Raw genomic sequence first — 265,456 nt, forward strand, 5'->3', positions numbered from 1 at the left:
ACGGATGGATGGATGGATGGTTGGGTGGATGGATGGATGGATGGATGGATGGATGGATGGATGGTTGGGTGGATGGACGGATGGATGGATGGATGGTTGGGTGGATGGATGGATGGATGGATGGATGGATGGATGGTTGGGTGATACATTAAAAACTGGTTAGTTACTACCCTCTTTATGGGTGATTCCAGAAGAAGAAAAACAGTAAGAGGAGGAGGGGGAGGAGGAAAAGGAGGAGGAAGAAGAAGGAAAAGAAGAAGAGAAGGAGGAAGAGGAGGAGGGGAGGGGGAAGAGGGAGGAAAGGAAAAGAAAGATTGTCCATTTGGAACAACCAGAGACCAGCTGGGAAAAGGTAAGACCCATGGGGCTTCCTTCAGGGCTGGTGTTCCAGGAATCCCAATAAGGCTCAGAGACTCAGACCTCAAAGAGGAATACAAAGGAAGGCCTGTCTCTAGCCCCCTCCCCACAAGGGCAAGCCCCTCCCAATTTCCCGCTGCTGAGCCACAGGCAGTCCAGCATCTGTCCGGGGATCCGGCCTTCAGCTGTGCTTGGACTGGAATCTGTAGGAAAGCCCTCTTACTACAACCAGCAGAAAGGTAGACCAGGATCGGGAGTCAAGAGCTTCTCACGGCCTGAAAAGCCCTCTCTGTTTATAAGCCACACTGTCACCCTAATGAAACACCACATCATCTCAGTGAAATAATGATTTTTTTTTTAAGATTTTATTTATTTACTTGACAGACAGAGATCACAAGTAGGCAGAGAGGCAGGCAGAGAGAGAGGAAGAGAAGCAGGCTCCCTGCTGAGCAGAGAGTCTGATTCGGGGCTTGATCCCAGGACCCCAGGATCATAACCTAAGCTGAAGGCAGAGGCTTTAACCCACTGAGCCACCTAGGCGCCCCTCAGTGAAATAATGATTCTATGGACTAAAATGAGCAATGGAACTTCTGCCGTGTCCTGTGAACCACCAACCTGAGTAGCCAACGGCCTCCTGGGCACCTCCGTCCCCCTGAGGCACAGCGGGCACCTCAGAAACTCCCCTCCCGCAGCCTCCCACCTACGGACATGACCCTGCTATTCCTCCAGCTCACAGGGCTCAAACTTCGGATTCATCCCTGACCCTTTTGTGAACACTGACCAGTGTGATTGTTAGTTTTATGGGTCCCTTTGACCTGCCACAGGATGGCCAGATTCAGCATTCTTTCAGGGGTGGGGGCGGTCCTGGGAAAGGGATTTCCTCTTTTTCCCAGTGTAAGTGGGTAGCATCCAGTCCGTTGAAGGTCTGAATAGAACAGAAGGTGGGAGAAAAGAGGAATTTGTCCCTTTTTTCCTGCTTTCTTGCTTGATCTAGGACATCTCCTCTCCTCTCTTCTGCCCTTGGAGCTCCTCCTACGTGGATCACGGTTCATCACTGGCTTTCCGGAGTCTCCAGTGCAGACTGTGGGAATTCTCAGCCCTCCGTAGTCACATGAGCCAACTCCACACAATAAGCCTCCTTTTATACACATAGAAGTATGTTTGTGTGTGTGTGTGTGTGTGTGTGTGTGTGTGTGTGTGCGCGCATGTACATGTCCCCTATTCTTCAGTGCAAAACCTAACACAGCAAGTCTTACTGGTGTCACCCCTGAGTGACAAGCTAACACTTGTCCCACATGCTGCGCACCAGGCCCTGTTCTAAACACCTTCCGTATTAAGTCATTCAGTCTTCACACTGACTCTGTGAAGTAAGTACTCTTATCCCCACTTTACAGATGAGGAAACAAAGGCACACAGAGGTGAAGTAACCATGAAATGACGGGACTGAGATTTGAGGGCAGTTTATGCAATCGTCCCCATGGCCATAGACCCTGACACCACCCTCTCTCACAACTGGACTGGACTCCCTGCTGAGAACTCTTTGAAAAGGTCATGTTCAAAGCCTCCAGCCCCTCCCATGTCATACAGAGCCAAATAGAAACACTCAGCATGGCCTGCAAGGCACTGGGCGATCAGACCTCAACTCCCATCCATCCCCCTCTGCCCCTCACACCCCCTGCACCAGCCACACTGGCCTCCTTGCTCACCACACCCAGAAGTCTTTGCACTAGCTGTTCCATTCCCTCTGCCTGGAACACCCTTCCATCACCCCCCAGGGTTCATGCCATCACTTACCATTGAAGTCCTCCCAAAAATCCTATTGAAAATATTATCTACTACCCACTGCCCCTACTGTCCCTGTCCCCTTAGCAGCACACATTGCCATCGGAGCTGTGAGCCACCTGATCTGCGGCTGATACACCTTCTACCTCCCCACTAGACAAAACCCTCCATGAAGGCAGGTCCCAGGTTTGTTTTGTTCACCACTATATCCCCTGGGGTTAGAACAGCCCCTTACAGTAGGGGCTTGATAAATAGGAACTGAATAAATGAATGACCTCAAGACGAAATTAAGTTCTTCCAAGTACAAGAGCAGTCCCACAGGAGTTCAGTCATGGGAACATCGTGTGGTTGGAGGGGATGTCTGGGAAGGCTTCCTAGAGAAAGTGGGGTCTGAACTAGGTCAGTTGGCTTTGCTGAGAGATTTGAGCATAGCTGCACTACAAGTAGGGGTCAAAGTCAAGGTGAGTGGCCGAGGCTGGGGATCTCGGCAGTACTCTACCTGGCTGACCAATAAAAATTCCTGTAGAATGGGTTCCAATTTATCCTCCAGGCACACTGCAAATAACTATATATAGGAGACCTTCTTGGACGCCAATGAGTAGTCAAAACCATAAATGTTGAATCTGCAAGGTCTCAGCTCTGTTGCTCTGGGCTCTGGGAATAATTCCAATGATGCTCCAGTAGGACGAAAACGAGACTGGGTGATGTAAGTGAATTCGTGGTTAATGATGGGGCACATAGGGCTACAGGAGGCCAAAGTGAGAGAGGGGCCTAGCAGGGCCAAGTGCTTCCAATGCTCCATGGAAAAAAGTGTCCCATGGCCTGGGTCCAGAAGGAGAGTCTGAACTCTGTGTCAGAATATTTTTGGTTCCAGGGCGCCTGGGTGGCTCAGTGGGTTAAGCCGCTGCCTTCGGCTCAGGTCATGATCTCAGGGTCCTGGGATCGAGTCCCGCATCGGGCTCTCTGCTCAGCAGGGAGCCTGCTTCCCTCTCTCTCTCTCTGCCTGCCTCTCCATCTACTTGTGATTTCTCTCTGTCAAATAAATAAATAAAATCTTTAAAAAAAGAAAAGAATATTTTTGGTTCCAAACAATAGAAAACTTGAGTAAACATAGAAAACCTGAATAAAAGCAGCTCAAGCCATGAGGGCATTTATGTTAGCTTAGCAAGTTAAGGTAAAAGAAAGGCAGAGTCAGGGTGAGTTTAAGGGCTCTAAGAAACCCTATGGCCCCTTTTCCCTTCCTTCCTGCCATCTTCAGCCAATCAGCTATCGGCTTTTATCTGAACATTTATTTCCTCACAATAGCAATGTGGCTGCCATAGCTCCAGGCATTACCTCCTCCCACAGCACTGTCCAAGGCAGGAAAGGAGGTCCAAATGTCCATGAGAGGTAAATAAATTTTGATGTATTCACACATGGAAATCCCACAGCAATTTAAAAATAAAAGAATTAAGTATTGCTACAAGTAATAGCATGGATAATGCTGTTCAAGACATAGAGATACTGATAATGGGTAATGGAGTAGCCAAGTATGTGTGGGAGGACGGGGTATACAGGATTCTGTACTCTCCTCTCACTTTTGCTGTGAACTTCAAACTGCTCAGATAGATAGTTGTTGTTTTTTAAAGAAGATAAACACGGAAGAAGACATATTGGATGATCCCACTCAGATGTAAAACAGAGCAGACAATACTGACTATGGTGACACAAGTCAGAATAATGGTTGCCCCTGATAGGGGTTATGGGCATGGTAGGACATAAGGGAACCTTCTAGAATGCTGGAAATGTTTCATATTTTGATCTGAGCAGTAGATGCATGAGTACAGATGCAAAAATTCACCAAGACATGTACACTTCACAGTGCATTTGTTTATATCTCAATTTTTTTAAGCAAAAAGAGAGAAAAGGGGACCACTACACAGGCCTCTCTAATAAAGGAGGAAATTGTCCCAGAGACCCCAGCAACTTTCCTCCAAATGTCTTCTGGGCCAGAACAGGGTCACATGAATACCTCAGGACCCATCACCAGCCGAGGGGGTGGAAGTGCCATGACTGGCCAAGACCAATTATGACCAAAGCCCTGGTCCTAGAACAAAACTGGGATTCAGTTATAGAAGAAGACAGGTGAAGGCTATTGCTTGAGCAGCCAACAGTGTCTGCCACCCTGCAGAAAGCCCGAAGAAGTGAGAGTTTGTCTAGACAAGGGTCACAAGAGTGGAACCAGCTTCTGCTCACTCGATCCTCCAATGCACACGTGCGGGATGAAGCATTTACACAAGCACCGGCGCTTCAAGACGGCAGCATGTAAAGAAGGGTCCGCAGAAATCATGAGGCAAAGGTACGAAAATCATTGCCAGAAACCCGATATATCAGTAGGATTCTCCAGGGAAACAGAAGAGGATAAGGAAGTGGATAGGTTTACCTAAAGGAATTGGCTCACTCCGTGGTGGGGTCAGGAGTCCAAAATCTTTGGGGCAGAGGTGAAAACCTTGGGCAGGATTTGAGGCAGACTTCTTCTCTGCGAAACCTCGGGTTTTGCTCTTAAAGCTTCTAGTTGATTGGATGAATACCACCCACACCATCAAGGGTGATCTCCTTTACTTTACAGACAACTGATTGCACACATGGACCACAGCTACAAAATCCCTTCACAGCGACACCTAGATGAGTGTTTGGTTAAATAACTAGATACCGGAGCCCAGCCAGGCAGACACATAACACGGACCACAGACCAGCTGACCGGACCTCAATCATGCTTCCCTGGCTCTGCCTCCCGTTTCCCCAATCCACCCCAACCCACTCCAGCTCCCCATCTTCATCTGAGCTCATGTGGCCCCACAATTAATCTCCAGCCAGCGGCGTTTCCAGGTTCATAATCTCCAGGGGCCTCACCCTGTAGGGTTTCCCACTAGGGAGGGCGTGGAATGGAACCAGAAAGGTGTTTCTATCAGGAACCTGGAACAAGAGACCTGTGATTGGCCAAATCGGGCACAAAAACCTGGGGTGGAAATGGGAGGGGGCTGGGAGAGTGGGGGCACAGGGGAACAGGTTCAGTTCCCCAGATCAGCTGATCTTTGCCTGGGTTCTTGGTTTTTTCTGCTCCATGGATTCCTTGGTATTTGCTGTCTCTCATAAACGTATTTCTGTGATATATACTGTAAATCTGCTTCATTTGAAATTCACAGTTAATGACCTATTCCCTCGTATTCAGGAAACAGAGTAAGGTTCCGGCTTTTAAAGGCCAGGAGTTTACTAGCCAGAATATGACAAGGATTACAAAGTATAGGCCGGCTCTAAAAGCACTTAAGAAACAGTCTCTGTCAGAAATTTCAAGAATACCTTCAAATAACATCATTTATCTGCCAAGAGGCCAAGGGGGTGGGGAGTGGGGGTGGGTGGGAAGTAATTGAGTATTTGATCAAATCCATATTTTCAACTCCCCGGGTGAGGGGGAGATAAATATTTACTAACACTTCTCACTCTGAGAAGGCTTGTGTGCACACTTGTGTGGGCAGGGGGAGGAGGTGGTGTGCCCAAGAACAAGTGTGTGCACCGAAGCCCTGTCCCCTCCATCCACCAGCCCCCACAGCGGACACAAGACAACTCTGCAGAATATGAATTCTATGATCAAAGAGGTAATTTGATAGAATGAGTATCCCTGTTTTCGGGGCGGCCCACTTAACTGAAATCCAAAGCCAGCTCCGGAGTAAATTGGGCTGAGGCCCAATCGATTAGGCCCATCCGCACTTTCTCATTTTCAATAGAGTCAGGGCTTAACCAGGTTAGTTGTTGTTAAACACATTAGCCGGGTACTGTCCTCTCTCCAGCCCAATGATTTTGTGTCGGGCCTGAAGGATTGTAATTGCAATCTAGCAAGACGCCAAGTGAACAGGGTGATTTACTGAGGGCTCAGGGGCCCAGGCCGGCCTCCTACCTGCCACCCGCTGATCGGGAACTTTCTTCCCTAAATCTTGTCCTGATTAACATTTGGGGGAGGGCCGTGTGAACCCCGGGGAGAACAGGATGCTGCTTCTTTTGGACACCCACTCTGTGGTTGTCTCCAAGCGTGGAGGTGGGAGCACAGGGGACAAGGGTCTCTTTGTTCCATGGAAACGGAACCGAGACTCAGGAGGGCTGGGCTTCTGGAACTAGCCTGAGTGCTGCTGGCCATCCGAGTCCTACCCATTCCCAGGGGGAGGGCAACCCTCCTCACTATCCTACAGGAACATTCCCAGCCTTACTCTCCAGGCTTTTCCAGACCTCGGGCCTCACCAGGTCAGGCCCGGCGGTCCCGGTTCCAACCCCAGTTTCTTCTCCCAGCCTCTCTCCCCTGTGTTCTCTGGGCCTGATCTGCACCCCTGGGCTTCCATCCTGCTCTGTGGCCCTGTTCCTGAAGCCTGAGCCCTTCGTCTCCCAGATCCCAGCCTGGGTGGGAAGAGGACACTTTCCCCCAAGGAGAGGAGCTGGAAAGGACAGTCAACAACCATGGCACTGAGATCAGGGAGAAACTGGAACTTTCATACACTGGTGACTGGAGTGTAAAACGGTGCAGATGCTTTCATAATAGTTTGGCTGTTTCTTAAAAGGTTAAATATGTGTTTTTCATATGATCCAGCAATTGTCACTCCCAGGTGTTTACCCAAGAGAAAGGAGCGCAGGCATCTACACAAACTCTTGGACATGAACGTTCATAGCAGATTTATTTGTAATACCCTAAAACTGGGGGACGCCTGGGTGGCTCAGTCGGTTGAGATCTGCCTTTGGTTCAGATCGTGATCCTAGGGTCCTGGGATCGAGTTCCGCATCAGAATCCCTGCTCAGTGAGGAGCCTGCTTCTCCCTCTGCCTGCTGCTCCCCATGCTTGTGCTGTCTCTCTGTCTGTCTCTCTCTCTCTCTGACAAATAATAAATAAAATCTTTTTTAAAAATACCCTAAGACTGGAAACAACCCAGATGTCCATTTACAGGTGAATGGGTAAACCAAGGGTGGTATATCCATACAACGGAATATTACTTAGCAATAAAAAGGAATACAGAGCTGATAACTTCCCGCAACACAGACGATCTGTAAAATCATTAGGCCAATTGTAAGGAGTGATGTGTAAGGTTCCATGTATGTGAAATGTCCAGAAAAGGAAAATCTATAGAGACAGAAATTAGATTTGTGGTTGCCTAGGGCTCAGAATGGGAAGGAGGATTAACTATAAGTGGGCACTAGGGATCCTAGAGGTGGTAAAAAATGTCTTAAAACTCGATTGTGGTGATGGTTGCACGACTCAGTAAATTTACTAAAAAGCACTGAATTGTATACTTACAATGGGTAGGCTTTATGGAATATAAATTATACCTCAATAAAATTGTATGCCAGAGAAAGAACAAGAAATGTTGGAACCTGCACATTTTGGCATCTCCTCCGAAAGTTCAGCAGAGGTCCCCCATGACCCGGCACTTCCGCTCCTGACACACACACCCAGAAGAAACGAAAAGATTCATGGACACAAAGGTTGTAATGAACGTTCACGGCAGCAAAAGTGGCGAGAAGCCACATGTCTCCTGTGATCATCACTCTGCAAACCAAGGCCTTCTCCCAGCTAAGTTTCAAGAGTGACCTGGCGGTTGACAGCCTGCCTGCTTCCTCCAGCTTCCGGGCTGGGCACTGCAGCCCTCTGGTCAGCAGGGAATGGGCGGGGTGGGGGGACCTGTACGCGCCCCCCAACCTGTCTTCTTGGGTAGCTTGATATCATTGCCACTGTGTGGCTATTGGAACCATGCCTTTCTCTCCCGTGGAATGCAAGCTTCATCGGGGCAGGACTGGGTCTGTTTCTGCTCACTGCTGGGTCCCCCTCTGCCTGACGTGGGGCCTTGCAAGCTCTCAATAAATACTTATGAACGGAAGAAGAGAAGGGGATGAGGAGAGGGAGGGAAGGAGGAGCCACTCGTGTTGGCCAGAACAGCCCTCCCAAGATAAATGTTATTGTTACACCCTAAACCCAGAGAATCTTCAAGTCCAGTGCCTGGAAGCATTGGGGGAAAATAAGAATTTTAATTATAATAAGGGGAATGATCCACAAATTGGTACCATATTGCTTTGTTTCAGCTTTCTGAAGTTTTAGCAGCTTTGGTGGTGTCCAAAGCACAGAAAGTAGAACAGCTGATGGGTTTGACTCTGAATCCGGCCAGGCCCCACTCGCACACCTCTCCACATGCGCGTTCCTCCCACAACAAACCCCTGAGGCAGCTTCTGTTACTAACCCCACTTCATGCATGAGAGGACTGAGGCCCAGAGGGTTTCAGTAACTTACCTGAGGCCACACAGCAAAGTGGCAGAGCCAGGTTTGGACTCACGGAGTTCAACTCTGGGAACTGTGCCCTTAACTCTTGCACAATACTTCCAGGAGAGGAGGAAATGTTCAAGAAATTAATGAGAAGCATGTCTTTTCTGGCCCGGTGACCCCATCATAGGAAAAGGGGCCATCCGGAAGAACCCGGGCTGGTGTGGCTGGGCTAGCACTCCCCCTCGCCAACTCAGTCATTCAGTCTTCGAGTGTTTACTGAGCACCTTTACCCTCTGTTTCCTCACCTGCAAAGTGAGAATAATAATACTAGGACATGCCTCACAGGATAATGCTTTAGTAACACAGCCCAGTACCCAGTAAGGGCTCCACACGTGTTTGTGGTATTGGTGTCGGCATGAAGCAGGCCCTGGCTGGGCTTTGGAAACAGAAAGCTGCAGAAGACAGACACTCCCCAACGGAGCCCACTGGCTGGCAGGAGAAACAGATCAACCATCACAACCGACTCACGCTTTAGAAAAGGAAAAGACCAAAATATAAGGTCTTGGCCTCATTCACAATATAAAATGCTCTTCAAATTAAACACACACACACACACACACACACATACACATGGGCACATGTAAAACTAGTGACATATGAATAAGGTCGATGACCTGTATTAATGTTAATTGCCATTGGATTGTATCCATGTGAATTTTCTGGCTGTGATACGGTGATGTTTCTTTGTCATGATGTTACATTGGGGGAAACTGGGTGAGGGCCACGTGGGTTCCTTCTATATTGTGTTCTACAACTGTGTCTAAGTCTATAATTATCTATCTCAAAATTAAAATATTTTTTATAAATCTCTTGGATCTTTCAAGAGAAGTGGATCCGTCATACAGACACAAGATAGGACTTTTTTTTTTAAGATTTTATTTATTCATTTGACAGAGAGAGATCACAAGTAGGCAGAGAGGCTGACAGAGAGAAAGGGAGAAGCAGGGTCCCCACTGAGCAGAGAGCTCACTGATGCAGGGCTCAATCCCAGCACCCTGAGATCATGACCTAAGCCAAAGGCAGAGGCTTAACCAACTGAGCCACCCAGGCGCCCCTAGATAAGACTTTTAATGCCACTAATACATGCACATAAATGCTATTCTGAGTGTCTATATGAGATGATGGAGAGGTTAACTAAACTTAATGCTGTAATCATTTGGCAATGTACGTGTAAGTCACTACGCTATATGCCTTGAACTTCCGTGGTGCTCTATGCCCACTCCAGGTCAGTAGCACTGAAAGGGACAAGGATGCTGTCATGCACATCTGTTCGCCTAGAAATAATAGTAATGATAGTACCAATATTAGATGCCAGGCGTGCTTTCTATACATCACCTCCAGTCTTCACAAGATGGTATTTTTAAATCTCTAAATTCAGCTGAGAGCTCAAATGTGCTCCGAACACAGGGGAGATGACGGTCTGGCTTTGTGCCTGCCAGGAAGCTGTTGCCCAGTGAACACTGCAGCTGAGAGCCCGGCGGAGGGGGTGGGGGGACATCACGTGCCCCTTCCTACCCTCTGCACCCTCTGCACCCCCACCTTCCAAAACCATAAAGAAAGGGACGTGGCTGGGGTTGACTAGGAGGACGAAGCGGCTGGTGGGGCCAGCGATATCTTTAAAGATAACGCTGAATTCTGGAAAGTCAGAAAAATCAGAAGTCTCTAACAGGAGAAACAAGATTTTCTGGAGGGTAGCCAAACAGCCAAGCAAAGGTGTGGCATTTCTTTCCGTTCGGTGGTGCAGGCTGCCAAAAGCCAGCAATGCTCCATGGCCGAAACGGTAACAATTCTCTCTCCTTGTAGGAGAGCGAGGTTACTTGTCACTTGCTTTATGAAAGCAACTTCCAGGGCAAATCACTGGCATGATGTAAGACCTCTCCCCCACCGGCACCACCCTGCCCCCACCTGAGGTGCACACTGTCTTCTCCAAGTGTTCGTCTGAATCTGGATTGAAAACGACACCTAAACATCCAGAAGAGAACTGGTCCTATCCAGCCTGGGATATCCTGGCTGAATCTGGAAAGGGAATTTAGACCTTCGGGAAATATTTAGAAACATTAGGAATAAGTTTTAGAAATATTTAGAAAATATAGCCCCACTTGGCCCCCCAAATTTTATTTTAGAAAAAGACTTTTTCTGGGGTGCCTGGGTGGCTCAGTGGGTTCAAGCCTCTGCCTTTGGCTCGGGTCCTGATCCCAGGGTCCTGGGATCAAGGCCCACATCGGACTCTTGATCAGTGGAGAGCCTACTTCCCTTCCTCTCTCTCTGCCTGCCTCTCTGCCAGCCTGTGATCTGTCAAGTGAATGAATAAAATCTTTAAAAAAAAAAAAAAAAGAAAGAAAGAAAGAAAAGAAAAAGACTTTTTCTGTGTCACTCCTGTCCTTTGGTAGTTGTGCAGGAAGAAGGTGGTGGCATATTACTCATATCTGTGGGGGGACCAGGGGCTCCCAGTAACACCACACAAACTGGGTACAAGGAGAGAGCTCATTCATGGGAGCCGAGTCACTGCAATGACATGGATCTGGACCCACCACAGCCTTCCAGCAGCTTCCTTACTGGGCAGCTCTTGGGAAGATTTCTTTCTCCCCCAGCCTGTGACATGAAAGCAGCATAAAGATGAGTCATTTTTATGAACCACGGTGGAGCGTCTATTGAAGGAAAGTGCCATGTGTGGAAAGGTCTGGATGGAAACATTATAAATTTTTAAGCACAAGTGAAATCAACCCACAATCTCTTGGTGTAAAATACGGTTGGCTGCCCATCCCTCCCTCCACAAGCCGAGCTCACTGGCGAAAGGAAGCAGGACCTCAGGCCCTCACCGCATTTCCGGAAGGCGGTAGAATACGCCATCTAATGAGAATGTGACATGAGGAAGATATATGAACACCTCCTTAAGCCAAAGAGCCAATTCCACTGATTCTCCATCTCTGCAGTCCCAAGAACAACAATAATTGTTTTTATCGCTCACCTCTAACAGGGAAGGCGGAGGAGCCTGGTGACTCAGCACAATGGTCAGGAGGGCGTGCCCTGGCCTCAGACAACCCTGGCCAAGTTACCTGTGCCTAAGTTTCCTCACATGTAACCCACAGAAGATAATAAATACACCTCGCTCCCCGGGCAGTTGTGAGGATTTAATGTAGTTACCCAGGATTGGGTTCCGAGCAGGGGTGCTTGGCACACCCGCAAGAGTCGTGGTATTTTCTGGGTGGCTCAGGGGGTTGAAGCCTCTGCCTTGGGCTCGGGTCGTGATCTCAGGGTCCTGGGATGGAGCCCTGCATTGGGCCCTCTGCCCAGCAGGGAGCCTGCTTCCCTCTCTCTCTCTGCCTGCCTCTCTGCCTGCTTGTGATCTCTGTCAAATAAATAAATAAAATCTTAAAAAAAAAAAAGAAAAGAGTCATGGTATTTTCCCTCAGACCGGGCACCATGATGAGTCTCACCTTCCCTGTTTCATTAAACCCTCACAACACCACGTGAGGTAGGGTTTCGTTCCTGTATTACAGGGGAGGAAACAAGGCCCCTGAGGTGAAGTGTGGCTCTGGCCAAGGTTACGCAGCCACAAAGCCTGGTAGGCCCCCGAGGGTCGCCCCCTGCGTGAACGACGCACACCCACCCTCTTCATGCCCCAACCACATGCAAAGACCTTCCCGCAGCGCCCTTCCGTGTCTCCATCTCTTCCTTTCCACGGACAGTTTCATTTACCTTCGCACAAAAGCAGCTCTATAGGCAGCAGCTTTCAGGCCAGGGCCCTCCACCCACGAGGGCCTGAGCCATGGCCCAGTCCCCAGGCCAGCCGCCCGCCCGCCAGCCCACCTACCCACCCCCCACCCCCGGCCTCCTGCTCAGGCCTGACAGAGTCTGCCTCTCTCCCTGCACCTCTTCTCTCCATAACCCGGCTACTAATTACTGCCCGCAAACACGCCACCATCATTTCAGAACTAACCAGCAAATGAAAAGCCATCGCTCTCAATCAGCCTCTCCGGGCCTCTCAGGCGCAGGGGCCAGAGGCGTTCGCTCACCTGTCAGGTTCACTTACAGAGGCAGAGCGGGAATGGAACCAATCACCCTCGGCCAACCATGCTGTTGAAGACAGGTTTCAGGGAGACCGAGACGGGGGGAGAAGTGTGTGTGTGAGTGTGTGGGGATGAGAGAGAGTTGAGGGGGAGGGAATGTGTGTGTGTGTGAGCGTGTAAGAGTGTATGTGAGTATGTGAGACTGTGAGAGTACTGTAAATTTGTGTGAGTGTGTGAGTGAATGTGTGTTGTATAGTATGAATGGAAGTATGTGAGTGTGCATGTGTGAGATCATGGGTGTGTGTGTGAGTGAATGCGTGCGAGCATACAGGAGTGTGTGAGAGCATTATGAGTATACATGAGGGTGAATTTGTGTTTCCAAAGGCCTCCTGGTGCTGTTCTCAGAGGAATTTGAGAAAAGGGATATAGTGGGGCTCCCACTACAACTTATTACCCCTGGAAGGGTCCAGGACCACCTGGGAGACCCCAAAGCTGAAAGCATCCCCTTTCCCCCACAAGCGGGCAGAGGAGGGGGAAGTGATCCATTGACTTCATTTGGCAAATAGGGAAACTGAGGAAAAGCATTTGGGCTGACATTCTGGCCTCTTCCCACACTCAGCGCTCCTGAACACACAGCACACAGCCCCCCAAGCCGTCACTGTCTGGGCCCCATGGGCGGGCTGATGGCCCCCAGCCCAGCAATGTGACCACTCTGCTCCCTGTCCCGGAGTCAGCCCCCACAGCCCCGCTGGGACTCCGTTTGCCCTTAGTCTTAGTAACAGCACCAGTGGACAGGGAATGGACTGGATGCCTCAGGACAGCCCTCTGCAGGGAAGGAGGGAGCAGACAGATGAGCACCCCCATTTTACAGATGAAGGAACCGAAGAGATTAAGTTACTGAGCTTTTACACACGTCTGTGATTGTTTCCTCAAGATGAAACCAAGGGGGGCGTGCCAAGACCAGGCTGAAGGCCTCTAGCACATCTTAGCAGTGGCCCTCCAGAAATGCGGTACCCGTGTGCGCTCCCACCAGCAATTTCCCTCCTCATTTGAAAAGTCCTGGGGCGCCTGGGTAGCTCAGTGGGTTGGGCCTCTGCCTTCCGCTCAGGTCTTGATCTCAGAATCCTGAGATCAAGTCCTGCATGGGGCTCTCTGCTCCGCGGGGAGCCTGATTCCTCCTGTCTCTCTCTGCCTACTTGTGATCTCTGAGAAAGAAAGAAAGAAAAGAAAGAAAGAAAAAGAAAGAAAGAAAGAAAGAAAGAAAGAAAGAAAGAAAGAAAGAAAGAAAGAAAGTCGTTTAAAAAAAGAAAAGTCCCGGGCCCATCATTCCAAGGGCCCAACCCGCAATGCCAAAGGCCGTCCCTTCGCCAACTCCGCCTCGGGGCTCACAGATCCCAAGAGACGTCCTGCTACTCACACCCAAGTGTCCCAAGGCCTCAGGTAGCAGATCCCCCCCTTCCTCTTGCACACGCACACGCACACAGCTGTACCCTGGCCTGGTCCTCAGGTGCGTTCTTTGGTCTGTTCACACCTCTTAAGGGTTTGGGCTCTTCCCAGGGTACTTCAAACCCAGATAAGAGAGCCAGCGAGAAGCGGGAATAAGCAGATACAGCAAACATCCTTGAGGTGAGCAGGTGGGCGGGGCACGTGGAGGACCCGGATGGGCGGGGCTGTGATCAGACAAGGGGAGGTTCTCCAGGTGGGAGGGGGCCGCCAGCGCCAAACAGTTCCACTTTACAAAATACCTCATCAAATTAGAAAACTAAGCAAGGCGCTCAGCACCTCCCGGAGAGCCTCTCCAGCTGGAGCAGCTCTGCAAAACATTTTCCAAACTCATTAGCCCCGCTTGCAAAATTTCCCGGGGCCCTGCTCTCTGAAACTGTTCTCTCTCTCATTCCATCCGTTCCCTCAGGATCTCCCCAACCTCTTCCCACCTCACCTGGCCGAAGGAAGCCTCAAGCATTAGCTGCCTACAGCAAAGAACTTGAACTTGGGGTTGGACCCGTGTGAGAGGGAAGAAACAGGGAACCACGTAGAGTTCGCCGATGTCCTTGCCCTGCACCCCGCACAACTGACCACTGATTTTCATTCGCCAGCTTCTGTTTTCTGTCAGACCCCATACCTGAGGTGGTTTTCCCATCCACAGCCCGGTGCCAGGACGTGCTCCCCATGGCTCTGGACCCCACCTACATCCTGGCCCCCCAGAGCAAACACAGAGCCAACAGCCGCCTTAATTTACAGTCAGGCGTAAGCCCTGCAAATTCTATTTTATTTCCCCAGAAACACATGAAAAACTTGGCTCTTTCATTTGCTGACACAAATCTTTTTCTTTCTGTTTTTCCTTTTTCCCATTATTCCTCCCTCCCCGGCGCCCTCCCGCACCTCCCACCTCTACCCCCGTCGCTAGTACATAAAACGAAAAGTTGCAGTTACACGAGGAAGCAGGGAGATCAGACAAACTGACTCATTAGAAAATCATTTTCCTTCTGAATCTGCATCTTCTTGGGAGCACACATCTGTTAGCGTGTGTCAGGGGCAGGAGGAGGCCTTCCCTGGCCCCTGGCTGGTCTTTGCTAGGGACCCAGAGGGACCGCCCCTTGCAAGGTTTGGCGCGTTTCCAGCACTCTCAGCCTCTGTACCCGCCAACCTGCAGGCCTGGAGCCATACCACGGGGTCTCCTTTAACCAGCTCGTCCCCTGAATTCTCTCCCTTCTCCCCACTTGCTCCTTGACCCATTCTCCCAAAACCTCACCAGACCAAGTCAGATGTATTTGGTCTACCCCAGCGTCTCCCCTCTGTTCACACAGACTTGCTGAGGACAATTCCACCATCATCCAGGTCACAGAAGTGACAGCACAACAAGGCCTCAGGCTTCAGTCCGCTGCAGAAACCTTCCATGTCCTCTGCAAAGTGTTCACCCTCTAACCAAGTTGGGTGTTGGAGTTTGTGGGGCAGCGGGAAGGAGAGGAGGCATTTGGTGGCCTCATGTTGCTTTTGAGTCTGGAGACAGGGTCACCAACGGAACTGAGGTGTATAGAAACCTGGTTGGGACATCTCACACAGAGGAGGAACTCAGTCCCTTGGCGAGGGCTGTGACAGCTGGCAACTGGCAGCTGGCGTCTGTGATCTGTGATAGCACCAGCACTGTTCGGAGGTCACGGGGATGACTGAGTGGAGTAACACCTGGTGGGACTCTAAAGTGCCCTCCACCCCGCTCCAGCATCCTCCTCAGGTCTGCCGGGCAGTTGAACCATCAACTCAGAGTTCTGAGGGTTTGATGATAGTGGTAAAAACATCCAGGCATTCTCAAAGCCACATTTCTTCCTGAAAGCCCTGAATGTTTTCACAAAGACCGTCTTGTTTGCCCAAAAGAGTTCAATAAGGTAGAAATTGAAAGCAATTGCATCATTGAGTTTTATAACAAAGTTGAGGCCCAGAGAGGTTAAGTCATTTTGTCCAAGGTCACACAGGTGGGTAAACAAACAAACTGAAACTGGCAAATTCTTAAACGCTAAACGTATACCTAACAGGCAACCCACCATTCCACTCCTAGGTCAAGAAAAATGGAAGCGTAAAGAACTGAACCTAAATTTTTAAAGCAACTTTATTCATAATCGCTGAAAACAGGAAACAACTCAAATGTCCATCAACAGGTGAATGGATAAACAAGCTGTGGTCTATCCCTACAATGGAATACGACTTTGCAATAAAAAGAAACAAGCTACTGATATACAAACATTGTGAATGAATCTCAAAAAACATGATACCAAGTGAAAGAATCCAGATGCAGAAAAAAAAAAAGGAGTACATACTACAGATTCCATTTATACAAACTTCTAGACAATGCAAACTAATCAACAATGATAAAAAGCCACTCAGAGGTGGCCCAGGGACGAGAAGGGTAGATGACAAAGGGCATGCAGAAACTTTTACAGGTGCCGGATATATTCAGAATCTCAGTGGTGATAGTTTAATGGAGGTATTCATATGGTAAAATTCATCAAACTGTACACTTTAAATAGGTGTAGTTTCTCATATGCCAATTTCACCTCAGTAAAGCTGTAAAAAAAAAAAAATTAATGTACAAAGGAGAAGGGGGGACACGGCAGAGAGGAAATCCAAGGAGAACCAGAAGGTGCTAGAAATGAAGTTAGTGTGCGGAACATACAAAATGAAGCATGACTCACATTTATTTCTAATGTTCGTTTTCTAGCAGTGAGAGAAAAAAAGGGACAAATGACTTTAACAGAATCAGATCGTGTCCAGGAAGCTGGAAACAAATCCGTTGTTTGGGAAAAGAGCAGCAGACTCCCAGTCCTGAGCGCGTGAGGCTGTGGGTCTCATGGCTTCTCTTGAGCCCCAAGAGATTATCCGTGAGATTCCTCAAATTTGGCGCAGGCTGAAGCCGGGTGTGCTGGTAAGTGTTTACCAGCTGACTCTGGGGATGGGCAGACCTGATTTGTGGTGCGTGCCGATTTCTGAGGCATAAACCCTCCCACTGCAGCCAACGTCGAGCTACCCAAGTGACCTCGTGGAGCACAGACCCGGGAAGACTCACGCCATCGCAGCACTGTCCCCACACGGCCACAAGAGATGTCAATCACCTCAAAAGCAGAGGAAATAGCAGACTGTAGGAGAATAATTAGGAAGTGGTGAGTTTTGAATACATATTGTCCTTGCTTTTAATATAATTTCATTGTAAGCTTCTATAATTTAATTTTTAATGATGGCCTGCCCATAAAATTCCTCAAGATTTAACTATTGGATTTCACGATCCGGTCCTGGCCAGCCCCAGCATGCTCCTGGGCAGAAGCTAAGGGGATGTGACTGAAACCAAAGTCCCCATGCATCCCAAGGTCCTGTGGTTGGATGGGGTGACCAGAGCAAGGGAGCAGGAGATGGGACTGTAGCTGCCTGTCAATCACAGATGCAGGTAACAATGCAGGCAGTGGTCAGGCAGGGGTCCCCACCTTTGCAGAAACAAGGAGCTAGGCAGCGACTCCCTGGAGGCCTCAGGGAGGGAGAGACCAGCCTCTCTGAGCATGAGGTGTTTCCGAATGACGCAGTACCTCAGAAGTGCCTTCATTCCCTGAGAGGCTGACCGCAGACTCACAGAAGTCAGGACTAGAAGCCCGGTAGGTCCCTAATGCGTGCCTGGCGTCTTCGGCAGCTCTTTGCTTGAAGACTTCCATCATCGGAAGACTCACCAGCTTCTCTCAATCATTCGCCGCAGACTTGCTGAATGCCCGCTCCATGCCAGGCACTGTGGTCAGTGCTGACCAGATGGCACTGACCGGAACAGCAGTGGTCACCGGGATCTGGAAACTGGAAGTCTGCTCACCTGCTACAAAATGACACTAGACCTCCTCTCAGCTCGGCATCGCCCTAGCTACGTGACCGTGAGAAATTCCTCACCCTCTGAGGCTCAGTTTCCCCACCAGGAGAATAGGACCATTAGCAAGGTCAGTGCCAAGGTCATGTTTAAAATCATCTGACTCTGAGCCTGCCTGGCTCCTAGCAAGTGCTCGGGTGAGCTTGGTGCTGACCTCCAAAGCCACACAGGAAAAGTCTGATTCCTTCTGCACCGAGATTCTGTCCCCAAAATGGAAGCAGCGCTCTTAATAATAATAATAATAGTACTAATAATAGTAATAATAAGATCACAGGTCAAATTTTGTGCCTCGGAGACTATTTTGAGGGTACTATCACTGTGCACATTACAAACTGGGAGCCCAGAGAAGTTGAGTAACTTCTCAAAGTCACACAGCCAGTAAGTCCTGGCACCAAGACTTGTGCAGAGGAAGCATCTTCAAGCCCAGCACCCCTGCGTCCGGAGGTGGTTCCAGCTATTACACCACCCCAACCTCTCCCCCGACTTCCCACAACCTTCCCCAGAACTAGACTCACTGCTCCACATGAGGCCCCGCCCCCCAGGGCAGAAGGAGCGGGGCTGGTGCTCCTTCCCTATCACTACATCACCCCACCAGCTGTTCCCAACCTCCAGGCCCCCAGAACACTGTCTCCCCACTCTCTGCCCTCTTGAGCTTACTCGGGCCCAAGGCAAACCATGTCCTAGTAAAGTTACTAAATGTCTTTTCTTGGAAGGTACTGAGACTATGTCACTTCCCTTTTCATAACTGTCCTTCCTTTTATGATATGATAGTGGTGGTCTATTTTGGGCCCGAGTTCTCATATCCTCAACTGGCAAAATTAAACTTTGACCACCACCCTGAGTGGTCCTGGGATCTAGAGGAGTAGACTTTACACATCTGTGAAAGTCCAAGGGCCAGGGGACTTGGCTGTCTCCCCTCCCCCTAGAGCAGGACCCTCCCTACAGGCCTCTGGAGTCTCTCAACCCCCACCCTGGGGGAATGACCCCATGGAACACACCTGCCTCTCCTGTGTCAGCTTCAAGGTGGCTCTGCTGGAGAGTTCCAGAAAAAAAAAAAAAAAAAACCTCGCTCCCAGCCATCCCCTGGCCCACTTGCAAAAACGATCTGGTGTCTTCACCCACTTGCCAGGCAAACCGTTGCTCCTCAGGTGTACCCTAAGGGCGGGTGGGGGGCGGCTGGGAAGAGCCCCTGCCTCTGGGAGAAGAAATAAGGCGTCATCCCTAAAAGGCAGGATGGGGATAGCCCTGAGAGCGAGGCCTGGGAGCCTCAATGCCCAGTGCTCAGCGCAAGAGGTAGGAAGAGGGACAAAGGGAGCCCAGTGCCCAGAACCCAGGCGGAACTGGGCGAGGGGCTGAAGGGGCAACACCGGGGGGCTATGGAAATGGCAGACAAAGTCCAGACGGGGGCCTTCTTGTCTCTCCTGACTTAAGGCTCTGGCTGAATCGCCCTCCCTCTCACACCCTTACATGCACACTGACACACACTCACACATGTTATTACACAACCCCTATCCACATTCCTCGCACGCATACTCACACTCTTTCACTAACACACAATCTCTCCCACCACTTGTACAAACACGCACACACACACATACACACACACACACACTCACACATCCCACTCCACAAGGGTCCCTGGGAGCGATGATCTTTTAACCACGGGGTCAGCAGCCCCAGCACACCCCCAGGGGCCAGGTCCTGTGTCCAGCCCCCCACGGCCACACCGGCCGGGCCTCAGTCCACCCCACCCCCGTCTAATATGGATTGGGGAACTGGCCTTCCCGTGACTCAGACACAGACCCTGCTTGGGTAACACAAAACTGGAGGACGATTTGATACTTGTAATCATTCACCAGCGTCTGGCCTGGCTGGGGATCAAAGGACAGTTAACAGGGAACAGAGCTGCAGCCCGCCTGCCAGCGCCCGGCCATCCTGCATGTCCACAGACGGGCCCCCGTGGGCCAGCGCTGCCTCGAGCTATGGAGGACAGTGAGCAAACGTGAGCTAAGGGCGGCTCCTTCATGTGTATGGAGACCTGTGGTGGCCGTGGACAGGGAAGCGCCAGCCCCTCCTTTCCTTAGTTCTTAATGCAACAGCAACACAGAGCCAGTGCTGGCATCCGTGGGCTGGTTGAAACCAGTGACTAGTTTTTGGAGAAACACCAGCGACACGGCCTGCACTCTGGGAGGTGAAAACCGCTGTCCATTCTCACTCTCCCCAGGGGACAGGGCACCTGTCTCCCCACTGCTGCAGCCCAGAACCTCACAGAAGAACCGAGTCACCCCAGAACTCAGCTACATTATTCTACTTGATCCTGGAGCAGCAGCAAAGGTACCCACTTTGCAGATGAGAAAACTGAGTCTGAGTGAGGTCAGATGACTTGTCCGGTGATCAGCCCCTGAGTGTAGAGCACAGAGTGGAGCCCAGGCACACTGACCCCCAAGGTTAACCTGATGAATGAAACAGTACACAGTGTTGGTGGGATGAATTTTTACATTTCCTCCAGTGATTATGATGAACAGCTAGGTCTGAGTATATCCATCCCAGATGGCAAATGTTCCCATCCAAAATCCCAGCGGACTTGCCCCCAAAATCTGCCTGCTTCCTGATTCCCGATAAAATAGCCATCCTGTATGGAACACTTACTCTGGGCCAAGCACTAGACACTGCTCCAGACACTTCACGCAAATGGATTCTCTGAATCTTCCCTTGCAGTCCATTAGACAGAGGAGGAAACTGAGGCACAGAGCAACGAGGTAGCACAGTTGTAAGAGGCAGGCCTAGGATTTCCAGCCAGGCAGGCTTGCCCCTCCCCCTGGGCAGCAGCCCTTAGCGCTGCCCCCCACCCCCAGCAAAGCAGCGTTGCCCAGCAGTGTGATTTTTATCTTGACAAGTGGCCCTTTCACAATGGCTATTTCCCCTCCAGGGCCCAAAGCGGAAATTAGAAGGGGAGAAAAAGAAAGAGGGCGACAGCAGGGCCTGATGGATGTGCCCAGCCGGATCACACCTTGAAACCAAAACTCCATTCGCCTTTGTCTGCACAAACAATGTGTGTGAGAGCTAGGCAGAAAGCACAGGCCATCCGCCCCGCCCTGGCAGGAGAGCTTGGCACACCCGGTCCTAGCTGGTACCCTCTGGCCCAGGAAGCGAGCAGGGGGCAGAGCAGGGGCAAGGGGCACGCAAGGTCCCAACAGCCAAACCATGGGGGCGGGGCGCTGGGCGGCTGGCCCTGGGGAGGGTTCCAGAGGCCCGCAGGAAGGCTTCAGAGAAGCTTGTTAGATCACCACATCCCTCCCGCCTGTAAATGACCCCGAAAGATTATCAGGAAAAACATTTCCCAGGTGGCTTTCAATCCCCTGAGGAACCCAGGTCGCCACACCTCAAAACAGGTCTAAGCCTCTCGGATGTGGGTTCCCCTACACAGGATGCCTGTCTAAGGGATACAGAGTGGGAGCAAGTCTGCAAGGAATGAGCCAGACACATACACACACACACACACACACACACACACACACACACACAAAGTGTGACACCAGCTTGTCTTGCCACAAAGCCCGGCAGATATGTGTTTGACAAGTCGGCCCAAGGATGATACTGACATCAGTAAAAAAGCTAACATTATCCACCATTTACCATGGGCCAGGCACGCGCATGTCCCCCCAACAACCCAATGATAGAGGCACTCCATAACAAACCCCTGCTTTACAGATGAGAAACTGAGGCCCAGAGTAGTTAAGTTACACGTCCAGGAACACACAGCTGGTAAGCGACAAAGCAAGGCTTTGGGTCCCATAGTCCAGCTCTGGAAGATGAATGCCAGCAAGCTTAGGGATTCAGAGGCCCAAGGCAGGGATGAGGCAGGGGCCATCGAAGACGTTTGCATAGAGCTGGGGGAATCTGGGTGGAAAGGAGACAGTGGCCCTGTCCCTGCCCCTTCAGGAACCTAAGTACCCTTCTCTCCGCTGATGCAACTCTTCTAACTGGATAGGTCCCTCCAGCTGGGCAAAGCCAGTCCTTAGGGGCACAGATGTAAGCAGGGGTGAAGCAGCAGGAAAAAGGCCTGTAGTGAGCACAGAAAACCTGCTGCTGTCTCCACGCTGATGGGGAGAAGCAGGACGAAGGGACGGTCAGGCTGAGATCGCCTCCCACCCCTGCCCCCCAACCGGAAGTGTGGAAAGCAGGAATATGAGGCATAGAGAGCCCAGCACCTCTCTGGGTGTCAGCTGCCCCTGGGGTCATGAGTGGCTCTCACATGTCCTCCCTCATGCCAGCAAAGCGCACTCTTCCCAAGCTACCAGCGGGAGCACCTTTTGTTGTGAGGGGTGACCCGGCGTCCCCCAGTGTCCCCACCGGTCACCTGTGGCTCCCGCTAACTCAGCCATAAATCCTTACCCACACCTTCAAGATGTCAGCTCGCCCCCCAGGGAAGCCCTGCTGGATTTACGAGCTCCAGAGTCACTGGCGAGGGAAGAAAGGGATAGTGTTGCCCATCAGGGACCTCGTGCTCTGAAGTCATAAACCATGCTTGTGACAGCTACGTGATGGGTCGAAGGCCCTGGCGGGTCATTTGCGCTCTGCTTAATGGCCACAATGATGAGGCAGTCGCTGTTGGAGATCCCCAGGTGGGCCACTACTAAAGCTTTAAATCTGCCACAGGAGGGAAGGAAGGAACTGCCTCTTTTCATCTTCTTTTTGGGGTGCCTGATCCCAGCCTTCTCGAGTTTCTCTCTCATTCCTTCTTGTTTGTTCTACCTCAGGCCACAAGATGGCCACAGCGCTCCCAGCACACGCAGTAAATTCTAACGTGGGGACCCAGGGAGGTGACAGCCGCTGCATTTCCCAATCTTTTTTTTTTTTTTCATTGTTTTTGGAACAATAGTTTGCTGTGTTCCAAAGCACACTGGCTCATCTCCGATGAGGCAAACAGTAAGGAATGAGGGGGTCGGGAGGAGGACAGCCGAGGCAGTCACAGGGAGCAAGCCATGGGTGGTGCGGCTCTGGAGGCCACCCCCAGGAAACTGGGGTCCTTCCTTATCTCCACCAGACCTGCCATCCACAATGTGGTCTGAGCCGCAGCCCCTTGACTCCTCTCCCGCTGGACCCCAACCTCAAGGCCATTAAATGGCCACAGAAAGCAAGAGCTAGACCAGTCCTCTTGCCTTGTGCTGTGGCAAAAAGTATTGTGTGCGGTCCTACCCAGGGAGTAATCTCATATTACCAAAGGCAAATGGTCTTATTTGATCTAAGACTGTGTGTGGTAGGGTGTGTGTATGTGTGTGTGTGTGTTTCAGAGACAGAATTAAGGGCAAAGAGAATATTAGATGAACTATCCATTGGCACAAGGAAAGAAAGATCTAGCATCTCTTGGCAGGCTGTGAACGCCCTTTAATTAAGTAATAAATTTGGAACAAGGGAAATGAGCCTCAGTAAAGAAACGCTCGGTTTAATTACCCATTCATCTGTTCGCCCCTGCCGGGGTGCTCCGTGCCACGCCGCCAAGACACCCAGCACGTGGGCACCAGGGATAGAGGTGGGCCAAGCACACGTTCTGGTCTGGTTCCAGCTCTTTCCATGTTGCGAGAAGGAAACAGAGGCCAAGAGAGAGGGAGACAGGGAGACAGCGACAGTGCAGAGGAACCGCTGTAATTCCATCGAAGGGCTCTGGTGACTGTAACCCACCAGCCACGGCCGGAGTGGTTTGTCACCAGGAACCCAGTGGAATTGACTCGGAAGGCATTGCTGCAGATTTTCCCAACAGAAGGCCTAGAGAGAGGGGTGGTGTGTGCTTGAAACGCTGTTCTTCGCCCTCTCAAGCCCTGCCTTGTTATGAAGGAACAAACTGGGCAGTACTGACCCCCAAGGGCGACTCAGACTCTGAGCCACGGTCGTGAGAGGAGTGGCGAACATGGTGCCATCTGCCCTTCCACCACCGGTGCAGAACCAGGAGGAGACTGAGGCAGGGTTCCTGGGGAGGGGCAGGGGGGCAGGCTGGAAACCGGGAGCCGAAGGCCTCAGGGGGCTTCCTCTGTGTCCTGGCCAACCTGGGCTCCTAGCCCATGGAACCACTCGTGATCTCCTCCAAAGACCTGTGGGGCCACATTGAATGAGTTTCTGGGAGGCCAGAAAGACCCTGACAAATGTGACACTGAGGCCCAGTGGCTTACTGCATGATAGGCTTCAGGGAATCTGGTTTGGGGTCTGGAACATTTCTAGAATCCAAAAAAAAAAAGAGGAAGCTCTGGGGCACCAGAAATTGTCTTTTGTGCTACTAAGGTGGCCCAGGAAGGACAGAGGGGTAGTTCTCACATCCATTCGAGATCCCAAACCTCAATCACTTGTTTCCAGAACTTTCTAGGTGGAGGAATATGAATTTCTGGAGGAATATGTATTCTGGAGAAATACGTATTTCTCTCTATATGGGGACATGCTTATGGGATGCACCAAATCTTTCCCACTTTGGCCTCTGGTTTCTAACATCCACTCTCATAAACAGCCCCCACTCACCAGACAGCCTCAATGTGTCCAGAGTAAATGAACCTGAAACAGCAGAGGAGATTGCCTTCAAAACATTCTCGACTTTAAAAAAAACTTGCGCGAAGAAAGCATTGGGCAAAAGACATTTCCGGCTTTGGGAAAACACCTTGAGACGTTTCACCAAACTGAGTGAGGCCAGCAGGGCCCGGCTCTGGCCATCACAGGTTATTTGCAGCTTGCTTCTTTCCAAAGCAATTTTCTTCTACCTGCGAGCTAAGCAATTCTGACCCAGCCTGACTGCTGCAGCTGTTAACGTGCCACTCCTCGCCTTCACCATCTGACGGGCGTTTGGAGACAGCTTTGGCAGGCGGCAGGAATGTGAGGGCCGCAGCTCCAGCCTGAGCCCCCAAGAACCCCGGCGGCCTCTCGGCATGTTCCAGAAGCTTCCAGACAGTGCCAAGGGGCGGCACACACACAGGATGCAACAATTCCAAGCTCTCCCGGGCAGGGACCAGCCAGGCAGCCAAGACCTGCCCGTGAGAAGGTAGTGCCACGTGGCACCCACACTCTGACGGGCTCCGGACAGATGGCGGGAGTGCAGGGACAGGGTGAGACTGAGATGGGTTCTGAGAGACACCTCAGTGCACAGGTCAAGTGGAAAAGGGGTGTGGCTTTGCGGTTGAGCACTTAAACACACCACCCACTTTCGAGGCTCTGTGTGCATTAAACAGGCGCCTGCATGGGAAGCTCTCTGTGTGCATGGTGTGGGTCTTGGGATGCTTCTTACATCCCCTCTGCCTTTTTTAAGTTTCATGATCTTCCTCCCCCTTTTAGTCCACCCTCTGTGAACCCTGCTCCGGGTCACGGCCCTGCCATGACTCCCTTCTACACGGACCCACCCCTCCAGTAGACAGCCCCGCAGCTCCCAGCCATTCCAGACCGTCAGCGCCTGGTTCACCCTTTGCCACATAAGCTGAAGGTCCCCTGCTGGGGACAAGTTCTCTAGACCCTTCCAAGAGGTCAATTCACCAGGTAAACAAATCTTGGGAGAATGTGTGCTCTGAACCTGCCTTCCCCATCGGGTCATATGGTCTTAAGCACCCTGTTATCCACCTTTAATTGGGAAGGAGAGGGGAGGATTTTTGGCCAGAAAGGGTTCAGTTGTCAATACCTAAAGCCGCATAGGCAATGACCCTACTCTGCCGTCAGCACCTCCTGCAGAAAATGGGGTGGTGGGGTGGTTTGGAGACCTTCAGGGCAAGCGTTTCTTCAAGAGCCTCCACTCACACTTTTCTTATTATTTCTAATTTGTACACCTGTCAACACTTCCCAAGACAACAAACAAAATACCGAGGAATAAAAGAGCAATGTGCTCCCCGGCATTTATTTCCAGATGCCCTTGTACAATTCTCTGTTCACTGAATAGGACCTTTTCCAGCTGCCAAAGTTGGTCTCTGGATGGAGATTTTGAGCCCACTCCTGGGCTGGGCTAACTTGTTCCTCTCCAGGTCCACATTAAGGTTAAGACCCAGAAAAGGGTCTAATGAATGATCCTGACCCACAGAGCTGGGTTTGCTCTGATTTCCTTCCTGTTTCCCGAGGATGGCAAGTTGCAGGTACATCTGTTCTGAATATCGGCCTCTTGCCTGTGATCCTCTGCCCTGTGTCTCTCAGATGAGCAGTCAGAGCCACGGCCTGGGACCGCCACGCCTCAGACACGGCCTCTGGCTCCCCTTGGTAAGACCTTAATTTAACTTAATGGACTACACAGGGAACAATTTCTATATGATTAATTAATTAGGGTCCTACTAGGAAAGATAATAATATAATAACTTAAATAAGACTGCAAGGCCTCGTTGCCAGCTTATAAAAAGAATACCAAGAATAGCACGATTAAAAAGGCATTCAAGGGGCGCCTGGGTGGTTCAGTGGGTTAAAGCCTCTGCCTTCGGCTCAGGTCATGATTCCAGGGTCCTGGGATCGAACCCTTGCTTCGGGCTCTCTGCTCAGCAGGGAGCCTGCTTCCCCCCCCCCTCTGTCTGCCTCTCTGCCTACTTGTGATCTCTCTCTGTCAAAAAGACAAATACAATCTTTAAAAAAAAAAAAAAAAAAGGCATTCATGAAAAGGGAGGGTGGAGGGGTGGACCCACTTGGACTAATGCCAAGCTTAGTTCAAGGCAGGGGTCAAACTCAGGGTCTGACTTTTAACCAGAGAGTTGTCTGCCTTCTCTGAGCGGTTTCCTCCCTCAGACAAATGGAAAGATTGAGGAATATTTGTTGGGGCTGTTGTGGAAATCCAAAAGGTGAATACATGAAAATTGCCCAAGATAAAAGAGGCTTCAAATACATGGAAAATTTTGCTCAAGAAGTCCCAGCACAGTTGCTGGTAGTGAAGATGGAAATAAATGGAAAGGGTGCCTGGGTGGCTCAGTGGGTCAATCCGCTGCCTTCAGCTCAGGTCGTGATCTCAGGGTCCTGGGATTGAGTCCCGCATTAGGCTCTCTGCTTTGGCAGGGAGCCTGCTTCCCCCTCTCTCTCTCTGCCTGCCTGTCTGCCTACTAATGTTCTCTGTCTGTCAAATAAAAAAAAAAAAGAAAGAAAGAAAGAAAGAAATGGAAAGACGTCTAGCAAACATGGTCCATTCTGTTTTATCAGCAAGCATCTTCTTTGTCATTGCACACTGAGTCTGCACACTTCCCTCAAGTCCTTAGAAAGTAAGTGAAGGAAAAGCCCCAACAAGAAGCATCTTAGTTAATTACAGATGAGTAAATGGTTGTTATTTACAGGCGGGTGAAGGTGATGCTAGCTAGAAGATTTGTTGGTTAGCATTGGATTTGTGCCCATCAGCATATTAGTGAATGGTCCAGAAGCTCTCTGTCTTATCCACACCATTGTTTCTACCCATCCCCCCACACTCTTGGCCGTATCACTACTCAAGGTCTCCCACCTTGGGTCCCTCAACTGTCCTGGGACTGCAGACACAATCCCTCAGGGCCTTGCTATAACTCCTCATCTAAAGATCAGCTAGTGGGGCACCTGGGTGGCTCAGTGGATTAAACCTCTTCCTTCAGCTCAGGTCATGATCTCAGGATCCTGAGATCGAGCCCCGCATCAGGCTCTCTGCTCAGTGAGGAGTCTGTTTCTTTCTCTCTCTGCCTCCTTGTGATCTCTCTCACTCTGCCAAATAAATAAATAAAATCTTTTAAAAAATAAATAAAAATAAAGACCAAGTAGCAAAAATTTAGGCTTTGCAGGCCATAGAGTCTAAGTCACAATTACTCAACTCTGCCTTTGCAGTGTGGAAGCAGCATAGACAATACCCCAATGAGTGTGGCTGTGTTCCAATAAAACTTTATTTACAAATACAGGTGGTGGGCCAGATTTGGCCCAAGACTCTGAATAGTTCTTAGGTATTCCTGGATTGCAATGGTTGATATATTGGACCTAGAGGCTTACTTAACTCGCTTCCTGGCTGGGGCTTTTCATACTTTAAGTCACGATCAGCGGGACAAATTGGACTGGGAAAAGTCCAATATAAAAGATACATTGAGACATAAATGCCTTTTAGTGTCTTAGTCACAACATATGTATCTAAAGCCCACCACACCTTGTTGTCTGGAATGCTGGCATTTTCAGGTCACAGAAATATCTCAAGCTTGACTAGATCGTTGGTTCTCAAGCCTGAGAGTGCAACACAGTCACCCAGAGGGCTTGTTAAAACCCAGATTACCAGGCCCCACTCCCAGAGTTTCTGATGCAGAAGATCTGGAGCGGAGCCAGAGGCGTCAAGTAGCTGAAACTCCCAGGCAATGCCTGTGCTGCTGGTGGATGGACCAGGCTAAGAGAATCATGGTGCCCCAAGTGAAAAATGTAAAGGTATACTGCCACCTAGTGGATAGCCCTTAGAAATACCCCATGCCAACTATTCCTTTGATTTTAAAGTGCACTAAAAATTAAACATCTTTTGTCGTGGAAAAGAGTCAAATTCATAAGCCAATTTGTCATTTGTATACTGGATTCTATAACCATATTCCAAGTTTCCTTAAAGAAATAAGGTGTCACGTTATTTACACTAACATGGCAACAATTTTAAATCAATTTAAACCAGAAACAGATTATTTTCCACCAGAGAAAAGCACTTTAAATATCTAAATAGAATAAAAACGCTGCTGGCTCTGTTCTCTGGCCATGCTCTCATTTCCAGATGCACATACCTCTTCTGAAAGGAAAATCCATGCCCCAGCCTTCCAATCAGGCCGCCTCGGCTTGGTGTAAGTGATAAAATTCATCAGGAGATTGGCCAAAATGAGGGTGTTTCAGGCCCGGGACTTCGTGATCTTTGCACACACAGAACAGTAGCCATGGCAAAGGACCCTGGTAACGGGCATCTGTGTAAATATTGGCATTCCAGCATACTAAAAATGCAAGTACCCTCTCCCACCTACTCCTCCCAGCAAAAGACCGGGGTCTCTAACCGCACCTGGCACAAAACAAAGGGCCCCACAGTCACCAATAACAGATGACTTGGGATCCCACGCTTGACGAGCTGCTGGGTTTTTGTCAGCGTGGAAAAACACATTAGGGCTATGCTACAAAGGATGGCGTGGTACCAGGAGAACGGAAATGACAGGGACCGGAACAGATTTTGATGCCAACAGTTTATATTTGATCTCCAGATGTGACGCAGCTGACAGCTAATTAGTTTGACTTAGATCTACACCGCTCTCCCCCTTCTTTTTCCACACATGCTGTGGGCATGCTAGTGTGAAAATGTGTCTGCCTGGCGTTGTGCTTTGATTGAGAATTCTCAGGAATGCACACACTCAGGACCCCCAAGAACTCTGGAGCCCCAGCTCGTGGAGCATCTGGTGGGGCAGTCTTCCTCCCTTGGAGGAAGACTTCTTGGCCCTGGAGCAGGTGATGAATGCAGTGACATTCTTTATTCCAGTGGCCAATTCCAGCCCAACAAGCTGGAGTCAATCATTCGGCTTCATGGTTCTATGTATGAGGCCACCAGTAACTGAAAACCTCAGTGGTCAGGAGCTACTTGATGTAAATTCTGTGGCTACTAATGAAGAAGCAAATGTGGTCCTTTAGCTGGTGAGCTGTTTGGGAAGCACAAGAACCGCGCAGAGCAAGATGGAGACCTCACTGATACAAGAAGCAACAGACGGACACAGTTCCTGCCTTCTTTGTGGCCAAACTCACAGGCCACAGCTCCCGGGGACAGCAGGGACAGCAGGGCCCTCCTGTCCTCTGGCCCCAGAGGCCCCAAGCTAACACTAGTGGGGTCCTACTGTGTGCTAGACTGCTTTAGAAGTGCCTGGAAGGTGCCACTGCTACCTTTATTGTGGAGTTGAGGAATCTGAGACAAGAAACTGATTGCCCCAGGTTGACAATAGGACAAGCTGGCATTTGATCCTAGAAGTCCTTCTCCAAAGACTATGCTCTTCACCACCACACCAGAAGACTTCATGCATCGGCCTTGCTCTAAGTCATCCATTGCAATCCACCCCCTGTTGAGTGGTCTCGGGAAAAACAAGTGGGGTCTTCACTGCCCTGTGGTAGAATGACACCTCAGCCTTCACCACGGCTTCAGAGTGGGCTAAGTGGATTTCCTCGCCCCTGACTTTGAGCTCGGCCATGTGAGTTGCTTTGACTAATGGGATGTTTCACCATGTGATTCCAGCAGGGGCTTGGAATGCGCCTGTGCTGTTGGCATAACCCCTTGTCCTAATGGGCGCTAGAGGGAGATTCAGGAAGCTTGCCCAAACTGGACTGAAGCCAAAAGCCAGACACAACTGAACCCAGCCTTAATCAGCAAACTCCAGGCAACCCCGTGGTTGTTGACTACACCACATTACGTCCCTATGTAGATCATGATCGCATTCTATCCAACGACACACCAGGCAAGCTTTCCAGAATAAATGGAGACTCCAGAGAAGAAACATTCTTTGACTTTGCCCCTCTTTTCCTGCCTGGACACTGGAATGAGGACATTGTGCCTGCTGCTGGGGACCATCTGGTGACCACAGGCAGCAGGCACGAAGACAAAAGGCCAGCATGCGGATACCCAGGAAGAAAAAGGGACTAATTTTAGGCCCTTGATTCTAGGCCCTTATCAAGCCGCTGAGCAATTGTCCACCTCCACATTTTTATGAGAAAAACAATCTCCTCTTTGTTCAAACCATTATTCGTTGGGATTTCTATTATTCACAGCCGAAGGCTTCCTAAGTGCTAGTGACTTTCTAATGTATGGCAAAACCTGTTACAAAAGCTTTATCTTCACATCTCCCTCTTTTTTAAGTTGGCTGGTCTTTCCAAAATAGCAGGAGGGAAGTCACAATCTTTGCTACTATTAGTCAACCAGTAGCTATTCCACTCACCCTAGCTATTAGTTTAATTTTCTTTAAAGATTTTATTCATTTACTTGAGAAAGAAAGAGTAAGCATGAGCCGGGGTAGGGATGGAGGGAGAGGGAGAAGCAGACTCCCTGGTGAGAGGGGATACTGATGTGGGGCTCGATCCCAGGACCCTGAGATCATGACGTGAGCTGAAGTCTGATGCTTAACGGACTGAGCCACCCAGACGCCCCTCCAGGTTTACAGTTGCTCATTTGAGAAACAGCTTAACTGAAATCAGCTCTTGCCTGGGATTGAGACCCACATCAGGCTCCTTGCTCGGCAGAAAGCCTGCTTCTCCCTCTCTCCCTCCCGCTGTTTGTGTTCCCTTTCTCACTATGTCTCTCTCTGTCAAATGAATAAATAAAATATTTCAAAATAAATAAATAGATAAATAAGTAAAATCAACCCTTGAATTTGTTCATTGATGTAATCCATGATTAAACTGATTGATTTCTCACACACTTCCTAGCATATAATAGGTGCTCGAATAGCTTGTTGAATGAACAATGTAACTGAGTTGTTGATATTTCTCTCCATGGCCAATTACATGTGTCTTTTGGGAATCTGTTTTGGCTGCTTTGTCTTCTCAAGACAACTCCTGGAAGTCACACCCAAGTGAGTTTCATGAAGCCTGCATATCACAGAGACCCTCCCAACTCAATGGAAGTCTTCTCGTGATACGGTTACAAACAGAAACCATAATGGAAATATCATTCTCATACCACAAAATTCACTTTTTACAGCACATAGTTCCGTGGTTTTAGCATATTCACGGGGTTGTGCAACCATCGCCACAATACAACTTTCAAACATTTTCATCACCCCAAAAGGAAACCTCATACCCATTAACATTCAGTCCCCATCCCGCCCTCCCCCACCCCTGCCCAGCCCTGGCCACCGCTAATCCACTTTCTGTCACTATGGATTTGCCTACTCCTGACGTTTTGTATAAATGGAATCCCATCATGTGTGTGGTCTTTTGCATCTAACTTCTGTCGGTCTCCACAAGATGCTTTCAAGGTTCACCCATGGTGTGGCCATCGGGACTCTATTCCTTTTTACTGCTGAGTAATATTCTATCATATGGATGTACTATATGTCATTTATCCATTCATTCTGCTGATGAACACTTGGATCACTTCCTCTTTATAGCTCTTACGAAGAATGCTGCTGTGAACGTTTGCTTACGGTTTCTGTATGGCAACATATCTTCATTTCTCTTGGGTACATACCCGTGAGTGGAATTGCTGGGTCACAGAGTAACTCTACATTTAACCTTTTGGGGAACCACCAGACTGTGTCCCAAAGCTGCCACACCATTTCGTATTCCTGCCCACAGTATATGGAGGGTTACAACTTCTCCACATCCTCCCCAGCACCTGGTGCTCTCTCTCTCTGGTTAGAACTATCCTAGAGAGTGTGAAGTGGTATCTCATTGTGGTTTTATTTTGCATTTCCCTGAGGGCTAAGGGTTTTAAGCATCTTTTCATGTGTTCATTGGCTGTCCATCTGTCTTCTTTAAAGAGTATAGACATAAAGTTCATCATATCTGTGTAGGCTCACTTTGCTGAAAAGTTTTGTGAGTCTACAGTAAGACATCAAAATCCTTTTTTCCCTAATAATGAACAAAGTAGTCTTAAAATCTGGTTAATTCACATGCATTGATTGCCTGTATCCACAGCAAAGGAAAAGATGATTCTGTTTTCTCAGCCACTGAAGTCCCATCACTGAGTATGTCTGGCAGGAAAAAAAAAATCAGTCTACTTGAGCAAAAGTCCAAATAGAATTGGCAAAAAGTTTAAATTCTGAATGAATTATAGAATTCCCTTTTCTTTTTTTTTTTTTTTAAGATTTATATACCTATTTTAGAGAGAGAGAAAGAGCGTGGAGGGGAGGGACAGAGGGAGAAGGAAAGAGGGAATCCCAAGCAGACTCTGCGCTGAGCATGGAGCCCAATGTGGGGCTTAGCTCCATGACCTGAGATCACGACCTGAGCCAAAACCAAGAACTGGACACTTAACTGACTGTGCCACCCAGATGCCCCAAGAATTCCCTTTTTTTCTTTTAATTACATGTAGTAACTAAAACAGCTTACTGTGCATTTTAAAATCATACATTTTCAGTGAGCCTGGCTGGCTCAGTCAAAGTGCATGCAACTGGATCTTAGGGTCATGAGTTCAAGCTTGCCCCATATTAAGTGTAGACATTACTTGAAATAAGGTAATTAAATGAAATTACAACATTTCTCACTTTTTAATTTATCTATTAATGTTTGTTCTCCTGAGTTGCTATGTGCCAAGTGTTATACTAATTCCAACAATTAGTTCATTTAAACTTTACAAGAACCCTATGAGGTTAGCAGCATTTATTAGTTATCTATGCTGTATAGTAACTCATCCCAAAATTTAGCAGCTTAAAACTTCCACTGTAATTCATGACAGAGAGTCATGAATTTGGATAGCATTTGGATAAGATTTACAAGATGGCTTGACTCTGCCACACAAACCTGGTGCCTCCATCGTAAGACTTTGAGGCAAGGACTGAAAAATCCAACATCACTCAAATATCTGGCAGTCGATGTTGTCTCCTGACTGAGACCTTCACATGGTGCATCCATGTTCTTCACACCATGGTGGCTGGATTGGTTCCAAACCAAGCATCTGAGAGAGAGCCAGGGGGAAGATATATATTGCCTCTAGGACCTAGCCTTGGTATTTCACTGGCATCACTTCCATCATAGTTACAGAGGTGCACTCAAGGTCAAGGGAAGCAAACACAGGTTGTCCCTGCTATGGATTATATGATGCACTGTGATGATTAATTGCATGGTGAATTTGATTGGGCCACAGGATGCCCAAATTAAACATTATTTGGGGGTGTGTCTGTGAGGATGTTTCTAGATGAGATCAGCATTTGAATCAGTTGTCCGAGTCAAATACCTTTCCCTGCCCAGGGTGGGTAGGCATCATACAATCCATTGAGGGCCTGAATAGAACAAAAAGTAGAGGAAGAGAGGATTCATCCTCTTCCTGCCTGCCTATTGAGCCTGGACTCCAGTCTTCTCTGCCCTTGAGCTGGGATTTCGATGGCTCCCCTAGTTCTCAGACCCACCGACTCGGACTGCAGTCCACCACTGGCTTTCCTGCATCTCCAGCTCACAAGCAAAAGATTATGGGACTTCTCAGCCTCCCAAATCACGTGAGCCAGATCCTCATCCTACCTCTACCTCCACACACATTTATATGTGTACAGATTCATGTAGATTACACACAGAGAGACACATACACACAAAAACACACATACATGTGTGTGAATTCTTTTTCTCGAATACACGTACCCCCAAAGTTCATATGTTGAAGTCCTAACCCCCACGTCTCAGACTGTGACCTTATTTGGAAATAGGGTGTTTACAGAGCTAATCTAGTTACAATGAGGTCATGAGGGTGGGCCCTATTTCAATATGAGCGGTACTCTTATAAAATGGGGAAATTGGGAGACAGCTCTGCTAACCAGGAAAACCCCACGTGAAGAGGAAGGGCGGAGATGAGGGTGATGAAAGGCGGTGATGAGGCCGAGAAATTCCAACGATCACCAGAAAAGCACTCAACGCTCAAGAGGCATGGAGCAGCTTCTCTTTAAGGCCCTCAGAAGGAACCAACCCTGCTGGCCCTTTGATCTCGGACATCCAGCCTCCAGAACTGTGAGACAATACATGTCTGTTGTTTGAGCCCTTCTCCACCCCAGCATGTGGGAAACCCTAGCAAACAAGTACACCAGCCCTCAAAGGAAAACCATCCCCATCACGGTAGGAAGAGCTAGTGGAAGGGGATAGACGTTGGTGTGGCCATCTTTGGAAGCTATGATCTGCCACAGCCCGTCCTCTGGCCAATGAAAGTTTACAGCCCTCCCACAGGCAAAGTATGCTCATCCTCACCCACAAAACCACCAAGTCTCACCCCACCACAGCACCAGATTAACATCCAGGATCTTGCCCTGTAAATCAGGTCCGGACAACACAGAGGCTCCCAGAGCTCAGTTAAAGAGCACAGCTCCTCTTGATCTAAAGAGCCATCCTTTGGGGCGCCTGGGTGGCTCAGTGGGTTAAGCCTCTGCTTTCGGCTCGGGTCATGGTCTCGGGGTCCTGGGACCGAGCCCCGTGTCAGGCTCTCTGCTCGGCGGGGAGCCTGCTTCCCTTCCTCTCTCTCTGCCTGCCTCTCTGCCTACTTGTGATTTCTCTCTCTCTCTGTCAAATGAATAAATTTAAAAAATATTTTTTTAAAGAAAGAGCCATTCATTAAGGAGACAGACAGATTATCTCTTCCCCACAGGCCACGTGCCATGATAGAACAGGTCACTGAAGTCTTCTCCTTTCAAAGTAATCCTCATTGTCCTGAAGAGCCTGGAACCATCATCTCCAAAACTACATCAAGGGTCTCTTTTGGTTTTATTCTCCCCTCATCTCCTCCTCCCTCATAGAATTAGATGATGTTGAAGTTGGAAATCAGTGTAAGGTGAAACCAAGCCCCACACACAACCTGGACAGATCTCACTCTAGACACAGTGTTGGGTGAAGAAAGTCAGGACCCAAAAGGGTAGATACTGTAGGGTGTGATTTATAGAAAGATCCAAGACTGGCAAACAGCTCTAAAGTGATAGAAGGCAGAATACTCGTTACCCTTGGGGGCGGTTTGACTGCAAGAGGTCGAGAGGGATCCTTCCATGGCTTGACCTTGTTGGTGGTTGCCCACATCTACAAATATGTAAAGACTCATCTAGATAGGCCCTCAAGAGTGTGCACTTTATTGTATGTAAATTAAACAGCAGATTTTTAAAAAGAGGTTTAAGATAGTTCCCATGGTTCCTATACTTAAGGATTTAATAAACCAATCAAAATCCACACGCACACCCCCAGACTGGAGGAAGTAATTTTCTACAATGACTATGGATTGATGTAACTTGAAACAAAACGTTTGCCTGCTTCTTGGATTTAAAAAAAAAAAAAAAAAATACAGAACTGGGGGCGCCTGGGTGGCTCAGTGGGTTAAAGCCTCTGACTTTAGCTCAGGTCATGATCCTAGAGACCTGGGATTGAGTCCCTGCTGAGCAGAGAGCCCGATTCCCCCCCCTCTCTCTCTGCCTGCCTCTCTGCCTTCTTGTGATCTCTATCAAACAAATAAATAAATAAAATCTTAAAAAATAGAAAATAATACAGAACTGACTGGAAGCTGTGCTCCGTGAACACCACAAGAGGGCACTAAACAGCCCCCTGTGATCTCAGGGCAGTGTTCAAAGGTCCAGGCTCTCAGACCCCACACACTTTCAGCTTTGGGCGGGTCCATGTGCACACTGGCCTCTGAGCAACAGGAGAGGGCTCCGCCAATCCTTCTTTCATGGCCTCTATTATGTTAAATAGAATGAGAAATGCCAAGACAGGATTTTGTAAAAATTCTGGTATATTGTAGATGTTTTACATGTAACCATTACACCTATGTGATAAATGACGTATGTATGGAAGATTTCATGCATTCTAGGCTGTATTTCTGAGATTTGGGGGTATTTTCTGCATCTCTTCCCAGGGGGCCATTTCCAGCTGAAGAAACACACCTGCCCCTCCCAACCTATCACAGACATGCATGCACACACACACACACACACACACACACGAGATGTCAGTATCTCCTGGTTTCTCCTGGGCTCCAGCCTCCGGAACTCCCAACAGCCTGTAGGTTTCCAGACAAAAATCCGCCAACCTCATCTAAGGGGACAAGACCGGATCCAAAGCTAAACTATTCATCCAGAATGTGAACATTTTTAAGGTTAAGAGTGCCTTGGGTTTTGTCTTTTTTTTTTTTTTTTTTTTTTTTTAATGATTTAACTGTGTATTCTGATTCTATTATAGCAGAAAGCCAGGTGGGACCTCTGGTCCTCGGATCCCTGGGTTTTGCAAGTAGTTGTCATTTGTCGGAAGCTGGATTTTGACTCTAACTGCCTTGGACCGAAGAAGCAGCCCACGGAGAGCACAGTTAATCTTGCATAAATGATGTGCTTCTGAAGAGAGTCCCGGAGGAGCACGGCCGGGGCGTACAGAGCACACTAGGTAGCTGTTACCAGCTGTGCTGCAGGAGGGGGAGAGGGGAGGGGGCCTCCACAGCTCAAGGCTTCCTGTCACTTCAAAACTTCAGACCGGCAAGAAGAGGAAGTCTTTGCTGCCAACATTCTTGGGGACAGGGCGGTCGTCACATAGAACTCTTACCTCCCTCTGAGATTTCTGAACATTCAGGATTGCATTGTCTTGATTTGGAAATGAGAAAAGAGAAAAGACCACGTATAGGAGATGTCCATGAAGACGATCCTATTTATTCATTTTGTAATTGCTGTTATAACTCGCATCGATCCCGCTAGGAACCAGGCACTGGTCCAAGCACATGACACTCCCAACAACCCTCCGAGATAGAGATTATGAACACTTTAGGAAGCTGAGGGAAAAGGAAGCACGAAGGGGGTGGGTGACATTATGGACCTCATCATGCCACCCCCAAGAATACACAGAAGTCCTAAGCTCCAGTGTTTATATTTGGAGACAGGACTTTTAAGGAAATCATTGAGGTTGAATGAAGTCATAAGAGAGGGGGCCTAATCTAATAGGACTGGTGTCTTTATAAAGAGAGGAAGTACCACCACGTGGACGTGGAGAAAAAGCCACATGAGGGCACAGCCAGGCAACCATCTGCAAACCAGAGAGAGAGTCCTCAACACCGGTGGCACCTTGCTCATGGGCTTCTAGCCTCCAGAACTGGGAAAAAATAAATTTCTGTTGCTTACCACCCCCCAACCCAGGCTGTGGTGTTCCTTTCCAACAGCCCTTCCAGACTGATACAAGGTCCTTTGCCCAAGATCTTTTGTCTGGAAAAAGGAAGAACTGGCATTTTCATCCAGGCCATTTAATTTTTTTTTTTTTTAGATTTTATTTATGTATCTATTTTAGAGAGAGAGAAAGCCTGCACCTGCATGTGACTGGGACTGGGTGGGTTAAAGCAAAGGGAGAGGGAATGTGTAGCAGATTCTGCGCTAAGCATGGAACCCAACGTGGGGCTCAACCCCACAACCATGAGATCATGACCTGACCCTAAACAAAGAATCAGACACTCAATGGACTGAGCCCCCCAGAAGCCCTCCAGTCCACTTTAATCCATGGCTATCTCACAGTGCCACTTGTCCTGGTGGAGTGAGGAGAGCCCTACTGGGGAATAAGATGATAGTCACAGGATCCTCACCAATATGTACAGGCACTTACTCTGCACCTGCCTGCTGCACTAAGCACTTTGCATGGATTTTCTGTTTAACACCAACAGCAACCCTAGGCAGCTAGTGCCATGATTGTCCCCATTTCTTAAAGCTGTAAGAGGATTCCAGCGGGGGCAAATGCACTCCAGAGTCAACATGGAACATTATGCTGTTCTATAAGTAATTGCAACTACAAGAGATCATTCTGTTTGGGTCAGCTCCATCACTTGTCCAAAAACCGTTCAACTCCATCCTGCAAGTGAGATAACTTTGCTGAGTCAAGTAATAATGACGCCCACACTGAGAAGGCCTTTGAAATAAATGAGCCAAAGAGGAAGGTGTTTTCAGTAAGCCATCACAGCGTTGGTAGAGAAAGGGCCAGTGGGAAGGCGGCCCTGCCCTAATGGGTAGGGGCGGGGAGAAAGAGGAACTCTGTTAGAAGTACATGACCCAGCCAGGACTATTGGAATGGGATGATGAACAGAGCAGCTGTTCCTGCTCCCTTTGAATATACAACAGCTAACAGGGACTCAAGAGCAATCAGGTTGGGATCCAAGGGCAGGGGATTCCTAATATTGCTTCCATTTCCTACCACATCCATCTAGAGAGAAAGAACATCCCCATTTCGATTTCCACCACTGTCCTCTACGTAGGCCCCCCAATAGACCTTATTTCCTTGTTGAAATGCTCAATTTCGTCAGTCACGTGGATGGAAGGGCTGGTTTAAAGCATCTCCTTGCTGCTCGCATAGCATTTCCCAAAGAGCAAGATGTGTCCCACAGGTGGGCACAGGTGAGAGGATTCTTTTGCAACCTGGCAACTGGCAGGTGGAAAGCCTCAGCACAGTGCTAATGTGCTTTCACAGCAGCTCTCGTGTTTGCTCACATTTGAACAGACAAACCAGACTTCAGATGCGGAGCCTCCAGTGGGCAGCCATGTTTCTGCCTTTTGGAAACTCCAAATGACACATTCAGGTCACACAATTCACTGATGCCCTGCTCATGTTTTTGAATTCTTTTTTACTCTCTTACTGCATTTTAGATGGTTCCCATTGCTTTGTCTTCAAGTTCACACATCTCTTCTTCTGCGATGTCTCATCCGCTGTTAAACCCACCTGGTGTATTTTTCACCTCGGATGTGTAGTTTTCATGTTGAGAAGTTCAGTATGGGTCTTTTTTGTTATCTGTCTTCGTGTCTCTACCTTTTTGATCATGTGCAGAACAGTTACGGTAACTGTTTTGTCTCCTAATCCAAATGTCTATATCATCTCACACATTGGGTCCAATTTTCCAGTTTCTCTGATTAGATGCTAAACATTGTGAATTTGGTGTTTTGGGGTCCTGGAGGTTTCTATGTTTTTTAAAACCAATAATTCTTGATCTTCATTCTGGAATGCATTCAAATTACTTGGAAATAGTTTGATTCTGTCATATCTTAATTTTAAGTTTTTAGACAAGACCCAAGCAGCATTTGGTCTACAGCTCATTTTCTCTACTACAGAGGAAAACCTCCTCAGTATTCTACCCCATGAATTATGAACTTTCCCATTCCAGCTGGTGGATAACCGCTATTCCTGGCCACACGTGAGTGCCAGGTCCTATTCCCCCCACTCCATTTGGGGAGTTCTTTCCTCCCCCATCATTTCACACACGTGCTGATCTTATTCTAGCTCATGCTGAGGGGGAGAGGGAAGGGGGTGGGGGCCTCTGTGCGTTTGCAGAGTTCTCTGTGGGCGGTTCCCTCCTTTTCCAGAAAGGCAACGTGAGCCCTTGCCACCGTGGTCTCCCCAGGCTTCCAGCTCTATCTCCTCAACTAAGGGAGCCACTGGGCTCCACCTGGCTTCTCCCTCCGCACACCACAGCCTGGAAGTTCTTTATTTTTTTTTTTTTTAAAGAATTTTTCTTTTTTTTTTTTTTTTTAAAGATTTTATTTATTTATTTGACAGAGAGAGATCACAAGTAGGCAGAGAGGCAGGCAGAGGGAGGAGGAAGCAGGCTCCCTGCTGAGCAGAGAGCCTGATGCGGGTCTCGATCCCAGGACCCTGAGATCATGACCTGAGCCGAAGGCAGCGGCTTAACCCACTGAGCCACCCAGGCGCCCTGGAAGTTCTTTAAAGGCAGTGAGCTGGAGTGATCATAGGGCTAGCCTTGTTTGTTTCCCCTCTTAGAGTCCACTGACCTTCCTTGCCTGACTTCTACTATCTTGAAAACTTGTTTCATATATACTTTTTTTTTCCCGGTCATTTTAAGTGGTAAGGTAAATCTTTTGTTTCTTGTCAGTCCATCTTGGTTGGAAGTAGAAGTCCCCTGTTCACTCCTTCAACTGAATTTTACAATTTTCTTCACGTGGGTCGTATGAAAACCTTCCAATTAAATTTGTGTCTAAATAGCTAAATTTTATTGTAACTATTCCCTCTCATCTCCATTCCTACATACTTATTTTTAGACTGGATAAGCTGTTTCTGTAACGTTTACACACGCATATTAACTTTTGTATATGTAGTATTTATCAACAGACATCCTGAAATTGAACTGTGCATTGGTCATAAATTTACTCAGTGGCAAGAAACAGGAAGAGACTCCTGGAGCTAGTGTAGCTACTTGGCTATGTCAACAGGGACTCAAGCTCTGCTCCACACTCAGCACACTGACCTTTGTCCTCATACTTGTTACCTCACAGCACAACATGGCTGCTACAACCCAGGCCTCAGGTTTGTGATCCAAGCAGGAAGGAAGGGGGAAGCCGGGAGTAGCAATTCCCCTACCAAGAAAGCAAAGAGTTTCTCAACATAACTTAGTTGGTGTTCTATTGGCCAGAACTCTAACTAATCTGACCACGTATATCAAGTCAATCTGGAGAAGCACATGTTTAGCTCGAAATTTTACCACAAACTCACAAAAAAATCAAAGTTCTGGTGGGTAATGAAAAACTGCTAATTGCTGGGTGCCTGGGTGGCTCAGTGGGTTGAGCCGCTGCCTTGGGCTCGGGTCGTGATCCTGGTGTCCTGGGATCGAGCCCCGCATCGGGCTCTCTGCTCGGCAGGGAGCCTGCTTCCTCCTCTCTCTCTCTCTCTGCCTGCCTCTCTGCCTACTTGTGATCTCTGTCAAATAAATAAATAAAATCTTTTAAAAAAAAAAAAAAACTGCTAATTGCTATTGGACATGCAACTAACATGTCTATAAGCTACTCTTGCATTCTTAGAATACACCTTGCTGGCTTTTAGCGGACTGGGCTTTTAAATACATCTGACAACGTTTTGACTCTTTTTTAAAAAGCTATTGCAGGTGCCTGGGTGGCTCAGTGGGTTAAAGCCTCTGCCTTAGGCTCAGGTCATGATCCCAGGATCATGGGATCAAGCCCCACATCCGGCTCTCTGCTCAGCAGGAAGCCTGCTTCCTCTTCTCTCTCTCTGCCTGCTTGTGATCTCTGTCAAATAAATAAAATCTTTAAAAAAAAAAAAAAAGCTATTGCAACATTCAGGATCAAAAACTTGAACTTAGTGTAACAGAAACTGAAACATACTCAATGTATGTTGAAAGGCAGCATCAAGGCCCTGTGATCAGACCTACCTGCACACAGAAATGCTAGCAGCAGAAACAAATGAGCATAGAAAGTGCTACATAAATTCTACAAGGGGATAATCACCAGTGGTATTTAACGTTAAACACAAAAGCTCGTATATTTGTGAGATTTTCCTCTTTCAGATTTGGAATGTCATTTTAAACAACACATAGAAAAAATTACACCAATCTTTCTCTCTGGACTTTTTTATTAAAATATCATTGTATAATAGTATAGCGGTCTTTATCTTTCAGTTTCTGATAGGCAAAATTATACATTTAATATTTGCTTCAAAATAACATGGGACTTATGGAGGGGAAAGGAGATAGAAATGAAGATGAAACAAGACTGGCCAAGAGTTGATTACTGAAGACAGGTATTGGGTATAAGAGATTCATAGTATTCAGTCTTCTTCTGACTGTTCTGACTTCCCCATAATCAAAAAAATTTTAATGTTTATTCAATGAAAGCACATAATCTTGCAATATATATACAAATATATAAATTCTTGTTTTAAATGCTAGTGCTTCATAGGGATTCTATATTTGCTTTTTATAAAAGGAACTGTACATGGTCAATAATCACAGGAAGATAGTTCTGCTGCTTCCTGAACTTGGTCATAAAAGGCCATGGGTAGAGAGAGACAGCCCACCAGTAGCCACGGCCATGTTCCTCCTCACTATACTTAGCTTCCGAGTCTACAACCTCAAAAGTTGCTGAGTCCAGCTCTAGCTTTCGTCAAATTCCTAACATTCAAAGCAATGATGACTGCATTTATGTATGATGCCAACAATCTTAAACTCAAGATGCTTCAAAGATTAAATAATCCTACCCATTTAAAATACATAGAAAAATAATTAGTATTCATACAAAGTAGATTTTTTACAAAGTAAGTACACTACCTCTTAAAATACATCTTCTATCCAAGCACAGAAATGCGGAAATATACATGGAAGTGTACGTTTAAGAAAAAGCATTTATTTCTAAATGCTGAGTGGGAAGGCATAATAGACAGGAGTCCTGGTTTCCTGGTAGAAATCTGAAGAGAACTTCAATTTCCCAGCATTCTCAAGCTTCTGAAAACAGTTTCTAAAGGGATTAGACTGCTGTTCCTCTTTCCAAATTCTGTTTAATTTCAGCTGTATATTTCCCATAGAACCTTTCTGCCTTCTTGTTGAATTTGGCATTCCTTTCATTAATGTAGTCGATGTCTGCATCATCATTATAAGGACGTCTCCGGCTATACTTGTCTCGTTTTTCAATTCTGGAGAAAGGGAAAAAAGATTTTTTTTTTTTTTAAAAAAGGCAATTCTGGGGACACCTGGGTGGCTCAGTTAAATGTCTGCCTTCAGCTCAGGTCAAGATCCCACAGTCCTGGTATCGAGCCCTGCGGTGGGTTCCCTGCTCAGCAGAAAGCCTGCTTCTCCATCTGCCTCTGCCCCTCCTCACAGCTTGTTCATTCTTTCTCTCTCAAACAAATAAATAAAATATTTAAAAAAAAAAAAAAAAAGGCAATTTTGAATTTTGTAATCTTAACAAAACATGGCCAAATAGTTAAGAACAGAATCAGTGCACTCAGCACTGTGAGGGGTGGGGGTAGTTTTCATCAAGATCAAACTGTAGGGGTGCCTGGGTGGCTCAGTGGGTTAAAGCCTCTGCCTTCAGCACAGGTCATGATCCCAGGGTTCTGGGATCGAGCCCTACATTGGGCTCTCTGCTCAGTGAGGAGCCTGCTTCCCTTCCTCTCTCTCGGCCTGCCTCTCTGCCTACTTGTGATCTCTGTCAAGTAAATAAATAAAATCCTTAAAAAAAAAAAAATCAAAATGAAATTGCTAATTGATAACACAACCCTAGGTACAAACCCTGAAATTCAATAAATACAAACTCATCCTTGGAATGCTTCTAAAAAGAGCAATGATACACTGTTGCCACTGGACACATGAAGTTCTACCCAGAAGAAAATTACAGTACTTATATTAGTAACAGCCACAGCTAATGTGAATAGAAGACACACTACATACTAGATAGTATTTTTTTTTAAGATTTTATTTATTTATTTGACAGAGAGAAATCACAAGTAGTCAGAGAGGCAGGCAGAGAGAGAGAGAGAGAGGGAAGCAGGCTCCCCGCTGAGCAGAGAGCCTGATGTGGGACTCAATCCCAGGACCCTGAGATCACGACCTGAGCCGAAGGCAGCAGCTTAACCCACTGAGCCACCCAGGCGCCCAATACCAGATAGTATTTTTAACAGTCATATGTACTAACTTCTAAAATATAATTCTGCTCTAATATTCACCCATATCAGTATTAAGAAACACAAATATAACAAGGGTGCATTTACTGGAACATTCGTACTTCTTCAAATCAAATAATGGAATAGTTATGAAGGTCAAAGCCCTTAAAGAATCATTTTCTTTGGACCTTTCCCTGCTTCAATTATGACAAACCCATTTCAGCGATATTTGGCACCTGCTCCCAGATCATATGGATTGGACTGGCACATGCCATCCATACCCAAAACCACTACAGACACTGAGTCAGAAATGAGCAGGAACAGTATCTGCTCTTTCAATTCACTCTAAACACGCTAGGTCCATTTTGTCGTTAAACATTTGAAAGTTCAGACTGCTGTACTGAGTACTCACTGTTTTTCCAGATCCATGACCATCCTGTCAACCTCTTCTGTGGAAGGTACGTGTGTTCCATGAAGAAGGCTGTTGGATGTTGGGAAAAACTCTTCTCCACTGAAAAGAGAGCAAAACGGACTTAAAGTAACACTAGAAAGTTCGACATTTGCAAATTTCAAACCAAACTACCACTTCTGGTGAGCAATAAAACATACACATTATTTTACACATTATATATATTAAAATACATACAGTGTTGAATGTGGGATCCTACCTTATCTTTTATATATATATATATATATATATATATATATATATGCATGCTAAAATTGGGAGGGACCAAAGATACCCCCTCCCCCAGCACATTCATTCTACAGATTTAAGAGTCAAGGGCCAAAGGTTAAGGGACATGCCTCTCGGTTCAGCTTCTTCCTCTCCCCACTAATGCACAAGGGTCAGCAAACCGCAGCACCAGCTTTTGCAAACATCTTACTGAGCCCCAGACACACCCACTCATTCATGTATCCTCCAAAACTGTTTTCACATCACAGCAGCAGCGCAGAGTAGTTGGGATGGAGACCAAATAGCCCACAAACCTAAAATCTATGTAGAAAATGTTCACCCAGGGGCACCTGGGTGGCTCAGTGGGTTAAAGTCTCTGCCTTCAGCTTGGGTCATGATCTCAGGGTCCTGGGATCGAGCCCCACATCGGGCTCTCTGCTCAGCGGGAAGCCTGCTTCATCCTCTCTCTCAGCCTGCCTCTCTGCCTGCTTGTGATCTCTGTGTGTCAAATAAGTAAATTAAATCTTAAAGAAAAGAAAAAAAAAGAAAATATTCACCCATCTCGGCATTAAAGCATTCAGCCTCCTAAAACATCTGACTAACTACAATAATCTGGCTGTTAAACTCTCAACACTCAATGCCCAGTTGGAACAATAACCAAGGGTTAGCTGAACTGCTGTGGAGTGAGCAATAAATAGTATGGTCAAGGCCAGAAAGCATTCATAGGCAGCTGCTATGACCATGACCTAAGCTTTAAAGTGTGTTTGTATTTATGTATATGTGTATGTATGTATACACCACACACAAATACACACACACACACACACACATGCCCTTATGTCCCTTCAGAATTAACACTGCATTAACTAATGTTAGCCTGCATTAACTAATGTCAACTTACTGTTTTTCTCTCAGTCTCTCATAGGTTTCCATGTCAGGTTTGATCTGCTTGGTCAGCCGATGATACTGGCGTAACTGGGCAGCAGCATAATCTAAAGATAAAAAGAGGGAAAAAAAACAATATAGATAAAAGGAGAATCGGAGAAGATAGATGTCCTTGTTTTGTCATTACGATCCATCAAACATCAAAATCATTATTAGTAATATCTGCACAAGACACTAAGCATAACTTCTACGCTGAAGATGCTGAAGATACAGGCTTTTGCTACTTTGACCACAAAAAAACAAAAAAATGCAGCTGGCTGAAGGACAGCCTTTTTTACTTCTGCCCTAGGAGATGTATTTGTATTTTTCTTGGGTTTAGACCTCTTGGAGAATATTCTTGGACCTAACCTTTTTTTCTTTTTTGGGGGGGGGGGGGGTGGTGCCCATGGATATCCTTTCTTAAAACCAGAAACACTGAAGGTAATACTAATATACTGAGGCCATTTGGTCACAGAAAGGCGAGCTTTACCTGAGAACCCCAGGTCGGGGTTTTTCCTCCTCTTCTTCCTCTCCCATCTTTCTGCATCTTCTGCACTGATCTCCAGCAGCTTCACTTTCTCATAGTCCTCCCCTCTAGCTGCACATTCCTAAGAGGGAAAAGAAGCTAATACCTGCAATGATGATCGAAGCAAGTACTGGATCCATTTTAACTCCAGGTTAAACAAAGATATCAGGCAATATTTTAAAACTGATGATCACTATTTGGAGGCCATCTGGGAACCTGCTACGGTGTGTAAGAGTGCGCACCTCAATTTAAAACACGTGTTCAGTAGGCGGCAGGTGCCAGGTCCCCTTGGAAATGTTTCACATGCACTGACTCATTTAATTCGTCTGAACTCAAATCATTATTATAGTCTCCATTTTACAAATGAGAAAAGAGAGGCACAAAGAGATGAAATAACTCCCCCAAAGTGCTGCTGCTAGTAAACAGGAGGGCTACTACATGGACTCCTGAAGTCTGCTCCACACCAGTGTACAAAACCAGCTATTACGGTCTCAGTACAACAGAATGACTGAATAAACCACTTATGAAGCCAGCAGAGTAGATCCTAACCTTCTTCTTTTCTTCTTCCTGTAGCTCCCATTCTAGACGAGCTTTTCTGGCTTCCCAGTTAGCAGGTAACTTAAGTCTTTTATCTTCTTCAACAACTTCCTGGTGATTTAATTTACGAGCTTCATTCTAAATACATAACACAAAAAAAATTTGTCAGTTGGCAGGGACATGAAAATAAGTCCAAACAAAATCTTGCCCACTTTGGGGGCGCCTGGGTGGCTCAGAGGGTTAAAGCCTCTGCCTTCAGCTCAGGTCATGATCTCGGAGTCCTGGGATCGAGCCCCACGTCGGGCTCTCTGCTCAAGCAGGGAGCCTGCTTCCTCCTCTCTCCTTCTGCCTGCCTCTCTGCCTACTTGTGATCTCTGTCTGTCAAATAAATAAATAAAAATATTAAAAAAAAAAAAAAAAACTTGCCCACTTTGAAAAGGGTCAGGTAAGACACATTAACGAGGGGACTCCGTTTTATCATAAAAGCAACAGATAACCATCAAAGGATTTTAAGCAAGGGAATGGCCTAGTTAGGTTTTTTTAAATTAAGGATTTATTTATTTGAGAGAGAGAGACAGCAAACAAGTGTGCGCATGCACAAGCAAGAGTGGGAGAGAGAATCTCAAGCAGACTCTGCACAGAGCACAGAGCCCGATGCGAGGCTTGATCTCAGTATCCGGAGATCACAACCTGAGCTGAAACCAAGAGTTGGATGCTTAACCAACTGGGCCACCCAGGTACCCCTCAATTCTCTTTTAATCCTAACTCAAGCAAAAAACTTCAATTTGAGATCGGAGGCTTTAACACTAATCTTAGTATCTCTAATCCTTTTCAAATCCCTTCTCCTTTTTACATATTTTAACAGTTTACTTTATGGCAAAAAAAAAAAAAAAAGATATTTTCCATTTGACTTACTCTATGAAGAGTATGATTTAAAATGAATTTAAGTGGGGTGCCTGGGTGGCTCAGTCAGTTCAGCATCTGCCTTAGGCTCAGGTCATGATCTCAGAGTCCTGAGATGGAGCCCCACATCAGACTCCCTGCTCAGCAGGGAGTCTGCTTCTCCCTTTCCCCCTGACCTTCCCATTCTTCTCCCCTCTGGGCTGTGTTCTCTCAAATAAATCAAATCTTTTTAGAAAAAAAAAAAAAAACTTCTGCTTAGAAGCAAAAGCTCTATCATAGTCATCGAGTTTCCCACCAACTAGGTGAGCCACTGACACTATACACTTTGAGAGATGTGCTGATTAGGGCGCCTGGGTGCCTCAGTTGCTAGGCAGATGCCTTCGGCTCAGGTCATGATCCCAGGGTCCTGGGATCAAGGCCCAAATCTGGACTCCCTGCTCAGTGGGAATCCTGCTTCTCCCCCTCTCCCACTCCCCCTGCGTGTGTTCCCTCTCTCTGTGTGTCTCTGTCAAATAAATAAATAAAATCTTTTTAAAAAGAGAGATGTGCTGATTATTTTTTAATGAACAGGCAACCAGCTCTCTTATTAACACGAATTAGTTTCTTCCAGTCTCTAGCTCCATATATCCCATAGGTAAAATGAAGAGTTTATCAGACTCATACAGCAGGGAGGCTATTTAAAATAGAGACTCCCAAATCTAGCCCAGATTAGTTAAATCGGAAATAGGTGAGAAGGTTGGAGAGAGCATGTTACTTTCACAGGTGATTTCAATCTGCTGCCAGGGTTGAGAACCACCGGGATAGATACTTCTTCCAGGTATGCAGGTCTGTCAGACACGGTTTTGCGGCTTCCTTGTCCCTCCACGAAGGCGCATGGGCCTGCCAGAATGACCAACCTCAGCTGCCTCGGGGGCTACTCACCCGCTTCAGGTGCAACTCCCGGAATTTGCGCAGTCTCTGTTCGCGCTTCTGGGCAGCCAGCTCTGCGGCAGCCGCCAGGGGCTGCTCCCTCTCCTCCGCGCTGTCCACCGGCACCTGCGGCGAGGAGGAACACCTGGAGACGGGGCGGCTTGGGATGACTCCCCGCGGATCCCGCCGGGCCGGGCCGGGCCGAGCCGAGCCCAGGCCTCACACCGACCCCGAATTCACAGCGTCTACGCCTCCCTGGCCCAGGACCCAGGCATCTCCCCACGTCTCCCCTTTCGTGTTTTCCCGGAGCCTCCCCCCCGCCCCAAACAAAAATCTCTGGGTAGAGCTGGCAGAACTTACCTTCTCAGCTAAAATCGCAGCCGCCATCACAATCTCTCTCTCTCGCCACTTCCGACAATAACACCTACCACTTCCGCCTGCCTGTGGGCGCACCCGCGGATACGCATTAAAAACCTACTATAAGCCCCGCCCCTTCCTGGCGGTTTCAGGGCTTGGGACCAATCCCTGCTCCTTTTAACAGTGAGAAGTTTTTGATTGGGTAGGGCCTTGCGCAGCCGCAAAAGACCTCAGAGGCAAGGGCGGGGAGGGGGGAAGCGAAGGGGCTTGTACTGGAATGTGCTCGGCAAAGGACGGCTGGGTGAGACCAGACGAACTTGAAGCAGGGTAGAAAGTCGTCCCAAGGGGCACCTGGGTGGCTCAGTGGGTTAAAGCCTCTGCCTTCTGCTCAGGTCATGATCTCAGGATCCTGGGATCGAGCCCCACATCGGGCTCTCTGTTCGGCAGGGAGCCTGCTTCCCCCACTCTTCTGCCTACCTCTCTGCCTACTTGTGGTCTTTCTCTCTCTCTCTCTGTCAAACAAATAAATAAAATCTTTAAAAAAAAAAAAAAAGAAAGAAAGTCGTCCAAAGTCCATGCCACTTCTTGGAGCGAAGAGTGTGCCATCCAGAGCTTGGCCTCAGTATCACCTCCTGCGAGGTGGCTCTTCGGGGCCTGCCTTGTCTCATGTAGTCTCCAGTACTGTCAACAGTCACCACTTTCATTCTCTTGGGTAGTGTGAGATCCTTTCCTCGTCCGGTCGTTTTCTCCTCCGCTGCAGAACTATGTAGTTTCCGGATAGGAGGGACTCCGTGTTGAGAGAAGCTCCATCTTCCTTTTTAAAACAAATAGCTAATGAACTCTGGAACAGGGCAAAAAGACATTTGAACTAGACCAGAAACAGCAATCGTCTTAGGAACAGTCCTTACTAGAGTCAAAGGGGGGACCGACATCTGGCCTTTAACACTGCCAGTGTGGACTTTCCGAAGACGGAGGAATCCATGCATATCAGGGGTAGTTTCATTAGTTAGCAACAGTAAATCAGTCCATCCAAGTGTAACCCAGAGCTGTTCAGCCTGGGAGTACCAACTGACAATTTCGTTTTCTTTTATTTAAGTCATGTAATTGCCCCCCTTCCCCTTTCTTATAAAAACCCCTTATTTTCCCTACACTTGTTTCCCCACACATTTTTCTGGTTGCTGCTGTAATCTATGCTGCCCAAATTGCAACTCTGATACCCCAAATAAAGGCCTTTGTTCTTTTTCAGTTTTGCCTTCTTTTCTCAGTTGACTATGGCATCAGAAGCAACACACCACTCTGACTTCTGAGGCACACTGGATTTGAGCAGGGTAACTTCCTGAGCATATTGGGCTCTAACCTCTCCCCAGTCCACTCCAGGTTGTGGTGGTAAATCCTCTTGGTTCCCAATCTCCCTTTTTTTGGTTAAGGTTCAGTCCTAATTTCTTTGGGTGTCTTTCTGGTGCCAGTTTCTATCCGTGTGATTTACAGAGAGAGATGCTTTTCTGTCTGGTGATGGATTATGAAATAGAGTGTTTGGTTTCAAAAATTGCTGCTGGAGAGCAATCCCCATCTGGAAGCCCAGCAGTACTTATGTTCAAATATTATGGGTCCATTCCTTATAAGTTTCAGTGTTGTCGGACCAATCGGACTGAAAATGACTTGTCCTTACTATGGCCACTTTGGGGATTGTTTGAGATTCCAAAATTAGTTTATTTGCAAGCACAATTGGAAAATGAAAAGAAAATCAAGCAACCAGGGGCGGAAGGTACATTTAAATTGTCTTTGGAGCATCCCAGAAATTAAATAATTCTAAACTTGCTTCCTTATAAGAAAATAAACTTTTTAATGCTATCTGTAACTGCTCTCAGAGAGTACCTAAACTATGGAAGTTTTACTACAGTCTTCTTAGCTAACTGCTGCAACTACCACTCCTCCTTCCACCTTTCCCTCTGCTCTCCACCAATAAAATCCCAGTCGAGCTGAACTTCCATTCTATAATGACAACCCAGAGGATCCCCTAGGTTCTCAGTCATCCAGACTCCTTCTAAAATTAAACCTAATGAAATAGGCTCCAGGACTTTATCAGTTACTTACACTCCTTGGATGAAGGCAGAATTACAAGCCATTATCAGGGACTTTCCCAGTGTTCTTGAAAACCCTCTAGGATTTGCTAAGGAATTCAATTTAGTTATTCAGATCTGCAAACCTGGTTATTCTGACCTTTACTGACTTACCCATATGCTTGTGAGTGAGGGTCATGCAAGGAAATGGATGGGGAAAATAGGCTGGACACAGCATTTTGATGATTTCTCTAAGCAAAAAGGCTACAGAGAAAAAAAACACGCTTTTAAGCTAGCTGAAGAATTACATAAAACAGTTCTGGTGATTTTTCCAAAGACCACAGATCAGAGAAAAATTCAACAATGTACTCCACAGCCAGATGAACCTGGTTTTGATTATTGTGATAGATTGGAAAAAACTTTTAAACAATACTATGGTATTAACAAAATGAAACGTCTTTTTTCCTTCATTGCCCTTTTTGCTTAACTCCACCTTGCTAACAGTTTAAAGGGTGAACTTGGTCCCTTTGGTAAATGACACGAACTCAGCTGGACCACTATGGAGCCTCACGGTCTGGTTAATTTGGCTGATCAGTTATCTCACACCACAGAATAAGCAACAAAAAAGAAAGGACTCACAAGCCCAAGCTTCCCAGATCATGCATCTCCAATTACAATTACAATTAAAAACCCCTGGAAATCCCCAAAATCTTCAGGGTCTTTTTCCTGTCAAAGGTGTTTGCAATTACTGCAGAAGAACCTGGCCATTGGAAGAAGTCTTGCTGCCAACAAGACAAATTCAGCTTCAAGAGCCTCAGAACGCTTTCCCCCTCTAAGGACACCAGCAGCTGGGGAAGATTACTCATAGGACAGAACAGGGCAATTCTGAGGCCGGGAGGTCCGGGTCTTCCCATGACCTCAAACTGACACCGTAGGGGAAATAAATCTTGTTACTGGGAATGAGGCGACAGGAGATCTTACAGACACGGGAGCAACACTGTCAATTTTCAACCCCACCAGCCCCTCTGCATCCCTTCATCAGAGTACAGAAACGTTACAAATGGTGGGCTTGACTAATATCCCATGACAATTTTTAAATCCCTGCCTATCCTTTTTTCAGCTGGGGCCTTTACAAGGCACTCATCCATTCCTTCCAATCCCTACAATTGCTGTTCACCTGTTACGCTGTGATTTTCTGGAGATTTATCAGGCATACCTTTCCTTCTTTCAAAATGGGTTAAAAAAAAATTCTTTTTAAAGCTCTAAAAATAAATAAATAGAAAGGGAGTGCCTGGCTGGCTCAGTCAATAGAGCATCTGACTCTAGATCTCAGGGTCATGAGTTCGAGCCCCACTTTGGGTGTAGCAATTACTTTAAAAAGGCAGGAGGGGTGCATGTGGGTGGCTCAGGGGGTTAAGGCCTCTGCCTTCAGCTCAGGTCATGATCCCAGGGTCCTGGGATCGAGCCCCGCATCTGGCTCTCTGCTCAGCGGGGAGCCTGCTTCCCCCCTTCTCTCTCTCTGCTTACTTGTGATCTCTCTCTCTCTGTCAAATAAATAAATAAAAATATTTTAAAAAATAAAAATAAAATAGAAAGGCAGGGGGAATATTTTTGCAAATAGCAGAACAGCACACAGAAAAATCTATACAAAAGAAGCCTACTTCAATACTCTTCTTTCCTAAAATTCAAAACCTACAGCACCCCCTCCTGGACACTGTCCTGACACTCTTCTGTTCAAAAGTCCCAGAGACATCAGACGTATACACTCTGCCCCTCCTATCTAAATGGTCAGATTGATATTAAACCACTCCCTAATATGTAACAATATTCTCTAAATGCTGAAGCCACTGAAGGGATTAAACCTGTAATCAAGGTGTGTGTGTGTGTGTGTGTGTGTGTGTGTATTGATTATTCCATGCACTAGTCCTTATAAAATGCCAAATTTTCCCATCTGAAAATCTCATGGCAGAGGATGGAGGTTTGTGCAGGCCCTTAGAGCAGTCAGTAATGTTGCTGTTCCACAACATCCACGCGTGCCTAATCCTCACACCTTACTTTCTGCTGTTCCTCCAGACAGCTAATCTACACAGGAGTGGATTCATGTAGTGCCCTCTTCAGTATACCTGTGGACTCAGACCATTTTTATTTCCCATCACCTGGGAAGGAAAATAATATACCTAGACAGTTATATCTCAAGGTCACACTGGGAGCCCTACTTATGTACCCCAAATCTTTAAAGCAGACATAGCTGATATAACCTCCCTTCAAAACTCTATTTATTACAATATGTGGGCCACCATCTTCTTTGCTCCCCTTCGTAAAGAGCTTGTTCAATTGATAGTATCCAACTGTTAAAAGAGTGAGCTGGAAAAAGCAAAAGAGAAATCATAATTGAAAATGCCCTAAGTCGGAGCACCTGGGTGGCTCAGTGGGTTAAAGCCTCTGCCTTCGGCTCAGGTCATGGTCCCGGGGTCCTGGGATCGAGCCCTGCATCGGGCTCTCTGCTCATCGGAGAGCCTGCTTCCTCCTCTCTCTCTGCCTGCTTCTCCATGTACTTGTGATCTCTGCCTGTCAAATAAATAAATAAAATCTTTAAAAAAAGAAAAAGAAAATGCCCTAAGTCAAGGGGTGGGGGAGAAAAAAATAATTTTTATTATATTTTATTTTAAAAAAAATAAAATATCCCAAGTTAAATATTTGAGATATGTCATTAGTGACAAATGATTTCTCTTCAATCCTAAAAGAATAAGAAGCATTGGTTCCCTTCCCCTTCCTCAAAACAAACAACAGTTGTGGGGATTCCTGAGACCAGCTGGATATTGCCGAAACTGAATTCTTAATTTCTCTGCTAACCTTAAATTCCTTACTTAAGACACTGTAACCAGAACCCTTCCATTGGACTAAATGAAACCAACAGGCTTTTTTTTTTTTTAATTTATTTATTTGAGAGAGAGACAGTGAGAAAGAGCATGAGTGAGGAGAAAGTCAGAGGGAGAAGCAGACTCCCCATGGAGCTGGGCACCTGATGTGGGACTCGATCCCGGGATTCCGGGATCATGACCTGAGCCGAAGGCAGTCGTCCAACCAACTGAGCCACGAAGGCGTCCCCCAACAGGCTTTTGAGAAGGTAAAACACGTTGCTCAATCCATGCTCTGGGGCACCCCAAATTGTCAAATGCCCTTCTTCCTCTTTGTTCATGATCACAAAGCAAATGACAGAGACATGGAGACCAGTACGGGTCTCCAGGGAACTCCAGTACCCAGTGGCTGAAGGACTGCTACCCTGCGTGAGAACTCTAGCAGCCACTGCTGTTTTGTCAGAAGACACAGAAGAAGCCATCATGAATTTCTATAGATCATTTAAGTTTCATGTTTGGTGAAAGCTCTCATCCACTAGCAAATGAACCTCCTGTGACATTCTCCTGCTGTCACTTTCAAACCTGTCTATCACCAACTGTCACTCTTTAAACCCTGCTACTTTTTTTTTGTTTGTTTGTTTTATTTTTTTTTATTTTTTTTTAAAGATTTTATTTATTTATTTGACAGAGAGAAATCACAAGTAGGTAGAGAGGCAGGCAGAGAGAGAGAGGAGGAAGCAGGCTCCCTGCCGAGCAGAGAGCCCGATGCGGGACTCGATCCCAGGACCCTGAGATCATGACCTGAGCCGAAGGCAGCGGCTTAACCACTGAGCCACCCAGGCACCCCTGTTTGTTTTATTTTTAAGTAATCTCTACACCCAGTGTGGGGCTCGGACTCACAAGAGATATTGATCCGGGGGTTGTAAGTCCAAGCCCCATGCTCCACTGACAGGAGCCCCAGCCAGGCATCCCTAAACCCTGCAATTTTTTTTTTTTTTTTTGCCTCTTTCCCCTGATGAGATTCCTCATGACTATATTACTATGACTGATCCACTGCTGACTCATAGACTAGGTCTTCAAGAAAACCCTATCATAAAGGCTGAATAATTGGGTTCATCGGTAATTCTTATTTAAGGGATAAAATGGGAAAATACCAGCAGGATATGCTGTAACCAGCTACAGAGATATTTAAGGCTAATCCCCTACCTAGGCCCCTACAGCTCTGTATGTTGAACTGTTTTCATTTCTCTTATATAGTTGACACACAATGTTATATTAGTTTCAGGTGCATGACATAGTGATTCAATAAGTGTATAGGTTTTGCTGTGCTCACCAGAAATGTATCTACCATCTGTGACCACACAACCCTATTACAAGACGACTGGCTACATTTACTCCCTATTCTGTACCTTTTATCTCCGTGATTCATTCATTCCATAACTGGAAACCTCAACAGGCTGAACTTTTGGCCTGAGCTAGAGTTTGCATTCTGGCAAGAGACAAATGTCTGATAGGATATACTGATAGCAGGCATGCCTTTGTGTCACACGTGGTTTTGGTATGCTTTCAGAACAACAACAATTTTTAACCTCTTCTGGCCAAAAGATTAAAAATAGCTTTTATGTGTTAGAACTATTAGATTCTATTCTATTACCAAAGTCATTTGCTGTAATTAAAAGTCCTGGCCACTTTGTAACAAACACGGAGAAAACCAAAGGAAACCATATATCACACCCACAGCAAGAGCTGGTCTACTCTAAAAGGAATGTTCGCTTCAACCGCTATTGGTAATTGAAAATAAATAATCAAGACACTCAACAGAAAGCCACCTTTAAGGAAAAGAAAAGACAGTCAAATCAAATTGCAAATTTGGCTCGTTCTATCTTTGGTCTGGGTTGGATGGACTGCCTGTCCTCCCTGATTCGCAAGGAAACTACTCCAAAATTCATTCATGAAATGACCCACTGGAGCACAGAAAAAAAAAAATGATAAATTGAGGAAAACAATACTTTTTGTACCCTTCCCACAAAACTGCATCCGAAATCTATCAGCATTGTCCAATTTATCCAAAACATAATTCTGGGAAACCTATTCACAGTCCTGTGGGGCATTTCCCACTGCCTTCAGGACGCTTTGAGGTATGCCAATCGGATTTTATCCAGCTTCCACCTTCTCAGGGATGTAAATATGGGTTGGTAATGATTTGTATGTACGCCCATTGGGTAGAAGCCTTCCCTTGTCACAGAGCCACTGTATCAGCAATAGCCAAGTTACTGTCAGGAAACATCACTCTCAATGAGAGAATCCCATCTGAATGGCACAGCAATTGGCAGACCCATTAGTGGGCAAATAATTAAGACAATTTTGATATTTGGTCTATTTTACATTTTCTCTTTTTTTTTTAGATTTTATTTATTTGACAGAGAGAGACACAGTGAGAGAAGGAACACAAGCATGGGGAGTCGGAGAGGGAGAAGCAGGCCTCCTGCCGAGCAGGGAGCCTGATGAGGGATTCAGTTCCAGGACCCTGGGATCATGACCCAAGCCAAAGGCAGTTGCTTAACTGAGCCACCCAGGCACCCCTATTTTACATTTTCATTAATAGTCAGGATTGGCAGAAAAGACAGATGGTATAATTAAAACCCAACTAGCTAAATTTAGAGAAGCCGTCAACTTACCCTGGCCTAAGGAACTGCCAATTATATTGTTAAATTTAAGATCCACACTTTTCAAAAAACAAAGTATTGTCCTTCGAAGTAGTAACTGGAAGACCTATGAGATTAAGTTCAGGAATTCATGAACCTTTATTAATTAAAGGATAAATGCTTGAATAAAGGCTTTAAGAGACCTTAAAGAAAATGAGTGCCTTGGTAGAAAAGTTCTTCCACAGAGCACACCCAGGAGACAGACATCCTACAGCACTGCCTTCAATCTGGAGATTCTCTCCATTGGAAAAGATATCTCCACAAGGATGCTTTCTTTGGAGCCTCAATGGAAAAGAGACTACCAGATTACTTTGAACAAATCCTTGTGCAGTTAAACTCAAAGGTATTGATTTTTTGGTTCATGGTTCTCATTTAAAGAAAGCTCTAAAATGAGGTGGGCCACCCTTCTCTATCAGAGAATTGAAACTTATGACATCCAAAAACAGATGACATCTGAGTAGAGAGCTATCCCAAGACTCTGGACCAGGCCTGTATATTACAATTTCAAAAAATTTTTTCATCATACTTTAAATTCTCTTATTCCTCTTCTCCTATGATTATTATGCCAGCTGTACTGTCCAAAGTTTTATTCACACATGTGACCCTGATCCTTGCATTTCTGATTACAGAAATACTTGCCTAAGTGGGGAGTTTTATGAATACTTAGGTGCCTAAATATATTTATTTATTTAAGGAAACGTGAAGGTTATATGAGTATTTTATAGGATGATTAAGCCAGTTGAAATATTTGTGATATTACTCCTTCCGATTGGAATTCTCATGACTTTTGATCTTTGACACAAGGTCAGGCTTCTCTACTGGTGGTAAAAATCCCCTCTTTCGGGGTGCCTGGGTGGCTCAGTGGTTTAAGCCTCTGTCTTCGGCTCAGGTCATGATCTCAGGGTCCTGGGATCGAGCCCCGCATTGGGCTCTCTGCTCAGCAGGGAGCCTGCTTCCCTTCCTCTCTCTCTGTCTGCCTCTCTGCCTACTTGTGATCTCTGTCAAATAAATAAATAAAATCTTTTTTAAAAAATCCCCTCTTTCATAAACTCCAGTTCTTTAGAACTGATTGAGGTTAACAACAGATACAACCTTAGATCACTTTGTCTCACATTTGTTCCAAAAGCCCTGGAGTTCTTGTGTTAATTTTCCCAATAGAGATGAGAAACAAATGCACAGAAAACTCACAGCCCAAGTACAATCATATAATTTTTAGAAATCATTTGGTTAGGTGTCTCTTTATCCTATGGTGTCCAGTCATGGGACGTACAATTGATGGAAATGTCTTTCTGCAGTAGGCCCGCTCATTTTCCCAAAACAAAAATCAATCCGACTGCTGCATATGTGGACAGCTTCCTCTCTCTAGCTTGTTAGAATTACCATGGTAAATATTACCACTTTCTGCGGGGAGACTGGAAGGTCCTAAAGCAACACATTAAGGAAGAACATGTTGACACTGGTATCCTTAGTACATCTGACATTAGTAAACCTGATCCAGAAGACTAGCCTACAGCACAGTATTAATGACACAGGACCTAAGTATTCTTTTTCTGTTAACCAAACTATGCAGGCAGCCCACCAACCTGTCTACCAAAAGAATCCTAAAAATGTGCCTGGGTGGTTCAGTGGGCTAAAGCCTCTGCCTTCAGCTCAGGTCATGATCCCGGGGTCCTGGGATTGAGCCCCACATCGGGATCTCTGCTCAGCATGGAGCCTGCTTCCCTTCCTCTCTCTCTGCCTGCCTCTCTGCCTACTTGTGATCTCTCTCTGTCAAATAAATAAATAAAATATTTTTTTAAAAATGTGACTGTCAGAACCATGTATGGCTATAACCAGATTTGGGATGATTTTTGTGGCTTACCCCAGGATATGGACATTGGAACACCCAGGGACCCCTATGTTGGGAACAACAACAAAATCACTCTAAGCAGAACCAACCTCATTACACCCAACATGTGAATAAATATCTGGAACTTTGTGAGCATTCTGTTACACTGAAGGAAAGTGACTGGTTTGGCACCAAGAGGCCACACTGTCCAGGTGTTTACTGAGCAGCCCTGAATGGAGCTCAGTGGTTATGATGAAGTCCCAGAACCTAAGTCAGGTTCAGTGGGGTGAGGAGGTTCGGAGCCGACGACTAAAGAAAGAATTCTTAAGACGTCGTTGGTGCAAAATGGTGGTTTATTAAAGCACGGGGACAGGGCCCGTGGGCAGGAAGAGCTGCTGCCCCGGGTTGTGAGGGTCGGCATGTTATATACCCCACGGTTGGGGGGAGGTGGTGAAGGGATGGGAGATTTCAACAGAGTTCTCACGTGTTAGGGAGGGCCTACAAGGTGCCGGGGGGAGTCCTTGCCCTGATGGCTTGATCAATGTCGTCTTTAGGTCAGGCACTAACATCAAGATAATTGGGGGATTCTTGGTGGGGCATTATGATCTGGCTATCATTTACATTCCCTTCTACCCCAGTCTCCTCCAGTTTATGGTGGGAGGGGGACATTAGGGCTTCAGAAACCAAGAGTTATTTGCCTCTGGAAATTTGTGCTATTGATAAGGTAACCTCCCTGTTTAGGTCTCTAGGACATCTTATAGGGCAAGGGAGATTCCTGTTCTGCAGGATTGTGATCCTTGCAAGTTAACTATTTATCGTTTTATGGCAGTCAGGGGTGCCTGAGGAATGCTACACATATGGAGGGGAGTGGGTGAAGAGGGGGTGCAAGGCGCCAGCTTTCGCTGTGTCCTCAGCCAGCCTCCTGCTCCCTCATCAGTTATATGGCATGGATCTTAGGCCGTGCTTTCCACCTGGATGGTTAGATCATCGCACCCTGTCTTTCCCTGAGCATGAAGGAGATTCCATCCCACTGTTATTGTTCCCTCTGTTGGCCAAGATGTTATGATGTATACAGAGGCTTTACCAAATGTACCCAACAAGCTTTAAATGACAGCCAAAAAAGAATATTGTGCATTCTCACCCAACGAATCTATCATGTCTTTACTAAATCATATGAGAAAATAAATAGATGTCCTAAGCAATGCTTACATATAATTCATGTTATGCCTGTGCAATTGTACCTGTAGGATAAACCCCAACAGCATAAGAGCTGAGTCAAAGAGGAAATGTCTTTGTAACTTTTAAATAAATATTGCCAAATTGCCCTTCCTGAGGATTGTACCAATGTTCAGTCCTACATGACCTCTCCATTTGGCTCAGGCCTCCTCAAAGAATGGTAACTGGGTTCAAAAAACAAGCATCTCAAAACAACCAGGTGGCATCTGTTTCCGCTTTTATGACTTAGCCTCAGAAGTCATGTAGTGTCACTTCCTCCACAGTCACACATTCAAGGATTAGGGATATAGATCTTACCTCTCCTTGGGAGGTGTGTCAATGACACATTGTAAGAATAGCACATAGGGGGCCCCTGAGTGATTCAGTGGGTTAAAGCCTCTGCCTTTGGCTCAGGTCATGATCCCAGGGTCCTGGGATCTGCTCAGCAGGGAGTCTGCTTCCCTCTCTCTGCCTGCCTCTCCGCTTACTTGTGATCTAAATTAAATTAATTAAAATTTAAAATAAATTTTAAAAATCTTTAAAAAAAAAAAAGAATAGTACATAGGATGAAAGATCTTCAATCATCTTGGAAAATTCATTTGGCCACACAACTTGTTCTGTTCGTTGTTACTAAATCTTTGTAAGTATTACTTGAACAAAGAGCTCTTCTAAGACTTCAAAAAATTATGAAATTGTTACCATGTCCCACGGAAAGAATTGTAGTGGATATTTTGTTTGCTCCTTTGGAGCCACCTTCCACCAGTGTCCACTCTGTTCTGCACTCACCAGTGCTGGTCTGTAGGGTCTGTATCAATAAGCTCTCTTGTTTATTGCTCTCTTCTCATTGGATCCTTCCAATGAGTGGCACCCACAGAAGAAAAGAATGATGTCAGGATACTTATTCCATGCCTGGATTATGGGCTGGTTTCTTTGGTCACAGCTTCTATCTGAACACCCTCTCCTACTTCTCCTTTGCTTACCTCTTTAGGACTGGGGTTAGCCAATGGCTTCCCCCTGCTCCTAGCCCTGGAATGCTTCACTTTCTTTTTCTGGTTTCTCTTAATCCAGTCTACAACTTTGTAAACAGTCCCTTCATTACACTCTCCTTAATTGTTTGGTTTCAGTTTATAGGGCTCTGAAAAAAATATTTTGTAAAATCTGTAATTCTGATGGGATCTTACTGAAAATAATTTTGTCGCTGACATTTCTGTATTCCTAAAGAATATAAATACATGTAAGATTCCTCCATCAATTCATCCATGATATAGAAAAAATAAAGGCCTAGAGTTGCTGCTTTAATAGTGGTTGAGAAATGTGTCTCCTTTAAATCAATGGCATTAAACAAGCAATTCCACATTTATTTAATTACACTTATGTAAATGCAACAAAGAAGAAAGTATGACGAGCTATAACAGGGGAAGCTGACTCTTCAGGGGGTGGAGATGAAGGCTTCCCTGAAGAAAGACATTTAAGACCTCAGGCAGGAAAGGGGCACATCTAATGCCAACTGGCTAAAGTCAGCAATTACTCATCATTTGCTATGGGCCAGGTACTAATCACAGATACTTCACCCATATTACCTAATCTGTCCTCAAACTACTCTGTGACATGGGTATTGCTTTATTATTTCTTTTTCATAAATGATGAACCAGAGAATACACTAATTAGTAAATAAAAAATAAGAACAGGTCATTATTGAATGAGTAGACAGATGAAGAATGCCTTTCTTGCAGAATTTTCCGAAGAAAGTCAAAGCCTCAAATTAATCCAAGAAATCTTTCTGCATCACGAAGATGCTCGAGATCCCAAATAATCTCCAACTGGTTTATTCCCTCATCCATTCAAGAGTTTGATATTAGTTCATACCCTGCACTAGGGATCGTTCGGGCCACAAGGCATCAGCTGTTGTTTTGGAGCTCACGCTATGCTGAGCAGGGCCACCATAAACTGAAGGCAGGATTAAAACAGGACGACGTGACGGTAACTGTGAATCTACTTTGTATTTAGTACTCAGAAATCGGAATACAAGGCCGGTTGGTTGATGGGCACAACCTGTGCTTTGGGTTGCTTTCTCTCACATCTGGTGGTTTACTCCCTTTTCTCCCTCACCCTCCCCTTTACAGTCCCAATAGCGCTGACGCCAGTCCCTTTGGTTTTACCGCGCCGCCCAGGTGTGGCTACTCAAGGCCCCTCACTAGCCTGGCCCAATCGGATGCCGCCCAGGGCTGCGGCGGGCGGGGATTGGTTCCTCGTCTCCAGGGCGAAGCAGTAAAGGGCGGGCCTTTCCCCTGAAACCTGTAGCTGCCGGCAGCCGGAAGTGAGCAGGCGAGTCGGAAAAGTTATTTGTTGCCGCCGGAAGTCTGAGGGATAAAGCGCTGCCGGGTGATGGCAGCTGAGGAAGAGGCTGGGGAGGTGGGTGGCGGGCTTTGCCCAGGGCTTGGGGATAAAGGTGTCTGCGGCTAGACGTTTGGCCCACACTTACAGGCGATGCCGGGGAGGGAGGCGCACGAACCGTGGGATCCGGCGGCAGTGAGGGGAATCGGCCCCGGCCGCCCCGCCTCTAGCCCGTCCTCTCCGCGGCAGGTGCCGGTGGGCAGCGCGGAGGAGGGGGAGCGGCCCCTCGCAGGGGTTGCGGTTCTGGCCGCCCAGAAGCGTGAACAGAGGCTGCGCAAGTTCCGGGAGCTGCACCTGAAGCGGGTGAGTAGCCCCCGAGGCATCCAAGACCTGTCACCTGGGCGGCCTGCGAGTGTTGGTGGAGGGACAAGCAAGTGACACGTCTGACACGCCTGACAGACGCGCGGTTTCAACCCTGATAGCACACTGGAACCGCTCGAGAACTTTTTTAAAAATGCTCATGCTTAAGTCTCACTTCTAGAATGTCTCACTTAATCCGTTTCTGGATCCAGACACTGGTTTTGTCTGTTGTCACACAGCAAGTTGGCTACTCACTCATTCATCCCAAACGCCCTCCTCCACCCCCACCCCCCCACCCCCGAGCTCCTAGTGAGCCACAGCCAACCAGATAGCGTGGATACAGTGGCAGGTGTGGTAAGGCTCCTGCCTGCCTGGTTATGGAGGCAGGTCCATAACAGTAATTACTCCGCGAGTTGGTAATTGTGTGTTAAAGGGAGGAACAAAGTGCCTCGGAAGTTCAAAGAAGACCACTATAGACTAATGGGACAGCTAAGCTGCTTGAAAGATGAGTAGGATATTATCAGACAAGTAAAGGAAGTTGGAGGAAGAGGTATCCAAGCAGTAAGGACAAGTGCAAAGACAGAGTCCTCTTTAGGGGGGGGAGGCCCGCAAGCACTGGGAGACAGGATGTGTGTGAGGAGTGTAGTTATTTGTGTTTTCCCAGAAAAACTCAATTTAAAGACTCATCAGACACACATACTTAATTTGAAATACTGTGAAAAGGGTAGGCTGTGAAGTAAATATAATTCAAATATCAAGCTTTTGTAATTTTTTTTTTAAGATTTTATTTATTTGACAGAGAGAGATCACAAGTAGGCAGAGAGGCAGGCAGAGAGAGGGAGGAGGAAGCAGGCTCCCTGCCTAGCAGAGAGCCCCATGTAGGACTCGATCCCAGGACCCTGAGATCATGATCTGAGCTGAAGGCAGAGGCTTAACCCACTGAGCCACCCAGGTAGCCCAAGCTTTTGTAATCTTTAATGGATCACTGGTTCTAAGTGATCAGTTACTGCAAACATCACAAAAAGGGAGAAAACCAGAGATTATGTGTCTCCTGATAGAAGTATATAACACTGGCTTCATATAAGTAGACTTTTTAAATAATACCTGAACTGAATGGAACCACTAGATCTAAAGACCAATTTACAAGAAATAGAGGGGTCAACGGAGCCTCTTAAAGGAAATCATAGGGAGGTAGCTAGCACTTTGGGAAATGGGACAGTCAGCCTGATCATTTTCACAGTCCTCGAAAGAGCAGGGGGTAAAAAAGATGGAGAAGGAGACTACAGATTAAATAACCTTAAGAGATGTATTGACTAGTCGCAATATATGGAACTTGTCTGAATTCAAACTGTAAAAATAATGAACCCTTGAGACCATCAGGAAAATGTGAACATTATAGGATGAGAATTCATTATTTTGGGAGTGTGATGGTGGTATTGTTAGAGAGATCAAAAGGGTGCCTGGCTGGCTCAGTCAGTGAAGCATGCAACTCTTGATCTCGGGGTTGCGATCAAGCCCCACATTGGGTGTAGAGATTATTTAAAAATAAAATCCTTTTTAAAAATGAGATATTAAAATATACATAGATTGGGGAAGAAATAGGCAGAAATCAGGAAATTTGGTCTTGGCCTAACTCTGCCACTAATTCTGTAAATCTAAAAACTTTCTCAATTTCATAAACATTAGATTGGAGTCTCCCATCACCTTCACAGCTTATACATGTGACCACCTGCCCACTTGCTCAGTGTTTATCTTTAAGTTGCTATTTAAATGTAATATTACTATTTAAGATGGGAATTTTACATTTTTATGTCTTTAATCTATAGGTTCTCTTTTCATCTTTTCTGTTTCTGGGTTTTTTTTTTTTGTTTTTTTGTGTTTTTTTTAGTTTTTGTGTTTTATTTTTATTTTGGGTTTTTATTTGGGAGGTCATCTTGTTTCATTTGTTTGGAAAAAAAGACTTGTTTTTCTGTAGCTTCCCACTGTCTGGGTTTTGTGGGTTACATTCTGATGGAGTCTGCTACCCTGTTTGTTTTTAAGAGGAGGTGTTAGGAAAGGTGTTTTCAGACACTTTAAACCCATTAGTTGATGAGAATTTGTCTTGGACCCAATTCGAATTAAAAGAGACATGAAGGGGCGCCTGGGTGGCTCAGTGGGTTAAGCCTCTGCCTTCAGCTCAGGTCATGATCCTGGAGTCCTGGGATCGAGCCCCACATCGGGCTCTCTGCTCGGCGGGGAGCCTGCTTCCTCCTCTCTCTCTGCCTGCCTCTCTGCCTGCTTGTGATCTCTCTCTCTGTCAAATAAATAAATAAAATTTAAAATATATATATATTAAAAAAAATAAAGAGAGAGACATGAAAATGGAATCACCTTCTCAGTATGTGACTTGGTGTCATTCACTAGCATCTAAAATCCTCTCAAGTCCCTCCCTATAGTAGAACTCACACCGTGGGAAACCCTGTTTCAATCCAATCCTAAAAGACTTGCTTACATCACACAGCCAGAGAGTAGTCAAGTCCGTATATCCCTCAGGCCTTCTTACTTCCAAACCGTAGCTCTATGCATCCCTACCACCTGGTTCCTTGAAAGTAGTAAAAGGATATTTAAAGATATAGGAATAGGTGTTGACTTTCTCATCTCCCCCTCCATAAATTCCCCCAACACAAATACACATGTAAAATTCTCTAGTGGCTCTCCTCCATTCAGGATAAAATGCAAAGGTTTGCTTTGGATGCCTGCCATACAAGAAGACAGGTAATGTCTATTTAGATTTGTTTCTATACTTGTGCTGACAAACTTTGTGTGCTTTGGTGGTAGAATGAAGCTCGAAAGTTAAACCACCAGGAAGTTGTGGAGGAAGATAAAAGACTTAAATTACCTGCAAACTGGGAGGCTAAAAAAGCTCGTCTGGAATGGGAGCTGCAGGAAGAAGAAAAGAAAAAAGTAAGTACAAGTCCACCATCCTCACAGTCTGTGGATTGTAGGATCCTCCTGTGTTTCATCCAGGCAACGTGTGGCACAGTGGGTGAGCCCTCCGGGTCTGGTCTCAGCTGCATCTGAGACAGTTGTGAGAATAAAATGTGTAAAACACTTAACAGCAGTGCCTGGCACATACAGTGGAATGAGCAATGGCTGTCAGAGTAAGAGCCAAAGCTGCAGTAACAGAAAGTCCAACAATAAGAAGCTATAGGGGTGCCTGGATGGCTCAGTCATTAAGTGTCTGCCTTCATCTCAGCTCATGATCCCAGGACAAGCCCCACGTCTGGCTCCGCTTAGCAGACCTGCTTCTCCCTCTCCCTGCTGCTCTCCCTGCTTGTACTGTCTCTGTCAAATAAATAAAATCTTTAAAAAAAAGAAAATGAAACTATAAAGCTCATGAGTCTCCCATGTATTAGCTCCCCTTTGAGCAGCCCAAGTCACCTGGCCTGATTGAACTGCAGGGGAGGCTGGGAAATGGGGAGCCATGAGCTGGGGAAGGAGGGGAGAAAGGATTTTAATGGACACCGCGGCTGTTTTTGGTGTCAGTGTTACAGAGGGTTTTTTTTGTCTTTTTTTTAATAAGAAATGAAGCTCTGGTGATTTTTTTTTTTTTTCCTAAGATTTTATTTATTTGAGAAAGGGAGAGAGAGAGAGCACAAGCAGGGGGAGGGGCAGAGGGAGATACAGACTTCCTGATGAGCAGGGAACCTGATGTGGGGCTTGATCCCCGGGCTCTGGATCATGACCAGACACCCATCCGAGCCACCCAGGTGACCCTAGATGTATTATGTCTTACAGATCACAGAAAATTACACAGTTTTCAAGCTAAACAGTTTTGATGTTATTAGGCTTCTCTTAATTTTAAAGGGGTTGAAGAATGATCTAAGGGAGTAAAACTAATGATTTTTTCCCCCTCTTTTTAGGAATGTGCGGCAAGAGGGGAGGACTATGAGAAAGTGAAGCTGCTGGAGATCAGTGCAGAAGATGCAGAAAGATGGGAGAGGAAGAAGAGGAGGAAAAACCCTGACCTGGGGTTCTCAGGTAAAACTGGCTTTTACTTTATTGAATGGGCCTCTTAATAATAGGTTAATAATGCCCCAACACCTGAAAAATCTGGATTCTCCTTTTAGATTATGCTGCCGCCCAGTTACGCCAGTATCATCGGCTGACCAAGCAGATCAAACCTAACATGGAAACTTATGAAAGACTGAGAGAAAAACAGTAAGTGATTTAATGGTATATTCTTAGTATGTTACCTGGAAGGACTTGAATTTAAGAGCGCTGATTCTGGAGCTTTACTTCCTGGCCTTGGGTTCTGGCTCCACCACTTATCAGATGTGTCACACAATTTTTCCTCCGTTTCCTCATCTGTATACACAGAGTAACAGTGCTCACCTCACAGGGTGTGGGGAGTGTTAAATGAATTAATTCGTACAGTGTACGTACTGTTTGGCACATAGCACTGTATGCAGTATCGTCTTCATGGTTACAGCTGCTCCTACTCTGTCCCTTACCTGTGGAGGTAACTACTTTGCCCAGGAGCGGTAAGCAGTGCTAAGCTGCACTTGCTCCTTCCCTAAGACCAGTAGTGTGCTTAAGATCACAACTGTTTTGATAGGGAGAGTGTAGCAGAGAGCGCTCTAAATTGTTCAGAGCACACAGTTCAAGCTCTCTCTGTGCAGCTTGTTAGGTGAGTCCATAAGCCTCTGGTCCTCAGCTGGTCCCTCACGTAGGCACTAGAGTAGGTGATTTCTTCAGTACCTTTTTTCAGGTCTGATTTCTCTTCTTTGTAATCAAATATGATCCCCGAGGTTTCCACTTTTGACCACTAAACACTGTCCAGTTCAAATGGTAGAGAATTTTCATGGTGTTATTTTCACCTTGCTCTTTCTCAGTGGAGAGGAGTTCTATCCAACATCCAACAGTTTTCTTCATGGAACCCATGTGCCCTCCACAGAGGAAATTGATAGGATGGTCATAGACTTGGAAAAGCAGTAAGTACTATCATGCAACCTTAAGTTTTAGTACTAATGCTTCATGACAAAATTAACTTTGTGGTCTTCACGTGTAGCAAAGGGTAGAAATTAAGGAACACCTGAATTACTAGTTTGAGGAGTGTCCCATCACTGTTATTTGTACATTTGTGTTTTGAATAGGGTAATTATTAGGCAGAGCCAGTAGTGTATAAATTCTCTCAAAGTAATTTGTCACTGACCTTGTATTTCAACATGAACTTGTGTTCCTAAGACTAGATTGACAGTACTGCTAACTTATAAATTTAGTGAAGTTCAGTGAACTTAATTCTTCATAGAATTTTTCCCTAAAGATATTGCTTTCAGTCTTAAGACCAAAAAAGAAAGCAGCTTGGAATTCTGTATATCTGTTTCCATTACTGATTCTACTCTTAGTTAATTATTTGGGCATGTTTTATTAAGATCAAAAAAAGAAGGCAATTTTGAATATTGTCAGTTTTCTTTTCTTTCTTCCAGAATTGAAAAACGAGACAAGTATAGCCGGAGACGTCCTTATAATGATGATGCAGACATCGACTACATTAATGAAAGGAATGCCAAATTCAACAAGAAAGCAGAAAGGTTCTATGGGAAATATACAGCTGAAATTAAACAGAATTTAGAGAGGGGAACAGCAGTCTAATCTCCTTTGGGAACTCTTTTGACTGCCAAATTCTAACAGTAAACCAGGACTATTACCTTTCCTTTTATAACTTGTTAAGTGTTCTATAACTATGTATTTTCATGCTTATATATTTATTATTCACTCATTTCAGAGACAAAATCTTATGTATTTTTGTTCAGTGTGTGCACTTCATGTGTGTACCCTAGTGGGCTTAACACTACTAGCTACAAACATATGTCATCATCCTTACATTTGTCATTTTTTTTTTTTTTTTAAAGATTTTATTTATTTGTCAGAGAGAGTGAGCACAGGCAGACAGAGTGGCAGGCAGAGGCAAAGGGAGAAGCAGGCTCCCCGCTGAGCAAGGAGCCCGATGTGGGACTCGACCCCAGGACACTGGGGTCATGACCTGAGCTGAAGGCAGCTGTGTAACCAACTGAGCTACCCAGGTGTCATGTTTGCCTTGAACTAGAGTTGAACTTGGGAGCTTCAGAGATAGAATGCTAAACTGGGACTAATTTTTCTTGTATGCTATGGTGGGTGGAGAGAGGAAGGAGTTAGTGGCTACTGGAAATTCCCCCTGGCCCTCCCTCTCCATAAGTAGTCACAATTAACAGGTGCTAGCCTATCCCATGCTCTAGCCCAGGGCCCAGGTACATTTATGGGGCTGGCACAGAAAGTAGGAAAACTGATCCTCTAATGACATTTTGTATATACACCATTTTTAAAAGCAAATTTCCCTCGGAAGAAAGTAAATTAAAACATTTGGTCAAAGTATTATTAAAACTTACATAATACAAACTTTTGAAAAAAAAAAAACCTAATTGAAATTTTAACCTCATTTCAACTGTAACTGAAAAATGAGGGCATGTAGTTTGAATAGTAGTTATGGGAAATATAGGGCAAAAACCTGAAAGTCAGGAGTATCCCATAAAAGTAAAGGTTATTTGTGCCATTTTATATGAAAAGAGTAGGACTGGTATCCGTTATGTTGGGCACACCAGTAGCTCTGATTTTGTGAATGACGGACAGATTAAGATGGTAATGTGCTATTAATGATTCAATATACTATGAATAAGGAAACTTTTAATGTTGTACATTCACATGCAGAATGAGGTAGAGCTATACATACTAACATGAAAAGATGCTCATACCCAAGCAGTTTGTGTGAGGCATTAAAAAAAATCCAGCATGTACTTCATACTATGATTGCCTCTGTGGAATGGAAACAGAAGCAGTAATTTTAGTTAGACTTCCTTTTAGGTGATTTTTTTTTTTTTAAGATTTTATTTATCTATTTGACAGACAGAGATCACAGTAGGCAGAGAAGCAGGCAGAGAGAGAGGAGGAAGCAGACTACCCGCTGAGCAGAGAGCCAGATGTGAGGCTCGATCCCAGGACCCTGGATCATGACCTGAGCTGAAGGCAGAGGCTTTAACCCACTGAGCCACCCAGGTGCCCCTAGACTTCCTTTTAAAAATAATTCAAGGGCAGGCCCCTAAGGGGCCCAGTCTGTTAAGCATCTGCCTTCACCTGAGGTCATGATCCCAGGGTCCTGGACTGAGCCCAACATCAGGTTCCTCGCTCAGTCAGAGCCTGCCTCTCCCCTTGCTTGCACACACACTCTCGCTGACAAAATCTTTAAAAAGAACAAATGTGTAACTCCCTTAAAAATAATTCAAGGGATACCAGGAAATTAGGCATCTGCCTTGGGCTCAGGTCATGATCCTAGGCTCCTGGAATCGAGTGCCATGTCGGGCTCGTTGTCGCTACTCAGCAAAGAGCCTGCTTCTTTCTCTGCCTGTTGCCCCCTGCTTGTGCTCTGACAAATAAAAACCTTAAAAAAATAATTGAAGACAGGGAGCCTGAGTGGCACAGTTGGTTAAGTGTTCGGCTCTTGGTTTCAGCTCAGGTTATCTCAGGGTCCTGGGATTGAGTCCCACATCAGCCTCCCTGCTTAAGATTCTCTCTCTTCCCCTCAGCCCCTTCTGCTAGTGCTGTCTCCAAAATAAATGTTTAAAAAAATAAATTTTCAGGGGTGCCTGGGTGGCTCAGTGGGTTAAAGCCTCTGCCTTCAGCTCAGGTCCTGATCCCAGGGTCCTGGGATCGAGCCCCATGTCGTGCTCTCTGCTCATTGGGGAGCCTGCTTCCTCCTCTCCTCCTGCCTCTCTGCCTACTTGTGATCTGTCAAATAAATAAAATCTTAAAAAAAAAAAAAAAAGAAACGAAACAAACTAATAATCTGTTAATTACTTGGCGCTCCAGTATTTCCCAAGAAAACATGTAATACCGGTGTACTAATGGAAAAAGAGAAGGCTAAGTTTATTAAGGATAGGTTCCATAGAGATCCTAATAATCCAGATTTAAAGGAAAAATAGGCATACCTGGCTGGCTCAGTTGGTTAAAGGTCTGCCTTTGGCTCAGGTTGTCATTTTGGGGTCCTGGGATTGAGCTTTGCATCAGGCTTCCAGTGGGGAAGAAGTCTGCTTTTCCCTCCGCCTCTACCTGTTAACGCCTGGCTCGTGCTCTCAAATCAATAAAATTGTTCAAAAAACAAACAGATTTCTCCAGAGGAGAAAAACACTCCCCAAAAAGCCACTGCTGCTTCAACTGTCCGTCTGATTTGAGGATTACTCTGAAGTTGACTAAGTGGATGGTCAAATACGCAGTATTTTAATAAGCTCAGTACAGGAAAGGTTCATTTTGAAGAGCTGGAGAGTAGGCACTGGAAAAAAACTCAGGAAACTCATTTCCATTAAGTAGCTGGTAGCAGTTAAAGGCAGCATGGGGGAAATTGCCAGAGAGCTTGTAGAGAGCAGCAGGCCAAGGATACAATCCTAACAGTGGGCAAAGGACAAAGAGCCAGTGTAGAAAGTGGAGGAGGTCAAAGGAAATAAATGCATTAAGTTCCTGAGTCAAAGAAAATTTTGAAGGACTCTCTAGAGAGTGGAAAGCACTCATTAAGACCAAGTTTTATTTTACTAGATAAGCATATTAGAGGTTTTCAGCAAAGAAAATGAAAGGACAGCATGCTATGGGGAGTTAAATGTGGTTCCTCTAGTTCACACTTTAAGAAAAAAAGCAAAGGGTTTAATACCTGAACCAATTTAGATGTGCTTTCCAAAATGGTGGCCACCGTAGGACTTGGAAAGTGCAAACAGGTGCTTTAAGTGTAAGATATACACTCATCACAATACCTAGTACAAAAAAAGTTAAAATGCTACTATTCTTTTGAGATGACACTTTAGATATACTAGAATAAAAAAAAACTTTTTAATTCTTTTACCTTTTTCACTGTGGTTCCCTCATTTTCTCCAGACAGCACTGAGATCTAGTCTTTTGGTACACTTTCTCACCTTCAGCACCACCTTGCTATACGGTCCACAACTTAGCATCATGGTATCACACCTGGGCAACTGTATCCCACTTACGTAGTGACAGCCAGTCTGGGTATACACACACAGTACGTTTATCTTCTATGTTACAAAGCCCAGGACTGACTGACTACCACAGACAAGTGAACTTAATTAAACAAGGAGGCCGTTAGTACTTGATGGGGCAATTATGGGGGTAAAAAAAAGATGTTATGTTTAAACCATACTCTTTTCAGGACACTAGATAAAACGATCCAACAGACTAAGAAATGAAATAGTGAAGCCTCAAGTGTGCTAGTAAACTGAAGGAGAAACTAATGGTGAAGAATGTTGAAGAGAAAAATCACTGTGAAGTATCAGAAACAATAATAAGCCAGACCCTTCGGATATGATGGAGTTGGGTTAGAAGAGAGGACTTGTCCAGTCACTTAGCTGTTAATAAGGGCTAATATTCAAATACAGGTCATAATCAAGAGAAAATGCTATTACCAGCAAAATGAAGGTGAAAAGGGCACCTGGGTGGCTCAGTGGGTTAAAGCCTCTGCTCAGGTCATGATCCCAGGATCCCAGGGTCCTAGAATAGAGACCCACATCAGGCTCTCTGCTCAGCAGGGAGCCTGCTTCCCTTCCTCTCTCAGCCCCCAACTCTGCCTTTAAAAAAAAAGTGGAAAAGATTATCACTTCATTCTTTTCCAAAGTTTCCCTCACAAGGAAATCCTCTGCAACTTTGCTAAGAATACTAAATATACTAACAAAGTGTTCCTATTAGCCTCATTTTCAGTTACAACTCAAATCGTCACCTTTTACTGGATTTGGCTGCAATCACGCCAACCTGCCAATGTAATGTTCTCAAGTCTTCTTAGAAAAAAAATGAACCTACTGCATAAACTTTCGTACTCCCTTAGGAGCATGTCCTCCTCCTGGTTAACTACTACTGTTAACCTAGATGTAAAATGGACATGTTCACCCAGAGCAGCAAACCTTACAGTAATTTCCCATTTATTGTCCTTTTGAGTTTTTCATAAGGTCAAATTTTATTTTTTTTTTTTTTTTTTTTTTTAAGATTTTTTTTTTTATTTATTTATTTGTCAGACAGACAGAGGGAGAGAGTGCGAGTGAGCACAGGCAGACAGAGAGGCAGGCAGAGGCAGAGGGAGAAGCAGGCTCCCTGCCGATCAAGGAGCCCGATGCGGGACTCGATCCCAGAACCCTGGGATCATGACCTGAGCTGAAGGCAGCTGCTTAACCAACTGAGCCACCCAGGCGTCCCAGGTCAAATTTTATTAGAGCAGCTCTCTCCCATACATTTTAGGACAGAAATATTCTATTATCCATACTTTCCAATAACACAGCCACTAGCCTTAACACTTCAGAAGTGGCTAGCATGACTGAGAAACTGAATGTAATCAGTGGCTAGGTTACTGCAAAGTACAGGTAAAATATTTGATAGTACAGCTTTAGTTAACAACAAATTAAGTCCCACTTGAGAACCTTTGTTACTGTCCCTTCTATTTTAAGAATTCATGACTTCTACCTACTCATCTATTCAAATTATTTTTGAGTTGTTGTCTCTTAAAATTCTGCTTTTCCTGTTCTCTACCGTATCATCCCTATTAAAAATCTATTTCATTATTTCCTAAATTTAAAAGACCACCCAAATTGATGACAAAATAGAAAAAAAAATACTTAAAAAAAAAAACCATAATAAAGAAATGCAGCTAAACATCACAAATTTTGGAATTCAAGGAGGCATTCCATTTCTACCTCTTTGGCTGAGCTTCCTACCCTGAAGCTAGTAGTTTAAGTCGTCTAGGACAACACTATGCCAGAATTCCATAAACTTTAGGCATAACTTCTGAAATTTAAATGAAGACCCACATAACTGGGGATATTAATATTCAGCTCTGGGGTGGAGACTTTGAGATTTAGCATTTCTCAGACTCCACAATCAGTGAACCCTATTGCCATCACTCCATGGATCTAGATTTGGGATTAGCAAAGTTTTAAACAAGAAACACTTTATGCTCTTTTAAAATAAAGATTCATGGGATGCCTGGGTGGCTCAGTTGGTTAAGCGGCTGCCTTCGGCTCAGGTCATGATCCCGGAGTCCTGGGATGGAGTCCCACATCGGGCTCCTTGCTCGGCAGGGAGCCTGCTTCTCCCTCTGCCTCTGCCTACCTCTCTGTCTGCCTGTGCTCGCTCTCTCCCTCTCCCTCTATCCCTGACAAATAAATAAATAAAATCTTTAAAAATATATAAAAATAAAAAAAATAAAGATTCATAATGTAATATATACATATATAATAAAGTGACACAAATTTAAAAAATAAAAAATTTATTAACAAATATAAACATATCAATTACTGTTCTTACAAATTTTGCTCTTACATAACTGGTATTATACAAAACATTTACAAGTATATGTACAAGACTCCCACCTGTATGAATCATCTGGTCCGTGTGTTTTATCTATAAGAAATCTAAAATGTTAATATTTAAATATAAAGGATTTATGTATTTCTGTGTCATTGTAATTCCAACAATTACCACTAAATGACTCCCAGAGATGGAATAATGCTAGAACACACACGTGCAATAAAGTGCATTTCAGCCAACCTTATACATTAGTTTTCTTTTTTTAGACAGGTAACCACAATCCATATGGACTTTTCTTCTTATCTATTTTGGGGGATCCTGAAGAGGTCTCTTCAGCAGTAGCTTTAGCGGATTTCTGAAGCATTGGCTTTGCTACAGAATTCTGTAATAGAAGAAATTCTTAAGTCAGCTATACAAACACATTGTATCCAAAATACTTGTTCACAAAATACACTAAGCAATCCCATTAAAAACTAAAACTTGAGACACCAACCACAGAATGGAATGTGGTTGGACAGAATGGACCCCACATGATCCCAACTGTTAAGCCTACTTTAAATACTAGGAAAAAAAAACCAAGATCTATATGCAAAGTAGATTGCAAAATAATGCACTGACAAGGAGTTTTCAGTTTTGTTTAAGCACTTAGAGGATTTTAAAATATTTGATTACAGGATTTTCTGAAATGTGGTTTTAAAATAGTTCAGTAAGTACAGAAGAAATATGTAAAAATAAATACTGGTATCAAAAATGTATCATATAATAGAAGGTATTATATATGGTACAAAAATGTACCATATATAATAGAAAAAGCCAATATACCAGTCACTTCTAAAAATGGTAAAAAAAAATTATGAAAGGTTTATTCTATCTAAAGTGGCTTAGTAGACCCGAATTAACACCACAAAAACAATGAGTATTCCAACAAAAATAAAAGCCCACATAATAGAATTATATCCCTTAAGTCCAATTTTTGAGTAGTCAATGCCCAGATATACTCACATTAGAGCTAAAAGCTATGCTTTTTTGCTGAGAAGTCTTTTCACTGGGATTTTTAGTTCCATCTTCTAGTTTTCCCGACAGCTAAACAAGTAAGAGAAAAAATACTTTAAAAACAAAACTGATTCAATAATCAGCTTAAGGCACTTTTCCCTAACACTATTATATTCCCCTGATGCAAATCCAGTTAACTCTGAAAGTAAAGTCATAGCAGAAAATACTTAGTTCCAAAGAACTAATAAGGCATTTGCCAGCTGGAAACCTAATCTGAAGAAGCAACTGGACTAAGACCTTGTTTATTACTAAATACTTAAGCAAACCCACATCTGGGTTTGAATGGTAGATTCATCTAGAGAACGACTTTCGAATCTTAACTGATTCTATCAAACTTCTAACTACCTTAAACCTTGAAGGCTATGAATTTTATACTTTCTACTTCATGTAATTAAGACCACACAGTGCAATTTACCAATGCACATCCTGCACATTTCTGGAGAATTATAATAAACTTATCTGCAAGTGAAGCAGGCCTCTTCTTCTGTAATCTTTCAAAACATCTGGAATATATTGCATATATTATGAAAGGGACATCTGTATCACAGATGCCCCACATTACAAACGGTTTTTTAAAAAACTGTCTTTAGTGTCTTATTAAAATAGTACCTATCCCGACATCTAGCATGCACATGGATCTAACAACAAAAAACTAAACTTTCAGTGTGTGAACGTAAACTTCAAATTAGTTAAACCTCTGATGCTTTTGCCCATTTATCAATTACCAACAGATTTTCTTCATCAATGTCTGGAGACCACATTCATGATTTCTATAAGACAGAAATAAAGCAGATAAACTATACTGTATGTTAAATACAGAATTTGTGGGAACATAATGTTGCAAATGAAAGCTACAGATAAAATACTCTGTAAAGGCTATTTAGAAAATCTCAATAGCTACACAGAATTGCCAAATACCACCTACAACTATGAAACTGATTAGTATTTGTCATATGAAAATAAAGATCACTAATTTCCCATTTTCATGGGGGAAAGACCCTTTCTGGAGCTACTACTTTGATCTTAACAAATTATATTTAGGCTTTTCAAGAAGCACTCTAAGATAAAACAAAAAAAGTGGCTAATTACATTTTCCTAAGAGCAGCTTTCTGAAGACTCTGGATAAACCTAGAATACTTACCTCAAACTTTGCATCACTGCTTGGTACAGCTGTTCCACAGTTCGTCTCTTTAGATGCAAGAACTTTTCTGAGACTAGCTGGCAAATCAAAATTAGCGGTTCCTAAAGCTTTTGCTGCATTGGCTTTTGCTATTTCTAACAGCTCCATTCGATCTACAAAAACAAGACAATTATTACTCCTGTAAATCACTTCCCCAAAGAATGCCCATTTTTAGCTGAGAAAAGCAAGCAAGCATCCTTAAATATTCTCAACTGGTTTTCAATTTTCTTTACCAAAGGCCTGAATTTCCCAATTGTTTTCTTTCCCTTCAAATGTGTTTCCCTAAACCTATCAAGTTCTTTTGTAAGATTTTATATATGGCACAATCACCACAACTAATGAACCCATACAGATACATTCCTAAATCCACTTTAAGATTTCTAGAAGTCTTTTTTAGTATTTTATTTATTTGACAGAGAAAGACATCATAAGTAGGCAGAAAGGCAGGCAGAGAGAAGGGGGGCAGCAGGCTACCACCAAGAGGAGTGCCTGATGTGGGGCTGGATCCCAGGACCCTGAGATCATGACCTGAGCCCAAAGCAGAGGCTCAACCCAATGAGTCACGCAGACGCCCAGATTCCTACAGGTTTCCAGTCAAGTTATCTTTTTCTGTTCTGTGATCTTACCCACCATTAACACATCACCTGTGTTAAAATACTGGAACTGCGGCACCTGGGTGGCTCAGTTAAGCATCTGCCTTTTTCTGGTCATGATCCTGAGTCCCAGATCAAGGCTCCCACAGGGCTCCCTGTTCAGCGGGGCGTCTGCTGCTTCTGCCCCTCACCCGGCCCCCCCACCGCGTCCTCTACCAAGTAAGTAAAATATTAAAAAATAAACACTAAAACAAAATCCAATTGTTCCACTAACACGGTATTGACAAAAATGGTTTTGATATTCTTCTTCCCGCTCAACGGATAACAAAAGCTTAAGACAAACTGAGCCACTAGCAATACCTAGAAAAGCTGCACGGAGAAGGGCGGGCCAACCACTGGGAAAAAGGAGTTCCTCTACCTCAAGCTGTTTAATTCCACAATCGACTTCTAATCCCCAAGAAAAAGAACGTCCACTTTTAAAACGGGGTACCAAACAGAGTGCTTTTAACTGCTCTTAACCTAATGAGTCCGTTCTGTTTGCTCCCAACGAAACTACTAAGATTACAAGCGCCAAAAGCAATGGAAATCCGCACTACAAGACTACTTTGGTCCCCCGGCGTAGTCTTGCTGTCGCCAGCCAGCCACGCACGAGGGTGCAAAAGAGAGCTTCGCACCAGGGGACTCACCTTTCTCACTTAAGCGAAAAGGGGTTGGGCTCCGCGACCGGGTCCGGGATCTGCCCCGGGACCCGCTCCTCCAACTTCCGCGTTCCTCAGGGTACAAGGTGCGGCCGAAGCCGTAGTATCGCCGCCCCCGCGGGAGCGCGTAGGCCCGTCGGTAATACGAACGTCCCCGCGAGCGGGACCGGCTGCGGGAGCGGGGCCGCGACGGAGACCGACCGTATCTCCTGGACGCGCCGTAGCGCCTGTCGCGATACCGGCGGCCGCGGGAGCGTGACCGGCTGCGCGAGTAGGAGCGCGAGTAGCGCCTGTACTTTCTCTGGTGGCGCCTCCTGGACCAAGACCTGGACCTGCTCCTCCTCCAAGACCGGCTCCGACTCCGCGACGACGCCCGGCTCGAGCCGCTGGAGCGCGACCGAGAGCTCCCGGAAGACGAGCGGCTCCTGGATGCCGAGGACAGACGGCTGGACCGGCCCGACCGAGACGTCGAGGGGGACTCCTTGTGCTGCGGCGAGCCCGGCCACAGGTCGTTCACGTACTGGGACATCTCGGCGCGAGACTGCAAGCTTCCCTGTCTCAGAGAATCCCTGCCCGGAAACTCGGCACCTGAAATCCACGGGGGGGGGGGACCGGAAGTGAGTCGCGCGGGCGGATCCCAAGCCAAGAAACTAAAACCCGTTCCGACTCCAGGCCGTGACGGCCACAAAGGCCAGCCTGCACGCCCTACCAGCGGCCCCTTTGTGCGTCACCCCCAACCCACGTACCTGGGACCGACCCCGCGTCACTGGAAAACTTACCACCACAGGCTGCCGAGGCCACACCAAAAGTGAAAGTAAAGGACCAACAGACGCCCTCCTTTCGAAGTTGAGGACGAAGGGAGACTTTTCGAAGCTACTCTCGAGAAAAGCAGATTAACAACCTCCCTCTCCGACCTCCAGACGCGGACTGGGCCGGCGCCAGCAAACGCGTCGAAAATACCAGAAGCCGAGGCGCAGAGCATGCGCAGAAACGTTGGCACGGTGGGCGTGCCTCCCCTTTGCCCAATCACCGCCCTTTCTCCTCTCTTGGCGCGTCCCGCCCCGTCCCGCCCCGTCCCGCCCGCCGGCGCAAAGTCCTGGAAGCGTAGGCGGTCCTCGTCCTGGGGGAGGGGGTGGAGCGGGGCGCGGAGCTGCTGGATCCGGGTACCCGTGGGCTGTATTTGTTGCTGAACCCGGCGGAGTGCGGATATTTCTTGCGGCCGCAGTCCCAGGCTGAGGACGCTCTCTCTGCTGGGTCAGTGCAGGCCGGGCCGTTGCCTCAACTCCCCAAGAAGTTGCAGGCTCGGGCTGACCCTCCCTGGACTCTTCACGGCCACTTCTTCCGGACCGGTGCCAGGCTGCGGACGTCCCAGGATTTCCGTCAATGCAGTATCAACTTAGAAAAGGTCGCTTACGCCCATGTTTTGCCAAGTAGAGATTAAGAAAGTTGGAGACAATTCGAGACACAGCGGACCTATACCGGGGGTCAGAATGACGGCTGAAAATTCAGTTCCAAAGACTTTGTGCTTGCTTTTAGGGGATTAAACAATGGTGGTTGTTTTATTTCTGGGGATTTGTAAATTGGATACATTTCAAACATACTTAGGCTTAATAAAGCATAACAGTTGCCCTGAAATAATTTTTCGTTGAATGAATTAATCACATCTGCAAATAGAGTCATTGTTTGAGCCTTGCGAGTCAAGAGTGGCAGTTTTACTAAAGTTGCGTTCTTTCGAGGGAGCTATATAAATTTTTTCTCTTCCTCATCTTCAGCCCACATCCCCAAATAGGCAAAGAAATGGAGGGAATAAAAACCTTATCCCAGAATCTGCACCCACCCATGTAACCTGCATTGGTTACTGTCCACAATCATCCACATCTCTAGGGAAGTATCGTGATGGAAATCATTCCTAGGGAAAGAAATGTTTCTTCAGAAACGTTTATCTAAGTGGTATCACAACAGAAGACACAATGCCCAACTGCCAGGAACTTTTCCTGAAACTTCTCATAAAGCTATATGAGTCACAGAAATATAAGAGCTTCAGATTTGACAAGTGTATGTGTTGGGAAAATAGGATGATGGGAGTGTGGAGCTTTGGGTTATTAAAAAAGAGCGTGGTAGGAGTCTCTGACTGGTGCAAAATACCAGTCAAATGAGTGCCTAAAATAAGGCGAGTAGAGGGGCGCCTGGGTGGCTCAGTGGGTTGGGCCGCTGCCTTAGGCTCAAGTCATGATCTCAGCGTCCTGGGATCGAGTCCCGCATCGGGCTCTCTGCTCGGCAGGGAGCCTGCTTCCCTCTCTCTCTCTCTCTGCCTGCCTCTCGGTCTACTTGTGATTTCTCTCTGTCAAATAAATAAATAAAATTAAAAAATAATAATAAGGTGAGTAGAAAAATCCTGGATGTTAACAGGAGGATATTTAAAACCATGGGATATGTTACCTTGCCCGTGTGCATGATACTGGTATATTCGTAATGAGGGAAGAGAAGGACAAATTGAGGACAAATCAGAAGCTGACACCCACCCCCAGCCAAGGGATATATGTGACATTCTCTGTCATTTCTAGTTGCCCTAAAGCCAAGGAGAGGAAAAACAAATAGTTGTAGGGTCACAATCCTGTAAGGCATAAGGCTTCCTCAGTTTACAAATGTATTAGGAATCTACAAGAATAAAGCATTTCTTTCAATAACCTAGCTTCCAGAAGGTAATGTAGATACAATTAAATGTCCTTAACGACCTGCTGCCCATTGACAGATACATGAAGCGGGCAGAGAGTAATGTTCTTCCCGGCAGCTCCTAACTATCTTAATGTTAATGGCTTGCTAGAGGGGAAAACAACCTTAACAATGGCAAGGCCTCAGGCATCCTGTAAGTCTTCCTTTTTGTAACAAAGTCCTTTTGAAACTTCCCTTTTCCTTACCTCCCCCAACTGATAACGTTTTAAAGAATGTAAGTGAGGCTCAGTGGGGTGGAATCCGGAGCCCATGAAAGAATTCTTGAGATATCTTTGGTGCAAAATGGGGGTTTAGTAAAGCATGGGGACAGGACCCGTGGGCAGAAAGAGCTGCTGCCCTGGGGTGAGGGGTGGCAAGTTCTGAACGATGGGGTTGGGGGAAGTAAGGAAAAAGGGTGGTTGCTAAAGAAGACCTACAGGATACCGGATACCAGTGGCCTTGCCATTGTCAAGGTTGTTTTTCCCTTCTTAGCAAGATATTAAGATAGTTGGGAGGTTCCTAAAGAATGTCACATAAGCCTCACCAGGAGTGGGGGTAGGGGAAGTTGCAGGGTGTCAGCTTTTGCTTTGTCTTCAGCCTGCCTTCATGTTCCCTCATCACAACCCCAGAGTATATAATCAGCTACCCCTCACAACCCTGGGGCAGCAGCTCTTTCTGCCCACAGGTCCTGACCCTGTGCTTTACTAAATCGCCATTTTGCACCAAAGATGACTCAAGAATTCTTTCTTGGTCATCAGTTCCGGACCCCACCCGACGGAATCTCACCTATATCCCAAAACCCAAACATTTGTATCTATAATATGTGTAAGTCTACCTGAGTTTAAGTCTGGAAGAAATGTTTCTTTTTTTCTAAGCAATAGAGTCTTCTCTGAGCATCTATCCCCTCACTTGATTCAAAATCCATTTTCAGTTACCATTAATGCACCTTGCAGAATTTGTAGGCTAATGCAGGCAGAAATGACATCTTTACAATAGCACATTTTCCCATCCAAGAATGTGATGCTTTTCTACACTTATTTAAAATTGTTTAGGGCCTTCACAGGGGTTAGGCAGGTTAATGGCACCCAAAGAAGTTCACACCCTATTTCCCAGAACCTGGGAATGTTACTTTACTGATGAAATTTTGGAAAATAAGTGAGGTTCGGTGGGGGTGAAGTCCGGAGCCAAGAGATCAAGAAAGAATTCTTGAGATGTCTTTGGTGCAAAATGGTGGTTTATTAAAGCACGGAAACAGGACCAGTGGGCAGAAAGAGCTGCTGCCCCGGGGTTGTGAGGGGTGGCTGATTTTATACTCAGGAGTTAGGGGTGGCAGTTGAGGACAAAGGGGGTGTCCAGAAGGACTGTCATATGCTAATGAAGACTCTCAGGATACTGGAGGCCTGGTTATTGTCAAGCCAAGGCTATTTTTCCCTTCTAATGAGGTACTAACATGAAGACAGTTGGGAGTTTCCTGGAGGAATGTTACATTCCTCCTATGACTCATGTCCTTTTCAGTGGAACTTCAAAAGAAATTCAATTTTATTTACATTTCCCCCTGCCTCAGCCTCCCTCAATTTTATGGAGGGGAGTGTGATATTAGGGCTTCAGGAACTGAGTTAGGGGTCTCTGGAAGTTATGCTATTGATAAGACAGCTTCTTCCTTGTAAATCACTAGCACATTTGTACACTGAGGGAGACTCCTGTCCTGCAGGACTGTGATCTCTGTCAGTTAACCATCTGTTCTTTAGGGTAGCCAGGAGTGCCTGAGGAATGTCACATGTGTCACATGGGGTGGGGGTGGAGTAGGGTGCCCGCTAAGGCTCTGTCCTCAGCTAGCCTTTTGCTCACTCATCACTTAAAAAAGGAATTTTGCAGATGTGATTAAAATTAAGGATCTTGTGATGAGATTACCAGGAATTATGAGGGTGGGGGAGCTAGGTGCAGTCCATTCCCTGGAGAGATTCAAAACCTGAAAAGGGGGACGCCTGGGTGGCTCAGTTGGTTGGACGACTGCCTTCGGCTCAGGTCATGATCCTGGAGTCCCGGGATCGAGTCCCGCATCGGACTCCCAGCTCCATGGGGAGTCTGCTTCTCTCTCTGACCTTCTCCTCTCTCACCTTCTCACTCTCTCTCTCTCAAGTAAAAAAAAAAAAAAAAAAAGAATGAGAAAAGAAAAAAAAAAAAACCTGAAAAGGCCTCTAGGAGCTAACATCTGCAGCTTGCTGATAGTCCCCAAGATAACAGAGATCTCAATCCTATAACCTCACAGAATTCAATACTGTCAATACCTGAATAAGCAAGGTGTTAGAGATTCCCCCCTAGTCTCCAAAAGGAACACAGCCCTGCTGACACCTTGACTGGAAACAATATGAAAGATTCTTTCACTTGATAGGTAAATTCAATCCATTTACATTTACTAGAGTAACTGCAATGTTGATCTTACCACTTTCATTAGTATCTTATTTCTTTTACTTAGCTTTTTTCACTTTTTCCCATTTTGTTTGGCCAGCATGATCAAGTCTCTCTTTTTTCCTCTCTCACTGCCCATTTAGAGGTTCTGCAATGCTTCATCATGCCATTAGTAGTTTAATGGCTCTTTTTATTTCTACTAAATATTTAAGCCTGTTTTTCTTCTCCTCCTGTCTTCTTCCACAAATATTTACAGAATGTTTGTTGTATTAGATGCTGTTGGGAAAGTTAAGAAAAATATAATGGCCCTTTCCCCTACCAAAATTTAAAAATTTCATTAATTTTAATGACAGCTACTTTTGTAACAAGTGAGGAAATCCAAAGATATACAAAGGAAAAGCTAAACACCCATTCCTTGGAAGTATGAAATCCTATAAAAGAGGTCCGCATTATTTTCCCCATAAATTAGAAGTAACCAATGTTAACAGTTTAGCAAGTGCTCTGTCATCTTTCTCCAAGCTCTTTCAAATATAATACAAACATGTGGGGTTTTATGATTTTTCATAAAAAATTGATTTAAAACTTGCTTTTATAGTCAATATTCTTTGAGATGAATCATATAGATCTAATTTATGTCTATATATCAGCTGTATAATATTCCATAGTAGAAATACCAGAAATTAATCTTTTATCCCTTATTGCTTATTCATGAACAGTCATATGGTATTCAGTTTTTCCGCCACTAAAAACTATGCCTTGGAACCGGTGTTGGATTTTGAAAATGTTGACAGTTGTGGAGCTCCCATGAATGCTCCTAATCCATGGTTTCAAGGTCAACACAGCCATGTTCATGATACAAGCTGGAGAGCTGATTACAAGCTGATTACAAGGAGTTACCTCCAAGATATGTGACATGGCAGCCCAGGGATAAGCTCAGCTTTCTCAGACCAACAGACAGGATCAGAGGAGCTTTCAACCAAGAGCCTATCTAGAGTGAGCTACAAAGAGGAAAAACAGCTCTGAGTGATTCTGACATAGAAAACATATTTATTGATCTTATAATATCACAGACAAGTTGACATCAGACATCTCTATCGTTAGACCTGCTGTAGAATCATTAGCTACACTAACCAGTGCAACATTCAAGGCAAGTAACACAAAGATCAATAAACTCCAGTCTGATGTGACATTCCTGTGCTCCAGCATGTCCCAAGGAACTCCTGCCACTGGTTCAATCATCACCCCATGTGGGCTCATTCCTCCACTGCCTATGGTTATTAAGCCGAGCTATAACTAGACTGTTATTCTATTTTTTTTTTTAAGATTTATTTATTTATTTGTCAGAAAGAGATAGAGAGACAACAAGCACAAGAGGGGGGAGCGGCAGGCAGAGGGAGAAGTAGGCTCCCTCCTGAGCAACAAACCCGATGTGGGTCTCGATCCCAGAATCCTGGGATCATGACCTGAGCTGAAGGCAGCTGCTTAACCAACTGAACCACCCAGGTGCCCCAGACTGTTATTCCTCCTGCTCCTCCTGATAACCATTTCTCAGGTTGGTAGCTCTGGCATGGGAATATCAGGTTTACAGCACTATGTAAGAGGCACCCACTTGTTATATCAAGTGTAACACATGTTTTCTGCCATGAAGACTTACGCATGAGGATATTATCTTAACATCGCCATGGAAGCTGCTCCTCTGTTCCCACTGCAGCCACCACAGAGAGGTGTTAGGGATTCTGTACTGTCATTTAGCTTTGAAAAAGCCAGGAAAGCAAGTGAGCCTCGCATAGATCCAGATGTGTATCCACCAACGTCTTTCCCAATAACCCACAAAGGTGCAACTACTGGTGGTGGTATTATAGTATACAGACTGGTCCACGCCTCTGCCTAACGAAGAATGTGACATTCGTGTCCATGCCTAATGGCCACCCAAATCGCTTGTTTGAAAATTACTCAACTCTCAAAGCAATAGACCGCTTCAGTGCACACCTTGTTCACTAGGGTACAGCTACTCAATCAGACAAGCCATCTCAGCCACACTCACCTGAATGTCAAAGGAACCATCATTAACCATATGTGGATTATGTTACACAACCTTCACAGGGAATTTGACTTCAATAATGGCACAGTCATGGGAAGCAAAATAACTAGAGAATGTTGACTGGTCCAGAATGGAAGCTGGAGTACTGCACTAGGCTACAGTATTGACTTCCTTTTCAAGGGTCAGATGCCATGCAGTCTACTGCATGCCTGCTTCCTCAAGTCCCTTCACAGTCTTCACCTGACCATGCTTGATGTTTGCTGCCTTTGCTCAACAACCAAACAATCTCAGGGACTGTCTCAGGAGACTGGGCACTTGTCTGGCCCTGTGTAAAGATGAACTATTCTGTCTTCAACCTAACAAGAGATGACCTTTACTTCCAGGTACGATGCAGTGACACCATGATGTTTTACCAGCTGGACAGGATCTTATATAGTAATTTGCCTTCCAGAGGCAAAGGATGACATATCAACTAATCTGGCCAAAAAAACAAATGTGCCCTGAGTAGTCACCCCAACCGTTGCTCCCATTTTCAGCAACCATTTTGTCAAAGCACATGAATGGGTAAGTTTTTACTCAGAGACATCCATCAGGATCTTATAGCAAGCTCTCATGCTGGATCCATTGTATTATGCAATTGGATCTAAATCTGATTTCTCTGGAATGTTCCATGCATCTCATGTTCGGTGCACCCACTTGAGTAGTACTTTATGGCACATTAGATTATCTTCATTTACTTTCCTCCATCCAGAAGACTAGCTTGGAGAGCTGACCTCTTGGGCAGCTTGGCTGGGCAGGACTTTAAAACTTGTAAGACTTGCAACTTTGCTAGGAACAAAAGTCACACGCCACTTTTTTTTTTTTTTTAAGATTTATTTATTTATTTTAGAGAGCAGAGGAGTGGAGGGACAAAGGGAGAGGGAGAGAGAAAATTTCAAGCTGACTCCCTGCTGAGTGGGGAGCCTGATGTAGGGCTCTATCTCAAGACCCTGAGATCATGACCTGGGTCAAAATCAAAAGTCAAGAGTTGGATGCTTCACCAACTGAGCCACCCAGGTGCCCCAGTCAGATGCCATTTCTAGTACTGGTACTTTTACTGTTAAATCATGAAGTCTCAAAAGTGAAATTGCTGGCATTGAGAAAGGCATAGAATTGTTGGATCATTATGTTATACACCTGAAACTAGTATAACACTTGAATATATGGTAATTATACTTGAATAAGGAAAAAGAATGAATTTCTGGATTAAACGGTCTATATGATTGGGATGCCTGGATGGCTTAGTCAGTTAAGCGTCTGCCTTCAGCTCAGGTCATGATCCCAGGCTCCTGGGATCAAGTCCCACATCGGGTTCCTTGCCCAGGGAGGAGCTTGTTTCTCCCTCTGCCTGCCGCTCCCTCTGCTTGTACTCTCTCTCTCTCTCTCTGACAAATAAATAAATAAAATCTTAAAAAAAAAAAAAAAAAGAAAGGGGGCCTGTGTGTGATTGAATATATTGCCATATTATTTCCAAAGAGGTTGTAACAACAATATAGGAGAGAAAGCCTTTCTGATGTTACAGACCAGTTCATGTCCCCCATTATAGGTTATCTTATTTTCCTGTGCCTCATATTATGAGCATTTATCACAACTGTAATTAGTTTGAATTCATTTTGTATCATCTTCCTGCTAGAACAGAAATTACATAAGGACAGCCTTGTTTTTATTGAACCCCAGCATTCTAGACAGTGCACTGCATATAGTACACACTCAATGTTTCTGAATATATAAATGAAAGAGAATCACAAATAAGTGTTGAAGGATAGGCAGAGGGAAAGAAAAAGAACATTCTAGAGAAGGACAAAGGTCTTAGCAAAATCTTGGAAATGGAAATGCCTATTATTTGGGGACAGAAAATAAGTGAGCTTGGCTAGAGCAAAGAGTGTATGGTGGAGAATCTGGGGAAGATGAAGCTGGAGATGCAGAATTAGGGTAGCTTATGATGAGCCATAAATGTGAATATCTTCTTCTCAAGCAGCAGGGTCCTAGTTTGTCAGAAATACTGAACTGCCCTTCCAAAGCTAACTAGATACACGAGATGGTAAACAGCTTTACTTAATGGGATTGGAAAGAAGAAGCTATTTGCAGGATTTGGGGGATAAAATTCAAAAGGCTCTCCTTGAACAGACACCTACTACAAAAATACATAATCTCACACCTTATCATGCACTGTATAATACAATAAAATACTGTCCTTAATGAACATATTTAGCTTCCTTTCTGACTTCCAGAATCCTCTGTCATGAGAATTTACTAAAGGAATTTTAAACTCTTTATTTTTACTTGACATTCTGTTGAAAAGAATGCTGCAGATTAATCCCGTAGATTAAAACTACAGGAAACAACAGGGCATAGATGACACTGAAAATAGTGGTTTCTATGGGGTACCGGGAAGGAAAAGCAGTAGGCTCAAGAAAACAGTAGGAAAACAGGAGTCAAGACAAGTTTAGACCAATTAGAATAGTCTTAAAATGGAAATACAATGTATCCAGCGCCTGGGTGGCTCAGTCAGTTAAGCATCTGAATCTTGATTTCAGCTCAGGTCATGATCTCGGGGGTCTTGAGATTAAGCCCTGCCTCTGGCTCTGTACGTATTGCAGAGTGTGCTTGAGAGTCTCTCTGCTCCTCCCCCTCAAAAAACTAAAGAAAATCTTGAAAAATTGAAATACAATGTACTTACCAGAACATTCGTCCTTTTAAAGTACACAATCCTACCATTTTTAGTGTATCTACAGTGTTGTGGATTCCAGATATTCACTAATTCCAGAACTTTTTCATCTCCCCAGAAAGAAACCCCTTACTTGTTGGCAATCATGTCTCATTCCCTCCCTACCCAGCTCCCTGCAGCCACAAATCTACTTTCTGTTTGTGTGGATTTGCCTATTATGGATATTTCATATAAAAGGATTAATATGATATGTGGTCTTTTGTGTCTGGCTTCTGTCACTTAGCATGTTTTCAGGGTTCATCCATGTTGTGACATATACCCAAATTTCATTCCTTTTTATGGCTGAATAATATTCCATTGTATGGATATACAGCATTTGTTTATCTGCTCATCCGCTGATGGACATTAGGTTGTTTCTACTTTTTGGCTATTATGAATAATGCTGCTGCTAAGAGCACCCATGTACAGGTTTTTGTATGAACATATGTCTTCAGTTCTCATGGGTACATACATACCTAAGAGTGGAATTGCTGGGTCATTTGATAATGTTGTGTTTAACTTTTTGTACAATTGTCAGACTGTTTTATACAGTGGCTGTACCATTTTACATCCCCCATTTTACATGTACGAGGGTTCCCATTTCTATACATCCTTGCCAACACCTTATTTTCTCTCTCTCTTAATTTTTAATGACAGTGCATATGAATTTAGAGGCATTTTGGTGTAAAGAAAAGCAAAGAATTGGGCTGGTGGCTTGAGAAGGTGGTTGAATCAAGCAAGCTTTTTTGTTATTTTTTGTTTGAAGATAGCATATTTGTATACTGATGGAAATAATCTCATAGAAAGGGGGAAATGGATGATGTGGGAGAGATGTTAGACAGTTGTGGGGTCCAGGTATAGAGCATGAGTGATGATGGTCTAGGGAACAAGAGGAGGAACTGGCCTTACATGTGAGCACAGACAGTTTCTACAGTACAACCGGTGGTACTGGGGTCTGAATGTTTGTGCCCCCTCCATTCATGTACTGAGATCTGACCCCCAAAGTGATTGGGTTAGGGGGAGGGGCCTTTGGGAAGCTATTAGGTCATGAGAGTGAAGCCCTCATGTTTGGGATTAGTGCCCTTCTGAAAGAGACCCTGGAGACTTCCTTCAACCTCTCCACCATGTGAAGACCCAGTGAGAAGTCAGCAGTCTGCAACCCATTACAAGGTCTTCACCAGAACCCAAACATAATATCACTGATCTTGGACTGGTAGCCTTCAGAACCATGAGAAAGGTATTTTTGTTGTTATAACCCATCGGGTCTGTGGTACTTTGTTATAGCAGCCCAAATGGACTAGGACAAGTGGGAAGACAGAGTGTGAGTCCAGGTGGAGATAGGACAGCTTGGTGGTGAGCATTTGTGGAAGTCCTCTTGTGATCTGTTTTTTTTGTTTTTTTTTGTTTTTTTTTTTTTTGTTTTTTCCTCAGTGAAATAAGCAGCTTAGTTTAAAGAGAGGCAGGAGTTATTGGAGGTCTGAAGATAAAGAAGAAAGTTCAATACAGTCGTCTAGGGTGACAGTGACTACACAGAGTAGGACAGCGAGGCATCACCCAGAGCCACTTGAGGTTGTGATCATGAGTCTAAAATGAGGCCAATCATGGGATGCCTGGGTAGCTCAGTCAGTTAAACATCTGCCTTCAGTTCATGATCGTGAACTGCCTTCAGGTCATGATCCCAGAAACGAGGGGTCAAGTCCATATCGGGCTCCTTGCTTGGGAGGGAGCCTGCTTCTCCCTTTGCCTGCTGTTCCCCCTGCTTGTGCTCACTCTTTCTTTCTGACAAATAAATAAATCTCTAAAAAAATAAAATGAGGCCAGTCAGTATTACTTTTTTCCAGCGTCTGATCTTCTCTTACCAAATTAGAAGTTTTCAGCTTTCAACGAATGGAGTTAATACTGAGTTGACATTACATATACAAAAGACATTTTTCAACTTGCTATTTCTATGTTCATTGGACTTCATGCTAGAATTTATTAAAGTTAAGGAATTTAGATAACAGCAAAGACTAACACATCTTGGTTCAGTTTTTCTGTCCAAGGTAATTATAATAAACAAGGATTTTATTTTAGCACTATTATTTCTCTTGAAGATAATGTTGCTGAATGAAGAAGGATGTAAAACCGACTAGTTTTGAATCTTTCCATCTACATATTATTTTCAGAAAAGGGGGAGACTAGAAGTAAATGGTACCTTCTTTAAGGATCTGTTATCCTTTAGAAATTTTGGGAATTCTGAATTATGCTTAGTCCTCCATTCAGTTAGTCAACAAGCATTTTCTCAATATTTCCTCTTCTACAAGTTACAGGAAAAACAACACTAACATAAATATGATTCCTACCTTGAAATATATCACAGGCATCTGGTTATTACACTGTTTTTAGAAAAGGCAAATAAACTTTTATTTGAAGCAATTCTTCTAAGAGAAATTGGTTCTAGTAGTATCACATAACATTAACGCTGATAAAGAGAGAATATTATGAAATTTGTAAAATAAAAAGTTAGGATATGTTAATACGTTTCATATATTACATATAAAATCTTGCTGGCGGATCCTCTGGCTTTTGTTTTTGTTGTTTTTAAAGATTTTATTTATTTATTTGACAGAGAGAAAAATCACAAGTAGGTAGAGAGGCAGGCAGAGAGAGAGAGAGGGAAAGCAGGCTCCCGCTGAGCACAGAGCCCAATGGAGGACTCGATCCCAGGACCCTGAGATCATGACCCAAGCTGAAGGCACAGGCTTTAACCCACTGAGCCACCCAGGTGACCCTGTCCTCTGGTTTTTTAGCAGTGAACTGTGCGCTCTTGAAGAATGCTTGTCACAACTATAGTCAATCAAGTGCTTGATGGGATCTTAATGAGAATATGCTATTAGAGTCTTCAGATTTTTATACTTTCCTTTTTGAAAAGTCTTTCAAAGAACTGACAATTTTGTGAACCTGGCAGCGCTTGTGTTTCAGGCCACCATCAAGTCCAGGGGCAGAAGCCGAGTCCTTTGGCTGCAGGACACACAGATGGACAGTGTGTGGCAGTGTTTCAATGCTGTCGCCACACTTCTACACAATCACTGATTGCAAGCGCATCCCAGGGTTATATTTTTCTATTGCTCTGTCACAGTTTGCTTGCCAAACAGAATATGGGAAACGAATAGGCAGTTTTCTTGCATGATTCTTTTTTTTGTTTTTTAAGATTTTATTAATTTATTTGACAGACAGATCACAAGTAGGCAGAGAAGCAGTCAGAGAGAGAGGGGGAAGCAGGCTCCCTGCTGAGCAGAGAGCCTGATGCGGGGCTACATCCCAGGACCCTGAGATCATGACCTGAGCGGAAGGCAGAGGCTTAACCCACTGAGCCACCCAGGCGCCCCTTCTTGCATGATTCTTAAAAAATGGTCAAAAGGAACTCCATTGCTGAAGAAAGGAATAAATACAATTTAGTCCCTGAACATGGCTGTCTGTAGGTTGTTACTGTGGGGAACCTTAGTTTGGTCAAAGGAGTATTTTCATTGAAAATTCTGAAAGATCAAGCTTCTTTTTTGGTTCCATAATACTTAAAAAATAAAAACAAAAGATAAACAAGCTACCAAATTATAAGGTTTCACTTATATAATTGTAATTACAGATAAAAAATTTGACAGTGAATTTATTTTTCCAGGACTTTTTTTTTTTTTTTAAGATTTTATTTACTTATTTGACAGAGAGAGACACAAGTAGGCAGAGAGGCAGGCAGAGAGAGGAAGGGAAGCAGGCTCCCTGCTGAGGAGAGAGCCCGATACTCTCTCCTCTTCCTCAGGGGCTCAATCCCAGGACCCTGAGATCATGACCCAAGCGGAAGTAGGAGGCTTTAACCCACTGAGCCACCCAGGCGCCCTCCCTGGTTTCCAGGACTTTTAAATTAGGAGTATTATTTGAACAAAAGAGAACCAACCTATTCATTATTTAAAACTAAAATTTATTTCAGGGATTTTTTTCCCATAGAGTACAGAAAACAGTGAATTTGATGCCACCCCCAAAACACAGGGGAGAGGGGGTGTATCTTCTTTAATAACTTCACATTCTAAGGTGATTAATATCTTCACCCATAGGGAATGCTATCAGACTAGGTTGCTTAAACACAGAAATTTATTTTTTTCACAGTTCTGTGAAAGGGGCTGGCAGGCTCAGTTTCTGGTAAGGCCTCTTCCCAGCCTGCAGATAGTTACCTTGTCACCATGTACTCACATGGTCTTTTCTGTGTGCATGTGTGCTCCTGGTGTCTCCTTTTCTTCTTATAAGGACACAGTCTTAATGGATTGGGGCCCCACACGTATGACCTCATTTAACCTTAATGACTTCTTTGAAGACCCTATCTTCAAATATAATCACATTTGAGGTTAGAGCTTCGACATATGAACTGGGGAAGGGGGATACATTTCAGTCCATAACAGTACTTATTAATAGACTTTATGTAAACTGGGATGCCTGAGGGGCTCAGTTGGTTGGGCATCTGCCTTTGTGATCCCAGGGTCTGAAAGACCCGCGGATCCCCTTACCCAAGAATCCAACACTGCCACAGGATGCAAACAGCAAGAGGTTCTTTATTGTTACGCAGGCGCCTGCGGGTGGTCAGCGCGCGCCTGCGGGTGGTCAGCGCGCGCCTGCGGGTGGTCAGCAGCTCCTGCTAGCTGAGCACACCTGGCTGGGGTGGTGCAGGATTTTTATAGACAGGTACAAACAAGTCCCGGATGGGATGGGGCCGATTGGCTGACAATTTGAACATTTGAAAAAAAGGCATACTTGGTGTTAGTGGATTGGCCCTGGAAGACCCCCACGCGCGAAGAAAAAGGGCGGGAAGGGGAAACAAAGAGGGGAAGTTTGACCTTATTACTCAGCAGAAAGACATCCTGCCTACCTGACTATGCAGCCCCCTGTCTACGTGACCTACGTGACCATGCAGCCCCCTTGCCTATGTGACCATGCCTCGGCTATTAGGAGAAGGTATCTTGTTCAAACAGGAGACAAGTGTCATGCCCTAAAAGCCAAGCAGTTACAGAAAGGCAAAAGAGCAGTTACATTGAATTCAACCCTGGGGGAAGGGTCTTTTCACTGCAAGGGGAGGAGGGGTACTCTTACACAACAAAAGAGCAGTTAATTAGTTAACGACGGGGGGGGGGGGTGTGTCTTTCAGGTCCTGGGAGCAAGCCCTGCATCGGGCTCCCTGCTCAGCAAGGGGTCAGCTTCTCTCTCGGTCCCTCACCCCTCTCTATCTCAAATAAATAAAATCTTTTTTTTAAAAAGTAAAAGATTTTACGTAAAGATAATTTTATTCTATGGTTACTGCCCTTGTACATAAACTTTCTTGGTATTTCTTGGCCTTTCAAATACAGTTCTATCACAAAAACTTTGCTTGGAGAAAATATGATTCCTTATTTCCCAAGTTGCCATTTCTTCCCAGTTTATTATAATAAAGATAGATCTATTGAGTGCTCGGTGTATTCCAGGAACTGTCCCAGATTCTGGGGACACAACCAGGAAAGAACCAGCGCCCCTGTTCTTAACTCATATGAGACCAGACCTTTAGAAATTCAGAAAATTGCTACCTTCAAAGACATCTAGGAGTTTGGGAGTCCGAGATTGTGAACCACCTTACTTAACAATTCAACCTGCTCATTAAAAGAAAAAAAATGTATTTTATGCATTAATTCACTTATTCAACCAATATTTATTGAGCGTTACCTTTGGACCCAAGATACAGCAATAAACAGCAATAAAGTGCCTGGTCTCATGGAACTTGTGTTTTCATGGAAGCGACAGACAATAGGCAAAACAACAAAGATTATATCAGGTGGTGATAACTGCTTTGAATTAAAACAAGGCTGAGGAGAAACAGACAACTTGTGGCTGAGGCTGTTATGCAAGACAGGGTGTGAGGGAAAGCCTCTCTTAAAAGGTAACATCTGAGCAGAGACTTGAAAGGAGTTAAAGAGCTCACTGTGTGGGTGTATGGAGGATGAACACTTCCAGTGGAGAGGCCAAGTTCAAAGGCTCCAAGGCAGGAGTCTGGCATGTTTCAGGGTCTGTGACAGAGCAGAGCCAGCCAGCAAGCAACGGTTCTGATAAGGTAGCCAGGAACTAGAGCATGAGGGCTTTTGTAGGATTCTGTTCTACAAGATGAGAAGACATTGAGGCATTTGGAGAACAGAATAGAATCTGCTTTATATTTTTTAAAGCCTCTCTGGCTGCTGTGAGGAGAAAAGATGGGGGAGTAGAGGCCTAAGATGAAGCAGGGAGACAATTGCAGCGATTAGAATGAGAAACGAGGCTGGTGGCTCTGAAATGATAGCATGGTGGTGTTCTGTGTGTGTGGGGGGGTGCGTTTTAAGGTATGCCCCAACAAGTGTTATTATCACAACTGACGAGTAATTTTTTTTAAGTTTTTTTTTTTTTTTTTTTTTTTTTTTTTTTGAGAGAGGATGAGAGAGAGAGAGACAGAGAAAGAGAGCACAAGCAGGGGGTGGGGCAGAGGGAGAAGCAGACTCCCTGCTGAGCAAGGAGCCCTATATGGGACTCAGTCCCAGGACCCTGGGATCACGACCTGAGCCAAAGGCAGATACTTAACTGACTGAATCACCCAGGCATTCTTCAACATAAAAAGATTTTATCTGAGAGACAGAGAATGTGCCTGAGCAGGGGCAGAGGCCGAGGGAGAGAAAAAAGACTCCCCACTGAGACAGGAGTCTGACACGGGGCTCTATCCCAGGATCCAGAGATCAGGACCTGAGCTGAAGGCAGACACTTAACAGACTGAGCCACCCAGATGCCCCTCCTGCTGAACATTTTGAAAGAATAATAGAACAGCAAAAAGGCTATCAAATGAATAAAGTCATAGTCCTAGAGCTGCAACAACTCCATGGACCTTGACCCAGTTTCAAGAGATCCACTCCTGCTCCAAGTTTTGCCCCAGTTGACACAGATGCGTATAAATACTGTACTCAAAAGAGACACTGGAAAAAGAATTGCCCACCTTTTTTTTTTTTTTTTAAGATTTTTATATTTATTTATGATAGATATAGCAAGAGAGGGAACACAAGCACAGGGGGGCTGGAGAGGGAGAAGCAGCCTCCCTGCTGAGCAGGGAGCCCTATATGGGACTTGATCCCAGATGCTGGGATCATGACCTGAGCTGAAGGCAGACACTTAATGGCTGAGCCACCCAGGCGCCCCGAGAATTGCCCACTTTTAAATAGAGGGCCCGTTAAACAATCCAGTTGCTGTGTAAGAGAGCCCTCTGCTCCCAGACTCTGACGGTCACCTTCAACAGTGACAGGGCTCCGAGAATTTGCCTGGTAAGTGACTTCCAATAGTTCCTTAAATCAACAAGGAAAATTAAACTACACTTATAGGGGGAAATTTCTACTGTGTTGGTAGATATCAGAGCAACTCTATTTACTTTACAGCCCATCATTATACATGAAACCACACCATTATACATGAAGAACTTGGAGTAATAAAAATATTTTAGCAGTGGAAGTTTCTAGTCAAGGTCAAAGAATTCCATTACTGGAATCTATAACTTATTACCCTTGGCCCTTTCTCTGAAAGTCATACCTTTCTATTATGTGATATTGCCCTTGTCAATTTCCTAGGTAGAAACCTGCTTTCTATATTAGAAGGCCACATAAAATTTTCCTCGGGAGAAATAGAGTTTTCAGACTCATCAGACAGTGAAGCATTATGTGTTCTCCAAGGCCAAATTGATTGTCCTGAGGAGACTAGTAAATTTGATGAAAGTGTAGAGTGATAGATGTCTTGAAATCCTTGATAATCTATGGGCCTCTTCCACAAATGTGGGGAAAAAATCAGAAGTACCAAACCCATTAAAATTCCGACTGGTCTGTCTAAACTGCTTCCTCCTTACCCCTTAAAACCTGAGGGCAGGGTACCTGGGTGTCAGTTAAGCATCTGCTTTTGGCTCAGGTCATGATCCCAGGGTCCTGGGATTGAATCCCACATTGGGCTCCCTGCTCAGTGGAGAGCCTGCTTCTCCTTCTCTCTCTGCCTGCTGCTCTGCCTACTTGTGCACTCTCTCTCTATATCAAATAAATAAATAAAATATAAAAAAAAAAAACCTGAGGCCAGAAAGAGCTCACCCCTATAATAAAAGATTTAATAAGTCAGAGGCTTATTCCCTGTACCAGTCCTTGCAATACTCCTGCCTTGACTATGAAGAAACCCCATAGATGGGGATGGAGATTTGTATAAGACCTTAGAGCCATAAGATTGTGATACTGAAAATTCACAGTGGTAGCGTAGTGAGTTCAGCTATGTCCCTATACACTAAAATAGGAGAAAGACAGTGTAGAAGAAAGTAAAATTTACCAGGTGTGCCACCTGCCCTTCATATCATTATTTTATTGCTAGCTAGCTCCTATTACCCATCAGTCTCATCTTCTATAATATAATAATTTTTAATTTTTGATAATGGAAAACTTCAAGCATATACAAGAGTAAATATGGCAGGATAAGAGACCCTCATCTACTCATCATGTAACCTCAACAACTATCAATACTTGGTCAATCTCTTTTTATCCATACACATATCTAATTGTCTTTCTGACTGGATTAGTATCATCATTTTTTCAGAGAGAGAGCGTGTGCATGGGAGAGAGGAGGAGCTGAGGGAGAGGGAGTAGAAAGAAACCACACGCACAAAGGCTTAGCCATATACCAGTTAACCAGTGCCTACAGGAAAGCAAAGCCAACAAAACCTTGCACTTTTATCCAGAAAATGTCTAGTAACTTGCTGAAGTTTAAGTTTCCAACTCTGTAGTTACACTATGGTTATCACCCATGCCAGCGGGATACCAAAGCCAACTTTTGCAACAATGCTATCCAGAAAATTCTTAATATGTTACTGAAGTTTAAGTGTGCAATGTTTTAAAGTTCATTCCATGTGCTGGGGTGCCTGGGTGGCTCAGTGGGTTAAAGCCTCTGCCTTCAGCTCAGGTCATGATCCCAGCATCCTGGGATTGAGCCCTGCATTGGGCTCTCTGCTCAGCAGGGAGTCCGCTTCCCTTCCTCTCTCTCTGCCTGCCTCTCTGCCTACTTGTGATCTCTGTCAAATAAATAAATAAAATCTTTAAAAAAGAAAAGTTCAATCCATGTGGATAATGGAATGAGAATTGAAATGGAAGCTGGATACGGGTGAATCCCAGTTCTCAATTCATTTTCCTATGTCCAAAAGCAAATTACATAAAACTTGGAGCCTGTTCCCTCAGAGGATGACCATGATAGCTCAGTTTTCTTCAAGCTCTAGGTCTCTAAGTCTTTAACAAATTGACTTTGAGTAGCACTGACTCTTGGTGGAGTTAGAAGAGAAAGCTTAAGTGCTCTTCACAGAGTTCACTGCAGTTAAAAATGCTCTAAGAATAAGGTTTTTTGTTTTTCTTTTGTTTTATTTTAAAGATTTTGTTTTATTTGATGGAGAAAGATACAGTGAGAGAGGGAACACAAGCAGGGGGAGCAGGAGAGGGAGAAGCAGGCTTCCTGCTAAGCAGGGCTCTATCCCAGGACCCTGGAGTCATGACCTTAGCTGAAGGCAGACTCTTAACCGACTGAGCCACCCAGGTGCCCAGAATAAGGTTGACATATAGTAGCTGTGACAGTTTCTCAGACTTCCCTTGTTTTTGATGGGCAGGTTTGAGGAGTACTGGTCATTAACAAAATGGGCACGCAGGGCAAAACTAGTACCAGGGTTTTTATGGCCAGTGTGTTGTCTAAATATTAACTCTAAATGAATTCAGAAATCTGCCACTGGCTCACCAATTTTTGTTTATAGTATAGCCCAATATATTTTCATAGGAAAAACTCTGGGAATTGCTTCAAGAAGCTGTTGATTTACTTATTATTTTGCTCTTTTTATTTATCTCTAGAAGCATGTTTGGTGGGCTCCCAAAAATCTTAGGTAGGGACTCTCCAATATATTTCTTGAAGCCATTTTTAAAAAAAGGTATTTATTTATTTATTTGAGAGACAGAGTATGTGCACAAGAGGGAGGAGGGGCAGTGGTAGAGGGAGAGGGACAAGTAGACTCCCCTCTGAGCACAGAGCTCAAGGCGGGCCAATCCCAGGACTCTGACATTATGACCTGAGCTGAAGTCAGTCGTCCAACCGAGACACCCAGGCACCCCCTGGAGCCATTTTTGAGCAACTTCTGGACTCACTATCATGTTAACAGACTGGTAAAAATCAGGTAGTCTAGGAACATAGGCACCAAGAAAAAAATTTAAGTTCTATCTTTTTTTTTTTTTAAGATTTTATTTATTTATTTGACAGACAGAGATTACAAGTAGGCAGAGAGGCAGGCAGAGAGAGGAGGAAGCAGGCTCTCTGCTGAGCAGAGAGCCTGATGTGGGGCTCAATCCCAGGACCCTAGGATCATGACCTGAGCCGAAGGCAGAGGCTTTAACCCACTGAGCCACCCAGGCGCCCCAAGTTCTATCATTTTAATTTGGTCCTTTCTAGGGTCTGGAATATCACTTACAATAGCTCAAAGTTTGGCTTGAGACCAGAGTTTAAATTCTGCTGAGGCTAGGATCCCTGGTTCATTAGAAGGTCTTATCCTGAAGGACAGCTGAAGTTTAGGGGGTTTGGAGGGAAAGGGCAGGATCAAAGTGGTTAGTGGGTTCAGAATAATCAGGTAGAGGAGGATGAAGAGGAGCAGAGGGATTCGTTGGAGGTTGCTCAAGTCACTCATGTTAGTCACAGCTTTGGTCTTAAGTTTTTCATTGGTTTGTTGTAATGATTCTTCTAGAGAGTCTATTTTATTTTATTTTATTTTATTTTTTTTAAAGATTTTATTTATTTATTTGACAGAGAGAGATCACAAGTAGACAGAGAGGCAGGCAGAGAGAGAGAGAGGAGGAAGCAGGCTCCCTGCTGAGCAGAGAGCCCGATGCGGGACTCGATCCCAGGACCCTGAGATCATGACCTGAGCCGAAGGCAGCGGCTTAACCCACTGAGCCACCCAGGCGCCCTAGAGAGTCTATTTTAGAGTTGTTTTGTCTTTTGGAGGCCTCTGTACCAATCAAGGAATACATTCCGTTGTTGGAATAGGCGCCCCATGTGACTTTTTTAAAAAAGATTTATTTATTCATTTATCCTAGAGAGAAAGAGAGAGAGAGCGAGTGAGGGGAAGGGGTAGATGGAGAGGAGAGGGAGAGAAAAATCCCAAGCAGACTCTGCACTGAGCATGGAGCCCGACCGACACTGGGCTTGATCCTACAAACCATGAGATCATGACCATAGCTGAAACCAAGAGTTGGACAGTTAACCGACTGAGTGACCCAGGCACCCCCCGAAAAGTGTGACTTTTTTAAAAGGAGAACACAGGGTGCCTGGGTGGCTCAATGGTTTAAAGCCTCTCCCTTCCCCTCAGGTCATGATCTCAGGGTCCTGGGATCAAGCCCCATATAGGGCTCTCTGCTCAGCAGGGAGCCTGCTTCCCCTCTCTCTTTCTCAGCCTGCCTCTCCACCTACTTGTGATCTCTCTTGCTCTGTCAAATAAATAAATAAAATCTTTAAAAAAAGTAAATAAAAGGAGAACATAAATACAATAAGATGAACTAAACAGATGTTGCTATATTTATTTAAAATGACAATGGCATGTTACTTTCTGTCTTATAATACAGGATATTTTTACTTTCTGTTTTCTTTTCCAATAATACTTCTGTGAACTGCTTGCAGCCTTTAGGACATCCTTCTTTTCTTTTATGTAGCAGTAAAACTGAATACAGTCAAATAGAAAGTTTTCTTTGACTTGCAGCTGTGCTCTTACCAAGTCCATACTTCAACGATTGCTGGTGTCAGTCCAATGCAATAACATTGACTGAAACAGCCTCTCAGCACAAACTTTTGAGCATGGGATACTTTGGATTTTTACTTATGAGCAACAGCAGGCTTTTAGATTTGTAGGAATTTGTTTCTAAAAATGTCCATCCATTTTTTTATCTATAGGCTTCTTTTGGTAGACGAGCTGTTTGTCAATCAGGTCCTTTGCATCTATAAACTCATCAGAGAGGTTGTCTGTGTCTCAAATGGAAGCACACTGGGTGTCACTACAAGTTCAACCTCTCTTTCTCAGGGAAAGTGGTTTTCAAACAGACATATTCCAATTGTGAAATTTAAATTGGATTCCAATAAGTTATCATTCTAGGAAAGAAATAGACAAAGTCTAATTTAATTTGGTTGCCCCTTTCTGGCGACATTTGATTCATTTCTGAAGCAGTCTTCTTTCCAAAAAATGAGTCATTTTTTCACTGTATGAATTTTTGTTCCAACTTATACACAACATCAAACATCAAATAACTCAAGTGCAGGCAGTTTACCTTTTTCAAGGCTCCTGACAGCTTCTTCAAAGATCAAAAAGCGGGTCTGGAGAAACAGCATATAAATTTCTGTCATATTCTAATCCTCTTCTCCATTCTCACCTTCAATGGATTTCCGAATTAGAGAAGGATATTCGTCTTTTCCCACACTTTGAAAATAGGATTTTACTGTCGGCCAACATTTTAACATCTTTTCTATGGCTGGCAACAGTGAAAACCATCTTATAGGCATATGTCTTGAGGTGTCTATCTCCTTCCATTTCGAAAAGTCAAAAAGCTCATTAAGTGCTTCTGCATATTTTCAGGAAACTGAAGTCACCAAAAACTTTCATTATGAAAGCCTCAATGTCGCAAGAAAGCAGATCACATCTCCTTTTAGCAGTCTGTGGTGTATGAGAACATTTAGCAGATGAGATATTTTTTTGTTTTTTTTTTCTCCCCCGATTTTATTTATTTATTTGACAGAGAGAGATCACAAGTAGGCAGAGAGACAGGCAGAGAGAGAGAGGAGGAGAAGGAAGCAGGCTCCCCTGCAGAGAGCCCGATTCAAGACTTGATCCCAGGACCCTGAGATCATGACCTGAGCCAAAGGCAGAGGCTTAACCCACTGAGCCACCCAGGTACCCCAGATGAGATGTTTTCTTTTTCTTTGGTAAGAAGTTTATAGACTGAATGGAATTTGCTGAAATTTACATCTATGCTATCTGCTGAATATGCGGATAGGTGAGCCAAATCTAGTTTGTATTGCTTTTGTATTGTTTGGTTGATCTTTTGCTTATTATTTTCTAAGGTTTCATTAAAATCTTCATAGCCATCAAGAAGACAATTTGAAACTTAATTTTTAAAATCAAAGTACCTAAGAGCTAGGGGGAACAGTTTTATTGCTATGATGTAACACATCATTTGATATACTGTAGAAGGTATGATTATTGGTAAGATCTTACAGAATCAAGTCTACGCTGTAAGGGGCCAATACAGCTGTGATCAACCCCCCCCCCCCGCTTTTAAAAAGATTTTGTTTATTTATTTGACAGACAGAGACACATCGAGAGAAGGAACACAAGCAGGGAGAGTGGGAGAGGTAGAAGCAGTCTTTCCACAGAGCAGAAAGCCCGACGCGAACTAGATCCCAGTATTCTGGGATCATGACCTGAGCCGAAGGCAGTTGCTTAACCAACTGAGCCACCCAGGAACCTGCCCACAGGATGTTTTAGTTACAACCTCTGAATCTGGAAATGTAACTTTACCCAGTTTCAAAGAGCAATCAAGGGAGCCAAAAGATAACGCCTGTTCATTTCTGTGGTATGCCCCTGCTAATTGAGCAGCTGCTTTTTTTTCCTTTTTTTTTTTTAAGGGGGGGGGGGCCCCCCCCCCCCCCAAGCCTGTGAAGTGGGTGGGCAAAGAGATAATCTTACATGGGCTCCACGCCCAGCGTAGAACTCAACCCTTGGTTTGGTCCTGACATCATGACCTGAGGTGAACTGCTATTTTTGATTGAGCACTGGTGTCTTCTTGGGAGATGAAGACTTTTCATTGATTCAAAAGTACTTGCTTGTCTCATTCCAGACTTGTGGTGCTCAGTGTCCACGTTCTCCTATTGCCTTCTCCACCATGCCCAACCCCAAATTCTTCACTCACAGATTGTACAGTATGCTCACTTTGGATCATTTGCCTCCCTAATCTAGTTGTATGTGTCCTTCCATCTGTCATTAAAATAATACAGCCATTTAGTCTTCTATTTTTGCTATTGTCTGGGTCATGATGTTGATATTGTACTCACTCTCATTTTCAGTATCTCAATTCTTAGAAAACATGGCACAATATTCACAAAGTTAGAAATTAAACCAACGCTATCTCCCTCCAAAGCACAAGTGTTAACACTCATGATTAGAATTTAAGTTGCTCTGAAAGGATGCTACAATTGATACATGATTGTGAACCACAAATCATGGCTGCCAGTGTCAACAGTTAATAGAAGGCAGTTAATAGAAGGATTCATCTGTCACTGTTGTTTTCCTTTTAGGCGGGGAGCATAATATGGGTTTTGTATCTCCTCCCTACCCCCAATCTATGGCACTCCCTGCTAAAACTAGGACTTCACATCCAGGAAGAGTTTCTTGTAACATAGGACTTTCAGGACCAGTCCCAATCTGGTGTGGTTGGTCACCAAAAATAGGGTTGATCACTGTCCCATTTCCACCAGTGAGAGCTTGTTTAGTATTTTCAGATCTGCTATGTTGACATAAACAAGTTAAATTTAGCTAGACTTTCTGAGAAGTGTAGTGTAAGGTAAATCAAATAAAAACAGTTAACCAGATCTTTCTGGCATTAATTTTTGGGGAAGGTTCTGTTTGGATAAATCTGGCTTATCTAAAACTTTGCATTATTTGGTATACCTGTTCCAAAATTCCATTCTTTAACTACAAGAACAGTTCTGAGACCAGTTAGCAAGTCAAGTTTGGCTATTCCCAAAGAGTCAGCTGTGCTGGCTTTTGCTATTTCTAATAGCTCCGATGTATGTAGAAAAGACAAAAACAAGCACTCCAACATATTCCAAGAAGGCTAAGAATGACAAATCAAGCATGTACTTTATTATAAAAACAACATAAAGGTGATTACTTATGTTTACAAAATACCTGACATACATTGTTAACTAAAGTAAATGTAAAAAAAAGGGAGGGGCAGAGAAAAAAAAAAGAGAGAGAGAGAGAGAGAGAAAGGAAAAGTTAATACCTTTCCTCCTAGTCATTAGTTGACCTAAAAGCTGAAGGCAAGGGGCACCTGCATGGCTCAGTCCTTAAGCATCTGCCTTCGGCTCATGTCATGATTCCAGGGATCTGCTTCTCTTTGTTCTGTTCGCCCCGCTTGTGTTCCTTCTCTCACTCTCTCCCTCTGTCAAATAAACAAATGAAATCTTAAAAAAAAAAAAAAAAAAAAAAAAAGCCGAAGGCAAGATTTGTTACAGGCTGCTCAGACCTGCTAAGCGAACCTTAAGTCGTTAAAAGCTTTAAAAAGGTTCTACGAACTGCCTGCAGTATATTACCCCCACCCAACCCCGAGCCATTTAACAGTCATAATCTTTAACCCTGAGGGGTAAGAACGACGTCCACTTAAAAATAGGCTATATGGATTGTATTGTCCAGTTTTGCCTACTAATCAGCCAATTCCCCCCCTTCAAAAGCACAAAGCTACAGATGTTACGCATCAAAGGAAATCAAAGAAATTAAACGACATAATCTTGGTTCCTAGCTTACTCAAATACTGTAGCCTCATATGCAAAAGAGGTGAACCTTGCGTCCCACTTCACGACAAATGACCCATGCAACCTTTAACTTAAGCAAAACGGGGTTCTGCTATGCGATCTCTTCCTGGATTTCCTCCTTCAACCGCTGCCTTCTTTCGGGTTCGGGGGCCGGCTGCGACTCCGACCCCCCCCCTCCCCCGACTCGAGCCGCTGGAGCGGGACCGAGAGTTTTGAGCGGGCGAGCCCGTCCACAAGTCGTTCATGTAAGAAAGACTTCATTGCTTCCAGCTTTTGAAAAGGGTCACTTCCCCAAAACCCAGACTGTCTCCTTCACAGCGGCTCCAACCCGGATGACCTTCCCGCAAACGGGGTATTTGGTCTCCTGAGACATTTGTGGCCGTCCCAACAGCCGGAATGACCCTGGCATCTAGGGAGCAGAGGCCGGGGATGCAAATAAACACCCTATAGTGCACAACAGGACAAGCCCTCATAAAGGAAATTATCTGGCCCTTCCCCAAGGGGAAAAAAGGTCAAGTCCCAGAAGCGCGCCGGGATTCGGACTGCACCGCACCCCAGACACTCACCCCGGACCTCCCTGCCTCCTTGGGGTGACTCCACCCCTCCTGGAGGCGGAGCTACAGCGAGGGCGGGGCCAGGAGCTGAGAAAATAAACAAGACTTAAAAACCGAGCGGAGGGGGGTACCGCGAACGTTCACTTTTCGGACCACGTGTGACCCGTCACTCGTCCTGTCACCCTGAGATAACTGAGGAGCCGACCGCAGCACTAGAACACTTACCATCTCACCCTGAACGGATACCAAGGCCCAACACCCACTTTCCTTTCAAAGGAAGAGCGACTTGCCACGCCTCCCCTGGACGGGTGCACTCAGCCTACCACTCCTGACGTGCAGACGCGGACAGAGCGTCCCAGACTGCCCAGTCCGTCCGCGGGCGCCGGGAGCACGCGCAGACCTCGGCGCGGTGGGCGTGGCTCCCTCTGGCCCTCCCTCCGCTCTTGGCCCTCCCTCTGCTCTTCTCCCTCCCGCGCCTCTTCCTCAGCCCCGCTCCCCGCATGCGCGACCGAGCTCCGGGGGCGGTCCTGTTTCATCCGGGTACCCGGTGGCCGGTGGCTGTTTTGTTTTCTTGGCTGAAAACTAGGAGAAAGTGAGGCGGCCCCGCGCAGCGCGACACAGGGCCCGGGACCGACTGCACGGGCGGGGCTGGACGTAAGTGCCGGGCGGGAGTCGGGGGAGGGGGTCGCCGCCACAGCCTCTCCAGAGGGCTCGGGCCCGGGGCTGTCTGCCGGGCGTGTGCTGACAGGGTCCTTATCTCCACCCTCTGGGAGGCTGCGGGCTCGGGCTGTGTCTCTCTAGACCCTTCCCGGCTGCTTCCTCCGGGACGGCCGCGTGCGCATCTCGCTGGGCTACCGGATGGCGTCCCTCCCCGGAACGTCTCGGGATCCGTGGAAATCACCGAGGTTCCGTTTTTGAGGGTTAGAGAAGCAGCCCCCGAGAGGGATTGTCACCCATGGGCTCCTTTTTGGAGGGGGGTGGCCGAGCTAGAACGAGTTCCCACATCCTCTCAGCCCGCGACCACTCTAGACCTGGGGTCTCGGGGTCTGGGGGCGGGCTTTGCGCAGCAGGGTGCCGGTGATAAACCCAAGAAAAATGGACACGGATGGTTGGGGCGGGGGCATAGGGATGAACCGAAAGTAACACATCCTGGATTGCGCTTCCTCCCAGGGAAAATTAAAGGCGAATTTTCAAAACTGAGCTTGGTTCCAGAGCATATTAGCACTGGTTATAATCCCAGGTGTTAATATTTAATGCTTAAAAGGGATGTTACGATTGGACTCTTTGCTCTTTTTTAGAATATCATGGTTTTTGGCCAATCAGGATTGCTGACTACAGAGTAGCTTGACAGAAGGATTCAGGTTCTCTGTAGGAGTTTGGGTGTGTCTTGATAATTAGCAAGTTATACATAATTCAGGCGTTTTCAGTACTCTGAAACAGAGATGGTTTCCGGATGTGTCTTAGGCCGGGTCTGCATAGCCAGGCTCTGAGGAATGCTTTATGTAATTTGTTAGGTCGGCTGTGGTAATTCATATATGGTAATTCAGCAGTGGATTTTTTTTTTTTGTCTGAATTAATATTAGCTTCAATTTCGTGCTTTCTTTTGACTGGGAGACATCTGTTAGAATCAGAGACAGAGATATTAAAATGAAATGGGTCTTGTTTATATAGAAATGACACCAAAAATCAGGATTGGTTCTGGAAAAAATAATGAAGTGAAAGGAAATGATGTGAGTAGAAGACCTGCAGTGCAGTGTCTAATTTCTTTTTTTTTTTTTTTAAGATTTTATTTTTTTTTTATTTTTTTTTATTTTTTAAACATTTTTTTTTAAGATTTTATTTATTTATCAGAGGGAGAGAGCAAGCACAGGCAGACAGAATGGCAGGCAGAGGCAGAGGGAGAAGCAGGCTCCCGGCTGAGCAAGGAGCCCGATGTGGGACTCGATCCCAGGACGCTGGGATCATGACCTGAGCCGAAGGCAGCTGCTTAACCAACTGAGCCACCCAGGCGTCCCTAAGATTTTATTTATTAGACAGATCACAAGTAGGCAGAGAGGCAGGCAGAGAGAGAGGAAGGGAAGCTGGCTCCCTGCTGAGCAGGGAGCACAATGTGGGACCCAATCCCAGGACCCTGAGATCATGACCTTAGCCGAAGACAGAGGCTTTTTAACCCACTGAGCCACCCAGGTGCCTGAGTGTGAAGAAACACATGTTCTGTTTTAAAATGTGTGAAGAAACACATGTTCTGTTTTAAAATGTGTAAATTCCCAAGACAAATATTTTTCCACCTGAGTGCATGCTGTAACTAAGCCAAAGTTTATCTTTTTTCTCTCCTCCATGTTAGTGCTCCTGTATTGTAAGTGTTAAAATCACATAATAACTTAGTTTGGAATTAAAATTAATAACCATTATAAAATTTTTCCATATTTGGATACCCACATTTGTTCATATTTCTTAAATATACCCAAACTATAAATTAAAAAAAAGCTAAATGAGTACAGATTTTGTTTTCCAAGGTTTTAATGTGGAAATTGATCAAAAATTAAATATTCTGAAAAAGTATGTGTAGCCAAGATAAAGTATTTGACTTTCATTAAATTATTCCTGAACTGTTAATTATTTTCAGGGAACATAACTCAATGTTTGAAGTAAGTAAATAGAAGTACTTTAATGGAGTTTTTTTTTTTTTTTAAGTGACCTGAAAAAAAATGTCTGGATTTCTAGAAGGCTTGAGATGCTCAGAATGCATTGACTGGGGGGAAAAGCGTAATACTATTGCTTCCATTGCTGCTGGTGTTCTAGTAAGTGTCATTGATAATTTGGGACTTCATTATTTTGTTGTGTTTGTTTTTATGTGTTTTGAATTCTGTAAGATGTTTTTAAATATGTACTATTTATTTTATCTTTGACCACAAAATTTATTTTAATAAACGTTGATGTTTTGTTTATGAGGGAGATAGAATAACTCCATTTTAAGAGTTGCTATTACGGTTTGAAAAATGATTAGTAGAGTGATTGGTTTTCTTTAAATGCATGTTAAAAATCTTATATAAGATAGTATGCTTTATACATTCATTATATGGATAATGCCTCCTTTTTATGAGTCTGTTAAGATACCAGGAAGTGTTATTTTGTTTTGTTTTTTTTTTTTTTTAAGATTTTATTTATCTCTTTGACAGAGAGAGATCACAAGTAGGCAGAGAAGCAGGCAGAGATAGAGAGAGGGGAAGCTGGCTCCCCACTGAGCAGAGAGCCCAATTCGGGGCTTGATCCCAGGACCTGGGATCATGACCTGAGCCAAAGGCAGAGGCTTAACCCACTGAGCCACCCAGGTGCCCCACCAGGAAGTGTTTAAGAAAGAAACAGGTCAGAACCAGTGGAGAGATATGATTGTATTTTTTCATAATCCAGAGTTAGTTTTCTTCTCAATCTCATTAAAAAGCAAAAACAAAAGAAAAAACCACACAGGAAGCTCTCACTAAAGTGTATTGCCTAGAAGTAATTTGTAGTATAAAATTTTTATTTACATTGCAAATCCCTCAGGGCATCTGATTTTTGTGTTTTATACTTTTATGTTGTCATATGCTGTAAATAGTGGGTTTTATTTATTTATTTATTTATTTATTTTCAAGATTTTATTTATTTATTTGACAGATGGAAATCACAAGTAGGCAGAGAGGCAGGCAGAGAGAGAGGAGGAAACAGGCTCCCTGCTGAGCAGAGAGCCCGATGTGGGGCTCTATCCCAGGACCCTGGGATCACAACCCAAGCGGAAGGCAGAGGCTTTAACCCACTGTGCCACGCAAGCGCCCCTAAAAATAAAGTCTTAAAAAAAAAAATCATTGGGGCGCCTGGGTGGCTCAGTGGGTTAAGCTTCTGCCTTTGGCTCAGGTCATGATCCCAGTGTCCTGGGATCGAGCCCCGCATCGGGCTCTCTGCTCGGCAGGGAGCCTGCTTCCTCCTCTCTCTCTGCCTGCCTTTCTGCCTACTTGTGATCTCTGTCTGTCAAATAAATAAATAAAATCTTAAAAAAAAAAAAAAATCATTAGAGGAGATCTCTTCACTTTAGTATATGTGCTGCTGAAGCGAGCTCAAGGGATCTCTTCATTTTAATACTTTGCTTTCTTTTTAGATGATAATATGAAATTACTGTAATTTATCATTAGTGTTGCTTTTTTATGTCTGTTTTAGTTTTTTACAGGCTGGTGGATTATCATAGATGCAGCTGTCATTTATCCAACTATGGAAGAGTTCAACCACTCATACCATGCCTGTGGTGTTATAGCAACCATAGCCTTCCTGATGTAAGCATTATTGTTCGTGACACTACTTAACATAGATTGTCACACAATAAAAATGTCTTTCGTATAGTTGATCGAGTTCATATTTTTCAATGTCATCAATGTACTGGACATGGTTTAAAGGTCAGCTTGCAGAGAAGGACTGGCAGATGGCTCAGCAAGGAAAAAACAGGAGCAAAGAAACACTAACCTAAGAACATCTGCATTTTTTTTTTTTAAATACAAAGCTTGTTTTAAAATGTATTTGTTTGCCAAATAATGTGGTTGATACAGAGATCATTTGATCATTCTAAAACTTAGATTTGAATGAATAAATTAAGACTTCATATTATTATTTAAAAAGTCAGGGTGCATGTAGTGTAGTCAGCATGTTTATTGGGCACCTACTACTATATGGTAGGCACTGAAAATAAAAATAGGAAACAAGATAGACACAGCCCTTGCCCTCAAGGAAGCTTCCATTGTAGTGGTAGACACATACACATACACCCACAATTGAATTGAGACATATGTATATAAAATATGTATAAAGTTCTAAACTTTTTAACATAATATATTGTGAACATTTTCCCATGCTATTTCTTTTTTTCTTTTTTTTTTTTTCTCCCATGCTATTTAAATTTTTGAAAGGATACTTCTAAAGAAAGCAAGTCTGTCTCAATTTAGAATAGTACTCTGTGAGAGTCAGCAAAAGACTTCCTATGTTTGGAACCTGCATCGGGGATCAAAAAACAAGATTTTACCACTTGAATCACTTTGATAATAACTTCAGAGTCAAAAGTTATTGTTTTGCTTACTATATAATTTCTCCAAACATTGGATATTAGTATAGAATTATCACAAAAAATGCATTCCAAAGCCAATTTTAAGTAGTTTTCGGATTGTCTAGGGACTTTTCTGTCTCTGTGTTTTGTCATGCATGCATATTACATGTTGAGTATGTCCCCTGTGTACACATGAAAAGCTAGGCAGGATTATTCCATCTCAGCAAGGCGTAATTTTGAGAATTTCACTCTCAAATTTTAACAGGTGAGATATAATCTTGAAAAATTATCCCTCAAATGTTACCAAGCATCAGAATCACCTCAAGGACTTGTTAAAAGTCAAATTGCTATGCCCTTTACCCAGAGTTTCTGCCTTAGTAGGCTAGGTTGGGGCTGGGGAATTTTCTTCCTAATCAGTTCGTAGGTGATGATTCTGCTGGTCTGGGGACTATCCCCGCTACTTACAGGGATGTGGTTGAAGGGACTTAAGTTTACTTGAACCCATTACTCAAGACTCATGAAGCCTAACCTTAAATTTGAGGTACTCTAGTTTATTGTATCTGGTAGTTTGATATCATGGGTATTTTCTCTTGGAGTCAAAGACTGTGATATCTTGGCTTTATTTTATTCATACAGGATTAATGCAGTATCAAATGGACAAGTCCGAGGTGACAGTTACAGTGAAGGTTGCCTGGGTCAAACAGGTAAATAGGCGTAAACAGCGCCTTACTATACATCCTTGAAAGTGAGAATATACATGGCAGGGCCATCATTCTAACTCCGTCAGATCAGAGATAGGATGGAAGTACATCTAGAGCAGAAGTTATAGGTTTCAAGGCATAAGGTACAAGTCACAATCTAGGTTGGCTGTAGAGCACAGTGTATGCAGTCTTGAGTTTATAGCTTGTGCAGTAAAATGTAGATATAAATGTATATAGTATAAAGCAAAGGACAGTATGCAATAAAGAGTGTAAGTGCAAAATAGACTTTATAGGACCTTAAGTTTTACCATATAAATTATTTTCTTCTCTTTTTTGTCAACTTTATTTGATTGGATTCGCATTTTGAAATAGTTCAGAATCGTAGTAATTTGGGTATGTTTTGAAATATACAATATAAAATTTACCCTCTTAACCATTTTTAAGAGTAGAGTTCAGTAGTGTTAAGTACATTCACATTGCTGTGTAACCAACCTCCGGAATTCTTTTCATCTCGCAAAATTGAGTAGAATGATAGAATTTTGGTGCATAGGTTCACCGAGTCCGTTCCTTCTCAGTTGAGCAGCTCCTGTCCCCTGGCCTCCATTGCCACGCACCTGGGTGAGGTAGGCTGAGTACAGGATGTGTGTGGCACAGCTTCCTTGAGAGTCCAGCTTACACAAGGACTTGAGGGATCATTGATTCAACAATTTAAGTGATAAACTTATATCCATACAAAAAATAGGCAGAATTCAAGTGACTTTTTTTTCTTTTTCTGTCTTTTTTTTTTTTTTTTTTAAGATTTTTATTTATTTATTTGACAGAGAGAGATCACAAGTAGGCAGAGAGGCAGGCAGAGAGAAGGGGAAGCAGGCTCCCTGCTGAGCAGAGAGCCCAATGTGGGGCTCGATCCCAGGACCCTGGGGTCATGACCTGAGCCGAAAGCAGAGGCTTTAACCCACTGAGTCACCCAGGCGCCCCTGTCTTTTTTTTTTTTTTAATGAAACAGGAGAAACCTCAGTAGTCAGCCCTGATCTATACTTTCTTTGGTTCACCATCTCTGTAGAAGAGATACAGAAACACTAATCTGGCATGATCATAAACTATAAACAAATAGATGAATGGTAGCAGTTAGTGTTAATAATAATAAGCTAGTAATAGCGAGGGCTAGGACTCGACTATGGCCACCACATCTGTAACTAAAATTTGTTAGCCAACACAGCTTTGGGGATCGAGAGCCAGTTGTATTTAAGACTACATCTGTGGGGCGCCTGGGTGGCTCAGTGGGTTGGGCCGCTGCCTTCGGCTCAGGTCGTGGTCTCAGGGTCCTGGGATCGAGTCCCGCATCGGGCTCTCTGCTCAGCAGGGAGCCTGCTTCCTTCTCTCTGCCTGCCTCTCAGTGTACTTGTAATTTCTCTCTGTCAAATAAATAAATAAAATCTTTAAAAAAAAAAAAAAAAAAGACTACATCTGTGACTGTCAGCTTATTATTTCTTTTTTTTTTTTTTTTTTAAAATTTTATTTATTTATTTGACAGACAGAGATCACAAGTAGGCAGAGAGGGGGGTGGGGGGGGAAAGCAGGCTCCCCAATGAGCAGAGGGCCCGATGCGGGGCTCGGTCCCAGGACACTGGGATCATGACCTGAGCCTTGGTCAGAGGCTTTAACCCACTGAGCCACCCAGGTGCCCCAGCTTATTATTTCTTAACTCTTCTTTTGTTTCATGTTTTGGAGATGAAATCAGAAATTAAATATAGCATTCTGTTTGGTTTATTGAACAAGGCAGTGCTTTTATTTTATTAAAATTTATTTATGCTAATTAAACTCATCTCAGTTCATTTTAGGAAGTCTAAGGACTGTTTATTTTATAGCAAGTCATAAATATTTTATAAATGTGATTTAAAATTTGTCCTCCTCTGTTAACATAATTTTAATGAGGCTTTCCTAAGTGCCAGTCATATTAGTTTGAATTTATTTCACTGCCTGACTTACCTGGAAGTGAAGTATGGTAGTATGTTTAGATTCACATATCACTGAATATGAATTTTTAGTTAAGTATACCTATGTTATTGCTTGGAAATTCTCTTGGAGGAGTTTAAATTTTGGAGTACAGTTTCTAAAAATATATGGAGAATGAGCTTGTAAATATGTTAAAACATATTTTGTGAGATTTTTTATAGGATGGTTGAGGAATTTTTCTCAGTATACATATTTAAGGAGATTAATTATAGGCACTTAGAATATACAGACCAGCCAACAAGAAAAAGGCCAACGTCTGCACTCATGAAAGATATTCAGCACATCTTCCATTCTTATTTTAGACTTTAAATGGCAACTACACATTTTTTCTGTTTTGGTTTTTGCTTTCCTTTTGAAAAGTTAATTGAACTGGCTCAGCTGACATATGAGAAAAAATGCGGGTAAAATGTTATTTCTTTTAAGGGGCTCGCATTTGGCTGTTCATTGGATTCATGCTGGCATTTGGGTCTCTGATTGCATCTATGTGGATTCTCTTTGGAGGCTATGTTGCTAAAGGTAAGAGAAAACAGTTTACGTTTTACTTTGATGGAATACTGAAGTTGTGCATTAGGGTTGGTTATTTTAGAGCAAAGCTTTTTTTTCGTACAGATGGGTCAGCTACTAGCTGCTAGCATTTATGCCTGGGAACTCCCTTCACCCTATCAGTATTTTGTTTTGTTTATTTGGTATGTTTTTACTATTCCTTCTTCTGATCTAGAGCCTGGAAGTAATGGGACACAGCTCCAAACCTTGCTTCTCTTTGGCTTCCCAAAACCTCAGAAGCTATTTGGCAAGTTTTGACATGGTGAATGATATCCATAGAAAGCTCTAACATCCTAGAATTAAAATGTATTTAGCTAAGCCTCCCTTGTCCTATGACATCATCTCCTTTTAAATAGAGAGTAAATTAACAGTTCACATACGTCTGCTGTGGAAGGCCAGTGTCAAGCAAGGCCTGTAGGAAGAGGCCTGCTTTTAGATCCCTGTTTGAAATCTCACCTTTACAGACCCCAGAAAAATATGAAAACCCCTTGTTGTTCCAGGTAAAATTGACTCTGCTTCTTACAGTAAAAGTATGGTATTAATGATCTGCAAAAACTAAACCAGCAGAGATCTAATCTAGCCCAAGTTTTAACCCTTTATTTCTTTGAACAGAATGTAATTCTTGGATTAAAATTATGGGTTTCCTGAATTTTTATTAAGATCATTTAAGTCTTACAGACAGGAATGATAGGCACTTTAATATGTATTTTGGTTATTGTTGCTTATATAATTTATTACTAAAGCCATGTTCCCAAAAATGTAGCAAAGAAAGAAACTATAATAATGTACTGTTTTTAAGTGTTTTGGTATATTTCCTCTGGTCTCTTATGTTTCTGTGTAGTTCTAGAATAAATAAAATTTTGAACCTAGGTTTTTACATTTTACATGATATCCTAAGTAGTTCTCTTGCTGCTATAAAATCTTTATCACCATCATATTTTAAAAACAAAAATGTTACTTTTTTATCATGTGAATTCCATAGTGCTTGTTCATTGTAGAATACTGAAAATATAAAAAAGCTCAAAGAAGAAAATAAAATTATTGATAATTCTTCTCTCCCAGATGCAACTATTGATACAGATCCCCTTTTTGTAGAAATGTGTTTATCTCACAAAACTTTGGTATTTTTCTAAAGACTTCTGGAGCCAGGTTATGCCTTAAGAATTATTAGCAGGAGATCTATAATTTTATAAGTTGCCTTTCTATAGGATCTTTATGAGCCATTCTAGTGCTAGTAGTTACACTAATGTGGAATAATTTAATCTGGCCTTGAGGTAGTGAAGCTTCTGCAAACCAGTTGTTATAGTAATCAGATTAATTTAAAACGATTCTGAGAAATAGTTGATAATTCATCTACTTATCATGCTTGGTTTGTCAATTAATGAGTAATCATTGATAGCTCCAGTAGTAGAAGTTTATGAGGATTTCAACTTCAATCTGGGATGAATTAGAAGAAAATGTTCTGGCAGTCTTGCCCATCCTAGCTAATGGTTTCTCTGTCCCTCCAAATGTTCAGGTCAAAAACTGGGGGATTAAAACTTATCAGAGATGATACTTCTCTTTCTCTTGTACCCCACATTCAGTCCATCAGCAAATCCTGTTGATTCCGCTGCTAAAATATATCCTGAATCCTGCCACTTTTTTTTTCTTTGAAAGAGAGAGAGCCCACAGGCACGTCCTTGTGCACAGCCATGGGGGTGGGAAGGGGGAGGGGCTGAGGGACAGAATCTTAAGCAGGTTCTACACTCAGTAGAGAGCCCGATGTGGGGTTTGATCTCACTACCCTGAGATCATGACCTGAGCTGAAATCAAGAGTTGGATTCTTAACCAACTGAGCCACCCATCACCACTATTTTTTTTAAATACAGTTTTGTGTGTGTGTGTGTGTGTGTTTGTTTGTTTGGTTTTTGTTTTAAGTTTTCAATTAGCAATAATCGCGCCTCGGATAAACCTCATTGGCTACGATACTGCCACTGCGCAAAGCTTGGTTTTTGTTTTAAGTAATCTCTCCACCCAGTGTGGGGCTCCAACTTACAACCCCTAGATCAAGGGTCACATGCTTTACCGACTGAGCTAGCCAGGTACCCCCTGAATCCCACCACTTTTTACCATCTCCATTGCTACCACCCTTGTTAAATCTGTTAGTCTCTTGTCTGATTTCCTGGAACAGCTACCTCACTGGTTTCTGTTTCTCCACTTACCTCCTTTCATCTACTCAGCTCAGCAGCTAGGGGAATCCTATTAAAATATGTCATTACTTTCCTGCTTAGAACCCTCCAGTGGCTTCTCATCTCCCTTAGAGCGAAAATCAAAGCCCTCCCTGTGACTGCAAGGCTCCGTGTGGTCTTGCGCCGCACACCCTCCAGCCCACCCCTCATTCTTCTCTGATCTGTGTCCTGCTTTCTCTCTGTCGCCCACTCGGCCACTCCTCTCTGTGCCAGCCCACCGCCACCCCTGGCTTGCTGCCCTTGCTCTTCTGCTGCTTCTGCGTGGGGCTGCCCGCCCTTCCTGCCTGTCCTTTCATCACTGTCCCCTTCTCATGAGGTCTTCCTGGCCGCTTGGATAAAATGTCATCATTCATTGCACTTCCCTTACCTTTTCTTGCTTTATTTTTTCTCCTCACTTACTTATTCTCTACGTTGAGCTTCATGAAGATGAAAAAAGTTTTGCCTGTTTTATTTACTGCCATATTCTCAGCACATTACAGTGCTGAACATGGTACGCACTTGCTCAATATCTGTGAAATGAAGGGAGGGAGCTATCATCTACTACACCAGTGCTAGACTCTGTCACATGTATTATGTCATTTAATACTCGAACCAACCATGTTTACCAGAAAATTCAATTATGTAAGGCAGGAAACTTGCTATTCACCAGTGTATCAGAAATTAAATGTTTTGAGACCATGAACCTCTGAATATTACAACTATTTTTTACAGAAAAAGCCATCGTATACCCTGGAATTGCTGTATTTTTTCAAAATGCCTTTATCTTTTTTGGGTAAGTTTCTTTTACATTCTTTATCCTATTATTTTTTTTATTTCAGGGTTTTTCTTATTTGAGAGGGAGTAAGAAATAGAACACGAGCGGAGGGGAGGGACAGATGAAGAGGGAAAAGCAGACTCCCCACTGAGCAGGGTGTCTGATGGGTGTGATCCCTAGGACCGCGGGATCATGACCTGAGCCAAAGGCAGACGCTTAACTAACTGAGCCACCCAGGTGCCCCTGAATTCTTTTTTTATAATTGTTTATGTTACTTACTATATTTAGTTGATTAATTTACCCTGTCCAGTGCCCCTCCCCCATGTTATGTCATAAAATGAAGAACGAGACTGAGAAAAATAACAAAACACAGGTTTGTTGTTACCAACCTTGGGAACATACACTGATTTTTTTTTTTAACCACCACCAACTCCCCTTTAATGAACTGTGACTCAAGTAGATTTAGTTACATAATCCTGACAGTGTTCATTTAAAATATGTATTTCTAACAGTTATTTTCAGTGAAAGCCTGCTTAAAGCCTTTTCTCCTTAAAATTTTGTTTCTAAGGGCATTATATAGGTCTTTCTAACTTAGTGTTATTAGAACTTATGCATGATGAAATTTGAGGTATGCAGGAGAAGCCCTAACATTTTTTATCGTTCTGCTGCAATGACAAATTAAGCGATTACTAAAACCCCTGAGAACCTCAATATTTTTATTAATGATCTTTGCTGATGTTCATTCCTTTCTGGGTACTAAGGGCCTGCTGTTTTCCCTACCCTTAGCCTTCCACCCTTGCCACTGCCACCACCCCCTCCACACCCCGCCCCCCAAATCTTCTTTTTATGCTCTGCATCAGGGATTCTTTTTTTTTTTTTTAAATAAAGATTTTACTTATTTAAATAGAGAGAGTTGGGGGGTGGACAGAGGGAGAGAGAATCTCAAGTAGACTCCATCTTGAGCGTGGACCCTGAGATCATGATTTGAGCTGAAACCAGGAGTAGGATGCCTAACCGACTGCACCAGCCAGGCGCCCTGCATCAGGGATTCTTAACCATCATCCTGTGGAGGGTTCTAAAGATGGGAAAGCACCAGACATTTCCGTAGACAAGACACTGCTGTTTCTGCTTGTTTCTAGGCTTTATATGGCTTTCATGATTTTCAAAGAAGTCCCTAATCCAAAAAAAAGGTTAAAAAACTACTCTATTCCAGGACAGTCTATTGTAGGACTGTTCCTTTTCTGTCTCTTCCTACTGACCCCCCTAAGCCCCATATCTATCTGAGCCACTCATGAAATGCCGACAGTTACCCTTCAGTAATGCGCAGCAGTGATATTCAGACTTTTTCCTCCACCAGGAATTCTTGCAGTTTTATAAAATCAGTTTGGAAATAAGAAAAATGTGAACTTAGATGTGGCAAAGTATACAGCGTCTTTGGGTCTTTCCTTATGTCCTGAAACTATTGGAGAAAACCCAAAGAGTTTAAACAACAAGAATAAAAAAATCAGCCGCTGTTATTATGCAGAAAACAATAATGACCAGAGTTTATTGAGCAATTCTTATCTCTGAGGCACCATTCTTAGTATTTTACCTGTATGCTCAGTGAATTCCTGTAACAACTCTGAAGGTGGCCCCATGATTATCCCTATTTTATATGTGAGAAAGCAAGCACAGAAAAAACAGGCTCCTTGTTTGAGATCATGTGGCTAAAATGGAAGCTGTCTGACTCCAGAGTTTAGGCTCTAACTACAAGGATGAAGACGTTTGAGATTCGGGGTGAATTCAGTTGACTGTTTTCTCTTTTTGCTGTCCTCTGCTGGTTGTTTAGCATGAGTTCTCTTTTCCTCTTCCCTCTTCCCTTTTTTGGGAGTATAACACTGGGAGTTGGGGAGTTTGGGAGTATAATACTTCAAAAATACAGCATGAGTAAACCTCATTTCTCAGCTTATGAAATAAAATCTGGGTATGTTTTTTATTTTGTAGGGTAATGTAGCATGTTTATGAGAAAGTCGGTGTGCATAGGTAGGATTTCTTTTCCTTTCAAGCGGCAGTGCCAGGGCCTGGACATCTGTACAGACGGCCCCCAAGCATCTGAGCTCACTACTCCAGTGTCTCCACAGTGTGGGAGGTGCACAGGGAACTCAGGGCCCCACAACTTCAGCCAAGGGAAGGTAGTGTGAGGGTGTGTAAGAAAAGCTTTAGGATGGAGTTGTGGGGAGGGGTATCTACTGAGAACCAGCCAGGGAGGGGCAAACAGCAGCCTTCTTTATCATTTACCCTGGCAGAGAGAAAGAATAAAGCAAGTTCCACCTTAAGACGCTGCTGTAGCAGAGAAGTCACCGTGTCACCGGAGTGGGGAAGAGGATTGAGGGGGAAACACATGAGTTCACGTAGCAGTTTTCACATGATGCAAAACCTTGGAAACCAATCATTGACTTGTCTCAAATTATTTATTTATTTGTTTGTTTGTTTGTTTTTAAGATTTTATTTATTTATTTGACAGAGATCACAAGTAGGCAGAGAGGCAGGCAGAGAGAGAGGAGGAAGCAGGCTCCCCTCTGAGCAGAGAGCCTGATGCGGGACTCGATCCCAGGACCCTGGGATCATGACCTGAGCCGAAGGCAGAGATTTTAACCCACTCTGCCACCCAGGCGCCCCAAGTCTCAAATTATTTATGATGATTATTTATATGGAGCAAGTTTGGTTTCTCATTTGGTACTGTTAGCCTTCTTCAGACTTAAAACTATGGTTTCTGAAAATACTATAAGCAAATTGAAATTAAATTCAACTAATAAGCACTGCTAGTGGAATAGTTGTAGCAGATTGCCTACCATTCTGATTTATAACAGGACAATAATCAGCAGCCCCTGAGAAATTACTGTTTCAGAAATCAGACAGATGTCAGTACCAAAGGTGACCATCTGACAGTGTAGGAGGGACTGGCTTTTGTCCAAGAAACTCTTCAGATTACAATTTACATCTGTTGACTAGTATTTTGAAGGATGTCTCATCCAAGCTATCTGGAGGGTAGAAGCCTGCTATTAACCAGAAGACCAGAGATCAGAACACCTTTTAGAGCTTTATGAAATCCTTTATAAAGAGAAGTTAACATTCTTGCAAGAGAGGGTACAATTTTCTAGTTGCATTTTTGTTTTCATCAAAAAACACTGAAGTATTTACCTCCAGAAAGGCTTATGAAAGCCATTTTAAATTGATCATTACAATTATAGGCTTAACCTTGAGTAGACACTGGGGCCTGGAAAACACGAGAAAACAAATGCAAAGCAGCCCATGCCACTGTCTACCCCCCTCTTCAGTTTCTCCCTCCCCCTTGCCTGCACATCCAGGGCCTCTCAGAGGGCCTCGGAAGCATCTCAGACTTGTTCACTTTCTATTGGGTCACCATCATCCCTTCCTGAGCACTTCACATCCCTGATGGTTCTTCCCTTGGATCCAGTTTTCCTGTGTCACTTTCTCTTCTAAAACATCGCTCTAATTCTGTCACTTCTCATCTTAAAATTTTTCAAAACTTGGAGCTTTCTACAGAAGAACTCAACACTAGTGGCCATGCAGCCAAGTTCTGTCCACGGCTCTGTTTTATTTATTCAATACAGTATTTTCTGTTTTATTGAGCCAACATTTAAAACTCCAGAGACTTTTACATTGAAATCTGAAGTTTGGGGGGCGCCTGGGTGGCTCAGTGGGTTAAGCCGCTGCCTTCGGCTCAGGTCATGATCTCAGGGTCCTGGGATCGAGCCCCGCATCCGGCTCTCTGCTCAGCAGGGAGCCTGCTTCCCTCTCTCTCTCTCCCCACCTGCCTCTCTGCCTACTTGTGATCTCTGTCTGTAAAATAAATAAAATCTTTAAAAAAATAAAAAAAAGAAATCTGAAGTTTGGGCTTTTCCTCAAAAAGTGGAAGATCTGACAGTCCCGAGCCTTGCATAACAACAATCAGCTGGAGATGGATAGTTGTTCCTTTAAGTCGGGGCACATCTCCGTCTAATCCCATTTCATACTGAGTCTCAGGAGCCCCCATAGCAGAACGTACAGGCTGACATCTGCCCTCTTCACTCATTTAAGGCATGTAAGGCCCCTGTGGGCAATTAGCCACCCTGGTCAGTTGGTTTACCAAATCCTGGCCACTGCCATTCCCTATCTTCCTTGTCTCTTAAGCTATAATCCAGCCATATTGGACTCCTCCCTGCTCTAATGCACTTTGGGTATCCACGTGTATCCAGAGATCTAGATGGAGACCTGTATCTCCTTATGCCTATAACTGCCATCTTGCCACTCTTAAGCTGAAACTTGGAGGACAGCTGTAGACCAGTCCCCACCTAAACCGTGGATGGCAAGTTCTTTGTGGGCATATTCCTGACACAGCTGTCACTTGGGCTTTCCCTGAGGCCCTGTGGTCTTTTATTCCCTTTGCCTCTTGATAGGTTGTTTCCGCTTCCTTTGTCACACTAGCTCCTGTTCCTACCAGTCTCCCATTGAAACTCCTGCTTATCCTCCAAAGTCCGTTCCAAATATTACTACCTCTGTAACTTTTTTCCTAACACATTCAGGCGGAATAAATTCCATGTGTTTCTGTGTTCTCTCAACATTTGTTCTTCTCAACACATGTCTTCCCCCCCCCCACACACACACACACCCCTCCTCCGCTGTTAGCACATTGTGTCACCAACAATGTGAGATGTGAGCAGCTTGAGGGCAGGGACACCATAGCTTATGTATTTTTATAGCCCAGCCATCTAGCACATTATATTCAAAAAAGGTTTGTTGAATGAATATGATAAAATTAGACATACTATCATTATATACTAAACATTGGTTAACTTTTTAAGAGTAGCAGAAGGCTCCAGTTCTCAGAAGTCGAGGATGTGGGAAGCACACGTTCATTTTCTGTTCTGATACATTCCTGGTGTTTTTCTGTAGTACAACTCATCAATCCTTTGTTGCTAGTTTCCCACCATCCTCCCCATCTCACATACTCTCTTTTTCTCCCCCAAACTCAACTAGATGTGATGTTTCTTATTTTATTTGCAGAGGACTGGTGTTTAAGTTTGGCCGCACTGAAGACTTATGGCAGTAAGAGCGTCCAGTTTGCTTCTGCACAGCAACCTTGTGTGGGTTTTTTACTACTCACTCCCAGTTTTTTGTAATGCCATTTTTTAAACTCATTTTTGAGTGTAGTCTTCAGCTTCAATTTGTGTAATACTGAAATCATGAGAACTTCCTATGTAAACAACAACAAAAATCTATTGTGTGCATTGGACTAACTTATAAAATGTTGAAAATATGCCACATGAATAATTTTTATTAAGTTTTATCATGGTGTAATTTGTAAACATAAATTACAAAAAGAATCATGGATGCATCTTATACGAGCATTTGTCATAGCCAAGGTCCAAAACTACAGATTAAAGTGCTCTGAAGATTTAATGTGTCTAAATGTGGCCTCTTCTGTGTCAAATGTTAAATGAAATATAAACATTTTCTTGTTTTTAAATCTATGCAGTAGTCAGAATTCTTTCTTGCTATACGTTGTGTTTGATCTATCTGCAAACATTTCAGTGTTAGTAGCCATTGAGGGTGTGCCAAGGGGTGAGTTGGAAGAGAGAAGCTCCTGTTGGAAGAGAGAAGCTCCTGATTCAGCCACAAGGCTGCTCAACAGGGTCCCTTTGGTGCCTCTGATCGGGGCTGAGGCCTGACAGCCACTCAGCCCATACATGTGGTCATGGTGGGATGCTGACAGTCACTCCCTGTCTACCAATGAAGGAAAGAGGAAAAAGAGACTGGACACTAGTCTTTACTCAGGCGACAAATTTTTTTGTTGTTGATTTGACAATAAATTGAATTCCAAGTTTCCTTGTATCTCTGTATTGAACCACTAACCTCAAAATAGACCAGCAAGGTCAGTTAAAGTTACAAACATTTACTACTGAGAACTCTCACAGTCTGTCCTTTTGGAACCCTGCTTTCTCTCAGGCTCCCTTCCCCCTTGGCAAAATGGGAATCTTTTTTTAAATGAGCTAGTTAACTATGAGATACATGTTCTTTAGAAATGCAGCTTGAAATGTTTTCTTTCATAAAACTTGCTACAGTTAGCCCTTCCTGAAACACAGAATATCTCCTAGATGGTTTAAATTGTGGTGCTCTTGTCCACACCAGCTGTGATCTTTCACCTTGTACATCTGGAATATCGCCTAGGCATCTAGACACACAGAGAAATGCCATGTTGCTGCCATCCCATAGCCAATCACCCATGGTGGGTTTTTAGAGAGTTCAAGGGCATCTGAGAGGTTGAAGGTTCACCTCTTTTTACAGATGGGGGAACCCAAGCCGTGGAATGATTTTCTCAAGGTCACAGAATTAGTTTTGTAATCTTGGCCACATTATATTTCCACAACTGACCACATCTTTCCCTGCAGTCAAATTCAAAATATACCCAAGGTATAAGAACTACTTTGTGAAACTGCTGGAGTAGAAACACAATGTCCATATTATAGGACTAAATACAAGTGAATTCTTAATTTTTCTCTATTTAATATTCTGTGTTCTGCTGATATAGACAAGAGTTCACTGGGTGGCATAGGACGCTTTGTTAAGCATGAGAAAGAATCTAAGAATTGTCAATAAAATTGAACCAATGCCTTAACTTCATGTCTGCACCCAAGAAAATACTGATAGCATCATCTTTAATGAAACCAAACATTTATTTTAAACTATTATGAAATTACCATTCAAATACATTTTTAATCTTACTTTTTAATATCAAATTCATCTCTTTGACCTTGTTTCATTGTATATAAGGAGACTTTGCTGTAATGAGTGTCGCCCACAAAAAAGGGGAGGCAACAGTGAAAGGAAGTTGTCTCATTTTCAGACAGGCCTTGTTTTTGTTGGATGGTTTTGCTTAAAATCCAGTAGCCAAATGAGGAAACTGTGAAAGCAAAGCAAACATTTTTATTACAGATGAACCCTTACAGTCTTAAAACTTGGACACATATTGATTCTGGCTTGATCTTTGGAAACTGACATGTTGACAAAAATATGTCATCACAAAGGTCTTTGAGGGTCTTCCGCAAAATCTGAATGGGAAGAACTCTTAGATCTCATATCTTACAGCTCTTTATATGAGTCATTGGTAAATCGTGATCTGGCTTTTGTTTGAATGTCCCCAGTGACAGAGGATGCACTACCATATGAAGTAATTCATTCCATTTTGCAGACAAGTTCAAATTGTTAGCAATTTATACAGCATTGCCCTCTGGACCTAGTTAAATTCTTTGGAGAAGCCTATAGGAAACAAATATTTGTCCTTTTCTACATGATAATCTTTGAAGTATTTGAAGATTATTCTTAGATCTCCTTTGGGTCTTCTCTTCTGCAAGCTGAGCATCTCCTAAGTTCTTAGGGGGTGCCACATCCCACTGTGCCATAAATCACTGCATCTAGTACCATGGGCCACAGAGTTGTAGAAGTGGAAATCAGAGTGGCTAACTTATGGGGTGTTTTTTGAGGATGTGTGCTATCATCTCACACACATCTCCCTTTAACCCTTGAAACAACCTGGTGAGATATTAGTGTTCCTATATCCACAGAGATGAGAACACTGGGGCTCTGACGATCACAGAACAAGGGGTGGTAGAATCCAGATCGGTCTGACTCCACAATGCGGAATTTGATCTCATTTTACAAATGAAAGACTGAGCCCCAGGGAAGAAAAGTGACATCCCTGAAGGCACTGCCTTCCAGAACAAGGCTGTGTTTCGGACCTCTCCAAGAGGGGAGGAGTCTGTTGACAGGCTCCTAATCTGTTTTCCTACTCTGCTTTAGAAACCCGCTCTCCTCACTTCTGTTGAACAAGCATTTGTTGAATTTTTACTGTGTGTCTGGAACATGTATCTGAAATCAGAAGCAGGGGTGATTCCAGTGTGGTGAGGCTAGCTCTTGAGAATTTTGCCTAACACAGCAGGAGGGACTCAACACATTCTGGGGTATTTATGTGCTAAAACAGTGGTGGGGTTTATGTTTCTTGGCAATAAAATCATTTTAAAAATAAACTGCAAATACTCGTTCAGAAGCCAATGGATGATCTTCAGCATGTTGTGCTCATTTCAGAATCCATCCCACGAGCTCAGTCTTTACTCAGCTCTAAAAACCTTATCCTGTAATTTTCCCACTTAAACTTTCAGGAGCCTCCAAATGCCTGGAGGCTGAGTCAAGTGGCTTGTGCCTGTCTTTCATCCTTCCCTTCACCAACCATGCTGCTGAGCCAGGTTGCCTCCTGCTTCTCCCGTTCTTGCTCACAACCTGCCCCTTGCTTGGAATGTCTTTCACTTCCTGCCACTTAGCCAAGTCCAACACAACTCCCAAGTTCCACATTCCCTGACCTCCCCAAACTCATGGTCTTTCCCTTCTTTCATTTGTCCAGCAGCTGCTGCCAGGATTACTCACTCAGTGCTTAACAGATAGAGCTGTGCACAGAGAAAGATCCAGTCCTACACAGTGAAAGCCCTAGTTTCTCTGATCCCCCACACAGTACCCAGGACAGGGGCTTGTCTGCAATAGACTCACAAAAACCTATTTTCAGAAAGGTTAATTGTGGAATTAATTTTAATGAGTGGATGTTGGGGAGTCCTTGTGCTTTGGAAAGCACAAAATAAAATCCGTGGGTTATTAAATTGAAATAAAAAGTTGAAGGAGGGAGTTTATGAAAAATTGTGTCAGGAACTGAATTTTTATAAATCAGTATCTGCAGAAGGATCATTGTAATCTAATCTAAAGACAGAGCATTAGTGTATGTGGTTCCTTGAGAGCTAGAACTGCATTTCATTTAGATTTATCTCTCCAACTCTTTAAACAAGAGTTCTGTCGTATATTAGGTAAGTCATTAAATGAAATTAATTAGTGAATAAATGATTAATTAGTAATAGAATCATCCAAGGATGACAGGGGTAACTTTCAGGAGTGGTGAACTGCCAGGCATGGTTTGGGCAACAAGGGAAGGAATATCCTTTCCAATCCCCAGGTCTTTGGTTCTCTGAAATGCATTAGGTCACTTGATAATGATTAAAATGTCTTTTCGGGGGTGCCTGGGTGGCTCAGTGGGTTAAAGCCTCTGCCTTCGGCGCAGGTCATGATCCCAGGTTCCTGGGATCAAGCCCTGCATCGGGCTCTCTGCTCACAGGGAGCCTGCTTCCTCCTCTCTCTCTCTCTGCCTGCCTCTCTGCCTACTTGTAATCTCTGCCTGTCAAATAAATAAATAAATAAATAATATTTTTTTAAAAAAATAAATAAAATGTCTTTCGGATGGTTTACCAAAAAAGGAAACAAAAAATTACCCCTGGATTTATCAGGTTTGGAAGTTTGAATTCTTGCCTCTTAATGGATATTTGGCTTTTCCAATGAAAGCTGTGTTCTGCTGAATAAATGTTCTGCTCAGCTGTAAGAGGATTAATCAGAATAGTGGGGGAAGGAGGGGAGAAGTAACTGTCCTCTAGGAGCAGCAGCGGTTTCTTTGGAGCCAAACAGATATCAGTTCAAATTGCTCCTTTTCCATTTACTAGCTTTGTCATTTTGGACAAGTTATTCTTTTTTTTTTTTTAATTTAATTTATTTATTTGATTGAGAGAGAGAGACAGTGAGAGAGACCATGAGCGAGGAGAAGGTCAGAGAGAGAAGCAGACTCCCCGTGGAGCTGGGAGCCTGATGCGGGACTCAATCCCGGGACTCAAGGATCATGACCTGAGCCGAAGGCAGTCGTCCAACCTACTGAGCCAGCCAGGCGTCCAGGGATGCTTACTCTTGTGCAGAGTTATTGTAAGGATAAAATCAGATAATGCCGAAAAGCATCTAACACAAAATTGGAACCCATCGGCTTACGATAGATAACTGTCATGCTTACGTATTCCTTCGTGGTTGCCTAAACTCCCAGTAATAAGCTTTCCTGTTCGTGTAGTGCTTTGCATTTTATAGTTTACAAAATGTAGTTACAGCCATTATTACCTCTTTTGGTCCTTGAAACAACCCAGTGAGGTAGAACAAAGATTACCGTTATTTTACCAGTAAGAAAGAAAGGTCATGGTACTTGCCTCCATGAGACCTTGCAGAATGGGGACTGGAATTCATGTCTTCCCATTCTAGGTCCATACCCAGGGTTCCACTTCACCTGCTGCTGCAGTGCCCAGCGTTAGGCTAGGTTCCTCAAGTTCCCTTCATTTATTCAGCAAATATTTATTGCAATTCAAATAATTGAGCTGGATATTGGTCCCGTTTGTGGCATCCCTGGTTAATCAGCAGCATGCTTGGTAGAGACGGTTTACTCAGTAAATACTTGTGGATTGAACGGATGAATTAAACCAGTTCTCTGTGTCCTTTCACTAGATTTAACCCTGCTACCACCAAAGGGGCAAGCACGCTTGCAGGGACTGAGAGAGACTGGCTATAGGGAGATGCTGGTACAGGATGAGCCCGTTTATTAGCAACAACATGGATGACTCTCAGAATAATTATGCTGAGTAAAAGAAGCCAGAAAAAGAATGTACTGTGTGATTCATTTATATAAAATTATAGAAAATGTAAATGAATCTATGGGACAGAAGGCAGTTCAGCGGTTGCTTGGGATGGAATAGAGTTGATAGGGAAGGATAGTTACAAAGAGGTACAAGGAAACATGGTGGCAATGGATATGTTCATTATCTTGACTGATAAGACTGATATGATAGTTTCATGGGCATATAAATATGTTTAAATGTATCAAATTGTATATTTTAAATATGTGTGTTGTAATCAGACCTCCGTAAAGCTCTTTGACATGAAAAGGAGGAAGCAGAGGAAAAAGAAGAGCAAAGGAAGAGACAGAGAAGAAAGGGCAGGTTCTCTCTACAAAGGCCAAGGCCCATAATGAGGCTGGTTCTCTGTCCCTCTAGTGATCAGTATCTAGGCATGCCAGGTGGAAAAAGGATTGGCCTGGGACTCGGGAGGTCTAGCTCCTGGTCTTATCTCTGCCGCTCACAAAGGGATGATGCTGGGCATTAGCCTGACCTCAGTCAGCCTCCACTTCCAATTTATAATTTTGCAGTGTTTGCCCAGCCAACCTCAGCATCAAATGGGAGTTATGTAAGGTGACACATCAGAGTACTTGGTGAACCATGAGTGTTGGTTAAAGGGAGGTGTGCAGTGGGGTGACAGGGAACTTCTCTCTAGAGCCTCTTTCTAGACTAGTCATGACAACAAATGCTACACAGGACACAGAGACCCTTGGCAGCAGCTGCGTTGTTTGAGCTCTCTGTCCTTTGGCTAAATGATCCCGGACTCCTACAGTACAAGTGGTCTTGTGTCCACTGGCTACTGAGTGTTAAGAGTTGTGTTCTAGATCCAGCTCTGCTGCACACTCACTGTGAAAACACAGACGGTCATGGCTCCAGTCAGTGTATCTGTCGAATGAGACTGGACATGCTGGCTCGGACACTGCATGATTTGATGGCCGTTAGGGCAAACCACCTGCCCACGCTGATGACCCCAGATGGGGAAGTAAGGCCAGTGGCCATTCTCACATCTCTGACCCTCAATGACTGAGGCATCAGGGGAATGGTAACATTTATCACTCCCCCAGCCCTCACCAACACACACACACACACACACAACTTTGTTTCTAGTTTGTTCTCACAAACACCAAGTCAACCTATATAGAGATGTAACAGATATCTTTTTAAGTTCATTCACTCAGCATTGATGACATTATGTTCAAAATCTTACCTCCCAGAAAGCCTGGTCATCAAAATGTTTGGCCGCAGGAGGTGCCTTAAATATTTTGAGGCTTAAGATCAAACCTGTTAAAATTCAATATTGCATGTTAAACCTTTAGAGCACAGCATCTGTTACCTCAAAATTAATCAAAATATCACAGGCCAGCTCTGGTTAGTTCAACAAAAATCCCTTCTTCTTCTACAGCCAAGAGACGGACAAATTGAAGCGCTGGCCTTCCTGGACCAGCCTTATTAATTCTATAGACATCTCCTAAAAGAAAACTGGTGAGAGCAATTATCTCCAAAGGATTTAGATGATACTGAGAGATGTACAGTAGCTACTGATCTGACATGCTTCCCAAGTTGGAATACAAGAGCCCTGTCAGACCGCGCTCCTGCTGAAAAGCTGATCTGTACTTGACATAAGAGCTACCATGGACAGCAACTCCAGTTCCGCGTTCCTGTCAGTGTGGCATTGCTGGCTCCAATAAACTCTGTGACCTCTGCTCAAGACGCCACTAGTGTAGTTGGGAAAGTAGTTTATAACAGCTTGCTTTTGTGCCTATTCTTCTTTTCACCTATCCAGCCTCTGCCCAGAGACCTTGGCCCTGTGTATTCCTGCAGCGGTGCAAAGTCGGCCGAACTTCCCAGGATACACGAAGGGATTGCTCAACTTTTATATGAGCCAGGGAAATGCCATTGATAGATGTATCTGTGTATTTTTAATGGTGATTGGTCCCCAAGTATTAAGTAGTAAGATTAACAAGAGTAGGCGTGTACTTACTCACATTTTCCTCTTTTAATGCACATCTTTAACCGATATTGACACGTAGGGTGTAACCAACACACCTCGTTTAACTGGGATTATTCAACTACATGAACTTTCCAGCTAGCAGAGGCTTAGTCATCACTAATGAAAATGCATCCAAACTATATTTTCTTGTCTTATGACATAACACTAAACACATTTAGAATGTTGTTGTTTTTTTTAAATCAGAACAATTGCTAGGAACGTCCATTTATGAAATGCGCTATCTAATGCAGAGGAAATATGTAGCTGTTGAGGGTGGTTGGTGTCTTTTAGCAACTCAAGCTTTCATGTTCTAGTGTCGGGCTTTAAGAATTTCTTTTCTTCTGTTAGGCTGTCTCCTTTCACCTCTCACTTCTCCCAGTGGGCCTTACCTCTAGAAACCTGTCCCACTTCTAACCTGCCATTTCTAATCGGTCGCAGCTGGGAAACCCAATAACCATGCTTGGGGGGGACTGTTTCCTATGTCAGTGTAGACAGGTCCCAAATCGGGGGACCTCCTGGCAAGCAAAATGCTCAGCTTTAGGGGGTCAACTTGATGCTATCTGGGCTGCATCTCCTTTCCCCTTCCATTGTTCATGTTCTTTTTATTCACCAGTGTTCTTACGTTCAAAGCCACATGTAAAGAGGAATGCTCATTGGTCTTAACTTTTTTTTTTTTAAACTTTTATTTATTTATTTGATAGACAGAGATCACAGCAGGCTGAGAAACAGGCAGAGAGAGAGGAAGGGAAGCAGGCTCCCCACTGAGCAGAGAGCCCAATGCGGGGCTCGATCCCAGGACCCTAGGATCATGACCCGAGCCTAAGGCAGAGGCTTTAACCTAGATGCCAGAGGCACCCAGAGCCACCCAGATGCTCCTGGTCTTAACTCTTAAAGAAACATTATTCTATTCTCTTTTTTAACTCCAGGCAAGCATACAAAACCAAAAAGACAAAAAACAAAAAACAAAACAAAACAAAAAACCCTCTGAGGGGTTTTACTAAACAGTGCAAGTCAGTTTCACTTTGTGAATACTAGTGACAATGGTGAATGGTGTCACAGTCCAGAGGAGGTGATAAAATATCCAGATAAAATACAGGATGCTCAGTTAATGTGGAACTTAAAAAAATGGGCATCTTGTATTTTCACTTGCTAAATCTGGTCACCGGACTCAGGATTACAGTGCCACCACGAAGAGAACGTAAACTTACGGAGGGAGGCATTTTTCTCCTCTGTATTTAATCAGTCACCCTGACTGCAGAACGTTGAGGCCAGTGGATACTTTAGAGCAGTTCTAGTCAGTCTTGCTCTCTAACGTCACCCAGGCAATTCCAAAAAGTACCTTCCTACATGTTTTGGAGCAGAAAAGAAGCCCTCGTCCTTTCATTTTACAGAGAAGCCACCAAGGCCCAGAGAGACTAAACTAATGTGCCCAATGCCACACAACTCCTTTATGACTGATTATGCTATTTTGTCTCTTCCTTTGTATTCATTCCCTCTTAGGGACACAGTATATAAGTGTCTAACCAATAAGGCTATTTGTTTGTAGAATAAAGGTGAGCACTTCAGGACAGAAATCACATTTTCTCCTAGCATATAAATAAGACTGGCAAATTAGTAATTCTCTAAGGATCTTTGCCATTCTGTCACATTGCAGGAGCAAAAGTATGCTTCAATCCTCTATTTAAAGATTTCCAGTAGTTTCCCATCTCTCAGAATGATCTGGCTCCTTGTTACCACTCTGTCCTCAAGCCCTGCCACTCTCCTTTTCACTCTATCCATATCTGCCATACTGAGCATGCTTTGCTCCTGCTTCAGGGCCTTTGCACTTGCTCTCCCTTTTCATGGAATGCTCTTCTGCCAAATAAACACATGGTATGTCTCCTTCCCTCTTTCCTTTTCAGGTTTCTGCTTAAAGGTCAACTTATTTAGATAGGTCTCCCCTTTCCAACCTTCTAAAAGAGCATCCCATGAAATGAAATGAAATGAAATGAAATGAAATGAAATGAATGAAATGAAACTCTACCCTGAGTTATTTCTTTTTATAGCACTTATCATCTCTGACATAGTAAACACTCTACTTATCTGTTTATTTATTGTCCCCTCCCCCTCCACTAGAATATCAGCTCCATGAGATCAGGGAACGTGTTTTGTTCACTGTTGCATTCCTAGTGCCTATGAATAGTGCCCTGGCTCATAGTAGCTATTGAATAAATACTTGCTGAACAAAATAATAGTATATGTATTCTCAGGGAATAATAAAGGTAAACTTTTTGGCATAAGGGTTTCCTTGGCTCACTTTACAAAATTGGGTGAAATCACCAGCCCTGGGCTCAAGAGCCTGCATTGTTGCCACTCCCTGCTACTTGTAAGCTCCAGAAAGCCTCTTACTTTCTCTGATCCTCAGAGTCCACACCTCCAGCAGGTAACCTCTGAGGGCCTTTCTAATTCTGAAATGATGTGATTCCGTTTTTGTTGTTAATCAAGGTTTGAGCCCCTTTGCATCATTTGGCTTGAGCTGCGGAGGTTCACAGGGAAGGGGAGGGCACAGACACATGCGGCCATGGGCCAGATGCCCTCTGGCTTCAAGTCCTGTGCCCTGGGCCATGGGGGAAAAAGGATGTCTCATACTCACCTGTCAAAACACCAGTTATCAGACCTGAAGCCATGGCCAAGCTGAGTGTCCCAGCGCCAAAGAACAACTGGATGTCGATCCTAGAACTGACAAAGTAGGATGTAGTCACATTCAGGAATCAAGACTGCAGAGCTCATTGGGGTCAAGAAGGACTGTCTGCAACAGCAGTGGTGCTGTCAGGAAGGGCTCCCAGAAGAATAATTCCTCTCCCCAGGTAACGCATTCCCCTGTTGTGTTCCTGCAAAGCTACACAGACATGAAGGAGAGAAAGAGGGGATTCCAAGATCCTCTTTGGCTGACTTCAATTCTCAGAAACAACAGATGATCAACTTGACCAGGAGGCAGAAAACCCAGGTTCAAGTCCAAGGACTATCACTAGCTGCATGATCCTGGGCAAGTCACCTAACCTCTCTGTTCCCTCATGAGGCAATTAAAGATGAAAGATGAAAGTTCTATTTCCATCAGGACAAGATGGAGTAGAGCATGGCTGTCAGGCTCACCTCCCCAGCCCACCCCTGTTGAACATACTTCCCTGTCCTCTCTCCTAGGTGATCCCAGGAACTCACTTTAAACTATGAAGTGGCCTGGGAGGACATCTACATGATCTTGCAGTAGGCAAGGATTTCTTAAACAGAACCCACAAACTTGAAGGGAACAATGATGAACTGAACTGTGTTAAAACTAAGAACTTCTGTTCATCGAAAGATACTATTAAGAAGGTGAAATATAACCCACAAAATGGGAGAAGATATTCACAATACATTTATATGACAAAGACTCTATATCCAGAATTCCTACAAATCTATAAGAAAAAGGCAGAACACAAGAGAAAAATGGGCAAAAAAACCTGGACAGACATTTCACAATTCACAAGAGTTGCTCAAATGTCCAAAAAGCATATGAAAATTGTTGCACTTAACCGGTCATCAGAGAAATTAAAATTAAAGTGATGTTTGATGCCTAATTGGATAAACTTAAAATGAAGGAAAATATGGGATTTGGAGAATATATGAGGGAAAGGGAACTCTTGGGTGCCAAGGGGGATTGGACTGGCACAAACTACAGTGGGAAATGGGTAATATCCTCTAAAATGGATTATATAAAAGCTGTGATCCAAAAATTCTGCTATTAGGCATTTACTCAACAGAAGAGCATTTGTATGTTCTTAAAAAAAAAAGTGCTAGGATGTTCATAGCAGAAATACTAGAATGTTCATAATAGCTCCAAACTGGAAAGAACCCAAATGCTTGTCAGTAATGGATAAATTGTTTCGTATTCACACAATGGGACACTTATTTTAACTGTGTTTCTTAGATTCTGTATTTGTCTACATGGCACTCATTTATCACAAGGCCCAACTAATGGCTGAAATTGTTTATTGCTCTCTCTCCAGCAAGTCAGATTTCCTGGGGAGTGCACAATTCATATTACAAACCCCCAACCACAAACTCTAACATATGCTCTCAGTTCCCGCCCAACAGGGGACTCCCCCATTCCCCCAATTCCCCCACTGCCATCTACCTGAAGGCATAGTCTCAGTTCCCCTCTCTCTAGGCTGCCTGGTCCCTGGGTTGATAAGGTTTTATGGGGCCCTATATGGCGTGCTGTGCCTCTCATTTCCAGGAGAACTGTAACATTAAACTTCTCCATCAATGACATTGACCTCTCTATGTCATCACTCAGTCACCCTTATGAAGTAAACCCAAGCAAAATTCTACACTCAACCCCACTACCTCAATAAAAAGGAACAATGTGGGAGAGTCTCACAACTACAGAATAGAGTCAAAGCCAGGCACACGACAGCACAGACTTCCTGTAGGAGTCCATGACCATGAAGGACAAAAGCAGGCAAAACTGATGGACAGCGTTGGAAGTCAGGTTCATGGGTGCCCTGGGATGGGACATGAAGGAGTTCTGGGTGCTGATTACCTGGACGTGTCAGAAAATTCACCAAGTGGAGCCCTGATGATAGTTGTACTTCTCTGGCTGTAGATTATACTACAAAAATGTGTTGTTGTTGTTTTTTAAAGTGACATTAGATGGTAGGATGGAAGCTGACCCTGAATCTGCTAACTGCCAACCCCCCAGTTCACTCTATCCTGATGTCACCTGAAAGCAGCAATTATGGCACAGAGCCAGCCATGTTGACAGTTCCCAGGCAGGGTGGGATCCCCTGCACCACGCCCTCTGCTCCCCCGTGTTTACTATCTGATTTCACATGATGCTGGAGCAGCCCTCTGGGCAAGCTGTTGGTGTCTCTGATTCACAAATGGGGAGATCCAGCTTGGAAAAGTGAACCAGGCCCTCCAACGTCACATGGCTTGGCATGCAGGGCTCCTGGGACTCAAACCCTTTCTACCCACGAAGACCAGGCAGATCTCTCCCAAAGTTTGGCATTTGTGGGTTACCTTCACAAATTTGGCCATATTGACATTGGCCATACATTTTTAAATAATTTTCTTCGAGTGGACTTATTTTTACTTTTAAATAAATATCTTTAAAAGGAAACTTTGAGTCAATATGTTAGAGAAATGGGAGGTAACTGTAAAAAGAAGCAGTGCAAACAAAGTGTGGCTGAAGTCTTCCCCATACGCAGCCTGAGTGCTTAGATCTCAGCCGGAGGCTGCCTCGGCGGCCTGCCAACCTGGCATCGGCACAAGCGCGAGGACACTTAGCACCTGAGTGCAGCCTTTCGCCCTGATGCAACCGAAAGACTGAATAATTAAAGCACTGTGTCTGGTCTGCATGATTCAAGGTTAGCTAAGCGTGTCTTTGCACCACTTAAATGCCACAGTTCGGGAAACCCCCCCCCCCCCCCCCCCCAGGCAAGCACAGCACGTGACCCGCTCCCATCTGCTTCCCTGATTGGAGCTCAACAAACACCCTGTAGGCGGAGTGAATGAAAAGCCAGCCCCTTGGCTCAATGACGCCACGCCCATAAACAGTTGCTCCACGTGTCACACTGAGTGGTCTCACTCCCTCCCAACTAGTCCTTTGTCCCTCTTTCCTGTAGAAGCCACAGTAGCAAGAATCATCATGAAGATAAGAGGGTGTTCGCTCCCTGCTGAATCCTCAGAGCAGCCCGGGGTCGCAGATCTTATCCTCCCATCATGCAGACCAAAACTGAAACTGAAAGGAAAACTGAAAACTGAAAGGAGTTTGAGTATACTGTGCCTAAGGTCACATGGCTGGTAAAGGGGACCACAGGTTCGTTCCTTCCTGAAGCCTCTGCCCTTGACTTCCAGCTGACCAGAGGCCTCCCTAAGAGGTGTCATTTCTGTCGCCATGCCCTTCCCTTGTCTGGGTTCCTGCAGAGGAGAGGGACAACTACTTGGTCCTCCACAGTCCCATCCTGACCCCTGTTCTCAACCCTTCCCAACTCCCAGTTCAGTGATAGCCCCTGGATGGTTTGCACTTGGCCACTATCTGCAATTGGGGCTTTGTTTTCCTGGAGAGTAGTTTGTTAGTAGCAGCACACCTTTGGTCAGCTGACCTTTGTTTTCATTTTGTTCTTTGTTTGTTGTTTGCTCTAGGCTAGTAGTCTCAAACTAGTTTGCAGGAGAATCCCATAGAGAGCAGGTTGACCCACAGGTTGCTGGGCCCACACTACTATGTTTCTAACAGTGCAGGTCTAGTTAGGGTTGGATTTGCATTTCTAGCAAGTTCCAGGTGATTTTAGTGCTGTGGAGAACCACCGCCCTAGGAGAGCCACAGAAGCACAGAACTGGGGAGCTAGAAGGATGGGTGGTTCAGAAGGCACAGGTTGGCTACCCATGAGCAGAATTTGACCCACAGGATGTTTCTAATGATTCTGAATCTCCTGCCAGTGCTTGGGAGTGCAAGTGCGTAACTCTGGATTTCTGGCTTCTCTTAAAAAGTCATTAGATCTGGGGACACTGAGCCTGGGTCCTGGCACAGTCATGGCTACCTGGTGCTGACTGATTTCAGACCAGTCACCCATAACTTCCCAGCCTCTTCTCACTGCTCTCATTTTGTAACCTTACCTGCCTGGCCCCTACAAGCACCTCAGCTTTACAGAGAAGGATTTGGGGGCTCCGAGAGAGGAAAGGATTTGCTGAGTTGCACAGCTATGAAAACAGTGGCAGAAACGCCATTGGAACCCATCACTGAGGCGTCTTGCTTCACACAGACCATCTTCTCCCCACCTGGAGGTGGGATCCCTCTTACCCCAAGCAGTTCAAGGAGCGATGTCTCCCACGCCGTATGTGATTCCTATAATGTGGGGCTATGGCCATCTCTGTTGTCAGAGCTGCAAGGGACCCAGCCCTCCATGATTGCTCTGAGATGCCTCCAAACACAATGAGCTCCTCATCACCAAACTCTGGTGCTCATCACCTGGACAGCCATGTTCCAGCCAAGGGACTTAGGACAGGTAACTCCCCATATGTACCATCTCTTAGAGTATGGTAATAATACCTCTCAGGGTGGTGGCGAGGATTAAATGAGATGATGTGTGTGGCTCATTTAGCCTAGGGCCTAGCACCTAGAAAGCAGCCAATAAACAGTGGTGATTATTACCAGTACTATTATTATTGTTATCACTGTAACAGGTCATCTGAAAAAATCCATCCCTGTATAATGCTCAAGTCACTCTTTCATTTTATGTGAGCCACACCTGGAAGATATTAACACAACCTCTGGGAGGTGATGGCCGGGGCTAAGGTATGTCAAACCAGTCACTGGAGTCCATTGTCTGGAGGACACAGGATCTGATCCTAGTCCCGAGGCCCACGTTCCTGCCTCACAGCAAGACCTTCGCCAAGCTCCTTCTCTCTCTGGGCCTCAAAGATGGTCTGTGTTTAGCATTCGTCTACATTAAAGTATTAAATACTTTTAACCACAAGGGGCCTGGCCTCAAACAGCCTCCAACTACCCTATGAGGGGAGGCCCTGTTATGACCTGCGTTTACACCAGGCCATGTGGCTCACAGAGATTAGGTAGCATGCCCAGCTAGCAAGAGGTCAAGATGAGTCTGACTCCGTGACATGCTCTTCACCATGACCTAAATAAATCACCAGGGGTTAAACCACAGACCCAGCTGGCTTGGGCCCCATCAGCTTGCTCTGTCTGTGTTTGAGGGGTAGGACTCACAACTGTCTGCCTTTGACCAGCACTCAAGCTGTCCTCTTTGGAAAGAAGACATGGCCTGGAGAGGCAGAGGCTAGGCAGAATGTATCGCTAAACATGCCAAGAAACATTTGCTGAGGCCCACTGAGTGCCTGGCTCTGAACACACGCACGGCTTGGGGTGCATTTCTTCCCGAGCTGGATCGCATGTGAAGGGGATAAACCAAGTCACCTACATGGACTTCGTGGTCCAGTTGACCTCATAGATGATCAGCAGAATGTAGGTGATCCCGCCGAGCAGACCTGGCAAGCCGAAGGTGTAGTGCACGCCGCAGGTATCGTGGGTCCCCAGCACCTGGTTAAAATATCCCTGGAACAAACATCCAATAAGCAGCTGTACATGGAAGACTGACAGCCCCTCTCCAGCCTTTCCACGGATCCTTGGCCTCCAGGGCCACCCACGGGGGTCAGACTTTGGGGCTCCCCTCCAGCTGGGCTCCTCAGACCTGAATGTGCACTTGCACCACGTGGGGAGCATGCGAAACTGCAGGGTCAGGTTTAGTGGGCCTGGGGCCTGAGATTCTGCATTTCTCACAAAGTTCCAGGTGATGCCAATGCTGCTGGCCCCCTGACCACACCTGGGTCTAGCCCGGGCCCTACTCACATGCAGGGCTGATACTTCTGAGCTGTGAAAAGGCTGTAGGATGTTCAGCAGCACGCCTGGGCCCCACTCTCGATATGCCAGGAGCAGCCCCCGCACCGTGTGTTAACCAAAATGTGTCTGCAGATATTGTCAAATGTCCCTGGAGGGTGACTGAGACCCGCTGGTCCAGCCTAAACGTAACTGCCATCCCAAAGACAGCATGGCTAATGAGAAGAAAAGAATCTGACCCCACTCTGGACTTGCCTTCATCACCCTTTCCCTTTACCACTTAGCCTCCCTGGGGGACCATGAGCCAACAAATGTGGATACGAATGCAAATAGGACATGTGAGTTTCCCCCTTGGCATCCCCCACTGTCTTCAGAATAAACACCCAGACTCCTCATGTTGCCCAATAGCCACACCTGAGTATCTCCCAGCTCTCAGGACTGTGGTCCCACCACACTCCCAGGTGAGCCCACTGCTATAGTGTCTGTTTCCTGCCTGGGCATTCTGTTCTCACTACTGAGCCTTGGAACACACTGCTCCTTCCGTCTGGGATACATTTCCCTTTCCTTTGCCTGGCTGATATCAGTCATCTGTCAACACTCGGCTGAGACAGCCTCTGCTCTAGGAAGCATTTCCTGATCCAACTCAGGCTGGCTTAGATGACCTGTGTTATGTTCAGTGGTCTGTTGCCCTCACTACACCATAGCTTGGGAAGCATGATACGTGTTAAAACCTCCGTGAATGAATGAATGAAGGGACAGATGAATGAATGAGTGAATCATCTCTGAACCGTTCCCCCAGTGATGGAGTCAAGGAAACAGGCACAAAGAAAGCAGTGGACAGCCAGCCTGATGAGAATTTATGCAGGCTTCCCTGCACACTTCCGCCTTTCACCATAGGGTCTCAAAGCACAGAAGATAAGAGACATTCATTACAATTCCAAAGATGAAAAGCAGACTGCCCCATCACTGGTCAGATGAGACTGTTGGTAGAGTTTCTAATCTAGGAGTAGAAACTCTAGGAGTAGAAACTCAAACTCCTCAAGGAGGCAGCAACTGCCTCCTTGAATACCCATTATTCATCCAAATTCAGTTTCCTGAGCCATCCAGAAGTTTCCTCCTTTCTCCTCTACCAAGGCTTCAAACCCACAAAGAGTTGTTGCTCTGAAATTATTTCTCTTCTAAGTGTTTTATAACAAATTGGTTATTGTGGGGCATGCTGGTATAATCAGTACTTGCAGGATATTGAAGGAGGAAAAGTCCATCCACTCCGAAGAACCAAACAATCAGAAGTGGGCATGACCTCGGTTAGCCCAGCATCCGTTTCTGGCTGCTGCCCCTCCCACCCTCATTCATGCGGCTCATGGACAGCAGCCATGTATGTACGTTATGCTCCCACCCCCCACACTCCCAGCCAAAGATAAGCACCCTGTCCAAACTAAACCCATGAGTCCCTTCTCCAGAACACTTGGAAATGGAGCCAAGAAATTCCATCTAGCTGCTCTCCTAAAGAGCAAGACTACATTCCACCATGTAGAGCATGAGGAGAAGGGGAAGGAAGTCTACAGAATGAGGATAAAGCAGATACTCAGGAAAAGCAAAGAAAGAAGAGCAGGGACCGCTTGGGCTCCCCACACATTCCTGTCCCTGGTGTCAACCATTCCTGGGTTCCCAGCAGCATCCCTGTGCTTGGGTTCTGTCACACCCCAGCAGCCTTACAATATTCCCCCCTGTGTCTGAGCAAAGTTGAACGGGTTCTGCTCCTTGCTCCCAAGATCCTAACAAATACACAGTGCAGCCTGGGAGGGGGGCCCCACTCACCCAAGCTCTGTAGCCTGCCTGAGAAGGTGCCAATGCCTGCCTACTGTCGCGCGTGGCACCACACGACGGCCCACCATGCTCCCAGGGCCCTGCAGGTCTAAGCCAAATCAGGTGTCAGGTGCCCAGCTCCTTACCGGCAGGCACAGGGCTCCCCCGATGGAGATCAGTCCAGCCATAAAGCCCAGCACCATGGCAAGCCACGGAGAAGTGATCAGATGACACGAGGTACCCACAGCCACGCCTCCAGCCAGTACCGCATTGTGGATATGAGTCTGCAGAGAAACAGCTTGTGGGCGAATGAAATGAGGTCCAGAGAGGACAGCATCTTTTTTTTTAATTCTTTTTTTTTTTTAAAGATTTAATTTATTTATTTGATCGAGATCACAAGTAGGCAGAGAGGCAGGCAGAGAGAGAGGAGGAAGCAGGCTCCCTGCTGAGCAGAGAACCCAATGTGGGGCTCGATCCCAGGACCCTGGGATCATGACCCGAGCCAAAGGCAGAGGCTTTAACTCACTAAGCCACCCAGGTGCCCCGAGAGGACAGCATCTTGCTCAGGCTCACTCTGTAAGCTGGTAGCCAGTGACACTGTGATGTCTTCCCTGCTTCACTGACCCTGAAACCATCCTCTTCTCTCTGCTGAGACTATATGACCTTCATCAGTGGTCTTATCTTATGCCACTTCTCAGGCTCAGGGAGCAGTCACCCTGATGAGGAGGCATTGAACTTGAAAATGTATCCTAGCCACCCTCACACCTGTTAGCGATATGTCCTTGGGCATTGAGCCATTCATGCTTCAACTTTTCCTCCTCTCTCTCTGCCTGCCTCTCTGCCTACTTGTGATCTCTGTCTATCAAATAAATAAACAAAATCTTTAAAAAAAAAAAAAAGAATTAAAAAAAAGATGCTGTCCTCTCTGGTTTTGATTGTACCTGCTTAATACCACCATTGTAAGACTAAATGAGTTACCACATGGAAGACTCTGGGTCAAGGGCTCAAGAAATATAAGCCAGGGTGCCTGGGTGGCTCAGAGGGTTAAAGCCTCTGCCTTCAGCTTGGGTCATGATCCCAGGGTCGTGGGGTCGAGCCCCACCTTGGGCTCTCTGCTCAGCGGGGAGCCTGCTCTCCCCCCCCACACTCTGCCTGCCTCTCTGCCTACTTGTGATCTCTGTCTGTCAAAAAAAACATAAAATCTTTAAAAAAAAGAAATATAAACCATTATTATTGTTTTTACTATTTTTATCATTATTATTGACTATTTGGTGCTTATGCCCCCCTGTCCTACTACCCAGCTTTAATCAGCTAGCTCTCGTTCCTGGGTCTCATTTCCACTATGAACTTTTTTCCTCCAGAACTGGGGCCTTGCTTTGCTCTCATGCTACCTCCCTCTGCCCTCTCAACTCCAACCAGGTCTGGGCTCTGGGGCCTGGGACCAGCTTCTGGGCTTCCCTGACCTTCGGGCTATACCTGCCTCCCTAGATGTCCCCACCTTTTCTGATCCGACTCCCTGCCACCATGGAGCTCCCCCAGAAAGACACCCACTCCCCCTAGTGCTTAACCTGTCACTCATGGCCGTGTTCTGTCCACTCTCGGCCCTGTTGTCTCTCTAGACTTTTCCCCACCACCTCTGGCTGGCTGGCGTCATAGCTGAATATCATGGAAACTTGTTTCATCTTTAGCTCTATCCTTTCCCTCATCTCTCTCGCTCTCCTCGAAACTCACACAGTCTCCTGGCTACACTGATAACATGGCTAATGTTTGCTCAGCGCTATATCCCCCATAGAGCATGTCATGTGCATTGTCTCTTAATTCCCACTTTACACATGAGCTAGTTGTGGCTCCCAAAGTTTAAAAGGCTTGACCAGGGTCACACAGCGAGGGGGATGACATCCTTCTTTACCTCCAATTCTATTCATCCCATTCTTGAAATATCTCAAGGGAAAGAATAAGCCTGCCTGATTCTATTCTAGCTTTTCTCTGCTGACTCTTGCTCATGGTGGCCGGTAACCAGCAGAAACGGGGTTCAAACATGGGTCTGTTTGGTGTCAACACTGATAGACTTAATCACTCCCCTCAGAGAGCCTTGGATCATTTCCTAGTCTCCAAATTCCAGTTCCCATTTTGATAAGCCAGTACCCCTTCTGATACCCCAAGACACTGCAGAAAAAGCTCTGCCACCCACAGTAATGTTTCCCACCCTGCAGGGCTTGTTCTGGGACAGGGGGCATGGATATTTGTCCAGCCTAGAAGACCTGAGTGTTGCCCGAGGGGGAGGGCCGTCCTCACCATGTTGATCTTCCTTTGGGAGTGAGCCAAGACTGACACAGAGATGGCTGTCACCGTGCTGGCCGCGAGAGCATAGTAGGTGCTGAACACGGCATTCTTCCTTTCTGTTGGAGAATCCAACAGAGCAGAGTTGAAACTCGGCCAGAATATCCACAAGAAGAGGGTTCCTGGGGGTCAGAGAGGGTCATTGGCCACAGGCAGCCCTGCTACCCCAAACCCTGAGCCTGCAGGGGCTTTCTAGAACAGGCAAGTCTCAGCTTTGTCCCTTTTTAGCTCTGTGACTTTTGGGGCAAATCATGTCTCCTCTGAATTCCCAAGTTGATAGGGCCCAGCTAACATATTTTACAGGCAAAAACACGAAGGCCCAGAGAGTTGAAATCATCAACCCCTAGGCCTCCCGAGCCCAGCCTGTGATGGCCAAATGCTTATTCTGAAAACGTGATGTGCCACTTTGATTTGGCCTCCTGGCTGGTTGTTGGGTCACCTACCATCCAGCTCACTGCCCGATTTCCTCTTGGCCTCTCCCACAGTCTAGCTTCTGCCTTTCTGCTCTTGCTCTGCCTAATAACACCTGTACTACTGTTCTCTTCCCCGTGCTATCCCTCTGTCCACAGCTGGCCTCTGCTTTCTCCAGTTGTCCAGTTCCCTCCCTTCACATGAAGACAAAAAGATGAGACAAATCGATTTAAACTCAAGGGTAAGTAGTGGCCCATCTCCTGTGGATATTTGTGAAGAGCCTTGCCCTAGAAGGGATTGTGAATCCATCCAACACTACTTGGGGAGCTAAGTCATCAAGGAGTGGCTCCAAGCACCCCAGGCAGGTTGGTAAAGGAGGGAGATTTTCCCACAGAGCCAGTGGAGAGCCTCCCATTCACTCCCCGGGTTGGGACCCCCCCCACCCCACCCCCCACAACCCCACCTTGTCCTCACCCAGCATGGTAAACAAACTGGACCTCTTTTCTGTCTGAGTCTTCTCCTGCACCACTGTCTCATTCAGAGACCTCGAGAGGAACCAGGCCACCATCAGCCCAAAATAGGTCGCAAACACGTGGATGTGCATCATGCTTACGTGGGCGTCCACCTGCAACAAAGCCAGCAGGGCATGAGCGCCGGCAGCCTTCGCACATGCGCCAACTGCCTGTACCTTGGAGACCATTCGGAGCTTCACCTAAGCTCAGGAGGTGTGTCTTGGAATCACAGCATTGGTGTTTGGAGCTTCCCCTGCCTAGCAGCTCCCTTTTCAGAGGGGACCTAGGAGCAGCCACATACTTATTCCAAAGAAGTTGCTGGTTGGCCTTATCAGTAGCTATTCACCGTTTTTGGCTGAGATCTATTTAGGGGAGACAAAAAGTCACGTGGATGCACACCCCCACTGCTTCCTACCTTTCAGCAGAAATTATGGAGCGATGAGGGATATAAACGTGGTAGCAGGAAGCAGCCAGACTTGTTATAATACCAAACTTGCGCCTTTAGTAAATTCCTGACATGGGCTAATTTTGCTTTATGAATATCAAAGTTAGTATCAAATAACCACTTATTGGACTATTAGCAAGTCCTGTCAACTCTGCCTTCAAAAGATATCCAGAATTGGCAGAATTGTATCCACCAGCTTTCACTGACCCCACCTTGATTTAAGCCCCACCATCACTACCCCCAAATTATTACAGTAGCCTTCTAACTGGTCTCCCCATTTCCACCCTTGTCCCTGCACAACTATTTCCCACACAGTAGCCAGAGTGACCCTACCAACATCTATGTCAGCTCACGGCCATCTCTGCTCAGAATTTTCCAATGGTTCCTCTCTTGCTCAATTCAAAGTCTGTGTTCTGGCTATGACTGGTAAACCCTGTGTGACCTGCTCTCCCCTAACCTCCCTGACTTCATTTCCTGCTCCACTGCTGACACACTCTCCTCGCTCTTTCTCAAACCCATGGGCATGCTCCCACATCAGTCTCACTTCACTCTGGCCTTTCCAATGCCTGGAATGCAAGGTGGAGGAGTGGCCCACCAGGGGTGCAGACAGTAAGTGCATGCATTGTCTGGAGAGAATTTAAAGCAATAATAAAAGCTATTAAAAGTCTGTCTGCTTTTTATTACCACCACCCGCCAACAATTCTAAGCAGTGTGGGTGATAAAATACTCCTGTAAGAGGCAGGCCATTCCCACCCCGCTGCCCTTGACCTGCCACTGTGCTCAGACAACCACTTGGCTTGTGCACTCTTTGCCTTCATGTTTAGCTCAAAATTATTTACTAGAGGAAGCCTTCCTTGGCCACCTTATCTAACATTTTATCCCCCCTCAACTCTTCTTAGTCCCTTTCTCATTTTATTTTTTCCCTATGATACTTATCACTATCTAACATGCTGTACGGTTTTCCTATGTGATTGCTTATTGGCTATCTTTCCCTCTGGAATGGAAGGCCCACCACAGTTGGATTTTTCCACTGCAGAAAATATGCCCCGTACATAATAGGCGCGGGATAAATATCTGTGAAAGGAATGAATGAATGGGAAGGATACATTCACACATTTCAGGCATACATGAAAATGAAGTTGCCTGTAGTCTTGCATTTTTAATGTTCGAGGTCCGCTCCGGAAATCCAGGGAACACACGTGGGGACGACTGATCTGGAACCCTGAACTCGTTTCTGGAGTTGCCACCACTGAAACAGCTCTGGTTGCTGTCTACGGTTTTCCCCCGAGCCTTTCCACTCAATAAACCCCGGCTGAACGGACGTCTTGAGGTGAAGCAGCCAACCCTCAAAATCAGTGCTTGAACGCTCCCCTGCACCAACTAAACTAGAAAGTCAACACCGCAAAGAGAGAAGATAGATGGCTTTGCATCACTGCGGCCTTTTAAAGTAGGAAAACTTTTACCACGCACCGCCTGCAGCGACCAGTTCATCTCTGGGAATTTACCTCTTGCCACGTGTTCACCGCATGACCCCGCCCCCCACGCTTGCTGCAGCTGATTGGACCAAAGCAGACACGTGGCGGCGTGAGCCAATCAGGTTCTTTCTTACTGGACTGTAGAACTGGGACCAGCTGATGGGGAAGAGCGTTGTTTCCCGCAGGATCTGGTAGTTAGAATCCCAGAAACGAAAGGGGTGGGAGAGAGCATGTTCTCCACTGAAGAGAATGCTGATGTGCCCAGAAGTTAGATGTAGGGAGAGGAATAGAACAAAAAATGGAGAACATGAACTACCTGGGATTTTAAAAGACTTCTCATAAGCAATTCCAGTCCTGAGTCTGGCTGTGATTGCTGGCTGCTATTCCTGCCCACTCTCTGCCTAAAAAAAGCTGCAGTGCAGCTTTCTTCCTTGAAACCAAGGAGTTGCAGTTAGCCCTTATGGTAAGCAGAGAGAAAAAGCAAAAAATGAAAGTATATCTGCGTGACTCTGTGAGCCCATAGTGAAATGAATGAATGAAGGAATGAATGAATGAATGAGTGCATGCATGCCTGAATGGAGAAGAAAAGTAAGTTCTTTCTTACAGCGGAATGCTAACTAACGGTGGTGGAGGGGAAGATGGAATTAGAAAACCAGTATTGGAGGCGCCTGGTTGGCTGAATCCCTAGAGCATGCGACTATTGTTCTGGTAGTTGTAGTTTTGAGCCCTATGTTGGGTGTAGAGACTAATTAAAAGTAACATTTTTTTAAAGATTTTATTTATTTATTTGACAGACAGAGAACACAAGTAGGCAGAGAGGCAGGCAGAGAGAGAGAGAGAGAGAGAGGGAGAAGCAGGCTCCCTGCGGAGCCAAGAGCCTGATGCGGGGCTCAATCCTAGGACCCTGGGATCATGACCTGAGCCGAAGGGAGAGGCTTAACCCACTGAACCACCCAGGTGCCCCCTTTTCATTTTTTTTTTTTTTTAAGATTTTCTTTATTTGTTTGAGAGAAAGAGAGAGAGCATGAGCAGGGGGAGGGGTGGAGGAAATGGGAAAAGCTGACTCCCTGCTTAGTGGGAAGCCCAATATGGGGATTTTTCCCCGGCACCCTGAGATCATGATTGAGTCAAAGTCAGATGCCTAACCAACTGAACCACCCAGGTACCCCCCCCACCACCAAAAAAGACAAAGAAAACCAATATTGACAATCATCTAATTGATTCAGGCAAAAAACAAAAACAAAAAACAACAGATGCTAAAGTCAGTGGGTGGAAGTTTGATAAGAAACAGGATCTGACACACTGTTGTCTCCCTCACACAATGCTTATTAATTACAAAGGGGAAAATAGTAACTTGACAATGGAAAAGCCTGGACATCTTAACAGGTGACCAGAATTAACATCCTTAGTAATGGGCCCAATGGACAACATGTGTCTCTTGATACATGCACTGAGAAGGACACAACATCACTTCTTCTGTGTGATTCCTGCCAAAAATGCACACCTTCCAACTAATCATGAGGAGACAGTAGACAAACCCACATCCTACAAAATAAATGGCTTGTAACCTCAAAACACATCAAGTTCATGAAATACCAAGAAAAACAAAGAAACTTCAAGATTGAAAAAGTTTAAGGAGGCATGAGAACTGAATGCAAAGTGTGATGGACCAAAAAGATAGATAGATAGATAGATAGATATATCGCTGTAAGAGAATGTTATTGGGAAAATTGGTGAAATTTGAATAAGATGATATTATGTCAGTATTAATTTCCAAGGTTTGTTAATTAAACTTGATTATGTAAAAGACTGTCCTTGATTTTTTTTTTTTAAAGGTTTTATTTAATCATTTGACAGAGAGAGGGAGAGAGAGCACAAGCAGGGGAAGCGGCAGACAAAGGGAGAGGAAGAAGCAGGCTCCCCGCTGAGCAGGGATTCCCTACATGGAGCTCGATCCCAGGACCCCAGAATCATGACCCAAGTGGAATGCAGATGGCTGACCAACTGAATGACCCAGGTGCTTCAAGAATGCCCTTGTTTATAGGAAATATAGGCTGAAGTAGTTAGGGGTTAAAATAAAGTCATATAGACAGATAAAAAGAACCAAAAATTAGTAAATAATAAGAACTTCAAATCTAAGGTTCTAGACCATTGTTCCTTTTTTTTTTTTGGAATATTTTATTTATTTATTTGACAGAGAGACCGTGAGAGAGGGTACACAAGCCAGGGGAGAGAGAGAGGGGAGAAGCAGGCTTCCCGCTGAGCAGGGAGTCTGATGCAGGGCTCAGTCCCAGGACCCTGGGGTCATGACCTGAGCCGAAGGCAAATGTTTAACGACGGAGCCACCCAAGCGCCCCTAGACCATTGTTCCTTTTCCCTCCCCAAATATCTCCAGCACCCTTGAAGGATGCACCGGCAGACTACACTCCTTGCTGATTATCCACCTGCCTCTTGGTCTCTAAGGATTTCAGCACCTGCCTTACCATCTTTCTCTCCATCACCCCTCCAGGTCATCATCTTGGTCCATCCAACTCTCTCTCTCTGTTCCTTGACCCTGTCTCTTCTAATAACTTGCCAACATTAGACTTCTGCCACCCATATGCCCCGTCAAACCTTAGACCTTGTCATCACGAGTGACTACACCACCACCAGTTAAAACCATTAGGTTGCTATATTTAAACACTTAATATAGATCACAATTTTGGAACCCCATTTGGGTCTGTTTTCATAATTTTGAAATCCCAGAAACTCCACCAAATGGAGGTAGTACCCACACCCGTCCACCTCCACACCCCTCCTCTCCAAAGCCCCCTCCTCACAGCACCGTGACTCACATTGAGGTAGTGCCTGTCAATCATCATCATGGTGACAAAGACCGTCACCTCCACCAATGCCATCAATGTCAGCTGCAACAGGTTGGTCTTCCCCAGCACGGCACCCACTGAGATGAGCACAGACATAGCACTCATGGTGGCTAGCTTAATTCTGGGAGAGAGAGAGACAGGAATGACCGAAAAGGATCCTCTCATTCATTACTCATTCATTCACTCATTCAACAAGCCTGGCACTGTCTAAAAAACTAGGGACACGGTAGGAGAAGAAGGAGACAAGATTCCATCCTAATGGGAACTGATGCTGCCCCATCTCGGGTCTCCGTGGGCTTCTTCCCCCATCAGGGTGGCATCAGGGTGAGAAATTGATATGCACATACTCACACCGAGGCCATTCTGAATTTCTCGTAGGAATATCATGGTGAGTTACAGAGGCTGATGTTCCCTCAAGAACCCCTTCTAGTGTCTGCCACCTGGGTTTCTGCCCACAGCTTCTCTTCTGTCTGCATCTCACAAAGATGCTCAATAGAGGGCGCTCTTCACCTGCTGGCCTGCCAGCCATTCAGCCACCGGCCTCCATTTCCTTAGTCATGGAGACAGTTTAGAAGTAGGACAAGCCTGCTTCCAGTCCCAGCTTTTTCACTTGAGCAACTATTTAATCTCACTGAGCCTGTTTCTTCATCTGTAAAATAGGATTGATGATAATATTTATCTCATGGTAGTGCTGTGGGGATTAGAAGGAATATCTGTGCTTGTGTGTCCAGCTCTGTGATTGGCACAGAGAACTAATTCAGGAGTAGAAGCCCGCATTATTAGCACTACTGCTGATTCCTTCCTTTCCTTGACAAATGAGCTAGCTCAGTATGGGGATTTAGGAGAAAACAGTTCATTTTCAAGGCACTTGTGATCCAGCTGTGGAGATGGGGCTGACATTGTGAGTCTGTCTGCTAAGACTATCCATGATATTACATGGCTAGAGGGATTCCCTGGAGGAAGAGAGCAATGTGTACTGGACTCATCAGGGAGGGCTTCCTGGGGGAGGTGGCAATGAGCAGAATAATCATAGTGGTTAAACCAGCCCACTCTCTCCAGTCACCGTGCTCTGAGACCAACTCCCCTCCTTGATGCTACAACCACCACTACAAAATAATGATAATTTGTTAAGCATTATGTATAACAGGCTTACAACTACACCACCTCATTTAAGTTTTAATCTTCTAAGTGGCCCTCTAGAAATGGAGGGTACCATTCAGTACCTCTACATTACAGAAAAGGACACTGAGACTAGAATAGGCAACTCTTTTGGCCTTAACATTAGCTAATGACAAATGTGAGGTCCAAACCCAGTCGGCCTGGATCTAAAGCTTGTGTTCTGGAGTCTGGACACAGCCTCCCCAGCATTTGCTGCCAACATAGTACCTTGCTTAAGGCCCAAGGACTTCAGAGGGACAATCAGCAGAGGGCCAAGGGCCTGGAGAAGGAGTTTCTTAGGGATCAGGAGTTATTTAGAACAGGAGTTAGACAAAATTTCATTGTGACTGGCCATGTTATGTCTTTTGGTGAGTGTTCACTTAATAGGCAAGGGTCTAGTTCAAGAGATGCGTGCGGGTGGTAGGATGTCAGACCCCAGGGGCCGGTTGGCGCTGGGGAGTTGTTGAGACTGTGAAGTGCAGTGTTCAGGAGTGCAGTCTCCAATCCAGCCAGCCTAGGTTGGTCACCCTTCCTGGCTGTGTGATCTTGGGCAAATTACTGAACCACTCTGTGCCTCAGTATCCTCATCTGTAAGGTGGAGGCCAGGCCTGTGAAGCTGTCATAAGGGTAAAATGAGTTAATATGTGTCAAGCACAGTAAGAGGGTTGCTTATGGCTGCTTATCCTCCAAGGGAGCCCTCCTGAACCTCTCAAAATACAGTGTTAAAAATATCACAACTTTCGGGGCGCCTGGGTGGCTCAGTGGGTTAAGCTGCTGCCTTCGGCTCAGGTATGATCTCAGGGTTCTGGGATCGAGGCCCACATTGGGCTCTCTGCTCGGCGGGGAGACTGCTTCCCTTCCTCTCTCTCTGCCTGCTTCTCTGCCTACTTGTACTCTCTGTCAAATAAATAAATAAAATCTTAAAAAAAAAATTCACAACTTTCAGGGTTCCTTTTATTTTCATTTTGGTTTCAATAACCATTTAGGAAGTCATTACTGCAGGAGGAAAATGAAGGACAAAGCTGAGCAGGACAGGCCCCTGCCCCGAAGGGACTGGTCATCAGTGACTCAAGGCAATTCAGTGCCAAGTCAGGCAGCACAGTGTGGGTGAGGCCAAGGGAGAAGGGGAGGACCCAGTCGGGAGGTAGGCCTGGGCCCCACCCCCTGAACCAGTTATGTCCTCAGAAAGGTCAGGAAGGAGCTCATTGTTCAAATCTGTGAAGCCAGTCCCAGTAGGGGGCACAGCTGGGAGGATCCAGGCTGTCCAGGGTGGGGCAGGGAAGCTCACTCAGGCTGCAAATGGTCTCTTCTTGTCTCCCTGGACTGAGTCAAAAACAAGTTGGCTGCTGTGGGCGAGGTACCTTAGAAGGAACAGCCCAGTTAGGCCTGCACAGTAAGGGGCAAGAGGCTGAAGGTTTGTGAGACATTAAGCCAAGGCAGCAGAAAGGCCGGACCAAGGCCACCACTGTCAGAATTCTTTCAGACAGTAACCTTTGCCTCTTCCCAGCTGTTTTTTGGCTGTGGGAGCGGGTGAGTGGGTATCGAATCCCCATGCGGATTAGCTCTAAAACTTGTTAGAAGAAAAAATGTGGAGGGTTTTTTCAGGGCCAATAGGGAACTGACTTGTCTATGGTTCATGTCATAACCACCCTGGAGGGTGTGGGAAGGGGTTGCAGATAGTAAAAAGCTAAAACCATTGCCACCACTTAGCCGAGTGACCCTTGGCAAATGCTTTATGTTCTCTGAGCCTCTACTTCCTTGCCTCTCCACTAGTCTGACCCCTACTGGAAGGGTTAAACAAAATAACGTTTGTGCACTGCCTGGCACTGTGCCTGGCTCGTGGGGAGATGGTCAACAGCAGTGCCCAGAGGTTTAGCAGGTTTCAGAGGGATGGATGGATTGACCGGGAGAGGTGGCCATTCCCCCAGATGCCTAAAGTGGGATTTACCATCATCTGGGCAGGACAGAGATTCGGAGTTGGATAAGAGCAAAAACACTGTACAAGGTAACTTTTACCGAGTTTCTCCTGTCAAATGCCAATGCTTTATTTATTTATTTTTTTGTCCTTTTTTTTTTTTTTTTTTTAGGTAGGCTCCATGCCCAACATGCAGCTTAAACTCACGCCCCTGAGATCAAGGACTGCACACACTACCAACTGAGCCAGCCAGGTACCCCATGCTAATGCCTTTAAAAAAAAAAAGTGTACAGCTTGATGGATATCGATATCTATCCCCTTGTGTAACCATTACCCAGGATAACACAGAGAACATTTACTGTGCCTCATAAGGTTCTTTTGTGCTCCTTCCTAATCAACAACCATCACCTTCCTCTAGCAACATGGTTAATGTTGTTAGTTTTTTAGAATTTCATATATATGCATTTAAATGGATCAAAGGTAACTTAAAGGCATGGCTATTTCTTGTTCACTGACATTTGAGGACTAGGAGTACTTCTTTGGTTTCAAAAGACTGTGACATTTCTATTTTTTTTCTGTAATCTCTATTAATTTTTCTTTGAACCCGTATTGCTTGTGTAACTTTATAATATCATACTCAATCATAAAGAAAGAAGTTAGAGAGGGCTGGAGATCTGGGCCCAGGGTTGTCAGATAAAATATAGGATTCTCAATGCAATTTGAATTTTAGATAAGCAGTGAATAATTTTTTAGCAGATATCCTCAATTATTGCATGGTTTCGAGGGGACTTCCTAGCTCTTCTAGAACCAGCCCTCTTGGGGCCCATACCCTCAAGGACCCAAGAAATGATATAGCTGTCATCTGGTTACCTGGACAGTTTGATGACCACCTTGTTCTGGAAGTGCTGATCCAAGAAGCCATCCATCAAGACTGCCCACTGCACCCCTAGGGCCAGCAAAAAGAGGTTGAAGGCCACACTGCTCCAGCCGTATCTCCGCAAAGACAAGTTGAGGAAGCCAAAGCCAAGGGCCGCCACGATGGTCACATCCTGGAAGACTGCCCAGGAGCAAATATGGAGAAGGAGCAAGAGAAGCAGACAAGATAGAAAGTTAGAAATCAGAAATCAGAATTTATAGAGCTTACAGAATTAGAATTTACATACATTCTGTAGGAATTTACGGGACGGCAGCTGGAAGGGATCATTAAAGAGTGCTTGGGCAAGTTAGTTTTCCTCTATGAGCCTGAGTCTTCTCATCTGAATAATGGGGGCAGTGCATACCAGGCAGGGTTGAGGTAAGGATACAATGAGCTAATGCCGGGGAAACACGAAGGCAGGGAGGGCCTGGCCCATAGTGAGTGCTCAGTAATTGTGGCAATTACTGTTATTATCAAACTTAACAATACAAACATGGATAAAGCATCTGAACCAGTGCTTGACGCACAGTTGACATCGAGTAAAGGTTATCACTGTGGCTTCCGGGGAGCAGATTTTAAATTTTTTTTTTTTTTAAAGATTTTATTTATTTATTTGACAGAGAGAGATCACAGGTAAGTAGAGAGGCTGGCAGAGAGAGAGAGAGAGAGAGAAGCAGACTCCCCGCCGAGCAGAGAGCCTGATGTGGGACTTGATCCCAGCACCCTAAGATCATGACCTAAGCTGAAGGCAGCGGCTTAACCCACTGAGCCACCCAGGCGCCCAACACTGTTGTTTTTTAAAGTAATCTCTACGCCCAATGCGAGGCTTGAACTCACCACCCTGAGATCAAGAGTCATGTGCTTTCTAGCCAGCCGCCCCCGCCCCCCCAACTACCCTGGTTTTAATCACGTCATACAGACCAGCCTGCTTCCTTCTCCCAGCCACCCTTCAAGGTCGGTGCTATTATCACCATTTCACAGATGTGAAAACTGAGCCACAGAGGAGTTAAGTAACCTGCCTAAGTTCTCCCAGTCAGATTAAAACCCAGATGATCTGCTCTGAAGCCTGTGCCTTTACCTACACTATCTGTTCTTTGTCTTCTCATCTGTTGAATGGGAAAAATAATCACACTCTTCATCTGGGGGCCAGAATTCAATGATTATAATGTACCCAATCGCTCACTGTTTTAGCAACAAACACCAACTATTTCCCATGTACAACTGCCTAGAGAGAGAACTTGATAGAATTTGTCCCCCCATGGGTTATTATCTTTGAGTTTGGGAGGGTTTTCCTTGTTTTTTTTTTTTTTTCTTTTTTCTTGATGTTTAAATTTTCTACAACCAGCATGCAGACAATAAAAACAAACAAAACACACACAGATGAAAAACCACACAGACTTCAAGTTTAGACAGTTCCGTTTCATCCCAGCTCTATCCTTCCCCATTAGGTTAAACCATATTAAAATTGCCAACATTTGACCATTTTTGACCTACAAAAATGGCACTTTACATGCTTCAACCTCATAGCTGCATGGCCTTGTAGGTAGCTTACTTTCCTCCTCCACTAAATAAGGGCAATCATGCCCACCTCAGAGGGAGCCGAGAGCTGAGAGGTGATGCTTTGTTCAAGGGCTTGGCATAGCACCTGGTACAAGGAGGATGCTCAGGAATGGTGGCTGTCCCCTGCTCCTGCCACCACCATCCACACCATCACAGTAATAAGAACCCACCTGGTCTCCGCTGGCTTTCAGCCCTGGCTCTGATCATGACAAGGAAACACTCATTTCCAGAACTCTCCAAAGTCTCAGAAAGCCCCTTCAAGTCACGTTTAAATTTACCTTCACTGAGAAATGCACAGGGTCTTGCGTGTTGAGACGTGGGTGGGGATTGATGCTCCCCAAACCATCTGGTCACACCAGGACCTCCTGAGGTGGTCCTGAGGACCCTCATCCCTGAGGACCTCCAAAGGGTCTGGGAACTTGGGGAGTGGGTGAGAAACGGCATTGATTCCACTTCTTGCCCCTTCTCCTGTGCCATGGGGGAGAGGGAGGTGCAGGCAATGTTTCTGTCTCCTGCTTACATCCTCTTAAGAGTGGGGGTGACAGGACATGTTTTGTATAGGGAGTTCCTCTTGGGATTGCTCAGATTCCTTCAGGAGCCAAGCAGGAAACTCTGTGTATGAAAGGCGCAATGCATATTTGGGAGCGGTACGGCCCGTGGCCAACTAGAGACTGCACACCCAGCCATCTCGTATTAAGTCCTGCTGTTAAAGCAAACACATCTGCCCAACAGCAGCAACACCATATGCGTGGGGTCCACCACGTGTGTGGGGAAGCCCTTTCATTTTCCTCCCATTTCACAGAAGCAGACCAGAGAGAGACTGTGACTTCCTCAAGACCACACAGCATGCTAGGAGCAGAGCCATTCTCTGTCCAGGTACAGTGCTCTTGTTTGCTCCCCTGAGGGACCCCATGCAGGTCCCCTCGCCTCTTGGGGCTTCAATTTCTCTCTCTGTAAACATGGGCGTGACTTGGTACTCTCCATGGCCTTCACAGCTCTGGCATATTCTGAGGAGAGAATCAATGGGTGGGGAGAAGAGGCTAACCAGGATAGGGCAGAGGTGGGGCCCTAAAGATTAGAGAGTCCGAGGATCTGGGCTGGGGGGTTTATCAGGCACAGCTGCCATCCCTGTCGCTGCTGCCAGGTGTAGGAGCTCAGGGCCTTCCTCCCCAAGGCCCCACACTGTCCCTGAGGGAGGAGCTCTGCTCCACCTGTGGGGCGAAGTCAGGGGCAGTTTCTGGGAGCTATTGACAGACAGAGCCCATTCACCCCAAATGCGTGAGTCAGTAACATGAGATTTCAGGCCTGTCTTTACTCTCTGCACCCTCCCACTACCTCACCCAGCCTCCCAGAGCTCTAGCACCACCCCCCCACTCCTCCTCAGTCTCAGCACGGGAGCCCCACTTGAGGGCTGGGTCCCAGCTCAGGGCATCCCCAGTGGTGCAAGCCTCCCCCCTCAGATTCTGCGCTTGCACCCCAGATCAGCTGCTGGGCTGATAGGCACATGGACTCTAAGGTGTTGGCTGGTGATAAGGTGTGGAAGTGCTACGGGGCCCCAAAGAGTAGGTCCCAGTGGGGAATACTACGGTTGAAGACAGTCATTCAGGAGAATGTTATGAAAACCCCATGACTTGCAGGAAGAGTCTAAGCTGAGGGCCTGGTGGTGTGAGAGGAGGCATTGTAGGAACGGGCACGAGTGTGGTGCCCTCTACACACCAGGCACCATTCTAGAATTCTTCTGGCTTTCACCTACTATAGCTTCATGCCGTAGGTACTATTTATTACCCACCTCTTACAGGTAGCAAAGGGAGGCCCAGAGAGGCGCTGTAACTAGCCCAGGTCACACAGCTAGCACATGGTGAGCGATCGGAATGCTGACCATCTGGGTTTAGCCACGATGCGTCATGCCTCCCCACATAGAACACGGGGTATAACAGTGAAGACTCCGAGTCAGGTTGTCAGGGCTCAGAGCCTGCCTCTACCTCTGTTTCCCAGCTTCCTAATCTGTAAAATGGGTATGAAACAATGGCACCTGCTCAGAGGATTGCTGTGAATAATTTCACTGGCTCATGCAAATCACTTAGCCTGGCACTGGATACGCAGAGTTAGTCACTATTATATTGTGCCTGCCACTTGTTGGTTATATGACTTTGGGCAAGACTGCCACCCCCTCCTCTGGCCTAGCTGCCCCTGTGATTCTAGTTCTGTGTTTCCACCCACCTCTGCTCCTTCCTCTCGTCTGTAGGCACTTAAGCACCAACAACTTGGAAGCCAGAACCAGCTTCTGGCCCTTAGGGTCTAGGCTTAACTTCCACACTCTTCTATCCACAGCTGACTGGGAAGACCTCTGATGCCCCAAACTGGGACCATCCATACAGCCCTAGGCTGACTTCCGTTTCCCAGTGGCCTCTACTCCCACCTTACCTTCACCCCTACAGCATCCTGGAATAGGAAAAAAGATGTCCCAGTCAAGGGGGCAGCCAAGGCTAAGATGTGGAACATTGTAGGATTTGGGGGTACTGTGTTTACATGTCAGTGGAAAAGCCCCTCTTGTCTTTTGGTAGCTCTCCTCCCTTTGGGGAGCAGAGGGAAGGGGGACCTGGATAGTATCCACAGTGCAAGGTCCAGTATGTTTCCCCAATGTGGCAGTCCGAGGGCAGGCTCTGTGTGTAGATGGTTATAGTAATGGCTCCCAGTGAATCATGCCTTCCAGTATAGACCTCTCCCTTCTACGTTGGGCCTTGTGATTTGCTTGGGCCAATGCAACATTAGTCAACATGTGACAGAGTTTTGAAAAGCACCCACTCATGAGGGCTTATCCTCTTTTACTGCTATAACTCTTCTGCTGAAGCATTAATCACGATCGTGAACAAATTAAATGGTTGCTTTTTTCAACCATTAAGTTTGGGGGTGGTTTGTTATGCAGCAATAGCTAGCTGCTGCACTCTACTTCTCCTAAGCATCTCGCAGTCACCTCAACCCCAAGCCCAGAATGAATATATCATCGTTCATTTATTGTCCAACCAGTTCATCCCCTTCTGCTTCTGTTCTCAGGACCTGGCACTTCCATATACCAAAGCACATGTCTGAAGCCATTCTTAAACCCCTCCTTCACATCCATCAGGTAAAACTCTTTTGATCTCCTAGATGTCTCTTGACTATTTTGACACCTTGCCTTTTCGGTGTCCCTCCCCATTTGGCCTCATCACTGGCTGTGCAGACCAGTGGTCATCGGCGTAGGGAGCACACACCTCAGAAGGTGCTCCAGATGATCCCCAGGGGCTCCTGGAAGAAGATACGAGTCCTTCCAGTTTTTATAAAACTATAAGAAATTGAAGTCTATTCAAATGAACACTCTTAATCTGTCTTTATGTGTGCTCATTCATTCAAACCTTCCAACAATAAATTGAAAAAGTACTGTTGTCACGTGACCCAGGTTGAAATAGAGGCCAAGGGAGATAGAATAATTTGCCCAAGGTCTTGCAGCTAAGGGGCAGAGGCTTAAATCAGAGGTTAAATCAGTCTGGCTCCCGCATTTCTCAAACTCTCGTGTGGGTAAGAATTACTTAGAGGGCTTGGTAAAACACAGTGTGCTGGGGCCCACCCTGAACATTTCTGATCAGGAGATATGGATCAGGGCCCAGGAATCTGCATTTCTAACACATTCCTGAGCTGTTAGTGACTGAGGGGGGTAGTCTGGGGACCACACTCTGGGAATCACTGATCTGGGCTATCCTACCTCCAAAGGCCTTGGTGAAGTTTGCAGCTCTGTAAGTATTTAAGACCCACAGACCCAGGAACCTTCCCTGCTTGCTCAGGATGTCAGACAGTTTCTAGTCTCCTAGCTTTGGAAGGGGTCCCGAGGGAATGTTGGGCCCCCAGGGAAGAGGGTGATGTGTTTCTCTGTATTCATCAGGTTGCAATGAATGGCAGGGTTTTGTTTGGCTTTTTGTTTTAAATTCGATTCTTTATTATGGAAAACATTAAGCATATTCAAAAATAGAGTTGCATGGTGAATGTCCTGTACCCATTCCCAGCTTTGATGACTGTCACACAGGGCCGATCTGTCTGGTTTTTATTATCTTTTCCACTTCTTTCCTTTTTTTTTTTTTTTTTTTCTTCTTTCTGGCATAAGGCAAGCCCCGGCCATTGCTTCATTTCAATACACCTCTCTAGCAGATAGGGTCTTAAAAAAAAGCCCCATCATGCTATTATCAGACTTAACAAAACTGACAACAATTCCTGTATACCATACGGGATTCATGCTGATTGCCTCAAAAATGTCTTTTTGGAATTGGCTGCTTTAAATAACATTGAGTTCACATTGACTGGATTAGATCAAGTGAATTGACACATTAGGTAACCTAGTTTTAGCTCAACTAACCTTCACATAATGGACTAACAACACCTGCCTAAAACCACAGAATGAAGACAAAACCATAATGGCAGCCAAGCATATGAAAAAAAAGGGCAGAGCGATGTTTCTTGTGCAAACCCTTCATCCGTCACATTCAAGGTTAAAAAAAGTCAGTCTAATTAGATCTGACAAGAAGTCAACCAGAAGAATTTGCAGTTATCAAGAAGAATCTAGGAATGGATTTACAGCCACTCTCAGTAATGGGAACAATGGACCTTGCCTTGAGATTGACTGGCACCATCAATCATCAGTAATTTGAAAATATTGTATATTTCATTCGACCTCTTCCAAATTTTATAATTTGTGTGTATTCTTACGATGTACAAAACGTATTCATGCAGCAGTACTAGGTGATGACATGTAAGTATGGTACATGCTTGAAAGATGGTGTATGTGATCAGAAGCATTTGAAGCCCTCTGGTCCATACTACACACAAGCCATATGCTGGTCTCCCACCTCAAGTCATGGCCCTTTCCCTTACCCATCCCCCCATTAGCCCTGGAATGGCTTTCTCCATAACCTGAACCCAAACTCACCAAACCCTTGCTTCCTATCAGCTCAGCAGCAAGATGGTCAGGCTCCTTACTCAACCCAGTGGGTCCATGATGCCCTACTGCCTTTTTTGGGCTCCAATGTTGCAATATTAAGCCCTAACCTAGTCCACTCCAAGGAGTCCACACACCAACTCTTGCTGTCCTCTCACTCTGGATGATGATCCATTTTCACATGGTTAACTCCTACCAAGCCTCCAAGACATGGCTGGTCAGTTACTTCCTTCTAGAAGCCTTCCCTGACACCATCAACTCCCCTGCCTGGGTTATGAGCTCTCCTCTGTGCTTCCATGTAAAGTGAGTGTCCGAAGACACTTTTTTTCTTTCTTTCTTTCTCTTTTTTTTAAGATTTTAGATTTTTATTTATTTGGGAGAGGGAGAAGCAAACTCCCCGCTGAGCAGGGAGCCCAAAGCAGGGCTCGATACTAGGACCTGAAGATCATGACCTGAGCCGTAGGCAGATGCTCAACCATCTGAGCCACCCAAGTGCCCTGAGGACACTTTATTTCTGTGTAAGCAGCAGAGCAGAGGGGATGAAGAACGTGCACCCTGGTGCCAACATACAGAGTTGAAATACTGGCTCCTACACCCACTGGTTATATGAAAAGTGACTCAAGCTCACTGGAAAATGGGGCAGTGAAGCATAGTGGTTAAGGGCATGGAAACTAAAACCAGGCTGTGCAAATTTCAATTTGCTGTGCTGTCCTAGTTGAGTGACTTTGTGCAAATTATTCAATGTCCATGTGCCTCATTTCCTTATATGAAAAACAGATCATAATCGTACTGCCTCATGGGATTGTTGTCAGGGTTCAATCTAAAGCATTGAAACTGTGCCTAGTACATAGTAAGAGTTCAATAAATATTAATTGATTAGCCCATGTCTAGATCCCCCACTGGTTGTAATACAGGGTTGAATGAATACATGCGTGAATGAATGGCATGCATTGAATTACATTGTATTGGACTGGAAAGAATGAAAGTGAAGTGAAATGAACTTCAGTTTGGCTAAGCCTTGTTCGTCAGGCACTAAGGGCCCCTTTCTGGGCGGGTTACTGAGCTAGTGCAGAGGCTTCTCTCCCCAGGTCATCTTTTTGTCCCGCTTACTGCTGCCAAGAGCCCAGCGAGGCTTTTCCTCTGCTTTCAGCTAACTAGCCAGTTAATGTCACTCAGGAAGAAGTGAGCACTCAACCAGACTAGGGCTTCAGCTTTGTCTCAGGGAGGACACTCAACAAGGCCCATCCATTATCATAGATAAGAGACTGGCCCAGTGAGATGCTTGAAACTCATCTCGATTTTTTTTTTTTTAAAGCAAAAGCCACACCACTGGGGACATATGTCTTGTTTACAGTTGTTCTCATCACAGTCTGTGAAAATTTTTAGCTGCATATAAAATCACAACCATCCTACACTCCTCTTCAGCCATACCTTATGGCCCTGGATTTGCAAACAGAATGTAGACTTCCCAGCCAATGAGTGAGAAGGAGAAGCCTGGGGCTGGGGGAGGGGCAACAGAGTCACGCTACCAAAAGGAGGGTGGTACAGAAATGAGCAAAGAGAGACACACACACACACACACACACACACACAAAAGCAAACAAAAACTAAAAGCCGAACAATGTGAAATTCCTCGCTTCTCGGGAGAAAGAGGAGGAAGGGACAGAAAAGCAGAGACTTAACCAAGACCATTTGGCAAAGGAAATTCTAGAAAAACAAAATAGGAGACCCCTCACTGCCCTGAAAAATCAAGGAAGGCTTCATGGAAGAGATGTCCACGCTGGTCCTTAAAGGGGGAGCCTAAGTTGTTGGCGCAACCTATAGGAGAAGGTGTGGGAACCCATTTATTCAGAGACTTTGTGGAGAGGAACATGTAGGCCCCTGGAGGACCACGGACCTTCTCACTTCCCCTGTTCCTGCTATTCGCCTCTGTGACCACCTCCCCTCTGGACACTCACCTCGAAAAGTCCTCATGAGCTGCTTCGGCGGATCCTGTGACAAAGTGTCGTAGGAGGTGAAAAAGAAGAAGATGACAACGAGAGCCGCCTCCAGCATTAGGGTCCACAGGGGCAGGCAGCGCCGCATAGACGGTGGGTACTTAGAGCCCATCCTGTGTCCGTGTGTGTCTGTGTGGCACCTGCACCCGCTCCAGGCATCACCCCTCTGCCCCCACCCGCACTCCAGGGAGCGATAGCGGAGATACCCGCCAAAAACCTTATCTCGGGCCGCAAGGCTGGCTTTGTTGGCCTGTTGAGGGAGTTAACACAGAAGCAGAGGGACTAGGACGGGCAGGGGAAGAAATGCATTTATTCCAACGCGACCCCATTCATCCAATCACTCACTTATTTGTTCATTCAGCAAGCAGTTGCTACGTTCCTACTCTAGGGCAGGCACGGTGTGCAGTTTCCAAGAGGGCGTCCATTCCCTGGGCACCCACCCAAGAGAACCCTCCTTTGCTCTTGACTTCAGTTTAACCTCCCCATCTCCTTACAAGGTGGAGAGTGGATCAGCACTCCTCATTTACAAATGGGGAAACGGAACCTCAGGGGGAGCTTTGGATTGACAAAATTTCTCTTTTAAAACCTTACCCAGTGAACTCTTACTAAGAATGTATTGAATGAGAATGAATGAAGTGAAAGCAAAAACACTAAGTCCTGAGGAAGATCCAGACAGAACCCCTGGGGAGCTAACTCTGTAGAGTTACATGGTTGGAATTATTTATATTTGGATCTGTATTTAAATCTACTTGTTTGTAAATCTTTTAAGGGTAGGTGGGGAAGAAGAAAGGAGGCTTGGGTCCAGCTCTAGTAAAAACCTGGTGGGAGTCCTGCCCAAGCCCTAGGCTGTAGCTGTCTCCAAGTCTGGTCACCTCTTCACAAAGCAACCCAGGACTCTGCCTGGGGCATATGTACTTATAGTATCTGAGGCAGGCCACCAGCTTCAGGACCCCTGTCCCAAAGCAGGGGGCAGGCAGTCCCCTGAAATGCGCTTTAGGGTACCTGGGATCCAGTTCTGACCCTGCAGCTAACTTTTGTAGTCCCCATCCATGGGCCTAGCAGATGGTCTGATCTATAATAAGCATAAAGAAAGGGAGGGAGGGAGAAAGGAAGGGAAGGATTGAAATTTTCTTACCTTCTACACTGGCTGCAGCTTCTGGCCTTTGAGTGTAGACTGAATTTATGGGGCCTCAAATAATAAAACTAGACTAGGAATTGCAGGGAGGCAGATTTTGGCCCACCATGGGTGGATTCTTTATTGACCCATTACGGTTGTCCAGAGAAACAGGCTATTCATGTGGTAGTGAGCACCCTGTCCCTAGCGGAATGCAAACAGAAGCTGATGGTTACATGTCAGCAAAGTCTTGGAAGTGATTCATATGCAGTGTGCAAGAGATTTTAATCACCCAGAAGAATCTTGTCATTCTGTTTTTAGATGAAGAAACTCACACCAGAAGGTCATACCCAAGGTCATACAGTCAGCTGACATCACTCTCTTCTTGTTCAGTGTGGCTTTATTTGCAGAAGGAAAAAAAATTGAAAGTAACCTAAATGTCCAGTAATAGGGGACTGGCCAATAAGCTACAGGACACACATCATGGTCCTGAACATACGTGGAAAATCCAGAGGAAAATGCTTTTAACGTTCAACAAATTGACACAGAGAATATACTATTGGGTGGAAAAGCAAGTTATGGTACAGTGTGTACAATATGTTCCCACTTTTGTAAAAAATAACAATAATAAAACCATATGTTAGTGCATGCATGGGGGAAAAATGGCTGCGAACGACCAACACCAGTTCCTTTTGCTCTAGATGTTTCCTGGAGCTAACACTCACCAAGCACTTACCCTTGGTAGGTACTGTTCTAGGCACATGTATGAACCCAGTTAAACCCTGGGAGGGGGGTCCTATTAGCCTTACACTATAAAGGTGCAGATGGGTCATGTGATTTTGTCCAAGGTGACAGGACAAGTAAGTAGGAGAACTGGGATTTAATCCAGACCCAAAGCCCAGATTGAGCAACTGGGCGTTCAGCCATGTAACTGTGGCCCAGACGACTTCTAAGTCCTCTTCAACATCTAGGAACATGGGATTCCCAGTCCTCTGTCCCCCTCAACAGTAGCAATAGTCAGAAGGTAGCCTGACTCCTAGAGATCAGAGATAGAAATCTCCATACCCTCATGGTCACCCCATGATTCTGATTTCTGGCCCTCAGCACTTCCCGTAAACTGGGTTTCCATAAGGAGAGGGCTCCCCTGTGTGGGGGATAAACAAACATGACCTTAGCTGGGCTGGGTCCTGTACCAGCACCTTGTAAACCAGGCAGCTGGACTCACCTGCCCAGGGACACCAAAGGTCAGCCAGATGAACATGAAGATTTTCAGCCACTGCTGGCTCCTGTGCCTGGAGCCCCCCGATGGTTGTGTTAATCCTCTGGCCAGCACAGTGTGGGTGGCAGCTGGTTCCACACCCCTGGAAACCCCTATGCAGACTGCTCCTGCCCCAGTCAGGGACTGACTGCTTGACAAGAGGGCCAAGCTCCTTGCCAAACAGGCTTTCTTTAATAAAGGGAGGTGTCCCCCTCAGTTGGCCTCTCCCAACAGATTTGTCCAAAGGGGAATACCCTTCCGACTCTTGCAAAAGGTCCCTGTTTTCAGATTCCGGCTCCGGACATTCTGTCTCCAAATCCTCAAGGCAGCTCACCTGGTACAAGAAAGCACAGGGGATTGAGGGCAGATATGTTACAAAACAAATAGAGTTAAATGTTCATTGTCAAATTTTAGGTGGGAGGTAAATGGCTTTTCACTGTATCATTCTTCCAACTTCTTTGGCTTCTGTTAAGAAACTTTTCATAACAAAATATTAGGAAAAGCACTTTGTGCACCTGCTGCTCCCTCTGCCCGAAAGCCTCCTCCTCCTGTCAGAGGACCACCCCCACACTCTCCATCTCCCAGCCAAGCACTGAAAGAACAGGGATTTTTTTTTTTTAAGGTTTTATTTATTTATTTGACGGAGAGGGATCACAAGTAGATAGAGAGGCAGGCAGAGAGAGAGAGAGGAAAGCAGGCTCCCTGCTGAGCAGAGAGCCCGATGCGGGACTCGATCCTAGGACCCTGAGATCATGACGTGAGCCAAAGGCAGCGGCTTAACCCACTGAGCCACCCAGCCGCCCCAGAACAGGGATTTTTGATTGTTGTATCTCAACACCTAGTGCTCCGTCCTAATAGGTGATCAATAAATATTTGGTTTTTAAAAAGATTTTCTTTATTTATTTGAGAGAGAGAGAGAGAAAGCACATAGAGGAAGAGGGAGAAGCAGACACCCCACTTGAGCCAGAGCCTGAGGTGGGGCTTGAACCCAGGACCCATGAGATCATGACCTGAGCCTAAGGCAGATGCTTAACTAATGGAGCCACCCAGACTCCCCTAAATATTTGTTGAATAAATAACAACTGCCATTTTCGGAATGCCAAGCACTGGACCAAGCATTTTGCATACATTATTCCATCTACTTTTCCCCTCAAGCCTGTGAGAACAGGCACAGTCATCCCGTCTTACAGATGAGGAAGCTGCTGCTCAGAGAGGTGATGTGAGTGCTCAACGTCACACAGCTCATAAATGCTAGGGGTGGGACCCAACCACTTCCATCTATGCCAACCGCTTATGCTGTCAACTACTTTGCAATTCTGCCTTCCATTTAGTAAACCACTCACAGTCTCAATTTCCTTATGAGTCAAGTAAGGTGACCTGCTCTACTTTCCTCACAGAGTTCTCACAAACCTGGGAAGAGTAAGCCTGAGTGGCAGCTGGGTTATAGAAAGGAAGGGAGGCACGTGGTAGCATGCCTGTGGCCTTCTGATCTAAGTGACCAGGTCTCCTCCAGGTACGACGAATCAAGTCCGAGAGATTGCGGAATTCACATGTAATCATGCATTTTCTATAAAAACAGGACTCCATCATCATACTCACCATGTCATCCTCATCTGAGTCAAGCATTGTAAAGCTCGGTCATGGGCAGTGAGCAAGCACGTAGGGAGGTCCTCCATTACCTCTACCAAGGGTGTGTGATCCTGCTCTGGTTAAAGTGGGGCTCAGTCATTCATTCACTGAATGTGAGCTTCGGAGTCAGGCAATTTGTGTTCAAAACCTGACTCCACAAATTATTAGCTGTGTGAACTTGGGCGGGATGATCAATATCTCTGTTTCCTCATCTTTTTTTTTTTTTTAAAGATTTTATTTATTTATTTGACAGAGATCACAAGTAGGCAGAGAGGCAGGCAGAGAGAGAGAGGCGGAAGCAGGCTTCCTGCTGAGCAGAGAGCCCAATGCCGGCCTCCATCCCAGGACCCTGGGATCATGACCTGAGCCGAAGGTAGAGGCTTAACCCACTGAGCCTCCCAGGTGCCCTGCTTCCTCATCTCTAAAGTAGAGAAAATCAGTGTCAACCTCATAGGGTGGTTGTGAAGATTTTTTTTTAAAGGTTTGTTTATTTGAGAGAGAGTGCGCGCATGTGATGGGAGGAGGGGCGGACAGGGAGAATCTTCAAGTAGACTCCTCACAGGTGTGGAGCCTAATGTGGGGTTTGATCCTATGACCCACAAGATCATGATCTGAGCTGAATCCAAGAGCTGGACGCCCAACCGGCTGAGCCACCCAGGGAACCCCAGTCATGAAGAGTATATGAGGAAGAGTGCGTTAAGTGTCAGATGTGTAGAAAATCTTCCATAAATATTTGTAATTATTATAATTGCACAGGGTTGGCATATTTACTGTAGAAAACTCTGAAAATGCAGACATGGCAAAAAGTTTACATAAAGCATCCATGATTTCAACATCTCCAAAAACCAGTTCTACTTCTTTTTGTATATTTTTCAGATTTTTATTTTACTATTCATGTGAATTTACACCTTGTTTTCTCCCCTACAAAAATGGGATTATACAGCACATACTGTTGGGTAATTGCTTTTTCCATGAACAGTATATCATAAATCATTTCCAAGCCAGGACAATCTTTACAGTTTATCAGGGTGGCTAAGATCCCAGGCTCTGATGCCAGAATTTCTGAGTTTGAATCTGGACTCTGTCACTTATTGTGTGACCTTAGGCAAAGAACTGACTTGTTCTGTGCCAGTTTTCTCCTCTGTAATATGGCATCAGTAATCATCCCTACCTCGTGGGGTTGTTGTAAGGATGAGATCAAAGTGCTTAGAGCAGTGACTGTACGTGGTAAGTGCTCTGTGTCACCATTCTCCATGCCACAGGACTTTTGTGGTAAGAATGTGTGACCCTGTTTGACTAGCCCCCTTTGTGGGATTATCTGGGCTATTTCTAAACTGTTCCTGTTCTAAACACTACAATGAATATTCTCCATTAACAGGGCTCTCTAGGGGACAGAGATACATGTATGAGAGGTGGCCATCCTAATGTCTGGATTTTTCTGTGACTCCTGAGGCATGGGAACCAAGTTCGAGGCAGCTGGGCCAGCCCTGCCTGGTGGGCTTGAGGGAACTGAAGCTACTGAAAGGGGGGGGGGGGATGTAGTTTTCTTGTTTGTGATACAGGGTGTGATGATCACTCTCCAGGCTATTCTGAGCCATTCCGAGCTCAGGTGAAGCTCAAGTGCAAATCTCAATCCCTTGCTCATCAAACGTCCGAGGAGAGGAGGAGGGAAAGCCCTGAATTCTTGACTGGGTCTTGGTCTTTTGAATGAGAACAAATGATTTCCCTTCCCTGTCTTACTCATCTGTAAAATGGCCACTGACCTCCCCTGGCTCCTGACTGGTAGTAGAGGTATGGGGAGTTGGGGGTGCTCTGTGGCAGGCGGGAGGTCTGCCTCATATCTGCCCAGGTCTGTGCCCTTAGGATCCCAAAGAGCCATTTGAGGGCTCAGAGGGGAAAGGCTGGCACTTGATTGGAGCCAAAGGGGGTGTGGGCTAGGGTGGGCCAGTAAAAGAGATGGTCTGGCTGGGGCAGAAGGAGTGAGAGAGAACAAAATGGAGAAGGGCGGTTGTCCTGTGGGCTCTTGGCAAGAGGACCATTCTCATCATCCCACTCAAGCCAATCACCCGACCAACACCAGATACAACCTATAGCATCACAGCTTGATCTCATTCAGCTGTTCCTTGAGCTAAACTGCTCTACCAAGCCAACTTCAGAATTTTATTTTCTCTGAGCCTCAGTTTTCTCATCTGCAAAATGGAGCTAATATGACCTGCTTCTAAACATAGGGCTTGAAGTGTCTCCAGAGTGGATCTTGGCACAACTGTATGCAGGTAACTCAACACCAGGGAGTTAAGACTGGAACCCAGAACTCCAGATTTTCTCTGTTCTCTCTTTCTCCCATGTAGCCCTATGCTTGAGAGTAACTCCCAGTCACTCCACGCTTCTCCCATGGCATGGGATGTCCTTATCAGGATAGTAGGCTAGACAGTGAGCTTCGGCGCCTCTGTCATCTTTTCCAGGATTACTCACCTTTTCATTTCACAGTGTGTCATGGTACTGTCCTAGATAACAGGGACATAAGGGGGAAGTGGAAAAGCCCATGGATATGGCCCTGTTATAACCTTACTGAGTTGGCTGTTTGTCTCTGGCTCAGGTAATCTGAAGCCTTGAGGTTCTGGAGCTGATGGCTATTCAGATCTAGGGTCCCATGGAGTCTGGAGCCAGGATCTTACCATAAAAACTTCCTAAGGCATTCAAGCCACCAGCATATTGATTTTTAGGTCCTGTCTGTATCCTCCTCCATGAACAAATTCACCTTGGCAGCTGAAGCCTTTTCCTGCTGCTCCAAGCAGAGCGTTCCATTCAGACCCTTTCACAATGATGGGCAGCCTTGGTGGAAGTTTGAACTCACAGAGTTTGTTATCCTTGGCCACGCAGGGCCACTTTATCAACATGCTGGAGAGAAGTGAGGGATGAAAAACAAGTATACTATTAATAGTAATAGTTCGCTGTCATCTATTGCATGCCCAAGTGGAAAGAGAGGTTCTAAGATTCTGTGACGTGCCCAAGCTAGTAAGTGACTAAGCTGGTCTGAAAAGGCAGGTACTCTTGCGATTTTTCAAAATTGCGTCTCTTCAGAATATGGATCCAATCTCCCAAGAAGCTTTTGTCCTTGGTGGATGAACAAGCCTACCCAGGAAACTGACTTAGGAGCAGCACTGGGGAGATGCTCTGTGTGGGAGCAAAGGCAGGAAGAAGGGAAGATAAAGCTTCAATGGGTTTGAGGACAGTGAGTAGATAAGGCTTGCTGGAAAAGGACACTGGGTCTCCCTTGTGACGGCTCTGGATGCCATAACAAAGAGAATGGTTTTCAGGTTTGGGAGATCTTTAAAGATTTGTGAGCACCTGGGTGGCTCAGTGGGTTGAAGCCTCTGCCTTCGGCTCAGGTCATGGTCCCAGGGTCTTGGGATCGAGCCCCACGTCGGGCTCTCTGCTCAGCAGGGAGCCTGCTTCCTCCCCTCTCTCTCTGCCTGCCTCTCTGCCTACCTGTGACCTCTGCCTGTCAAATAAATAAATAAAATCTTTAAAAAAAAAAAAAGATTTGTGAGCAGAGTAAAATAACAAAGAACAGCAGATGAAAATGATGAATTTGATACAAATTACAAGTTCCTCCTTGGGGGTAATTATAGGGTAGGAAGAGGTCCACCCACTTCAGGACAAAACCAGATACCATCTACTTCCTGGAAGTTTTTAAAATGTGCTGGAAGACCACCTAACAGTCCCACTGCTGGTGTGTGGTTAAGTTGGTACAGCCACTTGATGGGAGATTCAGCAGCCATCAGAAATATTTAGGGAGAATGCATAGTAACATGGGACAATGTTTACATTAAGGGACAGAATACAAAAAGATGGACCTTAAAGGCCCTCAGTGGCAACCTGTTGGGACCCCTCGCACTTTTGAGAGCTTTTTCTGTATGTTCACTTAATAAACTTCTTTTGATCTACACACACACACACACACACAACACACACACACACACACAAACAGAACACAAAGTTGAATATCTAGTATGATCACTACTCTGTTTAGTAATAATAGCAGCAATAGGAAAAAGAATATCACCCACGGGGACAAATAGGAAAAAAAGAAAAAATTTAGAATGCTGATAGTGGTCGTGATAAGGTGATGAGATCCATGAGTGTTTCTTCTCCCTTCAGCTACTTTTTGACAGCTGCCCAGTTCTCTTTAATGACATTCTTTTTAAAAGAATCTTTGCTGTATTTTCTAATGTGATTTTTTTCATACCTACGTTGCAAGGGAATAATGAGGAGTAAATGAGTAAGTATATGTAAAGCACTTAGCACGGTGCCTGGCACAAAATCGGAGCTCCAGGAAGGTCGGGTGAGGGGGTCGCTGGCCGGTGTCCCAACATCTGAGAAGCCCGGCACTCGCCGCGGAGCAGCCGCTCTTAGTCCCCGCGGCATGGGCCCCTCGCGCGGCACAGACACGTCCCCGACGCTGACGCTCGCCGTGTCCAGCAGGCACTATGCCAGCGGAGCCAGCCACGCAGCCCGCCCTGCGGACGTGGAGCGAGGGTCGCACCGCCCCATACACACCCGGCAGCACAGCGAGACGTCGCGCGCACTCACGGCCCCGCCCCCTGTGACGCGACCTCTAGGGGGCGGGACCGCAGCAGCCCCGCCTCGCACCTCCTCCGATTGGCCGCCGCCCTGTCACCACGTCGCGGGGAGCTGGCAGGGTGTGTGTGTGTGTCTATGTGTGTGGGGGGTTTGCTTTGTCATTCGTACCCCCGTCGCGCGCTGACGCGGCCGGCCTGGCAAACGCTCCAGGATCCGCAGGAAGGGCCCCCGGCGCTGACCCCGGAGGCTCCCGGAGGGGGAGGATGCTGCGAGCCCCTTACATAATGACGCGACTGACTGGAGCACATGTCAGCGCAGAAACAGCACATGCCGCAAACCCAGGCCTCCTTATTTCATACGGTGCTAGTGATAGCGGGCACTGAATATAGCACGGTATGCTCTAGCATGGATTATCATACAATGAAACGCAATTCAATAGTCATGCAGTGTACCTTCGCAATAAGGCATAATATAGGATGTTATATTTATAGGGCCTATTTATAAGCCTCTATTTAAATCTTTTCTGATAGGCCCAGGCACGCACACAGACACTATAATGATTGGCGCATTCTTCTGTCCTTCAAAGAGGCGGGTTCTCGAGTCCGTTTTGCCTCAGCGGGCCCTTGGATTGGCCGGCAGCGGCGTAGCGGCGCCTTCCATTGGCCCCGGGGGCCGTCCGTCGGAGCCGAGGAGGCGGGCAGGCGGCTGGCTGGTGCTGGGGCGGGCGGGCCCCGGAATTGTCATTTCTTTGTTTCGGAAGGCGGAGGAGGCTCTGAGCCCCCCCTCCCCGTCCCACCCCCTCCCCCCGGGTGCTGGCTCCATGTCTGTGTGACCGGCCCCAGGGGTAGAGTCCAGGCCCGACGCGGGGCGGGCCGGCGGCGGCGGCGGCGGCCGAGGTGAGAGACGGCAGCGGAGGCGGCGCGGGCACCCGGCCCCCCAGCGGGAGGATGAAGCGGCGGAACGCGGACTGCAGTAAGCTCCGCCGCCCCCTAAAGCGGAATCGGATCACCGAGGGCATCTACGGCAGGTGAGCTGCGGCGCCCCCGCCTCCGCCCGCGCGGGCCCCGCGGCCCCGGGTCGGCTCCGGAGGGGCCCGGCCCCGTTATGTAACCCCGACTAGGCCGCACGCCCGCGCCGGGGGCTCTCCGGAGGAGCGCAGCCCGGGGGGCTCCGGCCGGCCCGCAGGGGTGCGCTCCGGGGGCGCGGGGCGTGGCGAGGGCCGCCGGCTGGGCGGGGAGGGCGCGGCGGGCGCTGGCAGAGGAAGCAGCCGAGCCGCCGTTGGGCGCTCCCTGGCCCCGCCGGGGCCGGGTGGGGGGAGGGGCGGCGAGCCCCCTCCCCTCCCGCAACCCTGGCCCGCGCCGCGGGGCCCCGAGGGCCGCTCCCGGGAACGCCGGGCCTCCGCTGGACCCCAGTTCCGCTCTGGCCTGAGAGTCGCCGGCCTGAGTCGGGAGGCGCGTGGACCATATGCACTAGGAGGAAAGGCTGACAAAGTTGGGAGCAGACAGTGGCCCCACGGTCCCCGGCGGACTGGGCAGGTGGCCACGTTGCCCCTTCTTTCGCCCTCTACTTCTCTTGCGGGATCTCAGGCTTGGCACCGCGGGCTGAAGCCGATACCCCCTAATCATGCCCTGTGGCCCCGCTCCAGACTCAGAAGGAGCGGATGATCATTTTCTCAGCAAACATTATTTTGACCATTCTAAGCAGATAGTTTTCATTGAACCTTTTAAAAGGGATTTTTTTCCAAACTCAAAATTTTCTTTTTCTTCCGGAAAAAAAAAAAAAAAAGAAAGAAAAAAAGACAGCGTCCCTTTAAATAGAAACTGAATTCACTGCTCTGAGGGGGAGAAGGACAACAGGTTCATGGGGCAATTTAGTGACAATCACAGCTTCCTAAGCACAACTTGTGGGCGACCTGTTATTTTCTGGTTCTTCTTAGAATGTTCATTCTGAATGGGACTTGCCTTGATAAATGATTTTGGTGGAGAAATAATTCATTTACAAAGGAGAATTCTCAGCATGTGCATTTTGGCTTAATTGAGCCTTCGTGGTATTTTACAGTTTAGCTCTTAGAGCTGTACGATTTAGAGAAATATGTGAGGTAGTTGATAACACCCAAGTTGTCACCAAGCTAATGACCAAATCTTAGCATAACTGTATACCTTGCACATGCTCTTGTTTACATATATGGAAGATTGCTTTCACAAAGCAGCCAAGTGATGTAAACATCAGGGGTTCCTTTATTTCAAGTTCAGAAGCATTAAGAAGTCAAAGTATAAAGTTCCTTATATATATTTATCCTTCTGTATAAGTATATTCTTAGGTAATGAGCCATAGATCATAGGAACCATTCATTCATTCGTTCAACAAATGTATATGCTATGTGCCAGGCTCTGTTCTAGCTTTGAGGGTACAGCGTCCCAGTAAAACAGGCCAAAGTCCATGCTGAATCAATCAAACCTGACCATTTAAACTAAAAGTGAAAAAACAAAAACCATTTTCCTACAGATTTAATGGGGGGGGGATGTCTCTTCAAATTGAAGATACTATGATCCTGTAGGAAGGATGTTTTTCTGCCCATTGAAAACTATTTGAACAACTTAATAGTGACACAAGAATAGCAAAAGCATATTAAACAGAATTGTACACCAAGGACTTTGAATGGCTGCTAGTCACAGTAACATATGATGATATACTTTTATACAAAGAAGACTGGGGAGCCCATATTGTTTACATGTGTTATATTTTGACATCTCTTTATATTTGAACAAATGATGCCCAATTTAATACCTGCTTGAGAGTAACCACTCCATCAACATGAACAATATGAATTCATTGTCTAGTGAAGATCTGTTATTTCAGTGATGAACTTTTGGAATTCAGATGTTCTTACTCTAAAGTAAATATGCTATGCAAGTTATTCAGAGTTTTGTTGTAATATTTTATTTTATTTTTTAAAGATTTTATTTATTTATTTGACAGACTCAGCGAGAGAGGAAACACAAGCAGGGGGAATGGGAGAGGGAGAAGCAGGCTTCTTGCTGGGGAGGGAGCCTGATTTGGGGCTCAATCCCAGGACCCTGGGATACATGACCTGAGCTGAGGGCAGACGCTTAAGAACTGAGGCACCCAGGCACCCCTTGCTGTAAAATATTAAAACCCAACAGCTCTCAACTCTGTTTACCCTTCTCTGTTTGGCATTCTTTAAGTTAGATGTTAATCAAACACCTACATATATTTCTAGCTATCTTTCCTTGATATATAGCATCATATATCAAATGAATGTTTTAATTCACATACCTGTTTCTTAGTTTATAATATGGAGTATTGGACTAAAGTACAAGATCATAGTTTTGTTTTTTTCAAATTCTGTTTTGAAAAAAGGTTTAGAAATTTTTCCTTTATTTCTAAAGCAAACAGAACGAGTGGGCTAGTTATAAATTATGATGTTTGAGGATTTGTGAATATCGAATTTCTGTGATCATTGAATTTAACTCTGTATTAAATTGTTCTTCATACCATCTATTGCCCATTTTGTTTTTCAACATCTGGCCAATTTTGGTCTCATTAAACAGAGAGCTTGGTTTTTTTTCTGAGACCCTGTTGACAGTTTTGATAACCACTATCTACTGTTTCACAGCATAACATTTCATGAATGTTATTTTCATGTTCTCAGTCTGTACAACCTTTTGAGTCTGGGCATAGCAAGGAGGCAGCTGTGATGAAGAGAGCATTGGACCTCGGGCATCAGGAGACCTGGGTTTGGACTCAGAATCCCAGCTCTGCCACTTTAAGCCCCATTCTCTCATCTGTCAGATGAGTCTTGAGGTCTAAGGAGCTGGTGTTCAGTTTGTGAAACTCTATAAATTCTAGAGGGCTCTACAAATATTATTTACCATGTTGTTGTTATCACAGTTTAACATGGTTTGGTTTATTCTTTAAGGAGGCAAGAGAGACTATGAGATTTGCTACAGCTATAAACAGAAGTTGAGTAGTCAAAGGGTCAGTTGCTGCTTAGTCTTGCTGGAAAAAATCCTATTGCTGAGACGCTTTTAATCATGGGCTCCAATCCAGCAACTGTGACTGAGGTGATTGTTAAATGATATGGTTATTGTCAGTATAATCACTGTGATAGAATCGTTTTGGGGGCAAGGTAGAAGGAAAATGGATTTTAGACATATCGGCATTATCTACGTTTATATGTGTGCCCGTTGTTTGAAAACTGAAAGGTACAGATATCTTATTCTGTCAAATTAATAATCAAGAATAAGAGAGGAGAAACAGGAATAGTGATGATTGTCTTTTATGTTATTAAGGACTAAAATTCGAAGCACATTTAAAAATCATCCACGCCAGCATAGATCTAGAGTTGGAATTCAGTATTCAATAAATGCTGTGTGTGTGAGTTAATAAATAAATGAATATAAACGAATTCCTCCTACTTGGTTAAGAACCTCCATTGTTCAGGGAATTGTGAAGGATACAGGATAGGATATGATTTCTTGTCTTCAGGAGTTTACAGTCTAGTCGATCATCATAATGCCCTCTTAAACTTATACAGTGCTTTTGAGGTTCCAGAAAACTTTGCGTTCTGTTCAAGGAAAAGTATGTTTGTTGAATTACATTTTAGCTGGCTGTTTTAGTTTTTTGCCTGAGGCATTAACAACTTTATTTTGCCCTGTGCTATTTTACAATGAAGTAGACGGTCGCCACTAAGTGAGGAATTGTTTTCTAACTCAAATGAGATAGATGTGAAAGTACTTTGGAAATGATAAGGAACAGTTATTTATTTATTTTTTTAAGATTTTATTTATTTATTTGACAGAGATCACAAGTAGACAGAGAGGCAGGCAGAGAGAGGAGGAAGCAGGCTCCCTGCTGAGCAGAGAGCCCCATGTGGGGCTTGATCCCAGGACCCTGGGATCATGTCCTGAGCTGAAGGCAGAGGCTTTAACCCACTGAGCAACCCAGGCGCCCCATAAGGGACAGTTACTAATAAGAGAAAGTAAAATAAATAACTGCACTTAACTGTGACATTTCTGAGGTCCTCGGGTTTTATGGCAGTCATTCTCTGTCCAGGTCTCTGCCTTCACACATGAACCAGACACTCCCAACAGTAACGTCTAATTACAAGCAGTGATTCTCCAGGTGAGGTGGGGTTGGAGTGCTGTGTAGTTTTTAAAAGCCTTAAGGGGATCCTCTGTGGTTTACCCATCTGTCACTTTGGAACACTGGAACAAGTGTTCCCCCACTTCCTTCCCCCTGAGAATTACTGACTTTATAATGGGAAGATGAGGAGATGAGGTGTGGTAAGTAGAAGACGGGGCAGAGATGTTTATGTTGAAAGCCTCTGCAGTTAAAATTGTTTCTTGCCCAAGTAGGCACAGTAAGCATTTTAAGTAAGGCACATGTTAAACTTCAGGAAACTGTTTTATATCTTTGTTTTAGGTGGTTGAAGGAAGCGCCCCTTCACTCACGAATTTACAAATACTTCCTGTCGCCGTGTGTGTGTGTGTGTGTGTGTGTGTGTGTGTGTGTGTGTGTGGGGGGGTGGGGGGGGGGTTGTTCTGCCTGCCACCTGCGGCTTAGGGGGTGTGGGGCTGGCCCCGACTCTTGGCTTCTGACAACTTTACGCCCTCCCCCTGGAGCTGAGGACTCAGGACATCCCTGATAGATGGAATACCTTGTCCCATCTTTGTTTCAGGAGAGCGTTTCCTGGCCTTTGACTTCTGAAGTGATCAAAGTTTGCATCCCTCTCCGCTTCCTAATTTCCTTTTACAGACCCTAGTCTAGCTAATCTCACCTCCAGAGATTTCACTTGCCGGCTTTTCCTGCCTCTTTAATTAATGATGTTTCCTAAGCCTCGTTTTAGCCTCCTCTGGGCTATGCTTCTTAAAGCCACTAGAGGCTGGCATGACCCTTGGCTGCCTTGATTGTACTCGTGTTCTTGCCACCGAAACCCCACACGCCAGTGTTGCAACCTCAGAGCCTAAAAGCACTTTGGTAATCTTGGGAGGCTTTGACTTCAGCCACACTGGACCCGACAGGAAAGTGATAGATTCTGTATTGTTTTAGTGGGGTGTTGGGGAGGGGGGTAAGTTTTGAATAACCTTCCCAGGGAGCTGTTTACCTAATCCTTGTATTGGCAGTTTCCGTGGAGTGCATTTAAAGAAATCTGCCACCCTGGAGTTTTGTACTTAGTTTTTGCCAGTAGTGTATTACCTTAAAAGAAAGGTACTTTCCTCCAGCTTTCATCTGAGTCTTCTCATCTGAGTACTTTTGGCAGTTTAGTTTCATTAGATGTTTTGAAAATCCCTTTCAATTTCTGCTACCAGTTGAGGCAGGGGAAGGAGGGAACATGCTCTAGTTCACATTATTTGCTTTAAAGCTTCCTGTTTTATTAGTGACATTCTCCTTTTTCTTTGATTCCTCGTGGCCTTTCTTGAACGTCACTAGATCTGGAGATTGATTTTAATGGTAGACTTAGTAACTTACTATTTTCACTTTCTTCTTAGTTATGTGCCAAATATTCTGGAGCCAGTTCCTGTTCTTGAGGCACTTATGTTTCCAGGGTCTTTTTCTTTGGCCATTTCTCCCAGATCTTCCCGCTGATATTAACCCTTTGGGGGTTTGTGTGTGTAAATACATGTGTTTTGTTTTGTCATGTTCTAGGCTACCATCCAGGTGATACTTAAGGGGGAAATAATAAAATATAGCATATACCTTGTGGAGTCCGGAGGGTCAGATAGACATTTTCAATATGGTTAAGACCTCGAAGTGGAATACTGTAATTCGGTTACTTTCCTTAATTCCTTCCTGTCATGGGGCTCGAACTCATAACCCTGAGATCAAGAGTCACATGCTGTACCAGCTGAGCCCACCAGATGCTCCTGGGTTACTTTTCTTGATGAAATCTAGTGTGCTCTTCAAAAAGATACTGATTACTTTTATTCTCTAGGCTTACTAGATTTGGATGTAATTATTTAACTTGGATCATTTTCAAGAAATAGGCCCAGAATAATAAAGATTTTTGCTCAACAAGCTATGTGAGTATAATCATACAGACCAACAGTAGAAACACATATCCTTTGCTAGATTTTTTTTTCCCCATCATGAATTTCTTGAAATACCCAAGGACTGACCATTTCCTCACGGTCTCTCACCTTTAGGCACATGGATCTTGGTAATGGAAACTTTAAAAAACATAATCAGCTGTTTGAATTATTCTTTGAGTCTTTATATCTTCACTTCGACATTTTACTTAACTGATACCAAATTGGTCTTGGCTCATCAACTTTCCACAATGCCAACCATCCCCAGACTTTGAAGACCCTTCATAGCACCAACCTTCATTCCTTTGTTTTCCTCTGCTGGTTTTAAGGACAGTGTACTCACATTGAGTGATGGGATTGTGACATCAGAAATAATTTTCCCTCATCCATCTCTTCTGTTGTGTTTTCTTTTTTAGAGGCCTTGCATTTAGTGGATTGAGATAGTGCAGCTAGTCCACTTGAGGGGTATCTGTAGACCTCACTAATGCATTTATACTGTTTGAGATCTCTTTCCTTACCTAGCACAGGGGAGGTGGCTAGAAACAGTCTAGCTCTGTTTTTAAATTACATTATTACTTCATTCATCTTTAAAGCACTTCTAAAAACCAAATAATTGCTCAGTACTAAAGTCAGTATTTGGCCTATCTTGTAGTGAGGGCACTTGAGTTATAGAGAGAGTGAGTGCCATGTTGATAGTCAAACAAAAAGTTCTGTCTCTGATGAGAGAAATACTAAGGTTAGAGTCTTCTTTCTCAGATGTAATAAGCATTATTTTCTTCTCTTGCTCTAGGCTTGATAAGCTATACCTCATGGTTTATGGTAATTATGACTTCTAAAAAAATGAATTATCTTCTTATTTTTGAATTACATGTTTCTCTATTACAAGGATGATTCTCTATTACAATGAGCATGTTTCTCTATTACAGTGATCGTCTAGTACAATGATCATTACAGTTTCGCTAGAAAGCACTCTTGAGTTATCCCATCTTTTGTGCAGTAGTTATTACTTTAAAGAATATTTGACTTTAGGGGATATCTGGGTGGCTCAGTTGGTTAAGCTTCTGCCTTTAGCTCAGGTCATGATCCCAGGGTCCTGGGTCAAGTCTGCTTCTCCTTCTACCTTTCCCTAGTACTCCACTCCTCTGTCTCTTTCTCTCTCTCAAGTAAATAAAATCTTTAAAAAAAAAAAAAAAGAATATTTGCTTTAAATTTTTATTTTCTGCAGAGCTTTATAATGTGTTTACAAATGAAGTTTTTATAAATTCATAGTTTATGAATGAGATACTAAGGGTTTATTTTTTTCGTAAAGTACATCTCATTTTTAAAAACTTGGTTCTTTGGGGGAAATAAAGAATTATATAAGTTGAATGTGTATATAGGAAAGTATATAAAGAAGGGGAATAATATTTATTGAACATCTAATATGAGATAAGAAAGTCCAGTGTGATGAATAAACATAGGGGCTTCAAAGTCATTTGAACTTGACTTCAAAGAATGTCCCTGACACTAGTTGTGTGACCCTGAACAAGTCACTTACTTGCTTTAGCCCTCAGTTTTCTCATCTGTAAAATGAGGATGGTAAATAATACCACCTACTTTAGAGGACTGCTAGAAGGATAATTGACATAAGTCATGTAAAAAACTTAGCATCATGCCCAACACAGATAATTGCTCATAATGTTATTTGCTGTTACTACTACTGTTGTTTTTTCCTTCGTTGTCTTATTTTGTTCCAGTAAGGGTATTAGCTTGTTTCATATGTGAGAAGACCATGATCGCCCCAGGTTTAGTTACTTGATAGAGGCCCATATCTGTCTAACCTCAAAGTCTGTCCCATTTCTCTTTTACAGTATTGTGCCACTTAATTGTTTCTGAGTGGTGTAAGAATTTAGGTGTAAGAATTCATATGATACTCTCAGACTCTCTTACATGGAGAGCAAGAGTCATTATCTTCATTTTCCAGGTGAAGCAACAGGTACCAGGAACCTTTTTTCTTTCTCAAAAAAGAGAAACTCTATTAAATAAATTAAAAAAAAAAAACCACACAGTATGGCTATGACAGCAGTGCAAAATGTGATAGAACCAGGATTTATTGATTGATCGAGCGCTATCTATTTATCTCTTGCTTTAAGGGACATTAGTGAGGGGCGCCCGGGTGGCTCAGTCATTTGAATGTCTGACTCTTGGTTTCAGCTCAGGTCATGATCTCGCAGTAATGGGATCAAGCCCTGTGTCAGTCTCCACGCTCAGTGGGGAGTCTGCTTGAGAGTCTCTCCCTCCCCCTCTGCCCTTCCCCTTCTTAAAATAAATAAATCTTAAAAAAAAAAAAAGGACATTAGTGAAATAATTGCTGAAATTTGAATAAGGTGTCTAGATCAGATAATAGTAACATATCAATGTTAATTTCCTGACTTCGATTTAAAAAAACCAATAAAACATATATAGGGGATAATGATAGTAAGAACATGGTAAAATGTTTTATCATTTGTGTTCTGGAACCTATAAAGGAACCCTTTGTATTACTCCTGCAACTTTAAGTCCAAAGTTATTTCAAAATGAAGAGTTAAAAAAATAAAAGTAACACATACTTGTTAGGAACGAATTAACATGATAGTATATTAGCACATAATGCAACAGAGACCTTAGTACTCCTGCTCTGGGGTGATGACTGTTATATAATTTTTAGGTATCATTTTTTTTTTTTTCTATATAAGCAAACGTGTATTTCTTAACAAAAATAGGGTTCCATTTCACATACAAGTTTCTTGGCTTTTCTCCTCACTTAATCTTTTTTCCTTTTTTTCCCATGGAAATATATTCATTTATGTTTTTTAGCAGCAGCACAGCATTCCAGTAGAATTCACTTCTTTGTGGTCTCCAGACTCCTGTTCCTGTGTTCTTTCAACAGTGCCCCGCAGCCTCTCAGTTCCTGGTTCCTCAGGTTTCTTTCTTATGAAAGGGTAATAACTACCCTGCCTATTTCACAGTTGTAAGACTAAAATGAGATAATGAATATGAAAGCATTTGGGAAAATTACACATGTGATGTAAGCATAAGGTGTGATTAGGTAGATGATTACTACTGCTGAAGGTAGGAGGTGTAATCCTGTGGGTTGTTCCCTCTCTCCTCACGTGCTTCCAGCACTAGCCTCTGAACCTCACAGAGTCCATACTGTCGAAAGTGGTATGGTTTTTATTTTTTTTTAAATATTTTTAAAATATTTTAAAGATTTTTGTTTATTTATTTGACAGAGACAGAGATCTCAAATAGGCAGAGAGGCAGGCAGGCAGAGAGAGAGGGGGAAGCAGGCTCCCCAATGCCCCAATGAGCAGAGAGCCCGATGTGGGGCTCGATCCTAGGACCCTGAGATCATGACCTGAGGTGAAGGCAGAGGCTTAACCTACTGAGCCACCCAGGCACCCTTTGTTTTTTTTGTTTTTTTGTTTTTTTTTAGATGGAAGTGTTTTTGAAGCAGAATTTCTAAAACTCTGAAGTTCTCCAATTGTGTTAAGTTACAGTACCTGTCCTTGGTTTGTCTGCAGCCTGTCTAGTCCTTTGCAAAAACACTAAAGCACATAATTCTTTTTTATAATATTTATTTATTTATGTTTTATTTTTATTTATTTTTAAAAGATTTTATTTATTTATTTAACAGAGAGAGATCACAAGGAGGCAGAGAAGCACGCAGAGAGGGAAGGGGAAACAGGTTCCCTGCAGAGCAGAGAGCCATATTCAGGGCTCGATCCCAGAACCCTGAGATCATGACTCGAGCCAAAGGCAGAGGCTTAACCCATTGAGCCACCCAGGCGTTCCTATTTATTTATGTTAGAGAGAGAGCATGCACCTGGGAGAGGGGGTGGTTGGGAAGGTTAGAGGGAGAGAGAATCTCAAACAGTCTTCGCACTGAGACCAACAAGAGGCTCAATCTCACAACTGCCGACTCTAGTCCGCCATCTCTCAAGTTAGTTTTGTCTCGACCTCTTTCCGCTCTTGGTTTATATGGGTTATATCTATCAATATTTGCTGTACTCAAAGTTAAGGTGGACACATTTTAAATAATTATAAGCTGATGTAAAAATAATAAATTCATGAGAAGAGTGGTGTGGCTTTCCATTTTTGCACATTTCTTTAATGTTAGGCTTACTAGAAGACACTTCGAGAACCCTCACTGTAGGCCGAGCCAGTGGCAGGCAGGCCAAACGGAGTGATAGTTTGGTGCGCAGAGCAGGGCTGATTAGATTCATTTCTTCTTACGGACGACCAGAACAGACTGGGAGCAGGTTCATGGTGATCTTTGGAGCAGAACCTGTGTTTGTTTCCTTTGTCATTGTTGCATTGTTCAGATACCCTTCCCAGTCATCTGTGCATGATCTCTCCGTCTACCTTCATTTCAAGTGTGTACTTTGGGAAAGGCCTTGCTGTCAATCCTAAACACTCTTGTGCATTGCAGGTCATTCATTCAACAAATATTTGTTGAGTTTTTGTAGTGTGCGGGGTATTCTGCTGGGCACTGAGGATAAAGCAGGGAACAAAGTAGGCAGCTCTTTTGTTCTTGTGGACTCTACATTTAAACAGTTAATTAAATAAAATACTATTTATTTATAACTGTGATTAAATGTTCTTACGGTACAGGATGTTATGAGCATATAATGGGTAACAGTCTTTACTAATCAGTCTTTACTCAGGGAGGCTTTTTTAAAAGAAGTCATGTTTGGGTGTTGTGTGCTGAAGGATGAGTGCAGTAATAGAAGTGCTTCGTTTGGTTAAATTGTACTTAGGTGGGGATCTTGTCATCTTGTCTGTGACTCAGAAAGAAAAGTAAGAAAATGGAAGAATCAACCCTGAACAGTGATCTCAGTTGAGGGAAGGAGTGCTGAGGGTTTGGAGATAAGTACTGATTATCTAAGTAGATGGTTGTTTTCCTTCTGAGACATTGTGGAATTCAGTGGAAGTTCCATGACAATGAGAAGCTTATACCACGAGCCAGTACTTCTCAAGTTTTAAAGTACACACAAATGGTCTAGGGGTCTGGTGAAAAGGGAGGCTTAGATGTTATAGGTCTGGGATGGGTCCTGAAATAGCTGTTGTTCCGAAAAGCTCGCAGTAACGCTGATGATGCTGGTCCGTGGACCACACTTGGAGTAGCAGGACGATGATTACGCATAATCAGATTTCAGTAGGAATATTGGCTGGACAAGAGGCTGGATGAATATTCTAGAAGTGGGGTGGAGTAGGGAGAGGTATTTGATAACAGAGAAGACAGCAGTTTGGTGTGAGAAGTATCATGCTACATACTGAAAGCCAAAAGCAATTCACAGTTGCTCTTCCAGAGAAGACAGGAAAGCTGGGGATTGAGATAGATGGCCACCAGCACAGCCAGTGCAATCTTCTACAGAGTCATTTCTGTGGTGAGGACCAAGTGAACTAAATGGCCATTAGTCTGCCTAGGGAAAAGGTCAGGTACTGAGGATTGATGGCCACACCATGGTAATTATGTGGGCTCCAGAAAATGATCTAAATGACAGCAGCTAGTGGTACTAGAGAGAAGGTGCACTTTACTCAGAGAAAGAAAAATGTTCAGTACTACTTCTCATTAATCGTAGATGATTAATCCATAGCTGAAGAATATTGCCAAATAGCTTCAGGTTAAAAGTGGTTGTAAATGGCAAGGGTAGGAATAGAATGAGGGAGGGGAAAGAATCTTATAGTTAATAACCACTTTGAAAGAATCACCACCATTAAGACTAATCATTGCATGTGTCTCTTCTTAATTTCACCGGCATCCAAAACAGAACCTTGTAAGACCATCAAGAGACGTTACTGGTCTGCCCTTGTTTCATTATATTATTATGGAAAATATCTTTTCATTGTAGTTATGCTTTAAGTTTTTGTTCAAGATATTTTATAGTTATTCATAAATGCATTTGGGTCAAAGAAAGTAACATCAAGTTATGAACCATATTGTGAACAGCTTGTCTAAAAATACTTTATATTTAATCACATTCTCTTCATGGTTTAAAAGAAGTATTTTAGAATGCTACAATGGCTTAAAACCTAACTTTCTCTTCCTGCTAGAATGTCATCTCTTTGGATTTGGTTAAATCTTATGACCATCAGGACATGGAAGGAAAGGAATTAGGTTTCTACACTGTTAAGCAATCATTTTAGATTACTTGTCTTTTAACTTTTTTTGCATGTACCTATAGAAGGATAATAAGCATAATTTACTGATGCAGGGGACTAAGTGAATACAGAATTAGGCAACTTTTTTTTTTTTTTTAAAGATTTTATTTATTTGACAGACAGAGATCACAAGTAGGCAGAGAGGCAGGCAGAGAGGGAGGAGGAAGCAGGCTCCCTGCTTAGCAGGGCTCGATCCCAGGACCCCGGGATCATGACCTGAGCCAAAGGCAGAGGCTTTAACCCACTGAGCCACCCAGGAGCCTCCAGGCAACTGTCTTAAAACCTTGAAGGCAGAAATGAATCAGTAGAATTCAGTACTAGTCCTAAAGTAAAATCAACTTTTTTTAAATGTGAGTAAAGAATTATTTGTTTTATATATATTTAAAAGTGTGGTAAAACACATAATGTAAAATTCAGTGTCTTAACCACTTTTAAGTGTACAATTTAGTAATAATATGTATATTCACATGATTGTGCAGCTAAGCTCTAGAACTCTTTTTGGAAAATTGTAAAATCTGATTTGTTCATTAGATTGCCTCTTGATTTTTAGAGGCAGGCCCACCTAAAAGGGGAGTCTGAGGAAAGTTGAGGCTATGGCATATGGTTGTGAAAGGTCAAGTTTCCTTAGATATCTGCTTCTAAACTGTGACTTAGTAAGATCTGGGTGTCAAGGAACATGAGAGTATGAAAGCAGTTTTTTTTTGTTTTTTTTTTTTTAAGAAATGAAATACAGAAAAAGGAACTCTCTTGAAGTCACATACTTGAAAAAGAATAGTCATTGTTAGAAAGATGATCATTTCTGTATTGCCTTCAGTTTAAATGACCGGGTTACTAAAAAGTATTCAATAGGCTGTCATTCTTTGGATAATGCTCTCTAAACAGTGCAACAGAATGTTGCCTGCGAGACTGGGATCCTGCCATGCCTTGGGAGCGTTGGGAACAGTTGGTAGTACTCTCCTTTGCCCACCTGGGGAGTGGGGATGACCACACAAGATGATGTCCTCAGTGCATCTCAGTTACCTCCTCAGGGGCAGCCCTGTGGGAAAAAGTGTTCAGTTGGAGAGGTAAAAACATTTCCATGTGTGCCATTTCTTAGATGCCTCAGAAACAGGGATTAGAGGCTATCATCACTTCTTTAAAACCTAGAAACAGTTCTAGAGACAAGGACAAACCTCTCAGTTTGAAAGCTAAGCAGCTTGGAAATCTAGTTTGAAATTAGATTTGTGTTCCTGAATGCCTGTGTGACTCAGTTTTCCTTCTAGTGAGATACACCTTGCTCTCCACTGGATCAGTGATGGATTCTTAATGGGGGAGAATGAGGGCTCCGTCTTCGTCTGACTAATGAGTCTAGTGAGGTGGGACTTGGAATGCAAGCCTGTTTTCTTCTGGTTTGCCTTGGGTACCTTGATTGTATAGCAAACCTCTTAATCGAAACTTACTGTCAAGCCCTAAGAACTTCTATCAAGAGTTAGTATTAGAGGGTCGCCTGGGTGGCTCAGTGGGTTGGGCCTCTGCCTTTGGCTCAGGTCATGGTCTTGGGGTCATGGGATTGGGCCCCAGATTGGGCTCTGTGCTCGGCAGGGAGCCTGCTTCCCCCTCTCTCTCTGCCTGCCTCTCTGCCCACTTGTGATCTTTCTCTCTCTGTCGAATAAGTGAATGGAATCTTTAAAAAAAAAAAAAAAAGAGTTAGTATTAGAAACTGCCCCTAATTGCAAATAATGTCTCATTATGCTACTATATCATTGAGGGTCATACTGGTCTGTTCTTGACATCTTTTTACCCTTGTGGCTTTAGAGGGCAAAGAAAGAAACCTCAGTGTTGGGTCTTGCTTTTGTTGTCTGCCACCCACCAAGTTTATCAATTTTTTTGTAGCTTATTTTAATATACTTTACCATGATTTATTAAAGCCTTGATTTTGTTGTCGGTGGTGTATATTCAAACAGCTAATATAATCACATCAGTATTGGAATGTTTGTATTACAAAGCAGCATACAAGGCTCTGGCCCAAATCAAAGTGAATTTTAGGTATTTCCAATCTATATCTAAGAAAACATTTTTTAATTTTTTAATGCCTAAACTTTATCTGCTCCAGAATTGACTGGGTTAAGGACATAGAATTAGGGGCTTATTAGTAAGGGGCTTATTAATCTGAAGGCTTCTATTTATCTATTGTATAACTCATGAAGTAGAAATATGGGCTTTGAGATTTTAATCCATGGCCTTACCTTGTTTTGAGCTACCTGCTTGTCATATCAAAGTCTGCTTCTACTTAACGTAAATCCAGAGGGAGCTGGAAGCACACATTTACATCTTAGCTAGAGCAAGGCTGGGGTACTTAGGATTGTTTCCTTTAATGTACATTTTGTGTTCTCACAACCCATTTGGTAGTAATGGGCAACTGCTCCCTAAATTAGTTTCTGTTTGCGGAAGTCATTTGGTTTTTGCTTGGTTAATGCAGGTGAATACTACATGGAAAGGCAAGAGGAGAAAAGAGGAAAAAAAAAAAAACCAACCAGAATCCTTCAAGCTTGTAGGGGTGTGCATCAAGAATTTCAAAGACTCTTCACACAGATGTAGGGGGGAGGGAAACAGCAAATTCGAAGCTTTTCAACCATGACATTTTCTTCTAATGAAGAAGAGCTGGAAAGCTGTAATTTTGAGAGTGTTGCAGTATTTTAAATCAGACACTTAGTACATTTTAAAATAGTGGTTGAAATGTAAAATTTCTTTCCATCTTAAATAGAATTAAGCATTTGTGGTCATCATCTTACTTTGATAGTTTTGGGTCTCAGAGTGAAAGTCAGAGCTTCTAAAATTTAGGTGGCTTACGGAAACATCTCTATCTGTTTTCATGGTATATGAAGATATTTTTGGTCTCTTAACGAAAACAGTGCGTTTTCTTTTTCTAGTCCTTCGCCAGTGACCTTGAATTAATTCTTTATTTTTATGCTTTGCAGTACATTTTTATACCTGAAATTCCTGGTAGTGTGGGCGCTTGTCCTCCTGGCAGATTTTGTCCTGGAGTTCAGATTTGAATACCTGTGGCCATTTTGGCTTTTCATCAGGAGCGTCTATGATTCCTTCAGATACCAGGGACTGGTACGTTTATGAATACATTTTTCAAGTATAAAGGGTTTAATTTTCTAAGAAAATCTTCAGTAACTGATGATTAAAAATAAAAAACAAACTGTGATCAAATCATTATACACCCCTTCCCCATCTCTACCATTCCAGTGAAAAGAAGGGGAGGGCCAAAGACCTTGGGAGGGAAACAGAGTAGTGAAGGAAGCAATAATTACCCAGTCCTACTCTGAAGTATTTCTGGAGCCTTATCACTGTGTCAGTGATTGGGTTAGAGTTAGAGCAGTGGTTCTCAAACTTTGTGGTCTCAGAGCCCTGTTAAAGTTTTAAAAACTACTGAGGATTTCAAGGAGCTTTTATTTATCTGGGTTAGATCTCTCCATATTAACTATATTAGAAATCAAAACTGAAAACAAATTTAAATGTTTATAAATTCACTTAAAAATAATAAGCCTATTGCATGTTAATGAAAGTCACATTATTATGAAAAATAACTCTGTTTTTCAAAACAAAAAAATTAGAAGATTTGACCATGTTTTTGCAAATGTCTTTAATGGCTGGCTTAATGGAAGGCAGCTGCATTTTCATATCTGCCTCTGAACTTGGTGGACTGCAAAATCACATATCATGTAGCTTCTCAAAAAAGCCACCTTAGTCCTGAGTGAATGAACATGAAAAAGGCATATAACATCTTTTTTTTTTTTTTTTTTTTTTTTATCAGAGAGAGAGAGGGGGAGAGAGCGAGCACAGGCAGAGAGAATGGCAGGCAGAGGCAGAGGGAGAAGCAGGCTCCCTGCCGAGCATGGAGCCCGATGTGGGACTCGATCCCAGGACGCTGGGATCATGACCTGAGCCGAAGGCAGCTGCTCAACCAACTGAGCCACCCAGGCGTCCCAGCATATAACATCTTAATATTGCTATGAAAATGGTGTTGACCTGGAAGACCCAGTGAAAGGATCTCAGAGACTCCCCTCCTGCCCCTGGGGATCCCCAGACTATGTTTTGAAAACTACTGGGTTAGAGCAAGGGCACAGGCCTAGGTTTGTTCCCCTGGTTGACCTGCAGTTCTCTTATATTCCATGGCTACACCTTAAACCTGGAACTCTTCTACTTAGAAATCCAGAGCCTCAAAAAGATAGCTTCGGGCTTATGGCCTCTTGGGGAATACCCAGTGGTGTGTCCAGAGAAAGGCTGGATTATTAAAATCTTTAACATTAGCCTAATTCTTATTATCATGATTCACTTGTGCTCCAGCAGCCTGTTCTTTAAGAATGAGGCTCTTTAGGAATGTTTTGGGAGGAGAGAGGAGGCTTTTCTGTGTTAAAGTTCTAGTTGTTCTAGGTAACCCACCTGGGGAGTCCAAATGAACTCATTGTGACCCAACCTCAGCCTGTCCTGGTCCAGTTCTTCATGACTGAGGACATAAATAGGATTACTTTTTAATATTGAATTAACCTCTACTTTTTACATGGTGGCTTTTAAATGTTTAAACTTGCTCTATAGTTCTTGCATGGCAGTTTCAGAGATTTTGTCCAACATGCTTTTAATAATGTTTGAAATAACAAGTTCTAAGATGTGTTTTTAATTTTGTTTTGTTTTTTCCTTTAGGCCTTCTCAGTATTTTTTGTTTGTGTAGCATTCACATCAAATATAATATGTCTGCTGTTCATCCCCATACAATGGCTTTTTTTTGCTGCTAGCACATATGTATGGGTTCAGTACGTATGGCACACAGGTAAGTCTTAATGGCTTCTCAGATAGATAGAAATCTTAGATTCAAACTTTTTTAATGTAGTGATTTCATTGAATACATTATTTAGAGTTGAGTTTAATGTGGACTTTTTTTTTTTTTAAAGATTTATTTATTTATTTTTGTATGTGTGTGCACGAGAGAGAGAGAGAGAGAGAGAGAGAGAGAGAGAGAAGGTTGCATGTGCGCAGTTGACCGGGGAAGGGACTAAGGGAGAAGCAGGCTCCCCACTGAGCAGGGAGCCAAATGCAGGACTTGATCCCAGGACCCTGGGATCATGACCTGAGCTGAAGGCAGATGCTTAACTGACTGAGCCACCCAGGTGACCATGTGGACATTTTAAAGTGGCCTTTTCCTAATAGATGATGCCTCTGAAATATATTTTATATTTTTTTCATTATTGAATGAAAAGTTTAAGCCTTTATGATTTGACATCTCGATTGTAGACATTTCAATAACCAATTCTCATTATGAAAATACTCTTTTTTTTTTTTTTTTTAAGTTGAAGTGATTTCTGTTTAGGTAGACTCTGAGACAGCCATGTTCCACATAGAAAAAAATGTTCCTGGAGTTTCAGCTTTGAAAGGAATGCTTGAGGTCATTTAGTTGAATCCTTATTTGGTATAAGAATCCCCACAGCATCCCTGACACGTAGTGGTTTAGTTTCTGATTGAAAGGCTACAGTGACAGGGAACTCAGTTTTCGGGGTCGCTATAATAGAAAGTTCTTCCTCATACTGAGCCAGAATTTTCCTCCTTAACACTTTTGACCCAGTACCTCTGGACTGTTTTGGGGGAGCTTGTTTATCTCGTAGAGGATATAAGGAGGCTTTCCCCCACAAGTATAGGGAAATATACAGAACTTTTCCTTCAGATTCGAGGGGTCTCCAGATCATCTCCTCAAGCTCCAACACTGCATCCCTACATTAGAGCCACACCAAAGGAGTGTGGTTTCCCATCCATGGTTAACATTTCTGTAGAGATTTAAAGCACTGTCCTATCCTCTCAGGCCCTCTTGTCTGTAAGCACAACATCTCTGTTTCATCAGCTATGACTTACATGTTATTTGAAAGAATTTCACCATCCTGATCTCCCTAGTTCTTAATGGTTCTCTTCACCAAATGCACTGTTTCTGGTATGTTCTAACTGTAGTGGAGCCACACAGTCCTCTCCATTCTTCGTAAAGCTTACTTCTACTGTCTCAAACCAAGATGAGAGGAGATGTTTCCATAGCTCCAGTCCACTGTGAAAGCCTGAGTGAGACGCATGGGGACGTGCAGACTGGCTCTCAGAGTGTTACGCTTCTTTGCAAAGCTGCATGAAACTTGATGCTTAGGCCTGGATGCAGCCTGTAGGATTGACCACTGAGGGAGTACCAGCTCATTAAAGCTCTCTGGAGCAGCATTCCTTCTCTTCTCAAAGGTGCTGAGAGGCTGATGTTGGCCCATGTAGAAGGCACAGGTCAGCTCTGTTATTTGAAGTACCCACTGTGAGCATGGGTTTCTCCCTCTTAGCACGCTCTCATATCTGACTTGATTTATAAGCTAACACAACAGTTTCTAAGTCTGCTATCCTCTAATTAAAGTGATTTTTTCATACTTTAGGTTTTCCTTGTATTTTCTTATCCTGGGTCTTAGTTTCAAGTGAGTTGCCATCTACATTTGTCATTCTGTTTAGTTCTCAGTTTCTTCTTCTTCTTTAAGATTTATTTATTTATTGGGAAGGGGAGCAAGAGGGAGAGAAAGAATCTCTAGGAGACTTGACCCTGAGATTATGACCTTAGCCCAAATCGAGAGTCACCACCTAACCTTCTAAGCCACACAGGCACCCCATCAGTTTCTTCTTTGTCATAAGAAGGTGGAATAATCTAGATAATGTCTAGGGGAACCTTCCAGCTCAACAATGCATGACTCTGATGAACTATAATGATTTCCTAAATTACTTTAATAGTGTCTTAGTAGTTTGGAAAAAACAATTCCTATAACTATGAACAGAACCTATTGGGAATGAGTGCAGTGGGAGTGCTACCCACAGGGCAGCAGTGAAGCTAGTATCACGAGCGATACTGGCCTCTCTTCAGCCCTAGGTTCAGAAATGTTGGAATAGCTAAGTTGTGAAGTATGTTTTAATTTGGAATGATTAGTGCTCAAATAAATGATTAGTGCTCAAATAAACAAAACAAAGCAAACTTTGTGTTCTTATTGGACCAGAAAGATATAAGTACATTTTATATAACTTGGTTTTAATTTTTCTTACCACTTGTTAAAATTTAAAATTCATAAGTTAATTAGGAATTGCTGATGAAATTATTTATTACAACAAAAGAATGATTAATCATAAACTTCCTTGCTATGAAGAGGGTAAAAAACAGAATACAAAACTGTATGTACAACATGATTACTTGCTTAAAAATATTTTCAATGTGATTTGATTATTTGATAAATGTAGAAATACAGGTATTTTGTCTAAAAATTTTTTTCTGTAATGTGCTTATTATGTATATGATAACTTTAGAAATTAATATAGGGAGTTAGAGAATATAAATTTTTGAAAATGCATTTTGAAATGAAGTTGAAAATGTCTTATCCTAGGGGTTGCTGTTTGTCTTTGTACACTGTGAAAATGCCCCTTTTTTTGTATGTTAAATCTGTAAGAATGGTTGAGGCCATTTGCTGCCTTCACAGAGCTTTTACCATTTTCTATACTGCAGGGATTAGGCCTAAGGGGACTTAAGTTCTCCTTAGGAGCAGACCCAGTATTATCTCTGTGAACTTGGACCCAATTTGCATAAACTCTGGGCCTTACTTTACTCTTCACTGTGATAAGGAGGTTGGACCAAAGTTCTTTGTAGTTCCAAGATACTATGGTTTTTCTTTTGTTTCATCCCAAAGATTTTTAGTTCTTCAGATTACTGATTTCCCTCCCCTAACTCCCTGTTCTCTCTTCTGTAACTTGCTTGCCTTAAATAGTCTCAGAGGATCTCTTTCCACAGTTACTGGACCTCATGCTTATGTAGTCCATCTTCATTTAAAAAAAAAAAAGAAAAAATCCCATTATTAATCATGTCCTGACACAGATAGACCTAGCCTACAGATTTTGATTCTAAAAATTAATGGAAATTACCTCATTATTTTTATCTTATTTATTCTATATTGCATGTTGCTTTTTCCTCCCTTGAAAATTGTTTTTATTTTTATTATTTTTTTAAGATTTTATTTATTTGTCAGAGAGAAAGAGACAGAGAACATGCACAAGCAGGGGGAGTGGCAGGCAGAGAGAGAAGCAGGCTCCTTGATGAGCCCGGAGCCTGATGGAGGGCTGGATCCCAGGACCCTGAGATCATGACCTGAGCTGAAGGCAGACACTTAATCGACTAAGCCACATAGGCACTCACAAAAATTGTTTTTAATTATAAAAGAAATGTAAGCTTATAGTTAAGAATAAAAAATTTCTAGAACGGGGTGCCTAGGTAGCTCAGATGGTTAAGCTTCTGCCTTTGGCTCTGGTCATGATCTCCAGGTCCTGGCATTGAGCCCCTGTCTGTCCATCTGTCTGGCTCCCAGCTCGGTGGGGAGGCTGCTTCTCCTTCTCCCTCTGCCTCTCCCTCTGCTTGTGCTCTCTCTCTCTCTCTCACTCAAATGAATAAATAAAATCTTTTTAAACAAAGTAGAACAGAAATTAAATGTCAGAAACATTTCTTTGTGCAGTAACACATTCTCCAGAATTTATTTTTTTATATATCGTGTTAGTACAGATCATTCTTTGAAAAGCTGCATCATATTTCAGTATACAGACTTATCATAAACAGTTCTCTGTTGATACACATTTAAAATGATTCCACATTTTTTGCTATTAGAAATAATAATATAGTGAGTATTCTTACACATTTATTCCAGGGCTTTTTTTTTCTTTTCTGTAGAGTAGATTCCCAGAATTGGAATTTCTGGGTCAAATGTATAAGATTTTAAATTTAATTTTACTGACAAACTGTCTTCTTTAACCCACTGAGCTACCCAGGCACCCCCCAAACTGTCTTCTTAAAAATGTTGCCCTACTGGGACGCCTGGGTGGCTCAGTTGGTTAAGCAGCTAGCTGCCTTCGGCTCAGGTCACAATCCCAGCATTCTGGGATCAAGTCCCACATCGGGCTCCTTGCTCGGCAGGGAGCCTGCTTCTCCCTCTGCCTCTGCCTGCCATTCTGTCTGCCTGTGCACGCACGCACTCTCTCTCTTTCTCTCTCTCTCTGACAAATAAATAAGATCTTTAAAAAAAAAAAATGTTGCCCTACTTTATATTTTTGCCAAGTATGAGAATGAGCCCTTTGCCTTACCCTCCCTATGTTACCTGTCTTTTAAATTTTTGCTTTATCTGATAGGCTAAAAAAATGGAATCTCTTTTTTGAAACATTTGTATCTCCCTAATGAGTAGTGAAGTTGGACATCTTTTCATGTTTGTAGCCATCTATGTTTTTCTTTTATAATTTGCAAATTCTTTTCTTTAGTTGCCTTTTTATTGATTTGTAGGAGCTCTTTGTATGGTTGGGCTATGACTCCTTTCTTTTACATATTGTAAATATTTTTTGCCAGATGTTTGTCTTTTATTTTTGTCTGTGATTCCATCACTTCTTTTTTTTTAATTTTTATTTTATTTATTTTTTTTAATTTTTTTTAAAGATTTTATTTATTTATTTGACAGACAGAGATCACAAGTAGGCAGAGAGGGCAGGCAGAGAGAGAGGGAGAAGCAGACTCCCTGCTGAGCAGAGAGCCCGACACGGGGCTCAGTCCTAGGACCCTGAGATCATGACCTGAGCCGAAGGCAGAAGCTTAACCCACTAAGCCACCCAGGCGCCCCTCCATCGCTAATTTTGTCAGATAGAAGTTTTCAGTTTGGATCATATTCCTTTTTTTTTTTTTTTTTTAGATATGTTTATTTATTTTTGGAGAATGAGCTAGAGTGTGGGGAGTAGGGTAGAGGGAGAGGGAGAGACAATCTCAATCAGACTCTGTGCTGAGCGCAGAGCCCGACATAGGGTTTGATCTCTCGCCCTGAGATCATGACCTGAGCCAAACTCAGCATCGGATACTTAACTGACTGAGCCACCCAGGTGCCCCTGGATCATACGGTTTTTTAATTAGTTCGAAAGTCTTAATGAAAGTTACTGTAGTTGAGAGAACAAAGTGATGGTCGACAGAGGGAAGGAGCATAGGGGGAGGGGCAACATGGGTGAAGGGAAGTGGGAGGTACAGGATTCCAGTGATGGAATGAATGTCACAGGAGTAGAAGGCACAGCATAGGGAATATAGCCAATGATATTGTAATAGGCTTGTGTGATGACAGATGGTAAGTACACTTGTGGTGAGCACAACATAACATAGAGAGAAGTTGAATCACTATGTTGTACACATGTAACTGATATAACATCATGTGTCAACTATACTCAAAAAAAAGAAAGCTACCGTAGTTGAACTTGTCTCCGAAACAACCCATCTGTAATGTTAGTTTAATGTATCACTGATGCTTGTCTCTCTACTGCTTTCCCACAGAAAGGGGAGTGTGTTTGCCCACAGTGTCCCTCTGGATACTCTTTGTTTATATTGAAGCAGCAATTAGATTTAAAGATCTCAAAAATTTTCATGTAGACCTTTGTCGTCCATTTGCTGCTCACTGGTGAGTATTATGTGTGTTCTTAATCTGTAAGTCAGTTCAGTGTGTTCAGTGTAGAATGGTAAGTTCAATTAGAAGTTTTTTCTTAGAGCTTTTACAAGAACCCAAAAGACAATATAACATAGTGGTAAAGAGCCGTGAGCCTTTCCACTTTTTCAGGCAGATGAGTGTTTGAACCCCAGCTCCTTCTGCTAAAAGCATTGTTGCCTCAGACCTGTCACCCTCTCTTAGCCTTAGCTCTCTCACCCGCGTATTAGGAACCTGTCTTGTGGGGTCATGGGAAAGAGGAAATGAGGGGATATGTGTAAAATATGTAACTTAATTTCAAGCACAAAGGTGTCTGATAATGTTATCTATTTTTATTATAATCAGATAATGATTCTAAAATGCCTCGATGAAATGTATGGCTATTTCATGGTACTTAAATGAACTGACTTAATTTTTGCTAATATCTATGGCAGAAACCAAAATAAACAGAATCAACTAAAAAGACACAGTTTCTATTATTTTAAAGTCTTTTCACAGGCAAATGAATTAAATAACTTGGTCAATAAAACTTGTCACTTTAAATTTGTAGTGGGATCACATTTGGGCTAATTATAATTTATAAGTTTGAATGTTACTGAAGCTTACTATGAGTTTTGACAGGGTTGCAGAGGCTTTGAAATGGTATTAGAGAGACTGATGAGTTGAATGAAAATATTTCAACTTTTTATCCCAGAGGTTAGAGTTGAAAGTGCAGCTGGTTTAACTTGGGAGTATAAAACAAATATTGGCACTGATAATATCAATACTTATTTAAATAACTCTTGAATTTATGTATGACAGGATTTATGAACTGATTTTTCAGGAACAACTAGTTGACAATACCCCTCAGGCAGCAAGAATAAAGTAGTCACCTGAATTTGACCCTGGCTATGGTATTAAAAATGAATACGTGTCCCTTTTGATTTTCTAACACTTACACTATTCACTTATGCCCAATCATAAAATCCTTGCCCTGTTCTTAAAAGCATACAGATCCCAAGTTCTAATAATGCACAACGTAGTTTGCTGTTAATCAAAGGCATTAGCCACTATATCCAGCAATCACTGGGTTAAGTTCTTGAGCTGGTTTGAAGAATGCCAGAGTCTGGTGGACAGCCTCTACTGGTCTAGCAGTCCTTCTGCTCCCCGCGGGTGTGTTCTGTGTGCCGGCTGCCTCTCATTTCCATAACAGACATCCCATATATATCTGTGTTTACTAAGTGCTCTAATACCATTGTCATCTAGAATTTAGTTCTTTATTTCAGTCCGAGGTGTCCTCATGTGCTTGATGCATGTGTTGTTTGTTTTTTTACTGGCGATAACTGGCTGCACTTTCTTCTTTCTAGTATTGGGTACCCTGTGGTGACTTTGGGCTTTGGCTTCAAAAGTTATGTAAGCTACAAAATGCGATTAAGGAAGCAGAAGGAAGTGCAAAAAGAGAACGAATTTTACATGCAGCTTCTTCAACAAGCTCTCCCCCCAGAGCAACAGATGCTACAGAAGCAGGAAAAAGAGGCCGAGGAAGGTAGGTCTTTACCCTGAAGTTGTGTTGGTTCAGTAGATGAGTCATTATTTTGTCTATCAGTAGAATTTTTTTTTCCCCTGGCAAAGTTGGTAGGACTTTGGAAAATGACCAAGGATTTTCCTGTTTTCTAGTGTTCCCTTTCAGGGCCATTGCTTTGTTTGGTCATGAAGTAACAGGGTGTGGGGGTTAACTACCTAGTGCCCGATGATGACCATGTGCTTTTACTATGTTTATTTTATTTTATTTTTATAGCTTATTTTCTATTTTAATATTTTATCTGTTATAAATATTTAAAAATATTTATTCGCGGTAGCAATGTATATGTATAACTCTGTGAGCTTGTAATTGAGGCAGGCCAAGAACCAAAGTAGAAGCAAGATCGAGAGGTAGAAACAATTGTTTTATAAGTTAAAATTCTTCTTAATGGAGCAGAGGTGGGTAGGTCCCATTCTAAGTGGTTCATATGATGCAAGGCGAATCTTAAAGAGAGCTTTCTCTAAGAGGATCTCTCTAAGGGCATAGATCCAGTTCAGCAGATGGATTGACAGCAGGATCAGTTTTCTTTGATTTGAGGGTTGGAAGTTTAGAGTCATGTTTTTAGTTGATATATACCAAACTCTTATTCTCTGAATGGTGCAAAAATATCTCTTCAGGTAGACTTGGACAAACTGGAGTATGTAGACCTCATACAGAAAATTCTTGTCTAGTGGTCTAATAAATGACACAGACTTCTTATTACCTTGGTGCTCGATCAAGAAAAGGATAATGCCCTATACCCTAACATCACACCTCTTCTTTTATGTAATCGCTGTCTTTCCAGTAAAGTTATTAACAGTTTGGTTAGCATCTCTTAAAATAAGGCCTCTTAAGAGTCTGACTGGCCTGTGTCCTCTTCTTTCCGGTGATAGGCAAGTTGGATCTGACTGATAAGTATGATTTAATTATAAAATCCTCATCTTCTTTTCAAGGCCAGAACTGTAACAGCTTGGTGTTTATAAACGATGGTGATTTTCTGAATGTGCAGCTTCTCAAATTTATCTGGATTTGCTTCTTGAAGTTAGCGAGATGTGGTGTGGTTATTGCTTCTCAGTGAGTTTGCAAATTGATATAGTGAGTTTCTAACCATAGGTAATGCAGTTTCTTGACTCAGTCTGTGCTGTGGTTTTATACAACTAAATATTCCGGTGTGGGTTTTTTGTTTGTTGGTTTGTTTTTGGTATTGTAGCAGCCAAAGGATTGCCTGATATGGATTCCTCGATCCTTATACACCACAACGGGGGTATCCCAGCCAACAAAAAACTCTCCACAACTTTGCCAGAGATAGAATACCGAGAAAAAGGGAAAGAAAAGGACAAGGATGCCAAAAAACACAACCTTGGAATAAATAACAACAATATTCTACAACCTGTAGACTCGAAAATACAAGAAATTGAGTATATGGAAAACCATATCAATAGTAAAAGATTGAATAATGATCTTGTGGGAAGTACAGAAAATCTCTTGAAAGAGGACTCATGCACTGCTTCCTCAAAAAATTACAAAAATGCCAGCGGAGTTGTGAACTCATCACCTCGCAGTCATAGCGCCACAAACGGGAGCATTCCTTCCTCATCTAGTAAAAACGAGAAGAAGCAAAAATGCACGAGCAAGAGCCCAAGTACACACAAGGACTTAATGGAAAACTGTATTCCTAATAACCAGCTAAGCAAACCAGATGCACTGGTAAGGTAAGTGTGTGCTGTGTCTTTACTGCCACTTTCCAGTAAAGCTGAATTAGGTCTTGAAAAACAGATACTTCCATACGGGCCTGTAGGCCTTGCTTGTGATCAGATACTGTGATTGTTAACTCTGTGGTATTTGACTTTTTAGTGTTCGTTTCATGTTCGTTTCACATGACTTTGTTGGTCCCCTAGTGCCACTGTCCTGAGGCATTGACTCCAGCTCTTTCCAGTATTGGAAGTAAGAGGTGACAGTGATTTCTTTGCATGTTGGACCAATTTACATGTAACTTGATACCTCCTGTGGTGTTGAGAGACTTACCTGTAGTCCTGGTCCTTTTCTGTTTGCATATCCAAAGTTCTTGTGGTACAGACACACAGCAAAGAGTCCGTGTCCCATGCATGCACGGCTCTTTGTCAGAAAGATACAGAAGGTGGGGTGGGGGTGTGTGGAGAAAGTTGTCCTTACAACCTTGTGCTTGGTTTTTGTTAACTCCACTTAAACTGTGAATTATCCCCCAGGTAACTGTGGGAAAATTAGGTTTAAAAAGTAATTTCTAAAAATCTAGTAGGTAAATAAAACATTAGACTTAAATTTTAATCAGATATGTTCCTTTCCCATCTTTAAGTAAAAGAATAACATTGTTGTATTACCTTGACTGGCTCAGCCTTAATTTTTCTCTGTTTTTTATATTTTCTAAAATACACATATGTTCCTTTTACTTTGTATCTTTCAATCTGGAGAATGGGATCTGAACTGGAGCTTTTTTTTATGTGTAATTCAAGAGGACAATTATAACTCCCTCCCTCTGCTAAGTTATCTTATATCCCTTTTCCTTTGGCTTAATTAAGAGCAGACAATTTATCCTAGGAGGCAAGGTTTCCAGCATTATAAATTATATGAACTAGATTATTAATTTGTCTTAATTTTCTGACTGGCAGCTAGATTAAGGGAAATATATTTGGATTCTACCGCTAAAGGCTCTGGAGGCTTCTGGGCCCCCAGCCACTTGCAGAAGCGTCCCATGCTGTTGATGCTGCCAGGCTAACATCCACATGTGTTCGTTACGACATTCTGCGCATGATGCCCTGCAGGGAAAACACTCAGCAGAGGACCCTCTCCAGACACCCATGGGAGAAAGACCAATTAGTTGACCTTCTATTTCAAAGGAAATATCCCACAAATTTACTATATACTATAAACAAAACATGTGCCCCAAGCTTTGTAACATCCTTTCTCCTACACAGTTTTAATAATAGCAGTCAAGGCAAAACAGTTTTCCTCTGTTGGGTTTTGCAGGGAGGGCAGAGGAAGCTCAGTCTTGTGACAGCATCTCACGTGGGCCATAGTTGCAACGTTGTTTGACTCTACCAGATCTGCCTTTAGTAAAGAAGTTCAAGGACTCAGATGGCCCCATCTGAGTCAAGTGCCCCCATGCTTGTTCTGGGTTGTAGGCCTCTTCTTGTGGTCACTAATGTGCACTCTGATGTGCCTTGATCTGACCCCAGAAATTACTCTGTTTTAGGGAATACTTGCTGTCAAATACATAAATAGAAAATATTATATTTAAATAGTTTTATGGCTTGCATAGGATTATATTCAATTTCTAATGTATTCCAAAAAAATAAAGAGATGATATAAATATCTGACAACAGGGGAAAATTTTAAATAAAATATGGTCCATTCATTTGATGGACTTTTAATATAGACATTACCAAATCACTTTTTTGAGCCATATTGAACAATACAGGGAAGAGCTCATGACGTAATAATGAAGAAAGTAGAAAGCAATTTTATCAAAAACATCTTTTTTTCCCCCCTCATAGACACAGAAAAATAACTTGGAGGGAATGGAACTAAAATGATAACAATAGTTATTGTCTCATGATAGTATTGGGGCTTTAATTTTTCTTTTTACTTTCATGCATTTTCCAGTTTTTCTAAGATGAACGACAGTGCATGTTTATAAAAAAGAAGAGTATGTGAGCAATTATTCAGCATGGTTGTAGGAGGCCTTACCAGTTCCTCTTGCCCTTCTTGGCTATCTCGCATTTCCTCCTGTTTGACTTCATACGTGCTTTGATGGATACTAGTAAGACTATAACTGATCCAAACCTGACATGTTGAGTTGTTAGCTGGAGAAAGGGATTGTTATTTTAAGACGGAGAGGGGCTGGATGCAGCGCCCTGGAAGGCTCCTGATGCAAACACACAGTGGGTACGTGATTCCTTTGCTACAGCAGACATGCCCAGGATTGTGTGCTGGCCAGGCTGGCTGTTGGGAAAAGACTGATCTACTGCTTCTTGTTTTATAAATGTTTTTTAAAAAAATCATTTGAAAAACCAGTCCTGTATTATTAATAGTAAATTAATTGCAAAACATTCTGTAGGTATCATTCTACAGGTAATGTGGCTGGGAACTGCCACATTCTGTGACTTTTGGTGGAAAAATTCATCAGTAACACTTTCAAAGAGAATTCTTTTAGATCAGTGTGGCTGTACAAAGGTTTGACAGCCATTCCTTAGGAGGAGCAAGTAGACCTTCAGGTCTTTTCTCCATCCCTCTGAGCCCCATCTGTGCTCTCCAGGGTGTGTAGACCACAGGCTGGCACGCTACTGCTCACAGGCCAAATCTGGCTCACTGCCTGTTTTTGTAAAAAATAGTTTTACTGGAATACAACCACGCTCATTCATTTATGTAGCGTCTGTGGCTGCCTTTTTAAAAAAGATTTATTTATTTATTTGAAAGAGAGAAAACACATGCGTGCGGGGCAGGGTGGGGAGTTGCCGTGGGAGAGGGAGAGAGAGAATGTCAAGCCGACTCCCCACTGAGCTACGTGCCTGAAGTGGGGTTGGATCTCCTGATGCCGAGAGCATGACCTGAGCTGAAACCAAGAGGTGGAGGCTTACCCCCCCGCCAGGCACACCACATCTGTGGCTGCTTTTGTGTTACAGTGGCTGTTGAGTAGTAGCCACAGAGACGGTATGGCCTATAAAGGTGAAGATAGTCACTGTCTAGCCCTGCACAGAAAAAGGATGCTGATAGCCTGCTAAGGTTAGGAATGGTGGGGGAAGGTGGGACATTGGGAATAAGTGTTTTCTTTAGGATCCTGCCCAGGAAGAGATTGGGAACCTGTGAAAGCCAGTCCAAAGTCCCCTTTTTATTTGAAAAATACATCTTACAAAATGACCTGATTTCTGCCAGCTTGATTTTTGAGCTCTTTACCCAAGATGTTTAGAAACGATGTGTAATGTGGGTAGCCCAAATATTTTTAATTCTGACCTGAGAAAAATTCTAGATAAAAACAGAAAAAGCAATGAAGAAGTTCACTTATTTTACTAAGTGCTGGGAATAATGTAAATTAGAATGAGATTTGTTTACATTTTTCTCTTCAGTGGTCAATTTTAAAACATTTTAAATATCAAAAAAGTTACAGAAAATTTAGGCAGAGAAAAGGGGGAATGGTCCCACCACATGACACGAATCACTGTTCTTTTCATCAACTAAACATATATAGCTGCGGCCATAGCATTTGTATAGTTTTTGTATCCAACTTTTTTCACTGAAATTATATTTGAAGGGTGCCTGGATGGCACAGTTGGTTAAGCATCTGACTCTTGGTTTTGGATCAGGTCCGAATTTGCAGCGAGTCAGGCTCCGTGCTCATGGTGGCGTCTGCTTCAAATTCTTTTCTCCCTTCCCCCCAGCCCCTCCCTGCTCGCACGCTCTCTCTCAAAGAAATAAAAATTTTTTTTCTTTTTAAAGATTTTAATTTATTCATTTGTCAGAGAGTACAAGTAGCAGGGAGAGCAGCAGGCAGAGGGAGAAACGGGCTCCACGCTGAGCAAGGAGCCCGATGCAGGTCTCGATACCAGGACCCTGGGACCATGACCTGAGCCGAAAGCAGACGCTTAACCCACTGAGCCACCCAGGCGCCCCAGAAATAAATAAAATCTTAAAAAAAATTATATCAAGCTCATTTTGCCAACTTAGTATCACCCTCTTTTCCCTTGATGTGGAATATTCCATGGCAGGTCTGTGAGATCCTTCAGCAGTCACTTGAAGATGGGCTAGGTCAGGGTGTCACCTGAGCCACTTTCCTGCAGTTTCAGGGCCCGCAAGCAAAAGAGATGACGGTTTTGTGTGCACTTGGCATTAAGCTCCCTCTCAAATACAGCCCAAGACTGGAGGGATTCTTTTTTTTTTTTTTTTAAGATTTTATTTATTTATTTGACAGACAGACATCACAAGTAGGCAGAGATACGGGCAGAGAGAGAGAGGGGGAAGCAGGCTTCCCGCTGAGTGGAGAGCCTGATACAGGGCTCGATCCCAGGACCCTGAGATCATGACCTGAGCTGAAGGCAGAGGATTAACCCACTGAGCCACCCAGGCGTCCCTTGGAGGGATTCTTCTTGCTGACTGTTACTTGTTTCACTTTCCTGGTCAAGGAAGAGAATTTAAAATTGACTACAAGATGTAAAGTGATCCATGGGGATAAAAATACATGTTTATAAAAAAATTAAAAATTAAAAAAAAAAAAAGATGTAAAGTGATCCATATTCTGTAGAAATGTTGAAACAAAAGTCTATTTCTGGTTTTTTATTCTAGTCCCCCGCCCTGCTTTTTTTTTTTTCGGTAGCCAAGACAGAAGATTCATCTTTTTTATTTTTAGTGCTTGTTCTTAATAAGAGATCACCTCTGACTTTAATATAGTTGAATAGTATCTGGTATGAAGATTCACAAAGGAAAAGTTCCACAGTTTGCCTAGTGGAGATGCATTTAACAAAACTGAGTGTAATTTAGAATGGTGATTATTTTTTTGGAGCTGAAAGATTTATCAGAGGCATCGAGACCAGCGTCCTCAACCCTGTCTTTGTATCAATGAAGTTAATGAGCCCTGGAAGTTTAAATGGCTAGTCCAGGTGACCAAGCTGTGGTCGGAGTGCTGGGACCAGACTGGAGTTTCTTCTTGATTTCCACTTTTGTTCTAACCATGCTGCTTTAAAGAGGTTTATCAACCTGCTTTATTTTTCTACTTTATATTTTTGCTTTTGTGTTTTTGTTTAAGTGTACATACAACTAAAGCTGGCTCAAGGATTGGCACCAGACCTAGATTTTAAGTTCTCATGGCTAAGATCTATAGAAGAAATGCTTAGAACTTCAGAATTCATATATTATTAATTCATGAATTATTCCGATTTCATTCATTTCCTTTTTTATAGAGATGCTGTTCTAAGTGTTGTTAAAATTCTCTGCTCTTACCCAAAGACACAAGGGTGTACTTAATCTCAGAACATAAAGGGGCCATCCACTCATACCCTTGAATGCTTACAGAGTCTCTGAGAACTCAGTTCTGATTAGGGCTAGCTTGGGAGTTACTCTGGTTCAGACAGCTGGGACCCACCCAGCATGGAATTTGCCCTTTTGGGAGGGATAATTCTCGAGTAGGCTAACTGTCACCTGCAGACCTGAGAGCCCTGAACTAGAAGATTTGAGACCAGGGATGTAACTATCAGCTTCCCCTGAGGAGAGGTCATCAGTGACAGCTTGGATGGCCTGGGATCCTGGGGTTTGGACATTGCCATGACAGTAAGTTCTGGAGAAAGTCTGAAGCAAGAATGCTGGGGAGAGCCCTCTCTTCAGGGAAACATGGAAATCTGGCGAAAGCTATACTATATTGGATACTCACTCTTTCATTCCTCTAAATGTATTTGGTTATTTTTTTTTAACAGATTATTTATTTATTTATTTGACAGACAGAGATCACAAGTAGGCAGAGAGGCAGGCAGAGAGAGAGAGGAAGGGAAGCAGTCTCCCCGCTGAGCAGAGAGCCCGATGTGGGGTTTGATCCCAGGGCCCCGGGACCACGACCCGAGTAGAAGGCAGAGGCTTCAACCCACTGAGCCACCCAGGCGTCCCTGTATTTGGTTATTTTAAGCACACCAAAATATAGTCATTTAAATCTTAGTTTGTTTGTATAATCCTGCTTATTTGGAGACTTGAAATAGGGAGATAGAGGAGAAAGTGTTTATCAGGATTTTTTAGATAATCTCTCAGCCAGTGGTGGCCCTGCCTCAGAGGGATACAGAAACACTTATACTGAGGAGCATTGAACATTCATGCCCAGGGACTAACTTATATTACCATATCTGGATCTTAGAGAAATCTGTTTGGAGCATATATATTGATGACAACATATTTTATTAAATGGGTATATAATGTTCTAGGCCATCAATGAGTATATTGATTAGTATTGTGTTTTAGCAGGGTGTCATGTGTTTGTGACTCCTGTCTAGTTTAAGCTGGTGGGTTCCATTAAGCACAATGTCAGTGCTCTTCATTCCACTTTCTAGCCCAAATAAACCTTCTGTTTGCATTTACGATTTTTAGGTTTAGCTTAAAAAAGGAGACAAAAGTAGCCAAAGCTAAAAACAGCCAGTTTCCCCCTTTGACTGGACTTGCTGGTGGCACAGACTGCCCAAGTGTGGTATAACTAGCAGTTCACAGTCTTTTGTATTTCTGAATTTAATCTTTTCTTTCAAATACTATCATTTGAGATTGTTGTATAGCCTCTGACTTATATAAACCTCTGGGGCGTGGTCTTGCTCTTTAGGGAAAAACAACAGAAAACAGGTTTTTTGTTGTTGTTGTTGTTTTTTAAGATTTTATTTGTTTGAGAGATAGAGAGCAGGAACGGGCAGAGAGGGGCAGAGTGAGAGGCAGACTCCCCAGCAAGCAGGGAGGTCAACTCGAGACTCGATCCCAGGATTCTGGAATCACGACCTGAGCCCAAGGCAGGGGCTTAAGCAACTGAGCCACCCAGGTACACTGACAAGAAGAGACAATGTACAGTACTTCTTATTTTTCATTTCCCCACATTTCAAGATGTCCATGCACAACTAAAAATTATATATCCTTTGAAAAGAAAGGGCCATATTTTTGGATACTGATATTTAATATAAAGTCCATGGATTTACTAGGACTTGGTGTAAATAACTAAAAAAGACCCATGTAAAGAGAGAATCCAGGAAACTCTTATTTTTTCATCTTAGAAAAGCTTTTCAAAGCAATAAGGAAAATTAGGGGCAGATGCTATACACCAGAAGAACAAAGAGGCATCAGTTCTTACAGCTGCCCATCTTTCCTGTCCCTTGCAGGAAGCTTTGCAGGTACTTGCCCATCTCAGGGTTAGGAGTAAGCAGGGCTGGCTCCTAGCTCCAGGGGCAAAGAAGGGCAAGGAACTTGCTGGTGCCATGCTGAAGCAGAAGGCGGGGAAGAGGTTCAGTACATGGAACCCGAGATTGTTGGCACAAAGCGAGAATACAGGCCAACCCGACTGTGGGGAAGAAACAAGACAGAGCAGTCAGTTCAGGAGGTAGAGCCTATGAGCAATCTATGGAACAGGTGCCCCAGGGGAGATGGCATTTTTATGGACTATTCCAGCCCTCCCCCAAGTCCTGAAGAGTCCTAAGTGGGGAATCACATTGGTGTGGAGGGGAAAGTGTACAAAGGATTCTCTTGAAAGATGGAAACCCATCTTAAAAAAAGATAATGGAAAGACTCCAAGATTGATTATTAAAGGGGAGGAAGTAGCAAAATATTATATATTACAAAATACGGGTGGATGTAGTTCTCAAGTACACAGAAAATTATTTGAAATAGTACGTACCAGATGGTCAGTTGTAGTTGATGATAGGGGATATTTACTTCCTGTACGGTCCATTTCTATGTAGTGTGAATTTTTACACAGGCTTGTTATGTCCATAATGGAGTGTAAGCTCAGTGAGGTCAGGGACCTCCTTTTCTCTTATCTACCATGGTAGACAGAGCAGATAGTCAATAAATACTTGTTGAGTGAGTATTAGCTTTGTGCAGGGAAAATATTAGAAAGAGGGGGAGAAAACGATGAGCATCAGTAAGTACAGTGCAGTGTGGTTCAAAGTGGAGTTGTGCGCTCAGAGAGGCTTTTGACGTGAGAAAAGCTAAATGTTCCATCAGACCAGGTCAAGCACAAACATCCAGTGTCCTACTATTTGTTGCTCTGGACTAGGTTGTTAACAGTCTTATTTCTAAAAAATAGAATGCTTTCTACTCTAAGCCCCTTTCCTTGGTATTTCCTAGGAAGTTTTGAAATTTAGTACTCTATCAGTACTCTTCTCTTTTTAAAAAACTTATTTTTTATTATTTTTGAGTGTTTTATTATGGGGGGGATGTTGGGAGGGCAGAAGGAGAGTGAGAGCGGAATCTCAAGCAGGCTCCCCACTGACCACAGAGCCCTACACAGGCTCTGACATCATGATCTGAGCCAAAATCAAGAGTCAGACTCTTACCCAACTGAGCCACCCAGGCACCCAGTACCGTTTTCTAAGGCTGTGCAGGAGGTCCAAGAATGTCTGGAACTTACAAGGGACAAAGAGAGAAAACTCCTCCAAGGAACTGCTCTCAGAAAAAAGCCATTTGCTCTGGCATTGGGTTGATTGTGGTGCTTCGGGGCCAGGGAATCTTAGCACAACACACACCGCGGCCAAGAACTTGGAGGACAACATCTCAGTTTGCTTGTCTTACTCATCTCTCCTGGTGAGTCTCGCCCTCTCTCTTCCCACCCCGCAGCCCTGGGCATTCTCCTTGTCCCCGTGGTAGTTGGAGAGGAAGCTCAGATCCCACAGTTCTGCTCCAAGGCAGTTCCCAGGTTAGAAAGGGTGTTGACTGCTTATGTATCATTTCTGGTGCGAGAGGGAGAATGGTCCATTTGATTGTTCTCTTTTGCCTTTGAATACAGTTTGCTGTGTGTCAGAAATAGTTTGCATGAGAAAATCTGATCTTGGGGGCCAGGGATCAGGCTTTGGGGGTTTACCCTGGCCGCTTTCCCAGCGAGTGCTGGCTGCCGGGCTGCTGCAGGTGCACTGAGAAACTGACATGGAGTGGTCTTACTCTTAGCTGAAATTTTAGAGTGCAGATTATGAAAACCGGACAGTGAGAGGTTCTAACTAAATTAAACATGTTGGAAATAGCTGCTGTCAAATTATCTGGAAGTTATTAAGTGCAAAAAAGAAGTTGTAGAGCCATCGTTCTATTTAGTAAGTTTAGCGTGTTTGTTTTCTGTCTCTGTGGGAAAATGTTTTTGATTCATGTTTGTGTAGCATTGCCTCCAAGCAGGCATGATTTATCACCATTTCTGCCACGCTCCCAGTATTTACGGAACCTGTAGGGTTTTACTTGGTTAGTTTTGTTTATGTTAATTCATAATATAGTCTGAGTTTATATTAACCATTACAGTGATTTAAAACTATAATATTCTGAGATATAAATGTGGTAATAGAAGCATGATAATTTTATACTTAAACCAGGCTAGGTTGTGACTTGAAAACCAGTTTTTGAGAAACAAGGTATCAATGAATTTAAGGCAGTGGTTTACCTAATATCTTCATATCCAGGTGATCAAAGAAGATAATTATATTGTATGGATAAATTATAAAGTACACAAATTATTTGGGGCAGGGAGTCCACGTTAGGAACATTTTTATGTTGAGTACTGAGCGTTTATTCTAACAAAACAGGGATTTCTAGTTAGGCAGTTGGAAAGTTTCCTCCCTAGAATTTAGAAGGAACTACTGTAAAACTCTGTGTCAGATTCTGAGTCAGTGCCCCTGCTGGCACATGATGAATTGAGATTTCCAACTAAGGGGATTAGGGGTGGATTCCCTGAAGGGGATGTGCTCCGAGGAAAAGGAACTATATTCTTTAAATGTTACTCACGCTATCATTTAGAAACCAGCCGTTTGGATCCTTTGACAGCTAGCGTGGGCATTCAGTCTTTGCAAATCTCTGAGACCTTTTTCTTAGCCAACCAGGACTCTCAGGACTAGAACAAGTTTTAGTTTCTCTTTTATGGGAAGAATGACAGCTCTTCTGTCTCCTAAGGTACATGTCGCCTCTCTGGGTGGCGTGTTGTTAACAGGTTGGACAAAGAAACACAGAATAATGAACTGGAAAAGACTGTTGCCCTTATTACTCCCTCCTCTCAACCCCCACCCTAGAGCTGGTGTTAGAGACTAACTCCTGCAGGAGCAGGACAGGGCACAGGCACGAGGCGGGCAGGCCAGGGGTGCCATCATTTCCAGTCACTTCTGCACGTGGCCCCTGGGAGTCTGGGAGCACATACCCTTCCAGTGGGACAGCCAGTCGTCACCATGGAGAATGGCTGGCCTAGTGGTGCTAAGTCTTCTGAGATTTTGAAGAGATGCCAAAGATAGATATCTATGTCAAATCTCCCAGTTATAAAGTTGAGGAGGGTCAAACAAAACATGTTTCTGGGCCAGACTGACTGACCAGTTTGGAAGCTCTGCACCTGACCTTCCTGTTATTCTTGTATTTTGTTCCCTCCTACCCCCTGGCCCCACCAATCAAAACTTGACTCCTAGAAGGACTTTTCTATTAGGAAATATCTGGTAAATCCCATGAACTAATCTGCTGTGTATTATTAATGGGAGCTTTTTGCCTTCTCCTTTCCTTTAGTTCATGGCATTCCTGGAAAACATGCACCTGTGGATGAGGTCCCCTACCCTGGTCAGAGACCACTCCCTATCTAGTTGAATGCACACACCTGACTGTGAGACTTTCAGAGCACATACAAGGAGAAAGGACAGGAAGCCGTGTGATGAGAAGGGTGGTTTGGGTGTCTGGTATTCCTCAAGCCATACAGTACGGAGAGCAGCTTAGCCCTCCTGTGCCTAGGACTGGTGACTTCTTCCACACCAAGATGTTCCTCTGCTGTGTTCTTGGAACATAAAATACACCAAAGTTCGGGACCTAGATGCTGGCTTTTCCGACTTCACAGGCCAGCTGGTTTAGAATCTGACCTCCCAGCACCATCCCTTATGATGTGTATATGCCATGAAGCCTGATGTCAGAGCGATGCCTGCTCTCCCCTTTGCAGAGGGAGCCAAACCAGGGCAATAGATTGTAGCTCTGGAGTCTAGATTTAGAAAAACTTTTTTTTTTTTTAAAGATTTTATTTTTTTTATTTGACAGACAGAGATCACAAGTAGGCAGAGAGGCAGGCAGAGAGGGAGGGGGAAGCAGGCTCCCCGCTGAGCAGAGAGCCCAATTCGGGGCTTGATCCCAGGACCCTGGGACCATGACCCGAGCCGAAGGCAGAGGCTTAATCCACTGAGCCACCCAGGCACCCTGAAAAACTATTATTTTGATAGGAACTGATGAATAAGAAGTAGTTGATATAGATTCAGGAAGTGAGGCATTCTCTATTCCAGAAGGTTAAATTCCCCCTTTTCTGGAGTGACCTAAAAAGTTTATAAAGTAAAAGAGTTGGACTTTCCCTAAGGCTTTCAGGTTATTCTGAAACTGACCAATGACATGGACAAATCCAAGAGTAATAGTGAACATTGAAAAGCCATAGAAAGCAGATTAACAGCCTCTTCTTTTGCTTTTTTTTAAAAAGTTTTTATTTAAATTCCAGTTAGTTAACATACAGTGTAGTATTAGTTTCAGGTGTACAGCAAAGCGATTAAACACATCCATGCAGGACCCGATACTCATCATGATTAGTGCACTCCTTGTCTCCATCACCTATTCGGCCCATCCCCCCATCCCCCTTCCCCCTGGTAACCAGCAGTTCTCTTTAGTTAAGAGTCTGATTCTTGGTTTGTCCCTTTCTCATCCCCCAACTTTGCTCATTTGTTTTGTTTCTTAAATTCCGCATATGAGTGAAATCATTTGGTATATGTCCTCTGATTTATTTTGCTTAGCATGGTATTTTTTTACTCCATCCATGTGGTTGCAGATGGCAAGATTTCATTCTTTTTGTGGCTGAGTAATATTCCATTGGGGATATTATAATCACATTCATCAATCCATTCATCAATCGGTGGACACATGGGGTGTTTCCATAATTTGGCTATTGTAGATGATGCTGCTGTAAACATCAGGATGCGTGTATCCCTTTGAATTAGTATTTTTTTGTTCTTTGGGTGAATACCTAGTAGTGCAGTTGCTGGGTCATAGGGTAGTTCCAAATTTAACTTTTGAGAACCTCCATACTGTTCTCCAGAGTGGCTACACCAGTTTGTCTTCCCACCAACAGTGCAAGAGGGTTCTCCTTTCTCTACCTCCTTGCCAACTGCTGGTTGTTTCTTGTATTGTTGATTTTAGCCATTCTTATAGGTAGGAGGTGATATGTCATTATAGCCTTGTCTTTTAAAATAACTTGTCTCCCAATTATAAAATAATAAAATGTTAAAAAATTTTTCTATATATTGATTATATCCAATATTTTAACATCTTAATTTTATTTTCATTGTTCCAAGATTCATTGTTTATGCACCACACCCATGAAATACATGCCCTCCTTAATACCCACCACCAGGCTCACCCAACCCCCAGCCCCCTCCTCCTCTCCATAACCCTCACTTTGTTTCTCAGAGTCCACAGTCTCTCATAGTTTGTCTCCCCCTGATTTACCCCCATTCACTTTTCCTTTCCTTCTCATAACATGGAGGGTATTAGGAGAAGGATTATATCCAATTTTGAAGATCAAGAAGAGATAGTCACTATCTTATTATATATCCTGCCAGTCTTTTTTCTCTCGCACAGTCTTTTTACAGATGGAGCTCATACTATGTGTAATGTTTTATTTATTTATTTATTTATTTTAAATTTATTAACATATATTATTTGCTTTAGAGGTACAGGTCTGTGAATCATGAGTCTTACACAGTTCATACCACTCACCATAGTACATACCCTCCCCAATGTACATCACCCAACCAGCCTATCCTTCCTCCCCCACCTCCCAGCAACCCTGCTCATTTCCTAAGATTAAGAGTCTTTTACAGTTTGTCTCCCTCCCTGGTCCCATCTTGTTTCATTTTTTTCCCTTCCCTTCCTCCCACGTCCCCCTGCCCTGCCTCTTAAATTCCTCATATCAGAGAGATCATATGATAATTGTCTTTCTCTGATTGACTTATTTCGCTCAGCATAATACCCTCTAGTTCCTTCCATGTCGTTGCAAATGGCAAGATTTCATTTTTTGATGGCTGTGTAATATTCCATTACACACACACACACACACACACACACACATTTTTTTACCCATAATGTTTTGTAACTTGTCTTTTTCACTGACTGTATCATGAGCATTCTCCTATGTCATCAAATATTCTTCCTTATTGGTTTTTTAATGGTTGTCTGTCAGTCAGACACATGAATATACAATTAGCCAGTCATCTGTTGAATATTTAAGTGTCTCTGATTTCTTTCTTATTAGAAATAATGCAGCAACAAGCACACTGTTACATAAGTCTTTGTGTGTGTCTCTCTAGGTCCCTAATGAGTGTCAGGGAGTGGGGCACTGCATCAACAGATAAAAATATTTTAAAGACTTTTGATACAAATGATCAAATCTGACCACATCCTTTAAGAACCTTATTAAAAATATTAGTCCTAGCACTCACAGCTTTATTTTTTAAGGATCTGAAGAAGTCAGTTTCCCTATATGACCATATGTGAATGCCTCTCGGATTCCTTTTCTCTTGTTGCGTTCTTGATGAAATGTGTTTACCATTTGTGTTTGACAGATTAGGGAGCAGAGACATAAGTTACTTTGTCATATGTTTTTTTTTTTTTTAAGATTTTATTTATTTGACAACAGAGAGAGAGGTCACAAGTACGCAGAGAGGCAGGCAGAGAGAGAGGGGGAAGCAGGCTCCCTACCAAGCAGAGAGCCCAATGCGGGGCTTGATCCCAGGACCCTGGGATCATGACCTGAGCCGAAGGCAGAGGCTTAACCCACTGAGCCACCCAGGCCCCCCTGTCATATGGTTTTACTTGGTAATCATCAAGCTTTTGCTTATTTTTTGATACTTGTGCCTAGTAAGCAATTGTAGTGACCACAGTGAGACCTGAGGCAGCTTTGTTTCACTGTTTCCAAAGATGTGGTCTATAGAACATGCTGGAACAGCTTCAGGTTAGTGTACGCCTTATTGGAGATGAAATGCATTTGGGTTTTTATGTGCATGTCCCATGCTGTCCTTCCTGCCAGTGAGAATGCCCTGGAAAGGGGAGGGGAGGGAGTTGGTGGAGAGGATAAATACTATTTCTTCTGGGGACAGAGCTTTAATGCATGAGCTCAGTGTTCTGCATAGACAACTGTGTGGTCCTAAACAAGTCTTGTCTTGTATAATTAATGTATACCAGGGGATCTCCTAATGGAATTAGGTCCTTACCAAGATGAAACAGTTGCTTTTCATTCATTCTTTTCATGTTCACCTGCCTTCTTGAAAAGCAGACATCCATTTGCCCCTGTCTCCTGTAGCCACTATTAAACTAAGAATCGGGTGGTCTGCTGTAGGTAGACCTGACCCTGTTCTTAGCACTGGGGAGATGGACAAAGAGTGAGGGTTAGAGACAGAGGCCTGTAAGGATTGGAAGAAACTTCAGAAGTACAGTCCCAGCTTCTAATTTTGTAGCACAGTCCTTGGCTTCAAAGAATGTATAGTGTTTGTAAAAATAAGATACATACACAGGAAAAGATTAAAAACCAAAACAAATTTAAAAACAGCCCAGGGCAGTGGTTTAGTGCCAAACAAGAAGCACCAACAGTAAGGGCTTTCAGATTTCAGAGGGAGACAAAACTTTGAGCCCTGGAGATCAGCACCTGATGGTGGAGAGTTTGTTTAGTTTTTGTTTTTCTTTTTTAACTGGGCCTTGAAGAGTGTAGTTCGAAAATTGGAGGCCATTCTTCCCCCACAGGGTGGTCTAATTAAAGGCAGAAGATGTCTGGAAACAAGGAGTAGGTAATTTTGGCTGGTGCGACGGTTTGTTAGAAGCATCCATCTTTCAGTTATTTGGCTGTATAATTTGGAGATGATCTCCGAAGCCCCTTTTCTTATAGAGCACGCAGGGTTATAAGTTTTTTTTTTTTTTCAAGATTTAATTTATTTACTTATTTGAGAGAGAGAGAGAGAGAACAGAGGAAGAGTAAGAGGGAGAAGCCGACTCATCGCTGAGCAGAGAGCCCGATATAGAACTCTATCCCAGGACCCTGGGATCTTGACCTGAGCCAAAGGCAGACAGACGCTTAACCAACTGAACCACCCAGGTGTCCGAGGTTGTATTTTTTTTTTTTTTAATTGAAGTAGAGCTGAATCACTATGTATTACATAGTGATTCAACAATTATATACATTATGAAATGCTGACTGTGGTAAGTGTATTGTGATATTATTGATTCTATCCCTTATGCTATACTTTCTATCCCCCGGACTTATTTATTTTATGACTGGAAGCATATACCTCTTAATCCCCTCCACCTATTTCATCCTTTCTCTCCCCTTTGGCAACCACCAGTTTGTTCTCTATATTAAGAGTCTGTTTCTCTCTGTTTTGTTTGTTCGTTTTTTTTAGATTCCACATATAAGTGCAATCATATAGTATTTGTCTTTGTCTGGCTTATTTCACTTAGCATAATATCTTCTGGTATTAGACCAGTATTATTGGTATTAGACCAATAACATGGTCTATCCATGTTGTTGCGAATGGCAAGATTTCATTCTTTTTTTTTTTTTTTTAATGGCCGGTCGGTGTTCCATTGTGTATATATACACCATATACCTTTACGTTTTATCTCTCGGTAGACATTTAGGATGCTTCCATATCTCGGCTATTGTAAATAGCACTGCAGTAAACATAGGGTGCATATGTCTTTTCAATTAGTGTTTTCGTTTTGTTCGGATAAATACTCGAAGTGGAATTACTGGATCCTATGGTACTTCTGTGGTTAGTGTTTTGAGGAGCCTCCATCCTGTTTTCCGGAGCGGCTGCACCAGTTCACGCTCCCAGCCACAGTGCCTAAGCGTTCCCTGTTCTCCACGTCCTTGCTGATGCTTGTTACTTCCAGTTCTGTGTTGTCTTGCAGAGCCATAGCCTCTCTGTCACTAGCTCTTTAGGGTTCAGAGATAACCAGCAGAGCGGAGGCTCCTCGCCTTTCTGATGGGGTCAGACCAGCAGCCCTAGAAACTACACTTCGGTGGTTTTCTGGAGTGGGTATAGAGTGTGACTCATTGCGGATCTGGGGAACCTAGTCATCCCTAGGTGAAGTCCTGGCTGAAAAAAAGCTCTCCTTTTCTGCAGGACTTACTTCCTAGGGAAATTTACTGCCCCCAAAGCCTTCTAGTTCTCTGAGCTCATAAAGCCTCAGGATTTCTAAAACCCTGAAGTTATTGGCAATACCCATTGGAGACTTTTACACCTTCAGTGAAGTCACAGTACTGTGGGCTGTAATTCCAGTAATTCACAGAAGATAAGGATTACAGACATTTAGACACAAGTATCTCCCTACCTTTTCAGATACTTAAAACAATACCCCTTTCAACTAAAAACTGACACTTGAATACTGTACTTTGTTTTACTACCAGGCGTATGTACTTCAAGATACTCAGAGATATTTTTCCTCCTTAGCCCGCCTGGAAGGCTACTGTTTAAGCCTCATTCTTCTGGTCAGCTAGGAGATCACCCCTTATTAAAATGTAACGTGGGGCGCCTGGGTGGCTCAGTGGGTTAAGCCGCTGTCTTCGGCTCAGGTCATGATCTCAGGGTCCTGGGATCGAGTCCCGCATCGGGCTCTCTGCTTGGCAGGGAGCCTGCTTCCTCCTCTCTCTCTCTGCCTGCCTCTGTGCCTCTATGCCTACTTGTGATCTCTGTCAAATAAATAAATAAAATCTTTAAAAAAAAAAAATAAATAAAATGTAACGTAATGTAAATGTAAAATAATTATCAGACAGTCATATGACAATGTACTCTCTTTGGGTGGGATGAGGGAGAAGGTGAGCTAGGGTTCGGGTTTGGAGCAATTAAGAGGGATCCTCACCTTGGCCAGTAATTGGGCTTTGAAGGCCGCCTGCCTGAGTAAGGGCTGCTCCAACCGAGCCCACCTCCTGCTGTGACTGAGCCAGTCTGGGGGTCAGAGGTCACTTCACAGGTTACAAGTTGGGTGCTGTCTTTTTTTTTTTTTTTTCCTAAAATTTTATTTATTTGACAGACAGAGATCACAAGTAGGTAGAGAGGCAGGCAGAGAGAGAGGAGGAAGCAGGCTCCCTACTGAACAGAGAGCCTGATGGAGGGCTTGATCCCAGGACCCTGAGATCATAAGCTGAGCCGAAGACAGAGGCTTTAACCCACTGAGCCACCCAGGTGCTCCTGGGTGCTGTCTTTTAAAATTATTAATAAAAGTGACTTGGAAAGGTGTCTGGACCTAATAGGTAACATTTTGGGTTGGTTAGAACCTTGGGTTGTCTAATTAGGCACCAGTGGGCATGTTTGTTAGGCACTCGGACTCCAGCTTTGCCAGGGGCCCTGTCTGCATCCCAAGTGGTAACAGCATTGGGCAAACTTTGCGAAGGTGCACACTGGGGCCACGGGAGTTGGGCAAGCAGGAAGTGCATTGACTTCCTGCCTGAGCCTTACCAAAGTTTGTCAAGATCTCTCTGGCCCAATTTCTTTTCTTTCCTTTTCTTTTTTTGGGGATGAGATTGCACTTCTTCTGGAGTAAAGTTCCCTTTTATATCTTAATCTTTTGTGTAGGGAAGAGAGTAGGATTTAGGTCTGATAAAAATGGTCTGAGCTTGTGGATGCGTTTGCTTTCCCCCTTCCTTTTTTATTTACAGAAATCTGCCTCATTTTCTTCCTGACCACTTGCTTCTCATTCAGATTACAGCTATTGACATTTTAATAATATCACATGAATACATTTGAAGATTTTGCATTAACCTCTAACACCATTTAATCAGTACTTCTTGGTGCTTCACACCAATAAATTATATAGCTGCATTTTATCTAGGAAGTATTGACCTTCAGCACCAAAGGGTTAAGTATACCATTAAGACAAGTAGTAGTTATTGGTCTAATAAATGTCCCTGGCACTTTGTCTTGGTTCAGTTCAAGTTCCTAATTCACATAATTCTTTTTTAAAACTTGTGTACATTTTTCTGTTGAGCATATGCAAAAATTGAAATATATCTTAGAGAATAGGATTGTATAGTGCATCCATACAGTGGAATATTATGCAGCAATTAAATCGCTTATGAAAATTTTCTGGGGGCGCCTGGTTGGCTCAGTCAGTAGTAGGGCAAGCGGCTCTTGATCTGAGTCCTGAGTTCAAGCCCCACATTGGGCATGGAGCCTACTTAAGAAAACAAAACAAAACAATCTTTGCCAGACTTAAAACAAAACCAAAAACAGAACAGAATAATTTCTGATGATGTGGAACGGTGCGGACGAGATGCAGACTGCATATATGGTACTGTCACATCAACATTAAAAAATACTGACGTGTATGAAGAAAGAGAAAGAAGACACGTGCAGGACAGAAGCATACCAAAGGTGAAGTGAGTGCTTCTGTCTGGTTGAGAGGATTAAGAATTGCTGACATTTTTATTCTGTATTTTTACTTTTCTGTTGTATGCAGTGTTTAGCCTGGACTCCGCGTCACTTTTGCAATGAAAAATAGATCTAGGGGTGCCTGGGTGGCTCAGTGGGTTAAGCCTCTGCCTTCAGCTCAGGTCATGTTCTCAGGGTTCTCACTGGGCTCTCTGCTCAGCAGGGAGCCTGCTTCCCCTTCTCTCTCTGCCTGCCTCTCTGCCTGCTTGTGATCTCTCTCTCTCTCTCTCTGTCAAATAAATAAATACAATCTTAAAAAAAAAATAGATCTAATAAGGGATTATAAATCATTTTACCACCTACCTCAGTTAAGATTTAAAATGTAGTCTGCTGGGTTAAATTAACATGCGAGGTTAAATTAATGCTTTTTCTGAGAGACCATATATAATGGCCCCTTATATGTTTTAAAAATTCCTGAGAGTTTTCCATTTAGCACTCAAAAGTTATCTTGTGTGTCACCAAGCGGTGTTTCCCCCAGTCTCTTCAACTGGGAATGCTGGTGTTCGCTCACAGGTCTGCCGCAGCTGTTTGGAGAACAGTAATTCCGAGTCTTACAAAATTGGTGGCAGTTTTGAAAATCCTGAAGCAATTTAATTTTACTTCTCTGTTTTGTGAAATTAAGTTATTTTATTTTAAAAATAAACTTTTTATTTGAACTATAACACACATTCACCAAAGGGCACAAACCTTGGGAATTTTCCTAACCCTGGTAACCACATCGTTCCATTTTTGTTGTATTGTCTTTGACAAAAATCTCACAATTCTACATAAGAAAAAAAAATATATATATATTTTAGATTTTTGTTTATTTATTTGACAGACAGAGATTACAAGTAGGCAGAGAGGCAGGCAGAGAGAGGAGGAAGCAGGCTCCCCACGGAGCAGAGAGCCCTATGTGGGGCTTGATCCCAGGACTCTGGGATCATGACCTGAGCTGAAGGCAGAGGCTTTAACCCACTGAGCCTCCCAGGCACCCCAGAAAATATATTTTTGTTTAGGGTTCGGTGGTCTCCAGAAGTTACACTCAAAGTATTTTGTATTTTTTTTTGTTCTCGTAAGTGCATTAAGTCTTTGAGTTTTTACCTTTCTCAAGGAGCTCTAAATTTTCATTCAGAATATTGTCATTATCCTTAGTTCAGGGTAGGAAAATGGGCCCTTAGAGATTAAAGGTGCAAAATAATAACTGCAAAATTATTGCCATCTAGCCTCTGCAGATCTCATTCCCATCTGTGACAGTGCTTTGCCCCAGTGGGCTGGTTGTGTGGAACTTGATTCCTGGGCCTCTGCATATGATACAGCTTAGGTTGCTAATCTGAAGAAGCAGATCAGCAGCCGGCTGTAAGTGTGTCAGGCCTAGAAACCCTAGCCTGAGCCGGGAGGAACTCTAGAGGTCATTAGCCTACAATGGGGAAACTGAGTCCTGGAAGGTTACATGCCTTGCCCAGGGTCACGGACTTGGCATCAGAACTGAATCTAGAATCCTGGTCCTAAACCCCATGCTAAGCCCTTATTCTCTTCTTGAAACTCACCCTTTCTACTAGAAATGCAATCCTCAGACTGAAACCGACTTCTCCAGAAAGACGAATAACCTAACACGTTTTTCAACCCATCTTCTTAATGGGGATAACCTGACAGCATCGACCTGTTTTGGAAGATATCCCTTGGGTTACTTCGGGTGAACGAGGGATGGTGTGGGGATGATATAAATGCCAGTCTGTAATTGTTCAGAGCACTTCTGGGAGCACATTCAACTGGGATAACCCTGGCTAAAGGGAAAGTGTGGCGTGATGTTGACTTGTGACCCTTCCCTGGGGAGTGAGCTATGTCAGGAGACGAGGCCGTGCTTCTGGAAAACCAGGTCTCTCATCTGTTCCTGTACACTGGACAGGGAGACAGGCTACGATGCCTGGGAAAGGACCATCAATGTGTTACGACTTTCTGTTTTTGAGATCTTGTTTCAGTTGACTAAAGGTAGATGGGTAAATAAAGCCGCTCTTTGGTTTCCCAAGGGAGGCCAGGCAACATATATTTAGTAAGTGTTGTTCACTGTGGTGGGCCCTGGGGACTTGGTGCTTAATAAAACATGTCTGTAAGGGCTTACATCTGTGGTGCTGGCAGTTCCAAGGAGAGGTCACACTGCCCGCCAGAAATCTCGGTTCTGCTGGTATTTTGGATTTGCGACATGCATAAGGGTCTCTTCAGAGCAAACTGACTTTTGCCTGCGTTTTCGTTTGTCAGAAAGCATAGCTCCTCAGGCCACCAGCCGCCATCCTTGGCCTGACCTTCAGTGTTCCCCACAGTCCCATCCTCCAGACCCATTCTACCCCTTCTCACTCTGTTCCCAGAGTACACGGTTTCCTCAGAGGCCAGACTGATTGTTCCGTCCCCAAATATCTATGGCTTTTGAGCTTTTGAGCATGTTTTCCCCTTGTTTAGAGTGGCCCCTCCTCCCCTTCTTCAAATCCTGCCCAGCCTTCCAGGCCCAACCTAATTCCCATCTTCTCTTGTCAGAACTCCTGTGGCACTTCTCGTCCATCCCCGGCTATGGAGGACATGGCCACGGCTCAGCCTGCTGGAGAAGAGGGTGGGCTCTGGGGCCCGTGTCACCTGGGGCTGGAGCCTTTCCCCAGTCTAGCCCTCTTCATCTGTAAGAGTGGGAATAACAAACTTTTAGCCTACGGTTGTGCTGACTAAATGAGTTCATACCAGTAAAGCCTGTGGAACAAACAGTGTATAGCACCTAAGTTCTCATTAAGTACTAGTTGTTACTCTTTCTCACGTGTATTTAATCCAGCTTCCTTGTGCTGCTGTCTCACCACTAAAAATCGTCACTTGTTGGCCTCTAGTGACATTACAAAGCCCTCTGATGAAGAGAGTCTGGGTTTTATACTTTCTGTTGACTCTCTTCAGGCCCACCTGCGCATGTGATAGCTCCCCAAAATGTGTCACTTAAAATAAAGCTGTTACTATACTAAGAGAAAACAGATGGAACAGAGGTTAAGGAGCTGGAGAGAAAAGATGGGCTTCAGCTCACAGGTAGAATTCTCTTACGATTCTCAGAGCGCGTCATTGGTTCCTGTTCACACTGTTGTTGAGCTGAATAAGCTCCTCTGTCACAGTCACTGGAAGTGTGAACATCATGTAGCAAGGATGCTAGCAATTTCAGAGGTTGCCTGAGAAACTCTTGTTCTCTGGGCCCAAGGTGGAAGGGAATCTGAGAGGGTAAATTCTGGTGTATCAGAATCATCTCAGAGCCAGTGGGGCATGAGCTGACCGTTACTGATACATCTCCCTTCCGGGGATTTGGGGGGGGCAGGGGGGCATAGGAAATTCACTGTGTGTGTGTGTGTGTGTGTGTGTTGGGGGACCCAAGCCTTCAGCTACCCTCTCTCTGCCTTCCCTTCCTCCTTTATTGGCAGCTCAGGAATTCACAAGCACCTGGGTGTCCGTGCTCCCCGCATGCGGAGCAAACAGGTTACTCTCTGGCCATGGGAAGGGGTAGGGGCTGGGGCAGAAGGAAGCACACAGTGAAAAGCCAGTTGCAGACAGGAGTCTGGCTGCTGGCAGGAGCTGCCCCGGGGGGTCTAATGCCACTGCCCGCCACCCCCCAACCCAATCCCAGGAAGTCTGGGACGTCACCCAGGGTCTCCCGCAGAGCCCTGTGGGTGCCCTTTCCCTGATGAAAATGCCACATTTCTCCTTCTCCTAGGCTGGAACAAGACATTAAAAAGTTAAAGGCTGACCTGCAGGCCAGCAGACAAGTGGAACAGGAGCTCCGCAGTCAGATCAGCTCCCTGTCCAGCACCGAGCGGGGGATCCGCTCCGAAATGGGCCAGCTCCGGCAGGAGAACGAGCTGCTGCAGAACAAGTACGTGCACCCGGAGGCCTCAGTCGCCACCAGGCGGTTTCACTGTTCCTGTGGTTCCAGGGGTTGGAGTAAAAGAGGTGTGATGACAAGAGGACCTGGTCGTAGGGGTGTTAAATGAAATATTTAAAATATTTAACGTAGTACCAGATACTCAGCATGTTACAAAACCTACGAAAACTTGTTTCATCCCAACAGCACAGTTTACTAATGTTACTGTTCTTTCTTTTCATTTAATAAGTTCTTCTCTTAGTTTAAAATAGTCATTGAGCTTCTGTGATACTATAAGTAAAATTGACAGAAGTTGTTCTGCTACGATTTGAAAATCCTGCTCCTTTGAATGAAAGTTTCCAGAGGAACAGACTCTATTTACTTTGATATCTGGGACCCAAAAAATGACCCTGAATTTTTATTTTATTTAAAAAGAGGCAAGCAAAAAACCAGCTCTTCTGTTTGAATTTGTTTATACTTCCCATTGATTCAATCCTGGAATTACTTCTTGACTCAGTATTGATCTGCCCCCCCCCCTTTTTTAATCTTTCGGCAGTGTGTGCCTGGGGTAATGATTACTATCATAGGCTCTGGGCTTCTTCCATTGATAGAGGAGTCCTTCGACATTCTGGAGGAACATAACTCAAAGCCAGAGGCTTATAAGCACGTAACTTCTCCATTGCTTCTGACCCATATACGTGAAGGCTCTCGCCTGACGCTGATACACTGAGATGAACTCACCTTGTACTGATGTGGAATGCTGGGTGTGGGAGTAGGCACGGAAGGGAGTACGGCTGAAATCTCTTTGTGAAATTAAGCACCCTCTGACTAACTCCAGGGTCTGTTTTGGGATACTTGGAGAAGACCGCTCACAGCTGGAAAAGGAAAGGCTGCAGCAGGGCCACAGCATAACTACATTCAGGCCAAAAAAAAAAAAAAAACCACCTTCCCTCTTCCACCCTTTACCTCGGCTTTCATGGGGCTGGTTCCATTGGTAGTTCTTTGATCAATGAAAATTCTCTCAAGGTGCTTTGGGGCACAACTAGAATTAGTGGTACAGCAGTCTTTCCCTCTGATAGAAACTTGTTTTATCCCTTTTTCTGGAGTGCCTTCTGTAGATCGCTTCCCATAGTAGGGCAAAGGCTGGGTCTTATTCTGTATCTTGTTAGGCTGCTCTTGTTGAAGAATAACGACAATGTGTTTTTCTCCGGGCACTCTGGAAGCTGACTTTTATGATTTGCTGTTCAAAAGAGGAGCCACGTTTCCCCAGAGTTTCTAGTGGGCATTTCTAACAATGAAACTCTGTATGATAATCGTTTCCATATAGATTACATAACGCTGTGCAAATGAAGCAAAAAGACAAACAAAATATCAGCCAGTTGGAGAAAAAGCTAAAAGCTGAGCAGGAAGCCCGAAGTTTTGTAGAAAAGCAATTAATGGAGGAGAAAAAGAGGAAGAAGTTGGAAGAAGCTACTGCTGCCCGGGCCGTTGCATTTGCTGCCGCGTCTAGGTATGTCCATGATGCCCCCCTCCCCACCCCCACCCTTCATCCCCGCTCCCTCCACAACCAACACCCCTTAACCCCCCCCACCTCCCTACTCTGCATCGGAGGTGGATGAGGTGTTCTGCCTCTGCCTTGCACCAAGACCGGCATGAGAGTATGAGGCCTCAGGCGGGGTTGAAATAGAACCATCAGGCAATGAGAGGTTGCCACCAAGTGTTATTTCCTGACTAGCTAAGCCCCATCTGTGCAACTTGCGTGGTCTTGTAACAGCTTCATCCCTCAGCGACCTCATCTAGGAAGCGGGATGAGGGCGGCACCATGCCTCTCACACCCAGGAGGCTAAGTGCTGCTCATCAAAGGGTTTCTGGTCACTTTCTGTGTGGCCATCAACTTCTAAACACTGGGAGAGACTCCAGTCTGGATTGTCATTCCCTTTCTGTGTCGTTACTCTCTACTCTCAGGTGTATGTGTTTCTGAAGTTTTTATCTTAAGATAGAAGAAAGGAAAATCTTGGTTGCCTAAGTCCTTTTTACTGACTGACTGCTCCCATCTTGGTTGGGTATCAGCAAACTGTCACATGAGCTGGAAAAGATGGGGAAAAAACCCAAAACATAAGTCACTGTTAGATGCCATTGAATTTGTGGAGTGTTGGGAATTGGGCATTACTTCTGTTCTATTGAAAAGTATGCAAGTATTTCCAGAAACTGAATTCCAGCAAGGAGGGAAGATCCTTAAGAGCCTTTTGGCATTGTGGGGGGGAGGGGTGCTTCTATTTCACTTTAGGGATTTTTTCTTTTTTTTTTTGACTAGTGAAGTCCACCCGTGTGGTGGGGGGTCAGTTATGGGCTTACAGTTGGCGAGTGAGGGTACATTATTATTGATCTCATTTTGTAAAAAAGATTTTATTCATTTATTTGACACAGAGAGAGAGAGATCACAAGTAGACAGAGAGGCAGGCAGAGAAAGAGGGGGAAGCAGGCTCCTGGCTAAGCAGAGAGCCCGATGTAGGGCTTGATCCCAGGACCCTGAGATCATGACCTGAGCTGAAGGCAGAGGCTTAACCCACTGAGCCACCCAGGCACCCCGTTGATTTCATTTCAAAAAAAAATTTTTTTTTAAAGATTTTTTCTTTATTTATCTGACAGAGATCACAAGTAGGCAGAGAGGCAGGCAGAGAGAGAGGGGGAAGCAGGCTCCCTGCAGAGCAGAAAGCCCGATGTGGGGCTCGATCCCAGGACCCTGGGATCATGACCTGAGCCGAAGGCAGAGGCTTAACCCACTGAGCCACCCAGGTACCCCTCATTTCAAAATTTTTTTAAAATTTATTTGACAGACCAAGATCACAAAGCGGCAGAGAGGCAGGCAGGGGGAGCAGGCTCCCTGCTGAGCAGAGAGTCGCATGTGGGCTTGATCCCAGGACCCTAAGATCATGACCGAAGGCAGAGGCTTAACCCACTGAGCCACCCAAGAGCCCCTCATTTTAAATTTTTGTCATAATTTGTATCAATAAAATTATACTGTAATTCTTCCTTAAGTTTTCCTTTTTTGTATGTGGCATGTTAAAAGCCTTCTTTTGGGTTCTGGCATTTGTAGAAGAACCGATGTATTGTCATTTCATGTTTAAGGAGAGAACAGCCAGAAAGAACCCTTTCCTCCCCTATGCTCCTGCTACCCCTGCTAACTCTGTAGTGCACATGGCTGAGCTCACTTGGTCAATCAGTATCCAGGCATACTCACAGGACACGCCACTGGCCTGCCTAGGATGTGGGGGTTTGGTTTGTTCGTAAGCGCAGGCCTCTGCACAAAGCAGACGTTTCTGAAGCACTTACACTTGCAGGAGATTTTTCTGAACAGTCATCTGATACGGCCTGTACTGTCCTTCATTCATCCAGCACCTCCTACCCTGACAAAAAGTCCACTGAGGAGGTTATGACAATTCCTTAGCCGTAGTGTTCAGTATTTTACACCTGATCATCAGTACATGGGTTTCAATCTCTTCCTGGCTCCCTTTCGCTTCCAGTCAGGCTTACTTGCTTTGGTCTTACCCGTCGTTGGTCCTGGTTTACCTTCACTTAGGTAGAGGCTGTTTTTATTCTCAAGCAAATCTCAAGGTGTAGGTCTCTCACTGGACCTTCCTTTTCGGTAGGCAGAGGACACCTCCTTTCTCCCTCTGGCTGTTGCTGAAACCTAAGTGGTTAGTCTGCTCTGGACTGGCTGTTGCCATCACATTTTTTAGTTTGTTCTTCCTACAGCCCTGAGAAGCAACCCAATGCTCTGGCAACTTCATGAGTTGAACTTTTCAAGGCATAGACCCTCAAAGGGGAGAATTATTTTAGCTCACTGCCCCCTGCTGGAGATAGTCCACATCCACTTCTCGCCTGCTCGCCTCAGGGGGCACTGTCTCAGGTCATCTAGCCTGGGGGAAAGCTTCTTGCATTGGGAAGCTAGAAAGCCTCAGTTCTTATCCCTGGAGTGCTGTGACCTAGCAGCGAGGTGAGTGGACTGGTGTTACAAATGCGTGGTCTTGGTTTTCTTATCTGGAAAATGGGACAATACATCCTACACTTGCAAAGAAGGCGGAAATGGTAAAGTGCTTCATTTGGTGCCTGGTTCGTAGTAGATACCAGTTAATTATTTTAGATCATTATTGAAATTCTCAAAGAATAGAGAATGGGCAGACTGAGCCAAAACCTAAAACCTGACAGACTCTGGAGTATAAGAGAAATATCACTCTTGCAGCACAAGTAAACCACTAGTCTTTTAAATCCCTTTCTTCTCTTCTTTTCTAAAAGGGGGGAGTGTACCGAAACCTTACGGAATCGGATCAGAGAATTAGAAGCAGAGGGCAAGAAGCTCACGATGGACATGAAGGTGAAAGAAGACCAGATCAGAGAACTAGAACTGAAAGTTCAGGTATGGGGAGCACGAAAGACTTTCTCCTACTTGGGTTCTCCTGTTATTTGTGTACCCAGTGTTGCAATGTGGAGATGGTGCCTTTTTGTTTTTTGAAGATTTTATTTTACTTATTTGAGAGTGAGCATGAGTGCCGGAGGGAGAGGGAGAAGCAGACTCCCTGCTGAGCAGGGAGCCAGACGTGGGGCTTGATCCCAGGATCCCAGGATCATGACCTGAGCTGAAGGCAGATGCTTAGCCCACTGAGCCACCCAGGCACCTCAAGATGGTGCCTTTTGATAATAGGCCAAATCCCACTGCATCTCAAAGTCTCTATGACAGAAAGAAGCTCTAGCCTTGTCCAGCAGATTCAAGTCATATTTAATTAGCCAGATTCTAATACAACTAGAAATATTGACTGTCTTTTGACACGGTTTATACCAGAATTTGACCTACTGTAGATTCATTTCCCTTTTTCAGGTTATAGGCTAGATTAGTGTGTTTTGGAGCTTTTGCACCTCTTCTTAGCCCTAACCCTCTGTGCATTGCCAGGCAATTGACCATTCTGAATGGCTCTCAGCCTTGTAGATTGCAGTTCTGAGCAGTGCATGATGGGGAAAGCTGCCAGTGCTGTGGACACAACCAGTTTTCTGGGCAGCATGTACCTTAGCCAGGTATTTGGACTTGGTTTTCCAAAGGGACCCTCAAAAGTAATATCATATATCATGAAGTTACAGTAATTTGAATCACATGGAACTGGTATGAAATTGTGGGCAAGTTGGTGGCATAGGATAGATGCCCTAGAGACAGAGCATAAAGTCTCCAGTAAAAACAGCACAAATGGTTGGAAACAGTGAGGACTAGTCAGAAAAAGGCTTCGGAACAGTTAGATAACTAAGAAAAAAAATAAAATTAGAAGCTCATCTCTTGGGGCGCTTGGGTAGCTCAGTCAGTTAAGTGTCTGCCTTCAGCTCAGGTCATGATCCTAGGGTCCTGGGATTGAGCCCCACGTCAAGCTCCTTGCTCAGCGGGGTGTCTGCTTCTCCCTCTCCTTCCTGCTCATGCTCTCTCGCATGAGCGAGAAGAAGCCTCTCTCTCTTTCTCTCAAATAAGTAAATCTTAAAAAAATAAAAAAACTCCTCTCATACTATACAAAAAGAAATTTCAGGTGGAGTTGAATACAGGCAGAAAAGAAAAGCATTTTGTTTTAAACTAGAATTTGATCTTGAAACTGGGAAAGATTTTCTAAACAAAAAAATGGAAAAAATCGTAAAGCCAAAAAAAAGAGAGAGAGAGAGAAAATCAGTTGTGGAGAGTATAGATCCTACAGCAAATATAAGGAATTAGTACTCTTGATATGTAGGTAACTGATAAAATTTGTCGAGTAAAACTGATACTTGGAAAAATGGGTAAAGGATGTGAATGAATAATTCACAAAAGAAAAATAAATGGCTGAGAAGAATATAAAAATATATCCTCCTCAATCGTCAAAGACCTGTAGATTAACAGTATGTATCATTTATCTCCTGTGAAATTTGTTTCCTCTTTTTTTTTTTTAAAAAGATTTTATTTATTTATTTGACTGAGAGAGATCACAAGTAGACAGAGAGGCAGGCAGAGGGGGGGGTTCCAGGCTCCCTGCTGAGCAGAGAGCCCGATGTGGGACTCGATCCCAGGACCCTGAGATTACGACTTGAGCTGAAGGCAGCGGCCTAACCCACTGAGCCACCCAGGCACCCCTGTTTCCTCTTTTTTAATCGCAATATATTTGGCACACAATGTTATGTTAGTTACAAGTGTAAGACATAGTAATTCCACAACTCTGTATGTCAGGCCGTGCCCCATGCAAATGTAGCTACTAGCTGCCATCTGTCACCACTATGATGTTATAGCACCATTGACTCTGTGCCCTTCCTTGTATTCCCTTGACTTACTTATTCCCTAACTGGAAGCCTGTACCTCCCGCAGCCCCTCACCCACTTCACCCACCCCACCAGTTCTCTTATCTATGGGTCTGTTTCTGCTTTTGTTTGTTCCTTTGTTTTGTTTTGTAGATTCCGCATATCAGTGAAATCAGGTATTTGTTTTTCTCTTTCTGGCTTATTTCAGTTAGCATAGTATCTTCCAGGTCCTTACATGTTGTCATAAATGGCAAGATCTTACTCTTTTATGGCTGAGTAATACTCTTTGTGTGTGTGCGTGCGTGCATCTTCTTTATCCATTCATCTCTCAGTGGGCACTTAGGTTGCTTCCATATCTCAGTTATGGTAAATAATGTTGCAGTAAACATAGGGGAGCATATCCCTTTTGGAATTAGTGTTTTTGTTTTCTTTGGGAAAATACCCAGTAGCGGAATTACTGGATCATACAATATTTCTACTTTTAATTTTTTGAGGCGCCTCCGTGGCTGCACCACCAGTAGTATACAAGGCTTCCCTTTCCTCCACATCCTCGCCAACACTTGTTATTTCTTTTTTTTTCCTTGTCATTTTGATAATTGCTATCCTAACAGGAGTGAGATGATTTTGTGGTTTTGATTTGCATTTTTCTGGATTATTGTTATTGAATATCTTTTCATGTGTTGGCCATTTTATGTCTTCTTTGGGAAAATGTTCAGATCCTCTGCCCATTTTTAAGAAGATTATTTGATTTTTTGGTGTTGGGTTGTAGAAGTTCTTTATATATTTTGGATATTAACCCCTTGCAGAATATATCATTTGCAAATATCTTCTCCCATTCAGTAGGTTACCTTTCTGTTTTGCAAAAGCTTTTTTATTTTGGTGTTGCCCCCTTAGCTTCTTTTGCTCTTGTTTCCCTTATCTTTTGTGAAATTAGCAAAGACTTTTTAAATAATATTATCAGCCTGGGTGAGGATGAATGAAACCGGCCTCATAACCACTGGAGGAGGTATAACTTTCTGGAAAAGTTCATAAACTTTTTAAGTGCTTCCTGTTTCACAACTCCTGCTTAAGATAAATATTTAAAAATCTCATCAATGATTGATATACAAAGATGTTCATCATAGTGGTATGTAAGTGAAAAAAATCCAACCTTAACAAAGGGAGATTTGTTTCAGAAATTATGATACATATAACTAGGAATATTATACAATCATTAAAAATAACATTTCCAGGGACACCTGAGTGGCTTAGTTGGTTGGATGACTGCCTACGGCTCAGGTTATGATCCCGGAGTCCCAGGATCGAGTCCGGCATCGGGCTCCCAGCTCCACGGGGAGTCTGCTTCTCCCTCTGACTATCTCCTTGCTCATGCTCTCTCTCACTACCTCTCTCTCAAATTAAAAAAAAAAAAAAAAAATTACATTTCCAAAGAAGAGTTGAGAAAGTTTTTTAAAAACTGTATACAAAACTACATATAGTATGATTTCATTTATGCTAATAGATACACATATGCTTATAAAATACGAAAGGGAGGGGCGCCTGGGTGGCTCAGTGGATTAAGCCGCTGCCTTCGGCTCAGGCCATGATCTCGGTGTCCTGGGATCGAGCCCCACATCAGGCCCTCTGCTCAGCAGGGAGCCTGCTTCCCCCTCTGTCTCTGCCTGCCTCTCTGCCTACTTGTGATCTCTCTCTCTGTCAAATAAAATAAATAAAAATCTTTAAAAAAAAAAAAAAATACGAAAGGGAAATAAATACCAAGTTTTTCACATTGTCCGAACATTAAGTGATTTTCATTTTCTTCCTTGAACTTTAGTATATTTCTAAATTCTCTGTAGTATGTTTGGATTTCTATCTTAAAATGAAAAAATTAAAGTGCCTATATAGATACACATGTATTTTAATATGTATTAAGTTTGTTATATATTAAAATACATATTCTATATTAAATATTATTAAATACATTACTTAGTAAATATATAATATGTTAGCTGTTATATATAATATATATTAAATAAATATACAAAATATATATTAAATATACATTAATATGTTGTGTGTATGGGCTACATTACCAGATGTTTTAAGTGGGCTTATTTTGCAGAATGTCCTGTCAAAATAATGAACACTTTTATAATTTTTAGTGCAGGTTGAGAGTAGAGTTTTGGCAAATTGGATTGCAGCACTACAGCAACATTTGCAACTGGCAGCAAGGAGAAAGTTGTGGTTCTTCTGTTAGGCTTATAAGAAGGTATTTCATTTGGAGACAGTCTGTTATTATTAGAAACAGCCCAATACAGTCCAATTTATCTACTAAAATATTTTCATATGTCATATCATCATATAAATACATCTTACACTCCAAGTGGTGAGGTCTTAACCCATGAAACACCAGGATTCTGTATTCTAGGGGCCAGGTCATTAATAGCGGGATTTTATTTGTGATTTCAGGCTAATTTGTAGACCTCGATGCCAAAACTGTCTTGTAACATCTTGCTGCTTTGATGATGTTGATAGGAGCTTCGGAAGTACAAGGAAAACGAGAAGGATACTGAGGTGTTAATGTCAGCCCTCTCGGCCATGCAAGATAAAACACAACACCTGGAGAACAGTCTGAGTGCAGAGACGAGAATCAAGCTGGACCTGTTCTCTGCACTGGGGGACGCAAAGCGACAGCTCGAGATCGCGCAAGGTAGGAGAGCCCCGGGCCCAGGCGAAGTGGGACGGCTGCGCACACACAGGGACGCAGAGAGCAGAGGTCCCTTAGAGCTTGGGGGCATACAGTTTTCTTCTTGAGTGGTTTGAGAGGTGCCCAACATTGACGTCTAGGAATCATCACATTAATTCATTCTGCAGACATATTCTGAGGTGAGAATATGTGGTGTGGGGCATTCAGAGAGCAGTATGAGCTCAAGGAGCTCACAGTGCTGTTGAAGAGACAGAGAGCTGCAGAGCCACCGAAAGATGCTGATGCGGTGGTAGGTGTAAGGCTGTGGGAACAGGGAGGCAGGGGTCGAGCCTGGGTGCTTCCCCCCGCTGCTTCCCAGCGGAACTGATGTCTGAGCCAGGTTTTGACTGATGAGCAGGGGTCAGGCCAGTGAAGATGCAGTGTAGAGGAGTGAGGGGCAGAGAACCACGGAGACAGACGAAACGGCTTGGACCAGGCCAGGGAAGCCAGAAGGGCCTGATGTGTTTGAGCGGCAGCGGGTTCTACATGGTTACAAAGCAGGGAGTGGTGGCAGCAGCTTCTGGGGAGCTGGCTGTTCACTCATTGGGTATTTCCTGAGGCCTCCTGTATGCCAGGCACCCTGAGGCTCCCTGAGAGGCAGGCAGCCACAAGCAAGCACAGAGCGGAGCAGATGCTGGTGCGGGCAGGGAAGGAAGCGAAGCGGTGTCAGGCAGGATGCGCGAGTGTGTCCCCGTGGGGATGTGGGCTCCACATGGTGGTCGTGGAAGATCCTTTGAATAGGGAGCATCTGAGCAGAGGCTCAAAGCAAGAGTGCGTGAGCCTGGTCAGTCTGCAGGGGGAAGGAGCAGGGGTGGCAGCCAGTGGGGCTGCAGCCAGAGGGATGGGCGGAGTTGTTGGAATGAACAAGCCAAGACTGGCAAGAACCACGTTCTGCCAGACTTTGTAACCCATGGGAGGAACTTTGGACTTTACTCTGAGTGGCACAGAAAGCTTTGGAAAGTTTCTGAATAGAGGCATGACAGAGTCTGGTGAAAAGCAATTTCAATTTTGTCCAAGAAATTGATTAGCCAGCAATAAATTACTGAAACAGGTATTCGAACAATTGGACTTAGGAAAAGAATATTTCAGCAGGTACGTAAAGAGCATTTGAGGAGCGCCTAGGTGGCTCAGTGGGTTAAGCCTCTGCCTTCAGCTCAGGTCATGATCCCAGGTTCCTGGGATCGAGCCCTGCATCAGGCTCTCTGGTCAGTGGGGAGCCTGCTTCCCTTCCTCTCTCTCTGCCTGCCTCTCTGCCTACTGTGATCTCTGTCTGTCAAATGAATAAATAAAATCTAAAAAATTTTTTTAACAAAGAGCATTTGAAGCATTGTACTAGAAGCTAAAGGGGAGATAAAGATGAACAAGATGTGGTCTAGTGGAAGGATCTACTAGGGCAGTGGTGCTCAAACTTTTTGTTCTTAGGGACCCCTTCACTCTTAAAGTTATCAAGTGCCCTAAGGAGATTTATTTTCAAGTGGGTTATATCTATCAGTAGTTACCTATTAGAAATTGAAACTTTAAAACGAGTATTAATTTATCTTTAAAATAACATAATAAACATATAACTTGTTAACATATTTTTATAAAAAATAACTATTTTCTAAAACCAAAAAAACTTTGAGAAAAATGGCATTGTTTTACATTGAGCAGACCTCTTTAATTTCTGGCTCAATAGAAGATACTTCAGTTCTCATCTCTGTTTCTATGTTCAGTCTGTTGTAATTTTACTTGCATGTTATTTTGGAAGACTTCACTTACCCCCAGGAGGGAATGTGTGTGAAGAAGTCAAATGATGTGTTATTATTTTCACAAAGATGGTTTGGACCCTGTGAACCCTGTGAGAATTACTGCACTTGGGCAAGCCAAGCAGAAAGGCCTGCTGCCTTTAGGTAGAGGTAGAGGGCTGGAAAGGCCAGAGCAGAGATCAGGGGTGGCTTCATAAGGGAGGGGACACGGAGTGGGCCTTGAAGGATGAGTTCTGAGAACAGAGAGTAGCCAGGAAGAACGTCGTTACCGAGGGAATCGTGTAAGCCAAGGCAAGAAAAGCTGAGAATGTCCAGATGAGCAGTCCAGTGGCCCCAGCTGGAGGATGTGGGAGATCGGGAGAACTAGAAATGAAGCCGTCGTGGGGAATGTATTCCCGAGATCCTCAGGAGGAAGGGGGTGTTCTGCCCTCATTTTAGCATTGCAATGCGAAAGGTAGATTGGAAGGTGAGATTGTGTGGACGCAGAGGGACCTGTGAGGAAGCAGGCACTGTCTTGTCTAAGAGATGAGGCATGTGGGAGAGGGGGGGGGGCGATGGTGCAGGCAGGAGTGAAGGAAAGTGGAGGAGCCCGAGGGGTGCGGGAGGATAAAGTTCCCGGGAGCGGAGGAAAAAGAGCAGGACAGATTTGAAGGATGAGAAGAGAGAATGAGTTTGGCTGGAGATGTTCTGATTGGCAGTGGCTTCCTGACTGCCTGGTGGAAGTCGAAATTTGCCATCTAAATCCCAGAGAGAGGCCCAAACCCCAGGAAGGGGGGAGGAATATAGAAGTTGTGAGAAGCAAAGCCGTAGGAGTGGCTTGGGACTGTGCAAGGGGGCAGAGCAAGAAGAAAGCAGGCTGAGGGTCTGGCGGAGAAAGCATTCTAGAAGAAGCATTTTAAAAGAAGGTGTCTAGGAATTCTGCTTTCAAGCTGAACTTCTGACCATACACTGGCTTTTTTGCCCTCCTGGCTCGGCTTGCTGTGAAGTAGCCACCCATCTCTGACTTGGCTTTGTCCTCTCCGGGGAGCTGGCCCCTGGAGGGAAGGAGCACCTGGTCTCCTTCCTAGCCGCCGGGAGTCCGGCTCACCAGCACAGCCCAAGCTTCCTTGTCAGCCTAGGAATTCTGTAAAGCAACAAAAAAGCAAAAAGGATTGCCTTTTCCAAAAGCTCTGGAAATGTTTGCATGTTGCTGATTTAAAAAAATCAAACTTAAATCTGCCTGGAAAAAAAAAAAAAGAGAGTGGTTCACGTAATCACGTATCAGATGCTATTAGGTATTTTATTCATCTGAGGCTTATTTTGTTCAAAGGGAGGGAGGCTGTCTGATGTGAACTTGAAGCCGAGGGGACATGAAGGGCCTCAGAGGGAGCAGCTGCTTTCTAGGGCTCTGCTGCCTCCCCCACTACTTCCCTCCACTGTCAGGCTCAGAATATTCTAATAAGGACCCAACTTTGTAATTCAAATCAAACCCCTTGTTGCTTTTCTGCTTCCTCCCTTCAATATCATTTGTTTCACCCCAGTTCCAAAATGACTTTCATCTCCCCTACATTCTTTTTAAAAACATGCCACCGCGCTCTCGTTCCATTTCAGATCCGTTGCCATCCTCCGTAGGACTCAAAATGAGTGCAACTCAAATGCAACCTCTCTCTCTTTTTTTTTTTAAGCATTTAAATTTCCGAGGGGCTACTCCTGAGTGTCCTTCCCCGAGTAGACCAGGGAACTTCAAAGCGTGATGGAAATTACATGGGCTTTGGAATACGGGTGCGGGATTTAAATCTTGCTCTGCCTCTTAATAACTGACTCTTGGCAAGATATGGAACTTGCAGAGCCTCAGCTTTCTACTGGGCTGGGCACTAGGGATCTAGCAGGGAGTAAAGATGTAAACACAGTTCCCGCCCTCATGGAGCTCATAGGCCACCAGAGAGATGATGGACGCCAGTCATCCCCACATGAATAGTTACAAGACACGGAAGAAGGCCGTAGGAGTAAAGATTCTGGAGCAAGACTGCGTAGACCTGGGTCCCGGCTCTGTCATTCAGCCTCTCTCTGCCTCAGTTTCCTCATCCGTAAAACACATGAAGATGATGATGATAAATCCCATGTCTTAGGGTCATTGTGCTAAATAAATGAGTCTAAGTACTTAGAATGGTGCGTTAGCCGCTGTACTTATTACCTTATTTTAGAAGAAAGTAACAAAAAGGCGAGTGTAGGGTGTGTTGAGAATCTAGGAATTGGGGGGCAGGGTCGGGTCTGATTTAGAAGGGAGGGTCAGGGAAAGCCTTGTGAGGAAGTGGAAACCTCAGAGTGAACACAGTGCAGGAAAAGCATGGAAAGGGAAGTGGTCCAAGGCAGGCAAGGGTTGGTGGGATCTAGAAGCTAAGCCAGGTGAGCGAGGGTGGGATGTGCTGCCGTGTTGTGAGAGCATCCGGCCAGGGGCAGAGCGGGCCAGCAGGCTGAGGGGCACGAGGCCAAGAAGGAGGGGCGAGCACGCTGAGTCACATAGGAGCCCCCCGGGGGCAGCTGCTGCAGAGCTCGGTGTGTCTGCCTGTATCTGCCGGCAGAGCCCTTGGGGGTGGAGGTGCGGGGACTGACACTGCGGCCTCAGTTGTCCTGTGTGCCTGGGGCTGACACCCAGAGACCCGCCTCCCAGGAAAACAGTCCAGCTCAAGAGGTGCAGCCTTAGTGTAAAACCCGCAGCGCCTCTGGCTGCCATGGCCACCGCCATGTTCAGAACGTGGCTCCTAAAGTGATCTCTTTGCTTGTTGCACCTACACAGAGTCCCCTTCCAGAAACCTGCAAAACCATGGCCCACAGGCCAGATGTGGCCTGCTGCCTGTCCTTGCACCACGTGTGGCCTAAGAATGTTCTTTATATTTCTCCAGGCTTAAAAAAAAAGAAGAAGAAAGAAAAGAAAATGACAAAGGCAGTCTGTGGCTCACATTGCCTTAAATATTTACTATTTGGCCCTTAAGAGAAAAGCTCCTACTCTTACAGACTGTCAAAGCCAGTCAGAGTTGGAGCGAAATGCACTTGGGATGGGCCCGAGACAAGGGCACTGTGTTAGGCGCCCTCCTTTCTCACTAATGGTGGGTCTTTGATCTTCCAGGACAAATTCTTCAGAAAGACCAGGAAATCAAGGACCTTAAACAGAAGATAGCTGAAGTCATGGCCGTCATGCCCAGCATAACATACAGTGCCGCCACCAGCCCCCTGAGCCCCGTTTCCCCCCACTACTCTTCCAAATTTGTGGAGACCAGCCCTTCTGGACTCGATCCCAATGCCTCTGTTTACCAGCCCCTGAAGAAATGAAGACCAGCCGTGGGTTTTGCCCAACCATTTGGTTACCAGAAGGCATCACAAAGGAGCATCTCTGGCAGTCAAGATAAAAAAAAAAAAAAAAAAAAGTTTATATTGTATTTTGTGGGACTGTATATGTTGTCGTTTTTAAAAAGGGGGGGAAGATAACATCCGAGTCTGATTAGAACTGCCCATCAGTTTTTCTTGTAAATTTTTAGAAGACCTCACAGAACTTTGCAGTTTATTTTTCTCGGCCAATACATTAAAACCACTCTTGGATTTCAAATAGCCAATTTTGCCTTTTATGTATTCTTACAGTTTCCTCTTGAAGAAGAAAAAAAAAAAAAGCAAGGTTTTTGCTTCTCCATCCTTCCTTTTAGTTTTGTTCTTAAATAAGCAAGCAAAACCTGCATTTTGGATTCGCATGGGATGCTAATGAAACCGTTTCCTTTCTAGAGTGGAAGGGTTAATAACCTCACACGGCTTTGATTTTATAGCTGCATTCCAGAAGATGATTCTTGATATTACAAAAAACAAAAGCTGATTACCCCTCCAAGGACCAAACAAATTCCGGGAGTGTCGTTTAAGCCGAGGGGAGTGAGGCCATGAGACTAGCTATGAGCGTGTCCCCGGGGTTGTGTCTGAAACGTTCCTATTCCCCTCGGGTGTTCAGTCCTAGAAAACTGCTAGCAGTGCCTTGGGAAAAGACATTTCAAGAGGAAACTTGACGATTTTAAACTATTTGCCCCCTTTACCATCATCTGTCTTCTGTGTCGAGCTCACTGCGGATCCTGCTGGAAACTGGCAGGTAGCGGGGGCTCATGACCTCTGCCGCTCCAGCCCATGTCCTTTCAGAGAAAGCACACGGTGTTCTGGACTCGTCTCGAGGCCAACACCTTGGGACAGGGAGCCGGGCGGTGTTTGTGTGCCAGAGACTGCAAGGACAGCGAACAAAAAGCTGCCGTTCTAGGTTTGGGTTGTTTTTTTTAAAAAAAAATTTCATTTCATTTAACTGTGCTTTCCTCTCTTCATCATCTTGTGTTTGATGATTTAAAAGAAACTTGACTATTCCTCAGCTCTTGTGCCAAGGAGTTCTTTTTTGTTTTTTGTTTTTTTTAAGAGTTTTAAACTCAAAACTCTGCACAAAGATCTCAGTTTCAAGTGTATATTAGACACTTGTAGAAAAGTGTTTTGGCAACTTTTGGAAGTGTTTAAGAACCAGGGTGGGGTGGGGGGAGGGGCTGGGAGAGGGAGGGGCAAAGCAAAATTGTATTGGGAAACTGAGGAAAATTTAAGAAACCAAATAGATGGGTTTTGCTTCCTTGCCATGGATTCTGGAAGGACATAGGTCTTCTCAAATTTCCTGTTAATTGGCATGTGTCATATTTAAAGCAGATTAAGTAGGACAAGCGAGTCAGCAGAATAGAAGTATTAAAAAGAATCATCCTTTTAATCACAGATCTTATTTTGGGGTTAAAAAAAACTTCTAGCTTTAGCCAGGTGTGCATGTTGCTGCCATTTTGCATTTTTGAATCATCTTGTGTAATTGTCGCCATGGAAGTGTTACTCAGAATTGTCATAGTTTTTTTTTTTCATCTTTGTGCAAAAACATGGAAAATTGTCCCTGACTTTGTGTTGAGGTTCCCCCCGTTTTGCTGCCTTTTGGGACACTATTTCGTTAAACATGTGGTCTTGGCTGCATTCTTTTTTTTTTTTTTTTCCCCTGTGGGGTTCAAAAGAATAAACATTTTCTTACAGATAAAACTAGTTTCCTGCCTTTTTAAACTTCGCAGGAGGGACGACAAGGTAGACTGTTCTGAACGGGCCCTCGGTGGTCACTCTTGCTCTCTCCTCATCTCAGCGCCCTGTCCGGGGCAGCGGCCCATGCGGGGGCAGAAACAGGATGTGGGAAGAATCCATGCACGGTCTCAAGTTGGTTTTAGTTCTGGTCCAGCTTAAGATATATACATTCTCATTCTCTCTCCCTCATGCTCTCCCCTCCCCTCCCCTCCCCTCCCTCCATCCTTCTCTCCTCCCAGCCCGCACCCCCCACCCCTGGAATTTCTTTCTCCCTCACATATGGTTTGAACCACATTGCTAACTTGTTTTCTGGTACAACCCTCCTTTCCTGAAAAAAAGCAAGTTAGGGGTGGGGTTGGAAGGTAGTTGGCAAGAAAATCTTTTGAGAGCAAATTTCCTTCCCATTTTCCAGAATCTTTGGGGCCACTTGGTGACCAGTAGTCTGTTGGGTTTCCTATCTGCTCTGGATCCTGAACTGACCTCCAAGATAGCCACTTCTAAGTCCTCCTGTGTTTCTAGAGGCTTTGTCTGTTTTCATCTTCTGAGAAGCCAGCTGCCTCTCTTGGTCCCTGCTTTCCTCTCTTGGCCATTGTTACAATTGATCTTGGCTCTGGTTTTGGAAAATTCTGCTCTTGGCACCTCACCCTCCGTCCCTGTTGCTGGATGGCCTTCCTGAGTCTCAGCCACTTCAGCTCTTGCAGACACACCACACTTAATGCCATGAGCAGGGCTCCCCGCCCCCCACTCCCACCGCAGGGAAGCACCTTGGCTTGGCTTTTGCCTTCACCTTCCCCGGAGGAATGGAGGGACGTGTCTGCCTACAGCATTCTCACTGGCACGTTCTTTTCCCCCAAGAAAATCTCTAGTTGTTTTCTTTGTTGTTTTAGGCCCATGGCAAAGGGGTTCCACTTCTTAGTACACTGTAATTGGTGACTTGCCTTAAAGCCGTGTTTGCCATTCTATATGGTTAAATGTTTACAGAAGGAGCCGGCTGGGTGTGTTTTCACCAGCTGAATAACCTCTCTTTATTGACAGTCCCCCAGCTTGACAAGGAAATAGCTGTCGTGTGTCCATTCTCTGTGATAATCTTTCCTATAAAGTGGAAACAAACAATTCCTCCTGGCTCCGGGCCTGAAGGAAGGGACTAGTCCTCTCCTAACCATCCCAACTCGCCCTGCTCACCTGGCTCTGTTCAGGGGCCCATGCCAGCCACCCGGGACTGCCGAATGTTCTCAAGGCTGCTGTCCGATGGCTTCTTGGCCAACTCATATCGCACTAGAGGGAGCCAAAGCAGGAGACCTGAAGCCTACCCAGAAGCCAATTCAGTGAAGCCCATCTTGGGAAGTGTGGTCAGGTGACTTGGGCTGTGGCAGCTAGGCCCAGCCGGTTAAGTGCCTGGCCTTGTTTCTCTCAGTGCCTACCTACCCCTCTGAGCTGGCTTCCTTGCTCTAAGGGCTCCAGGCTGCTTCGAAGCCTGGTGGCTTAGCCAAGCCCTCTAAACACAGATGGGAGTCTGCTCTCAGCTTCGAAGCTACCAGCTCCGTGACCTCCCTTAACCTCTCTGGTTGGGTGTGGTGCCCTCACCTTTAAGGAGCGTAGTTCCTTGCTGCCCTGCCTCCTGGAAGGAGTTGCTGTGAGAACTAGGTGACACGTAAGAGTGCTTTGCAAACTATCCAGGGCCTCCCAGCTGCAAGTCCAGAACTGTAGCAAGGAGTCATGGCTGGGCAGGGAGCAGGCTGAATTCCTATTCCTGGGGCTAGTTCCCTCCCCCACAACCTGACTCCCTGGAGAGCTCTCCCCAGCAGCGCCCCCAATCTGAATCTGCATTTTAGCAAGATCGCCAGAGGATTCCAGTTGCTTTGCAGTGTTTATGGGCTAGAAGCCCCATCCTGAGCTGACTTCCCCAACCTGAAGATTAAACACTGTCCCTCCCTCTCTTCTGGATTAGGAAAAGCCAACACTTGGGCTTTGAAAAATCAGAGCTAAGAGTTTGGAAGATGAGGGCAAGCTGGAGACAAAGAGCCCTGGGCTATACCCATTTTGCTGGTTTTGTGTATTATTCCCCCTCCCTCATGGGCGTGTGAGCTTTGTGAGAGTAGGGGTGTCTGTATACTTACTTGCTGGAACCCTGGAAACCAGGACAGTGACTGCTACGTAGTTAAGTGCTCAGGAAACCTTTACCGAGGGAACAGGTGAATAGGTTAGACATGTAATCTGAACGACTATGTCTTAACAGAGTGCCTCTCGAGCAGTACTGTTAGAATGATGGCGTACACAGAACTGTTTCTCGAAGGAGACGGGAAAATTTGAAGTGGCATATTTTCATGACATCTTCCATCTGCCTGTCTCTGGTTTCTGCCAAAACTTTGTTTTCTTGTCAGATTTTTCTCTACAAACGCCTGCCTGACTTCGCCAGGTGCAGAGATTTCCTAAACAGCTGGATGCGCGGAGAACACTCGCTTCCCTGTCAGGGAAACCTCGCCGCAGGGAACCTGCTGGGCCCGTCCATCCATCCATCCATCACCCAGCTGGTGTCTCAGACTTGACTTCCCCAAGTGCTGGCCCCAGTGCCTCTTGAGTCAGTGTGGGGATTTTTCATTTTGACAGTAATCGAATTGTCAAGCATTTCCTCCAGGAAGGTTAAATGAATGTCTCGAAGATCTCTTCCCACCTGACTACAGAGGCCACCCTTCTCTTCTTGCCTCCGTTCTTCCTTGGGCTTACTCTGTTCCTGCCTCATTCCTGTCTCAGGGCTTGCTTTTCGCTCCTCTGCCTTTGCCCGAGGTTCAAATCTTACATCCCCTCAGGATGGGCATCATAGGGTTCTGGAATCACCCTGCCAGTGTAGCTCTGACCTCTGTCCTAAGAATCCCAGGCTTAGCTTCACACAAGGCGCTGTGGCCTTTAAGCCCCACCCGAGAAACCCAAGAAGGGTTTGTTTTGCCTGGAGACAGCCCAGCCTACCCGTCTTTCCTGCCTCTGCAGCGCCAGGCGCGCTTTTGGGTTGAGAGGGAGGCCAGACAGCTTGCCAGTGACCTTTATGAGATGTGTCTGGCCTCCCTGTTCTCCTATGCAATTGCAATACGCTATCTGGGACCAGGCCTGTACTTACTTAGAACAATGGTTCTCAAACTTCAGGATTCATGAGAACCACCGGAATGGCTTGTTAAAACCTAAATTGCCGGGTCCCACCCCCAGTGTTCTGATTCAAGAAGTCTAGGATGACACCTGTTTCTTACAGGTTCCCCATTGAGGCTGGATCCTGGGACCCCACTCTGGGAACCACTGCCCTGCCGCCTAGCCCTGCCTGAAGCCATCCCCTCCAGCTGCCACCAGAGGGCACCTGCGGGCTTGGCCAGGGGTCTTCTCAGTCCTCCAGTGGCCGTGCCGCTGGGCCGCAGAGGCTCTCCCCTAAAGATTTCTTTCTAATTGTAATCTTTGTTGTTATGGATCAAGAAGGAGAAGTGTTGATCCAAAACACAAGGTAGACTCTCAAAATCGGTCTCTGACAAGTATCAAAGGTCTGACGAATAAGCCTTTTGAAGGTGTCGAATCTCCCAGTTTTCGAGAAATGGAACTCTGTACCCCTAAGAGGGGACCCTTCTCAGCACACGCATGAGGGGCTTGCTTTCAGAACACCCTGAAATCTTTCCATACTCAGAATCCAAGGGACAGTTAAGATTATAGGTGATTTTCATTTTCTTCTTCATGCTTTCTATTCTGAATTTTCTGTAATAAATATTACTTTTATAATAAAAGGCAATACTTGTTTTAAAAACACATTTTAAATGTAATGAAAACCCAAAAAACAACTCAAAAAAGCCAACAACAGCCCAAAGGGGATCTTGGGTGAGTAGCTTAAGGTAAAGAGAAACCCCAAATGGGACATGTCCCCCTCTCCTCATGGTTGGTTCTGTCCAGGTGTCTGCTGGGGGCAGGGCAGGGGTGTGGAACCCAGTAGGCCACATGCTCAGGGGGGGTCCAGCTGGGACCAAGGGATGATGACCTGTGAGGGCTCTGTCCTCTCTGTAGTTCCCCTGATGCCCAAGCTTGTGGCCTGACACCCAGACCAAGCACAGCCCCGAGTCCCAGTCAATGTTGCTGTGTTCTCAGACTCCGGTCCTTCCCCGGATCACCCTGGTTTAGCCACTAACTGTGTGCCGAGCAGATGGGAGCAGGCCAGAGATGTTAAAACTTAGAGACTTTATGGACCAGACGTTCCTATGTAGTGGTTTGCAGATACATTTGGTTGGGCCTGCATAGAATTGAAGCAGTTTGAGCTAACACTTAAAAATTGGGAGTACTATCCAGATTTGTTTTGTTTTGTTTTCTGATGAAATATTGGTAGATCTGAAATCCTAGGGCTGATGTCCCTCTCCATGCTTTGCGGAGCTTGGGGGAAGTAGGCCTCAGGTCTCAACCCTGGTTATTCATTATAGTCACTTGGGGAGCTCTTTAAAAATGCCCGTCTCCAGGCCTGGCCCCCAAGGAGCCTGAATTAACGGGGCTGGGGAGCAACAGCTTTGTCGTTGTGGTTGTTGTTGTTTAACTCCCAAGAGATGTCTAACCCAGCCAAGGTTAAGAAACTAGGAACTGGAGGGTAAAAGTGGAAGCTTCTGTCCTGGCTGGGATCTGGGGCCTCACAGAGCACCCGCGGACCAGGACTTAAGGCATTGGGCTGGCCAGGTTGAGAGGTGAGGGGAGGGGGGGGTCTGTCTTCACACCTTCCCTGTGGAGAACCTTGTCAGCTCTCTTCCTCCTTGTGACCCCTGGGCTTCCCTGCAGGCTCTTGTCCTGATTCCCCTCGCCAACCACATTGATCCCACTGAACTTCACCAACTTAAATTGTTGGCCCTCGGGTTTCCAAGAAAAAAATCCTGCTAGCATCATTTCAAGTTTGTTATTATGTGTTCTTTTCTTATCTGAGGTATTTTATATTGCGAATCATATGAACAGATTGTGGCCGGCGTAAATCTGAAAGGGGACTGAGTGGAAAGAGAGGCGAGCACATACGGGGTTGTCTCGAAGCTGAGAAGGCAGCTGGGAAAGAGAGCCGGCTGCCAGCTTGGGCCCTCGGAGGCAGAAGCTGCTCAGCGGGCCGGGGCCCTGGCCCTGGGGTGAACGAGTCCATGACCCAGTCTGTCTTGAGCAAGAGTCAGGAGACCGCGGAAGACTTGTATCATTGTTCCCAGTGATCCACTCCGTCCCCACTGAGAGAATGATCCATCCACCCTCCCGGGTGTCCGAATTGGCTCATGGAATGTGAGTGGACATCACACGGGCCCAATCTGAGCAGAAGTTTTAAATTTGCCTGAGTGGTTCAGGTTAGCTTCTTGTTCTTTCTGCCAGTACAGTATTTCCCAGACACAGGCCATGCCTGGCTGAGAGGTGAGCAGGGTCGAAGCCAACCTTCGTGCCTATGAGCCAAAAACAAAACAAAACCAAAAAAGGGGTATGCAGGTGGCTCGGTCGGTTAAGCGGCTGACTCCTGATTTCAGCTCAGGTCATGATCTTGGGGTCCGGGGATCGAGCCCCTTATCAGGCTTCATCCTTTGTGGATTATCTGCTTGAGATTCTCTCCCTCTCCCTTTGCCCCTCCTCTTGCTCATGCTGGTGCTCTCTCTCTTTCTTTCAAATAAATCTTAAAGAAACAAACAAAACCCTGAGATTTGGAGGCTGTGACCAGAGCAGCTGCTGACCAATCCAGAGAAAGAGTCCAAGCTTGTGTTCTAGGCCCTCCCCTTGGGCCGAGCCCCGGGATGGAGAGCAAGAGCCTGGGGAAGGACGTGCTGCTCCCCGCGGAGACGGAGCTTGTGACCACCGCAGGCTGCACCAGAAACAGGTTGGTACTGAGGAGATACCAAGCGAGCTGCGGGGCTCGAGCCAAAGCCCGAGGCAGCAAGTCCTAGCTTGCCTTCTGCCCTGGTCCCTTTGATGCCTTCCTCTCCTGTGAGCTCCATCTGTGAGGGGTCCCCCGCCCCAAGCAAAAGTAACCACATGTATTAATTCGTTACTCCCAGTATTGTGTTAGCTCAGAATGCCACTGCCCAAAGCAGTTCGAGGGGAGCCCCAAAGCAGGAGAAATCAATCCCTCCGGGCACCCGGGCAGCCCTTCTGCCGGAACTGGCTTCGGGAACGCATGCAGTGGCTTCTGGGCCTCTGGATATCTGGGCCCTGGGTACTACCAGCAACCTAAACCGCTCCCTCTGCGGACAGCGTGTCCCTCCAGCTGCTGCCACGGGAAGCCACAGATGTCTCAAACACTGCAGGACCCGCAGGGGCATTTCGGGCACCGCGCAGGCTGGCACAGCGGTTGGGGAGGCCCTGTGGGTGAGGCTGCTCTGCCCACTGATCAGCCCTGACTTTGAATCAACTGAATTCCTTATGAGAACTGAGGGGTTCGATGTGACCCCCAACACTTCCAAGATGCTTTCTGCTGAAAAGTGGGGGCCCTGTCCCCTAAACTCTCTGTGCCTCACTCTCCTTGTCTGTCAAATGGGGTGATGACAAAGGCTCCCAGGTTACAAGGTTGGTGGGGGAGTGTGGAGGGCCCGCCCCTGCCAGACGCCACGCTAGGTAGCCCTTGACCTCCCCACTGATGCAGGAGGAACATTCAAGAAGTGGGTTGGGGAGGTGGCTGCAAGGATGACAGCAGCCATGTGTGTTAAGTAACCATGTGCGCATGTGCAGTGCCAGCATTCACCCTGCCTCGCCCCAGGGGATCTCCCCACCCTGGCTTCCAGAGCTTTCCCTTCTGTTTCCTTGCTGACGACTCCCACATTCATAATCTGCCACTTAGACCTCCCTCCGCAGCTCCAGACTTGTATTTCCAGATGCCTGTTGACATCTCTGGGATGTCTCATGGCACCTCTGACTCAGTCTGTTTAAACTGAGCTCCTAACTTGACCCAAATCTGTCTCCCTCCATCCTTCCAGTGGCACAGGCTGTCCTGGGATCCCCCTTGACTCCTCTCTTTCTCTCACACCCCACATCTGACATCCAGTCAGTTCTACAGCCTACAAAATATTTCCAGGACCCAACCCATTCTTGCCTCCTCCACCCACCATCTTTTCCAACCTGGATTTCTGCAGGAACCACCTCACTGGTCTTTCTGCTTCAACTTCTGCCCCGCATGGTCCACTTTGAGCAGAGCAGCTGGAAGGATGCTGTTGGAACACAAGTCCAAAGATGTCAGAGCCCGCTAGTGGTTCTATAGCCACCTTGGAGCAAAGGATAGAGTCCTTGGAATGTCCCACCAGCCTGCACACAACTTATCCCCCACCTAACTGTCTGACCTCCTTACCTTCCACTCTCCCTTAAGCAATGCCTCCTTGCTAATCCCACCAGGCACACTCCTGCCTCAGGACCTTTGCACTTGCTGCCCCACCCTTTTTTAAAAGATTTTTATTTATTTATTTGACAGAAAGATCACAAGTAGACAGAGAGGCAGCCAGAGAGAGAGGGGGAAACAGGCTCCCTGCTGAGCAGAGAGCCTGATACGGGGCTTGATCCCAGGACCCTGAGGTCATGACCTGAGCTGAAGCAGAGGCTTAACACAATGAGCCACCCAGGCGTCCCATGCTGACCCCCTTTTTGACCAATGTTTTATTTTGGGTTAGTTTTAGAAGTACAGAAAAACTCATAGTACAGAAGTTCTTGTATACTCCCCATATAGTTTCCCTATCATTAACATCTTACATTAATACAGTACATGAGTACTGTAATAATGAGCCAGTATTGATACATTATTATTAACCAAGTCTGTACTTAATTCAGATTTCCTTAGTTTTTACCCAATGTCCCTTTTCTGTTCCAGGATCCCATCCAGCATATCACATTACATTTAGTCGTTATGTCTCTTTGGACTCCTCTTGCCTGTAACAGTTCTATTTTTTTTCTTTCTAGAATGTTCTAGACTTATTTTCTTACCTCCTTCTTATCTTTACTCAAATATGACCTTCTAAGAGCCTGTCCCTGACCAGCTAACCAATAGTCTCTGTCTTCTCTGCTTTATTCTTCTCAGTATTTATTGTTATCTATCATATTTAAATTTTTAAACTGATTTTGTGGTTCGTCCCTCCTGACAGAAATGCCAGTTCCAGGAAGGCAGGAATTTTTGTCTGCTTTGTTTACTGCTGTATCCCTCGGGCTCCGTATCATGCTTGGCACATAGTAGGTACTCAATAAATGTTTGCTGGTCATCCAAAGAATGAGCACTAGAATCTGACTGGGAGCCTCCTGATTCTCTGCCATCCTGACTCTGCACGTCCTCCCAACAAGTAGAGAAAATCTCTCTGAGAGACTCCCTTGAGCCAGGCCCCACATCCATATCTGCTTATTTATTCCCACAACAATCTGGGGATGCTGGTCCTCATGGGCGAGGAAAGGCTTGAGGAAAGCCCTGAGGCTCAGGGAGGCAGGATCACACAGGCAAGAAGTGGAGAAGTGTTTGGCCCCCAATTTCCCAGGCTCTCTGAGCACCCTTCCTGCAGTCAGAGCGAGGGTCTTGTGCACAGATTTGCAGAGGGGCTGTGACTCAGCCCTCTCAGAACACCAAGCACATGCAAGGATGGGTCTAGGGGGCAAGGTGCCTTCCTGGGCCTCGCCTCCGCTGGACCTTCCCCACAGCCCTGAGCAGGTGAGCACACTGAGGCCTGGTCTGAGCTCGAGCACCCACAGCCAACAAGAGGAGGAGCAGGCAGGGGAGGCTGCTTTCCCTGACCCGGAGGGGCTGGAGGGAGGCGGGGATCTGTCTGCAAGTTCTCAGCTTCCAGCAACAGGAGCGAGTGGCAGGTGTGGCCACCTCCCGGCATCTACCTGCCTTCTCCCACCCGGACCCTGCCTTTTGTTTAGGGAGTTTGCCTCTCTCACCCTCTTCACTGCACCCAGGCCTGGAATGAACACCTGCCCACTTCCGGGGGGTAGAGTCATCTACCAATGGCATCCTTCAGTCCTCCCTGATTGGTTCAGGGATGGAATCGCAACTCAACCAGGGCCAAAGGTAGGCGAAGAAACATTACCCATCTCCTGCGAAAGAGCGCTTGTTCTCTCTCCCACCCAACCTGCCACTGGTTGGGTGGGAGATTCAAGATGGCAGGAGCCAATTTCGGTGGGCGTCCCACAGGTTGTATACCAGGCATTGGGTGAAGAGCCTCATGCTAGGGCTGGCCAGGGTAAAGAGGGAACATAGGGCAGTGCTTTCCTGGTGCTCACTGACCACAGGGCCTAGCATGGACCAGGGATCCCATAGATATCCAGCATCTAGCTGCAGCAAAACTTTCCTAAATAAATAAATGGATGGATGGATGGATGGGTGGATGATGGTTGCTCTCATCTCTCCATGCCAAATGTCTCTAAGACCCAGTTCCCTAACGTATAAGTGTAATACTAGTATCTACCTCCTAGAATTATTGTGGAAACTAAATGAATTAACACATTTCTGGCACATAGTAGATACATAACAGATATCAGTTATCATCATCATCATCATCATCATCATCATCATCATTTCCCCTCTGGGGCTTCAGTTTCCTCATCTGTGAAATGGGAATTCACTTATTCATTCAACAAACTGCTGGTCATTATCCATGTGACAGGTATTACGGTTAAGATCTGGGGCAAGTACAGAGATACATGGGCCACAGTCTCTGCCTGGAGGAATTCACCTTCTGATGTGGCAGGGAGTCAGGAGTTAAAACCCAGGGGTGCCTGGGTGGCTCAGTGGGTTAAGCCTCTGCCTTTGGCTCAGGTCATGATCTCAGGGTCCTGGGATCAAGCCCCGCATCGGGCTCTCTGCTCAGCAGGGATTCTGCTTTCTCCCTTTCTCTCTACCTGCCTCTCTCCACTTGTGATCTCTGTCAAATAAATAAATAAAATCTTAAAAAAAAAAAAAAAAAGGGTTAAAACCCAGTGGGAGGAGATCCGCGGTGTATGGAAAGTCTGCTGTACAGATGTGGGGTGATCTGGGGTTTGGTAAGCAGCTACCTCTGGAGTTGGGCTAATTGAAGTGAGGGATGAAGCTGACTCCACTTTCTCTGATCTTTCCAGTATGTTGAGTTGGCATAAAAACATTAGCAATGTGCTGTAGTTGTTGACCCAAGTCAGGCAGATGTTTTAGAGTTAGGTAGATAGATAAAAATTAAAGGTCAAGGAAGAAAGAACTGACTTATATTCAGATGTTTTCTTCATAAAATATCTTCATTTTAAAAAATTATTTGAGGGACGCCTGGGTGGCTCAGTTGGTTAAGCAGCTGCCTTCGGCTCAGGTCATGATCCCAGCGTCCTGGGATCGAGTCCCACATCGGGCTCCTTGCTCCGCAGGGAGCCTGCTTCTCCCTCTGACTCTGCCTTCCACTCTGTCTGCCTGTGCTCGCTCTCACTCTCTCTCTCTTACAAATAAATAAATAAAATCTTTAAAAAAAATAAATAAAAATAAAAATAAAAAATTATTTGACAAAATGTATAAATCTAATTCTTTAGACTTTTATCTTTTTTGAAAAATGACTGAAATTTTTATTTTAATGGACGTCAATGTTGTGAGCAGCCAAGTTACACCGCCACCTGGTGGCAGCATACTAAAGTCCCAGGTTTGTTCACAATGAACAAAACACTGCAAGCTCAATTTTTGACCCTGGCTGGAGATAACAAAGCCATTCCCTACACTCCTCTTCCCTGTTTCCTTTTGCTATAACCCAACCTCCAGAGCTGAAGCTCCTAAGCTCCCAGGTTTTTGCCTGGGCTGTGCCTGCTCCAGTTTCCCAGCAAAGAAGTCGACCTTCTCCTCCTCCCTGTGTCCTGCTCTTCATCAGCCCTGGGCAACCTCAAGCCCACCCATATTCCCTTCCATTCTCTATCCGTGCTAACACCTCCCAAACCCTCAGCCCCGCCCCCAAGGGGAATGTGGGAACAGAGAATCCAGCCCAAGGGTAATGGTTAGGAGTTCAGATGCTACAGACTGACGTGCGTTCAAATTCCTGCTGACCGTGTGCTGCTTGTGGGTCTGTGGACCTCTCTAAGGTCTCTCTGAGCCTCAATTTCCTCATCAGAGAAAAGGGATGGAATCTGGATTCAAGAGACTTCTTATTCTTTCTACTCTATGTCTGTCTTTCTTTCTTTTTTTAAGATTTTAATTATTTATTTGACAGAGAGAGAGATCACAAGTAGGCAGAGAGGCAGGCAGAGAGAGGGGGGGAAGCAGGCTCCCTGCTGAGCAGAGAGCCCCATGCAGGGCTTGATCCCAGGACCCTGGGATCATGACCTGAGCTGAAGGCAGAGACTTAACCCACTGAGCCACCCAGGTGCCACTACTCTATGTCTTTCCACTTCTCATCAGGAGCTGGAGTGAGCAGAGACCAAGAAATGAAGGGGAGGAGCGGGTGGAGAGGAGCACAGAGGCAGAATGCCCCTGCATTGCCCTTCCCCCACTTGGGGTCCCTCTCCAGAAATGGCCAAGCCCTCATTGCCCGGAGCTCCCTCCCAGGCTCCTCTCCCATCATAGTCCATCCGCTTGCTCCTCCAGCCTCCCCCCAAGCCTGGTTCCTGACGTCCTGCCCCATCTCATAATCCGCCTGGGTCTGAACGGTCGGTCGATGACTGAGCACAGGCCATCAGCCCCTCCTCCTTGGCGTCCAGAAAGGGCAATGTTTCACCCTCTCACACGCCTCAAGTGCACTTAGGAAGGGAAGAGATTCAGGGCTGGGCTTCCCTGAGAGCCTGTCCTGCAGCTTAGGAAACCAGCCTTCCGGCCTGATGCTAAGGCTGCCTGGATCCTGTCCTATGGCCTTGAACGAGTGAGTCACTTACTCTCGTGAGCTTCTAGTCCCCCCTTGGTAAAAAGAGGCTCTCTAATCTACCCCAGCTCCCATGACCTGGCTGCCAGGGCCACTGAAATGGTGGACAGGGTGACAGGTGACTCCTTGGGGAACCCCAGGACCCTGCTTCGAGGGGAAGGCTCTTCCCCTGGGGAAGTCAGTCCCAGGGCAAGTCTGGGATGCCCCCCACATTCTCTGTGGGCAGCAGTGCTAAGTGATGTATTAATTATTACGCACTCCCCCTAGGAAGCAAATTCAAAGAGAGGTCACCATGGTAACCTAGACGGTGGCAATGTGACCAAATATTTTAAGTGCTCAACGTGTTCCAGGCAAATTACCTTCTAGTGGCAGAGAAAAGAATGGGGTCTCAATCCCACACTTCAGTGGCCTGGGGATCCGGCGGGGGCTCCCTCCCTTCCACAGGAGCGGGCGAGGTGGGGGCAGGGCCTGCGGATAAGACACCCTGCCTTGCGAGGCCAGAGCAGAGCTGCGGATGACATCCAGGGCTCCACATGAGGCCTGGCCAGAGAGCCAGAGGCCCTGGTGGCAGTCCCGGCTCTTGTCCCATCTTGTCTGCAGCCCAGGGCTGGTGCCTTGACCTCTGTGAGCCTCTGGCAAAGCTTTGCACAGCAGCATCTCTTCAAGGACCGAAGAGATGAGCCAGTGGGTTTTTAGCCTCACTTACTGGGAGTGGGGGTACAAAGGGGGGTGAGGGTTTTGCTAGTCGGACCCTCAAGGCACAGAGACTTGAATTCAAGTCCCACCTCTGCCACCTGGCAGCAGCGGTGTGACCATGGGCTGGTGACTTCACCCCTTGGAACTCTGGCTCCCTTACCTGTGAGAGGAGGCTTAACAATAGTCCCTCCCCCTCAGTGTGGCTGACAACCATGGAAAGGGCTCAGGACAGCACCCTGTGCAGCCCAGGTGCTAATGTCATCGCTGTTGCTGTCACTTACGACGTGTCCCGTGTGCCCGGCTCTGAGTTGAGCAAGTCACACAGATCTACCATCGAATCCTCACCACGTTCCTCCAACGATATGAGGGTTATTATTAGCCACATTTCACCCATGTGGGGGCTAAGGTTAGCCAGGGAAGGTGGTGCACAGTCGCCCATGGGGTGGGACCTGCATTCTGACCTGAGTCCCTCAGGCTCCAGAACTCAACCCTAACCCTTCCTCACGTGGCCTGAGGATGAAATGGGTCATGTGTTGCACACCGCTGGTGCTCACTAGATAGTAAAGTGGTAGGCCTCCATGGGCACAGCCAAGTTTATGTCATGGCCACTATATTGCCCTTGACCCCTATCTTTTTGGGTTTGGCATCCTGGGTCTGGAGGGCTCAGGCAGTGATGGGGAGTTAATTAGAGGCAGGGACACCCAAGAGGGCTCCCTCTTTAGGCCATTGCCCCAGGGAGGTGCCCGTGGTCAACTGCATTACAATGGTTCTGCCTGTCCCTGGGCCCCTGGCTGCTCTCACACTGTCTGGACACAGAGAGCCAGGAGCTGTCTCTGACCTCATCCCACCCTAGCCAGTCTGGCCTCACAGGCCCCCACCTACCCTTTCCTGCTGGGTCAGCATCCGGCCCCATCCTACCCTCACAGCCACCCCGGGCAGAACTAGCTTTCCCAGGACACAATGAGGTCAGACCAGCAGAGTGATAGATGGACTTAATAACCGGCCATTCCTCCCACCAGCCCATTTGCCCTTCACGGTCCCAGGCCCATGTGGGACCAGAGGTAACCTCACCCTCAGGGGAGAAGAGTCCGAGGGGTAGAGACCACCCTCCCAGCCAGCTCAGGGCCCTCCAGGAGCCCAGAGCAATTCAAAGCTAGAAACTTGGAACACGGACACCCTCGTTTTAGCCCTTCTCCTTCATGGTGGTACGTCGTTGAGCAAATCACTGCTCTTCTCTGAGCCTCAGTGTCTCCCTCTGCCAAATGGACTGGATAATCCCTTGTTTGCCTCGTCGGGTTTCTGTAAGGACCAGCCAACTTCAGATGGGATCTCACCATGTAAATCTCCTGGCACAAAAAGAGGTGATTCTGGTTATTGATCATCTTGGCTGCTCTCTGGGTTGGGTTCCCCCAGCAGCAGACCCTGAGATAAGGATGGGGAGAAGTTCCTTTGGGCAGTGATCCCAAGAAGCACCGGTAAGGAAGAAGGAAACTGAGGCAGGGAAGAAAGAATCCATGTCAGACTAGCTTAGTGAACAGGCTGCAGTCGGGATAGGCAAGGCTCAGCCCCTCTGGAGACTTCCAGGAGACAGTGTGGGCCTCAGATCTGTCCTAATGAAGAGGTGAGAGGGCTGGGCTCTTTGCCCACCAGCTCCCACCCACCCTTGGCTAAGGACTGTTTCCAAAGACTTCAAGGTCCCAGCACTCCCCAGCCTGCTGTATGTTGGCAAACTGGCCCTGGCTTGGTGAACATGCTCTCCGGCCAGAGGAAGCTTCCAGAGAGCTGCAGGTACTTCTAAGAGGCTGTCCTGTGCATGGGAATGGTGGTCCTGAGAGCAGGCAGGGCTCCACATACATGATCTCATTCATTGTCCACAAGCAGCCTCGTGAAGGGCGTACGGTTAGTAGTCTCATTCTGCAGATGAGGAATCTGAGACTCAAAGGTGACATTCAGTTGTCCCAAGCCACTCAGCTCAGCAGGGCAAGAATTAGACCCAGCGGCAGGGGCTCTGGTCCTCCCACTGCCTCTCAGATGGGCAGGACCCATTTGCATGTGGGTACAACCAGTAGCACGCTGATAACTATATAACCATAGGAGAAAAAAAGCCCTGGCTTATAGCATTTGCTGGTTGCCATGGTGTAAATACTCCCACCATGACCAATTTCATGCTACTAAAGTGAGGGCTGTCACTGAGCGCAGAGCTGGGAAAGGTTGCTAAGGGCTGGCTCTCCAGCGCGGGTGTGAGCTGACTCCAGCACACCAGTGTGGCCTTCCACACCAGTCACACCAAATCTCTCTCTAGCCTGGTCTTGCTCCCACCCGCTTGCTTCTGGAACTTCCCTCTGTTCCTTCCCTCTGGAATGTCCGTGTGTCCAAACCTTACTTGCCTTCTCAGAGCCTGTTCTGGTCCCACTTCCTCCTCCAGGCTGTAGAAGGCTGAGTACCACCAGCTGCTACAACAAGCAGTCCCATCATCTCTATCCTTCAACACAGTCTGAGCTCATTGCGGCCTCATCCAGCCATCCACGCAGTGGTGGGCTGGGGGTGCTTCTCATCCCCCTGGAGCCCCGCTTCATGTCCAAGTTCACCACAGAATGGGAAGGGAGCATGCATGAGTTTTAGGGCCAGGCCTGGAGCTGACACTCATCACTTCTACCTCCTTCGTTAGCCAGGACCACCCCTTCTAACTGCAAAGAGGCCAAGAAAGGTCATTCCACTGGAAATGTGATTTTCTTCCGCAGAGAAAATGAAACCATGAAAACGGACTGAAGCCAGCTTCTGCTTCTACCTTCCTCCCACCCCAACGTTCACAGTCCAACCGACTTCCTTCTGAATTCTTCCACAACACACTGTCCAGAAAGTGTTGCATTTGGTCTTTGACTCAGACTGTCCAACATGGTTACTGGGTTGGTTTCTTCTGCTTCCATAAACTCATAGGCTGAGCTAGGGAAGGTCCCTAGTAGCAGGGTTCCCAGGCCTTGCTTGGGGTGTGAATCACTTACAGATTTGGGATTCCCAGACCTGATAATGCAGATCTGGGGAAGGGCCCATCAATCAGTTTTTTAAGCAGCTTTGGATGTCCAGCTAACATGAGAACCGCCGATCTAGTCAAAATATCCCATTTCATGGATGTGAACACTGAGGCCCAGGGAGGGGGAGGAATTTGCCCTAAGCTATGGAGTAAGTTAAAGCAGGATCAGAAACTTGAACCCAGGGGCACCTGGGTGCCTCAGTGGGTTAAGCCTCTGCCTTCAGCTCAGGTCATGATCTCAGGGTCCTGGGATGGAGCCCTGCATCCAGCTCTCTGCTCAGCAGGGAGCCTGCTTCCCACCCCCGTCTCTCTGCCTACCTCTCTGCCTACTTGTGACCTCTGACTATCAAATAAATAAATACAATCTTTAAAAAAAAAAAAAAAGAAAAAGAAAAACTTGAACCCAAGGCTCTTGACCTTTAACCGTGGGCTCAGTCTATATGCTATGGTGTCATTTCCCTGGAAGACCTGATGGTCAGTTCCAGCATAAGACACTGGTAGATGCCAAGTTGCTCAAAGGTCAGCAAGAGGACCTTCGTGGTCAAAAGATAGTGAGTTGAACGTGAGCTCTAGAAGTAGGCAGACCTAGGTTCAAACTCTACCTTTCCCACCTATTTGTTTGGGGACCTTGGGCCAGTCTCTTTACTTCTCTGAGTCTCACTTTCCTCATCTGGAAATTGGGGGTGATAACGGTAGCTGTCCCAGAAAGTGGCCAGGAGGTTAACATATATACAAATATGAAAAGTGCTCCATGATGTATCTGGTAGATTCTCCATCAGTTCTTACTTTGGTTCTGATTATCTGCCAAGGTGAGTGGTTGTTCTCAAGGAGTGCAAAGGGGCATCTGGAAACAACCTCCAGGGGGAGCCTGATCCACGACTGAGAGTCTTATCTGGGTAAAGTTTTGGCCACTGTGTGACAAAACCTTCATGAAGATCAGCTCCCAAAATGTACTCGCCAAGTCTTTGGAAATTCAAGCCACACTGCCTGCCCTCAGCCTGACCTCAAGCTCTGTTGTGTGTGCATCCGCAAGCCTGGACATTGCTTCCGTGCACAGAGGAGGCCGGGGTCTCAGCCCATGGAAGCGCCATGGCCGTCAGGGAAGGCGAGGCACTACGGCAGTAACAAATGAGCCCCAGTCTCAGGGGCACCTGGGTGGCTCAGTGGGTTAAAGCCGCTGCCTTCAGCTCAGGTCATGATCTCAGGGTCCTGGGATCGAGTCCCACATCGGGCTCCCTGCTCGGCAGGGAGCCTGCTTCCCTCTCTCTCTCTCTGCCTGCCTCTCTGTCTACTGTGATCTCTCTCTGTCAAAAAAAAAAAAAAAAAAAAAAAGCAAAGGCTGCTTTCTCAGGCACTGCCCGTGTCCTTTGTGGCTTGCTGGGAGCTCTGCCCCAGGCCAGCACTCAGACACACAGGCCGGAGGAGCATCTCTCGACTCAATCCATTCAGTCAACTCGATGGGGCCCTGGAGGGTCTCACTTTCACAATAAAGTGCTGTGGCTTGGAAGGGAGCCGCGTAGTCCCAATGCACACAGTGCCACACTGAGGCAAATCCTGTCTGCGTAAAGGGGATTAAGAGGGTACCCCCCTCAAAGGACTGGAGCGAAGGGCTATGTGGGATGATGCTGAGGAACTCTTGAAATGGTGCCTGGGAGAAAGAACTTGATACATGATGGGTTATAATAACCAAAAAGTGGAAACCACCCGAACATCCATCAGGGAACGAATGGCTAAACAACTCGTGGTGTGACCATACACGGGGCACTAGTTAGCCGTGAAAATGAGTGAAGTACTGATACGTGATCATGGATGAACCTGAAAACACTTATGCCAAGGGAAAAAGCCAGTCATAAAAGGTCTCAGGCGCCAGGGTTCCTCTTACATGAACTGTCCGGAATAGGCAAATCCAAAGAGACAGAACGTAGACTGGCAGCTGCCAGGGGCAGCGGGGAGGGAAGAACCAAGAGCGACTACTGAGAGGTACCGTGTTTCATTCTGGGGTGACGGAAATGTTCTGGAATTAGTAGGGCCGTTGCACAACATTGTGACCATGCTAAAAACCTACTGAATTGCGTACTTTAAAATGGTGAAATTTATGTACTATGAATTCTATTTCAATATTATAAAAAATTAAAATAAATAATAATGATGATAAATAATACATAAACAATGGGTAAACAATGGTCAAGCCCCCCCCACCAGCTCCTGTAGAGTTGTTCTCTTCCACCCCAAAACCACCAGTCCCTGTTATAATGCCTTTCTCTGTGTTGTTGTTCCTGCAAGCTGGTCTGTCTCCCTGGACCAGGGGCCCTCCAAGGGCATGGGGGGCCCGGCTCTTTTGTCCTTCTCTGTGGCGCCTGATCCCGGCCGGCATTGTCAGCTATATGACTTGTGCTTTCTCTCACTTTCACTGATGGAGCTGTGCCCATGCCATGTGTATGTGTTGTGGGGGGGGGGGGGGGGGGGTGTCTGTGTGTCTGTGTGGGAGTGTGTGTGAGTATGGGTGCGTGTGCCCTGGATCTGGAGTCTGCAGGGAACTGGGCTCATGTTTGTTCCTGCCACAGGGACAACCTCTCCTCTCCAGTCTCCCCAGTCACTTCTCCTGCTGTCCCCAGGATCCTGCGGGATGCCTGGGAAGGAAGAGCCCTTGGCAGTCAGATATCCAGCCTTTTCCATTCAGTAATGAGGAAATCCAGGTCCAGGGCTGGGGTGGAGTGGGGGGTGTTGGAAATTTGCTCAATGTCACTCAGTGAGAGGATGGCAGAGCTGGACCAGAAAGCCAGGCACCACCCCCGCCCCCCACAGAGCCGGTGCCCCCCTGTGGTCATGGTGCCTGAGACATGGGCAGCAAGGCGGGTCAAATGCTCAGAGATTCTTGGGACTTCTCAGAAGGCCTCACACCAGACAGGTTACCAGCCTGATGTGTGAGGATGTGGAGGAGACAGAGGGCTGGTAGGATCGAGGAAGGTCTCCGCGGCTTGATACTTCCTGTTTTTATCACCGCTTTAGTCGTGGGAAACAGTTGTCACCACAAAACTGTAGCGCCAAACCCACAAGCTTCTCTTGTGCACACACCCATCCCTCCCAGTGGCCTCTCTCTGGGACCGTGTCTGCCCCAACCCTCTCACTCCAGGCCCACTGAACTGGGGTTCCCCCTGTCAGGGCTGAGGCTGGATCCTGAGATGAACCAGCCTCTCTGGGAGCCCCCACCATAGCCAGACCCCCAGACGCTCCTGAGGTCTGACCCATCTCTCTTCCAAGAGCTCTGCATTCATGCATTTATTGAGCACCTACTATTGTGTCCGCTCCTACATGACTGAGGTTAAAGGGCTATCGAGACCAGCCTGTCCAAGACTCGCTTGAGACAGGAGTAACCAGGCTGAGGCTGGGGTGTAGCTCAGGGCCCAGCCCATTCCCAGAACCAGAGGCACCAGCAACTCCCACTCCAGCTCTGAAAGGTAGCTCTTGTCCTATGTTCGGGACTTCCTGGGAGCCATTTTTAAAAAGGAGAGGACACATTTGTGAAATGAGGTAGACAGGCACGAATGCCACATTAAAGGACTCAGACTCACAGTGGGAGACTATGGTTCCATTCCTGACATGAAAGGGGAGTCTCAGGTGGATACCATCCTTCTTTCTGATGTTTTTGACCTTTGCTAACCTCCCTTTGAACACAAAGACTGGCCCTCGAATTCAGAACACTCGGGGCACCAGAACCCAGCCAGAATTTCAGAACACAACTCGATTAACATTGTCCTCGTGCGATTGCAAAGCTTCTATTTATGGCCATCCTGCAAGTTTCCCGTTTACATAGTTTCCTTTGAAGATAAATTATTTAAGTGACGATGAGTTGATTTTTCTAAAAACACTCAGCAGCTATCAGTCCAGGCAGAAGGGAAAGTGGGTTTGGATATTTGGGAAGTTCAAGAGGCAATCAGGTTTTCCCCAGGTCCGGGAGGCGAGGCTGACTTCGTCCTGGCTTCCCCTGCTGGAGGGACCACGGCCTGGACATGTCCTAACTGACTCGAGATGGCCTGAGTCTGGAATTCACAGAGCATCGGGTGTCAAGTTCGCTGCCTCCAGAGCCACCCTGGGGTGGGCCTTGGAGGTCCCGAAGGTGGACATCTGAGTGGAGGCCACCCTTGGAGGCTGCCTCCTCAGGGCCCAGAAGCATAGTCTCCTCTCAGACCTCTCAAATCACAAGCAAGGGGCCTGGTTACTTGGCCCTCCCCGTCTCCCCCTGCTGTTCTAGCTAAAGTCGAGGTTCTCGGGCACAGAGCCTCTCCTGGCACCCCACCCCATTCCCCGGACCATGGTCCACCTGCCCTGTGTCTCCTCTTCTGGGAGCAGTCCCCTCCATGGCTCCCCGCTGCTGAGAGAAGCCTCCCTTAGCAGGTCTCAGGTGGTTTTCCAGCACCTTCCTTTGAAAAGCTACCACCACCTGCCCAGATCTGTGGGAACCCAATAGAATGGGGCTAAAACTAAGGTGAGGCAGGTGAGGTGCCTTGTGTGCAAAATTTAAGGAGGCACCCATTGTCAATGGTCACCGCGACCATGACTGTCTCCTTAACCATGTGCCCTAGGTGCCTGGCTTGCCCCATGTGAGCTCTGCACCTGTGGCAGAGCCCAGGAAAAAGGAAACCTGCTGGTGAGCAGGTGTTCCAGGGATTATTGGGGTTCTGGGGAACCCCACAGAAGTTAACCCCTTGGGATCACACAGCATCTCGGGAGCCGATCTGCAAAGCTGCTACCTGTGCACTGAACAAGGGTGGGAAGCCAGGGGGGAAGTGTGGCTGAAATCTACCCATCTCCACCCCGTGTGTCCGAGCATGGGGTCCGCATCAGCCTGGAGAAGGGGTCACCTTCCTGTATTTTGTCCGTCGGTAACTGAGCCTTTCAGTACTTCCTCCAAGAGTGCAGACCATGCCAACAGTGGCCCAGCACATGGCATGGAACAAAGGTGATTAGAGAGGGACAGGGACTTGCCCTAGGATGCACAACAGCCGGGCCACGACCTGAGTTTCTGCAAGCTTGACTTCATCTTCTTCCCTTTGCTTTGCATCTCTTGAGCACAATGTGTTAGAAAATGGAGTGTTTCCCACAGGCAGAGGTAACCCTAGCACATGATGTCCCTTTTAAGTCCTTTCTTGCCCACCCCTCCCCCACCCTGCCAAGCCCAAGTTAATTCCCTCAGCGTCTTTTCAGCAGCTTGGACTTGCCTCTAATCCTGCATCTGTCTTCCCCATTGGACTGTGGATTCCTGGAGGGCAGAAAGCGTGTCCTGTGGCCTCAGTCTCAGCACAGGGCCTGGGAGATTACCAGTGCACTGGGCACGTGTAACCCACATTTCCAGGGACCCCTGGGGGCCCAGTCGTCCCTGCAGCACGAGGCCAGAGCACTTAATAAGACACAGACCATTAAGCAAAAGTAATTTAAAAATAATTCCAGCTGTGACTTGTGTCTCTCTAATACCCTTAAAATCCTCTTCCCACTGCATTTCTGTCCCTTTTCCTCTCTTTTCCACTCCATGACACAAAACCTGGAAACCAGATTGTCCAGAAGCCAGAGTCACCTTATGGGGAGACAGGAGGTGTTGCGGATCAGCGGGCTGTCCTCCCAGCCCTGGGCCCCTCCTCCTCTGCTAGACCTGCTGATTCCCCGCCTCCCTCCCTCCCTCCCAGGAGTGGCCCTGGGACCAAGTCCCAGCCACCAGAATGTCACTGCAGGGATGGAAGTCACTTTCAGCCCTAGGCCTTGGGTCTCCGTGTGCCCTCCCCTTCCTCCCTGCTGCCTGGGGGCCCACAGGGCTACTACCCGGGGTGGGGCCGACAGAGCCTGGGGCAGAAGTCTCCCGGGAAAAGGGAGCAGGTCTCTCTAGGGGCATACACTCCTGTCCTCCTCACACTGCTTTGTTTGGGGGTTTCCTTGCCTCAGCAAAGAGCAGTTGAGTCCTACGATAAATAAGAGAGGTGGGGGGACGCCTGGGTGGCTCAGTTGGTTAAGCAGCTGCCTTCGGCTCAGGTCATGATCCTAGGGTCCTGGGATCGAGTCCCACATCGGGTTCCTTGCTCGGCAGGGAGCCTGCTTCTCCCTCTGCCTCTGCCTGCCTCTCTGTCTGCCTGTGCTTGCTCGTTCTCTCTCCCTCTGTCTCTGACAAATAAATAAATAAAATCTTTAAAAAAAAAAAAGAGAGGTGGGAAAGGAGAGAGGCCGGCTGAATAGTCACAACCCGAATGCTCTTTAGGAGAAAGGGGGAGCAGAGTCTGGGACTCCCACAGATGGGCTCTGTCCCATCACACGTTTGCAGAATGACTGAATGGCCGGGGTTGCTTGTAGCAGCAGTGAAGCAGGACGGTTTCTTGTGTAACTAAAGGGGTCACCTGGCACCCGGGTTCAGGGCCGACAGACACTCACAGGCAACAGAAGCCACTGCCATTTTCTCCGCCATTGTTCTTCTAAAGGACTCTGCCCCCGCTGCCCTTCCCTGGGGGGAGGGCAAGAGCAGCCCCCCTTCATCTCACAAGGGCCTCCCCAGAGGAAAGCTGGACGTTTGCCCAAGGTCACCCTGGCCCTTAGAGGCGGAAGGGCCAAGGAAACCCCAAGAAAGGATTTGGAGCCAAAAAGGATTTGGACCTGGATGCAGATGGGGAAACCAGCAAGGGAGCCCTCCCAAGGTGGAAAGACTAATTCAAGAAGCTATAAGCCAAAGACAATGGATGGAAATGACCTAAGGAATTCCAGGAAGGAGAGAAGCCTCTGGTCCAGGCACCTGGTGGGCTCCTCGCAGCCTGCAGAGCTGCCACCATTCGCACCGACAGAGCTGGGGCTGGCAGGAGACACGAAAGCTCTGGAAAGGAAATGCTGGAAGCACAAAGTTCTAATAGGAACCGTCTTGGCCAAAACAGACAAAACAGACCTTGGGGAGGAGCTTGGGAGGGGAAGGACCCAAAATGGGCCTCAGTCTTCCCAGGTAGCATCGTTTCGTTCAACATTCCCTGAACATTTCTGCAGTTCCTATGGTGTCCTGGTCACCTTGGTAGCCTCGGGATCCAGCCATGAACCAAACAGAAAAAAATGCCACCTTCCAGGGGCCCCACATGCTGGTGGGGGAAGCAGACCAGAAAAGACAACCACAAAAAATGAGTCAGTTCTGTAGTGCCAAGATACAGCGAGTGTTGTAAAAACAAAACAACACAACAGGACCAGGAGTGCCGGAGATGAGGCTGATTCCATAAGCTGTGGAGCCCCGTGCAAACTGAGAACGTGGGGCTTGTTCTAAAAGCAGAGGAAACAAGCTGTTATATGTACGCAGGAGATTTTTTCCCCTTCTTTCTGCAGTCTCGCTTCTCTCTCTCTTTTTTTAAGATTTTACTTATTTATTTGAGAGAGAGAGAGAGCAAGAGAGGGAACATAAGCAGAGGGAATGGGAGAGGGAGCAATTTCCATGTGGAGCAAGGAGCAAAGGTTCAGTCCCAGGATCCGGGGATCATGACCTGAGCCTAAGGCAGATGCCTAATGACTAAGGCACCCAGGCGCCCATCTCTCTCTTGTCTCTCGACTTGTCACTGTTTTCTACTTGCTATTTAATGTCATGCAAGGTAAAGAAAAAAACTTAAATTTAGAGGCACCTGGGTGGCTCAGTGGGCTAAAGCCTCTGCCTTCAGCTCAGGTCATGATCTCGGGGTCCTGGGATCGAGCCCTGCATCGGGCTCTCTGCTGAGCGGGGAGCCTGCTTCCTCCTCTCTCTGTCTGCGTCTCTGCCTTCTTGTGATCTCTGTCAAATAAATAAATAAAATCTTAAAAAAAAAAAGATTAAAAAAATACCTTCAATTTAAATTATCAGCATGGGTTTTACCTTTTTCTATGGTGCAATGCCAGCTTTGAAATGAAAATATTAGAGCATTCAACTCGTATGTGGAATCATAGAAATTACACAATTTCTATTTCATGGCTTGTCCCCAAGGGTGCCCCAAACCTGCCAGAAGAGGCCAAACAGGACTGGAAAGAGGAAGAGCTGATCTGCCCAGCCACCCAGCCAGAGTAAGGGAGCTCTCCTGGGCACAGAAAGACCTCAGGTCTCTGGGTTCCCAGGAAACCTGCCCCACTATCAGGGACACGTCCACTCTCCAGAGCCTGACGGCCACCAAGCTCCCCCTACCAAACCATCCCTTCCACCAGATTCAGGACTGATGCGTATCACCCCAGATGAAGGTGGGGCCCGTGGATCTCAACTTCTTCCCATGGGTCTACTGCTGCAACTGTTGGCAGATGGTTAACACCCAAGGGTCTTTAAACTTCCATTCTAGAATGTGCTCAGTACCTGGATCAGGGTCTTACCCCCACTGAGATGTGGCTTCTGGCCAATCACCTACCAGATGTGCTGTGACGCTGCCAGTGAAGGGTAGGAATGGCCATGCCCTGGCCCAAGACACTGTGAGGTGCATGCCCTTGACCTCCCCCGCCCCTGTCCGGTGCCTGTGATCTGGGTCCTGCCAGGCACCCAAGACAGTCACAATTGGGTGGGGCCAGAGAGAGGAGGCAGACTGGGGCCAGAGGTATGAATGGGTGGCGAGCAGGCAGCCTGTGTGTGAGCTGAGGCCAAGTTCCTGGTGCACACTCCCTTGTCCCATCAGATTTCACTTACAACACACAGATCCGAAGATAAAATTATCAAGAACCTCAAGACAGTGCTGGTGGAACATAAAGTGGGAAGCATGGGGCCCTTCTGAGCACAGGGTCCTATGCTTGTGGGCTGGTGGTGCTCCCAGAAGCCAGCCCTGGAGGGTTTAGGAAAGGCGTTCATTCCCAACAAATGTTCAGAGAAGGCCTTGGTGAGAACATGATGTTTGAGCAAAGACGAAGAATGAGAAGGAACGAACCACGCAGATTTCCAAGGGAAGGGTGTTATGGGCAGAGGGAACCACATGTACAGAGTCCCTGGCTTGGGCGCATGCCTGATGCATCCACGGGGCGGCCAGGAGGACATGTGGATGGAGAGGTTGGAGAAGGGGCCAGTTCTGCAAGGCCCTGGGGGACAGTTTAGGGATGACGGCTTTTGGTCTCAGAGAAAGCGGGAGCCAAGGAAGGGGTTTCAGTAGAGGAATGACATGGTCAGACTTAGGGGGGCTCCTGCAGGGTTCTGAGGAGACCATAGGAGGCAGGCAGACAAACAGGGGGCCACTGTAGTTGTCCGGGAGACGGGTGATGGTGGCGTGGACCGGCCTGGAAGGATGTGTGGTCAGATTCTGGATATTTAAAAACAACTCATATAGTTCAGGCCCCAGGATGCCACCTAGGGTTCAAGGCTCAGGGAGTTAGGCAGGAGACCCTAGATTCCAGCTTCTGGTGAGGTGGGAGCAGGGCCCCTCCAACATGTCATTTCAGCTGAAATCTGAGAGACATAAGGAGATCAGGGGAAAATCCTTCCAAGCACAGGACACAGCATGGGGGCCTCATTTGGCCCAGGCTGCCAGAACAGAAGCTGCAGACTGGATGGCTGAAATGAAACTGTGGTGGGTTTTTTTTTGTTTGTTTGTTTGTTTTTGTTTTTTTTTTTTTTTTTCACAGATTAGAAGGCTGAGAAGTCCAAGATCAAGGTGCCCGCCAATTCAGTTCCTGGTAAGAGCTCTCTTCCGGACTTACAGACAGGCACTTCTTTTGTTACGGTCTTCACCTAGCCTTGCCACAGCGCCCGCAATTCATCTCTTTCTTTCCTGTCCTTACGGAGGTCACCAACCTTATCAGATTAGGTCCCCTCACTCTTGACTTCACTTAACCCTCATCATCTCCCGAGAGTCCCACGTCCCCATATAACCACACTGGGGAGCTTCAACATATGAATTGTTGGGGGGATGTGGAGACACAATTCAGTCCAAAGCTCACCTGCGGGGTATGTGGTGCTCAGCCCCCCTCCCCTCTGTACAGAGTAACCCTTAGCTGGGCCTGGAGGATGGGCTCTCCAGACTGGGAGACCTCAGCAGTGGACACTGGATTCCATCCCACGGAGGCAGACTGAGCGCGTGGTCCTGGTGAGGGGTTAGAAGCCTCGGGGTGAATCAGCCACCGTCCTGGTGAGTTAAGATAGGGTCAGGTTCTCAGTCCTCTATATTTAAATGTCCTATGGCCCAGATTCCCACCTCAGAGGGTGTTGTTGCCAGATCTTTGCATTTTAAAAGAGCATCCCAAGGGGAACCACTGCTGCAGGGGGAGGGGCAGGGCAGCTGGGCAAAGCAGCGGGAAAAGGGACATCAACTGCACCTGCAGAGGGGGTCTGGAGACTTCTGCTGGTGAATGACCTCTTGAAGGACTGTTGCAGCTGGGCATTGAACTGGGCAGAAAGTAGGGGCGGGGCAGAGGGAGAGGGCATTCCAAACAGAGGGAAGTGCAGAGGCAAAGACCCAGAGGCAGGGCACGACCAGAGGAGAGGAGGAGGGTGGGGAGGAGAGAGGAGGTTCTGCACAAGTTTTCTTTGCTCCCCACTGTGACCAAGGGACAAGGTGACCAGGGTTACCTGCAGCAGCTGTAGGGACAGCATTATTGCAAAGAGGCCCCTGTTGGCTGCCCAGGTTGCCCCCCCTTTGCCCAGGCGCCCAGGAGTCATTGATGGATCATCTGGGCCCACTGGCCCACCTGCTGTTCTTCCTGTGGAGGGAGGAGAAGGATGGGAGATTTCACAGAGAGCAAAGAGGCTGGAGGCTTGGGGGAGGGGATGAGTGAGGACCTCTGTATGGAGCCTGCCGATCTTATGGCCCTTCCCTGGGTGGCCCTCAATGGGTTGCCGGGGCAGAGGGCACGGGAAGCAGCCTGTCTTTCAACTATGGGTCCCAGCCTTTCTGGCTGCCGTTTGGCTCAGAGTAGTCACACCCAGAGGGGTGCTGTGCTGGAACTGGGTGCTGGAGCTGGGTGGTTCACAGGAGTAGACTGTTAAAATATTCAGGAACTTGGGGCACCTGGGTGGCTCACTGGGTTAAGCCACTGCCTTCTGCTCAGTGTGGAGCCTGCTTCTCTCTGCCTCTGCCTGCCTCTCTGCCTGCTTGTGATCTTTGTCTCTCTCTCTCTGTCAAATAAATAAATAAATAAAATCTTAAAAGAAAAATATTCAGGAACTTTGTAAGCGGGTTGTTAAACTTTTGGTAACTTGGCGGCCTTGGTGGGTGTTTTTACTGCATGGAAACCAGCAAAAAAATAAAATAAAATAAAACAAAATAAAAAATCAAGGATTTTTTTTTTTTTTTAATCCGTAGAGCTAGTTAATCAGCCCTCCTCTGGACAAGGGAGCCACAGGCACTAGTGATGTGGGAAAAAAAGGCAAAAGAAAATTTATGTTTTCTTATCACCTATATCCCACTGACAAATCCTTGAAACAGGCAGAGTGACATTCCTCTAGGAACTCAGCTGCCTTGAAGTTAATACTTTGCTAAGGGCAAAAGGCAATCTTAGTCTTCCCCCGCCCCCCTTGCCCAGGATCCTGTAAGTCTACTTTAATGGGAGAATTCCTTTGGAAACTTCCTTTATTTCTACCTGCCGCCCCCCTCTCCCAAGATAAACGTTGGCAATCATCCCCCAAGCATATGGCACACTGATACACATCGGAAGGGTCTCAGGACTCAGGTTTTATTAGACAGTAATAAATGACCTTTCCCCAACAACAGCTAGCCCCCTCAAGATCCCAGAAACCTTGCTTCTACATTCCTTAGAGGCTTACGCTATCCCTAAACCCCTCCCAACTTGAAAGCATACACTGGGTCACTCCTCTGGACCCGGTGCAGCTCTTTCTGCCCACAGGTCCCAACCCTGTGCTTTGATAAAACCACCTCCTTGCACCAAAGACGTCTCAAGAATTGTTTCTTGACCGTGGGCTTTGAACCCTCAGGTCTTCCCTTACCCAAAACACACCCTCTGTGCAAAAGCCCTTCACAGAGCCTGGGAAACATCTAGCTAGATACATCAGACACTCTCAACTGTCCCTGCTCTTAAGGAGCAACCAGTCTGTTGGGAGACAGAAAAAACAACCTGGGAAATCAACCACAGAAATAATGGTAACAACAGTTGTCATATCTCGAGTCTCTCCCATGGGTCACGGTGCTGGGAACTTTTCACACATCATCTCTACTCACAGCAGATGCCACTGTATAGATGGGAAAAATGAAACTCAACGGTACAAAGGCACCTGCCTAGGATCACACAACCGGCAATGTCAGGTCCACATTCCACATTGTTCTGACTTTTGAGCTTGTATGTAAACTTGACCGCTACAATATCCTGTTTCTCAGTAGCATGCTGTACTACAGAGCCCAGGGCAGGTGCAGGGGTGGCACTGAGAAAGGCTTCCCAAGAGCGGGGACATTTGGTGTGGGCCTTGAAGGATGTATAGGAGTTTGCCAGTTTCAGGGCAAAATGAAGAAGGGCATTCCAAATGGAAGGAGAAGCATAGGAAAAGGCATGAATGAGTGAGAAGGCATGGGAGGTTCGGGGTGGGGGAGAGGGGCGGGGAGGCAGGGGGAGAGCACAGGATTGTATTACAAGGTTGTGTCGTGGGGAAGGAGGCCAGATGAGAAAGTAGGTTGGGGCTTTATAAGGAGGACTTTAAAAGCCAGGCTAAGAGATTTGGTCTTGATCCTGAAGGCTTGGGAGCCACAGAAGCGGAAGGTCCCTGGAAATCACACTCTAGAACTGTGTAGATGTTGTGACAAGATTGCTACCACGTCTGTTTTACAAGGTGCTCTAAAGCAGTGCTTCTCAAGCCATCTGTGGAGAAGCACCATTTTAAAAAATTTCTAATCTGTTACAGACTAATACTTTTATGAAATGCAAGGAAAATGAATTACTTGAAAAATAAAATGAATTAAAAAACAAGCCTTTTTTTTTTAACTATAACATTCAAGACATGCAATTGCACTATCAAATTGCACTACAAGTTTTCACCTTTAATTTCTTTTTTTTTTTTTAAAGATTTTCCATTTATTTATTTGACAGAGAGAAATCACAAGTAGGCAGAGAGGCAGGCAGAGAGAGAGAGGGAAGCAGGCTCCCTGCTGAGCAGAGAGCCCGATGCGGGACTCGATCCCAGGACCCTGAGATCATGACCTGAGCCGAAGGCAGCGGCTTAACCCACTGAGCCACCCAGGCGCCCCTCACCTTTAATTTCTGTGTTCTTTTTGATAGAGATGCTCTTGTCCAGGGAGTCTCTGTTACAGACACATATCTAGGACAAATAAGGGTTCTCCCAGTAAGAGCTAAGTGCTGTCAAATCCCATTTCGGTGATGTTGTTCAGAGAAGGTAAGCAGCCTGCCCAGGATCACACAGCAGGTGAGAGGTGGGGCTAGGACGTAAACCCAGGGCTGTATGCATTATTAAGACTGTCTACCTCAACCCACCTGGCAGCTCCTGCCCAGTCCCTCGGCAGAGCCCTTTGGCCTGGACCCGCAGCCTTGTCCCAGCTCTTAACACAAGGTTAAGAGCCCTGAGGATGGGGAAATGGATCCAACGGAATGGAGCCCAGAGTCCCACGCAAGAGGGTGGCAGAAGCAGCCAGCCCTCAGATCTCCTGATACTAATCTGTGCTCAGTTTCACCACTCCGTCTGCCTGTAGGCCTGGTCTCCAGGCCAGACGGTGCCAAGAAGAGCAAAGAGAAGGAGGGGCAGGAAGAGGCAGGAGACTCATCAATTCCTGACACTTAACCAGTGCTTTGTCATTCTCAATGAGCTCAGCAGCTCCCTAAGCAAAGAGCTGCTCACAGAAGCAGGAGATAGTTGGTGGTCCTACCCAGGTGGGCAGTCTGGGTGGGTAGGAGCCCCTCAGGAGCACATTCCCCATCCCTTTTAGGTGCTGCTGTTTCTCCAACTGCAGAGGGTTCCCCCCCACCCCACCCCTTGCTGGGCAAATGCTGAGAACCAGAGGACAGAATGTAAGTGGAGTCCTTGGATGTGTACTGGGCATCTCCTTGGTGCCAGGCCCTGGTCAGCTGCTCCAGGGACCCCTGGGGTGAAGGATGATTCCCAGCCCCCATGCTTGGGGCATGTTCAGCAGATGGAGGAGGTAAACAGGTTCACCAGGAACCGTAAAACATGAATGGTCACCTGACTTACCATTGACAGAGCACTTGACCCCTGGCAGGCACTAGGCCAAGCATTTCCCCCGTATTATCCAACAGAAGCCTTACAAAGCCCTCTACAGCAGGTATTATGCCCACTGCACAGATGGGGAAACTGAAGCCTGGTTGGCTGAGATTGTATTTATAGAGACGGAGGATTTGGTTTTAGGGCCCAGCTCTGTAGAATGCAAAGGTCAAAGAGTTATCGCCGTTTGCCAGGGAAGACAAGTGTGTGGTAGCTGTGACCGGGTATCAGGGAGGAAACCAGCTAGATCTTTGGGGCAAAGGTGGGTAGTCTGGGAGGCATTTTGACTGGATGTTTCTGGAAGAGGAAAGATCATGGGAAGGCTCTGAGGAGGGAAGGGTTCAGAAGCAACTGGTTGGAGCGGCTGGATCAGTGGAACACTGTAGGCAGGAGAGGTCCCATGGGTCAGGCTAAAGGTCAGAGCCAAGTCTAAGCAGTAATCCCTGGGCTCACCAGTAACTCACCAGTAACCCAAGTTTCCTCTGAATCCCTGTGAGAGGGCTGAGCAGTCAGGAGTGGGGCAGTGGGGCTGAGGGGAGGACTCTGGGGGAGCTCAGACTGGGCCAGGCTGGTTCCAATTGCAAAAGAGCTCCCTTCCCTGGGGGCCAGTAAAGAATCATGATAATAATAGCCATTCCACTTTTACTGCTCATCCAGTCAGAAAAGTGATTCTAGTTTTATTAAAATATGCAACCTATGTATATAGCCAAGCATAATCCTAAACACGTTCCAGACATTAACTCTTTTAATTCTTGCAACGATCCATGATGTATAATCCCCATTTTACAGATGAGGAAACTGAGGTCCATGAGATTTAAGTGACCCACCTAAGATCATGAAGTAAATGTATGGGGGAGACAGGATCTCGGGCTCCCGTATCCACGTGTTTAAGCACTGTGCTCTGCTGGTGGGGGGGGGGGCAAGAAAACATACTCTGTTGTAAGAACTACCGTATTACAGATGGAAACTCTAAGTCCAAGCCAGGTAAAGGGACTGGCTCAGGCAAGTAGGGAGGACAGATCACTTGAGGAAATCAGGGCTCCAGGTCCTAGGCTAGGCTTCTACCCTCGCCCCACTGCAAGTCCAAATGATAGCTGGAGAGAAGCCGAGAGCCCTCCCAACCTGCGCGCACCCACTATCTTCCTGGGGTTCCATGAGGGCCCCGTGGGGGAGAAAACAGTAAGATTACAATTCTGGCACCATTTTCCTAAAGACAAAAGCCAGTTATAACTAAAGATAGCTTCTCCCTCTCATTTATTTATTTATTTTTCTTTCTGATTACAAAAGGCTATATGATCGTGGCAAAATTTTTTTTACAAAGTTAGAGCAAATGAGAAAAAAAAGAGAAAAGAAAACAAAATCACCTTAAAACTCTTCCTTGAATACTGGTGTATTTTCAAGATTTCTCTGCTCCCTCTGTTTTTATAGGCATCCAAGACAGGAAGCAAGAGATTTGGCTTCCAGTCCTGCCTCGCTGTGTGACCTTGGGCAAGTCCCTGCCCTTCCCTAGGTCTCAGGCTCCTCACCTGTGAAAGGAGGTTTTGGTCATGGTGACCTCAGAGGAGGCCCCTTGCAGCTCTGACCTTCTGTTTCTGCTTCTGTTCCTGGATTGGCAGAAGAGGCACAGGCAGACTGCCCCTCTGCGGGGGACGCATGGCTGACAGCTCCCAGCAAGTCACCTCCGGGACGATGTGATAGGCCTGGAAACAGCCTTCAGTGCAGGCTCAGCGTTCCCAGGCCTGCCTGCTCCCTAGGCCCATATGGTGCCCCCTGCTAGCCGGACACCACCAGCTGCCCTTCACCTGCCAGCCCTGGGTGATTGCTTTTCCTCCAGGCTCCAGAATGCTCTCTCTACTGCCCCAGGATCCAGAAGGCTCAGGGAAAGAGAGCTGGGGGGGGGCTCCGCCCCGAGAACCTACGTACCCATTGCCACAGCACTTTTTGGGGAGAAGATAGCCTCATATGGTAAAAAGCTAAAGAGAGGGAGAGAGGGAAGGAGGAAAGAAGAGAGGAAGGAAAGGAACACTGCCTGTATTCCGGCTCATCTGGACCCCTTGCTGGGAGTTCAGAAAATGAATCAGAAAAACTTATTGGCCTTGAAGGACTCAAAGTCTGGTGGAGGCAATCAGAGTAGAAACAGGCAGCAACAACACTCTCAATGGTGAGAGCTCAGGTCTGTGGGATCTCAAAAGGCAGAAGCCTAACAGATGGGTGGCAGTCAGGGAAGGCTTTCTGGAGGTGAGCTTTCAAGGACAGATCTCTGCCTTTCCAACTCATGAACTCATGTTCTTAATTCTTACAGACAGCCCTGTGGCATAGGTGTTGTTGCTGCTTTTACAGGTGAGGCTCAGAAAGGTAAGTTCACAACCACCAAAAGAAGGAGACAGGTTCAAATCCCCAGCATTCCACTCTGGACTACACGCCTGGGTTTGAGTTTGATCCCAACCTCTGACTTGTAGAGACCCTTCTTGAGTGCTTCTCTCCCAGACTTTGAAATCTTATCTATAAAGTGGGTGTATTGCTGGCTGCAGGGTTTTGGAGAAGCAAAGGACAGATGGTGGAAAAAGCACTTAGTTTAAACGTCAGCGGGGCCTCACCATCCAGCTGGGGACAGCTCAGCCCCATCTTTCTCCCAGCACAGGAACAGGACTTCTGTCTTCTGAGCTAGCAGCAATCTTAGAAGCTGAAGTTCACCTTTGCCAAAGTTCCCCATCTAGAAGAAGCCAGACTGTGGCATGGAGGCATGTGCTCTTTTGACTGCAAAGCCCAACAGATGAGTTGGAGGAATTCTAGAATCCAGACTGCCCGCAAAATGCCTCCTACTAAGCATGGTAGGATCTGGGTCCAGGTCATGCAGCACCTGACCTTGGCAGATTGGAAGGATCACTAGAAATAGGATCCCATCTCCTTTGACAGATAAAGATTAAGACCTAGAGGGGGGAAGGAATTGCCTCAGGTAACAGAGCAAGTCAGTGTTAGACCCTAATACCCAGGCCATATCACCACATGGGGAATGGAGTGGGGGGTGGGGCAGCCCTGGAGCCCTGATCGTGCCAGAGAGCAGCCTGCGTGCTGCTGGGTGAATAAAATGCCGAGGTGGTCTTACTAAGGAAAACTTTAATAGTCCTGCCCGGTTCCCAGCAAAGTCCTACTACTCCCACCTCTCCTTCTAAGCCTCCCATTGCCCTCGGCATTACCCTCCTCTCGGGCAAGACCCTTCTCTCCAACCCTAGGTCTAACCATCTGTAAAATGGTCCCCAAGTATCTTATAGCTGGGCTGCCTAGAAATCCTAGGAACAAGGGGATTGGGAGAGGGGGGAAAAGAAGGGGCCATTCGGGCTTTCGGCCCTCTATGTTAGGGGTGCCGGGGGTGTGGACTCCCTGGGGAGCAAGAGCTGGAGCCCGGGCTGGGCGGGGCGAGGCAGGGCGGTCAGGGGCGGGGCCTGGCCGGCCATCACCCCGCCCCGTCGGACGTCGGCGCGGAGCTCGCGCCGCGGGGGGAGGAGCGCGGAGCCCGCGCGCCGCGCGGCCCCGGCGGAAAGTTTTCCCTGACGGAGTTTTAGCTGTGGCGGCCGGAGCGGCCATGGACGCGCTCAAGTCCGCGGGGCGGGCGCTGATCCGGAGCCCCAGCCTCGCCAAGCAGAGCTGGGGGAGCGGTGGCCGGCATCGGAGTGAGTGTGTGCGCGTCCGCCGGGCCGGGCCGGGGCCGGGCGGGGGTCCAAGCCAGAGGGACCGGCCTCCCGCGGGCGCCGGGGGCAGAGGCGCGGTCTGTCCGGTGCCCTGCGGCCCTGCCGGGTCCTGCGGGGGTTGGGGGTCGCCGGGGGTCGAGTCGCGCTCCCACTCCTGTCCCCGCTCTGTGCGGCTGGGTAGGAGGGGCAGAAGCTGGGGGAGAGTGCGGAGCTCGGGGTCCCCAGGTGCAGGCGGCAGTCGGAGAGGCCACAGGTGAGGGGAGGAGACGTGCGCGAAGCCCGGCACCTGGCTACTTCGCCGCGCTGGGCGGCTGAGGGGAGACGGTGCTCGGGGGAGGAGGGGTGAGCGCTGGGTTTGGGGAGATGCCTGTAGCCCTGCGCCCTAGCTGCGAGGTCCGCGGCCGGTGGGAGCCCATTTGGCTCCCCGCCTCCCGCCACCCCCTCCGCCAGCCCTGGAGGTCGTCTTTGGGCTCCCAGACGCCCAGAAACAGACTCAGGTAGGAGCGGGCTTCTCGGGTACCTCCTTGAGGTTGGGGGCAAGGCTCAAGCCTGGGGTCTCAGGAGGTTTCACAGCCCGAGTCATCCAGACCCCTGCGGCCCCTCCTCTTGGCTGGCGTTCGGGCTAATTTTGAAACCTGTTTTCACTCGCACTTTCCCCCTCGGGCTTCCGAAGTCCCAGGGCGCCTAGGCGAATGGCAGACTCGTCGCCACCTCTCCCCTCTCCCGGGGGCGTCTGGGAGGCCGGGAGCCCCCCCCCCCCCCCCCCCCCCCCCCCCCCCCCCCCCCC

At 45.3% G+C, this 265,456-nt stretch overlaps 7 protein-coding genes and 1 pseudogene across 14 annotated transcripts in view; 4 read left to right on the top strand and 4 right to left on the bottom strand.

The window, feature by feature from the left end:
* Positions 1-42,559: 42,559 nt before the first annotated feature.
* Positions 42,560-48,777, bottom strand: SYF2 (SYF2 pre-mRNA splicing factor). Its single transcript, XM_059375475.1, has 7 exons — positions 48,670-48,777; positions 48,322-48,435; positions 46,510-46,635; positions 45,925-46,042; positions 45,412-45,502; positions 44,247-44,345; positions 42,560-42,865 (listed from the first exon to the last, which is right to left on the bottom strand). The coding sequence occupies exons 1-7, from the start codon at positions 48,694-48,696 to the stop codon at positions 42,700-42,702; spliced, it is 741 nt and encodes a 246-aa protein (XP_059231458.1). The 5' UTR covers positions 48,697-48,777; the 3' UTR covers positions 42,560-42,699.
* Positions 48,778-61,664: 12,887 nt separating this feature from the next.
* On the top strand, positions 61,665-70,927 carry LOC132001807 (pre-mRNA-splicing factor SYF2-like). The gene is made up of 6 exons (XM_059376692.1): positions 61,665-62,029; positions 64,844-64,969; positions 65,929-66,046; positions 66,136-66,226; positions 66,901-66,999; positions 67,495-70,927. The coding sequence occupies exons 1-6, from the start codon at positions 61,820-61,822 to the stop codon at positions 67,658-67,660; spliced, it is 810 nt and encodes a 269-aa protein (XP_059232675.1). The 5' UTR covers positions 61,665-61,819; the 3' UTR covers positions 67,661-70,927.
* Positions 70,928-73,335: 2,408 nt separating this feature from the next.
* RSRP1 (arginine and serine rich protein 1) lies at positions 73,336-77,780 on the bottom strand. 3 transcript variants are annotated; one of them, XM_059376689.1, is made up of 5 exons: positions 77,697-77,780; positions 76,906-77,505; positions 75,588-75,739; positions 74,396-74,476; positions 73,336-73,775 (listed from the first exon to the last, which is right to left on the bottom strand). In XM_059376689.1, exons 2-5 carry the CDS (start codon positions 77,444-77,446, stop codon positions 73,656-73,658), a joined length of 894 nt encoding a protein of 297 aa, XP_059232672.1. In that variant the 5' UTR covers positions 77,447-77,505; positions 77,697-77,780; the 3' UTR covers positions 73,336-73,655. The 3 variants fall into 3 exon arrangements, with proteins under 3 accessions (XP_059232672.1, XP_059232674.1, XP_059232673.1); XM_059376691.1 differs by lacking the exon at positions 73,336-73,775 and adding an exon at positions 75,172-75,216 and having other exon boundaries at positions 74,413-74,476; XM_059376690.1 differs by lacking the exons at positions 73,336-73,775; positions 74,396-74,476 and adding an exon at positions 74,560-74,949.
* A 25,766-nt stretch (positions 77,781-103,546) lies between these two features.
* TMEM50A (transmembrane protein 50A) lies at positions 103,547-119,826 on the top strand. The gene is made up of 7 exons (XM_059376697.1): positions 103,547-103,660; positions 105,701-105,807; positions 107,198-107,310; positions 108,708-108,775; positions 111,212-111,304; positions 114,271-114,331; positions 119,360-119,826. The coding sequence occupies exons 2-7, from the start codon at positions 105,715-105,717 to the stop codon at positions 119,403-119,405; spliced, it is 474 nt and encodes a 157-aa protein (XP_059232680.1). The 5' UTR covers positions 103,547-103,660; positions 105,701-105,714; the 3' UTR covers positions 119,406-119,826.
* Positions 113,233-113,316, bottom strand: LOC132002414 (U4 spliceosomal RNA; annotated as a pseudogene).
* Positions 119,359-157,769, bottom strand: RHCE (Rh blood group CcEe antigens). Of its 3 annotated transcripts, none has more exons than XM_059376695.1 (10): positions 157,554-157,768; positions 149,027-149,213; positions 145,054-145,204; positions 140,262-140,412; positions 139,332-139,435; positions 137,183-137,320; positions 134,815-134,948; positions 129,492-129,577; positions 126,077-126,150; positions 119,359-121,256 (listed from the first exon to the last, which is right to left on the bottom strand). In XM_059376695.1, exons 1-10 carry the CDS (start codon positions 157,702-157,704, stop codon positions 121,230-121,232), a joined length of 1,203 nt encoding a protein of 400 aa, XP_059232678.1. In that variant the 5' UTR covers positions 157,705-157,768; the 3' UTR covers positions 119,359-121,229. The 3 variants fall into 3 exon arrangements, with proteins under 3 accessions (XP_059232678.1, XP_059232677.1, XP_059232679.1); XM_059376694.1 differs by having other exon boundaries at positions 139,332-139,498; XM_059376696.1 differs by lacking the exons at positions 139,332-139,435; positions 140,262-140,412 and having other exon boundaries at positions 157,554-157,769.
* A 9,080-nt stretch (positions 157,770-166,849) lies between these two features.
* MACO1 (macoilin 1) lies at positions 166,850-229,833 on the top strand. The gene is made up of 11 exons (XM_059376699.1): positions 166,850-167,204; positions 182,367-182,508; positions 184,099-184,225; positions 189,785-189,908; positions 191,279-191,457; positions 192,683-193,184; positions 215,335-215,493; positions 216,809-216,991; positions 219,778-219,898; positions 224,293-224,467; positions 229,355-229,833. Exons 1-11 carry the CDS (start codon positions 167,125-167,127, stop codon positions 229,555-229,557), a joined length of 1,995 nt encoding a protein of 664 aa, XP_059232682.1. The 5' UTR covers positions 166,850-167,124; the 3' UTR covers positions 229,558-229,833.
* A 34,640-nt stretch (positions 229,834-264,473) lies between these two features.
* LDLRAP1 (low density lipoprotein receptor adaptor protein 1) overlaps positions 264,474-265,456 on the top strand; it is a 46,043-nt gene continuing 45,060 nt past the window's right edge. For all 4 annotated transcript variants that reach the window (XM_059376704.1, XM_059376703.1, XM_059376701.1 and 1 more), the window contains exon 1: positions 264,474-264,651. In XM_059376704.1, the coding sequence (XP_059232687.1) occupies positions 264,564-264,651 (88 nt within the window). In that variant the 5' untranslated portion in view covers positions 264,474-264,563. The remainder of the gene's footprint in view (positions 264,652-265,456) is intronic.

This window comes from Mustela nigripes, chromosome 14, assembly GCF_022355385.1.
Source record: "Mustela nigripes isolate SB6536 chromosome 14, MUSNIG.SB6536, whole genome shotgun sequence".
In the NCBI taxonomy this organism is placed as follows: Eukaryota; Metazoa; Chordata; class Mammalia; order Carnivora; family Mustelidae; genus Mustela; species Mustela nigripes.

Bases quoted from the DNA above. Each gene is read 5' to 3' on its own strand.
- SYF2 (XM_059375475.1), bottom strand. From the start codon at position 48,696: ATGGCGGCTGCGATTTTAGCTGAGAAG. The intron at 45,503-45,924 runs GTAAAGCTCGCC...TTTTATCTTTAG, and splicing joins CCCCGACCTGGGGTTCTCAG to ATTATGCTGCTGCCCAGTTA. The intron at 42,866-44,246 runs GTGAGTACTCAG...CCCTTTCTCCAG, and splicing joins GTCATGGATCTGGAAAAACA to AATTGAAAAACGAGACAAGT.
- TMEM50A (XM_059376697.1), top strand. From the start codon at position 105,715: ATGTCTGGATTTCTAGAAGGCTTGAGATGCTCAGAATGCATTGACTGG. The intron at 108,776-111,211 runs GTAAATAGGCGT...ATTTCTTTTAAG, and splicing joins AGGTTGCCTGGGTCAAACAG to GGGCTCGCATTTGGCTGTTC. The intron at 111,305-114,270 runs GTAAGAGAAAAC...TATTTTTTACAG, and splicing joins TGGAGGCTATGTTGCTAAAG to AAAAAGCCATCGTATACCCT.
- LOC132001807 (XM_059376692.1), top strand. From the start codon at position 61,820: ATGCCGGGGAGGGAGGCGCACGAACCGTGGGATCCGGCGGCAGTGAGG. The intron at 66,227-66,900 runs GTAAGTGATTTA...GCTCTTTCTCAG, and splicing joins GAAAGACTGAGAGAAAAACA to TGGAGAGGAGTTCTATCCAA. The intron at 67,000-67,494 runs GTAAGTACTATC...TCTTTCTTCCAG, and splicing joins GTCATAGACTTGGAAAAGCA to AATTGAAAAACGAGACAAGT.
- RHCE (XM_059376694.1), bottom strand. From the start codon at position 157,704: ATGGGCTCTAAGTACCCACCGTCTATGCGGCGCTGCCTGCCCCTGTGG. The intron at 140,413-145,053 runs GTGAGTCACGGT...GCTTTGTTGCAG, and splicing joins TTGACAGGCACTACCTCAAT to GTGGACGCCCACGTAAGCAT. The intron at 129,578-134,814 runs GTAGGTGACTTG...CTACTTTGTCAG, and splicing joins AACTGGACCACGAAGTCCAT to TTCTAGGATCGACATCCAGT.
- MACO1 (XM_059376699.1), top strand. From the start codon at position 167,125: ATGAAGCGGCGGAACGCGGACTGCAGTAAGCTCCGCCGCCCCCTAAAG. The intron at 189,909-191,278 runs GTGAGTATTATG...TCTTCTTTCTAG, and splicing joins CGTCCATTTGCTGCTCACTG to TATTGGGTACCCTGTGGTGA. The intron at 216,992-219,777 runs GTATGTCCATGA...CTTTTCTAAAAG, and splicing joins GCATTTGCTGCCGCGTCTAG to GGGGGAGTGTACCGAAACCT.
- RSRP1 (XM_059376689.1), bottom strand. From the start codon at position 77,446: ATGTCCCAGTACGTGAACGACCTGTGGCCGGGCTCGCCGCAGCACAAG. The intron at 75,740-76,905 runs GTGAGTCCCCTG...TTGTTTTTGTAG, and splicing joins TTTTCGCTTAAGTGAGAAAG to ATCGAATGGAGCTGTTAGAA. The intron at 74,477-75,587 runs GTAAGTATTCTA...TTACTTGTTTAG, and splicing joins GCAGTGATGCAAAGTTTGAG to CTGTCGGGAAAACTAGAAGA.